The 288,358-nt window shown below is 39.2% G+C and overlaps 3 protein-coding genes and 1 long non-coding RNA gene across 4 annotated transcripts; 1 reads left to right on the forward strand and 3 right to left on the reverse strand.

The window, feature by feature from the left end:
- Positions 1 to 4,183: 4,183 nt before the first annotated feature.
- ephx4 (epoxide hydrolase 4) lies at positions 4,184 to 25,752 on the reverse strand. The gene is made up of 7 exons (XM_038273103.1): positions 25,233 to 25,752; positions 21,022 to 21,107; positions 19,682 to 19,839; positions 13,211 to 13,339; positions 12,714 to 12,817; positions 9,474 to 9,622; positions 4,184 to 5,112 (listed from the first exon to the last, which is right to left on the reverse strand). The coding sequence occupies exons 1-7, from the start codon at positions 25,473 to 25,475 to the stop codon at positions 4,872 to 4,874; spliced, it is 1,110 nt and encodes a 369-aa protein (XP_038129031.1). The 5' UTR covers positions 25,476 to 25,752; the 3' UTR covers positions 4,184 to 4,871.
- Positions 25,753 to 28,686: 2,934 nt separating this feature from the next.
- LOC119775211 (bromodomain testis-specific protein-like) lies at positions 28,687 to 56,763 on the reverse strand. Its single transcript, XM_038273104.1, has 18 exons — positions 56,572 to 56,763; positions 53,046 to 53,327; positions 51,939 to 52,076; positions 43,507 to 43,642; positions 43,296 to 43,417; positions 42,862 to 43,212; positions 42,626 to 42,754; positions 39,779 to 39,976; positions 39,525 to 39,706; positions 38,660 to 38,913; positions 38,441 to 38,536; positions 38,194 to 38,325; positions 35,440 to 35,510; positions 35,285 to 35,345; positions 35,092 to 35,198; positions 32,199 to 32,392; positions 29,432 to 29,648; positions 28,687 to 29,347 (listed from the first exon to the last, which is right to left on the reverse strand). The coding sequence occupies exons 2-18, from the start codon at positions 53,259 to 53,261 to the stop codon at positions 29,282 to 29,284; spliced, it is 2,670 nt and encodes an 889-aa protein (XP_038129032.1). The 5' UTR covers positions 53,262 to 53,327; positions 56,572 to 56,763; the 3' UTR covers positions 28,687 to 29,281.
- LOC119775210 lies at positions 35,439 to 36,021 on the reverse strand. The gene is made up of 3 exons (XR_005279623.1): positions 35,966 to 36,021; positions 35,790 to 35,898; positions 35,439 to 35,510 (listed from the first exon to the last, which is right to left on the reverse strand). It is a non-coding gene; the product is annotated as an uncharacterized LOC119775210 (long non-coding RNA).
- Positions 56,764 to 82,002: 25,239 nt separating the features above from the next.
- Positions 82,003 to 224,880, forward strand: tgfbr3 (transforming growth factor, beta receptor III). Its single transcript, XM_038273105.1, has 17 exons — positions 82,003 to 82,254; positions 94,121 to 94,305; positions 131,911 to 132,098; positions 155,729 to 155,866; positions 179,404 to 179,584; positions 183,083 to 183,245; positions 183,556 to 183,703; positions 187,582 to 187,756; positions 187,836 to 188,071; positions 190,962 to 191,111; positions 195,211 to 195,312; positions 197,344 to 197,508; positions 203,014 to 203,319; positions 207,362 to 207,467; positions 214,903 to 214,929; positions 215,024 to 215,131; positions 224,298 to 224,880. The coding sequence occupies exons 2-17, from the start codon at positions 94,245 to 94,247 to the stop codon at positions 224,414 to 224,416; spliced, it is 2,373 nt and encodes a 790-aa protein (XP_038129033.1). The 5' UTR covers positions 82,003 to 82,254; positions 94,121 to 94,244; the 3' UTR covers positions 224,417 to 224,880.
- The last annotated feature ends 63,478 nt before the right edge of the window (positions 224,881 to 288,358 follow it).

Consider the following 288,358-nt stretch of genomic DNA (forward strand, 5'->3'; position numbering starts at 1 on the left):
TCCATCACTCTGATTTTTCAAAAGTTTGTGTTCTTGCCTAGTAGTTGGCCAAGTGGACAGATAATGCCAGGAAATAATTCAGCCCCTAGCCATGCTCGTTCCTAGGATAATGAAACTTGGCACACATCTGTATGAGCTCTCCACCTACAAAAAGTTTCATGGGAGCCATGGTCTAAACCTCTCATGAAGTCGGCCATTTTGAATCAAACGGCACCCTTATGAAAATAGAATCACTATGTTAAAATATTTCTAAAAAATCAGTCGTTTTCCCAAAAGAGCTAGGACTTTTGGAATATATTCCTCTAATCACTACTTGTTTGATGGTAAACACAGCATAGCTCTTCTTAAAAGTCCGTCACTCTGATTTTTCAAAAGTTTGTGTTAACAGGAAATTGTTGTATCTCAAAAAGTTTTATAGCAATCCTAGCCAAATTTGGAACAGTTATTTATCCTTTGATTATAGAAAAGACTGCCAAGTTTGGCGTGAATCTATGCATTTTTGAGCATCTTATGGGGTTTTCAACTGCCGCAGTATAAGGCATTCACGTTTAAAGATTTTTCTTTCTTTAAATTATTTAATAAATCATCTAAAAAAAATCTAGGACATGCGAGATGTGTTCCTTGACATTTGTGATTTTTTTCGGGATTTTATTGCAAACTATGGATTTTTAATGATTTTTTTTGTTTTGAGTAGAGTCGGCCATTTTGAATTACATTTCACCCTGTTGTGAAATCACGGACCTCTTTTCAAAAAATTGTATAAAATCAGCCTTTTATCCAAATGAGCTAATACTTTCAAAATACGTTCTTTACAAAGCCTGCTGTAAGCTGGTTACAATAGCAAAGCGCTTCTTTAAAGTCTGTCACTCTGATTTTTCAAAAGTTTGTGTTAACAGGAAATTGTTGTATCGCAAAAAGTTTTATAGCAATCCTAGCCACATTTGGAACAGTTATTTATCCTTTGATTATAGAAAAGACTGCCAAGTTTGGCGTGAATCTATGCATGTTTGAGCATCTTATGAGGTTTTCAACTGCCGCAGTATAAGGCATTCACGTTTAAAGATTTTTCTTTCTTTAAATTAATTAATAAATCATCTAAAAAAAATCTAGGACATGCGAGATGTGTTTCTTGACATTTGTGATTTTTTTCGGGATTTAATTGCAAACTATGGATTTTTAATGATTTTTTTTGTTTTGAGTAGAGTCGGCCATTTGGAATTACCCGGCGGTCGCTTGGTTCCCGCGGTCGCAACATACCAGGCGGTGCGAGCTGCGAGGGCCGCTCAATGCCACTTGTGGCTTTAATTTTTTTTTTTTTTGTATGAGCATAAGACATCACGCTGCATTTTAAAAGATGAAGCATGCAGAGTTCAAATTAATTAAACCTTTTCACATTTTGTCCCAACTGCAACTTTGTATGAACTGTATTGATATTTCTCATGCAAAGTTTATAGAGGAATTAGTAACTCTAATTTAATGCTCTTTTAATGCTATTAGAAAAAAAAAATTATGCGATCAACAAGTACTCATGATTCTTATATGTATATTTATATATATATATAAACGATATATCTGACTAAATTGTTTTAATAAAACGTTTTTTTTAAATAAAGCATTTTAAATGCCACGATAATCAATTGTAATGAATTTTAATGCCAATTAAGCCCTGAATTAAAAGAAAAAATAATTTAATGACTTTTAATTAAATAAAAACAGCTTTCCCAAGGCCTGTGCAGAAAACACGCCTGTGGTTTCTGACTCACCTGTTGAGGTCTGCAGACAAAGCAGATGATAAACATCTCCTCAGCTGCTCCTTGTATTTGCGCTCTTTGGCTTGAAATTCTCTTGCAGATTCAGTGTTGATCATGGCTTTCTAAATTCTTTAAAAGACGGAGAAAAAAAACTAATCAGTTTTTATGATTTAAGAAGAGGAAAGGTTGCAAAATATGGTAGCGTGACCTCATAGTTTGGAAAAACAAAAAAGAAAAGAAGTAATCAACCGACAATAACTACATCCCGGTTGATCTATTAATCTCATTAAGCTCCATTAATATAATAATAAACAATGACTAGTTTAACATGGTTATTTCAGCAGGATGTTTGGGATTGTGGGTCAACTTTCCAGGTTGCAGTACCACCTTTCGCCAAACTGACCGGAGAGGCGCTATTTTACAAAACTGAAGGAAATCAATAACAATAGAAAAAAGCAACTGCAAACCTAAATTTTATATAAAAACGATAAAACAATAATACACCGCTCACATTTTTTATGTTAAATATGGTGAACGTTATTTGAAAAAAAATTAAAAGCGTTTCCCATCAGCAGTTTAAACACATCTTGTATATATCTTGTATATATAAAAAAAGAAAATAAAACTTGTACAAATTACAACCAAATTACCGGAACATATCTGAGCTGTCAGAGGGTTTCTTTTCTGTCTCTGTTAGCTTCCGTCTCTGCTTCATGCAAAACACTGAACATCATCCTCCTTCCAATGCTAGGAGGCTAGCTAAGGGAGCTAGCTGAGACTAGCATCCGTTAACCCTTTAAAAGGCTGACCGTGAGCTCCGAGGAGTTCGTGATGAAACCGGAACAGAATAAATAATCTTCCGGCTTTTGTTCGTTTTGGTAGCATTTGAATAAATGCATAAAACGACATTACAGAGGTGCTGACCCACTGACCGATGGTGTTGACATCACCGCTGCACGCTGCTCACCGCGCACGGGACACGGTTTGACAAACAGCCAAGGAGCGGACGAGTCAGGAAGCTTCCGGACATGCGCAGTGCTGCGCCTGCTCGCCTTCATCTTTAACCTGTGGTAGTGAGTGAATTTTTTTATTCCAACCATCTTATCTCGCGTTAAATAGAAGGGAAAAAAAAGATTTGACTCCTGTATTGTATTTTTTTATTTATTTATTTTTCTTTTGATTTTTGTATTTTGTGTCCATTTCCGTTTCGTTAAAAAAAAATGAAAAAAAAATGGCAAAAGGCACAAATAATTATTTTATCTTCGTGTTATTTTGATCCATTTAGTGTAATCGTATCTAAGATAATTTATCAAAAAAAAAAAACATTTGTTTTGTTTTCCTTTTTCACGATATCCTGTCCTCGAGGTGACCTCAAGCTTACTGGTGACGTCATCGTCTCGTCCCGTATTCTTGTTCTCGTCCTACATTGTCAACCCAAATGCCCGATGCAAGGATATAAACATCTATTTTAATGCAGGCATCAACAGGATCCAGAGGTTTAATATGAATTTATTAGAACAAAACAATTTGCTTTAAATAAAAAAAACAAAAATAGATTTTTATTGATTTCAAATAAAAGGGCAGGCGTATAATTCAGAAATTGGAAAATTTTCTATTTAATAAAAAAAAAAAAAAAAAAAAAAAAATATATATATATATATATATATATTTATATATATATATATATTTATATATAGGCCTATGGCTAGATTAGTTATATGAATTAAAACTAACCGGCTTGCATCTTTAGGAGGAACAGCAATGTGTGTGTGTGTGTGTGGCCATGTCTTTAATACCTGGTGTGACAATTTTCTAGGAATATGCTACATTTTGGGGACTCATAGTTACTTGTGGGGACCAACAACTGGTCCCCATAAGGAAAGTTTCTCGTCTTGGGGTGGGGGTTAGGTTTAGGACTAAGGTGTGAATTGAGATTAGGTTAGGTTTAGGGATAGGTATGTGTCGGTAATGGTTAGGGTTAGGGCAAGGGTCATGGTTAGGCCATATAAATTAGTGGGAAATGAATGGAAGTCAATGGAAGGTCCCCACAAGGATATTGTGACACAACATGTGTGTGTGTGTGTGTGTGTGCTGCCACGCCTTTAAATTCAGCTCAGTGTTTAAAAAAAAAAAAGTGACTCTACATAAGCTTTTTTTTTCTTTGGCACAGAGCAAAGCTAAAAATATCCGCTGTCCAGACGTTTGCTTTGACAGGAAAGCTTCAAACTGCTGCATCACTCGACTGACGGATTTAGAAAAGCATCACCTGCTCTTTCTCTGCTTTTCTTTCCACATCATCCGCATAAAAGCTTACAGTCATTGTTTGTGAGACAGCTGCAGGAGAGAAAACAGGAGATTCTGTTTATAGCTTCAAACACCCAACAATAATAGTACCAAAAAGTAGGCTGAACACGTGAAGAAGCATTGAACTCTGACAGACTGACACTCATTCGGTTTATTTATAAAATCAAACAGTTTGGACCTGGCTCAGTGAGTTTCAAAATGCAGTGTTTTAGGAAGAGTTACAAAATAGTACAACAGGCAACCATCACTAACATTTCTATACAGAAAGATCATGGTAACATTCTCTACATTTGAGCAAGTATCTGAGAAAGAAAAACAAAATCTATATAGAAAAAGAAAACTACCTGATAAACGGGGCCCTGGGAGGTGGAGCTCCCAGGAAACTGTGCCCAAAATACAGCTGAGCGACTCAGTGAAACACGCGAGTACAGCGGACGAAGACGCCTCAGGGACGTCTTCACACCGCGACGGCTCCGAAGTTAAAAGGCACCACACAATACAGGTCACAAAGACAAGACTTCGCCACACATTTGTAATGCTGTAACCGACAAACTTTAAGGCGGATGTCGCTGTCGTGTGCAAGAAAATATACCTTAAACGTGTGTACTCTGCAGTATCCTCACTGGGGAGGTGTGCTTTGATTCTCTCCTTCTTTTAAAAAATATCTAAAATGTGAAAAAATTTAAAGAATGATTGCATCATCACTATGTTGCTTGGTATCACAGGCATATTCAAGGCTTCTCGGGGTGGGGGGGGTGGACACCGAGGGGAGAGGGGAGGGAGACGGTGCAGCAGGTGGAAGTTTTGCCGTGGCCTTTAGTTCCTGTAGCTTTTACGGCCCTCTCCCTCCTTCAGGAAGGTCCATATGAGGGTGTTGACGATGTCGGGCTGGTCCTGCTGCAGCCAGTGGCTGGCCCCCGAAATGATGTTGAGACGGAAGTGATTCCTGATGTAAAGCCGGCAGGCCTCGGCCATTTCCTGCTCCAGGAAGGCGTCCCGTTCTCCCCACAGCAGCAACACCGGAGACCTGACGTGTTTGTGGCTCAGAGGGAGGGAACTGGAGGCAGAGAGGAGACGTTTGAATTCAGATTTAAAATGCAAAAATAACACATCCTAGAAATTTTAATAAGTATTTATTCTCATCCTTTCTCACGTTAAAACCAACAAACGTTCAGGTTTTTGAAATTTTAGGCAGCAGACCAACTGACAGGAGAAGAAGAACCTTTATCATTGAAATGATGCTTGTCATCTCATCAAGCAGCTTTATTGTCAGTTAGATACAGAAAAGTTCGCTGGCAAAGATTCTCAGTCATCCAGGTCATAGTCATTCCAAAAAGTTAAAGTTAAAAAACAAACCACTGGACTTTGTTTTCCAAGTTTGAAGACATTTCGCTTGTCATCCAAGAAGCTTTCTCAATTCAAAATGTTTGGATTAGAGTTGAGTTCCAGGCTTTTATAGAGTAGCTCAACAGAAGCCTTGTAATGGCTTAGAAAACATGCACATTGAAAGTGGAAAACCGGCTCCACCCCTTAATTATGGGCTCGTTGAGGTCGTTATTTATGGAGGATAAAAAGTGCCAAAATTAAATAAATAAATACAGCATTAAATAAATAATTAAATGTGTCAATAATTAATTAAATGTGGAATTAAATAAATAAATGTGTCATTCATCAAAGTTAGGGGGCGGTTATCTAACACCTGATTGGTCACCCTGCACATTAAGGCGAAGCAAATCGATTACAGAGACTCGATTCGCGTTAACCCCGCCCCCTAACTTTGATGAGTTTGACAAATTCTTTTAATGGTTTCGATGCACTGCGACACAGGACCATGAAATAATTAAATGCACACTGAAATAATTATATATATTTTTTTAATAAAATGAAGACGTATTTTATTAAATTAATGACACATTTATATATTTAATTCCTAATTTATTTAATGAATTACACATTTAATTAATTGTTTATCGCTGTATTTATTTATTTAGTTGTGGCACTTTATATTAGTGACGCGGTTTTAATTTATGAATGACACATTTATTTATTTATTCCATATTTAATTACATATTGACACATTTAAGTATTTATTTAATGCTGTATTTATGTATTTAATTTTGGTACGTTTTATCCTCCATAGTTATTGGCCTTCAGTATCGAGCATTGCAAGAAACAAAAAAATAAGAAGTCATTTATTAACAAAGTCAGATAACTAGCCTACAGTAGCCCTGGCTGCGGTTAGCCTCAGAGGTCCACTGGTTGCCACGGTACTCTCAGCGCCAGAACTTAATCAGTAAATGGGTCACATAGTGACACTTAATAGCATCACGTTCTCGCCTCAAACGGTCTTAAAATGTTGCAGAAAAACGGCACCAGAAAAGTGAACTTTTTAGCTTATCAGTCTGAGCTCTTTGAGCGGTCCCGTTAAACCCAGCTGCTGCCGCAGTGCATGCTGGGATGCCTGCTTTGGTGCATTCTGGGTAAAAAGGGTGGAAGAAGAACAACATCACAGAATTTTATCAGTTTTTGTTCTTGTGTTCTTGGCAGTTGGAGCAGTGCTGGTGCTGAAGCTGATAACGTTTCACGATCACATTTAAATGCACAAGTATGCACACTGGCTAAATCTGATCAGACCATCTTCATCCACAGCTCTCTAGCAGTCGTATCTCTATGCATCATCAAATGTGAAGGAAAAATCACACCCATAAATATGCAATCAGAGAAAGTCAACTATGTTTAAAACCCTTCAATCTAAGCGCTATGGGAAACTCATCAGGGGAGGTAAAGTCGACAAGGCCCAGCAGGAAATAATGACAGAAACTAAGAAAGTCTCTGGAGAGTCCCAGCAGTGAACAGGTTCAGTTTGAAGGCTGCAGCAGGAACAGGGTTATACTTTTAATGCATCAACCACCAGAAAATAAAATCTATATCTTCGCTTCACTGATCTCAGATACTACAAGGTGTTTTTAGAAGATCTCCAAAGGACTAAGCCATTCATAGAAATGGATGGATGAATATTTTCTTATTTTTTATCCAGTGGATGCTAACTGAGAATGGGTCAGTTTATTTTATGTAAGCAGATAAAAGCTATTCTGAGGAGGCTCGTTGCTTGAGAAGTGAGCAGATGGCGTGGCCAGTCATGCATACAGAGTTCAGATGTAAAACTGCAGAACGTGCCCTTCAATATTCTTCCCACATCCTCCTTCCTACCAACAGAAATACAAAGCTCATTAAAGAGAGCTGTAGCACAATACACCTATTTGCTAGAATAAAACCAAAAATCATGTTTTAAGTCCCCAGAGAGGTCTGACAGCAAGTGGTGCTGCTAATTCCTCACTAAATAACAATCCTTTTGTCAGTTTCTCTACTTGCAGAACCCAAACGATAACTCAAATAGCCCACTGGATTAATAAAAATTTAACAATAAATAATATTTCAGGGTGAACTTCTGAGGAAGCGGCTTTCTGAAAGTTGGACACATTAGTACCTTTTTATCACTATGACTTTCAAAGGGGCTTTATCATGCAGATTTAACTTTTTTATGCTTTTAACCTTTTCTAAATGCTATTTAACAATAAAAAGGGTGTTAAGTATTCAGAGTCAACCTTTTTTACTCTAAATAAAGTGTTTACAACTATACTGAGTGTAAATCTGCTCAAGTGTTGGAGTTAATAGCACTGAATTGCAACCTTTATTCTATATAACAGGGTCACCAATTAAAAATCAGCGGGTCCGAATAAAGAGTACACTGCAAAAACGATCTTAAAATAAGTAAAAAATTCTTAAATCAAGTGTATTTACCCTTAATTTGAGCAGGTAAATAAGATAGTTTGCCAATGGAATGAGTATTTTTACACTTAAAATAAGGGTAATTAGATAATATTCACTTGAAATAAGAAAGTGCAATATTTTCTTATTTTAAATGTAAATTTTCTTGTTCCATTGGCAAAGTGTGTCACTTGCCTCCTCAATTCAAGAAAAAAATGCACTTATTTTAAGAAAAAACGACTTATTTATATTGACATTTTTTGCAGTGTATCAACAACCAGTAAATGTGTGGAGACATTTTTAATTAGAATCTGTTACTTTAAACAGAATTTAACAGTGAAATAAAATTAGGTGTTTATGAATCCATGTTTTATACTGACTTAAAAAAAAAAAAAAAAAAAAAAAATATATATATATATTTATATATATATATATATATATATATATATATATATATATATATATATATATATATATATATATATATATATATTTTCCATTGGGTAGACATCTTTCAGTTTGGTTTATAGACAATTTCCTGATTCACATGTTTTATAACACACCTGAACTGTGTTTATTTTCCCTCTTTTTCTTTCTTTTTTCTGTCTTAATGTTGGCAGTGGGCTTTAGGCTGCTCTGCAAGGCTTTAGACCTGGGTTTAAATGGAGACTAAGCCATTCTCAAGCACATATCAAGGTGCTCATTTTGAGCCTGGATCCAGATTTATTGTTGATTCTGTTCATGGTGGAGAATCCTGCTTCACAGCAGCAGGTTGAGCCAAACATCCTCTAAATGCACTGCAAATATGTTCTAGAAATAAGTAAAATTTTCTCAAATTAAGTGTATTTACCCTTGATTTGAGTATGTAAATTAGATAATTTGCCAATGGAATGAGTATTTTTACTCTTAAAATAAGATAATTAGATAATATGCACTTGAAATAAGACAATGCAGTTGTGTTTTCTTATTTTGAACCTAAATTGTCTTGTTCCATTGGCAATATGTCTCTTTTATCTCCTCAATTCAAGAACAAATGCACCTATTTTAAGAAAAAAGGACTTATCTAGATTTGGATGTTTTCCAGTGTGTGCAGGGTCATCTTTGAGCACGCCATTTCACTTTTCTTTCACCAGTTCACCGCAGTTCTTCCAGCAGTCCACACTTTCTCTGCTCTCTTTTTCTCATCGTCTTCTCCTTTTTTCCCATCGCCCGGCTTGCCACAGGTTTGCCTGCTGTGTCTAAAAGTAGCAGCAGCAGCAACCCAGACTGACAGCTCATTGGCTCATTTGGATCACGTGTAGCCTGGTTCCCGAGGGCTTTACTGTACTAACAGGAGAAGCAGCGCAAGAGAAATTAGACACTGTTGTCAGACCGCATGCAGTAATTTATAAATGTTTTAATTCAGGTTGGGTCCGGATCCAAACCTTGGTCCGCTAATCCGTGACCTCTGCCATATGGTGTTGATTACCCGCCAGTCCGATTTCAAGAGTAAAATTAGTAAAATTTAGTCTGAAAAGTTGACATTGGCTAGAGTAAATGTTGTAAACCTAATATATTTCATATCATACATGTAAATGTTCAATCTAAATTCTCAAACCCTCCTAAACGCAGAATGTAGGTAGTGTGCCTCCATGTGAGTTAGTCTCCTACCTGAAGACATTCCTGTAATAGTTGAGGGCTCCTGTTAGAGCTCCTGGTTGTGAGAGTGCATACAAATAAGCTTCCAGGTCCTCTGCAGTGAGCCACCGGCCCTTTCTCCCAATCCCTGTGCTTCGACTGGTGAACAAAGACTTCAGATCCTGCAGGAGAGACAGAAGGAAACAGCTGGATGAGTTTGATGCTAGAGCAGTTAGATCTACAGAAAATGAAGGGAAGGACACCAAGCATGAGTCAGAGAAGATGCTTTGGTGGAGACTCTGCTCTAATGACCTTCAGTACGGTTGTGGCTCTCTGAACTCCTGCTAGTTTGACAGCATTTCATGCTGGGCTTCTAAATCTGAAAACTCAGACAAAACATATGGTGCCGCTCTTATAGTTGAGCAAAAAATTCTGTCAAACCCACCATGATGCATAAGAATTAAGAAAAAAATAAGCTTTTTTTGGGGTAAATATAAGGAGATGTTTGAGAGGCAGAAATGAAACCATGAATGAGAAGTTGAAATTAACAGACAACGCTTGAACACAGCAAAGAGCCATCAGTCTCTCTCTGTAAATCTATGAGCTGCCAAATCCATTTCCAGCTGTTTACACAAAGGGATGTAACAAAAAAAGGTTTTTGCCTATTTAACAATTTCTTAATTTATCAAATAAAAAAGATTTCAGATCATCAAACTCATTTAATTAACTACAAATATAACCCAAGTAAAAAAAATACAAAACATACAATCCCCAAGCATAGCGGCCAAGCTTATTGAATCATGAATTAACTTTGATTAAATAACGTCTTTACCAGCTAAACCAATGCCTTTATTCCAATGCGATACGATGATGAGCAGAGCTCAACATATCAGCAGATACCCGATAGTGAAAGTACGGAAGAGGATTAGGGCCACTGAAAAAAAAGTTAACTGATTTTAAAATTTTATTTCAGTTTAACATGGGAAAAAAGTCAGAATTCTGACTTAATTCCCATGTTAAACTGAGTTTTCTCAGAATTGATTTTTTTCCCAGAATTCTGACTTTAATCTCAGAATTCTGACAGATAATAAACATGTTAGCATCAAGCCATAGCCATGTCTGTTTTAGAGACTAGCTCTTTTGTTTTAATGACCTTCTGCTCCTCCATTAATGAAGGGACCCCTGGGGCACGTAAAAAGTTGCCCAATTCACTGGCCACCTCAAACAACTCACATCTTTGTCAGTGAAGCTGACTGCTCCCACATCTCTTCATTCATGATGCCCATCTACATTAAGATCCAAAGATTAAAGTCAGAATTCTGAGAAAAAAGTCAGAATTGAGAAAAAAGTCAGATTCTGAGATTAAAGTCAGAAATCTGAGAAAAAAGTCAGAATTTCCCTTTTTTTCCCCCCATGTTAAACTGAAATAAAATTAAAAAATCAGTTAACTTTTCTTTTTTTTTCCAGTGGCCCTAATCATCTTCCGTATGAAAGCATCAGTGCGACATAATAAATATGGTTAAGAATACAAAAAAATGGGGGAGTGCTTTGGTGTCGTAGTGGTTGGTACTGCCACCTACTGGTTAGTGACGTCACGGTGCGGTATCGGCTGAATTGAATTGAATTAATTATCTTATTTTAAGAGTAAAAATACTCATTCCATTGGCAAACTACCTCATCTATCTTCTCACATTAAGGGTAAATACACTTAATTCAAGATATTTTTTTTACTTATTTCTAGATCTTTTTCCCAGTGTATGACACGTGGGAGTCAGGAAAGAATTCTTTCTTGAAGAGGAAAGGAGGAAAACACAGAAATTGAATCAGGACAGGACTCGGTAAGGCCTTGAAGGATGCTTAACTGATGCAGACTTGGCAGTGTTTTTGGACTTATAAGTACCATATCTGCTTTGTTGGCGTTTTTGATTGTAGCTTTGGAGTGATTGATTGCTAGTGTGCCGCTATAAAACATGGAGGGGATGGATGACCTTATGAGAAAAAAAAAGAAAAAAAAAGAAATTACATTGTCCTGCTGTAACTCATACATTTCCTTAAACTTAAAGGAAAAATCCGCTCATATTCAGAAGTCAAACTTCTGAAAGTACTTTAAAAATGAAATAATTACATCCTGTTTAATAAATGATCAGTGTTTTTAATTCAGAGTAATTTTCATGTGAATGTGCTTTACTGGAGGCATCCATGTTAGTCAAAGAACACTACTGCCACCTGCTGGTTTGTGACGTCACGGTGCGGTATCGGCTGTTGATCAAGTCCCAGTGCTGTATCTGGTGTTTGTCACAACGCGCTATTATCCAAGTCATCTTGAAAACATTCTTCTTCCAAATGTTGGCTACATATTACGGGTTTTTTCTCTGGCCAGAAGTTCGATGGCAAATCCTCCCTCTTCAAGTTGGCGATCCGACGACCAACGGACCACGGACGTGCATGCACGTGGTCATTGTCAGTTTCACTATAGCTCTGGTGAATTTCAATGGTGAAGTCCTCTGGAAATCTTCAATAATTGTTGTTGATTGCAGATGTGTCTAGTAGTTCCCATTGATTTTGCTTGTAAAGCCGGGAGAATGGCGCTAGGCTTACCGCACCGTGACGTCACTGCTGGAAGATGGCAGGAGGGAGGGGTTACTATATTTGGGCAAAAATGGCCGCTTCCAGACTCGGAACAAAAATATTGTTTTTATTTTATTAGTGATTAATGCTAAATTCATTAGGAATTCATAAACATAGTAGTTTTAGGTATAAATAATGATCCATTGAGTATTCCTTGCTGACCAGACTTTTCCATTAAAGAGTATTCAAAGGCAGAAGCTAATTCTGTTAAAAGGCTTTCCTGCCCATCTCAAATTTTCCAATGAGTCTTGATTAAAACACATCTGAAATTAAAAAAAAAAGGGGTCAAAATACTTCAGAAATGGTGTCTGTTTTTAAGCCAGTTATCAGGTTTAAAGGGGATATTACTAATTTCTGATTTGGATAACTTTCCTTTACGAAATAAATAATGTTTGAAAAAAAAGCATGTTTTCAATTTATTTGGGTTGTATTTCTGCAATTAACAGTTGAATTAGAAATCTTGAATTAGTAGAAATCTTTAAGAAGGTTGAAGATCATTTCTGAAAACGCATCGTCCAGATTAAATGGGATTAGTTGTAGATCAATTAGAGAAGGACGTGCGAATAAAGAACAGTCCACAGGAACGCATGCCAGCATCCCTGTGTGAGTGCATGCAAGCTCGACCTTGAACGCATGCGAGCCCACCTTGAAATCGTTGATGGAGAGCATCAGCTCTGGAAAGCGAGGCAGCTGGAAGAAAAAGAAATGGCTGGATTTCAGCAGCTGGCTGGGATGACGCAGAGCGTAGTCTGGAGGGAAAGAGAGGAGAGAGGCGTTAGTGGTTTTGGTTTTAATTAATGGAAAGTTTGCTCACAAGGCGAGGTTGTGGCTGTGATTGGACTCTGCCACCCTGTCTGCTGCAGTTAAACCTGCTGGTATGGCTCTGTGTGTGTGTGTGTGTGTGTGTGTGTGTGTGTGTGTGTGTGTGTGTGTGTGTGTGTGTGTGTGTGTGTGTGTGTGTGTGTGTGTGTGTGTGCCTTCCCTGTAATTAGCTCCTGCCTTTGGGGGCAGAGGAAGATTTACCAGCTGGATGCAGACATCCAGCTGAAGTAATGACATCTCCTAATTCCTGTAATAATCCAAAGCAGCGCTGCTCTGATTCTGCCTTTAAAGATGAGGAAGTGCTTGTGGTGAAGTCACACCTGTGAACACAGAAGGGTGGGGGCAGTTCAGGACAATCAGCTTGGTCACCATCTCAGGGTAGTGGATGGCGAACAGCCAGGCTATCGTTCCGCCCCAGTCGTGGCCTACCAGGCAACATCTGCTGTACCCTTGGAAGAGAACAGAAACATACATCAAATATTTTCATTTAACACAAAAAAATTTAACCTCCAGACAGATTTTTTTTTCTTTTGTTTTTGCTTTAGAGCCACAATCAGATTGTCGAAAACGATCCAAATCAGACACAGACAATGTCAATTAAAACTAAATCCATCTTTTAATGAAAAGGCATTTTTTAAAATCTGGATGCTCTGGATCTTATGAAAAAAAGAGAAAGAAGGATGATTTAGTGTAAGTTTCTGAAGCCAAACTAAGGCACCATCCTTTAAATGTCCCTGACAGGGGAGGCCCCTGCCTCAACAGTCCAATGATCAGATCTACACACACCTTCTATAAACTCATCGCAGCCACAGCACTGCCTTTTACAGTCTCTTATTTGTATGCTAAAAGTCATACAGGCAACTACTATGCTGTTTATTTACAGTAAAAGTGTAATTCTATTTTATTTCAATTCAATTCAGTTTATTTCTATAGCCCCAAATCACAACACATGTCATCTCAAGGCACTTTACAGTTCACCAGATCATCCAATCAAATTGGTTTAAAGTTTCTATCTGAGGAAAACCAGTTGATTGCATCGACTCATTGACCTGAGGGCAATCCTTCACACTAAGCATGCTTGCAGCGACAGTGGAGAGGAAAGACTCCCTTTTCACAGGAAACAACACCGAGCAGAACCAGGCTCAGTTTGAGCGGCCATCTGGGTTCAAGGAGACAGAAGCACAGATACAAGAGGCAACTGTAAAAAGGGGCCCCGTCCAGGAGAGATCCAGCCAGGCAGACGAGCTCCGAGCCAGCTCCCATGTCAGAGGATGAAGAGAGCACATCCAGGACTAAAGTGAAAAACAGGCTGATCTCCAACATCTAGAAACAAAGGTGTTGATGGCAGCAGCACAGCTGATATTTCTCTCCAGGATGGAGTCACAGCCAAACAGGAACAGACCAGATGAAGCTACTATGAGAAAAAGCAGAGAGAGCAGAACGTTAGAGATTGAACTAATAGATTCTGCAGAGTGGGAGAATAGAGATAGAATGAAGCAGAATGATGAAATAGGGGTCCCTATGTCCTCCAGCAGTCTAAGCCTATAGCAGCAGAACTATAGAGATAGCTCAGGATAACCTGAGCCACTCTAACTAGAAGCTTTATCAAAAAGGAAAGTTTTAAGCCTAGTCTTAAAAGTAGATGTAATGTTGCCTTACAGTAGTTTTTTTTTTTTTTTGACGTCGTCTGTTCTGAATGCAGCAGCTGGTTATCAATACTACAGTAAGCAGTAAATGATGTGTGATCTGCTAATCATTAGCGTAGCCGCAGCGTCGATTCTGACCTAATTGAATTCTTCTTTGATTCAAATGAGAGATGCTTACAGCCACCTACTGTAGATCTGATGTGTGGCTTAATATCAGAGAAAAGATAATTGTCATACGTTCAAATTTGAAATAAAAAAGACATTGCTGTTAAAGACATAAAAACCAGCACTTTGTTTAGTTGTGAGTCAATTTGAAGTATTTGAAGAGTCCTTTCAAAAACTAAACATACAGCCGGGGGCAACGATGGGATGAGTTGGTTCCGGGAATAATTCATGTGCCAAAAAAGCTTCTAAATATCCCGGATCTAACCAATTATCCGTATAAAGGCCTGTAAACATTGAATCAACCTTCCGTTCTTTACGATGACCAAACGGGAAAATCTCCAGGAAACTGCAGGAGTGCAGCAGGTTCAGTGGAATCAGAGCAGCCCTTTCTCTGCTTAAGTGACCATCGGCATGATTTGCAGAGCGGGATGAATTATTGAGCACTTTGCTCCTTGACAGCCTGTGAAATAACAGGCAGTGACAGTGAGAACAATGCAGGAAGCTTTTAAACACCCATCAGTGGCTTTACTAAAATAGGCCTTTCTCTGATCTTGTTACCAGGAACGGGCTCCAAATCTGCTGGAGCATATTACTATACTCTTCACTGGGCTCAGATTAGGAACAATACATTAGGCTATTAGTAGTTTTGGCCCATTTTCAGCTTCTTTACTGCCACTGGCATGTCTGCAAACAGGATAGCAACCAACCAGCGGCAGAGGCTGATATTCACCTCTCGGACTGAGGTTTTGCTACTCGGAGGGTCATACTGTCACTTTGAAGAAGTCCGCCTCTCTGCTTCTTGTTTGTTCGCCATGGTAACAGCCAACAGACAGCATCACTTATGAATAAGCCTTTCAGTCAGAGCACATGTCGGGTTTATGTGTCAAAGAATATAAAAAGCTTTCTGGTTTTTACCAGTTTCTGAATGAATGAGATCCAGAAAAACACTTTCCTGATCTTATCTAAGTTGTAGATGAAGCCGAAATGGGAGAGATTTATTTAAATGCAGATGTTGGACTTCATTTTCCTGTTGGTTCAGTGTTATTTGTGCCTAACTTGACCCTGAACTAGTGTCGGTGTCTGTCAGTTTTTCAGCCACCCCATTCCCTTCACTTCAATTCTGGTTCTGCTGGAGGTTTCTTCCTGTTAAAAGGGAGTTTTTCCTCTCCACTGTCGCTGCAAGCATGCTTAGTGTGAAGGATTGCCCTCAGGTCAATGAGTCGATGCAATCAACTGGTTTTCCTCAGATAGAAACTTTAAACCAATTTGATTGGATGATCTGGTGAACTGGAAAGTGCCTTGAGATGACATGTGTTGTGATTTGGGGCTATAGAAATAAACTGAATTGAATTGAAATAAAATAGAATTACACTTTTACTGTAAATAAACAGCATAGTAGTTGCCTGTATGACTTTTAGCATACAAATAAGAGACTGTAAAAGGCAGTGCTGTGGCTGCAATGAGTTTATAGAAGGTGTGTGTAGATCTGATCATTGGACTGTTGAGGCAGGGGCCTCCCCTGTCAGGGACATTTAAAGGATGGTGCCTTAGTTTGGCTTCAGAAACTTACACTAAATCATCCTTCTTTCTCTTTTTTTCATAAGATCCAGAGCATCCAGATTTTAAAAAATGCCTTTTCATTAAAAGATGGATTTAGTTTTAATTGACATTGTCTGTGTCTGATTTGGATCGTTTTCGACGATCTGATTGTGGCTCTAAAGCAAAAACAAAAGAAAAATAAAAATAAAAGAAAAATAAGTGGAATAAACGCCATATGACAAAGGTTAAGGTAAAACCTGCAGAAATTATTTCGATGAAGATAAGGGGTCTTTATTTTCATTTTTAATGAGAGATGTCAAAAAACAGGACATGCCTTCAGCTTTTAGCTGCTTTTAGCTTCAGCTGCTTTTTGTGTCTCTGCTTCTGTCTCCTTGAACCCCAGTCGGCCTCAGCAGATGCCCGCTCATACTGAGCCTGGTTCTGCCGGAGGTTTCTTCCTGTTAAAAGGGAGTTTTTCCTCTCCACTGTCGCTACAAGCATGCTTAGTGTGAGGGATTGTATTTGAATCAATGAGTCGATGCAATCAACTGGTTTTCCATAGATAGAAAACTCTGTATCAATTTGACTGTATGATCTGGTTGAACTGTAAAGTGCCTTGAGATGACATGTGTTGTGAATTTGGCGCTATAGAAATAAACTGAATTGAAATTTTAGTGATTTGATGATTTTTAGCGACACCATTAACAAGATTTATAAATATAAATCAGATTGGATCCAACTCAACCCTTGGATTGAGTTTGACGACGTTATCTTGCTGATATCTTACTGATTTATCTTCCTGGTAAAAGGGAGTTTTTCCTCCAGTCATTACAGGCATGCTTAGTGTGAGGGATTGCCTTCGAGTCAATTAGTCCATGCGATCAACTGGTTTTCCTCAGATAGAAAACTTTGAATCAGTTTGACTGGATGATCTGGTGAACTGGAAAGTGTCTTGAGATGACATGTGTTGTGAACTGGCGCTATAGAAATAAGTTGAATTGAATTCAATCTTGCCAGGGGCAGAACCATGCAGGTAACTCAGTATTTGTCATTGGAAACCCCATTTTAAAAAAGGCAGCCTCGTGAAACATGAAATGTTGAAAGTTATTTTTAATTTTAAAAAATGGTGCTATTCAAGAAAAGTTGTTGTGCTTCTAAATCTTTACATTTGGTGTGCATCATTTCATGGGCATTGCGCTACCGTGCATTATGCATAAGTTATTAGCTGTCATTGGACATAAGCTCTGGACTCGTTGAATACGCCCAAAATTGAAAAAATACATAGAAAGTTCAGCGTATGCCAGCGTTTTAGGAGATTCTGAGACGTCAGGTATACGCTGGCTAAATCGACAAGGTGTGACAGGGGCTTAAAGCTACAGTGTGTAATAATTACAGGGATATACAGTCAGAAATGTTATTGTCATCATCTATGAGCTCAGCCTCTTAACCTTAATATTTGCGTTGCCTTAGAATTCGTTATTTATAATTACATAGGAGCGGGTCTCGCAGCCATGGAGGCAGACATCTTTGCGCTACGGCAGCGCAGAGCCAACAAACTAGTGATTGCGAGATCGCCCATTACGCTCGAAAGTAACTACGGCAAGTTGAGAGAGATGAACTGAGACGGTACTGAACAGTAGATGGCAGTATTATGCCTGAGAATACTATCTGTAAAATTATCTATGTAAACAAACCTCATCACTTGAGAAGGTAGGTGATGCGGACGTCGTGGAAGACATTTTGTCCCGTAACGTTCGCCGTACTGTTGGGGGGGAGAAGCGGTGGGGGGGAGATGTTCATGTTGCTGCGGTCTGCAGTCTGGACGTTAGATGTCGCTGAAAATTACACACTGTAGCTTTAAGGAAAACCAGCTGATTGCATCGACTCATTGATGCTTGTAGCGACAGTGGAGACGAAAAACTCCCTTTTAACAATAAGAAACCTCCAGCAGAACCGGGCTCGGTGTGAGCGGCCATATTTGCTTGTTATGTTTTGATTATACTTTACCTTTATTTATGTTTTAGTACTCTTTGATTTAAATATAGTTAAATGTAAGCTTCATGTACAATGGGGTGATTTTTGTTCCATTAATGTTGCAAATAAAACATTATGATAATGGACATTTGAAAAGAAATGCAATCTAGAAATTAAACACTGAAAAATTTTCAATCAAAAAAAAGAATATCTTTGCCGTTTTCTCATATTTTATTTTAGAATAATTTTTTATTTATTCTATTTCTTTTTATTTTCCAAAAATATTTTATGTTTTTTTTTTTCATTTTTTTTTTTTAGAATTATTATTTTTTTTCTACATATTGCATTCTTTTTAAATACTGTTTTAGAGATTCCTTTACTTCTGGGGGCGGGCTTCCCTCTGGAGTGAGAAGCAAAGACATTTCTATTGGTCCGCTGGATATTTTGATGATCAAGAGACATATTGGATTTGAAATGAAGAAAAGGGGATCTGTAAAATTAAGTTTGAAAAGAATTACATTTGTAAAACTCAATTTGAAAACAGAAAAAATGTAAAAAATCTGAAACAACATTTTTGGAATCAGAAATTTAAAAAATTTTATTTTGAAAATATTACATCTGTAATTTATATTAGGAAAAAAGATTAAAAAAAATCTACTTGGAGTGAACAAAACTGACTCCAATATTTTTGAAATAATATTTAAGGATAAAAAAGGAAACATTATATATCAGTGTCGTCACAGATAAACCACGGCAGCATTCAGCCTCTGTTATCTGCCTTATTTCCATCTGTATGCGACTGACTTGAAGGAGGAAAATTAAACTTATTGACTGCAGCTTCAACAGCCATAAAGGTGGTGGAGCTGTTTCTTGTTTACAGCTCAATCATAAACACCAGCTACGATGTATAACCTGGACAGGTTTATCTGCTCTGGTCTAAAAAAAAACAAGACAAACCACATGAGAGAAACTCTAATGTGCTGAGAAGAGCCTTTGGCTTCAAATACAGACAATCTCAATGTTAATGAAAAAAAAATCACAAGGTGGTATTTCACTTAGATCCGTTTTCTTGTCACTTCTGCAGAAGCAGCCACTTGATCACATTTGGGTGTGAGGTGACGGTGGGACCTCGATGACATTTTAGAGCTGGATAAAAATAGGACTTTAAAAAAAAAAGGTAGCTAGGATATAAACTGTATTAGTTTGAAGAGTAAAGGTGTAAAAGATAAACAAACTAAACAGCTATTCTGGTTGGATGAGTGTCAGATGGATGCCGGTGTGTGAGGACAGCCTCCAGCCTGCTCCCTGCTAGTGTTAGGATGAAGTGAGCAGACTGCTGGGGCTTCTGTCTGACTCACAGGAAGTTTGTCATGCTGTGCTGCGGGCCTGTCCAGACCTCAGGACTGATAAACAGGTTTATTTTTGACCTGACTCCGGCCCCTCACGGTTATTTTGCAGACTTCTCACCCAGGTACTCCACGATGTCCTTCACGTCAGTGACCAGGCAATCCAGGTGGTAGCTCTCAGGGGAGAGCGGCAGGTCAGATTCGCCGTAGCCGCGCATGTCGACGGCCACCACACGGAACTCGCTCTTGAACTCTCGCAGCTGGTAGCGCCAGGAGAACCTGAGGAAGCCAGATATGTACGGTCAGCGGTGACGGCTCGCTTCTGTTCCAATCTAATGCAAAATGAGTGTGCCAGAACAGACGCCATGAGAGGATAGGAGACAGCAGTTAAGTTGGGGAAGATTCTCATTCATCCAGCTCATAGTCAGTCCAAAAAAAAGTTAAAAACAATCCACTGGACTTTGTTACCAAGTCTGAAGACGTTTCACTTCCCATCCGGGAAGCTTTTTCACTTCAAAATAACAGAAATAGTGTTGAGATCCAGGTTTTATACAGTAGCTCAAAAAAGCCTTGTTTTTGTTTTGAAAACATGCAAATTGCAACAGACGAACAGGTGCAACCTCTTTAGAATGATGGTAGTTTGGCTTCTTGTATTAGCCTGCACTGCCGTCTAAGAAGCCAAACGACCCCCATTCCAAAGGATTGGGCCCGTTCATCAATTTCTATTTGCATGTTTTCAAAACAAAAGCTAGCCTTTGTTGAGCTACTGTATAAAACCTGGAACTCAACACTATTCCTGACATTTTGAATTAAAAAAGCTTCCTGGATTGGAAGAGAAACGTCTTCAAGCTTGGAAACAAAGTTCTGTGGATTGTTTTTAACTTTTTTTTTTGGAAGACATGAGTTAAATTTCTGCTTTGCTCTCTGTAGGTTCTTGAGCCATTTTTTTAAAATAGGAACAAGCTGAGTTTCCTCTAACAGTTTGTCCCCCTGGAAGTGCAGTGAAATGTTGGCATTTCTCATAAACTCCAATGAAAATGTATTGAAGTTTGAAACAAAACGCTGAGGTTTCTGAATACTTCTGGGTACTGCAGATACCTTTTTTCTAAAAGTAGTGAACAGATTTCAAAAAAGAAGGGTGAATTTTTCTGACGACCTTCAGCTTAGTTCATCGTTCTAATCAGGAAAATGGAGAGAGAAGCAGGAACGTCTCCACTCTACTGTTAAATTAATCCGTCTCCGACCATCGGCCTACATAAAGTCCTACAGATATGGACAGGCTTATAGCTCTCTGGCCCCGGTCCAGGGCGCAGTGCTCAACATCGTGTCTTGAACGCTTTGGGCCATCCATGCTAAATATAAACCATGGATTTGAAGATATTTCCCAGTCACAGTCATGATATACTGGAGTTTAAAAAGAAGTCTTAGCTACAGGATTTTCTTTCCTCCCCTCCAACCTACCAGAACTCAGGGAAGCCGTGCAAAAACAGCATGAGGGGCTTTCCTCTCTCCCCGGCAGCGACGTAGTGGAACCGAAGGCCAGACTCCTGCAGAAAGAAAACGCATACAAACAAAAACTGGGCTGACAATTTTATCACCAGCCAAGACCTACCAGCTCAGCACTTCTGCATGTATGATTTATAGAAACTCAAGTGTGAAAATGTGTATCAGCAAATGTTAAAGCTTTCAATTCAAACACACATTCTTATCTTGCTATATGTAGTGAGGACCATATGTTGATTCCTATTGATTTTCAGTCATTTTCACCCCTTTCTATGCTCTAACCCTGGCAATAACCATAAATATCCATAGCCTGTTCATGCCTAAGCCTAACCTAAAGGTTATGTTCTACACCAAACTATGAGCCAAGCTTAGTTAGTTTTTATTTCTATCTATATTGGGACTTTAAATTGACGGTCATTCGTTTTAGCTCCTGCATTTACCTTAACACACTGATCTCTATTCACTGGTTTGCTGATTGCCCGAAAAAAGTGAAGCCACCGGCCGCCATGCTGGTACTCCCTAACTCCCTAACCTGACTCCGCCAGAAACCTTCCGTTGAAGTAATTTTGGGAAGGGGCGAAAATACTGGTTAGCTGATTGGCCTATGTTAGTGATAGATGGGCCAAATAAACCAATCAGATCAACGAAGCATATGACGTACTAACAGAGCGACGACGAAGAGGAGCCAATTGATAGATCAAACTCTTGCCGAAACCAGTCGGGAGAAGAGCAAAAACATCTTTTCCTCTGAGAAAAGCCTCCAGAGCAGTGTTTTGCTCTTCTTTCAGTGAAGAAATACTCTGTAATTCCGATAAAACTTGCTCGATAGCCACGCTAACGCTAGTTTCATCGGCTGAAGCCGCCATGTTCTTTAGACTGAACTGTCGCGCTTCTCGTTGCGTCACACCTCAACTCGCCTCAAAGCCAACGCTGATTGGACGTTCGTTTGGTGAACAGCTCCAAATTTTCTTCAATGGAGAGTCTCCAGACTGATTAGCGAGTGAAATCTTGAAAGCTCGCGAAATCAGGATGGTCTCACGAGGCTAGGTACTCCCCACTCCCGCAGAGATGAGCAGTAAAAATGCCTACCTGTGCAGTATTTGACTGCAAAAACAAGCAGTTTTCCAGCTGTAGGAAAACGTTTCACAGGTAATTTCACAATCAGTGGATGTACTAACCAATTAAATCCATATATACTCCAAGGTATCCTATAGTATACAGTAGTATGTAGCTTAACATTAGTCTGGCTATCTCAGACTGACTCAAAGATAATGACTAAATTAGCCATTGACATTGTTTCTAATGTTAGAAAATAGCAAGTAGCATAATTAGAAAGTAATTAATTGTGAAATGTCAATGTAGTAATTCTTTATTAAGCGGATAACGCTGTAGTTTTTGTAGTGTTTGTTGTATTTCTCATTTGAAAAAGTCATGTGCTTAAACATATTGCATGTTATATTGACGGAAAAAAAAGCGACTAAAACATTTTTAAAGGCTAATGTACAGACACAGCATAAGAGTTTAAGGCATCATTCATGCATAATCTGCAAATACGAAAATACTATAGCATTAACAGACATGTACTTGTAATTCAGTCCTGATGTAAAATCTTGAAATTATATGTAATTTGTTATAACAACAAATTTCATCAATAAATGTATATTACTTCTACATCATCAATTTAGCACGTTTGGCACATCTGCATTATTATGCTTAACACATTCCTTTTATTGTAATTAATTTTTATATATTATATTACATGATTTATAGACTTTATTGACTTCATAATGATGCAATGTGATGTGCCTATTTTTTTTAATTATAAAGTAATCTACTGATGCTATGAAACAGCCAGTTTCTGTCAAAGTTATGAATTTATGTTTATTTTAAAATTCTTAAACCCACCTAAAAATAAGAACATTATGGTTGTTCGATGCTGTAGCGCATTGTTTACATTGCGACCGGTCTAACTAGAGAGTACCAATATGGCGGCCGGTGGCTTCACTTCAACCCCGTACTACCAACAGACAATCAGCAATCCAGTGAATAAATAGAGATCTGTGCCCTAACCCTAACTTTAATATTATGTTCAATCACCCCATATGGCTAAACAAACCTGCTAACATTAAAATGGAGGTTTACCACATTAGAGCCAGACTTTGTTAAAATATTACCACAAAAGTTTTAAAATAGATAATAAAAAATACAACTAAAAAAATAAAACGAAAAACATGTTTAATATCATCTAATATTTCAGCCTGTGGTCCAAAAAAACCAACCCAGAAGACTGGGAACCCCCTTAGAAAAACACATCCCCTTTATTACTTCACTCTATATTTAACTATAAAGTGAAATAATAAGATTCATTTCTAAATACATTTATTTTTTAAATGCCATTTAGTAGTTTATTTTAAAATGTATTTATTTTTAATTTAATGAGACATTTACATGTTTATTTGTGCATTTTAAAATCTAATGTTTTACATAAATGTTGCATCCAACTTATTTTATGGTACATTTTTTGATTTCATAGTAAATTCACAATAATGTATTTCATGATATCATTTGGCCCTGCATAATAATTTTTAACACCATCTTGCAACCTCCAACTTGGTGTATTTCACCTGTTGTGAGGGTCCTGACTCCCAGTATGAGAGCCTCCCATCTATTAAATACTTCATATTTACCTGAAAGCACAGCAGGACTTACACTGGGAAAAACACTGAACTAAAGCACAAAGTCATCCTGATCAAACTTTTTCTTTGAAATCATCTCAAATCAGCTTCTAATAGCCATTTTCTGTCTCCACAGACACAAACATTAACAGCTCAGCCATGGTTGAGCTGTTACCCAAATATCTTTTATATCCTTGGCTTATTTTATGCTTTTTGAAGGCCTCAGGAGAACTAATTACCATTAGCCAATCTGACATTCTGCCTTTCATTGACTAAACCATGGCTCTATCTAAAAACGTCAAATTGGTAAGGACACTTAAACTGCATCAGCAGTCGCCATAAGTGCTGTCCGAATGGTGCTGGCAGTTATGAAGGAGCTAGGACGAGGAAGCAGGATTCTTCACAAAGCTACACAATACATTTGTGTAGCTTTTATATTATTTAGTTATTTTACAATAAATACTCCCAATTTGACCAGCGTCATTCATGTTTGTGTCTGAAGGCTAAAGGCTTTCCAGGTTCAGCACCACAGTCCAAACCTCCTTTCCCTACCCTGAATAGAGTTCTGTTAACCCTGTGAAAGGTGAAGGATAGGAGCTAGGAGCTACGTCTCTGAGTGGGAAATTGAATTTGACTTTTCCTCCACAGCATTTAATATTTGGAATGTAAAATCTATATCAAATGGTAAAAAATTAAGTTGTATTGTGTGTTTTAGGACCTAACTTTTTATACTAGAGTGAGCCTAGAGCAGGCTGAAAAAGACTACAATGAACAGACAAAGGTTTAACGTATATAGGCCTGGCTTAGATTAAGTCCAGACTTAAATAGTTTTATTCAAGGTTTTATAGGTTAATCTGTAGAGATGTTAAAAAGGAAAAAGTAGCAAAGCTGTTTGGCAGGCAACAGGTCGCTGAACGGTATAATTAACATCAACAGGAGACTCATCTTGGTGCACTTTTTTTTTTTATAACTAGTATCATTTTACTACTAAGATTTTATTTGCAACCATCAGAGACATGAGGACCATGAACTGTAGCAACCATCCTGATCACAAGTAAGCTTCAGTTAACAGTCTGCAGTAGATTCCCGAGTTCCTCTTGTACTTGTTGGAGATTATAGAGATAAAAAATAAATAAAAAGTTTAAACTCTCCTACTCTCAGTATGTTTTAGTAGAGGGAGGATTTAGAGACCAACATACTAAATTACATAATGCTTTACACATCCTGTGGGTTGGTGTTCGGAGGCAGGCTGCTGACAGAGGAGCTGTCCTTTCAGCACCACCACCTGAGCTCCACCGAGTCAACGGCAGAGACGCTTCATGGTTCGGCTTCAAACCGAACCAGGCCCTGTCCGGCTGGTCACGACGCGACGGAGAAAATAAAAAAAGGAAAATAAAAGGTGTGTGGGGAAAACACGCAGACACACGTGAGAATGACTCAAAAACACAATGAGTTCCAGCGCCTCGCATCCCGCCGCGCGTGAACGTGTCTTACCTTGATCCTAACATAACAATGAGTTCCCAAGGACGTGTCATTCAGACAAGCCGGGGGAGTTTCACGGACCCCCCACTGGAAGGTGGCCGTGGGCCTCAGCACGATGTTCCAGCAAAGTTTCATAAGCGCCGCGGTGGCGCAGAGAGCGCAGTAACCATAAACCAGCGACCAGTAGCCCCAAACTCTGATCCTCAGCGCCAGGCTGAGCAGACAGAGCAGCAAGTTGTGGAGGACTCTCGCCATCTTCGCATTGCCGCAGGAAATCGATCCGGGTCTCGTTGCTGATTGATCCCCCCCCCACCCCGGCTGGTGTGGAACCTCAGCTCCGGCGGCGCCGTCCTCCCGCTACCAGCTCACACACAGCACTGTCTGAAAGGGAGGGTCCCGACAGAGCGACTGAATGGGACGGTGGCACGAGCATCACGTCAGGTTTCACGCTTGCGTGTGACAGCGGCTGCGGAGGACAATCAGGTCCCTTCTTTGTTTTCGACCTTTTTCATGGCAGCCGATAAAAAAAAGAAAGAAAAAAAAGAGGGCGATGCTTTCGGCTAGATGGAAAAAAAAAATCACTGCAAAGCGGCAAGGCATCATGGCGCTGCTATGGCAACAACGCCGCAATGACAACACAGCCTGCGTGCTCAGAATGCGATCAGCTGCTCTTATGAGCAAGGAGACAATATGCGCTTTGAGAATCTTTTATTTTCAGTAATCAAAGGGGTGAACTATAATATAGTTAGGATTCAAATCTTACATTTTTTTTCTTCCAATCACTTTTATGCTCATAGCAGCTGTGGCCAGAAATCGATAGGACCAGATCCAGTTCAGGGTCAGTCTACACCAGGCATCCCCAAACTCGGTCCTCGAGGGCCGCTGTCCTGCATGTTTTAGAGGTTTCCCTGCTTTAAAACAGCTGATTATAATGATTGCAGTAGAGCAAAAGCCTGTTAATTAGCTTTCAATTAAAATCAGCTGTGCTGGAGCAAGGAAACCTCTAAAACCTGCAGGACAGCGGGCCTCCAGAGCCGAGTTTGGGGATGCCTGGTCTACACCAACAGGAAAAAAAACACAGTATCTGTATTTTCCATATCAATAAAAATCTCATTTTGGGTTTGGGGGTCGTTTGGCTTCTTTTATTAGCCTGCAATGCCTGATACCTAGACAGGTATAAAAGAAGACTAATAAAAGAAGCCAAATGACCCCCATTCCAAGGGGGTGGACCCTTCGTCTGTTTCAATTTGCATGTTTTCAAAACATAAACAGGGCTTTGTTGTGCTGCTGTATCAGGGTTTATACAGGAATTAGTAACTCTAATTTAATTTTCGTAGAAATTATTTTAGTGCCATCAAGAAGTACTTATGTATGCGTTTGTGTATTTTTACATTATATATATATGTATTAGGGATGCACGATATAATCGGCCCCCTATCGGTATCGGCCTTAAAACTGAATATCGGACATCGGCCACCCCACCGATATTTAACCCGATATTTGATCAGCTTCTGAGTTTCTAAAGTCTAAAAAAGATAAAAAAATACTACTTCTTCCTCAAAAACTTTTTTTACAGACTTAAAAACATCTAAAGACGAGGGAAAAAATATTGATCCATTAAAATATCCCAATATCTTCATATGCTGATATATTGCCATTTAAAAACACCATATCAATCTCTTTTACTAATGAAATATTGCTATATGTCATCGTTATGCTACGAAATCCCCCGAAAATTCACGAAATGTTGCCATATTTTTATATGTTGATATATTGACGCGATATCGATCTATTTTACTAACAAAATCTCACAAGAATTTGCAAAATATCACGAGAGTTTGTAACAGAACGATGAAATTTCACCAGATTTCGAAAGTAAAATAGATCGATACTGCGTTTTTAAAAATCAATTTGATATCAGCGTATGAAAATATATTTGAGTATATTATTTTTCAAAGTGTCAGAAATGGAGAACAAAACTGCTATTTTCAATGACTACTTATTTTTGTCCAGCTTTAACATCAGTATCGATATCGGTTATCGGCTACATGAGTTTTAATCTGGCATATCGGATATCGGCCATATATATATATATATATATATATATATATATAAAATTATATATACACACACACACACATTTGTGTTGCACAGATACCAGTATGGGGCGGGGCCTGATCCAGCACTAAAATGGTGGTATCGTATCGGTGAGTCCCAACAAATAGGGCACTGATACCATTTTGAGAGCCAAAAGTTAATTCAACTATTGTCACCCATTCCAGGTAGGCAATAAAAAGTTCTACTGGATTCACTTTTAGTCTTTATCCTGCTTCAGAAAGGTAGCCAGCAGCTTGACAAAGCCATGATGGTGATTATTTTACGTCCAAGTAGTATGTAGTTCTTCATATATACACACACACATATTTCAAACAAATGGTATCGGGAATCGGTATCAGGGTCAAAATATGGCATCCGCGCAACAATATATATCTATCTCACGGCAAAATCCTTGGTCAGCTTTATAGTCGACAGGCTGCAGACATGTCCCGAATTCCTCGTTTTTAATGTCAATTAAGGCCTTAATAAAATGAAAAGTTTAATGACTTAATTATCCGTGGAACCCCTGTGTTTAAACCAACTTTAACTCAATTTCTGACATTTGAATCGAAAAAGCTTCCTGAATGGGAAGAGAAACGTCTTCACATGGGAAACAAAGTCCAGTGGATTTTTTTTTTTACTTTTTTGGAATGACTGTGACCTGGAGGACTGAGAATCTTCACCAGCATGATCGGAAACTCCAAATGTAAAATATTAAGAAAATGACCTAAGAACGCTAATTAAAGAAAAACCCTTAATCACTGCATCAGAGCGTTGCGGCATGTAGGCCTTTAGCTACGGTTTATCGTAAAGTCTGAGGGGTTCAGGTCAGGTCAGTCCACCACAGTAAGACCAGCTTCACTGAACCAGCTGCTTCAATAAAATTAGCATCTCCACAAATTTGAAAACATGGATTCTGGGAAACGTTCGGTCTTAAATTAAACGCAAACCATCTGAAAAGAGGACTTTGCATCTTTTTTTTGTAGCAAAGGTAAGAAAGACATTTCTGAGGTCTCTGGTTCCGGACCGACTTCAACAGAAAGTGATCTTTGTGATTAGCAGCTCTTTACGATGGCAGCCTCAGTCTGGTGCTTTAAAATCCTCTTATGGCTAAAGTTAACCCTGCTCCCCTGAACAAGTCCTTTATGCGGCTTAGTGTCTCCTACTGACCCAGACAGACCATTTAGAGAATCAGGAAACATTAACAGGAGTTTTAGGGAGCTTGGAGTCTAAACACCAAAAAACCCCTAAACACTTATATACATAATAAAAATAATCAGACTCAATCAGGGAGCGGATTGATTAGTGAAAATAGATTTATTTTGTTAATTAAAATAAAACCTTTTTTTTAAACATATACAAACAGGTTTAGAGGATATGCTAATTATCATTACTGCATTACAATCAGAGCTAAGCGACCAGCCTGCTTCATCTTTACAGTTAGCACAGACATTAGCAACAGCTAATATGAACAGCTAGGAATCATTTGCGCTACACTTCCTTAGTCCACATATCGATCCCTTACTGTACAGTGGGAATGTATAATGCTGGTGTGAGGTTAAAAAAAACAAAACAGTGCTCTGACTTAACTCTAGGTTTCTGGGTAAAACAAAATGAACTTAACATTGAAACAATCCACTGAAAGGACTCGACAATTCCAAGAAGCAACAGAACCGAACATCTGACAACATACATTTTGATAAACTGTGAAACGGTGAGAAATACGAGTCCAAATAATAACGGTGCTATAAACAATTGATATTTGCACTAATGCACTCTTGAGCTTCTTGCTAACAGAAGGATAGATCTGTCCTTTTTCAATTTATCCACTTTTTATTTTCAGCTAAACGACAGGTTTGAGTTTGAATTAGTGTCTACCAAGTCTGAGGAAATTACATCTAATCTCAAAACCCTGGACAACCAAAGACCTTTGACCTTAGAGTTTTACTTCACAGCCTCTGCCTTCAGTCCAGATTAAGTTCAAATGAAGTCATGATGTCCCGCTGCATGGTCATGTCGATACCAGACATCTAAAAGAAGAAAACCTCAGAATAAGCACGACTAAAAACATCGGAAGAAGTTTTAACGAATGAGAAACATTGAAGACTACTTACAGCCTCTCGTCTGCGACGTTCCTGCTCTTTTCTGCGGGCCAGCTCTCTCTCTTTATCTTTAGAAGATTGTTGGTTTTGGGGCCTTGTCTCAGCTGGAGACATTAAGTGCTCGATACGTTTGGGGGGGTCCAGCCCAGCCACAGGGCAGATGCTGTCCAGCAAATCAGGATTCTCTATAATCTGCTCAGGTGGATCTGATTTACAGGAGCCTGGGAGGCTGAAAGAGAGGAGGCCTGACTTTCAGGGTCACCGAGCAATTAGCTTTGCAAGATTTAGGGGAAATGAAATCATGTTACTGAAGACATGAAACAATTTAATGAATTTAAGATTTGTTCCATTATTGCTGAAAACAAAGAACAAATTGTGTAATGGGAAGAAAAAAAATCAATCCAGACTAAAAACTTTGAAAAACCTCTTAAAATAAAGTTTTATAAGAAAATGTTTTCACTGAATAATTTTTTTCTCCATTTTAATATATTCTATATTTTTTTTAAACATTTCTGTTTTTCAGATTTAGTTTTATGAATCATATTCTTTTTAAATTATGTTTCACAGATCACATTCTCGTTACTTGTACAAACGCTCACACCTGAGCAGAGCATGTGTCGCGCAATTCCCACTCAGGTGGTTGTTCGCTCGTTCGCTCAAAGTTGCGCGAGGACGCTCCGCTCAGAATCCGCTCCGCGCTCACCTTAATTGTCCTGTCGCTCTGGCGAAATCGTAGCCTCGTGAGACCATCCTGATCTCGCGAGCTTTCAAGGTTTCACTCGCAGATCAGTCTGGAGACTCTCCATTAAAGAAAATTTGGAGCCGTTCACCAAACGAACGTCCAATCAGCGTTGGCTTTGAGGCGGGTTGAGGTGTGACGCAACGAGAAGCGCGACAGTTCAGTCTAAAGAACATGGCGGCTTCAGCCGATGAAACTAGCGTTAGCGTGGCTATCAAGCAAGTTTTATCGGAATTACAGAGTATTTCTTCACTGAAAGAAGAGCAAAACACTGCTCTGGAGGCTTTTCTCATAGGAAAAGATGTTTTTGCTCTTCTCCCGACTGGTTTCGGCAAGAGTAGCCTGGCTGTTAGTACGTCATATGCTTCGTTGATCTGATTGGTTTATTTGGCCCGTCTATCACCAACATAGGCCAATAGACCTTTTTCACGACAACCGGAAGCTGCATCTGAAAGGGCTGGAGCACTTCCTGTTTTACTCTGAAAAATGTCTCTCCTCCGGTGCTTTTCGTCATCCTTACTTAGTTTGCCAACACTTTCTTTCGCGGATGCGGAGGAAATCGCTGCGGCGAATTCCCCCACCAACAAATCTGTGAAAGGATACAAGTTCTTCCACGAAGAATATATCCACAGCTATCAAGGTAAGAAAAGACGTAGCTTAGCGAGCTAACCGCTAGCTGCAAGATATGAGCTACACAAACATCGTAATGAAGCCTAACTTAGTATCTAAATTATGTGGAATATTGGAGTCGGACATAGTTTAAACTTTTCAGTTATATTTTGACATTCTGAAATTTGTTTGCCACTAGTTTGTGAAAAACAGCATGCTAGAATGTTATGTTAGTTCTGAGATTCTAGATGATGCTTGATGTTGAAACTATGCTTTACTTCTGCATGCCTGTAGTGTCAAATATTGTCGAGGGACAGGTAGTTGTCAGAGCTAGATGCTTCAGATCCATGAAGAAAAATGAGGAACCGCACAAGCTGCAGGTTTGAAACAGTCAGAAAGCCGGTTGGCTCTTGTTCGTTGGTTCGGGTTCCTGTTCATGTTTGACGGCTGAAGAACTTTCACGTACGACTTCTGGACTACTTAGAGCTTATTCTAACATTTTCCTGTTCAGTTGTTACTATTTGTTTTATGTTTCTGTTGCGGTTGCAACATAATCTGTGGGAATGCATGATAGGACAGATATGGCTGTTTTCTTGCCCCACATGAACAACCAGGTACAGAACAAAAAAAACTGCGCCGAGACTGAGCCATTTTCTTAGACTTTTATGCTAACGCTATAGCCACCGGAAGTTGTCAAACCCCACATCCGCTTTAAAACCCGGAAGTGTGAAAAAGGTCTATCAGCTAACCAGTATTTTCGCCTCTTCCCAAAATTACTTCAACGGAAGGTTTCCAGATGGATATGCGGAGCAAATCCATCTGGCGGAGTCAGGTTAGCGAAATCGCTCCACGCTCACTCAAAATTTCAAGAGAAGGCATTCTCTGACATTTTTTTCTTCCTGTAATGATGCCAGGGTCCTGGGACACACAGCGTTTGATTTAATGATGTGACCGATACGTGTGGATTGTCTTATATAACTGGCTGTTAAATTATCGCACTATTTCCCAGCTGTGAACGTAACACCTCGCTTTATTCGTGTTGCTATGCGTTTCCTGTTTAGTTATTAATTTATTTCATAGCGAAGTGAAGCGAAATCCTCGCTCCGGCCTTAGTGCGCTCCACCATATTTCTTCCGCTCCACAGCTCGTTCCACGTCCCACTCACATGCTCTGCACCTGAACAATCAAATGTTGCCAACTCCCCCAAGACCAATAAAAATGCGTCTTCACTCTACAGTCCAGAGGAAAGCCCGCCCCCAGAGCAGAGGACGTGATCTGGTGAATGTTTGTTTGAAGAATGCAATTCATAAACTCAATCTGAAAAATAGTCATTTAAAAAAATAAAACTTAAAGCTGTTGCAGGTAAATATGTTTTGCATTTGCAACAAAGGCTCAAATTTCCCTCCATAGAATTGTGTCTATAGTGGCCACCTGCTCCTTTCAGCGGGCTCCGTCTCTATGGTTGTATCCGACTGTTTCCTCTTCTGCACCTTCTCCCGTTCCTCCTTCTCTATGGCGGCCTTACGGAACAGCTGAAAACTCTCTTTAGAGGCTTTGATAGCAGCAGGAGGGACCGACTGTTTCCCCAACTTTGCCCAAGACACTGCATTTTTCAGGATAATGTCCTGACAAAAAAAAGAAGAAAAAAAAACATTCTTTCCGATTTTAAAAATTTTGATGTTAAGTTAGAACATTTCCAACCTTATGGGAATCTGACTGAGGTGCAGTTAAGCCTGAGGACTGGGATGCTCTGTGTGACCAGCCCTCCAGGGTCCTAGTGTCTAACTGCATAGGAGAAGCAATTTATGATTTTTTCTAGGCTTTTTATCACTCCTGTAGACAGACACAGATTTAATCCAAACCTTTCAGAGCTCTGTAATAAATGTTAATCTGGTGTAGGTTCATTTATTCATTGTTTATGGAGTTTTAATATCCAACAGTTTTGGAGTATAACAGTTAAGTCTAATATCCAAGTGTCATCTACATCTGAGTGCAAGGACTTGCCTAAAAGGACTGGAGGATGACCTGCCAGTTGGTTTTCACCACAAAGATCTTTTACACATTCTGCATATTTGTGCCCTGGAATGTATCTTGGCTAATCTGGATCACTGACAACACCTCTACTCTAAATCAGTGGAAACAAACTGTGACTGGTATTGTTACATTTTAGGCTTTTTCTATGGCATTAAAAGGACAAACCCTTTGTATTCTATCGGACCTGCGACCCATTTCTGGACTACCTTTATGTCTCCAAATCTTGCAGGTTGAGGCCAGGGCTTATGGACCTGGCCTGGGAAAAGACCGAGGGTTATAGTGTGACAAGCTATCATATTTGAGTGAATATTATTTTATATTTTTTGGTCTCGATTTTGTTTTTCTTATTTTGTTGACATTTGTTTTTTGTTTTTGTTTTTTTCTTTCTTTGTTTTTGTTTTATATACACTGCCTCGCCAAAAAAAAAAAAAAGTCGCCACAAAAAAAGGTCATTCAAAAAAAAGGTCATTCACTAATACTTTGTTGGACCGCCTTTAGCTTTGATTACGGCATGCATTCGCTGTGGCATTGTTTCGATGAGCTTCTTCAATGTCAAAAGATTTATTTCCATCCAGTGTTGCATTAATTTTTCACCAAGATCTTGCATTGATGATGGTAGAGTCTGGCCGCTGCGCAAAGCCCTCTCTAGCACATCCCAAAGATTCTCAATGGGGTTGAGGTCTGGACTCTGGTTCAGGGAGCATGACACATCATTTTCACACATGGATTGGCCACCACAGTCTTTCACCATTTGAGTCCGATGAATCCTGGCATTGTCATCTTGGAATATGCCTGTGCCATCAGGGAAGAAAAAGTCCATTGATGGAATAACCTGGTCATTCAGTATATTCAGGTAGTCAGTTGACCTCATTCTTTGAGCACATACTGTTGCTGAACCTAGACCAGACCCAATGCAGCAACCCCAGATCATAACTCCGCCCCCACAGGCTTGTACAGTAGGCACTAGGCATGGTGGGTGCATCACTTCACCTGCCTCTCTTCTTACCCTGATTGGCCCATCACTCTGGAACAGGGTCAATCTGGACTCATCAGACCACATGACCTTCTTCCATTGCTCCACAGTCCAACCTTGATGCTCCCTAGCAAATTGAAGCCTTTTTTTCCGGTTAGCCTCACTGATTAGTGGTTTTCTTACGGCTACACAGCTGTTCAGTCCCAATCCCTTGAGTTCCCTTTGCATTGTGCGTGTGAAAAAGCTCTTACTTTCAGTATTAAACATAGACCTGAGTTCTACTGTTGTTGTTTTTTTGATTTGATCTCACCACTCGTTTAAGTGATTGCCGATCACCATCATTCTGGATTTTATTCCGGCCACATTTCTTCCTTGAAGATGATGGGTCCCCACTATCCTTCCAGTTTTTAATAATGTGTTGGACAGTTCTTAACCCAATTTTAGTAGTTTCTGCATCTCTTTAGATGTTTTCTCTGCTTGATGCATTCCAATGATTTGACCCTTCTCAAACAGACTAACATCTTATCCACGACCACGGGATGTGTCTTTCCACATGGTTGTTTAGGAAATGAGAAGCAAGTCATTGCACCAGTTGGGGTTAAATAACTTGTTGCCAGCTGAAAGATAACTGTAATTATCCAATAGGAGGCTTGTACCTATTTGCTTACTTGAATCCAGGCGGCGACTTATTTTTTGGCCATGCAGTGTATTTTTGAGTTAGGAAGCTGAGGCGAAGGCATTTGTTGCAACAAATAAGGTTCAAATTTATTTAACGTCCTCGGACGGAGAGATGGAGCTCTCTGAGGAATTTCCATACATACATTTATTCCTTACAAAATCAGACACAATCCCCCCAGGGGAACGAACCCACCCCCTGCATAAAGAGCTTTCTTACACTTCAACATTTGGTTATTCCCAAGAAACAACAATTCAATTCATCAAAGACATACATTTTAGCCAGATAAACACTAAGAACAGGTCTCCCGTTCATGGAACGAAGGAGGCTGGGTGATTCTTATCTCTCATGACCCATCCTTCAACCATGTCTAGAGTAGAGAGGCAACTGCTTTCCATCGTACCCAATCTTAACTCCAGTGTACAGACTGGTACAAGACTTATGAACAATCACGCCTATTTAGGCAGAGGAAAGGTACATATAGGCCAAAGAAAAATATGCTTCCACAATACGATGTTTATGACGCCTGAATGTCTGTATTTGTTATGCACTCTGTGCTTTGTTTGCCGTTACTCCTGTTGCTTCTGCTTTGCAAGAAAAACTTTAATAAAAACAAGGTTGAAAAAAAAAATATGTCCAACCTTTTTAGGGATCTGAGATTTGTCCTCCTCAGTATATGTAGATGTAGTCTGACTGTCAGCTATGTTGCTCTCCTGAGGGTCAGGAAAATCTTCAAGGTTCCTGAAATCTGTTATAAGAGACCTTAAAAAAACAGAATCTTTGCACAAGCCTAAAAAAGCCGACGTTAGAAATGGTGTTAGACGAGAAGCTTACAGCACCCCGTCTCTTCTTTGAACAGCAGTGGGCTGCCTGTGAGAGGGGACAGCACTGGACCCTGTTGAAGGGTTATACAGAGAGAGATGCCATTTCTGCGCCAGCAAAGTTTCCCTACCTTCTAAAAAGGCCTTTATCAGGCCAGAATGAACTACCTGGAATATGGCCGCGGTCAGGTCCTTCAGCTCTCCAGGAGAAGCCATGGGGGATAAAAGCGTAGAAAAATCTGCTGACAGTAAATTACACCATTAATCACAGACTGAGGGGAGAAAAAAAAGGTTTATGCACAATCCAGAGAACAAAACCAGAACAGAACCAACAGGTTCTCTTGACAAAGAATATGAAAAACATCTTAATGGTTTTAAAATGGCTCTGGGGTGTTTTCCTCATTTCACACCTTAAAAAGTAAATCCTAAAATGTTTTTGCTCCAGAACATTTTTCCCTGTGTTCTTTTGGACAGTTTTACACCCAGAACAGGAAACAGGCTAAAGAGAAAAGACTGACCAGACTGGCTTGGAGCATAGAAGCTTTCTGGAACCATGGAGCTGAGGGGCAGCAGAGGATGACCGGTTCTGATGGAGGTCTTTGCTGATACCAGCTTATTGTCTGGATTCTGAGGATCAACATTCATCAGTTACTGCAGCCGAGCCAGTTGTTGATCTGTGAGCAAATTTTTTTACCTGTTGGTGGACTTTTTGACAGGAATCTTTAGATCTTTTCTTCATGTCTGGAAGTGTAAAAAAAAAAAAAAAAAAACAATCCGTCTGTTAAGGTAAATATCACTTTTAGGGCTGAAACAATTAATCGGCTTAATTGTGAGTAATCGAATTATTGAAATAATTGTCAACTAACTAGATTGTTAACTGGAGTATAGAGACGCTAAAAAATGCCCTTAGCTGACAGAGCAACCAACTTAGAGCAGTAATTATGCAAAGATTGTAAACAAATATATATATAAACACAGACCTCCAGAACTCCTCAAGTAGAAAAGTTGAAGTTTCACCTGGTTTAATTTCATGAAAAAAAAAACTCTTTAAGGAACCTTTGCCTATTAATTGAAAATATAATAGACAGAATAATGGACTTCCAAAATAATCGTTAGTTGCAGTCCTAGTTAGATTATTGGTTCTAAAAGCAAATTTTGCTTATAGGATCGTTTTCCAAACTGCAGGATTACATGCACCCCAAAAGACATAAAGTAGGAATGATCTATTAAGCAATTTTATTGTTTCATCATTTTTTTTACCCCCTCGGTGCCCCCTGTAGACTACACCAACCCCAACGCACAATTAGGCTGAAAGTTGGAACGAACGAAAAATTCTCACACGACTGGAAAATCGGCCTGCAAAGGGCAAAAAAAATAAAAATAAAAAAATCATACAGTGTATGCCCGGCTTTAATCCACCTAATGCCTTTTTGTTTATCAGTCAGATGGGTCGAGCTATGCTCATCAACTTTGCCCACCTGTGCAACCAGATTTCACTCAGATGAATGAAAAGACCATACATCATTTTATATCAGAATTTATCTCAGACACTGGAAACTAAAAGATCGATATATCAGGCAGTCAAATATCATGATATAATGCCAAAACAATTTTTTCCCACATCCCTAATAATTAGGGCTGGGTACCGAACTTCGGTTCTTTTATGGTACTGACCGAAATGCTTCGGTTCTAAAGAGTATCGAAACTTGCCTCGTTTTTCAGTACCAAGTTTCGGTGATTGGCTGTAACACTTAACGTGATTGCGTCATCCAGAAAAAATACACAGGTGGTCACGCCTACAGCCGGGGTTCATGTGCATCTGTTGTGAACTGGTTGTGAGCGTCGTGGAACCCCTTTAAAATGCCCCCCAGGTCAAAAGTGCAGCTTCACTTTATTAAGACTGATGCCAATAGTGTGCAATGCAATACATCGTGCACGGAAACAATGTAAGAGCAGAAAGTTGCTCGGTGTTTGACTGCAAGAAGAGCGGACCGCAGCCGGCGCGACCATCCTCCTCTCAGCAGCCCGTGGGCGGAGCAAAGCCAGAGCGGAGTGAATAATGCTGCTTTCAAACTGTCTGCTGCTTCCTTTTTGCTGCTTGTACCAGTTTATGACGCGCGGCTGAAGAAGCTTTGCTGCTCTGGCTGCGCGGTTGAAAAGTGTGTCTGACGCGCATTGGGCAGAGCTACTCTATCCTTTCTTTGCCTTGCAGCTATATTTGCTGTGATCAGTGGGAATAAAGTAGTTTTATTATGTTTTTAAGTGGGAAAATCCACTTGAAAACTTAATCAGTGCAGTCAGTTCATCCATATCAGCCTTCCAATATTTCTAGTCAGAGCCGCTCAGACCCCCACATACCAGCGGTGCGCTGTCAGTAGGATCCCATTCAACGGGCTTGTTTGTCAGACATGGTAATTTTTCTAAAGGAAAACTCCTAAGTAAAAAGGTCCTCACAATGTAACAGTGAATATTAGACACTGATTTTTTTTTTATGTAAGAGGAAAAATGTAAATGGAAAAACAGAGCTTAAAATAAAACTTAAGATTTGTACTTTTTTATGTTGTGTAATTTTCTTTTTCTTCGAATTGATATTATAAAACTGGTATCGAAAAAAGTATCGTTCAGGAACCGGTATCGAAGTGAAGGTATCGGTATTGGTACCGGAACCGAAAATCTTTGAACAATACCCAGCCCTACTAATAATGAATCCTTGTATTCTGCACCATTCTAGACAAGTCTCTCTCTTTAGAGCTTTTGAAAAATGTATTGATTTAATAAAAAAGTTGTAGCTTTAAGTATTTTTCTGTATTTATGTATTTAAAAAAACAAAAAAAAACAAGAGTAGGTCCCCATCATCTATCCAGAGTAAGAAACCAAGACGTGTAATGTGGCGCTAACACCAAAAAGCAGAGTTAGGCTAACCTGATTCAGTGTCGCTGTCATCACTAGAGCTACAACTACTAGAGCTGCTGGTGTAAGAGCTGAATGATGAGGAGCTGCTGCTGCTGCTGCTGCTGGACGGTGACCGGTGGCTGTGGTTAGCAGAAGCATCCACTTCAACAGGCCACAGTAATAAAAAAAATAAAAAGAAAACAGACATTTTAAAACTAGACATTGACTCAAATTAGGAAGCAGATGCATGAAATGTGTTGGATTGATCCAGTCCTACCAAACAGCTTTGGTTTCTTCTTGTTCCTGCTTAAACCTTTTCCTCCTCCCTTTGCCCTTTCCATCTTCAGTCCTCCTTTGGGGTTAAAACTTTTACCTTCTCACAAACAGATCAGAGAGCAATGGGCAGTCAGTGATATGTGGAGCAAAATCAAGGAAAAAGATCGATCCATATTTCCTCTCTGCTTCCTGGGTAAGTAAAGCCAGGAGGTGAACTTACTGTTTCTGCTATTCTTGTGCTTTTTCAGACCAGAAGCCACAAACTGCTGTAAGTCTCTCAGTGTGGAAGTTTTGAGATTTTCCAAGTCAACTTCAAAGTCTCTGGATGCAGACCTTCCTGCACACGGCTCCCTGCTCTTAATCAGGTTCATGAGATCCATCAGTTTTTCACTGGGCAGGTTGTCAATACCCGACTTTAACTGTAACTTCTCCTGACTAGTCAGCGGCATCGATGAAACCTCGTAACCTCCATGCCTGGAAACCACAAATACAGCCTTTAGAGTCGTAGGGAAACGGCTGTTTCAACCGTTGCATTTCCGATTTTTTTCCCCAAGTTGTGCACAACTTTACACGAGTCAATACAGTGAATGTGATTGGTCGTTTATCAAGGGGCGGGATCGTTGTGGCGGAAGGTTCGCAAGCTAGTCTGATTGTGGCTGGTTTCTCGGAAGCATCTTGCTAACCAGTTAGCAACTTAGTGCTAGTAGGTTCCCAATGGGAAATTCCATTGGGACCAAGTAGCACTAAATTGGTGACTTAGAAACGACGCTGTCAAGGAACGCTATGGACAGAGGAAACATGCAAGAGGAGGAGAGTTTGGTGTCGGAGGTCATGGATGAGTCTACTCCGTCATCCATTTTTTATTTAGATTTATTTATTTAGATTTTTTTTAAAATAGTAATTTTCTACATTTTGGGACAATATGGTCTGATACAGAGTACATTTATATAAATGTTTAAACCTTTCAAAAGTCGCAGAGAAATCATATTTAAATGTCAAATTATATTATTTTCACAATGGAGTTCAGTTCTAGCTCAAGGACAAACAAAAACCATGCTACATTAGCTTTTTTTTTTTATACTTACGCAGAGTTGTTCTTGTATTTTGAAATTATCTGTAGTATGGAGTTGTATTTGGCAGAAATATTTTTTTTAAGACGAGCGAGACCCTTTTCATTGGATCGCTTTTTCTTTTTCCGTTTTGCTTTCCTCCCGGGCTTCAGAGGTGCTTCGGAAAGCCTCTTTAGCTGCTCTCCGACTTCCTTCAGCTGCCAGGAGGACCAGAGAGTTAGAGAAAAATCAGCAGAAATCTGTGAACTTGATGCTCCAGTGATGCCAACCCTGTCCTCCAGCTGAGCCAGCTGCATGGCGACCTCATCCGACGACCTATCCGACTCGGACGAGTTCATACTGTCTGAGCTCTCGGAGGATGAGGGACTTCCAACTTCGCCTGGTTTCTCATGGTTACCACACTGGAGCGACACTGAGCTCCCTTTAGGCTCTTGGAAAATATTCATATAACGGCTTTCAAAGATGTCCTGTTAAAAAATCAGAAAAGAGATTAAATGATCAGCCAATCAATCTAATACTATTGGAAAATCTGTTTAAGTTCCAGTAAGCTGTATAATTTGCTGTGCAGAGGGGATTAGGTAGGATGTCAACATGGAAATAAAATCAAGGCCGAATAACTTCTATGACTCATTAGATCTTGTTTATTAAAGCCGTTGCTTGAAGTTTGAAGAGAAACAAGAACTGTGTTGGTCATGTACTATACTAATAAAACCCCATGGTCTTTACGTTGTCCTTTTTGAGTCTGAAAACAATTTTTGCACCAGGCAGGATCAACAGCCATAATCACTGTTATGTTTAAAGAAATCGCCACCTGCACTTTGGAAGGAGTAATTCTGTTCTTTTATTGTTTTAAAGGAGAAGACCAGTTAGCAAGGAATAATCAATGGATCATTATTTTTATATATATATATATATATATATATATATATATATATATATATATATATATATATATATATATATATATATATATATATATATATATACACTTTATACATATATATATATATATATATATATACTCATACTTTCGGGGTGAGTTAATGAATTTAGCGTTCATTCAATAAAAAATTAAAACAATCATTTTCATCGTGATCACCGAGTCTGGGAGCGGCCGTTTTTGCCCAAATATAGTAACCCCTCTCTCCTGCCATCTTCCAGCAGTGACGTCACGGTGCAGTAAGCCTAGCGCCATTCTCCCCGCTTTACAAGCGAAATCAATGGGAACTACTAGACACATCTGCAATCAACAACAATTATTGAAGATTTCCAGAGGACTTCACCATTGAAATTCACCAGAGCCATAGTGAAACTGACAATGCCCACGTGCATGGCAGCTGGATGCTGGAAAAAGGAAGGTATTTCACCTTTTTATTTCACGATCCTCAACGGATGGTTTATCGTGTGGATCGCCAACTTGAAGAGGGAGGATTTGCCATCGAACTTCTGGCCAGAGAAAAAACCCGTAATATGTAGCCAACATTTGGAAGAAGAATGTTTTCAAGATGACTTGGATAATAGCGCCTTGTGACAAACACCAGATACAGCACTGGGACTTGATCAACAGCCGATACCGCACCGTGACGTCACTAACCACTAGGTGGCAGTAGTGTTCTTTGAAAAACATGGATTCCTCCAGTAAAGCACATTCAGATGAAAATTACTCTGAATTAAAAACAGTGATCATTATGTAATAATTACATAATTAAAGTTCTTTTAGAAGTTTAAATTCTGAATGTAACCAGACTTCTCCTTTAAGCAAACATATAGCTGCTGAAATCTCTGAAAACTCTGAAAAACTGCTTAACAAAAAAAAAAAAATAGCTTCTGAATGCATCTTTACTGTTTTTCTTTATTTTCATTTTTTTCCCCAAAATTGTTTTTATATTTTATTTTTAACCTAACACCGACCTAATTTAGGGTAATCCTTGCCTTTTTTTGCATACCCAAATGGAAAAGCAAATAACTGAGGATCTGTAAGCCCAAATTACATGTGTGATACATTTTGAGAGCTAACACCTAGTTTCTTAAAATAATAGGTCTTTTTTGAACAACAGTAATAGAAAACATGCTTGAGAATCGGCATGTTTCATTGCATTACATTAGTTCTACATCATGTCAACCAGAACTGCAGAAAATTTCAGACCTCTAATTATAACAGTTCCAGAGCTGCGGGGCTTTGCTTTGGGTGTCACAAGCGTTGAGTTGTTGATTGTAAATGCTTTAAAAATGGTTGACGGTGACTGGGTGGGTTTTAAGAAGCAATACGCATAATTTTTCCAAAAATTTACTTTACAGATCAAGTTTTATGAATTGTGTTCTTTAATAGAATTTCACTGATCACATTCTCATCCCTGCAAGTCCAACAATAATACCTGCTGTTGACCCTGGAAAAGAAAGCAGTTTGAAAATCCCCCCAAAAAATACATAAATAAATAAATCTATAATTATGTTTTTCCAAGTTTCATTTCTGGATTGCATTTTTTGTTTTTTATTTCAACTAAACCATATTCTTTGCTTGCAATATTGATGGGGCAATATTCACGGCAAACAACTAAAAGCTATATTTATGGTCAAATTGCACAATCATCTCCTCTGCTTTACTAACCAAAATTAGAATGCAAAAAAAAAAAGAAATATGATAAGTGCATAATATCCAATAGTATTACTTATTTCAATGGCAAAAAATAGTCATTCCATTGGCAGATCTTATTTACCCACAAATAAAGGTTAGTTACACTTAACACATTTTTACTCATTTTTGTATTGCATTTTGGACTATGATAGACAGAAAAATTGCCAAAAGAAACAGGAAAAAAATAAAAGTCATGCCAGATTATTCCCAGCATACCACCTCCAAGCAGTACGGAAGAGGATTAGGGCCACTGGAAAAAAAAAAAAAAAGTAAACTGATTTTTAAATTTTATTTAAGTTTAATTCTCAGAATTCTGAGAAAAAAAGTCAGAATTCTGAGAAAAAAGTCAGAATTCTGACTTTTTTCCCATACTATACTGAAATAAAATTAAAAAAAAAATCAGTTAACTTTTCTTTTTTTTTCCAGTGGCCCTAATCCTCTTCCGTAAAGCAGCATCCAAAAATCAGAACGAAAAGCACACCTGCAGTTTTCTTGCCATTAGAACCACGTGATACGACGGCGGGTTGTATTTGTAGCAGTTTGAAAACATCAGGCGCACATCAGCTGCAAATTCCTTGGGGTCTGAATATTCTTGATGATCCATTTTTTTCTAGGAAAAAAAAAAAGGAAACCTCAGGTAGGAAAGAACCTGGAGCTTTTAAACGTGTATAGTTATTGGCTTTCTACGTACGTTTAGATTTTTTTCAGTAGTTTTACCTTGATGGTGCTCAGGTCCATAGGCTGCTTGATTATGTCATGGTAGTCGTGCAGACCCAAAGCCACGGCATCCACTGGTGTATAGAAGGGCCAGGCATACGCATAGTGCCTTTTGGAGAGCATCTCTTTCAGGATATTGCTACAGTACCTCAGCTGTTCTGTCATTTTGACCCTCTTGTGCTCAAAATCAGCCAAATCTTTCTTAGGAGGCTTAATGTGTCTTTTGCCGCTTGTTCTGGACAGCAACAAGCAAGCTTTGGAAGGATCCTCGTCAGGGGTTACCTCAGGGTTTGGGCATACAGAGGTAGTGGGTATTGCCATGTCAGCTCTCTTCTTACAGGTTTTTTTTATCTGCATATTCAGATAGCAGAAGTCTGTATCATCATTCAAATCTACACTCAGGCTATCGTAATATCAGGAGATTTAACGCTTACAGTTCTGTGTGTTTTTGCAGACTGTGGATTGGTTGGGTCCATTTGAGCCACATGTGGAGGGTGAACTGTTACCATCTGATGGAAAACAAGCTCTGACAAACGACTCTTGTGCTTTCCTGCATCTGCTTCCAGGAAACGGGAATTGTTAACATAACCAGGATTATGTTCTTTGAAGGTTTTTTCACATGTACTGCCACGTTTTTCCCCCCACCTGTGTTGTTTTTTTTCACTTTCTCTGGCTCAAGTGAAGACGTCTTAGCAACCACTTCATCCTTTGGCATTTGAGACAATTTCTGCAAAAAGGCTTTTTCCAATGTTTGTGCCATGAAAACAATGTCATCTCCGGGCTGTAGGGGGAAAGAAAAGGGGGGGGTGTGTGCCTGAATATAACTGAACTACAACAGCAAATCATTCTCAGGAACGTTCAAACCTCCGAGGGAGACGAGAAAACTGCCTCTGGGCCGTTTATCAGGTAGGTTTGCGTGATTAAAGTTAAACCCCACTCGGCTCATGCTAGTGGCAGTTTGCCATTTAAATCTGAAGTTATATACATTCAACCAAGAGAAACATTTCATGGTGGACAAGATATAGTCAATGATGCATCGCCTTTAATCAAATTAACTGGACTTCTATTTCCATGGCTCTTGGTTGTTTTACAATCACTAGAAAAAAACTTTCATTGGAAACAAACCCTGATTCCTGTTGACCTTTTCGCCTTGTTCTTGCGCCTTCACTTGCCTGACCTGTTTCCAGTCATTTGTGTGGCCAAATGGGGACAAGGCTTCATTTATTTCACTGTCATCCAATAAAATTAGCTTCTATAACCTGCTTGACAGTTTCAACTCAAGGTGGCGAATTTTTCATTTATATTTCCGACGTTTAGAGGACCGATGCAAACCACAGACTTTCAAGTCTAACCTGACGTTAGCCCGTCTGTAGCAGCCAGGGCTATCGTTAGCCCGTCTGCAGCAGCCAGGGCTATCGTTAGCCCGTCTGCAGCAGCCAGGGCTATCGTTAGCCCGTCTGCAGCAGTCCTCTCTCTGCATAGCTTTGTGTGAAGATCCCCTGGCTCTGATTGTGAGTTATATATTTTTTTGGCAATTGACATTTGATTTGGCATTTGATTTGTGTTTATTATTAATAACAGGAGGCGAAATGCATTTCCAGACTAGCCGAGCACGTGGTGACGTCACAAGTACCCTGCAGCTCCAATTGAACCATATTTATGCTGCATGCTCACGATCTTCCCATACTTTCATGTGTTCTTCTCAAGAATATACTTGGCGAGGACCTGAGTCCGTACTCATCTTCCTGTAATTTGAGAAACTGCCTTTTTTTGGGGGCTTGAAGCAAAGAGAATGATCTGTGAAACGCAATACGGCTGAAACAGTTGGATTAATCAATTATTGAAATAATCATCTACTAATTTAGTAATCAATTAATCGTTAACTGGAGTATAGACTCTAAAACTTGCATAAACTTTTCTAAAAGGGGAAAAGTTTGAGCTTTACCGGGGGTAATTTTATAAAAAGTCTTCTTTAAGGAACCTTTTGCTATCAGATTATTAATCGAATAAAGTAATTGACAGATTAATTGATTGGTAAAAATAAATCACTAGACCGCAATTCAGGAAAAAATAAAAAATAAAAAATTTTCAGAAAATGATGCATCATTTGTTTTTCAGTGTGAAAGGAACATTATAGTTACAGGCAAGATTTCATGTTACAAATATTTTCGTGGTTTTTGCCATCTCCTAATCTTTTCAACACTGGCAGGAACACTCCAAAACACAAATGCCGTTTACAGTCAGAAGAAACGCATATGTTAAGCGGCTGTCACACATTGAAAATTTAGACCAGCATATGCCTGACGTACGGAAAATCTGGCAAAAATACTGGCATATTTTTAAGTTCAGTTAAGTTCTGAGTTAAGTGTAAATTACTCATAAGTCGTGGCGTCCAGCTTATCCAAAACCTCTGAGTAACTTCTTCAGTCTGCATTTCCATCACAGAGTGAGCGAGAAGCTGAGTGTGATGGATCCTCCCTGCGTTCACACCAAAGACCAACAAACCTTCTAGCAGACATGACGCTGAATCAGCTGCATTGGCAAATCTGTTTTTTCTCTTTTTTTTTTGGTGGGAGGCATCATCGCTGTTGGCTCAATAATCACACTGCTGACGTTAATATCCACACTTTAATGGTCGCCATTAACAGTTTACAACATGCGCTCCCGCGCTCCTCATTCCACACAATGAAGAAGGGAAAACCCAGATCTAGCCCCGCCTCCCATTCCTTACATCTCATACATGCACAGTCTGCTACTTACAACTTAACAATCTCCCCTCTTTCTTTAAAGAACACATAACAGGCTAAAGAAATTTTAGCATTCTAACTTTACTTATTTTAACTCCATTTACTTGAACTTAACTTATGTAAGGAACAATAGTCACTTTATTTATTTTAACTACATTTACTTGAACTTAACTTATGTAAGGAACAATAGTCTTTTTGTTTGTTTTAATCTTTAAGTTGCCATTTCCCTTCACTTAGGGCTCTCAGCAGTCCAAGGGCAGACGCCCCCACTTTTGTTAGGCAGTTGGCAAGTTGGTCTTTGGTAGGTGTCCATATAATTTCTTGGATTGTCCCAGAACCCATAAGTTCTTTGATGCTGCTGATCTCAAGCCGGAGTCTCTTTTCAGTTACACATTTTGTGGATTTGACAGCATCAAGGAGGGAATGGTTGTCCGTTACACAGGTAATGGGTAAGATGTTGCGCGTGCCATCACCAACCATGAGCTCTGAATAGAGTGTAGCAAGAAAGACAGCACTATCAATTCCATCTGCTAGTGCTAAAGTCTCTCCAGCTAACGTGCTACGTACCACTCTCCTAATCCGTCTGGATTGCCAGCATATGGGTGAAAATTTTCCATCTTCTCCCATCAGCATGACAAAATGTCCTCCTTGTGTCCCTCCATCTGAGAGATTTCCCATTGAGGAATCGCTGAACACCACTAGCTTGTGGTATTTGCTGTCTCCCAAGCATTGGAATCTAAGGGTAACTTCCTCAGATTTAAGTTTTCTGATCAGTTTGTTTGCAGAGTGTAATGTTTGAATTGTACCATGTTTTGTGTTTGACGCCAAGATAGATATGTCACACATGATGTCAGGTCTGCTCTGTCTTGCTACCCACAGAATCTGTCCAATCTTGGATTTTAACATGTCCATTTCTGTGTCTGTTAATGGAGCCTCCCGCTGTGGTGCTCTGATGGGATCCATAGGAATGGGCTGTAGGTTTTTAATGTATGCACGCTGTTGTACTCTGATTTCATTCTGCAGAGAATGAACCTCCATTCCAATGTAGTTGAAGCTGTTATGTTCTTCTCTTCCAACTTGAAAAGCAGTTTTCAGTTGGGGGATAATAGCTGAAGAAAACATGTCTGAACCACCCCATACAAAGTCATCTACATGGCATGCAAGAACTCCTGTCACCTTACAGAAATCATCTTGCCAGTAGAAGACAGCTGGATCAACTTTTGACACAGTTCCTCCCAGCTTCTGCATGGTTTCTTTCACCTTGTTGTACCAGAACAAGGAAGCATCTGCCAGGCCATAGACACATTTATTTAATTTCCATACGATTCCTTCGCTCTCTGCCTCTTGAGGCGGACAGAGATACACATCCCGTGTTAAATCTTTACCTTGCAAAAAGGCTGCTTTGATGTCCATAGAGTTCAGCTTCCATTTATTTTGGCATATAACAGCTATAACCATCTTTAGAGATTCAGAGGTTCAGAGGAACAAGTGGGTGAATCCTTAGGAAGTTATTGAATGTTAATTTCTTCAAAGCCTCTTGCAACCAGTCTTGCTTTGGGTACTATGTCTCTTTGTGTTTTCTTGAGTGTGCACACCCACCTCGTTGATATGCATTTCTGACCTTCATCTTTTTCCTCCACAAATGCATTGTTTCTTTTCCAGTTCTCAAGTTCAGTTTGTTTAGCGTGTGAGAAAATATCCTCGTTCACTACTAATATTTCATCTCTGTTGTAAGTATTGGTCTTGACATTTTCAACCACTTCGAGGTGTCTTACCTTTCCCATATCAATGGATCCTGTAGATCCAGCAATTTCCTCTGGCTCAGTATATTCTAGGTTGTACCAGTTTTTGTGTTTCCCACTGGCTTTCCCTGCACGGCTTGTTATTTTTTCAGCATATTTTTGACCTGTTTTTTTGTCTGTAAATTTAATTCCTTGTCCAGCTTTTAGTTTTATTCCTTCACTTACAGTTGTGTGTGTCAGTGGAAGACCATCCCCTTCAGGTTGTACTGGATCACAGGAGGATTCACTGTTTTCTGCAACACCAAGTGATTCATTGCTTGTTGGTGCCATCTCCTCCTCATGTTCACTTTCAAAGTCATGTTCTTCATCAAGTACCGCTGCTGGTGTCTTTGAAAAGTGGTCATCCGTTTTAAATGGATTTTTGCTTTCGCTTTCCCCTAGTTTCTCTTGTGTCTCATTCATTTTTCTCAGCCTAGACTGGTGTACTCTGACATACGTTCCACCATGCCTGACGAATATTACTACACCATCTTGGCCAATAACCACACCTGGCCCTTTCCACTCCTGACAGTCTGTACGTTTATAATAGACTTTGTCTCCTGTTTCATATTTGTCATCTGTGGGTCGCAGCTGTTTTCGGAGGGCTCTTCGGATCCTCTCAGAACATTCAGCCTCAGCAAAGGCTTTTCTCATGCCATGCAGTGTTGCAGTGTGATGACCCATCCATGTGTTGACATCAGTTTCCAATGCTGGAGGTCTATCAATTAGAACTGAAGGCAGGTTTGGGTTTTGACCAAAAACAAGTTGATATGGACTGTAGCCATGTACATTGTGCATGCTGTTTTTTGCCATCAAAGCCCAGTCCAGAGCCATTTTCCAGTCACATTTGTTGTCTCTCTTTACCTTGAGTAGCATTTCAGTGAGAATCTGATTGTGTCTTTCCAGTAGGCCGTTGCTCCATGGACTGTATCCAGCAGTGGCTTTAACCTCAACGTTAAAATGTTCAGCCATGTCTCTTATTTCTTCGTTGTTAAATTCACCTCCATTGTCAGTGAATAATCTGCGTGGTGGGCCATGAACGCTTATCCAGCAGTGAATAAAGTGCTTCACTATCTCTTTGGGTCTTTTTGTGGTGATGATGCTCCCTGCACTGAATCTTGTAAAATGGTCGATGGCATGTAGATACCACAAACCTGGCTCAAACTCATGTAAGTCCATCGCTACAGTTTCATTATACGTTGAAGCCATGGGTAAACCCACTGCAGGTTTAGGTTTTGCTCTACTGTACCGGATGCATATTTCACAGTTTTTTACAATTTTCTTCAGGATTGTAATGCTTTCATCATCGGTGTTGCCAGAGCAAGATAAGAGCTTTTGTAGTCTGTCAACTGAGGCATGTCCAAATTGTTTATGTAGCTTTAGCAGTACTGTTTTTTTTTTCTTTTGTTGCCATGTTTTCTGTCACAATGAGAATTTCATCTTCATCATTTGGTGTCTCACTTTGTTTAAACTGGCTTTCATTATTGATCCTTTCCTTTCTTAAATTTACACAATAATGTCCAGAAGATGTCAGTTCAAGTTTTACAGGTTGGTCAAACATCATTGCTTTGTCTTGAGCAATGTCTAAAACAGCACTCGCTCTCTTCAGTGATGTTTTGCTCAAAAGCATCGGTATATCTGCTGGAACTACTTCTGTCTCAATGTTGCATTTAGTTTTTCCTATTGTTGCAGGAATAGTCACCTTTCTTGTGGATTGCACCAGTTTTCCATCCCCAAACCGGAAAGGTCTTGCACTTTTTTCATCTTTAATCTTCATTAATTCTCTCTGAGGCAATCCACTTACATAATCTGCAAGCCATTTTTCACCACACACAGTTCTTGTACAGGCAGTGTCAATCACAGCAGATCCCAAAGCTTCTACCATGAAGATCTGTGTGTCAGATGTGGATTCGTCTGAAAACAGAGTAATATTACATTCCTCAACGTTGTCTTTTGATCCCTCAACATTTGTTAGCTTCACATGTTCTCTTTTATTGGGGCAGTCTTTTGCCCAGTGAAAAGTGCTCTGACATATTGCACATTTAGTTCTTCTCCCGTATTTGTCGAGTGGATTAGTCCCTGCAGCTGTTCTTGAGCTTTGCTCTGAGTTTGAACTCCGTTCACGCTTGCCTGTGTATTTGGTGAAAAAGGCTGAGTCGCCCTCTTGTGGAGGATAGACATTATCACCGAAGATTCTTTTCAAAGCCGATTTCATGTTGTCAAAAGTTACAGTGGAACAGGCGGTAAGAGCTAGCTGTTTGTCTTTAACGTTTAGCCCCGCGGTGTCTAATAGCTTGAATGCTAACACTGCATCCGGTAGTTCCATTTTGAACTTACGTAACTTGTTGTACCGTCGTTCAAATTCGATAATGTAATCCATCATGGACGTGTCGCCGCGTCTGTCGATCCGGTCAAACTCCGTGTAAGCTTCGTACTGTCGATCTTTTTCTTCTTTTAAAAACACTGAATCCAACTTGTCTAAAAGAACACTCATTCCTGTATCGACGTTGAGATGTTCCGCAGCGATTTCCAGCGCGCTTTCTCTCGCTCTTCCTGATAGCGACAGGGTAACCGCCAGGGCCTGCTTCTTTTTGTCCAAGTCGGTAACAAGTCTCCAGATTTCAATTTCATTTTTCCAACTTTCGTAAGACGTCTTCTCGTCGAACGGTGGGGGAACTTTGTAATTTCCAGCAGCGGCCATCCTCTGCTACCAATGTTGGCTCAATAATCACTCTGCTGACGTTAATATCCACACTTTAATGGTCGCCATTAACAGTTTACAACATGCGCTCCCGCGCTCCTCATTCCACACAATGAAGAAGGGAAAACCCAGATCTAGCCCCGCCTCCCATTCCTTACATCTCATACATGCACAGTCTGCTACTTACAACTTAACAATCGCTATTCCCCTCTTTAACGGATGCTGCGTAATGCACATGAAATGACACTGCCATAAGTTATGCTGTCGTTGGACATTGTTCTGGACTCATAAATACTCTATGTATATGACCAAAATTGAAAAAAAATACATAGAAAGTTCAGTGTCCAGGGTTTTAGGAGATTCTGGGACTTCGGGCATATGCTGTTTAAGTCGGCAAGGTGTGACAGGACCATGAGGAATCGCACTAAATCAGAGGTGCCAAAGTTCAGTCCTCGAGAGCTACTATCCTGCAACTCTTTGGCTACGTTCACACTGCAGGCCTTAATGCTCAATTCCGATTTTTTAGTGAAATCGGATTTTTTTGCGTGTCCGTTCACACTTCCAAGTATATGCGACTTGTATGTGATCTACTGTGTGAACTGAAAGCGTTCAACCGAAGTGTCCTGCATGCGCACTCGAGGACGCGATGACGTCACATGTAGCAAGCGTCCTCAGTGTTTGCGGAAGTAAACATGACTCGTAATACCGCAGCGTATATTGCGTTCTTTAAGTTCTTCTCCAACAGGAGCAGGCACATTACGAACGAAATCTTTTTAAGAAGATCAAAAAGAAAGAGAGCCAGGTTCCGGTAAGACCCTTCGAGTTTGATCTGAATCGAGCTATCTTTCCAAATATGAATTAAGTCAGCAACCTCACTTTCTCTCCATTGACTGCTCTCTGTTATCTTCCGCCATGGTTGTTAGTTTTTCCCGCCTCCGCTTAGTAGGACGCAGATTAGTAACGTTTAGTAACATTTGTCAAGTATCAATGACGTGTAGGTCGGATGAATGCGACCTGGCCGTACAGACATAGGTCGCATTTGAAAAGATCAGATACGTATCGGATTCAGGACCACATATCCAAGTGGCCTGGGTCGCATTTGAAAAAATCCGATCTGTGTCGTTCAGACTGTCATAAAAAGATCAGATACAGGTCACATATGGGCAAAAAAATCGGAATTGGGTCACTTCAGGCTGCAGTGTGAACGTAGCCTTTGATGCGACTGTTTTTAACACACCTGAATCAAATGAGTGGCTCGTTACCATGCCTCTGCTGGGCTAAATGAGGGGATTGAGGTTTTAGATTCAGGTGTGCTATAGAAGAGATGCATCTAAGGTTACGTTCACACTGCAGGCCTTGATGTTCAATTGCGATTTTTTGTGAAATCTGATTTTTTTTTTGGCGTTGCTATTCACATTTCCAAATATATCTGACTTGTATTTGATCTCCTGTGTGAGCTGAATTCATACAACGCAATTGCCCCGCAAGAGCAGTAGAGCACGCAATGACATCACAAGCAAGCTTGCTCTATGTTTACGGAAGTAGACAATGGGTGGTAGTGCCGGAGCGCATCTAGCGATTTTTCCCAACCAAGCATTATCGTCGACCATCGTTGTCGTTGTTTTTGCCACTTCTGCGTAGCCAGAACCAGAATAGTGACCTTTGTTGGGTATTAATGGAGTTCAGGTCGAACGGATGCGACCTGGCCGTTCAGACACGGGTCGCATTTGAAAAGATCCGATTCGTATCGGATTCAGGACCACAGACCTCTAAATCCGGTTTTAGGTGTCAGCACGTCACTAATATGTTTAGGTTCTGGAAAACGAGCATAGCACATGGTGTCCTTACCTTGTTGTACATGTAGCAGTTGGAGAACATGGCCTTAAAGTCTTTCACACATTCACTGGCCTCCCAGTAATACCTGTTCTCCAGTCGCCTCTTGATTGTGCTGAGATCCATAGGATAAGTAATGATTTTATAATAATCCTAAAACACAGAAAAAGAAAATGCTTTAGTTCCAGCTCTCCTTTCTGATTCCTCCCCACTTCCTCCGACACCCTTGAATAAAATCCTTCCCTGACTGGTTATAAACTCGTAAGCATTTGGGGATCTTAGGTTTGGATGAGTCCATCAGGAAATCCTCACAAGCTGGGCATTTGCAAAACATACAGCACCTCTGGAGGAGCTGCACGAATCTACAGTTCAGGTGGAGTTTGCTAGTGTAGATTCGTTAGTGTGTTAAAAAAGAAACCAGTGGACTTTGTTTTCCAAGTTTGAAGATGTTTCGCTTCCAATCCAGGAAGCTTTCTCAACTCAAAATGTCTGGATTAGCGTTGAGCTCCAGGCTTTTATATTGTAGCCCAACAAAAGCCTCGTCATGGCTTAGAAAACATGCACAATATCTTCAAACTTGGAAAACAAAGTCCAGTAGTTTGTTTTTTAACTAACTTTTTGGAAGGAGTTCAGGTGGAGGACTCTGTTAAAAGCAAAACTTCTAGACTAGACTTTTCCAAGGGTTCTGCTGTGCAGTGATTGGCCATGGGAAGAAAAAAAACAGGCTTTGGATGAGAGCTTCCTGGAAAATTAAACAGAAGAGTGACTAAATGAATATAGAGTAGCATCATAAACTGAGTTAAATCTAACTTTTTCGAATCACAGATCATATACCAAGCCAGAATTTTTATAATTAAATTAAAAATGTACAATTACAAAACCCTTTTCAAATAGAATTTCTAATTGTATGATTTACATGTTAAAAACAAGTAGCTGTTATTGTTTTTCAGTGCCTCGTGGTCCTGCATTTATTAACAAATTAATAAATCGTCCCCAAAAGAAACATACCTGCGGCACTAATAGTTTGTACTTGTAAAAGTTCGGAAAACGTAAAAAACCTAAAGGAGGTTGAATCATTTCCAGATGCTGTAACAGTACAACACTGACAGGCGAACAACTTACAGGAAGACCCAGAGCGACCGCATCGACAGGCTGGCGAAAAGGCCACGAATACTGATGTTTCCACTGAGCTTTCATGACCACCTTCTGCAGGTAGAGCAGCTGATTGGTTACGCGCCCAGGCCTCTGGTGATTTATGACCTCTGGTGGAGGTGGATTCCCACTCATGGAGAAGCAGGCTTTCACGTCGGCCATCCTGTTTAAAAGCATGAACTGCATTCAGAGGGGGTGGGAGCACTGGCTGGAGACCACCTTACTGCAGCTCACAGCTCATCTTATACTTTCCTGTTGAAGACACAATAATGTAGCTCTCAGTGCTTTAATCAACCAATCAAGTGTGTTCATTATGCCTCCTTAAGCTTACAGTTCACTGAGAGAAATGTTCTGCATTTTCCATTAAAGATAAACGGTTGGTTAGTGGTAAAATAACCATTAACCAACAAACAGGAAATAAAGTAACTAACACTTTTAAAATAAAAATAAACATAATTTTAATTATAGAGACAATATGACAATAGTGAAATTATGAAACTGTATTGTTGAATGGAGGCTAAAAGAGCATTTTAATTCGGTATTAAGATCCATAACCTTAACTCTGACAAACTAAAGAAACAGCTTGGAAATAATATAAGACCTGATTAATTATTCAAGAGAACTTGGAATGGTTCATTTATTTAGGCAGAACCACAAATGGAGATAACATCTTAGCAAGCTCTTCTGTAGATGGATAATGGCGCCACCTACTGCATATTTTCAGATAGCAACAACTCACATGTGGACTTCATGTTTAGTCCCATATATTTCAAACTTTATCTGATTTAGCCTCACAGTACACCTGAGAAAATAAGGCTTTTTCCTGAATATCAAATCTGTATGAAGGTTAGCTGAATGCATTTTGTGATCATAAGCAATATGTAAATATTTAAAACATGTAAATAAAATGCTGATGAAGGTTCTCAGTCATCCAGGTCATAGTCATTCCGTAAAAATTAAAAAAATATCCACTGGACTTGGTTTTCAAGAACGTAACGTCTTCAAATCTTGAAAACCAAGTCCAGTGGATATTTTTTGAATTTTTACGGAATGTAAATAAAATGTTAACTCACTTGACTATAAGATTCCTACTGCAGGTATTGAGATGATTAAGTGGTGTGCTAAATAAAACTGAAACAGCCATCAAGACTGAGTTCAAATATTTAATGTATTGCTCATAAACTAAACATTCCACACTTAACATTTCCTTTGGGTAAGATGAGAGGATGAAGAAAGAAAAAAAAAACTTGATTTTTGGATTTTATTTTTCCATAAAACCAATAACAGGACCACAGAAAGCTCTGCTGGAACACAGAAGGATTCTGTAAAAAAAAAAATGGAGCCATGCATAGCACATTTGCAAACTTGCTCTAAATAAAGCATGTTAGCCAAGTTCGTTCATCAGTGTTTCTATGAAGTCCAAAAAGTTCAGTCTGCTGCTGCCCTGAGCCCAATTACTGCTTCATGTGGATCATTTACGTCTAACTAATCAAAATTAAGATGATAATATGAACCCATGTGTTTATTAAGAACACATTAAAACACAGGTGAAGGCGGCCACCCTACAAGTTTTTAAAAAAATCTGGTGCCATTCCCTGAAAAAAATCTTGGAATAAGTAACTTTAATTTAATGCTTTTTAATGCGCTTTTAATGTTCTTAGAAATAATTTCAATGCAATTAACAAGTATCCATGTCTCTCATATATATATATATATATATATATATATATATATAAATAAAACTGCAAAATCCCTCATCATCTTTACCATCCACAGGCTGCAACCATGACCCGAATTCCCCTTTTTTTGAAGCCAAATTTGTTGAAATTTGCATTTTCACATTCTCTAGCTTTTTCTCCGCCTCGACCTTCTTTTCCAAACAACATTTTATGATCAATAAAAAGCAGTTCCGCGCAAACACGCGAAATCATTTATATCTGATAAATCTGATGAAAATAACGCATTTTAAATGCCAGGATAATCACATTTAATTAATCTTAATGCCAATTAAGGCCTTAAGCTAACAAAATTATAATTGAATGACTTATTTTTGATGACCTGCGGAAACCCTGTTTTATTTCCAAAATGAAAGGCTGCTGCATGTGGTCAGTAGTGAGATTATGTATCTTATAAAAGCCGTAACACAAATTATATCCGCTCTGCCCAAACAATAGTTTAATCAGCTGTGTGTTGCCAAAGCCATGATGTGTTCTGCTCCCAGAACATCCAAAGATGTCTCTCTCCTCTCAATACCATCTCCTAGTGGCAACTCTAAACACTTATGACACCTCTGGAGGTCTCTGACACATTGGAGGAGTAGGACTGGTTCTAGATAGAAAGTTAAAAGTTCTTAAATTTGAAAGTAGGAGTAAATTCCCCTAAATTATAGGCATGTAGGAGTAAAATACAAAACAAAAAAACTGTTAAGTTTAAACAAAAACGGCCTGAGTTCTTTGTCTCCCAAACATACGATGCTTCTTACATTTAACTCAGGAATGGCTGGACACAAGGAAAGTGTCGTGGTAGACATTTGTAGGATCTATTAGCCCCAGTCCAAATTTCTCAAAATATATTAAATCTCTAAGACACTGAATTTATATTTTCCACTAATCCATGATAATCAAAATAATGGGGGAAAAAAAAAAGACTTTACATTTCTATTGAGGTTTCCCTTTTTGAGATAAGTTACCAAAATAAAACCTTTCACAACATATTTAGGTACCTGCAATTACTCCAGTGATCAAGTAATTGCACTTATGTTTTTGGAGCTGCTAATTCAAGGAGTTTTAATCATTTACAGTGCTTTATCCAGTTAAATCTGATTTAATTACCCTTTGTTAAATAAATTATTGTCTAAAATATTTATCAGTTTCAGATGCAGCAAACTTTATTAAAATTAATTCTTGGAAAACATTTGCAGAGATTAAAACAAGCAAATATGCAGCTAAAACATATATTGGTTCAGATAATTCTGCTTTTATTTTAGCGAATGAAAGCAGTATGTATTTAAGAGCTTCTCCTATTGCCTCCATGATGCAGCTCGGGTAAAGATGGTTTGCAGAAACAAATAAAGTTGTTTGAAAAAAGAAAGAAAAAAAAAAGCTCGGGTAAAGATGGGCGGTTGGCCTCACTGGGATAAACGCTTAATTCTAGAAAGAACCGACCTGTATGAAGTTGTACAAAAGAATCAATCTTATTGTTGATTCAATAACTTTTTTCAGACTTCTAAACCAACATGTTCTCAGGTTGAAGCAATTTACATCTCGAAATGCGCGCAAAAAAGAAACTAAAAGGTTTTCCAGCAGTGCTAACGTTGCTAACAGCTTGCTAGCATCGCCAATCTTCTACTGAATTAAATTTAACTTAATGCTTCCTTTGAACCGGTTACCTTGAACAAACTAGCTTATTTTCTCTGAAAAAACAACCAACGATCATTCTAAAAAGAGCTTTGGCCTGAAAACATTCTTATTTAGTGAGCCAGTGGTTTGCTACATACCTAAAGAACCTCTGAAATCCTGGGAGTCCCCCTGAGTTCAGCTCCTAACTGGCAGGCGTCTCCAGGGCCACCGCCTCATTTTTATAGCCTCTCCCTCCATAACTGATTTGTCTACGCGTGAGAGCTAGCCTCGCGCGCCCGATAATGGTTCATTTTAACGCTTTTGGTAATAAAAACACTGCTAGTATCGGTTGTTTCTATTAAAAATCGGGGCAAGCATAAATAGTTAAGCGGGAATAAAATGGCGGCTCCCCGTCTCCACCGGCTGGAGGAACCGCTGACTTCAAAGCTCCGCAAACTGAGCAGCGCGTGGCCTTGCGGGGCATTCCCTCTGGTCTGAGGAAACGCAAAGCAGGCCCGGGATTATAGCTTTCACACAATTAAAATAAATATTAAGAGGATATATTTTATTGCAAAACACCTAATTATTAGTTTTAATCCTTTATTTGGATAATTTATATTCAAAATTAAAACAGTTAATAATTTATCTTTCACAAGTTCACTGAAAGTACTCTGAACGAAAAACGGCCACCTTTATTATGTCTTTTTTTTTTCAAAAGCTGACTTCTTTTTTTCACAATCATATTAATCTTATTTATATGGAAGCCCATTTCTGCCACATGAAAGTTTAAAAATGCCAAATAGAAAATCATAATTTCACGCTTCAAAGTCATAATTATGAGATACAAAGTGATAATTTCATATTTCAAAGTTATAATTATGAGATACGAAATCATAATTTCACATTTCAAACTCATAATTATAAGATACAAATTCATAATTTCGACATTCAAAGTCATAATTATGAGATATAAAGTCATAATTTTGACATTCACAGTCATAATTTTGAGCTACAAAATCATAATTTCACGTTTCAAAGTCATAATTATTGAATACAAAGTCATCATTTTGACTCTCAAACTTTGAGAGTCGAAATGATTATTTCGAATCACATAAATATGACCTTCTAATTGGCATTTTTTTTACTTTCAAGTGGCGGAAACGGGCTTCCATATATTTAGCATATACAGTTTATTTAAGAATTTTCTTTTTTCGTGAAACCATATAAGACCTGAAGCACCCTCCATTTTATTTCCCAAGTATAATGGCATATTCGCTTTAAATCTGACAACATTTTAGTTATTGTTACAGGGGTTTTATTATGAAAGGACAGCTGATCCAGGATATAGGATGAAATCTGTATTGAGCAAGCCTGTCAGAGCCTGGTTTAATTGGTCTCATGGATGTGAGCCAAGCTGCAGGGAATCATCATAATCAAGCCAGGTTTGAGCAATCAAGATAAAGCAGATTTATTTTGAAAGGCGTAAAAGTCAATAATTGATTAACCGATTCTATCATAGAAAACTGCTTGTTTCATTACTTTTAACTTTTTTTTTACACCTTTGAGGTATAAAGGACTGATACTAAAAGGAGTAAAAACAAGGGAATTTTTCTTAATTAACACTTTGATTTAAACAAGTCAAAATTATCCAAAAGTATAAATTAATTCTATTCTATTTACAAAAACACTGCAAGGCAGTTAAGTTCTTTAAACTTCTGGTTAATACCCAGCAGGACTTCTGGACTTCTGTTTTTTTTTTCACATAAAGTTCTGTATCATAGTGGCCTAACCCTGGTTTATAGGATTTATTGTCCTACATGTTTTTAAATGTTTCCTGCTTCAACAAAACTGAGTCAGATGGTTAAATTATCTTCATGCCACCAAGTCCTCAAGAAGTTTGTTGATCACCAGTTCCATAAAACCAGCTTTAAAGCAACAGGTAAACGTCCCAAGCATAGTGGAGCCAAAATTCACAGCTGGGGACCCCCCCCCCACACACACTGTAAAAGATGCATATTGAATGGAATTTTGTCAGCTCTGTCATGTCAATAAAAACTTTTAAATTAATTTAACAAATTAAGCATAAGATTGTGACCACTGTCAGGTTTAGGGGATACAACAGATGACACCTGTCAGTAGATGGGATATAATAGGCAGCAAGTGAAAATGTTATTCTCAAATTTGTATTTTAGAAGCACAAAAAAATGTGCAAGCATATGATTTTAAGCAGATTTTATGAAGGCTAAACCATGATGGTTTTATCACTGGATCAGAGGTTCTTCAAATGGGAGACCTAAGCTGGTTTTCCTGAACAACAACTGCTCAGATTCCTTTATATGCTATTAGCAGAGGGAATAACAGTAAACATCAACAGGCTCAGGGCAACCAAGGCTGGTGGCAGTTATCACTCAACAAATGAGCTGCTAATATTAGATTACAGAGGAAAGTAAAGCTGTTCCAAAGCATTAAGATGATGGGCCTGTTTTTCAGTCTTTATTCCTGTTTCCTTCCTAGACATATCTATCGACTCAGCTTTTGCTGTGACCAGACTCAGACTGGGAACAATTTTCTGCCCTGGCATTTTTCCATCCACAACGGCCCACTTATGGACTGGGGCATGACATTTACTGCTGCTGCGTAAGGTCCACACTCACCACATCAGCAGGGTTTCCAGATGTCACCGATTCACGTTTTCCAGCCCAAAAAATGTTCATAAACCGCCTGCATATAAAAAATCTTGCCCAATTTTAACTAAAGTCTATTGATCTCTGAGTCCATAAATCTAAAGAAAACCATTTTTTACCCATAGACGTCCATCCGAAACTGCCAGATTGGGAAACATCCCAACCTGGCAACAATTCACGTAAGACAGGAAACGTTAGCCTTTAGATGCAAAACACCATCATGAGGCGCAACATATTTTTGCAAAATATTTAAACATAAATTTGTCAAATATAAAAGGAACATCATAGTTTGGTTTAATGAATGCATTTTAGTGGTATTATTTTCATTAATTTAGTTTGTTGCAAGGATTTTACAGTTTGAAAAAATAGAAAAGTCACAAGGATGTGCATGACAAGGAAGGACTACACTCACCGGCCACTTTATTAGGTACACCTGTCCAACTGCTCGTTAACACTTAGTTTCTAAGCAGCCAATCACATGGCGGCAACTCAGTGCATTTAGGCATGTGGACATGGTCAAGACAATCTCCTGCAGTTTAAACCAAACATCAGTATGGGGAAGAAAGGTGATTTGAGTGACTTTGAACGTGGCATGATTGTTGGTGCCAGAAGGGCTGGTCTGAGTATTTCAGAAACTGCTGATCTACTGGGATTTTCACGCATAACCATCTCTAGGGTTTACAGAGAATGGTCCGAAAAAGAAAAAACATCCAGTGAGCGGCAGTTCTGTGGGCGGAAATGCCTTGTTGATGCCAGAGGTCAGAGGAGAATGGCCAGACTGGTTGGAGCTGATAGAAGGGCAACAGTGACTCAAATAACCACCCGTTACAACCAAGGTGGGCAGAAGAGCATCTCTGAACGCACAGTACGTGGAACTTTGAGGCAGATGGGCTACAGCAGCAGAAGACAACACCGGGTGCCACTCCTTTCAGCTAAGAACAGGAAACTGAGGCTACAATTTGCACAAGCTCATGGAAATTGGACAATAGAAGATTGGAAAAACGTTGCCTGGTCTGATGAGTCTCGATTTCTGCTGCGACATTCGGATGGTAGGGTCAGAATTTGGCGTCTACAACATGAAAGCATGGATCCATCCTGCCTTGTATCAACGGTTCAGGCTGGTGGTGGTGGTGTCATGGTGTGGGGTATATTTTCTTGGCACTCTTTGGGCCCCTTGGTACCAATTGAGCATCGTTGCAACGCCACAGCCTACCTGAGTATTGTTGCTGACCATGTCCATCCCTTTATGACCACAATGTACCCAACTTCTGATGGCTACTTTCAGCAGGATAATGCGCCATGTCATAAAGCTGGAATCATCTCGGACTGGTTTCTTGAACATGACAATGAGTTCACTGTACTCAAATGGCCTCCACAGTCACCAGATCTCAATCCAATAGAGCATCTTTGGGATGTGGTGGAACGGGAGATTCGCATCATGGATGTGCAGCCGACAAATCTGCGGCAACTGTGTGATGCCATCATGTCAATATGGACTAAACTCCCTGAGGAATGCTTCCAGCAACTTGTTGAATCTATGCCACGAAGAACTGAGGCAGTTCTGAAGGCAAAAGGGGGTCCAACCCGTTACTAGCATGGGGTACCTAATAAAGTGGCCAGTGAGTGTATATGTGCTGCATGCATCATTTAGGTAGTTAACATTGGATTACTTCTTGAGCTCCTTCAGTTATTTGCTGTCACAGGTACAGTGTTGGGCACGTTACTTTGAAAAAGTAATTAGTTATAGTTATTAGTTACTTCTCCCAAAAAGTAACTGAGTTACTAACTGAGTTACTCCACAATAAAAGTAACTAGTTACTAGTAAAAGTAACTATTGCGTTACTTTTGCGTTTCTCGCCTCCCGTAACCCTCCCCACTCGGCCCCCACCTTCTCGCCGTGTGTTTCCAAAGCCAGCTGAATAGAGCGGACGACAAAGACAAGAACCTGCAGAGAGTTTAGCATTTATTGCAACTCAACGTAAATTACATCAGGGGGGAACGCCATGTGAAGTTTTTTAACAGGGCGTTCAGATCTGGTGAGTGAATGAAATTAATAACTGGGGATGTCTAATTCTGAAATCCTGTGTGTTTGGGTTGTTATAGATACTGAAACATCTATCTATCTATCTATCTATCTATCTATCTATCTATCTATCTATCTATCTATCTATCTATCTATCTATCTATCTATCTATCTATCTATCTATCTATCTATCTATCTATCTATCTATCTATCTATCTATCTATCTATCTATCTATCTATCTATCTATCTATCTATCTATCTATCTATCTATCTATCTATCTATCTAGATGTATACTCTGTGTGTGACATAAAATATGGATCTCCATCCCTGCCACAAAGGCCATCAAATAATGTTTAAAATAAAAAATACAGTAGGTTGAAAAGGCAGAGTATCCATCCATCCATCCATCCATCCATCCATCCATCCATCCATCCATCCATCCATCCATCCATCCATCCATCCATCCATCCATCCATCCATCCATCCATCCATCCATCCAGATTTCTCCCTTTCTCCAGGCTATCATTTGATCGTTCACGCTCTCCATAGTTCTCCTGTGGCGCGAGCACAGGGCGGCTGTTACGCGCCTTTATCAAGCATGCGCGTTTCCTGTCGCTTGCGCGGTGAATCGTGCCGCCTGCGCTGTGCGGAGATGCAGGGGAAACCGTATCTGATGGGGAAATGCAGCTCGACATAACACCAGTATTTCCATCTGGAAAACGCTGTTTTGCTGCTGGAGTCATCCTGACTCTCCATCTCTCTGTGTGTGCTGTACGTTAACACCCGCCAGCGGAAACACCCACCTACCCAACTGACAGACGGAATCTCACTATACATCAGCCATTCTCATCCTCCCCTCTCTCATGACAAGGCGCGCACCTCTGGATGACCTAAAAAATAATCTTTAATGTCTCTTAAACAAAAGTAGCACAAACAATATTTTTTTTTCTGCACAAATCTGCACTATTGTTGCACTAACCATTCAGTCTATTTGCAGAGTTTTTTGACGTGGGTGGGGTGTCAGCTTCACGCAGCTGCGCACGAGTCCTATCATGAAAAAAGGTTCATTGTGCGACCTGAGTAACGCGCAGTAACGGGGTGTCTGCAATGGTAACTGCGTTATAGTTACAGTCAAAGTAATGAGTTAGATTACTCGTTACTAAAACAAGGTAACACCATTAGTCCCATCACTGCACAGGTAGGAGTTTCGTCCGGAGAGTAAGTGTTGGGGCCGGTATTATTTAAGGTGGGCTGGCTCTTGCACGCTGAAGTTAGAACAGGCACACCAGGCAAATGCCCGGTATCACAGATTACCAGTCCAAGCCTGACTGTGACTTACTATATGGGCTCTCCTTCATTTATTCAAGCTGAAAACCGTGTCTGTTTTCTCCTAGAGACAGCCACACGTGGATCTAGTATACCACTGACTCCTTTAGAATAGAAAGTACCTACAGATTGGCGCTTCAAGGTTCGGCTTTGTGTCTGCTTCTGTCTCCTTAAACTACCAGTCTGCCTCAGCTGAAGGCCGCTCACACTGACCCTGCTCAAATATTTTTCCTGCAAAGTTATATTTTTTCCTCATGCAATGCATTCAGCTAGATTTCCTTAGATAGAAAGTTTTGAACACATCTGTCTAGATGATCTGATTTTATTGTCTTTGCAGAGTGCCTGAAGATGACGTGTTGTAAATTGCATTGAAATCGTATGATAAACAGTTTGATATTGATCGCTCTGCAAACTAATGAAACATGGGGTTTGCAAGGTTTTACTACTCACTGTAAAGCCATGGTGTATTTTGCTTCTTTAATTGTATATGCTCATCCCTTGAGTGAAGCCATAGTCAAACGTAAGTTAAATCTGAAAATCCTGGCTTATTTCCTCATTTTGTGGAAAATAAATTAAATGTAATTTTGCATGTTTGGGTTGGTGAATCATATGATTTACATAATTATAACACATCTTGTTTTTGTTTCCTTTTTCATAGCATAGTTTGAGCAGGGAAGCAGCACATGATGAGTCAAAAGCAAAGTAATGTTTTTTGTAGTTTTTAGTGGTGACCACTAGATGGAACCAAAAGCAACATAATGTATCTGGAAAAGGCTTTGGGCGCAGCGGGATGACACATTCAGACTTTTTTTTTTTTGCTGTTTCAGAATGTTAATTGTGAAATTTTATAGCAAACACAACGTACTACATGGGAACAGATTATTTTAGATGGGAACAGTGGTCAAACAAATAGAAAATTATTTGTTTAGGATTGAAACATGATTATTTCTAGCCATTGCTTTCAAAAGCCAGATTTGGGTTCATGCAGAAAAGGAAAAGTGTTAGATGGCATGCTGAACTGGCTTTAATATCTTGGCAGTAAATATGGCCACAGAGAGAGAGAGAGTGTGTGTGTGTGTGTGTGTGTGTGTGTTCCTGTCTAGCTCTCAGAGTGAGGACTATTTTTCCATTTTCACCATCAAATTGATGAACAGTTGTTGCACAGTGAGGACATTTTGCCAGTCCTCACATGCTATTTTGCTAGGTTTAGGGCTAAGCTTTCAATGGGTTAGGGTTAGGGTGATGTATGCATTGGTAATGATTAGGTTTATGGTTAGTTTTAGGCTTAGGGCATAGAAAGGGTTGAAAATGACTGAAAATCAATGGAAGTCAATGGGAGTCAACACATGGTCCTCACTCTATATAGCAGAATGAGTGTGTGTGTGTGTGTGTGTGTGTGTGTGTGTGTGTGTGTGTGTGTGTGTGTGTGTGTGTGTTTGGCTGACAATAACAGGAAGCTTGTTCAGATGGGAGGAGGTCATAAAGGAAGGCTCAGCCCCCTGATGTTCCAACAGTGAGGAGTTGCACTGGTTATTTTCAAAATGGACGAATCACAGCTCCTTAGCAAACAACCATACAGGGTCTGATAACATGAACAACTTTGACTGAGGTTGATTTTATATGGTCCCTTTCCTTCATTTGGTTTGGTTCTTACCATTAAGCAGCGTAATTATGAATAATGATGGAGAAAAGCATCAAATATGAAAAATACTGTGGTAATTAATAGTTTCTTTGAAGTGTTATAATGTTTTTGACCTGCTTTCCAACTTTGGAGATTATGAATAGTTTAATTCTAATAACTAACCTTATTTTATTGAAGCAAAATGTAAAAAAGTTACATATTTCTTATACAACAGCTCTAGTAGAGCTGATCTATAATGAATCATGGGATATCCTAGGCCATGGAGGATACAGCGGTCCTGTCCTTCCAAACGGGGGAAAAGTCAGTTGCATAAGGAGCTGTCTTCCAATCCGAACAGGCCCCATATTGGGACGTAATAGGCTGAAGAATCAAGCCTCTGAGGACGCAGCCGGTGAATTAACACACAGCTTGTGTCTAAAATTTTTGCCTGCTGTTTCCAGTGACTTTTCTCTTTTAGGTGGAGTCAGAGAGCCACAGGTGCCCAGTTCTGACAGATGATCTTCATCACAGTTTATCAAAGGAGGTCTTTTGAGAGTCTGCTGCCAGTCCTTCTTTGCCAGAGTGTTAACCACGTGTGGTGTGCCTCTCGCCTCCCTAGGCTCCTAGTCTCAGTCAGAATTTCGGTGTACCTCTGCTAAGTCCAAGCTCTGAAACATAACTTGTGTTTCTGCTAGTGATGAAGGTGGAGGTGAAGCCTCATGAGGCATTGAACCACTTGGGGAAATTGCTTCAAACGAACCGCACATTTCATGAAGCTGCATGTGAACATGTTGCAACCAACTGGTGGAGTGCATAACTACAGTTAGCAATATAAGCTTAGATTTCTTTTGCAATTGTTTTTCTTTTTTTATCATTTAAATTCATTTGGAATTGTTCATGATTGGTGTGTATAATAAAATATTTTGTACGTTTTTGTATTTAAATGTCTTTTAAAGTTCACAATTTTTTTTGTCATTCTAGTGAAGTGAACTCGAGCAGACAGTGATTGTGCTTGTGCAACCTGGGCAATGGTGAGCAACATAAAAGTTGTTTTAGGCCTATTTAAAAATAATACTTTTTAATATGGTTGGAAGTTATTTTTATAACCAATCTTTTGGTAAAAGGGCAAACCAACACAAATTGGTCACTTTGACCAAAATACTGGTAAAGTAGTACAGCAACTCTCAAAAGCCAGGTCTTAAACCAACAAGCCTTGGATTGGAGGGCAAAGTGTCCTGACTCAGAACAGAGGACCCAGAATTTGAGGCAAGAGAGAGAGTGGGATAATTCAAAAAGTGTTTATTAAAACGACGGATGATCGGAGTACCAGCAGCTAGGGCATCTATCACAAGAAACTCCGTAAAAGGAAACATAGGTTAGTGACCATGTAAACCTGATGGAGGATGAAATGAATGTGTGAGTCACTAACCTGGTTTAACAGTTCAGCTTGTGTCCTGAGAATGAGGTAGGATCCAACCGGTGGGCTGCCAACGAGATGTGAAGGGCGCTTCTAGAGTTTTCAGAGGCTGCAGCCCTGGAGAACGGAGAACCAGCAGGAGTCCAAAGCCACGTCTGGGAAACAAATCAGAACAGAAAGGCTCAGAGGTCCAGGAGTCCAAACACAGTTCAGGCAAACCATTCAGATGGGAACAGGCAACCTCAGAGGTCCAGGAGCTAAAAGACAGTAAAGGCAATCCGTTCAGAAGGGAAGAGCCAGGCTCAGTGGTTGAGAGGCAGAACAGGTCTTCTCCTTCTTTCCCATCGCCCGGCTTGCCAAAGGTTTTCCCTCTTTATCTAAAAGTAGCTAGCAGCAGCAGCTCTGATTGACACAGCTCATTGGCTGATTTGTATCACATGTAGCCTGGTCCCGGAAGCTCTACAGGGCTTTACTTACAAACAGGAGAAGCGGCGCAAGTAAAAAAGGACACTGTTGATGGACAACATGCAGTAATTTATAAATGTTTTTAATCAGGGTGGGTCCTGATCTGGACTGCAGTCCGCTAATCGGTGACCTCTGATTTAGAGTGAGAAGATTTGTCTCCCTCTTTCCTAATTACACTCATTCCTTTGTTCAGCTGTTATTATGCATATTAATACCTGCCTCTCTCTGCCAGTCCCTACCAGATTGTCTCCTCCTTTCCTTCTTTCACATGTCCCTGTGCTCAGCCTTCTCTTCCTCAGGTGCCCAGCCCGCCTTCACTGGATTCTCCTTTGCTTCTTACTCTGTCAGTTCCTGGGCTGTTTCTGTCTGTCAGTTTGTTCTGCTGGCCTCTGGTCGGCTTCAAAGCCAGTCATCAGTCTGCCTGCCAACATCAAAAACTCTCAATAAGCCTTTTAAACTTGACACCGTCTCTGGCTGAATTTTTTCCCCCCCAGTGTTTTATTATCATTACACTGTCACAAGTACAGCATAACGAAATTCACTCTCTGCATTTAATCCATCCCCTTGGGGAGCAGTGGGCTGCCATTTTTTTTGCGGCGCCCGGGGAGCAGTGTGAGGTTAATGGTCTTTGCTCAGGGACCCAGAGTGCCAGTCTGTAGGAGTGGGTTTCGAACTCACAACCTCAGGATTCCAAGCTCCAAGCCTAACCACTCGGCCACCACTCCCCTCTATCTATTTAGTCTTAGTCTATTTGCTAATTAAGTAACTTCTGTAAACACTTTCTTGTCATTGTTTTTTTGTTTTGTTTTTGGTATTTTATCAAAGGGTAATGGAGTAAAGGGGGGGACACACAACATTTTCCAGGTTTGTGGTTCTAGTCAGCACAGGGAACACATTTTCAAGGCACCATAATGAGTTGATGCATGTTAAAAACATCAGTATGTTGATGGCAAAAGGTACTGGAGCAAATCCTCCTGGCGGTTGGACCTTAGATCATCATCCTATTTAAGAATATAAACCTTTTGCACAAACTATTTGGTTCCAGAGTTGAATTTGTAAGAGGTGAAATTAAAATTAAATTGGGATCATAAACTTAAATGCAGGTATTTATTATTAATCAGCATCTGTTATTAGCTTTGAACCGTTCTGTTGGTTATTAATGTGCCTCATTGCAGTTGGAAAAGTTTAGAAACATGATGTTTGGATTGTTCAAAGAGCAAAGAGCACACTGTGGGTTTTTAAAAAGGGAATTAAGATGAGAGGAACCGCTTTAATGTGATTAGAAGTGTGGATATAAATTATTTATTACTCAATACTGATTTTAAGGGCAATACAGGTGCCGTATGGTGATAAAACTCCTCATTTTTTTATTGCTTACAGGTGTCCGAAATCAGAGGGAAAACATGGATGACTACTTTGGTTAGTATCACCCAACTGTTGGTGAGAGCCGATCTTTGGGATTATTTTGTGCAATTGAAAAAGTGAGAAGAAGCAGAAGCAATCCCTTCCTAAGCCAGACATGGAAGGCGGAAATACCGAAAGGGATTCATCGAGTGACTCTGATGATTTCTGTTAAATCTTCAACACAAAAGCATAAATAGGAAGGAACATGGCTCTGTGGTACTTTTCAATGTGGCTACAGCTTATTTACATTTCAGAATTGATAGTTAATTGCAGAGGTGTCAAGTAACAAAGTACAAATACTTTCTTACTGAACTTAAGCAAACTTTTTAGGTATCTATACTTTATACCATTACTTATTTTTCTTCCTACTTCTGACTTCTACTCATTACATTTTCACACAAGTATCTCTACTTTCTATTCCTTACATTTTTAAAACAAACATTACTCGTTACTCTTGGCTTCGGTTTAATGTTTCTAAATATTTATTTCCTGTCATGTGCTCCATCCAATGCAGATCATTGGCTCCATCCATATCTAGTGAAAACTAGTGTCATTGGATGAGTCATAGAACGCAAACACTCATTGGTTAGCTAAAGGAAACCATCAGAACCAAGCAGGTGTTCTTCAAACTGCTAACGTGAATTGTCTATGCCATGCTACAATGTGGGATTCAGGAAAAGATGTTGAAATGTCGGACACAGGCGAGAGCGTATCGGGAGACGGAGACCAACAAGACCTCCCTCATCCTTGGCCCTATCTCAGAGAATATTTAGAAATAGTGGAAATATTGAGCTTTTAGTTCATATAGTGGCATCTGGCTGCTTTTTTAAAGGTTACTTTATACTTTATACTACTTTAAGTAGTTTTTGGAGCACATACTTTTTCACTTTTACTTGAGTAAAGAGGACAAGTTACTTCTACTTAAGTAACAAATGTGTGAACTTTTGACACCACTAGTTGATTATGTGGAGTAAGCATTAATTTTATTCAAAAACTTCAAATGATTGTGTTTCTTTAACGCTGAACATTTGTAGGGATTCAATTTGAGAGTATCTGTATTAAATGTTGAAGCATTCCACACTAAATTTCTTCACTGTGAGAATTTGCGGACTTTCTTGATATGACAAAGTTCATTTTTTCTGGTAATTTAAAGATCATTGTTTTGTTGAAACAGATTAAACTTTCTGGTGGATGACCTCCAGGTCTTTCTAAGAACTTTTTAATATAATACAGAGTTCAAGGTTTAATTTCCAATATTTTCTTGGCCCAGACTCTGGAATTTGTCCACTGCAGTGACTCTAGATGGCGTTCCCTTACCCTAGCCACATGGCATAGATGTTACCTTTGACCTTTTTGCAACACCCAGAACCATCTTTTTCACTTTCATATAGGGAATCTGTAGCATACAAGTTCTGAACAGCCAGTCCATCCAATAAACACGTAAAAAGGAAATCTCTATAGTTCATCGATTAAGATCTGGGAATGTTTGTTCAGAATTAACAATTTTTTTTATTCAATTTGTTTTGGCTCCATGATGGATTTATATAGAAACTAATTTAGATTTAAAACACTTTTGATTATTCTACTCCATCATAATTTATAGAAATGTTAGTTCACTTACATCCTTTTAACATTTGCTCATATTCTTATTGAAAATGGACCAGAAAGAAACAAACTATCAAACTATCAAAAACTTAAACACAAATTTAACTATATAAAATCAGTACATTTCAGTATAATTATCAGATTAATTTTAAAGAACCTTGTAACTTTTAGAAACCACCTGCTGCAAATTCTATGCCACATGTAAAGAACTTAAGGATAATAACTATTTTAATTATTATTTCTTATTTAAAAATAAACTAACAATAAAGCAGGAGACTCTTGATTGCAGTGGCGCCTCTGCTGTTAGGTGAAGGGAGAGATTTATGCTGACGTGGACTTGTCCTTCTCTGCAGTATAATCAAAATAAAAGAAAGATTTTTAAAAAGTAGTTCAGCTAGAGAAACCTGGAAAAATATACTTTTTAACAACTTTCTGTGGCTTTGGCCTAAAGATAGAAATGTAGAAAAGTAAGAAAAATGTAAGCAAGAAGGCAGAGAGGCAGAAACTCCCCTTAGATTCCACCAGGATCTACCTGGGAGCCAGGAGGGAAAAATAATGTGTTTGGAGACTGCGAGAAATTGCTCCAAAGCTTGAAGGAATTATAAAGATGATAAATTCAAACCTGTTCTTCAGTATTAAGTCCTGTTTCTCTCCTAAACATATCTATGGACTCAGCTTTTACTGTGCTTAGCTGTATGTGCTCCTCATCATCCATTCGACCTGAAAACCAGCTCATAGCTCAACTGCCTAACTGTTTCTTTCCTAGAGGGAGCCACCTATGGAACTAGTCTACCGTTAACTTCTCTAAAATAGAAAGCATCTACAGATCATCGCTTTTATGTTCCGTCTGGTTCTGTTTCCTTAAATCACCAGCCGATCCCGTTCTGCTCATATTTTCTGCCAGTAAAAGGCGATATTTCTTCCTCTCCATGCTGTCACAATGTTTACATTTGATCCACAATGTTTACATTTGGTCACTGCTGCACTTTAAGAAAATGAAAATGTCATCAGAGCTGCACAAAATGTTGTCTAAGTTGCTGCATGTTTTCTTGGTGTGAGGAAATGCTGCAGACTCAATGACACAATACAAGGGAATGTTTATTGTCACTACATGATCATCTAAGACAGGGATTAGATTAGAAGAGCTTTATTGATCTCACAGCGGAGAAATTCACTGGCTTATATACAGGTGGATTTACTTTTAGGTTAAAGTGTAGTAGGTAAGGAACAACAGTGAGGTAGTGGTATGACTATTCTATTCACATATATTGCAGGGATGTCAAACTAGTTCCAGAAAGGGCCGTGTGGTTGCTGGATTTCTTTCCAGTCAAGCAATAGCTCACCAGACTCCATCAGACTCAAAAATTCAAAGTTCAATTATTCATCTCATCAAGTCATCATCTTAAGACTGGACTGGACTGAGATGACTGGAGTCTGGTCTGCTATTGGTTGGTTGGACAGAAAACCTGCAGCCACACGGCCCTTTCTGGAACCAGTTTGACATCCCTGATCTAAGAGATGTAAATTTTGCTGAGTGAGTGACTCAATGCATTAAAGTGGATTTCCTTAGATCTAAAACCTTTAATAAATCTGACTGGATTTGATTGAATTGTCTCTGTAAAGTGCATTAAGTTAATGTATCGTTAATTGGTGCTATATAATTAAAGAATCAAAATCGTATAATAAAGAGTTTTGATATCGATGGCTCTGCAAGCTTCTGAAACATGGGGTTTACTCGGTTTTACTCCTGACTTTACTGACAGTCATGGTGCATTTTCTTTCTTTAAGCGCATACACCTGGTCCCTAAGTAAAGCCATATTCCATCGTAGGTTAAATCTGAGAATATTTCCTCATGTTATTTATTTTCTATGTAATTTTGCATGTTTGGGTTAGTGAATCATGTAATATATAGCACATCTTGTTCCTGTTATTTGACAATAATGTTTTTTTAGGTTTCAGTGTAACCACTAGATGGAGCCAGAGGCAACATTATGTTTTTGGAAAAGACTGGACACAGCAGGATGTCACATTGGAACATCATCTTGCATAGATCATTTAGAGTTTTTACTGTTTGAAAATGTTAAATATGAAATTTACATTTGGTTGTTTCATTGTATAGTAACACAATGTAATACATGAGAACACATGATTTAGGTAGATGGAAACAGTAGTGATAGGAATAGAAAATGATATGTTTAGGCTTCAAACATGACTATTTCCAGCCATTGCATTCAAAGCCAGATTTGGGTTAATGCAGAAAGGGAAAGTGTTAGATGGCATGCTGAACTGGCTTTAATGTCCTGGCAGTAAATATGGCCACAGAGTGTGTGTGTGTGTGATTGGCTGACAATAACAGGAAGCTTGTTCAGATGGGAGGAGGTCATAAAGGAAGGCTCAACCCCCTGATGTTCCAAAAGTGAGGAGTTGCACTGGTTATTTTCAAAACGGATGAATCACACTCCTTAGCAAACAACCATACAGGGTCTGATAACATGAATAACTTAGACTGAGGTTGATTTTAGATTGTCCTTGATTTGGTTTGGTTCTTACCTTTAAGCAGCTTAATCATGAATAAATGATGGAGAAAAACATCAAATATGGAAAATAGTGGGGTAATTTATAGTTTCCTTGAAGTGTTATGTTTTTGACCTGCTTTCCAAATTTGGAGATTTTCAATAGTTTAATTCTAAGAAGTAACCTGAATTTATTGAAGCAAAATGTTAAAAAGTTACATATTTCTTATAGAACAGCTCTAGTAGAGCTGATCTGCCACTGCTGAGATAATATCTAGATTAGATGACAACATAATCCCTGTGTTTACGTTTTTAGAAGCTACTCTCCATGCAGTGCTTTTACTCATAAGGACTGACCTACCGTCTACATATCTGAGGAATCTCCTGAAACATAAAGATTTATACCAGGTTATATAATATACAGACCCCTCATAGTTCAGTGAATTTCACTATGCAGAATATTTTGATGCGTCATAAACCAAGACTTCAGAGGTCACCTAATTAATGAGAATCAAATAATTAAATCTCATCATAAATGGTTACAAAAAAACATCCCAGGCTTTGAATTTTTCATGGAGCTTTAATCAATGAATTATTAAAATGAAAGGAATACGGTCAACTCCAAACCTTTCAAGAATAGAAGTCTTGCCTTTATCAAACAAAGCAGGCTGGCGACTCTGAATCTGGCCTTCAAAGAAGAGAAGCAAGAAGAAAGACACATTTTATAGAGTTAAAGAAGATCCTATGTTCAGATGGACATTACCTTGAGCATTAGTGCTAAATTTGTGTGTGGAGGAAAAGTAGCAATGAATGTGCTGCTGAACACATCATGCCCACCTTAAAACATGGTGCTGCCACCTTTATATTTCAACATGTCAAGAGAGTTGCAGCACCATGCTTTGTGGGTGCAGGGACAGGGAACCATGGTTACAGTTTATTCAATTAAATTCAAGAATAAAATATGCCAGAGGCTGCAAAAGAACACAGCAACACTGGTTCATCATGCAGAAGGACAGCAACTCTGAACATACAGCCACAGATCCAGGGGAATGGTTTAGATCAGTGATTTTTGTAACCTTTTTTTGAGCCGCAGCACATTTTTTACATTTAAAAAATCCTCGGGAACACCACCAACCAAAATTAAATTCTGTTTATTTGTATGGCACAAATTCACAACACATGTCATCTCAAGGCACTTTACAATTCAACTTTACAATTGATACAGTCAGTTTTTTTCAAAGTTTTCTATAAGGAAAACTAGCTGATTAGATCGACTCATTGACGCATGCTTGTAGGGACAGTGGAGAGGAAAAACTCCCTTTTAACAGGAAAAAACCTCCATCAGAACCAGGCTCAAAGTGAGTGGCCATCTGCTGAGGCCCACTGGGGTTCAAGGAGACAGAAGCAGACATAGAGAAAGATGCAGAGATAAAAAAAAAAAACTAGTATATAGCTAGTGATCTTTCCCAACCCTAAAGGCACAATCTTTTCAAGATGGTTAAATATAAATACTACTCTCCCCATCATCGTATGCCATGGTTGATGTTTTTCTTCCTGCTTCTGCATAGCAAGACCCATAACAGTGACCTTTGTTGGGTATTAATGGCGTTCAGGTCAGATGAATGCGACCTGGCCGTTTGGACACAGGTCGCATTTGAAAAGATCAGAAACGTATCAGATTCAGGCCCACATGGCCAAGTGGCCTGGGTCGCATTGTAAAAATCTGATCTGATTTTTTTAGACTGCCATGAAAAAATCAGATACAGGTCCCAATTGGGCAAAAAAATCGGAATTGGGCTGCTGTGTGAACGTAGCCTAACACACTCTGTAGAGTGGGAGAATAGAGATAGAGTGAAGCAGAATAATGAAAAGGGTCCCTATGTCCTCCAGCAGTCTAAGCCTATAGCAGCATAACTATAGAGATAGCTCAGGATAACCTGAGCCACTCTAACTATAAGCTTTATCAAAAAGGAAAGTTTTAAGCCTAGCCTTAAAATAGAAAGGGTGTCTGCCTCACGTACTAAAACAGTACATATTATAGATATAGTTAATAATATAGTTTCTAAATGTATTTATACTCACTTAGCGTGAAACCTGGGCCTTTTTTGAGGAATTTTAGTCCTAGACGTAATAAAAAAAATGTGGCTGAATATGTTTTGAATCCTGCCTGTTTGGCTGTATTTGAGGCTGGTTAACTTGGCACCTTGGAACTACCTTTTACTACCTGGAAACAGCAGGTAGTAAAAGGAGTTCTGAAAAGCCTTTAGCCTTATTGATGTCATTATACAACAAAAATGCACATGAGCGAGTCAAATTGGAACTAAAACCTTCTAAAAAGAACTACATGTCAGGCTCAGAACAGAAGGAGTCCATATTCAAAGGTGGACAGATTTCTTTGAACGTTTATTGATAGCAGAATCAGAGTAAGGCGCGTCAGCGTCTAAGGCAGGAACCTCTGGTCTTATGGTTCAGTCCGAACCCAGAGATAGACTATTGTGCGAGCCTGCGGACAGCCAATGTAACGCAGCGGCCGTCACTCAGGGAGTCCCAGACGATGATGTAATGGTGGTCGGAGGACAGGCAGGAGATCAGAGCCAAGCAGACGAATGTAGGCAGGATGATGCGAAAGGTGAAGCCAAAGTAGATGTTGGTGATGTGGTCGGTTGTCAGAGCCAGGAGGTCAGAGATACGGTACGGCGCCGAAGGAGAATCCAGAACGGAGTCGGGTCACAGTTACAGGTAAAGTACAGGTGCTGGTCATAAAATTAGAATATCATGAAAAAATAGATTGATTTCAGTAATTCCATTTAAAAAGTGAAACTTGTATATTATATTCATACATTACATACAAACTCATATATTTCAGATGTTTATTTTGTTTAATTTTGATGATTACAAATGACAACAAATGAAAATCTCAAATTCATCATATCAGAAAATTAGAATATTACTGAAGACCAATAAAAACAAAGGATTTATAGAAATGTTGGCCAACTGAAAAGTATGAACATGAAAAGTATGAGCATGTACAGCACTCAGTATTTAGTTGGGCCTCCTTTGGCCTGTATTACTGCAGCAATGCGGCGTGGCATGGAGTCGATCAGTCTGTGGCACTGCTCAGGTGTTATGATAGCCCAGGTTGCTCTAATAGTGGCTTTTAGCTCTTCTGAATTGTTGGGTCTGGTGTATTGCATCTTCTTCTTCACAATACCCCATAGATTTTCTATGGGGTTAAGGTCAGGAGAGTTTGCTGGCCAATTAAGAACAGGGATACCATGGTCCTTCAACCAGGTACTGGTAGCTTTGGCACTGTGTGCAGGTGCCAAGTCCTGTTGGAAAATGAAATCTGCATCTCCAAAAAGTTGGTCAGCTGCAGGAAGCATGAAGTGCTCTAAAACTTCCTGGTATGTGGCTGCGTTGACCCTGGACCTCAGAAAACACAATGGACCAACACCAGCAGATGACATGGCACCCCAAACCATCACTGACTGTGGAAACTTTACACTGGACTTCAAGCAACGTGGATGAAGTGCCTCTCTTCTTTTCCTCCAGACTCTGGGACCTTGATTTCCAAAGGAAATTCAAAATTTACTTTCATCAGAGAACATGACTTTGGACCACTCACCAGCAGTCCAGTCCTGTTTCTCTTTAGCCCAGGCAAGACGCTTCTGACGCTGTCTGTGGTTCAAGAGTGGCTTGACACAAGGAATGCGACAGCAGAAACCCATGTCTTTCATACGTCTGTGTGTGGTGGTTCTTGAAGCACTCACTCCAGCTGCAGTCCACTCTTTGTGAATCTCCCCCACATTTTTGAATGGGTTTTGTTTCACAATCCTCTCCAGGGTGCGGTTATCTCTCTTGCTTGTACACTTTTTTCGACCACATCTTTTCCTTCCCTTCGCCTCTCTATTAATGTGCTTGGACACTGAGCTCTGTGAACAGCCAGCCTCTTTAGCGATGACCTTTTGTGTCTTGCCCTCCTTGTGCAAGGTGTCGATGGTCGTCTTTTGGACAACTGTCAAGTCAGCAGTCTTCCCCATGATTGTGTAGCCTATAGAACTAGACTGAAAGACCATTTAAAGGCTTTTGCAGGTGGTTTGAGTTAATTAGCTGATTAGAGTGTGGCACCAGGGGCCATCAATTTTGAACCTTTTCACAATATTCTAATTTTCTGATATGATGAATTTGAGATTTTCATTTGTTGTCATTTGTAATCATCAAAATTAAACAAAATAAACATCTGAAATATATGAGTTTGTATGTAATGTATGAATATAATATACAAGTTTCACTTTTTAAATGGAATTACTGAAATCAATCTATTTTTTCATGATATTCTAATTTTATGACCAGCACCTGTACAGAGGGCAGGCAGGTTACTGCTGGTAATTGGACCTTATATCATGTTTTCTTTTTGGAAATCCAAACCATTATGCACAAACGATTTGGTTCCAGAGTTTACTTTATAAGAGGAGAGATTAAAATTAAATTGGGATCATAAACTTAAATGCAGGTATATATTATTAATCAGCATCTGTTATTAGCTTTGAACCGGCTTGTTGGTTATTAATTCACCCCATATGCAGTTGGTAAAGTTTAGAAACATGATGTTTGGATTGTTCAAAGAGCAAAGAGCACACTGTGGGTTTTTAAAAAGGGAATTAAGATGAGAGGAACCACTTTAATGTGCTTTGAAGTGTGGATATAAATTATTTATCACTCAATATAATTCTAAGAATAATATAGTTATGGTGATTAAATCTTTTCTCATCTTCCCTACTGCTTGCTTCTGATGTTTTCTGGTTTTAAATGTTCAACACAAAAGCATAAATAGGAAGGAACATGACTGTGCTATTTTTCCTTTGGCTACAGCTTCTTTACATTTCAGAGTTGTCAGTTGATTGTGGAGAGTAAGCACTACATTTCTAGTGATTCAATTTGAGAGTATTTGTATTAAATGTTCAAACATTCCACACAAATTTTCTTCACTGTGAGAATTTCAGGATTTTCTTGCTATGAAAAAGTATTTTATTTTCCCGAGGGAATTTAAAGATCATTGTTCTGTTGAAAGACTTAACTTTCTGGTGGACTTTCTAAGAACCAGGTCTGTCCTGAGCTATCTCTATAGTTATGCTGCTATAGGCTTAGACTTCTGGAGGAAATAGGGACCCCTATTTCATCATGGCGGCAGATGGCCGCTCACACTGAGCCTGGTTCTGCTGGAGGTTTCTTCCTGTTAAAAGGAAGTTTTTCCTCCCTACCGTCGCTAAAAGCATGCTTAGTGTGAGGGATTTCCTTTGATTCAATGAGTCGATGCAATCAGCTGGTTTTCCTTAGATAGAAAACTTTGAATCAATCTGACTGTATGATCTGGTGAACTGGAAAGTGCCTTGAGATGACAGCTCCCAACACTTCTGAACAGAACCCCAACATACTTGGACTCCTCTACTTGAGGCAGGAACTCTGACATGAAGGAAACAAGCTACCTTTTTTTTCCTCGGTCAAGGTGACTTGAAGGCAGTAGTGTAGTCTATTTGATCTCAGGGAGGAAGGATTATGAAATAACTAAACGCTGGCACAGATTAGTAAGAGATAATTTTGGATTTTGAGTGAACTATTCCTTATTCCCGAGTCCTTCCACATGAATGACACCTATTCTCTCACTGTAAAATGTCTCTTTGAACAGATGATTTGTAACAGTTAGTGTGGCCGCTATTAAAATGAGCATAACTTAATCAGGAACAGTTTGTTGGTATTACTGGTCACACAGGCAGCCTGCATGGATACAAAATACCAATGAGGCAAACATGGGGTTTCAGTTATTTTTTTAAACATTTATTTAAATAAAACCGAAAAAATAAACTGAAATAAAGACTATATATATATATATATATATATATATATATATATATATATATATATATATATATATATATATATATATATATATATATATATATATATATATATATATATATAAATATAATCTTTCCTATTCTGCCTGGTTTCTCATCACCTTTTATCTGATCCACCGGCTCTTGCCTCTAATTAAGCTGCTTGCATTAAAGGTATACTATGCAACCGGTGTTGATTTTCCAGCGAGGCTCCCCCCAGAGGGCGAAAGTAAAAGTGCACTGTCGTAAATTGAGCTTAGCAGACAGGCAAACGCAACGAATGACTAATGCTGCGTTCACACTGGACGCAGCTGGCGTGACAGAAGCAGCGAGTTTACATGCAAAGTCAATGGTTGACGCGCGTCAAGGCGCAGCAAAAGGTCCCGCGGCGCGTTTTGAGCAGCTGAAGCAGCGCGTCGGGCGCGTTTAAGCATCTGACGCGCCGCAAACGTGCTGCTGCTCGAGATGGAAACATTTAATTTTTGCTGCTCAACGCGCCGCGTCAACCAATCAGAGAAGCTGATCTGGGAGCTGACAGGGAGAGAGACATATCGCTGATGACACAGAGCGCTATGATCGCTCCTCTGAAACAGTTTATTGACGCCTAAATTAACTTAAAATGCAGAAATCTGCCGGCAGAATAAGTTCGCTTTTATTATCCTGCTGCCTGCAGTTTGGATTATTTAGATGAAAAACACCTGTCAGCTGCCGCGGTGAACCGCGAGGAGGTGACCCGGCCAGAGGCTGCTGTTGAATAGGATCCTACTGACAGCGCACCGCTGGTATGTGGGGGTCTGAGCGGCTCCGACTGAAAAAATATTGTAAGGCAGGATGATAATCTGAATGAACTGACTGCACTGATTAAGTTTTCAGGTGTACTTTCTCACTTAAAAACATATTAAAACTACTTTATTCCCACTGATCACAGCAAATATAGCTGCAAGGCAGAGAAAGGATAGTGAAGCTCTGCCCAACGCGCGTCAGACACACTTTTGCACCGCGCAGCCAGAGCAGCAAAGCTGCTTCAGCCGCGCGTCAGAACTAAATGGTACAAGCAGCAAAAATGAAGCAGCAGACGCGATTTTGCTGCTTTTGCTGCGTCTGGTGTGAACGTAGCATAACTGCACAAATATCGCCACTGTGCTAGCAACGAGCATGCTTTTAACTGGGGGGTGTAGCAGTTCTCGCCGTGAAGCAAGACCGACTCTCGCGAGACTTTGAGCCTGTGGGTGCGGGTCGGTGCTCCTGCAATTGCAAGTGCAGTATTTCCCCTACAGACCACCAGGGCGGCCGAGAATACCTTTGTTCAACCTGAAATGACTCATTTAATCATCCAAAACGTTATGGAACACATTAATTAACTGAAAAATGTTGCATAGTGTGCCTTTAAGTCATCAGGGCCAGATTATTCTTGTTCTCTCTAGCTAGTGGCCAGGAGGCCGGCTTGTTTGCTTTTTATCACCAAAATTGTGGAAAACAACTCGTGAAGTTGGACCAGCTAGAAGAGCGAGGTGTGCGACAACGCTGGGACCCTCTTTTTTGCCCTCATGTCCCTCCGTTGTCCCCCACACCTCCTCATATCTAGACCCACAGCATATAGCACAGACCACGCTTCAATATTGAGCATAAATCAAAAATATCTGCGTCAAGCTCACTGAAACACACTGCTGCAGGAGTATAACCAGCCCTTAAGCCTGCCTGTTCCTGTTCTGATCTGCTTGCCTGAACTGTCTTCGGACTCCTTCTTGTTCTCCGGGGCTGCTGCAACTGGGACATCCTGGGCGGCCCCATCTTGTTGGCAGCCACTGACTGGACCCTACTTGGTTCTCTGGGCATGGACTGAACTTGTCAACCAGGTTAGTGACTCACATTCATAATCTTCCTCTGTTAGGTTTTAATGGTCACTAGCCTGTGTTTCTCTCCTGCAGAGTTTCATGCCATAGACGCCTTGCTGCTGCTACTCCGATCCACCAGTTTTTAATTATCTCCTTTTGAAGTTATACCACTGTCTGTCTTGCCTGAATACTGTTCTGAGTCTTGACACACCTGGCTAACTGTCACTATTGTAATGCAAATAACCCCTGATACTACCAGCACTAGTGCATGTAATAGGAGAAAGCCTGAACCAAGCATCAACAACTTTTTTACTTAACATTTTAATTTGGTTTTCCAACTGGTTTTCAAAGTAGAGATTTTAAAGATTGCTGCTATTTGTAAATCTGAATTCAAATTTGTTATGCTGTATAACAATGGTTAATACATTTTGAGAAGAACAAAAGTTGGTGGATCAATTGTCATCAATGCAATTACAAAATACAATTGCTCTGGGACAAATAATTTCATTCGTTATCCAGGGAATGCTTCAAAATGAGAAGGACATGCAATAAAAAAACAGACTGGGTTGGTCTCCGGTGGAAATAGGGGGGCTATAAGCCTACCATAAAAAAATGGAAACAGCTGAAGAGTCATTGAACACAAAATACAGTGAGGATTTAATGTTTTTTTGCCAGCAAAAACAAAATTATTATTGGAAAGAAATGTAGTTTGCAATCACAAAACAGCTTTTCTGGCTAGACTGCATGTATTTTCTACATTATGGTAAGTCAGTATAGCTCAGGGCATCCTATATGGAAGGCCGTTCTACATGCTCTTTTACTGCGCTTGCGCACTTCCAGGCGTATATCTGTGGTGAGCTATGGTTCCAGCCAGTCATTGAAGCTCACCTTTCTCACTGCGGTTTTTTGAAAATGGCCGAGGGTCATATGAGAATAAGTGTCTATGTAGTGCATAAGAAAAAAAGAAAGGCCATAGAGGAGGCAGATATATCCCGGAATGCTTTGCGAGGAGAGCTCACTGTTTGTCTTTTTTTGTTTGCTTGCCTGAGGAAAAAATAAACTGACAAAACTAAAGGAGTTTCCCTGGAACATTTTTATTTTGCCTGCGTAAAATAAGTCCATGGTCCATCTTCGGCCTTTATGGACTTACACCTTTTTGTATCATCAAACCTGGGTCACAACATACTTAAAGCTACAGTGTGTAACTTTTAGCGACATCTAGCGGTCAGACTGCAGACTGCAGCAACATGAACATCCCCCCCCCCCACACCGCTTCTCCCCCCCAACAATACGGCGAGCGTTACGGGACAAAATGTCTTCCACTACGTCCGCATCACCTACCTTCTCAAGTGATGAGGTTTGTTTACATAGATCATTTTACAGATAGTATTTCATTAGTCTGTGTAGGGTATAGATTTCATGTAGACTTAAGATAATAAATATACCCGTTATTATTTCTATATCGTTGTGACATTTTGGCGATCTCGCAATCACTAGCTTGTTGGCTCTGCGCTGCCGTAGCGCAAAGATCTCTGCCTCCATGGCTGCGAGACCCGCTCCTATGTAATTATAAATAACGAATTCTAAGGCAACGCAAATATTAAGGTTAAGGGGCTGAGCTCGTAGATGATGATAAATAACATAGTTATGTATAATATATTACATTTCTGACTGTATATTCCTGTAATTATTACACACTGTAGCTTTAATTAAGCCAGAAAGATTTGACATTTAAATATGATTTCCCTACGACTTTAAATTAAGTCAAAAATATGTAAATTTTGAGTGTATTTTGACCTAATAAGACATAGAATATCAATTAAACCCAACTGAATAGAAATTTCACTTCATGCAGCGGTCTTAATATATTTAAATCCCTATTTGAATCCCCTTTATATGGAAGAGGATGAGGGCCACTGGAAAAAAAGTTAACTGATTTTAAAATTTTATTTCAGTTCAATATGGGGAAAAAGTCAGAATTCTGACTTTTTTTTCCCTCCGAATTCTGACTTTTTTTCTCAGAATTCTGACTTTAATCTCAGAATTTTGGATCTTAATGTAGATGGGCACCATGAAGGAAGAGATGTGGAGCACTCAGCTTCACTGACAAAGATGTGAGTTGTTTGAGAGGGCCAGTGACACATTGGTGGACAATGACGGAATTAGGCAACTTTTTACGTGCCCGAGGGGTCCCCTCATTATTAGAGGAGCAGAAGGTCATTAAAACAAGAGAGCTAGTCTCTGGATTCTGAGAAAAAAGTCAAAATTCTGAAAAAATTCAGAATTCTGACTTTTTCCCCCATATTAAACTGAAATAAAATTTAAAAATCAGTTAACATTTTTTTTCCAGTGGCCCTAATCCTCTTCCGTACATTCACGCTTTTCTGTTCCACCATGAAAACACTCTGGCCCCTCCTGGCCCCCCTGGTACATTTGGTCTAGAACCGCCACTGCTGCTGAGCATCATTCTCTGTGACTATCTTGTGTTTGCACTCTCAGCAGCTGCGATCACAGTCATACCACCTTCATAAAGTAGCAGAAGCCCTCCAGCAGTCAGTCTGACCTACATTGCAGCTTTGACAGGAAGTTTGAGGTTTTACATGCTAACCTGTCGCACATGCGCGTTCAACAAATCAACCCCTAAAATTTCTAATCTGAATCAAATTCATGACATAAATTGTTTCTCATTAATTGCGCTCTTTGGATCATCCTGCGCGCGAGGAGCGGTTTGGGGAGTCCTCTCTCTCTCTCTCTCTCTGTCGCGCGCGCAGTCCTCCTCCTCCTCCCCTCAGGCCCCGCCCCTCCATGAAGCCCCTGCAGTAAAACACAGATAGAAGCTCCTCGGATTAAAAACTTTCATTGCGGGGCGTTTGTCCGCATTGTTGTGAGGCGACAGCTTCCCCAAACCAGCCGCTTTTCTCCGCTAAGGTCGCCGCTCTGTGCGTAAAGCCGAGAAACGAAGAAGGACTCTGATGTTTTTGGACTTTTTTAGTTGACATCAACCGGAGCGACTTCCTTCAAGTTTTCAGGGCATTTTGAGAAGACTTCATGGTACGTCCGCTCTTCTTTTAGGTTAGACATATACATTTTCTCTCTCTCTTTCTTTTTTTTACTTTTTAAAACTATACACAGAAAGCTTTCTAACTATAAAACATCCTTTAACCCTCTTCATCTGCCAGTAGTTGTATTTAAATCCGTTTTTTTAGCTCTCACTCCAGCTGAACATCTGTGCTGACATGATGAAGCTCTTCCTTCTCTCACGCATTCTGGAGGATTCACGCACTTTTTCTTACGTCCTTTTTTCTTCCGTATTTGTTCCTAAAAACCAAAACAAATCCAAACTCAGATAAGGATAATGTTTTCCTAGAGTGGCATTCAGGAGGGGGGGGGGGGGGGGGCTGTTTGGAGTCAAAAGTGACAACATGAATGAAACTGCAGATTATTAATAAAGAAAGTGACGTTTCAACCAATTAATGCAATTTTTTGGATTGTAGACATGTGTTTGATCTGACAGAAAAAAAAACAAAAAACGGGTTATTCTTCCTTTATATGCGCTTATAGAGATGGTGTCAACCCCCCAAAAATAAATAACAAGCTAAGATCCAACAATCAGAGAAAGAAAAAGTCTGCAAAGTCATAAAAAGTCAAATACTTTAATTCCACTGTTTAAAGGATGCGCATTAAGAAGCATTTCCTGTGTTTTATTGTGGAATTTTAAATATATTTATGCCTTTGTAGAGATGCCTTTGGTTGAATTTTTTATTACTATAGCTCCAGCTTTTTAAATCAATTGCTGGACCTTCAGGCTCCCTGCAATCTAATTCTCCTCCTGAAAGCTATGCTATCCACTACCTGCTCCTTCTGCATGCAGATGGTGCAGGGCTGATACTCAGGCACATTCCTGCTACATTATATTTATGTGTTGCGTGAAATAATGCAACAATTTTTGGCATTTACTTTATCATATTTAGTTAACAGAATTGTTTCATGTTAGCAGGGTAGGACATAAAACAATTGTGTTAGAGTAACTAAATATGATAAAGCGTGGTACCAAACTCTTCAGCACAGCAGCTGCGGATGAGCCGTGTGTGAAATGTGTGTGTGGCTGTAATTCTAACAATTAATGCACTTTTTTGGATTGTAGAGATGTGTTTGATGTGTTGTCATAGTCCACTGCTGTTCCTTTTTCCTCTCCATCTAAGAAGGTATATGTCATTCCACAGCAGGATTTCACAAAAAAACAAAGTAGTACTTTATATGTGCTTATATAGATGGTATCACCCCCCCCAAAAAAAAACAAAAAACAAAACAAGATAAGATCCAACAATCAGGGAAGTTAAAGTCTGCAAGGTCTTAAAATTGTTTAAAGGTTAAGCCTTAACAAGCTCGTTATGTTTTACTATGGAATTTTAAATAAATTTATGTCTTTGTTGAGACTCTGGTTGAGTTTATGATTATAGCTCCAGCTGAATAAGCTAATAGTGTTATTGGAATCCAGGACAAAACTTTATTACCTTTGTAACATTCAAGAAATATGGATATTTTGATGGGAAATATTTACCACAATGTAATAACAACTGCTTCTATATTTGGCAAGCCAGCCAGATATTTACATTCTACACAAGAAACGCCAATTTGCCCGAATATATAAAGAAAAATAACAAAAGTGCTTCTATAAGAAATTCATTAAAAAAAATCTGAGAGTGTAAGAAACTTTTTTTTTTTGGTACAACATAACCTTAGATGCATTAATGCTGATGCTGGCATTTGCATTTTTAGGATACAAAGCCAAATATAATTCTTAACCAGGATTATTAACTTTTTAACTTTACTTTTTATCTTTTCAATTAGCATTTTACGTTTTGTTCTTGACTTGTTAACTTTTTTTTTTTCAACTTAATTTCCAGTAGGTAATCTATCATTCAAGGGCTCATTTGATTGGTCAAATGCCAAAATAAAATCTACATCCATGTAGCAGGACCTTTGCTGAATGGCTGGATATAGATCCTGTGCTTCTAGACCTCACTGAGGGACGGGGGGGGGGGGTTCCATTTGTAAGGTCGATGCAACTTGCCCTATAAAGCGGAGGTCTTCAACAGGGGGTCCGCGACCCCTAGGGGGTCCGCGGAGGTACTGCATGGGGGTCGTGAAAGTTTTTGCTGATTAGACTTTTTTGATATTCCCCACTGCAATTTTTTTTCCCACTAATTGAAATATTTAAAAGTCTTTAAATAATGAATTCAACACACTGAAGTAAACAGATAAATGGAGGCAGATGTCTTTCAGTCATCAACGCACACATTCAGCGACACACAGGAGCTCTTTCAAGCTGGGGACCGTTTCATTCACAACACCTGTCCGAACAACCAGGAATCAGAAATACTTTAATAATCCCAGGGAGGGATTACTTTCCTTACATTATTCCATCTGTAATAGAGAGACTATAAGACCAGTTTGATAGCACACAATTTCATACAATATATATAATTAGGGGGTCCCTGCGCCATCTTGTCATCATTTTGGGGGTCCATGGCCTGGAAAACATTGAAGATCCCTGCTATAAAGGGTTCCCTACGATCTAATCCCCCCCCCTTGAAACCTATGCTATCCTCTACCTGTTCCTTCTGCATGCAGATTGTGCAGGCTGATACTCAGGTGCATTCCTGCATGGATCATATGTGTGTTTAGTGTGAACTGATCAAACATAACATTATATTTACGTGTTGCATGGTACAAACTCGTCAGCGCAGCAGCCGCTAATGAGCCGTGTGAGGTGTGTGTGTGTGGCTGAACTGGAAACTGAAATGAAGTTCAATAAGACTGCAGGCGAGTAGGAGATTTGGATTTTACCACACTGTGGTTTTTACCACACTGGTCCTCAAGGGAAATGTTGTCTTCTTCCAGGCAAAACATTACAGCTTTTGCCAAAATCGACCAGAACTGAACGCTTGTTACTGCTTTGAGCTATTTGACTTATTATAAGTATGTTATGTGATTGTTAATTATTTAAAAAAACTTTCAGAAACCCTGTTAATTTTCCTATTAAATCATTTCTTTTTTTCTTTTCAGTTTCATTATATTTTTTTTTCTGAAATTATTTATCCAAACCAAGTGGATATTTTTTTTCTTGTTAGTTTTGTCCAACTAGCCTGCAGCTGGTTGCTTTACAGTCATGTTGCTCGTACCCCGCTAACTGTTTTTAACACAGCTTAATAAGGGGGACTGCTGGTTCACTGAGTTGACCTGCAGTGAGGTGGGGAAGGGGCTGCATTATACAGGGCTGCCAGAAAGAACTCCTCTGGAAAAGTAAGGATTTTGGACATTTGGGTTTTAAATCCATGATTTTTTGAACATCCTTGAATCTGATCAGACTAATTAAAGACAGTATGATCAAGGGTGGAATCGGGTTCTAACCGTTGCAGATTCTACTAGGGATGGGACGGTTCATGAAAACCGTCAGAACCGTTTGGTTCGACTGTCTCGGTTCGGTTCGCGTGAGAAGCAAAGCAGCGTAGCCGGGTGTAGCAGAAAAGAATCAGTTGTGGAGAATTGTGTGGGTATGGCGAGTGGGAAAGAACAGGAGTTGGAAGACGCGCCAGCAGCACTTTATAGGTCTGCTGTATAGGACCACTTTGCATTTAGAGTGACCTACGATGACGGCGGAAAGAAAGTGGTGGATAAAAGTGCAACAGTGTGCAAACATTGTGCAACACGTTTTGTTTATGCTAACAGCAACATGACCAACATGTCATGCTAACCCCGAAATCCCTCATACTCCGTCAGCGCTCCGCCCCGCTGCGCTCCAGACCGGCTGCTCAAAGCAAAGCCTACAGCCCCCGCTGTGGCTCCCGTCCGCTCTGCTCTGAGTTCCTTGGAGATGGTAGAGGGCATGCGCGACATGATTAAATTCAAAGCAGCAAAACATGAGGAAATGAAGCAGGGTTTCCGCGGATCATTAAAAATAATTACAATTCATAAATTTTTTTCGACTTTTTCATTAATTTTTAAGGGATTTCAGTGTAAAAATCAACTTATACCGAACCAAACCGAAAACCATGAACCGAACCGAACCGTGGATTTTGTGAACAGTTCCACCCCTAGATTCTACTAAGTCAATGTGAAGGACTCTTAGGGTGGGTTGGGATGAATCGGAATCTGTAATTTCATTGAAGTCTTGTTTTGTCATAATATAAGAAAAGATGAGAATCATCTGTCAGTTTGCATATTAATGCTACAGCAGGTAGGATGTAGCATGCTGCTATTTATCCACTAAATAACGGTTGTTTTTGGTAATTCGTGAACAGAAGGTAAAAAAATGTGTTGTGAGAAGAAAGATGTGTTGACAGGAAAAGACAGATACAATCAGTTTTCTGCCTGTATATCTCTGTCTATGGTTGGACTCAAAACGAGGAATAAAATGTGAATTTGACAGCAGCAACTGAGCTGCAACTTCTGGTGGCTGTCAGGTTTTTGGGGCATATTTTCTGCAGACCCCTAATAGCATTGAATAGAGCCATGCGGTGTGTGGCTACTCTGTCAAATAATTTTTTTTTAACTTTCTACTACCACGTAAAGTACCTACTTGCTGTAACCCACATTCACGCTGTCATTTTACATGCAAGGAAAAAACCAGACGAGACGTTCAAGGGAGCAGTTGTTTCTAACAATGCTGCTCGTTCGTGTCAGTTTACCACAGTGCAGCGATGTCTCATTACAGAAAAAAAAATTACTCTGTTTTTTTTTTTTTTTTTACTTTTAACTTTCAATAACAATTTTTATATCAACACATACATATATCCACCCTTGTCACATCTCACAATTCACATCTTAACATCTTTTTATAGATTATTTTAGACCTTTCATTTACATCAGGCATACAGTCTATTGCAGCTCCGTTAGCAGTTATAAAATAACAAAAAGAACCTCCAAAAACGACAAATAAAGATGCATTTCCTTCAGATAGACATTAGCCCAATTAAGAGAAACCCATATTCATGAACAACATCCATTGACTTATTAGTCACAATGATTACGGTGAAACGTACAACAGTAGGCACACTGGGAAAACAGATTTAAGAGGCGTCAAGTTCCCAATATGAATTTAGCTATAGGTTTCCACTTAGTTTCAAAGGTCTCCAGCTTAAATTGTGGTCTTAATGTTGTTTTTTTTCCGTAATGTAGACTTTTCTAATTCTATCTCTCCACTCTGATACTAGGAGGTTGTGGCCTTAGCCATGCATATGTTATACACTTCGTCGCGATCAGAAGCATGACCCTAATCAAGTATTTATTGTCTTTATTGATCATGTCCGTAGGAATTATTCCTAAAATATATACAGATATATCCAGATCTAAATAAAAAATGACTCTGTTTTAAAGATTATTGTTAGTGTTTTGTAAAAATGTAGCGCAGACATGTTAGAGAAGAAAAAACTGCCATAAACCTGATCAGATTATTGGTTTGTTTACTTTTACTGAACAGTTATCAGTTAGATACATAAAAATAGGCCTTTTGCAACATTAGGATTATGAAAGATTAATAATTTGACATTTAGTAAATCAATTACTCATTGCAGATGTAGGTGTGTGGATTTTTAGTGCTTACAGTCCTGCACAGACACAGAGCTGCTGGGATAAAAAGAAGTAAGAGTAATTAAGAAGCCAGAGTTCTGCCAAAATGCAAACACATAATAAAAAAACTCATATGAGCAGTTTTATATAAAACACACACAAGTAAATGACTCCGTATGCGTGGACATTTTATTTGTGCAGAATCAATAACATGACACCCTCAATATGTCAAACCTTAGTTCAGTCTTGCTTTATACAGTAATAGTCATTCAAAAATTCCCCCCTTTCCTCGTTGGGCCCTTGGCTGGTCCCTTACAATTCCTTTTTAAATTCAATTAAATTCAGTTTATTTCTAAAGCGCCGATTCAAAACACGTCATCTTAACCCTTTAAAGCCCGATCCAAGAATAAAACAAAACAGAAAATTACTCTTTTTTGGTTTGAAGTCCTTATTTGGCCTTTTAACAAAATATGTAAAAAGAAAAAACAGAAATACATTTTTGATTTCAGTAATTTATTTCTATGCGATAAGTCAAGATTATTTTTTGTGTAGTCTTCTGCCCTCTGTTATCAGGTATATCTGATTGTGTACAATAGGATTTTAAGTAAAGTTTTTATGATTAAATTATGCAAAAGGTGTCAGACGCAAAACATTTCAGAAACCGTATGTATCAAATATGATACATTTGGCATTACAGGATTAAGGCACTTTCCAGTTTACCAGATCATCCAGTGAAACTGATTCAAAGTTTTCTATCTAGGGAAAACCAGTTGATTGCATCGACTCATTGACTCAAAGGCAATCCCTCACACTAAGCGTGCTTGTAGCGACAGTGGAGAGGAAAAACTCCCTTTTAACAGGAAGAAACCTCCAGCAGAACCAGGCTCTGCGCTATATAAATAAACAGAATTGAATTGAATTAAAGATGGGCGATCAGCATCTTACCACCACCGCCCGATCAGGAATCGTAAGGTCGGGAGAAAGGCAAGGCAAGGCAAATTTATTTGTATAGCACAATTCAGTACAAAGACATGCAAAGTGCTTTACACGAATAAAATACAGGAAGATAAAACAGAATCAAAGCAAGTAAGAAAAAAAATAAAATAAAGATAGTCAAACGTTTGAAATTCAGCCGGCCTTCGTAAGGTAGCCGTGGGCAAATCGCTCAGTGCGCAAACAAATTTTCTTCTTCTTCTTCCTCTCAGATTAAAACACAGAAGCATAGTGGGGGTGTGAGCGAAATGGAGTTATTCCTGTAAAACTGACAGACCGTAGTAGCCATGTTTGCTCAGCCATGTCTTTGTCCAAATATGTTGTCGCCTTTTATTTTTAGGGCTTTCAGCACAAAATTGCACAAATTGCCAAGGCAGCGCATTTCACATTAGTGAGCTTCATATTACTCTTCTGCTCATTTGGCTTCCATATAGATGAGTCCCAGTAGCGCTATCTCACTGCGGAGCTGAGTCCCACCTGGTTTTTAGACGTTCAGTATGAGCAGGTAGATCGCATCAGAGAACAAACATCGTGAGCTGCGAACTTTTAAACCCTGCAGTTTCGTCGTACAGTGTGAGCTGTTAGCCTGGGTGCCATTCCGAACTTAGTCCCGCCCACACGTTTCAGGTCGGGAAGTTCGGTCTGGCATTGCTCAATAGTAGCGCGAGTATGCTAGCACAATATCTGGCGGGCCAATCAAATTGTCAGGGCGGGCTTTATACGATGATGGACAGATGGTCAACAGTAACGTAATCAACCACGTCACCAAAGCGCGCTTGGGTGACAACAACAATGGCTGCCGCTGGAGAGTTGAGGTGAGTAGATTCTGCTATTAGGTCTGTTCTAGAAGATATCGACAGCAAATTAATTTTAATAGAGGAACAGAGAAACGCAATCAAGGCTCATCTTCTTATTCTAGGCGTGCAACTGCACGCTTTGATTTTTGTTGACAACAACTATGCGTCGCTTAACATACGTCACGCACTCCGTTGCTCTTATTGGTTGTAGGTCTGTCCAATTGAGTGCAGAGGCATTTTTTTTCCTGGTTCGTTCGAAACACGCCCCATAATCACAGCTCTATGGAGCAGCATCAGACTCATTCTGACTAGAATTGAGTAGGACTACGTCAGGCTAGTGAGCTGTAGCTGCGTGCAACAATTGAAAATATCGCCCGGCTTTACCGCTATCAGTTGATCGGCATTAAGAACCTGCTGAATTTAGCCGGACGACAGACGACTTTACAGATGTAAAGCTCATTTTGTACGACTTTAAGAGCAACAGAAAGAATTGTTGTTATATGCCGCAGGCGGCCAAAAAACAAGCTTGTTTCTGATTAGTATGGTAGTCGTACAAATGCAATATGTAACCCACACAGTTGAAGCTTTCTGAAGATATGCCTGTGCTTTGTTACTATAGCAACACAGTGCACAGAAAGCAGTCATGATGACAGATGTAAGCCAGGGCTTTAACGCAGAAACCACCACAAGTATGTAGCTGGATTTCAGAGAACCTTCCTTCAGGGCTCTCCATGTTCTGCTGCTCCTTCCAAGATTTTCTTCAGGCAAAGATGGGCCCCAAACAAGAAACAGCTTCTTAGTGAAAAGCTTTTGTGGTAAAAGCTCTACATTTTTCTCCAAATGAGTTAAAACAACAAAGGAAGCCTGTGTAAATCTTTGAATATAACAGTATAAAGCAGGGCCAGCTTGTCTCTAATCTCAAATGCCGCAGAAGAGAAGAACATGAAAGTAATTTGCCTTTGATTTGGTCTTTGCTTCCCAAAAGGTATTGCAGCACAGTCGAACTCTGTTTAGTTAGCGGGGAGGTGAATGTCGAGGAGGAGCCTAAATCAAACAGAGGACTGTAATCCTCCCTGATGAGTTAAACGTGTAATATTTGTCAAGATCTTCCAAAACGACTTCACACAGTGAAAGGCCCTTTTGTCCTGTGAACGCTGCTCGCTTTGCAAAGTGATGCATCTAACCACTCAGTGCATCACTTCCCATGCACACTGTATGGTTCACGGCTGTGCACACATGTGAACATGTGCCTCCTCTTCACTGCCTTTCATTCTGGTCAAAGACACAGCCTTTAAGCTGTGAACAAATGTGACTGCTGCTTCAGCGTTTTGTGCACAAGGATTTTACATCGCAGTGGTTACAGATACGGTTCTGTTTGCATGAAGGAAATAGGGATCTCTCGTATGACTTCCTCTCTGGAACACGTTTGTTAAGAAATGCTTTCGGTTGTGAGAGCAAAAAACATAAAAAAGGTAAGAGTATTTAACGATTTTAAAGACATGCTGACTGCCTTTCTGTCCTTATAGGATCTCTTTAAAAATTTTGAAAAACTAAACAGGTTTTCATGATGCTTTAGAATTTTTAAGATTCATAAAATTTTTTTTAAAAAGCTACGATTTTTTATGGTATTAGACCTCGGATGTATTGGAAAGGCAAAAAGAGGATTTAGGGCTGAACAACTTTTAAAATTTAGATATTTTTTTGACCCAGTATTGCGGTTTTAGTTGGATATTCCTCTCCACCAACCACAAGCATGTTGATGTTTCACTCCGTGGTTTCAGTGTTTTCATGATCGTGAAAATGTGCTTGTCCAGACTCCCTTTTTGCATAACATAACTGTTACTGTTGGGTGGAAAAATGCTTACTTCTAATCACATGCATGGATTTTAGTGTTAGCTGCAGTTCTCTCTTTGTTTCTCTGTGCGATAAACCCACTACAAGTTTATTAACGCCACCTAAAGGACAAGAAGGGACAAGTGGGTATGAGGCCTGAACGCCTGACACTATTAAGGCTACGTTTACATTGCAGGCCTTAACGCTCAATTCCGATTTTTTTGTAAAATCCGATTTTTTTGCGTTGCGGTTTACATTTCCAAATTTATGCGACTTGTATGTTATCTCTTGTGTAACCTGCATTAATACAATGCAAGTGTCCTGCATGCCTACTAGAGGACGTAATGATGTCACAAGTCAGTGTGCTCTGTGTTTACTGACGTAAACATGGATGGTAGTGCTGGAGCGCATCTAGCGATCTTTCGCAACCTTAAAATCGCAATCTTTTCAATATGGTTAAACATAAATACTACTCTCGGCATTGTCATCCACCATGGTTGCCGTTTTTCTTGCCACTTCTGTGTAGCAAGACGCAGAATAGTGACCTTTGTCGGGTATTAATGGCGTACAGGTTGGATGAATGCGATCTGGCTGTTCAGACACAGGACGCAGTAGAAAAGATCAGATTCGTATCGGATTCAGGACCACATAGCCAAGTGGCCTGGGTCGCATTGGAAGAACTCGGATCTGTGTTGGGCAAACTGTCATGAAAAGATCAGATCCAGGTCGCATATGGACAAAAAAAACGGATTTAGGTCACTTCAAGCTGCTGTATGAAGGTAGCCTTAGAGTCATATCTGAGGAGAAATTGAATTAGGGGTGGAACAGTTCACAAAATCCACGGTTTGGTTCACACAATTCTCCACAACAACTTATTTTTTCCGCTACACCCGGCTACGCTGCTTCGCTTCTTCTTCTTCTTGTTTACTACTGGTGGTTGGCTTTGGTCGCAGTACCGCCACCTTCTGCTCTGGAGTGTAATCGCTTCGCCTATGAGAAAAAGGAGCAGCGCATGAACCGAACGCAACACACGCGAACCGAACCGAGACAGTCGAACCGAACGGTTCGGACGGTTTTCATAAACCGTTCCATCCCTAGAACGTATGGGGCTGGTCAGTTCAACTGTGTTTGCGTAGCTCCGACCGAGGTCGACCCCTGTATTTTGGACCTACGCAGCAATACTGCAGCAATCTAACGAACCAGACTGGAAGAGGAACACTGAAAGAAAAGAAAAACTGCAGGAAAGTGTGACTCAAATCAGATCGTTTTGTCTCTCGCATGTATCCGACTTTTTGATGGCAGTAGAAGCCTTTTCCCCTCCAAAATGAATCAGAGATGTCCCACTTCCATATGTGGACCTAAATTGGATACATTTGGATCAGAAATGTTTGTCTGCTCAGTGGCGCAGTGGGTAGCACTCCTGCTTTGCAGCAAGAAGGTTCTGGGTTCGATGCGTGAGTTCTCTCCGGGTACTCCGGCTTCCTCCCACAGTCCAATTTAATAATTAATTGGACTGTGTAGTTGCCATTAATTGGCTTTTCTAAATTGTCCTTAGTGCGTGAATGATTGTTTGTCCTGTGTGTCTCTGTGTTGCCCTGCGATGGCGACCTGTCCAGGCGACCTGGCGACCTGTCCAGGATGTACCCCGCCTCTCGCCCGATAGGCACCAGCACCCCTTGCGACCCCACTCGGGACAAGCGTGTCAGATAATGGATGGATGGATGTTTGTCTGCGTTCTGAACGTTCATGTCTCCTTTACTCACACTCTCAGGTTATCAACAACTTATAGTATTAACAAAGAGATTTCAAACTTTCAGTTTAACCAGCATAGGTGCTGAAATGAGCTTGACCCCTAGTGGGAGGGGACCCAGATGTCACTCATGAAAAAAAAAAGTGTAGCAGCCTGAATTTCTGCGTAACTGGGATAAATATAATATTTTTTAACAGAACCAGGTATTGCAAAGTAAATGCGTTGAGATTATTTTTGCTTTGGAAGCATTCCAACATATACTCATTATTTTAAAAAGGGCTGCATGACATCAGGATGATGAGCTAAAAACCGCGGTGATGTTCAATTTACCTGCAATTCTCTGTCTCTTTACTTTTGCTTAGCTGCGTTTATTATAATGTTGGTGAATAACTGGATATGTTATGTTTATTGCATAATGTTTTTCAGTTTCAGTTCTTACTGTGGCCCACTGAAGTAGTTTGCTGTATTATAATGCATCATAAGTACTTGTTTGATTTGTTTATATGTGCAGAAACACTGAATGTTCGTCCTATGGTTTCAGGTTTAACTTAAGAAAGTAAAAGTTTCAGGGAAATCGGTGTTGATTTGTGTGGTTGTTCTGAGCTGCTTGCTTTAAGACCCCACTGGCAGGTCGCTGTGTTTCCGGACGCTGTAAATTAAAGTGTGTTTATAATCCGTGGTGTATTGCAGAGAGTTTAACACCCACCAATTAAGTGACTCCTGCACTTTTTACACACTCTGACCTGCAACAGAGTTGTTTCCAGCATGGCCCTTTGAAGCGTGTGTTACCCCCAATTAACCCCCCAAATTAATCCCTCAGTCTGCAAACCGGTTGCTGCTCTTGTCTCATCTCAGCGCTCCCGCCGCATAGACAAAGCAATGCCTGGTTCCCCCCGCTGTTTGTTCATTCTAAGGTTTGAATTTTTTCCCTGTTTGACACCTTTTTTTTTTTTTTATTTTGTTCACTTTGCAGCTGGAGCTTGAAGGTGACTTCCTGTAGACCTATTTACAGGAGGAAAATCTTCGTGAAACAGAGAGAAAGCTGTGCAGCTCACCCACCTACATCCTACTGGAGGCTGCAGGAAAAAACAGAAAAGATGGCCCAAAGATCCGGCATCCCTTCGATGCTTCTGGCATTATGCTGCCTGACGTCTGCAGGTGAGTTTGCTCTAAAAATCATAGAAACCATGTAAAACCAATTATTACACATCCTGCTTTTGATTATTTTATTATTATTGCACAACGGTCCAGACTCAAATATATTTTTTTCCCTTTTTATCCATTCTTGACATTCAAGAAAAAATATTGACATTGAAACTGTCTCAATTGACTTGGTTGTCTTTTAATTTAAAGGTTTTACAAATAATGCACCCACACAGTTTTTAAGCTGGTTTCCAGTGTGTGATACAGGGTGCTTCTTTGCCTATTATGTATATGGACTAAATCATCTCAGCTCTGTCTTCTAAATCTATAGCTGTCCTGTTAAATTGGCCATGTTATATGCTAAACTACAGGCAGAATCTATAACAGCTTTTCAGTTTTTACGAATTGCATTCTAGAAATGTTGCTAAGATCCAGCAGACCAATAGAAATGTTGCTAACATCCAATAGACCAATAAAAATGTTGCTTACACACAGCTGACCAATAGAAATGTTGCTAATATCCAATAGACCAATACAAAAATTTGCTTACATCCAGCAGACAAATAGAAATGTTGCTAACATCCAGCAGACCAATCGAAATGTTGCTAACACCCAGATGACCAATAGAAATGTTGCTAACACCCAGCTGACCAATAGAAATGTTGCTAACATCCAATAGACCAATAGAAATGTTGCTAACACCCAGCTGACCAATAGAAATGTTGCTAACATCCAATAGACCAATAGAAATGTTGCTAACACCCAGCTGACCAATAGAAATGGTGCTAACATCCAGCAGACCAATAGAAATGTTGCTAACATCCATCAGACCAATAGAAATGTTGCTAACATCCAGCAGACCATTAAAAATGTTGCTAACATCCAATAGACCAATAAAAATGTTGCTTACATCCAGCTGACCAATAGAAATGTTGCTTACATCCAGCTGACCAATAGAAATGTTGCTTACATCCAGCAGACCAATAGAAATGTTGCTAACATCCAGCAGACCAATAGAAATGTTGCTAACATCCAGCTGACCAATAGAAATGTTGCTAACATCCAGCAGACCAATAGAAATGTTGCTAACATCCAGCAGACCAATAGAAATGTTGCTAACATCCAGCTGACCAATAGAAATGTTGCTAACATCCAGCTGACCAATAGAAATGTTGCTAACATCCAGCAGAGCAATAGAAATGTTGCTAACACCCAGCTGACCAATAGAAATGTTGCTAACACCCAGCTGACCAATAGAAATGTTGCTAACATCCAGCTGACCAATAGAAATGTTGCTAACATCCAGCAGACCAATAAAAATGTTGCTAACACCCAGCAGAGCAATAGAAATGTTGCTAACATCCAGCTGACCAATAGAAATGTTGCTAACATCCAGCAGACCAATAAAAATGTTGCTAACATCCAGCTGACCAATAGAAATGTTGCTAACACCCAGCTGACCAATAGAAATGTTGCTAACATCCAGCAGACCAATAAAAATGTTGCTAACATCCAGCTGACCAATAGAAATGTTGCTAACACCCAGCTGACCAATAGAAATGTTGCTAACATCCAGCAGACCAATAAAAATGTTGCTAACACCCAGCTGACCAATACAAATGTTGCTAACACCTAGCTGACCAATAGAAATGTTGCAAACATCCAATAGACCAATAAAAATGTTGCCAACATCCAGCAGACCAATAAAAATGTTGCTTACATCCAGCAGACCAGCAGACTCTGAGGAGTTTTTGTTGTCCCTTAAATCTGTTTATTTCTATAACTCCAATTCACTACACATGCGATCTCATGACAATTAGCAGATACAATCAGATCATCAAGTCTATTCGGTTAAAAATCATCTAAGAAAAAGCAGCTTATTGCATCCAGTCATTGACTTTGCAGGATTTGCTGCCCCTGGATGAGCAAGTGGAGACTCTAAACATTAGTTTGCATTCTGCCGTTGACTCTGCAGACGGATTATGATCATTTACAGAAAAATCTTCAGTTATTTACAACGAACACCAAGTTGGTGCACTGGAAAAAAATCGAAATCTAGATAAGTTGTTTTTTCTTAAAATAAGTGTATTTGTTCTTGGATTTAGAAGGTAAAAGAGAGATTTTGCCAATGGAACAAGACAATTTACACTTACAATAAGAAAACACAATTGCATTGTCTTATTTCAGGTGCATTTTATCAAATTTTCTTATTTTAAGAGCAAAAATACTCATTCCATTGGCAAACTATCTCATGTACCTACTCAAATTAAGCGTAAATACACTTAATTTAAGACATTTCTACTTATTTTTAGATCCTTTTCCCAGTGTGTGTGGTTTTAAGTGTGTGACTCAACAAATGCTCAGAGCAAAATCTGTAAAATGTATCTACATACCCACCGAAACAAAAATTGGTTGAAAAGACTACAAGATTTACGCCCCAAATGACGTCTATATTTGGTTGAAAAATGAAAGGTGAAAAGCTGCAATTTTTAGATTGTAAAACGTCTACAGATAAGACGGTAAAACAGCCACATTTTCAATAAGTATTAAAGGACTTTGATGGACCGACAGGATTTAGCCTAAAAACCAGCGTCTAAAAGCTCAACTACCCAATATTTTGATTTAGCAGAACAGAGTTTGAACTATTCCTTTCATAAACCTCTAGAAATCCAGATTATTATCAACTTCAGGGAAAAGAAGAGTCAGGGCAGTACCACAGTTAGGTTTCATCATGCCTCATCCAGCAACATCTGCAATGAATTTGCTGCTTCCAGAAGTTAGAGAGAACACTTTACGGCACATCATTTGTGGAGATGGTGGTTGTTTCTTTCATGGATGGCCGAACGTTGAGCGAGTTGAGGAAGCATCACGTCTTTAGAAAGCAGTAGGGTTTTCTTTTTTTTTTATTTAGCATCTTCTTACATCCAGATCCATGTTTTGATAAAGAAAAAGTGAATATAGCTATGAATATGATGCAAAGCAAACCTAAACTGAAGGATGTCAGTTTCATAAAATGTCACAGTAATATTTTAGTTCAGCAGCACAGGAATAGTTACCAGAAAGATTTCTAAGAAAAGCCCTGAACATAAATAAACGCTGTGGTGCGTTTTTTCATACTGTTAGTCTTTTTTCCCGCCAAAGGTTGTTATTTGAGAGCTCCCGTCTGTTCTCTAGGGATCCGAACGGCACTCCTCGGAGCTGACTTTTGCTCTAACGAAAACAAAAGCGGCATAGTCGGTTTGTGTTGTGGGTAGAGCAAACATCAACGTCCCACAATGCCAGGATCTGGAACACAATGAAGTCCAGTATGAAGTTTCCCTCTAAATTCTTCCTCATGCAGCAAGAAGCATTGTTTTACTTTGTCGCAAGGGACAGATATTTACAGTCAGACCACCGAGTGCCCTTTCCTCCAAAGTGCACTGGCAGTTATGAGCTATTCAGACGTTCTTAAATGTACTAATCAAATGACCAGACGGGCTTTTTTCATTTTTCTTTTTGAAGTAGTTATATTCTAAGTTCTTTTAGAAATATCTCATTCCTCTTTTTAAATGATTTAACACGCAGTCACATCGGAGTCAACCTCTATTGCAGATTACGTTGCTGCATCTGTGTAAACACTCCTATCTGCCTTTAAACTAGTCTGAAGAGCTATTATGTAATGTTTAGATTAGCCTGCAATGAATCCGCTCTCAGTGTAATGCAACCTGGGATCCGAGCCTCCCACAACTCCTAAAAGTCAGTCAGAGTGCTCCTTGACGTCTGTATTTTGCCTGTTTTTTTTCATTCCACATAATCTTTGCCGTTTTGTGGTTGCCTCTCCCCAGATTGCTATTAATCACAGTTTTTGGGAGGGGATGTGTTAGACGTTTGGGCTGAGTTTGCACTTTGCAAGGAAGTGAAGCTTTTTTTTTCAGGACTCATGCCAGATATTACAGAGGTGAGAAAAAGTATTCACACCTTTTGTAACGTTACCAGCATACTGCAAAATATGAAACGAGTGTATTTTCTCTTGTTTTGGGAGGTAAGTGAGACAATTTGCCAGTGGAATAATGCAATTCACATTTAAAATAAGAAAAAAACTCCATTATCAAGTGCATAACATCTAATTATCTCATATTAAATATATAAAATATATACTAATATATACTAATTCCATTGGCAGATCATTTTATATACCTAATCAAATTAAGGGTAAACACACTTATCTTAAGACATATTTACATATTTTTGGATCAGTTATGGTAGAGTAGACCATTCTAATCTTATCCAGTTCATTTATAAAGCACATTTAAAAATAAATAGTTGAACAAAGTGCTTTACATACACTATATTGCCAAAAGTATTTGCTCACCCATCCAAATTATTGGAATCAGGTGTTCCAATCACTTCCATGGCCACAGGTGTATAAATTCAAGCACCTAGGCATGCAGACTGTTTTTACAAACATTTGTGAAAGAATGGGTCGCTCTCAGGAGCTCAGTGAATTCCAGCGTGGAACTGTGATAGGATGCCACCTGTGCAACAAATCCAGTCGTGAAATTTCCTCGCTCCTAAATATTCCACAGTCAACTGTCAGCTGTATTATAAGAAAATGGAAGTGTTTGGGAACGACAGCAACTCAGCCACGAAGTGGTAGGCCACGTAAACTGACGGAGCGGGGTCAGCGGATGCTGACGCGCATAGTGCGAAGAGGTCGCCAACTTTCTGCAGAGTCAATCACTACAGACCTCCAAACTTCATGTGGCCTTCAGATTAGCTCAAGAACAGTGCGCAGAGAGCTTCATGGAATGGGTTTCCATGGTCGAGCAGCTGCATCCAAGCCATACATCACCAAGTGCAATGCAAAGCGTCGGATGCGGTGGTGTAAAGCACGCCGCCACTGGACTCTAGAGCAGTGGAGACGCGTTCTCTGGAGTGACGAATCGCGCTTCTCCATCTGGCAATCTGATGGACGGGTCTGGGTTTGGCGGTTGCCAGGAGAACGGTACTTGTCTGACTGCATTGTGCCAAGTGTAAAGTTTGGTGGAGGGGGGATTATGGTGTGGGGTTGTTTTTCAGGAGCTGGGCTTGGCCCCTTAGTTCCAGTGAAAGGAACTCTGAATGCTTCAGCATACCAAGACATTTTGGACAATTCCATGCTCCCAACTTTGTGGGAACAGTTTGGAGCTGGCCCCTTCCTCTTCCAACATGACTGTGCACCAGTGCACAAAGCAAGGTCCATAAAGACATGGATGACAGAGTCTGGTGTGGATGAACTTGACTGGCCTGCACAGAGTCCTGACCTCAACCCGATAGAACACCTTTGGGATGAATTAGAGCGGAGACTGAGAGCCAGGCCTTCTCGTCCAACATCAGTGTGCGACCTCACAAATGCGCTTCTGGAAGAATGGTCAAAAATTCCCATAAACACACTCCTAAACCTTGTGGACAGCCTTCCCAGAAGAGTTGAAGCTGTTCTAGCTGCAAAGGGTGGACCGACGTCATATTGAACCCTATGGATTAGGAACGGGATGTCACTTAAGCTCATATGTGAGTCAAGGCAGGTGAGCAAATACTTTTGGCAATATAGTGTATCAGTAAAAGAAAAGTAAAATAAAATAAGCAATGGTGTTCATAAAATATTATTACTGTTATTGCATTAAAGGTATTTAATCTAGATTTGATATGCATGAGTTATTGTAGAATGAATGCTTATTTGAAATCTTATGCAATGAAAACAGAGAGGCATGGGTCGTGCACGCTAACCACTGCGCCACCTGCACGCTCCACTAATGGCTGATTTATACGCAGAAACCAGGTCGTCTGCGTGTGTCGCAGTGAATGCAAATGTGCCCCGCCCCTTCCGCTGACAGTCCAGTGCACCTCTCCAAAATTGTAGTTGACTGCAGACAGGAGGGCTCTGATTGGTCCAATCTACATCCGCTCTACTCTATGCGTATTTCCTGTTTGGTTCCTTACCGCCTTGTTTTGTTTGTATGACCGCCATTGTGGAAATCGACTGGTGAAGATGGAGCAGCTAGAAGAGCGAGGTGCGCGAGAACACTGGGACCGTTTTTCCACCCGGATCTCCGCTCTTTTTGGCCCTCATGTCCCTCCGTTGTCGCACAAACTTGCCCCCACTTCCTCACCGCCTCGGCCGTATCTAGACCCACAGCTAGTTCCTGATTGTCCCTCTGGCATTGTGGCGTGGAATAACATAACGCAGACCACGCTTTAATATTCGGCATTAATCAAAAATATCTGGGACAATCTCACTGCGACACACTGCTGCGGGAAGATAAGCAGGCCTTAAGGGGTTAGTGTTTATGGAGTGAAATTTGTTCCACTATTGTTGTGGAAAAAAAATACACCTACTGTTAATGAAAAATTGGAGCTAAACTATTTTTTGTAATTTGAAATTGAAAAATAAATACAATCCCGTAATACATTTAAAAAACAAAATTAATATAAAAAAAGGGTTTGTGAGAAATTGTTGTTTTCTCATATTTTGCTTTTTTTTTGAGCATGATATGTCAATGGAAACAAATATCTGTATTTTTCTTTTCTTTTTTATGCACTGCTTGTTACTGTGCACTATTTTATTTTTTTATATTTGTATCATGTTCAAAATAAATCTCATTTCATTTCATTTCATTTCATTTATTTCAAACAATTGATTTTATACTTGTCTTTTTTCAGTTTTTGTGATTTCAATTTTTTCTAATTTAACATATTTCATCTTTTCTTTAATTCTTTGTTTTTAGATTGAGTTTTAGGAATTAAACTCTTTTCAATCTGTGTTTCACAAAAATAATAACTTATTTCATAAATCCATACCAAAATACAAGATTGATCTAAAAAAACATGGAGATAAAAGGACTTTACAGTAAAGCGATTTTTGAAAAAAATATTTACCTTATAAAAATACTGGGAAAAAAAAGCAAAGGTTGTTAAAAAGCAGATGTTTATTACATTTCTAACACTGATTTGTTATTGCATAAAATGGTACAACAACTTGTGGTAATAAGCAGCAAAGTCTTTTTATAGTATTTTGCCAATATGGAATACTTTAATGAATAAAAGCAAAAAAGAAGTTGTAGATCAATAACTAACATTGTTTAATTTCTAGCACTGTGGTCTTATTGCAAAGAAGGGCCCAGCATGTCTCTGTACTGCGTAGAAGAGTCAGCTTTCTACAAATTAACTAATTTGCAACAATAACGTAACAATGAAGTAATGTTTTTTCAAAAATATGCATTTTGACTTAATGTGTTTTGTCTGAGCAAAATAGCATTAATTAACAGTCGTGATACTGATTGTGAAATATCAGCTGTGCTGCTGCCATCAACACCTTTGTTTCTAGATGTTGGAGCTTGGCCTGTTTTCCAGTGTAGTCCTGTTTCTCTGACTGTGACTAACTGGATGTGCTCTCTTCATCCTCTGAAATGGGAGCTGGCTCGGTGCTCATCTGCCTGGCTGTGTTTCCTGGATGGGGCCGCCTTTTACAGTTGCTTTTTGTATCTCTTTTTCTTTTTCTATCTCTGCTTCTGTCTCCTTGAACTGCAGTCTGCCTCAGCAGATGGCCGCTCACACTGAGCCTAGTTCTGCTGGAGGTTTCTTCCTGTTAATAGGGAGTTTTTCCTCTCCACTGTCGCTACAAGCATGCTTAGTGTGAGGGATTGCCTTCAATGCAATCAACTTGTTTTCCTTAGATGGAAAACTTTGAATCAATTTGACTGTATGATCTGTAAAGTGCCTTGAGATGACGTGTTGTGAATTGGCGCTATATAAATAAACTGAGTCTAAATGTTTGTGTTGTATCTCAGAAGCCTAGTGTTGTTAATTAGCTTCAAACCTAAACTTAGACTTATTTCTGATGTAATGTTAAAGTAAAGAAAATTTACAACTTGGTATTTCAGACATTAAGGGGTTAGAAATATGCTGCTTGAAGGGAAGTTAAATATTTGACTGGTAGGAACATAAAGTACTGTTTGCATGTATATGTAGGAGGTAGATTTGTCCTCTGACAGCCACAACATGAAGCACACTGGATGCTTGCTCAGAATTCAGTCCACATGCTTTCCTTGCTGCTTTACGGCAAAGTACACAAGTTCCTTCTGTCTGGATTTTTGTGTATTATTGGCAGACACAAGTCCCAGAGATGCCAGAAGTGGTTGTATTTTTTTCTCCTCCCCCTCCACCACAGTTGAGCAAAAGGTTTGTCTCCGTGTCCACAGTGCTTTCTTGGGGCCAGAGACTCGGCGCTGCCAGAACGTATTGTGCAACCGCTGTAATCTGAGAGTTCGGCGCAGTCAGAGGAGGCGTAGAGAGGCAGGCGCAGGCGTGGGGCGTCTGGTCCTGATCGAAACACACTCCACACACGGCCAGCACGCCAAACCGACAAAGTCCATTCCAGCGTGCTAAACCAGATGTTGCCTGTGTGATTCATGCCGAGGAACCGGAGCGGTGCGGCCGCGCTGCTAGGCATAGTGGTCGGGATGTTTACATAGCAACGGGAGTCCTGACTGTGTCTAATTACAGGTCTGCTGTGCCCCAATGCTAAGGCCTTTATCGTAACAGCGCTGTCAAGCAGGAGACATTCATTCTGGGCCCTCTCTGTTGAAAGCTATTCCTTTAGCTTCCCATTACCCCACTCTATCTAGCAGCAATGTGTCAAGTGAATAATAGATGGCTTATTGTGTTTTCTCTACTTAAACATTCCTTGAATGAGGAAACACACACATCAACATGAGCAGAGGAAGCAGCACCCATTCCTTCGAAGAGATTGCAGGACTGCCGTATCTTGTCAGCGTCCTGTTAAGAGGATGCTTACGCAAATCCGAAGAAGTGAACTGAATCCCACCCTCCTTCCCCTCTTTCTCTCTCCATTTCCCCCCTCTCTCGCTCTTTTTCTCCCTGGTTCCAGTAAGCAGACGTGTAAATAATTTTGGTCGGAGCCAGTAATAGGAGACAGCTGGGGTGATAGTGTGCTTTCCATTGTGTTCATCGGCCATGTGGAAAAATAGTGAGTCCTGAGGCTGTGGAGTAAGAGCAGTAGAGTTATACGTGCTGTAAAGTGATTGGTATGAAAAAAAGTCAAAATACTTTTCTTGTTTAGGTAACCTTGAAAGGAAACTGTTTTTAGCATCACAATACTTTTATCAGCTGCAGTTTTAGTTTTCTGCATGACTCTGAGAGGCTTTCTAAGGGATGTGAGCTCGGGGCATTCTGGTCGTATCTTTCATCAAAGTGGGCCCCCTCCTGGGGCCTCACCTTCCCCACTCCGCTTCCACCAGACAAGCTCTGCTGAAAGACCAGCTCCAAGTTTTTTGGAACAGCTCTGTGGAAAACCACAACGTCTGTCCAATAAATGACAGCCAGTCCCTATTAGATGTCCTTAGATAAGATATATCCCGATAAAAAAAAAAACACACCAGTCTTTTTTCCACTTGTGTTTCAGAATTGAATTTTGGATATTAAAATAGCAAGAGGTGAATAGTTCACCTTCACTAGTTAAGAGGGTTGCCTATGGTTTGTCACCCAGACAATAATCCGATATATAACCGTAACATTAACCCAGTTGATGCCCTATGATGTCGCTTATTGTTGCTCCTTTGGGAAAAAAGCTTCAAGCGACTGCATGACTTGGAAAAGAACAGGAATGCCCCTTTGTTGATGTTGCTGCGCTGCTGACAACCTGATGAAAAGTCAAAAATGTTTAAAGTTCAACTCTCAGAGCAGAGGGATGATTGGACAGATGTTATCGTCTGTTTCTTTGCATTTATTATGAAATGCACTTCAAAGGTCATAGTGACAACTTTTCATTTAACTGATGAATATTTTTTAAATAATACACTAATGGAACATAGAACAGAATGGTGCAGAACATAAGTATTAGTTTTACTGAAGAAAGAGTATATAAAGCAATAATGTTTAGTCGGCTTTGATGGGTCTGAAACATCCATCCGTCCGTCCGTCCCTCTTCCCTCATGCTTATCCCTGCTGGGGTTGCGAGGGTTGCTGGTGTCTATCTCCTGCTTTCTACGGGAGAGGCGGGGTCCATCCTGGACAGGACCCCAGTCCATCGCAGGGCAGGGTCTGCCAATCATTAACACCAAAGGATTCTGTACCAATCTGAACAAAAGGCCTTCATCACCTTCAATTGCCCACTAAATTTTGGATATTTCTGTGTCAAAGCCGTTAGCTTCTGAGTTTCTTTTTCCTAGATGTCAGTTTCCTGTTTTATTTTGTTAGTCTAGTACCTTTTATGCACACCATTTATTTCCCGTCCCATTAGTTTCAGAGGGTCTCACACAGCATTTTTGTCGATATGTATTTATTTGTGACTTATTATTGTAGTGTTATCTTCTGGTTTGATCATTTTGACACTAATATGTCCCAGTCAAATATGAGACACCGAGACAGAAGTGAAAAAAATCTGCACAGATTGGGATCTGCTCACCCTGCATAGTCGGGACTCTCTACATGGAAATAAATTGGATTGGAGGTTAAAAAGTCATATGCAACTGGGGTGACCCGGCCTTTAGGGATGCTCTAACTTAAAAATCTGGGCCGATACCAATATTCTATAAAATTATAGCCTTTTTGGTTGATAGATCAAATATTTCCCATCCCTTTGGATACCAAGAAACTCCGACCATGGTGCCGATATTTCTTCTCTGTTTTAATTAAACACCCACAATAACAAGCTGTCACAATCACAGTCATGTGAACAAACAAATATCACCTGTCAATCAACTCCCTTCCTCCTCCTCAGACAGCAACTATATGGAAATAAATATCTGTTCTTTTTAATGTCAACATGCTGATTAAGATTCTCAGTCATCCTTGTCAAAGTCATTCCGTAAAAGTTTAAAAAAGAATCCACTGGACTAGGTTTCCAAGATTTGACGATGTTTCGCTTCCCCTTCAGGAAGCTTTCTGGAGGGGAAGCGAAACGTCTTCAAATCTTGGAAACCTAGTCCAGTGGATTGTTTTTTAAACTTTTACGGAATTTTAATGTCAACATTTGGTCAATTCTGATTGTAATGGAATATCATCCAAAAAAGAAGTGCATCCCAAATTTTTATAATATTACAATGGGAGATAGGGCCTTCCAGGCAGTTGCCCCACAACTCTGGAATGGCCTCCCAGAGTCCCTTAGGGTCCCACAGAGTGTGGAGGCGTTCAAGAAAGGCCTCAAGACATTTTTATTTAAAATGGCCTTTGAACATTAGTTAGTATTTTATCTGTGTGGTTTTATGGTTATTTTACTGTTTTGTTTTTACTACGTATGTTATTTTATTGTAATGTCTCGTTTAAACTATGTATGCTGTTTTTATTGTACGGTTTTGTTTTAACTATGAATTTTGTAGCACTTTGAGATTTTTTTTTAAATGTAAAGTGCAATACAAATAAAATGTATTATTATTATTATAAGTTCTATGTGTCATAAACCCATAAAACCAGGTCAAAAATCTTACTAGCCGTTAGCCTTCTGCAATCTCACATCCCCAAACTCACAACGATGTCCCATTTGTCTAATAATGTGACATTGTTAGACAAATGGAACCCCAGCGGCAGATGGCTGCTCACACTGAGCCTGGTTCTACTGGACGTTTCTTCCTGTTCAAAGGGAGTTTTTCCTCTCCACTGTCGCTACAAACATGCTTAGTGTGAGGGATTGCTGAAGAGTCAATGAGTCGATGCAATCAACTGGTTTCCTTAGATAGAAAATCAATTTCACTGGATGAACTGGTGAACTGGAAAGTGCCTTCAGATGACGTGTGTTGTGAACTGGCGGTATAGAAATAAACTGAATTGAATTAAGTTTAATTAATAAATGTAATGGACCCGTTATTGGTGGACAGTTTTCATATCTGTGAACATTGTCACGATAACAATTTTGATCTTTTAAATAATAAATTTGGATCAATGATGCATAAAAAGTAAAAAAAAATGTTGAATTGTCAGAATTTTTATTTTTATTTGCCTTTTTTTCAACCAAGCATTTAGATATTTAAAGAGCATGATGAAGTGTGGTTATTGTTTGCAGTTTAGTGATAAAAATCACACAATATGTAAATAGTGACATAGAAGAATTTTATTTTTGATTGTGGTTCTGTTTTCTTCTGGTATGCAGTACTGAAAAAAATTATGCATCCATTCTTTGCATTTACTTAATAATATTTAGGTACTTTAACACAATTGTTTCATGTTAGCAGGGTAGGACATAAAACAATTGTGTTAAAGTAACTAAATATGATTTAGTAAATGCCGAAAGCGTTTGATAAGTTTTTTATTGTCACTTTTATCCTTAGTACAATGGAGCCACAAAGTAATGTGACAAGTTTTAAGTCCATATTGCCCGCCCCTAGGACCTGTTACTGATTAACATCATTTGAAAACCCCCACATATCCCTCTGTAGTTTTTCTTTATCCTTTATGTCATCTAGACATATTTACAAATCTAGATTTTTGTTGTCTTTGACAGAAAAACTCTTCTGGGCTTATTTGCTGTCTGGAGCCTGTTCTGACCCGCCTGTCATTCATCACTGTTTGCGTTTGCTAACTGTCCAGTTAAGAGGTCCTCCCAGCTCCTCCGTACGTGTTAACACACGAGGAAGAATGGCATTCGACAAGCCACTCTTCTTCTTTTCCCTCCCTTTTCATAAAGTCGAGGAAGCCCAAAGGAATGAGGCCTTTTTCCAGTTGCTGTGTGAAAGTGGCGTCTGCCTTGGCCCCTTTCACCTCTGGCTCCGTCACGCTGGCACAGAAACTCTGCATTGTTTCAGATTTTGCTCTCTTTTTATGGCAGCCTGCAGCTTTTTTTTTCTTTTTTTCTGCTGAGCGTAGAAGAAGTTTGTCAGTTGGCATGCATAAGCAGAACAACTAAATTATGTCTATATGTGCAAGCACCACTGTGATCCAAATCCCCTCTCATCCAACTTTGTTGCTCAATGTCTGTGGAGACATGAGACAATAGGCAAACTATGCCTTAATAAACACAAATACAATCCAGAGAGACCTGAGGAAAACCAGATTAGGAAAATATTACTTTCTCCATTTTTAAAACTGGTATGAACCTCCAGTAAAGGCTCAGGTTAACTTTCTTTTTTTTTAAGGGTTTCTTTTAAAGCCTTCCTGCTGTGATCAGTCAGGGATTAGTTACATTAAAACCAAAAAATGTCTGAGTTTACATTTTAAACTGTCTTTAGTGATAAGCGTCTAGTACTACTAATTACATTCCATCAGTGTTTATACCAGGGATGTTGCAATAATTATACGGAGGGGACGTGTTAGGGTGACAGACATGTCATTGATGAAGTATTGCGCCAGATGTTCAGATTATAGTTGTTTTTTTTTCTAATTTAATTTTAAAGCAAAAAATAAATAAATAAATAGCCAACAGTTTATATGTTTCTGTTCTAATTCTATTTTAAGAACAGTAAAACCAAATAACTAACCATACTGCCACAGGTTTGTTTGCTATTCATTGTTAATGTTTATTTTTGTTTAAATGGAGATTCAATTTTCTTTTCCCATGTCGTTTTAAATCGTGTAAATGGAGGAAGAGAAACTCTGCAAAAGCACATTTCAGGGATTGGTTAGACTGATGTTAATAAAAAAAAAAAATAAGTTTAATATCCTTAAACCGGACGTGAAATTTTTTTAGAAGATGTTTCTCCTCTCATCCAAGAGGCTTCTTCAGTTTCACCCCTTGGTTGAGAGGCTAAACGTTTTCTAAAAACTTAACGTCCAGACTGAACTTTTTCAAGCTTGACCATGACCTGGATGACTGAGAATCTTCACAGATATCCTTAAAAAAACTCATCTCTTTTTGTTTTTTAATGTTTCGGACTGACTGGTCACAGATCGGAGCAGATTAGGCTAAAAAAGGTTCCAGTTTTGGCCATCAGCTGATTTAAAAATAAAATGTTTTTTCTATTCTAAAAAGAAATCTAATCTGGGTTTAAAGGAAAAGTCCGGTCAGCAAGGAATAACCAGTGGATCATTATTTATACCTAAAACTAGTAAGTTTGCTGTTATTTAATGAATTTAGCGTTAATTAAGTAGCCTCGTGAGACCATCCTGATCTCGCGAGCTTTCAAGGTTTCACTCGCAGATCAGTCTGGAGACTCTCCGTTAAAGAAAATTTGGAGCCGTTCACCAAACGAACGTCCAATCAGCGTTGGCTTTGAGGCGGGTGGAGGTGTGACGCAACGAGAAGTGCGACAGTTCAGTCTAAAGACCATGGCGGCTTCAGCCGATGAAACTAGCGTTAGCGTGGCTATCGAGCAAGTTTTATCGGAATTACAGAGTATTTCTTCACTGAAAGAAGAGCAAAACACTGCTCTGGAGGCTTTTCTCAGAGGAAAAGATGTTTTTGCTCTTCTCCCGACTGGTTTCGGCAAGAGTAGCCTGGCTTGTGGTTGTGTTTTCGTCGTCGCTCTGTTAGTACGTCATATGCTTCGTTGATCTGATTGGTTTATTTGGCCCGTCTATCACCAACATAGGCCAATCAGCTAACCAGTATTTTCACCCCTTCCCAAAATTACTTCAACGGAAGGTTTCCAGATGGATATGCGGAGCAAATCCATCTGGCGGAGTCAGGTTACTAATTAAAGCTACAGTGTGTAATAATTACAGGGATATACAGTCAGAAATGTAATATATTATACATAACTATGTTATTTATCATCATCTACGAGCTCAGCCTCTTAACCTTAATATTTGCGTTGCCTTAGAATTCGTTATTTATAATTCCATAGGAGCGGGTCTCGCAGCCATGGAGGCAGACATCTTTGCGCTACGGCAGCGCAGAGCCAACAAACTAGTGATTGCGAGATCGCCCATTACGCTATATATATATACGATATATTTATTATCTTAAGTCTACATGAAATCTATACCCTACACAGACTAATGAAACACTATCTGTAAAATTATCTATACGAACCTCATCACTTGAGAAGGTAGGTTATGCGGACGTCGTGGAAGACATTTTGTCCTGTAACGCTCGCCGTACTGTTGGGGGGGGGAGAAGCAGGGGGGGGAGATGTTCATGTTACTGCGGTCTGCAGTCTGGATGTTAGATGTCGCTGAAAATTACACACTGTAGCTTTAAGAATATTTTTCATGGCGATCACATCGGCTAAAAGTGAAAAAAAAGAGTTATTCCAACTTTCTGATTCCTGATCCTCCACGGACGGGTTAGTCGTTGGATCGCCAACTTGAAGAGGGAGGATTTGCCATCGAACTTCTGGCCAGAGAAAAAACACCCTGTCATCAATCTGTTACTCTCTGCTTCTGTCCCCATCTTGGATAATAACGCGTTGTGACAAACACCAGATACAGCACTGGGACTTGATCAACAGCCGATACCGCACCGTGACGTCACAAACCAGTAGGTGGCAGTAGTGTTCTTTGACAAACATGGATGCCTCCAGTAAAAAACATTCAAACGAAAATTATTCTTAATTAAAAAACACTTATCAATTATTGAGAAGTATGTAATAATTTCATACTTAGTACTTTCATAAGTTTGTATTCTGAATATGACTGGATTTCTCCTTTAAACCCTTAAAAAAAAGTTAAAAAGTTGAAAAGTTGAACACGGAGGCTCCTGCGGAATCCCGGCCAAGCTGCTGTCAGAGACGATGGCCTTTAAGGCCCCTATGACTGATGAGAGAGAAGTCCTTGGAGCAGCTTCTAAACTTTACCTCGTATTGCTAAGCGCGGGCTATTATGCTCAGGTACTTTTAGTACCAAACTGTGTTGGATTATCTGAGAGCACTTGACTTCTGGTGTCTCACTTTTCATGCAGTTGCCTGGTTTAGATCATTTCTCCCAGCTCAGGTTCATTAATGCTACATTAACGCTACGACTCCAATGTTGTTATTGCTTCAAGTGTATTTTTAAAAACCGTTTCCCTGTTGTAGATAATCAATCTTTTCTTATTTTATTCTCATACCTCGTAATGGTTTTTAGACTTTTGCTCCTTCTTTAAGTTGCTTCTAGAGTTGACGACTTTGTTTAGTCTTGACATTATAGGCCCAGACAGCACATGTCAGCACCTATCGGTAACGACATATATAGGTAGCACAGGCGTATGCACGTGGGGCCTGTTCTCAGCCAGCTGTCTCTCACCACACAGTGGCTCCTGTGTTCCTGTGGGAATAGTCCTTGTCATCCATCTCTTCAAAGCCCTCCGATTTATGTCTGTGTTTAGCAGCACAGAGGAATGCACTACTTTCTATCTTGCGCTTGTGGCTGCAGATTCTCTGTAATTGGTTGTGTAGTTTTTTTTCTTTTTCTTCATAACAACGCTGATGGTTTACCAACAGGTGGTCATGACATTAGTCAGACTGAAAAAGGAGCCTCTTTACTGTCGGTAGCAATAAAATGTGCTACATTGCTCTGATTCTGCAGAGCATAGGGCTGAACCAACCTTTGCAAATAAAGCCAGGCTACAGCAAACACAGATTTAACGTATCATAGCATGCTATTACCAGTGTGATGCTATTCCCTGTGACAGAATGAGTATAAAACCCCCCCACCGTGTATGTTTTCTGATTGTAAGTGTCTACAAATTCCTGTATATAGAGACAAGAGTCCAAGTTTGAGTCTATTGAAGAATTTTGGTGGATCTCTGAGATACTTTAAAAAAGAAAATCGTTTTTGATGTTTTATACTGAGATTTTAAATAGTGTCTGTTTCTCAAGTGGAGTTAGACTTGAGGTATTGATTTTAGTTGAGTTTAAATTCGGCTTGAAAAAAATTATCAGAGGCAGAAGAAGACTTGATAATTTACCCAAAATGCTAAGTTTAAAAAGACATATGATGTAAAAAGTGAATAAACGCAGGCTGACCTTGAGTCATGTTTCCTTTTAAATTATGATGAGAATCAAAAAGAAAGAAGAAAATTTTATTTAGACGCGTTTCAATCCATTAGAGCAATCAAAGAGGCGATGCAAAGTGTTATGTTGTCAAACTTTGACGTTACGCTTGCTTGTAGAAAACAGGAAGTAGAATTAGCAGGATAGTGTGGACCACAGAAACTTGCTATAGGGCAGGTTAGGGATGCACGATATAATCGGCCCCCTATCGGTATCGGCCTTAAAACTGAATATCGGACATCGGCCACCCCACCGATATTTAACCCGATATTTGATCAGCTTCTGAGTTTCTAAAGTCTAAAAAAAAAAAAAAAAAAACTACTTCTTCTTCTTCCTCAAAAACTTCTTTTTTACAGACTTAAAAACTTCTAAAGACGAGGGAAAAAATATTGATACATTAAAATATCACAATATCTTCATATGCTGATATGTTGCCATTTAAAAACACCATATCAATCTCTTTTACTAATGAAATATTGCTATATGTCATCGTTATGCTACGAAATCCCCCGAAAATTCACGAAATTTTGCAATATTTTTATATGTTGATATATTGACGCGGTATCGATCTATTTTACTAACAAAATCTCACAAGAATTTGCAAAATCTCACGAGAGTTTGTAGCAGAACGATGAAATTTCACGAGATTTTGAAAGTAAAATAGATCGATACCACGTTTTTAAAAATCAATTTGATATCAGCATATGAAAATATATTTGAGTATATTATTTTTCAAAGTGTCAGAAATGGATAACAAAACTGCTATTTTTCAATGACTACTTATTTTTGTCCAGCTTTAACATCGGTATCGATATCGGTTATCGGCTACATGAGTTTTAAAATATCGGCATATCGGATATCGGCCAAAATCCCAATATCGTGCATCCCTAGGGCAGGTTTTACTAAATTTATCATGTCATCTAATGTTAGCGATGGTCCATGACATCCGGAGACGTCGCAAGAGAAATTTGATGTTTTGCATTCAGGACGCGGCCAACAGCGGAAACAGCCGATCAGTCATGTGACATAAATATTTACTATGTAAGAAATCATATAACAAATTTGTTTTCATCTCTTTAGTGCATTTGTGCTCATTGAAGAAGTTAAAAACCACTTCAACCAGGCTTCAAAACATCTTTTTGTTTGTATCAATTTTTTATGTTTATTTACATTTCTCTGTTTTCATCAAGCTTCTTTTGTGTGATTCCTAAACCAGCACAAATAAAAGGTTAACGGAAACATTTGGATATTTATACTGTAATGCTACATTCACACCTAAAGCAGCAGAGGCAGCAGAAGCAGCAATTTTACATGCAAAGTCAATGGTTGACATGCATCTTGGCGCAGCAAAAGCTCCTGCGGCGTGTTTTAAGTAGCAGGAGCAGCGCCTCAGGAGCTTCTGAGCTTCTAAGGCACGGGACGTGCTGCGAAAGCGGAAGCTGCTGGAGGCTCCACATTAACCAATCAGAGAAACTGATCTGGGAGCTGACAGGGAGACAGACACAGCACTGCTGATGCTGCTGATCGCTTTGATCACCCACCTGAAACAGTTCATTAATGTCAAAATTAGCTTAAAATCGCGTATCCTGACGGCAAAACATGTTCGCTTTTATTATCCTGGTGTCTGCAGTTTGGATTACATACGTGAAAAACGCTAACATCTCCTTCCAGCTGCCGCAAACAGTAGCGGAAAACCGCGAAGGAGTAACCGAGCAAGGGGCTGCTTGTGAGGGACCAAACTTAAATAAGGACAAAATGTGTTCAAAATTTGAACAAGTACTTTCATTTAATTGTGTCAAAAATGGTTACAGGGTTCCCGCGGGTCCTTAAAAAGTCTTAAAAGGCATTGAATTCTTCAAAATAAAACTAAGGCCTTAATTGGTATTAAAATGTCTTAAATCAGTATTTCGTAGGTCTTAATTTTTAAAACATCATAAATAGGATTATTTTTATTACGATTTATTTTTGTAATCTAAATAAAACGTTAAAATTGACAATTTTTTTTTATTATTATAAAAAAAAAGAAAAAAAAAAGGCTAGCCATTATTGTTTCCATCCCGATAGCGGAATCAATAAAAGCGTTGTTGCGGCCGGGACATTTGGGAGATGTGCCATTAGCTTTTTGTCTGGAAAATATGAGCAAGTGTAAATGTAACCAAAATTGTCTCCAGCCAAGAGTTTTCTCCATGGCTAAAACCAGGGAACATACATGAGGCTCAGTGGATTTATGCAAGACGTCATTCAAGCTCAGAACGATGGGAATTAAGGCAGTGGAGTCGCACATGCGAAGCACGAAACACAAAGTGTCAAAATGGAGTTACAGAAAAACAGCCGGTATTTCTCAGTTTAGTTCCACCCTTGTCTCTGCAACGCCTCCACTTATCACCAAATCAAACATACTAAGAAAACCATACAAAGAAAAATAGCTGCAAAAAAGACTTAGCACTGGTTATGATGGGGCTTTAAAACTGATTTGTTTTGTTCCCTGCTAAAACAAAGTTTGTGAATTCAGTTAAATAATTGTTCAAATATATCTGTCATTTGTGTGTTTTTTGGCTTTTTTCCAGTATGGGAAGCTTTTCAACATTTGAAACATTAGTGCAGTGGTTTATGTTAAAATAAACCTTTGGGTTAAGTTGTCGCAAGCGGGTTTTTCTTGTGTTTCTTGTGAATTTGGTCTTAAATTTTTATTTCAAGTGGCATTAAAAAGTCTTAAAAAGTCTTGAATTTAACTTGCCTTATGCTGTAGGAACCCTGGGTTAACAAAGGCTTTAAAAGCAATACAAAATAACTTAAATAATAAATAACATGGATCTGGGCCCAACGTAACTGAGGTCAACTGAGGAACCAACTCAAAAAAAGAACTAAAGGCTGCTTAAATAGAGATGGAGTAACCCAAGTCTACCACATGAGGGAGGCACGACATAACAAAAGAACCAATAAATACAAAATTAACTAAACTATTCTATGAAACAAATAAAGCAAAACTAACTTTTAGCAGAAACAATAATAAGTGAGTATTTAAGTGACAAAATTAACTAATTAAAAACAACTTGAAAAAAGTCTCCCCCCGTTAGTCTTTATTAAACCAAATGGTACGCTCCAGGTTTCCTCCTCCAGCTGGTTTGCATCAGCAGCACCTCAAACAAAAAAACAAGAAATAAACCATTTAGACTGACATTAACTAAAGTGTGCACCCATTAGAAAAAATACCTGTCTAAAAGAAATAACCAACTTAAACATAAACTGTAATATAATATAAAGAAAGAAAAAAAAAACTAACACGATGTGGTGGTGGGAGGATCATCCACCTCTCTGCTGTTGAACAGGATTCCTAGTGACCGACCCCGCTGTTGTACGGGGGTCTGAGCGCCTCCGACAGCGAAATAATAATATTTGAAGGCAGGATCATAATCTGGATGAACTAAAGTTGTACAAGCATAAAAAATGAAGCAGAACGCGCATTTTTGCTGCTCTTGCTTCTTGCGGTTAACCTGACTCCGCCAGATGGATTTGCTCCGCATATCCATCTGGAAAACTTCCGTTGAAGTAATTTTGGGAAGGGGCGAAAATACTGGTTAGCTGATTGGCCTATGTTGGTGATAGACGGGCCAAATAAACCAATCAGATCAACGAAGCATATGACGTACTAACAGAGCGACGACGAAAACACAACCACAAGCCAGGCTACTCTTGCCGAAACCAGTCGGGAGAAGAGCAAAAACATCTTTTCCTCTGAGAAAAGCCTCCAGAGCAGTGTTTTGCTCTTCTTTCAGTGAAGAAATACTCTGTAATTCCGATAAAACTTGCTCGATAGCCACGCTAACGCTAGTTTCATCGGCTGAAGCCGCCATGTTCTTTAGACTGAGCTGTCGCGCTTCTCGTTGCGTCACACCTCAACCCGCCTCAAAGCCAACGCTGATTGGACGTTCGTTTAGTGAACGGCTCCAAATTTTCTTTAACGGAGAGTCTCCAGACTGATCTGCGAGTGAAACCTTGAAAGCTCGCGAGATCAGGATGTTCTCACGAGCCTAGCTTGCGGTGTAAACATAGCATTAATCTAATGTTAGTCAAAAACTGTTAAACCATCAAACCATGAGCCCATTATTATATTATTATTCTGCATGCTTGCAAACACTGGGAATCTTAAAAAGTTGTCTAGTTTGTTTTTAAACCCAAACCACCGCCCCTCCCTTTGCTAGATTTAATCTTTCCATTGTTCTTTTTTTTTATCTTATGCTTTTCCCATCAACATTACAAAAGATGCCTCCGCTTTTATTTTGAATTTCGCTTTTTCCTCACATTTGCAGGAGTGTAATTTATTATCTAAGCACCTGTTAACATACTTTGCGAGTGAAAGAGTCTTTGTCTGGATATCCAGCCTTGTGTCACATCTCCTTCAGACGGTCAGAGCAATCTGTAGATTTACTCTCAGTAAACTGTTTTGTCAATTATATGCCAACAGACGGTTTTACACAAAGGATTTAACCAAAAGGAGCCTTTGATACGTATTGAGTTACAGACAGACTTGTTGGATATTTGACTTCAGATTTCACACTTTGATCGTCGAGTTTACAACTTCCCTAATGGAGTGTCTGCTCACCCCCCTTCCCTCCTCCCTTCATTCCATTCCAGCTTCCTTCTCTTACGCCTTCGGTTTTACAGTCCAGAGATAAATCCTTTTCATAGCCGCGCTGGTGGACTGAGCTTACACCACCCTTATGAAGGGCTTTAGCTGCTTCCTGTTGTAGTGGCTCAAGGTTCAGGGGGTGAGCGGGCTGCGCTAATGTCAACACTGCAGAGCAGCAGATTTTTGAGTCTGAAGCCCCCCTAAGGAAAACAAAAGTGCATATGATAATATGTCCTTCTAACCGGTTTGCATGCTCCTTGGGAAAGGTTTCCTGCAGCGAAAACGAAGGACAGCGGTGGGATTAGTTTAGGCCATTTCATTTTTTAGTCAAATGCAGGTACATTAACTCAGGTTTTATTGGCTCCATTGTCTTACACTGGAAAAACCATCTAGAAATAAGTACAAAAATGTATTAAATTAAGTGTATTTACCCTTAATTTAAGTAAGTAAATGAGATAGTTTGCCAATGGAATTTTTACTCTTGAAATAAGATAATTAGATAATATGCACTTGAGATAAGACAATGCAACTGTGTTTTCTTATTTTAAGTGTAAATTGTCTTGTTTCATTGGCAAAATGTCTCTTTTATCTCCTCAATCCAAGAACAAATGCACTTATTTTAAGAAAAAATTACTTGTCTAGATTTCGATTTTTTCTAGTGTATACTGAATGGAAATTGTTAATTAAAAACATTCACAGCTTACTCTGTGTCTCATTCTCTCTCATTTTTTTGGATTCTTAAAAAATAAAGCTGCATTAATTAGAGAAATTCTGGGAACTGGACATGTCGGCATGCAAACGCATGAGGGAAAGGTTCTGTTTGTTTGTGTTCGGAAATGGCTTTGTGGGAATATCAGCCTTGCCCCCGTAACTGGCACACAGACTGACATCACTTCCTGTACCCTTTTGGTGGTTCGCTGTCACAGGGTTGAAGAAAACGAAGTGTATTTCCTGAAAGCAGAGGCGTGTATCTCTGTGCTGGAGCAGTTAAGGCTACAGTGGGAACGACATGTCTGCTTATAGAAATTCTCCTGATAGAGCGCATTTTCAAAATCCACTTGGGTGTTTTATTTTACCGCACATAGCTTCTCTAATGGATTGTTCAGTGTATTTAATTTGAAGAAAGAGCAAACAAAGGACTGAAAATACACCATAGAGATAAATGATCAAAGCTGCAGATTAATAGATAATAAGGATGTAATGTACCTTCAGCTTATGAGAAGAGGCGGCGTGCTAGTTTCAGGACTTTAAGATGATTATATAGTTTTTACAGTTAATTAAAGTGAATGTTTTAAAAACAGAGGTTTGAATTTAGTGTACAATTCTGGGGTGTCCATGACCCGGAAACATACAAAGGTTTTTTTGAAAGGTTACCATTCCCTACTGACATGTTATTTGTTATTTTTGTGTTAGATCCTGTGTTTTAGCTAATTTTTCTATTAAAGAAAGCCCTTCTATATAAAATATTTTCAATAACAAAATTAGTACCAAACTGCGGACATGCATAAGGAGTAAACAAGGAAGTATTCCAAAAACGTTAAAAAACAATCCACTGGATTTTTTTTTCCAAGTTTGAAGACGTTTCGCTTCCCGTCCAGGAAGCTTTTTCAATTAAAAATGTCAGAAATTGCATTGAGTTCAAGTCTATGACATTTTGAATGCCAGGAATACCCTCGAAGCCAGCGCTATTACTGACATTTTGAATTGAAAAAGCTTCCTGGACGGGAAGTGAAAGATCTTCAAACTTGGAAACAAAGTCCAGTGCATTGTTTTTTAACGGTTTTTGAAATGACTATAACCTGGATGACTAAGAAACCTTCACCAGCAACAAAGGAAGTAGCCTACTGTGGCTAGGGATGGGGATCGAAACCCGGTTCCATCAAGGACCCGGTTCCACTTTTTTCAAAACCCGAAAATCAATAACGTTTGGGCTTATCGATACCACTATCGAGTCTGGTCGTTTTTTTTTTTTCTCCCGGAGGTCCTGTAACATAATTGTGTGTCCCTCGAGTCGCGTCACAGCATTTAAATCTAATCAATCCAATCACTGCAGCATGTCCACCAATGTTTTGGAATGAAATTGTAAGCAAACAGATATTAAAAGTAAAACAAGTGAAGTCTGGCACTTAACTTTGCCCGCGACTCGAGAATGGCTGAACGGAAAAGACTCCTCCTCCTCCTGCGGCTGCCGCTGCACCACAGTCGGCCCGTCTTAATCATCCACTCAGAGTACCACTGGTAAGCGCGCACACAGACTTTGTAGCTTGTCCGGTCAGTTAAAAATAGTAATTGTGAAATCCGTCTTGTAATCGGAAGCATACAAGCTAGTTAGCTTGAAAAGTAAATAGTTTCAGACGTGCTGCGTGATGATGTGTTCAGATTGGCTCAGTAAAACAACAATTAGGTTATCATGATGCGTTCAAGTGTAACGTAAAGAAAACGGGAAATTTTGTTTTTGGCGAGAAACATGAGTAATACAGTGGTATACTGCTCTAATTATTTTAGAATATATAATTAAACTACTGATGCCAACATTTATTAAAAATTACATTTAATTTAAAATACAATTATTTATTTGTTAAATATTTTCCTAATCACTAAAAACATGATGAAAAGTGACAGTAGACAATACATTAACCAACAATTGTGAAAATATATTCTAGTTAGTTTTATGTCATTTAGAAGTGGCCTATTACATTAGCCATGTTTATTGAAGGCTAGAAACGTTTTTGTTTTGCTCACTTGTTAAGCAATAGAAGCAATACCAGTTTTGTTAAAAAAATTTTGTTGCATCGTCTTTCCACCAAATAACAGAAAAGTATCGATAGTGGTATCGATAAAGACTCGGATCGATAAGGAGTATCGATAAAGGTATCGATATCAATAAATATTAACGATCCCCATCCCTAACTGTGGCTATCCCAGTTAGCACCTCCCAGAGAAATAATGAAGAACAGTCTAAGATCCAGTGTTAATAAAAAAAAATTTGAACATTTAATTTCAGGTGGGATAAACCTGGAACAGTATGAATCTTGGTGTTCACTGAAGCAGATGCGAAACCTGCCGAGGCGTTCAGATGTAGCTGCTAAGTTGATAGAAGCATGAGTAACTTCTTTATTAATACAGATACTAGTGATTGCAATGCTATTCTTTGTCCCTACAGTATAAGGAAAAACTACATTATGACTTGATAGATTGATTGGTTCTTCCTTTGATGCTATTTTCCCGTTTATTTTTGTTTGGAACAGGAATTTTTTTTCTCACTGATGTTCTGAATAAAGGCGCTGGGGAGGACTGACTAAAACCTAGACTTGCTGTATATCAATTTATTTAATTAGTATCAGTTGTTCTTCGAACGTGTCGAGCTGTCCCTTTAACACGAGGCATTGCAGGACAGCGGGGTTCTATTCATTAGCTGCCTCATCTGCCGCCATCTGGCTTTCTGGGTCTGCGCTAACCTGACTCCGCTAGATGGATTTGCTCCGCATATCCATCTGGAAATCTTCCGTTGAAGTAATTTTGGGAAGGGGCGAAAATACTGGTTAGCTGATTGGCCTATGTTGGTGATAGACGGGCCAAATAAACCAATCAGATCAACGAAGCATATGACGTACTAACAGAGCGACGACGAAAACACAACCACAAGCCAGGCTACTCTTGCCGAAACCAGTCGGGAGAAGAGCAAAAACATCTTTTCCTCTGAGGAAAGCCTCCAGAGCAGTGTTTTGCTCTTCTTTCAGTGAAGAAATACTCTGTAATTCCAATAAAACTTGCTCGATAGCCACGCCAACGCTAGTTTCATCGGCTGAAGCCGCCATGTTCTTTAGACTGAACTGTTGCGCTTCTCGTTGCGTCACACCTCAACCCGCCTCAAAGCCAACGCTGATTGGACGTTCGTTTGGTGAACGGCTCCAAATTTTCTTCAACGGAGAGTCTCCAGACTGATCTGCGAGTGAAACCTTGAAAGCTCGCGAGATCAGGATGGTCTCACGAGGCTGGGTCTGCGCAGCTCCGACAGTGAAACAATAATTTAAGGCAGAATCGTAATAATGATGAACTGAATGCACAGCACATATTTTGAAATGTACTTTCTTACTTAAAAACAAAGACACTGCAATTGTATAAAGAAGCAGCATAATTATTATTGAATATATTTATTCAATTATCCGATGAATATATTGCAGCAAACACAAAGAACTTCTCAATGTAATGAATCAGGCTCCACACCGCAGCCTGAAGTGACCCAAATACGATTTTTTTGTCCATATGCGACCTGTATCTGATCATTTCATGGCAGTCTGAACAACACAGATCCGATTTTTTCCAATGCGATCCAGACCACTTGGTTCTGTGGTCCTGAATCCAATACGAATCAGATCTTTTCAAATGTTCAAATTCATCCGAACTTTACACCATTAATACCCGACATAGTTCACTATTCTGCATCCTGCTATGCAGAACTGGGAAGAAACCGGGATTTCACAAAAAAAACAAAACGAAATTGAGCATCAAGGCCTGCAGTGTGAATGAATCCTGAGATTAATCTTCTTACTGTTTTTAAAAAAATTTACATTTTAAAAATCTTGATATGTCGCCCAGCCCTACTTTATGGTCTGGACGAGCCCCCCAATGTTTTAAGGTCCATTGCATTCACTGTTTGACCGGCGGAGCCTTAAAAAGTTTTTAATCCTCCATTAAATCAGCATCCGATTTCTCTATGCTTCTTTTTTTTTTTTTTTACTACCTTTAAAATCTGCTTTAAGGAAATGTGAGGAGCTTCTAGGGGAGATGTACAACAATAAAAGCTGAGCATTAGATCAGTTTTATTTTATACCACAGTGAAATTTTGTGGAATCGCTGAAACATTTGAAGAAAATTTCAGTGATATGACTGTTTAAATCATAGATGAGGTTAAGAGTCCAGATTTATTCTGCCAGACTGTGAAAAGTGTCTGGTGACATCACCCCCTGGACTTCACAATGTTAGAATTTATCAAAGTGCTTTAAGTTAATTTACTATTCTCAATTCCTGTCTTACCTCTAGCACTATAACAGAGTAGAATAACAAAAGGATTATAATTAATGTCCCGCTACAACTAATAAATGGAGCTGAATTTTTGTTATGTTAGTGTTTTGTATATTTGATACGAGACGCCTCCCCTCCTCCAACCGAAGCCAATACAGAACAAATAAACTCCTTACCAGGATGTGTGGAGCGTAGGTGAAGGTGAAAGTGGGTCACTGCTTTCATGTCCATGTGTTTTACACATTGGGAACCATCATTCATTCTTCAATGTGTCCTGCTCATGAACCGTGACCACAACTTGGAAGAAAGATGTTTTCTCTCCCAAATAAAAGACCCAAAGAGGGTTTTTAAAATATTTTAGATCGGTGACGGCTTCAGATTTTTTACAGGCAAAAATTAAGGCCTGCTTGAATTTCAGCAGCGCTGTCCTAGAATACTTTCTAGATGTTTGAGAAGTAGTAAACAATCGTCGCACTCAAACTGGAACAGTTTGAAACACAATGAAACAAAAAAAAATAAAATATGTTGTAATAAATGTACAATAACAACCTGCTGGTGAAGGTTCCCAGTCATCAAGATCATTGTCATTCTAAAAACTTTAAAACAATCCATTGGACTTGGTTTTGAGTACGAGTATACGAGGTTGTATAAAACCTGTAACTCAACGCTATTCCTGACATTTTTAATTGAAAAAGCTTCCTGGATGCGAAGCTGTTAAGAAGCAATAAGATTTTCTGTAATGTTCAGGGTCTAGAATGTGTGTGTGTGTATATGATCCTTTTGTTTTAATGTACCATTAAATCGTTTTACCAAACCATCGGTTTCTGGATGATACGGAGTAGTACGAAACCTTTAACTCCCAGTTTATCATAAGTTTTCATCACTTGTGACATGAAATTGGTACCTTGATCAGTTAGAATCTCCTTTGGGATACCAACTCTGGAGAAAAGGTCTACCAAACACCGGACAATGTGTTTGACCTGGAGAGAAAGCAATGGAAAAACATCTGGATATCTGGTTGCATAGTCACAGATAACTAATGCATATTTATGACCATTTCTGCTCTTAGGTAAAGGACCTATGATATCCATGGCGATTCTCTAGGTCAAACACACTTGGAAAGCAAGTACAATAACAACATTTGAAATGGAGCTTTTTGTTTCTGACATACTTTGTGTCCTTGTTTAAAGCTACAGTGTGTAATAATTACAGGGATATACAGTCAGAAATGTAATATATTATACATAACTATGTTATTTATCATCATCTACGAGCTCAGCCTCTTAACCTTAATATTTGCGTTGCCTTAGAATTCGTTGGGCGTTTCTCAATATGCGTTCTTGAGCGTTCTCGTGTGCTCGTGTACTCGTGGCACGTCATCAGCCTTAGCCCGAGTACCGTTCCAATTCTCGAGAACGCCAGATCGAGAATGCATCAAATGCCCGGATGTTGTTCTTGCCCCGCCCTCTTTATCGAGCATGCATCAGAGCAGACTTGTGCGTTCTTCATACTAACCCCTTCCCCAGAATGCCCTGCGGCCGCAGCTTGATTCCAGACAGTGCTCACACTGTTAAGTTAAACATTCCCTTTTCTGCTGCTGTTGTTCTTCAAAAGTACGTTTTGAAATCGTTTGAGGCAATAAAATTATACATTTAAGTCTCCCTGTGTGGCCTGTTTACAGAGTTAGTGCGAAAAAAAAAAAAAAAAGTCCGACGTTGAGCGGACCAGAGTGACCAGCAGACCTCCGAGGGTAACCGCAGCCAGGGCTAATGTTACCCCGTCTGTCTCTCGGTCTAGTTATGTGTGAACTACCGCTCGTTCTGATGGCGTTTTTTTTGCGGTTCGGTAATTTTTTAAAATGTTTTTTAAGCTGTAGAAATTAAAAATATTGTTTTCAAAATGTTTTGTGTAGGGAATAAATAGTTTTGACTGTTAAAGAAATGCTAAACAACTTTGCATGTGACGACGTCACGAGTACGCTTCTGCTCCAATACACATACGTGCTTGCGTGCTCGCGTTCTCGTCAAGTCCGATCTTCCTGCTTTCTCGCCAAGAACGGACTTGACGAGAACGCGAGTACGTACTCGCGTTCTCGTGAATTGAGAAACGGCCGTTATTTATAATTACATAGGAGCGGGTCTCGCAGCCATGGAGGCAGACATCTTTGCGCTATGGCAGCGCAGAGCCAACAAACTAGCGATTGCGAGATCGCCCATTACGCTCGAAAGTAACTACGGCAAGTTGTTTAGGTCTACATGAAATCTATACCCTACACAGACTAATGAAATACTATCTGTAAAATTATCTATGTAAACAAACCTCATCACTTGAGAAGGTAGGTGATGCGGACGTCGTGGAAGACATTTTGTCCCGTAACGCTCGCCGTACTGTTGGGGGGGAGAAGCGGTGGGGGGGAGATGTTCATGTTGCTGCGGCCTGCAGTCTGGACGTTAGATGTCGCTGAAAATTACACACTGTAGCTTTAAGGAATCAAACAGAAAACAGAGCCTGTCAAGTTAAAGATGGTTTTGCTGGTGAAAACGATCATAAATAATGATGCTGCACTAAAAACTTTGGAAGAAAATGAAATGGCATGAAAGGATGAAAACAAAAAAGTGCATTTTCAACCTGTACTTTCATTCACTAAATATAGAACATTGTCAGTCTGAAGGATTTCTGCAAATGTACAGATCTACAGGCAAGGGGGTAACTTTGTGACGAAAAATGGTGGGGACACTCGGGGGCTGATGGACATACAGTTACTCGACCCGAACGCTTTCACCAGCCTCAAAGCACAAACGTAGCACAAACACTTGACACCAGTTTTGTCTGATTTGAAGAAGGTGGGGGGGCTGGTTGACCTTTCATGACCTCTAGAAACATTTATTTATATCTTTAAAATTATAGCAGCACAAACAAAAATGTTTGCTGCATAAACCAGCACAAACGTTTGACACTAATTTTGTCTGATTTGAAGAAGGTGGGGGGGCTGGTTGACCTTTTGACCTTTACATTTTCATTAATATCTTCAAAGCCAAAGCAGCACAAATGACAATTTTTGCTGCACAAACCAGCACAAATGGAGCTGAGGTTATTGACACCCATTTCATCTGATTTAAAACTTCAGCAGGGCTGCCTTTGAATTCTCAAGCCAATGTATGAAAGTCACAAGGAGAAACCACCCTGCTTACTGACAACAAGGTAGAGGAACCGTCATGCTGTGGAACTGCTGAATGAGTCCCTCCCAGGATTTCAAAAAAATCTGTGAATCAGAGCTGATTGGAATCCATATGGTGACAGAATTCTGCTGAAGTTACAAAGTTTGGAGTTTCTTTATGTCGTGTAAGAAAATGCTAATCTCTCTTTCTGGTTCTTGACATTAACGACATATAGATGTCAACACCTCCGCACGCTTTCCATTGAGGGAAGCTAGAAGCATATGTGTACATTAGGAAAGTTTTATCCTGAGCTAGTCTTTGTGGTTGTTGCTCTGAGAGAACAAGAAAAAGCGAAACGACGGCAGTATGATCATCACAGGTGCTGCACATTCACTGTTGCCAGAAGATTTAACATGTTTTTCTTTTAAATAAAAATAATTGCTTTTAAATTTTGACTAAATTCTGTAGAAAGCAGTTTTTTCTTCCTGTATATCAGCAGCTGAAGTCACGGTAGCTTCATTTCTGTGCCCACTGACTGTCAGAGGTAAAAAGTGAGGCGGTGAAAGTTTCTAAGTGCTTTTAACTTGTCGGCTTCAGAGCACAAACCGCAAAATCTCGTTTCACTATTACACGTGGTTTTTACACCAGAGACTCTGTCACTTAGGGTTGCCTTTCCTGATGCCTGTCTGAAATGAAGCATGTCTGTGTTAAGCTGTTGGGTAACCTGACTTCATGTTCAGGGACCTTCTTTTAGGCGTCTTTTCAGGAGCCCCGGTTAACTGCAGCAGTCTGGATAGCGGCCATATTTGGTTAGATTCCGTAAAGTAAACAAATTTAATCTATTTCTAATCCTTTGTTTGTTTGCTCCATTTAACACTGGCTGTCAGGAATGAAAAACCAAACCACTTTAGATCTTTCCCTTGATAATAATGTGGTCAACGCCAGAATTTAAAGCTTAAGAGCTGATTTACATCCCTCCTGGGAGTGATTTTAAAGCTTCAAAGTGACTTTGTTTTTTTAGATGAACAAAAGCAGAATTATTTTGCGCCGAGTTTATTTTGGTACAAATAAGAATGATGAATTTACTCCTTGTGATTTACATACAGATAGATCCACTTACATGCAAGTAGTTTTATTTAAACCCAGGGGCGGATTTGGGAAATGCCCTAGGCAAAGACAGGCAGGGGGCCCTCTGAATTGAGAATACACACATAAAACAGACCCATTATACAAAGAAAGAAATTTTAATAGAATAGACTAGGGATGCACGATATAATCGGCCCCCTATCGGTGTCGGCCTTAAAACTGAATATCGGACATCGGCCACCCCACCGATATTTAACCCGATATTTGATCAGCTTCTGAGTTTCTAAAGTCTAAAAAAAATAAATAAAAAATACTACTTCTTCTTCCTCAAAAACTTCTTTTTTACAGACTTAAAAACTTCTAAAGACGAGGGAAAAAATATTGATATATTAAAATATCACAATATCTTCATATGCTGATATATTGCCATTTAAAAACACCATATCAATCTCTTTTACTAATGAAATATTGCTATATGTCATCGTTATGCTACGAAATCCCCCGAAAATTCACGAAATTTTGCCGTATTTTTATATGTTGATATATTGACGCGATATCGATCTATTTTACTAACAAAATCTCACAAGAATTTGCAAAATATCACGAGAGTTTGTAACAGAACGATAAAATTTCACGAGATTTTAAAAGTAAAATAGATCGATACCGCGTTTTTAAAAATCAATTTGATATCAGCATATGAAAATATATTTGAGTATATTATTTTTCAAAGTGTCCGAAATGGATAATAAAACTGCTATTTTCAATGACTACTTATTTTTGTGCAGCTTTAACATCGGTATCGATATCGGTTATCGGCTACATGAGTTTTAAAATATCGGCATATCGGATATCGGCCAAAATCCCAATATCGTGCATCCCTAATATTTATATATATATATATATATATATATATATATATATGGGGTCCCCATTCCATCTCGCCATCAGTTTGAGTGTCCTTGGCCTGGAAAACGTTAAAGATCCTTGATCTTTAGCTATCCTTTTACTGACACAAATCCCTATCAGTTAACCTAAAATAAAACAGTCCCATTTATTATTTCTTTAATCCTTTTTCTCCATGCATCTTTTGTTCTGTTGTTTTTCTAAGCAATTAGAAAATCAGATCAGTGCTGTAATCTTTTGGAAGTCGCTCAGAAGGAGCTGTGTTTTTTTCTTTGTTTATCTGGCGGTTGTTTGTTATTCTCCGTGTGAGCAGGGGGGAAAAAGTGAGTCGAAGTGCCCTCGGATGTGTTTGTGGGAGTGAGTCGTGATGACATGCTCCGGGAGGGAATGGGCTGCGCTCCTTTGGGAGGAAGAGGGTGAGGGGTCGCAGGAGGAGGGTGGAAATACTGATGCATCACAGGTTTTTGACATTAGGGCCTCCTGTTTTTATCTCCTTGCAGGATCCAAATGTGTTTTAAAGGAATAGTACACCCAAAACATGATTAGCCTTCATTTTCTACTCACCCCCATGCTGAACAACACTCTGGAGTACTTTTTTGATATCTCAAATGCATCTGGAGATCTGGTAGGCTACTTGCTGTCTGCTGACATTCAAATAATGGAGGTCTATGGCGCCCGAGGCAGAAAGGTCCATAAAAGTCCACAAAAAACGTGTCAATATTCCTCCATACTGCTCGTCCAATGTATTCCAAGTGTCCTGAGTGGGTAGCGTCCAGAATTTACTCGAAACGAAGTCATTTAGAATGTTTTTAGAGCATAAACAGTAGTGTATAGGATTTCCTGAAAGCGCGCGCCTGCAAGTTCACGACTCTACGGAAACTGCGGCAGACCAAACCAGATGAAAGTGCGCATTCAGCTCGGCAAAGAACTCATGCTCTTCCTCAACACTGAAGTCCTCAGACATTTTTCTTTCGTTGTTTCTTTCTTTGCACAGGTAAACAGGACATTTCTTCTTCTACGCTTGCATTATCGGCAGAGCAGACGCTGAATGCGCACTTTCATCTGGTTTGGTCTGCCGCGGTTTCCGTAGACTCGTGAACGCGCTTTCAGGAAATCCTATACACTACTGTTTATGCTCTAAAAAACATTCTAAATGACTTTGTTTCGAGTAAATTATGGACGCTACCCACTCAGGACACTTGGAATACATTGGACGAGCAGTATGGAGGAATATTGACACGTTTTTTGTGGACTTTTATGGACCTTTCTGTCTCGGGCGCCATAGACCTCCATTATTTGAATGTCAGCAGACAGCAAGAAGCCTCCCAGATCTCCAGATGCATTTGAGATATCAAAAAAGTACTCCAGAGTGTTGTTCAGCATGGGGGTGAGTAGAAAATGAAGGCTAATCATGTTTTGGGTGTACTATTCCTTTAATCAGTTTTAATGCGATATTAACCCTCGACCTTCTGGTTTTTGGATTAAAAGCAAGACTTTACAAAATGCAGCTTCGATACTGTCTGTCAAACGTTTCATAGTTTTCTCATCAGACAAGAATGGTAACAATAAAACATGCCTGTTTTATGTAGACTTATTGGAGAGCAAAGAAAAAGAAAACAATGACTGTGTGTTTGAGCTAAAAAAGAAAAAAGGAAAGAAGCAGACTTTTCCCCAGCGGTTTTATCCCACCGCTGAGGCACTATGTTTTCAGTTGGGGAAAATTTACAATGGCCATCTAACTGTCTTTTGCTCAAACTCTAATCTCTTCCACATGTTCCTTCAGATTGCTGTTGGCAAGCTCTGCGGGTTTAATGTGATGCATTGGAAATGTTAGTGGACTGGCACACGGCTGTGGAGCGTACCGCGAGGTGAAAACCTGAGCTGTAATAGAGCAGAGCTGCTTCACTTCAACCACTGCAGCTGATTATGTGCAGCTCTTCCTTTAGGTGACTTGGTAAAAACCTAGGCTTGGTAAAAGTGGGTTGAACAGATGACAGACGGAACGGAAGGGAAAACTGTGGTATGCTCTCATTCTTCAGTGGGGGGTTTCGTGTAATGCAGGTGCTGACGTTGACCACAAATAAAATGTAACTCTGTCCTCATTTAGGTTACTGCTCCCTGAACGTTGAAAGATGGCTCAGTTATTCCTCAATGCAGACCGGATAATATTTAACACAAAAACATATAAAACCAGAACTCAGCAGTCGTTCAGTTGAGGATTATATAATGTGTTTGTGAGATATTAGCAGCCTTTGAGTTGACTATATGTGAAGAAAAAATCACTATAATAACTGCATCATACAGATTCTAGAATGATGCTTTAAATCAGTGGTCTCCAACCCTGGACCCTGGATGATAATAACAAACCAATAATAATGAGTATCTGCCATAGGGCACTGAATGCCGTGCACCTTTATAAACGTTGACACCTACGCATGTTTCCGACAGCTATTGACCTGCAGTATATAGGGATTTCATTCAGGATTAACGTGGGAGTCAAAGTTGCAGAAGTAGACACACTGGCTCCACTAAATAACAATAGTAAAAATCTTATATAGGACAATATAAAGCAGGGTTCTCCAACCCTGGTCCTCAAGATCTAGTGTCCTGCAGGTTTTGGATGCATCCCTGCTTTAATACAGCTGAATCCAATAACAGAAAAACCTTTTTCAGTTTGGCAAAGGTTTGGTAAAAAGCCATTCGTGTGATTAAGCTGGGCTGATGCATCTAAAACCTTCAGGAAAGTAGGTCTTGAGAACCAGGGTTGGAGAACCCTGCTTTATATGGTCTATATAAGATTTTTACTAGGGATGGAACGGTTTATGAAAACCGTCTGAACCGTTCGGTTCGACTGTCTCGGTTCGCGTGTGTTGCGTTCGGTTCATGCGCTGCTCCTTTTTCTCATACGCGAAGCGTTTACACTCCAGAGCAAAAGGTGGCGGTACTGCGACCAAAGCCAACCACCAGTAGTAAACAAGAAGAAAAAGCGAAGGGAGTCAATGTTGCACAAGCAGACACACTGGCTCCACTAAATAACAATAGTAAAAATTAGGGGTGGAACGATTCACAACATCCACGGTTTGATTCGGTTCACGGTTTCATGGTCATGGTTTTCGGTTCGGTTCGGTAAATATTGATTGTTACACCGAAATCCCATAAAAATTAATGAAATTAATAAAAACAAAACAAAAATTAATGGATTGTAATTATTTTAAATGATTCGTGGAAACCCTGGATTATTTACGCATCTTTTGCTGCTTTGAATTTAATCATCTGGCGCATGCTCTCTACCATCTCCAAGGAACTCAGAGGGGAGCGGACGGGAGCCACAGTGGAGGCTGTAGGCTTTGCTTTGAGCAGCCGGTCTGGAGCGCAGCGGGGGTTGCTGACGGAGTATGAGGGATTTCGGGGTTAGCATGACATGTTGGTCATGTTGCTGTTAGCATAAACAAAACGTGTTGCACAATGCTTGCACACTGTTGCACTTTTATCCAAAACTTTCTTTCCGCCGTCATCGTAGGTCACTCTAAATGCAAAGTGGTCCCATACAGCAGACCTATAAAGTGCTGCTGGAGCGTCTTCCAACTCCTGTTCTTTCCCACTCGCCATACCCACACAATTCTCCACAACAACTGATTTTTTTCTGCTACACCCGGCTACGCTGCTTCGCTTCTTCTTCTTCTTGTTTACTACTGGTGGTTGGCTTTGGTCGCAGTACCGCCACCTCCTGCTCTGGAGGGTAATCGCTTCCTCAATGAGAAAAAGGAGCAGCGCATGAACCGAACGCTAGGGTTGTAAAAAGTATCGAAACTCAAAAAAGTATCGATACCAAAATGTTGTATCCGGATACAATACTCATTTTTAAAAGTATCGATACAGTGCCACCACCAGTGGCACCTAAGCAGTCATTCATCTAAAGTGCAGAATAGAGGACAATGCACAATCAGAACACTGTGTGATTGAATAATTCTGTGCACTGTTCAGTTTCAGACTTTTTTTTTGTAACAGGTGCAGCTGCTGAGAATTATTTTTGTTTTTAACCAGTTTGGCTAGCGTCATTGTTATGTGTGCAAAGCATAGCCAAGGAAGGAACACTTAATTTTAATTTTATGCGTTTTTTATCAAGCTTGCTTAATATTGTGCACAGCATACAACCGTTATTGTATTTATTTATTGTAATTTATTTATTAATGAAAATTTTCTGTAGAATTTTGGAGTCTTTGTTTTTATCCTTGTGGTATCGAAAATGGTATCGAGTATCGAATATTTTCCTTAGTATCGGTATCGAGTTGAAAAGTTTAGTATCGTGACAACCCTACCGAACGCAACACACGCGAACCGAGACAGTCGAACCGAACGGTTCAGACGGTTTTCATAAACCGTTTCATCCCTAGTAAAAATCTTATATAGGACCATATAAAGCAGGGTTCTTCAACCCTGGTTCTCAATACCTACTTTCCTGCAGGTTTTAGATGCATCAGCACAGCTTAATCACATGAATGGCTTTTTACCAAACCTTTGCCAAAGTGAAAAAGGTCATTCTGTTATTTGATTCAGCTGTATTAAAGCAGGGTTGCATCCAAAACCTGCAGGACACTAGATCTTGAGGACCAGGGTTGAAGAACCCTGCTTTATATGGTCCTATATAAGATTTTTACTATTGTTATTTAGTGGAGCCAGTGTGTCTACTTGTGCAACATCGACTCCCACGGTAATCCTGAATGAAATCCCTATATACTGCAGGTCAAAAGCTGTCGGAAACATGCGTAGGTGTCAATGTTTATAAAGGTGCACGGCATTCCATGCCCTATGGCAGATACTCATTATTATTTGTTTGTTATCAACCCGTAGAAACGTGTGACATCACAGATTTTAAGGCTCTGTGGGGGAAAAAACTCATGGCATGGTAAAAAGGATTCAACTTTGAAGGTGGAAATCAAACTGACAGGTATAAGTAGGAGTTGACAGGGCAGAACAAAGGCTGGTTAGTATGTGAACTGAATGTTGCAGAAAAAACAGGAATGACAGCAGCTTTACATGATCTGACTGATTATACAGACAAAAAAAGAAAGAAAACAACTGAAATGGAGCAGAACTGCAACAAAAGATCCTAACAAATGAAAGATGACATGATGGAACTTCAGAGAAATTGGAGAAGAAAGACTGAAGAATAAACTAGAAAGTGTAAAAAAATACACCTATGGAGAAATGAACCGGTACGGCAAAACCCAAACAGAAAAAACTAACACTAGTATCTTAACAAGCTGAAGGCATAACTGAAAAACTCAAGTAAAGAGTTAAACTAAAACAAGCAAACGATGAACTCAGAAAGTAAAACAAAACCAAATAACAGAGAGAAACAGAAAACGAACACACAAAAAGTCAAAGAACCCCAAATCACGATAATTGCACCTCTTGCTTTTCTAAACTTTGTTTGGAAAAAAACAAAAACAAACTGAAAACCATATGATCCTTCTGCTACTAATTATGCACTTTTCTAAGCTGGTTTATTCTTTGTAAAACACATCAAAGTTGGTGGATGCACTGGAAAAACGATCTAGAAATAAGTAAAAATGTCTTATATTAAGTGTATTTACACTTAATTTGAGTAGGTGAATGAGATAGTTTACCAAAGGAATTAGTATTTTTATATTTAAAATAAGATAATTAGATAACGTGCACTTGAAATAAGACAATGCTATTGTTTTTTCTTATTTTAAATGAAAACTGTCTCGTTCCATTGGAAAAATGTCTCTTTTAGCTCCTCAATTCAAGAAAAAATTACTTATCTAAATTAGGATTTTTTCTATTTTTGTCGGAAAAAATGGAGAAACTCCTAGTTGTATGAGTAGTTTTGTTTATTTTTTATTTTTTACCTTTTTTTCTCTCTCATAAATGTCATAAATTGCTATAAACTTAATTGGTTGTTGTCTCTCTGAAGGGCCAGTGTCGCGCGTTCCGTGTGAGCTGCTGCCGGTCGGGGCAGGTCACCCGGTGCAAGCCGTGGTGCAGAGCTACGCTATCCTGTCAGGCTGTGCAACTAACGGCACCATGAGCCTGCCTGAGGAGGTGCACGTCATCAACCTGAGAAGACATGCCGCCGGGGGCCCAGACAGCGCTCCAGCAAGAGTGAGTCATACATACACCCAAAAAAAGAAAAATGAACCTACATTTTAATAGAAGAGTAAAAAGTCTGATCTTATGATGAGAGAATTACATTTACAAGCTGATTTCACCTTTTTAACTCCACCTTTTTATTCATCTATCGAGTGTCTGACAAAAGGTCCACCTCTCATGACCGGTTTGTGAGAAAATCCACACACCCTTTACATTTTGTTGTACTGCTGTGACTTCTTCACAGGTTAACACAGATGGGCTGTTTCTTTCTTAATGCAAAGCAGTTAGAATTGTTTGTTTGTCCAGTTCTCTTCACTGCACCTCTTCACACTTCCATCTCATCCCATCTCCTGCCATAAGGTGTTATGCAGCAGATCCTGTTGCTGGATAGCATGAATCATGTGTGAAGAACTCTCACGTCTGGAGTTTTAACACAGTGTGTAGCGCAGCATGCGTAGGCTTGCAGTTTGTCAACTCTTCTTCTCTGTCTGCTACCTGCTCTGCTAAGGTGTGATACAGGAAAAAAACTGCTTCACTGTGCAAATATGAGGTCTCTGTGGGAGCAAAACACTTTGTGCACCCACCCTGAGCCGTTTTACAACATAATAGGTGTTTGTAAAATGTTAACGAGTACAAACGGTGATTACAAAGGATTTTCAATTAGCCCTGCTAAGAGATGTAGCTGTGTTATTAGATGATTCGATTTTCACTTCAATTCAGTTATTTATATAGCGCCCATTCACAACACACGTCATCTCAAGGCGCTTTACAGTTCACATGACTCTTCCTTTGTAAGGAAACTGATATCTGGGGAAGTAACTGATCTGTTGGTGAATGAATCCAAAGTGAGGCCATTATAATTTATCTTATATTAAAGGATTTTTCCATAACATGAAAAGCTAAATATTCTTTTCTAATATGTAGTTAAGTTAAAGAAAAAGTACATTATTACATGGGAATAATGTTGTGCCAGCTGTACTAGATACTGACTAAATAAACTAAAAAAAAACAACATTTTAAATTGTATTTATATGATATAAAAAACCAAGAACCTATGAGGTTACTGAATACAAGAAAAGATTAATAAAATGTGAAACATTTTTAAATTCCATCTAGAGAGCTTTTTTTAATAAACCCAAATTAAAGCAGTAAAAAAGTGTTAAATAGTACATTTTTATCCATAACATCATTACTCTGCATTAGATGTTTCACTCTCAGAGTCTAGAGGCCCTTCAGTGCAGCTGACGCTGCCTCCATCCTTCATGGCAGAAGGTCAGTCTGGCATCAGCTGAGATTAGTGGACTGCAGCGAAGCTCATCGTAGTACTTAAGATATTTGCTTTTGATTAGATAAGACCCTGTGAAGGACAATCTCTGCCTCTTCCCACTCAGGTCCACCTGAGCTGTGGGCTCAGTATTGACTTTTCTGGACTTTTTTCAGCTGAAGTGTGCTGGAGTTCAGTTCGGCCCTTAACGGCGTAATCTTGCCCTGATCTTTCATGACAGGAAGAAGAGATCGTTAAAGTAGATTAAAGGAATTATAGGTAAATAAAAAGAGATAAGGAGATTAAAGGGACCTCAAACATCCTCGGCCAAAAAACTTAAAAGGCTGAATTAAAACAATCACTTTGTTCTCCATTATTTAGCCCCGACAGCTGGGAGTAAACTGTTATTCCTGATATCAGTGGATTACATCGTGAAAGAGTTTTCAGGTGCATCTCAGAGCAATTTGCACCATCAGCTGTTTACAATCCATTCCAGGTTCCAGGACACGCTGTTCTCAGAGGAAAAGATGTTTTTGCTCTTCTCCCGACTGGTTTCGGAAAGAGTAGCCTGGCTTGTGGTTGTGTTTTCGTCGTCGCTCTGTTAGTACGTCATATGCTTCGTTGATCTGATTGGTTTATTTGGCCCATCTATCACCAACATAGGCCAATCAGCTAACCAGTATTTTCGCCCCTTCCCAAAATTACTTCAACGGAAGGTTTCCAGATGGATATGCGGAGCAAATCCATCTGATGGAGTCAGGTTAAGTAACGGCAGCATCTTCAGGCTAATAGCGGTGTCACTACCCAATGCACGGTGCATCCTGCACATGCGCAAACAGAATAACTTCCGGGTAGGCAATCATTTTTTTTCGTACTTTTTAAATTTTTTTTGTCTCTTCCAGCGGGGGGTTCCTTTTGAATATATTTGTATTTGTGTAAATATTGCATTCTCTAAAAACAAAAAAAATCCTTAAATAGCCTGCTGAATGTTATTGTGACTGCTCTGAACAGATCCGTTGATCATGTCACGTAATACAATGGATGTCATGATGGGTTCTCTAAAGGAGACCCAGTTATGCAGAACAGCACTGAGGGACACAAGGATGAAAAGTTGAACAGTTTATTTAAGCACAAAACACACTGAATGTACTGATTCTGGTTCGGGCCTGGATACTGGTTCACCGGAGTCTGCGTGAGAGACAGCACAGTTAGTGACTGCTGACAGGGTTTGATCTCCACAGGTTCACTGTTTGTACCTTGAGGGTTCTTGAGGTTTACTTTGGGAGAGTCACTGTTGGTTCTGGAGAAGAGTTTGTCAGCAGAGCCCGTTTGCTGCTTCGGCGTCTCACGTCTTAGCTTGAACAGACCTTGGCTTAGATTTCCCAGCTCTAGTCCTGAGCTGCTTGGGGGTTCTCTGTGAGTCTTCAGGGTTTGGCTCAGAGGGTCGGCTCGGCAGGTTAGCTCTTCCAGAGCTTTCACAGAGGAGGCACAGGTTTCCTGGAAAACAGAGACAGTAGTTAGAATCCAGACTGGATTCAAAGTCATGGAGATTCACTGAGGATCTAGGCTTTAGCGCTGACCAACTGGAACAACACTGCGGCGTTGAGGCAAGGTCTGAAGACAGCTTATGTAGTGGATCCTCTGATGATCTTGACGAGCTGCAGCTGTGCAGGAGGCTCCCTCAGAGGATCCACGGCGGACTCTGCTGGAGAAAGATGGGATTTTCTCCAGCTCCCAACAATGGACAGAATGTAACACGTATCCATTTCTTCCAGAAAAGTCTTCAATAGTTTCTATACAGTGTAGTTTAGCATTCTTTAATGTTTTAAGTATATAGATAAGTATTTTCAGTACCATTATTACGTAGTTTTTATGCGATCGGGATCTTATTATTCTGTTCGCACAGGACAGATCAAGCTTCCAGGACGGATCAGGTGGCGACAAGTGGTTCCCTTCAAGGGTTAAAGTCTGACTTCATATCCAACAGCATTTCTGTCATCAATGGACAATTTAAAAATACAAAGCTGGACACAAAAACAAGAAATGCTTAACAGAAGCTGCAAACTGACTTTAAATGTAATGCCCTGTGTTCAACCATAAACTTTAGTCTCTGCTGCAGCACAGGAAGCCTGCTCTGCATGACAACAGTGGACAGTGAGAGACAGAGGGAGGCAGGCTTAAGATCCACTCGCTCAGGAGGACAGAGTTCGATGCTTCATTGTCGCCAAAATCTCTATTAACACAGAAAAAAGTCACTAGATTTGGTGCTAGGCGGTGAAATAAAGACGCAATGGGGTCTGAAAAGATGCTAGATTTAGCGACAATGTTTCTGGCATCTTGCGCTATCTTTACGAACTCTGACTTTGGAAGGAGGGGGAGTGGAAAGCCAAAACAGCTCGTTTCAAAGACGGCTGAATAAGGAGAGTTTTGGTACATGCTGTCCGTCTAATCTGAGAGGAATTTCCCTGCACAAATGACAAAAGCCTGCTCTGGGGCCTTCATTGTGAATAACCTCACTAAAGCAATGTGTAGCTTTTCTAGAGAATAGCTATTAGGCTAAAGATGCTCTGCTAACGTCATTAGCCACGAAAATGAAAAAAACCGCCTGACTCAAGATGTCTAATTTCCTGAAAAGTAGCCAATCAAAGGCGGTTCAGCCACAAACTTTTACTTATATTACAAAATGAACACTTCATAACAAAGTTGATTCTCTTTTCTTGTTCTTAAGCATGTTATGTAGTGACTAGCATGGTTAGCATATTGAGCAGGATTACAGTAGCATAACCAAAATGAGTCAGTCAGTGTATTCCCTGTAGAGGTAACTGGCTGTGGTTTAAAAACAGAATAAACAACATTTCCTGAACCGTGAGCCCCAGCAGATGAGATTGGACGAAAGCATCAAACCGCATTTTCCGTTTTTATCTGGCTGATTCCAAACATTCAGGGTCCAGCGTATAACCAACCTATCCTTATCAACAAACCGTTGGTTTCTGCACCATTAATCAGTCTGTAGCGGTTTGGGTCTTTCCCCGGTTACGTTGAAAGCTTTTCTCGTTTTTACTTTGGTGGGTATCATCTCATGATAAGGTTTGATTAAATGCTCTTTGCCTTCAGCACGTTAATCCTTTACTTCTTTCTCAACCTAACCAAGAGGTGCGTGGTCAGATGTGCAACTGAAGGAGATATTTCTCTGCTCTCTCCTCCTCGTGTCTGCCGACGGGAGAGGAAGCGGTGACTTGGCCACGGAGCCGCCTGTGTTTGTGTGTTTTGAATGATGGCCCGCAGCACAGCAGGTGCTTGTGGCTGAGTGTCGGCTGTCTGCAGCAAGGTGCTCCTAGAGACAACAAACTGCCCCGCTGACTCATACGTGGTGTCTGCAAAGCTGTCTTAACAAGATATGGAAGAAAATCTGCTTTTTTCCACACTGTTTGCATGGGCTAATAAGGAAAAGAGAGAATGCATGGTGTATTTCAGACGCATGTCTTTACACCCATCCTGCTGCAGTGTGTGAGGCCTGCTTGGTGTCACATCCAAAGTGTGAAACTCATGGCTCGTCTTTGCTTTCTCTAAAGGCATGCGAGCAATGAGTTATTTCCTGCCTGCACCAGTGAACCCAGGCAGAATGTGAACTTCACAGATGGACCTGACTCAGTTAACGTTTTTCTGGCTCTGGTTAGAGAAGCACTACATCAGGAGGTGCAGCAGGAGACGGTAGCAGCCCCCGTGCATGTGCCATGGTCTGGGCTGAGTTACGTTTAGAAGGACCGCAGTGACTGAAATGAGATCCAGAGATTGAAAGTGTATCATAATATTTTGAAAGGTGTTGTAGGGATTTCCTGGGCTTGTTTTCAAATCTGCTGAGATGAATGGATGGCGGTCTGCACTGAATGCTGCTGATTTATCAGACGTTCCTGTTACTTAACACGGCTGTTGATTAAGTTATGAGCTGATTTATGTCAGTGTGTTACCGTTACATGGAGAGTTCATAACAGGGAAGGGACTCATTTAGTTTGACATGCGGGAGGTGATTATGTGAACGTAATGCTACGGAGCAGCGGTGGGGAATTAATTTCCCCTCAGGGTCTTATTAGAAGCTGCGATTGTTGTTGGTGGCCAGTTTGGAGAGTCTCAGATTGATTCTGCATGATTTAAAGGTGGACAGATTTTGGTGCAACAGGCATTCTCTCTTCTTCTGGGGTTTTATTTATTAAGATGACTCCTGCTAAGGTCTTCAGGTTTAAATTTGATCACTTGTAACTGAATAATGTGGCCATTTAATTTTTTTTTCCTATTTGCTTTGATTCTGTTTTATTTTCCTATATTTTAAAGCACTTTGCATTGTCTTTATACTGAATTGTGCTATTCAAATAAATTTGCCTTTCCTTGCCCAATGTAATGTAATGAAACAAAGCTAATTACTATGATACAAATACAAGATTAAAAGTTATGAATGTAGGTACAAAGTTACAACTTTGCAAAATTGCAGTTACAAATCACACATTTCTGATCACAAATTACACATTTCCAAGTACAATTTGAAAATGTTTAAAAAATCCCAAATTTACAGTTACAAATGCCAAATCTATATATCTACAAATCACCAATTCAGTTAAATTACGAGTAAAAATTGCTAATTTACTAGTGGAAATGTACATATCTCATATTTGAGCATGTATCAAAAATTTACAAACAGAAGTCAGAAATTCATAACCACAAAGCATAAATTTATGCGTGCAAATTGCAAATTAAAGTATGAATCCCGTATTTATGAGTATAATTCACACATCTATGAGTACAAATTGCAAACCTACAAGCAAAAAAGTCACAACTCCGCTTCTACAAATATCAAAAGTCTGAGTACAAATTGCAAATTTACGATTATAAATCACCAATTTAACAGTTTAAATTAGAAATAAATAAAAAATTCACTTTGGTTCGTTTCAGTCACTTAATTTTGATGTAGTGAAATGTGATTTTAGATGGGGCGGCAGGAAGTAAGCTGTTAATGGAGGTAACTGCTGGAGAGAGTCTGTGTCATGGGGGTTGAAATACAGTTTCAAGACAAGGATACAAGAAAACCCCACATACACTATATTGCCAAAAGTATTTGCTCACCCATCCAAATTATTGGAATCAGGTGTTCCAATCACTTCCATGGCCACAGGTGTATAAATTCAAGCACCTAGGCATGCAGACTGTTTTTACAAACATTTGTGAAAGAATGGGTCGCTCTCAGGAGCTCAGTGAATTCCAGCGTGGAACTGTGATAGGATGCCACCTGTGCAACAAATCCAGTCGTGAAATTTCCTCGCTCCTAAATATTCCACAGTCAACTGTCAGCTGTATTATAAGAAAATGGAAGTGTTTGGGAACGACAGCAACTCAGCCACGAAGTGGTAGGCCACGTAAACTGACGGAGCGGGGTCAGCGGATGCTGACGCGCATAGTGCGAAGAGGTCGCCAACTTTCTGCAGAGTCAATCACTACAGACCTCCAAACTTCATGTGGCCTTCAGATTAGCTCAAGAACAGTGCGCAGAGAGCTTCATGGAATGGGTTTCCATGGTCGAGCAGCTGCATCCAAGCCATACATCACCAAGTGCAATGCAAAGCGTCGGATGCGGTGGTGTAAAGCACGCCGCCACTGGACTCTAGAGCAGTGGAGACGCGTTCTCTGGAGTGACGAATCGCGCTTCTCCATCTGGCAATCTGATGGACGGGTCTGGGTTTGGCGGTTGCCAGGAGAACGGTACTTGTCTGACTGCATTGTGCCAAGTGTAAAGTTTGTTGGAGGGGGGATTATGGTGTGGGGTTGTTTTTCAGGAGCTGGGCTTGGCCCCTTAGTTCCAGTGAAAGGAACTCTGAATGCTTCAGCATCCCAAGACATTTTGGACAATTCCATGCTCCCAACTTTGTGGGAACAGTTTGGAGCTGGCCCCTTCCTCTTCCAACATGACTGTGCACCAGTGCACAAAGCAAGGTCCATAAAGACATGGATGACAGAGTCTGGTGTGGATGAACTTGACTGGCCTGCACAGAGTCCTGACCTCAACCCGATAGAACACCTTTGGGATGAATTAGAGCGGAGACTGAGAGCCAGGCCTTCTCGTCCAACATCAGTGTGCAACCTCACAAATGCGCTTCTGGAAGAATGGTCAAAAATTCCCATAAACACACTCCTAAACCTTGTGGACAGCCTTCCCAGAAGAGTTGAAGCTGTTCTAGCTGCAAAGGGTGGACCGACGTCATATTGAACCCTATGGATTAGGAACGGGATGTCACTTAAGCTCATATGTGAGTCAAGGCAGGTGAGCAAATACTTTTGGCAATATAGTGTATGTTGATTGTGTCCCATATCTCATAAAAAATTAGTGTGTTTTGGACAAAACCTCAAGGTTCGCTGACAATTAAAGCATGCTATTTTATCCCTCTACTCCAAACAGCAGATGAAAGGAGGAGTATAATATTTTTGTCAGCAGGATGGTTCAAAACCAAAGCATCATTTGGCTGCAAAAGTTAAAGTATCATCTCTGCCTCGGTGAGCGTTAGTTAATATTAATTTATTAGATAGAGGCTCACTGTTAGAGCCTAGTCTTCATCTATTCATTTATTTCAAACTTGTAAACAATAGATTGTAATATAAGCCCCACCTGCAACAAACAATATAAAAGATTTACATAGATACAGTCTGAAAAGGGAAGGAAGAAGCATCTTACTTCTGCCTACTTCAGGTTACCCAAAGTGCTCAGGCAGCCTATAAACTTCCAGCATACCCATAGTCAATACGCATATGGAATATGTCAGATTTGCATACATCTGACACTATTAGTGTGTGATATGTTAAACAAAAAGTTTTAGTTGAAGGTAAACACACAAACACACCATTAAAGCATTGCAAGAGTCAGTTAGGCTATTTTTTTTAATGCTTGAAGTAATAAACAAAAAGTTTTAGTCTGAGGTAAACAGAATTTAAAGTCGTAGGGAAGCGGCTGTTCCAACGGTTTCCGAATTCTCCCGAGTGGTGCACGACTTTACACGACAGAATAAAGTTAATGTGATTGGTCGTTTATCAAGGAAGCGGGATTATTGTGGCGGGAGCTTCGCAAGCAAGTTTGGTTGCGACCGGGTTTTCGGAAGCATCTTGCTAACCAGTTAGCAACTTAGTGCTAGCAGGTTCCCAATGGGAAATTCCATTGGGACCGAGTAGCACTAAATAGGGGGTTTTCAGTGACGTCACTGGCCAGCTTCCGGTCCGCCATCTTGGGTGGCATATTATCATATATCGTATATATCATGTCGCGAATGGATAAGTACGCCAGCACGCTAGAGCCACCAGATCATGGAACATATCTGAGGAAATGTTCCGTGATCGACCATATGGACCCCTATGCCCTCCACGGTGCCTTGTTTAGCACTAATCCAGATGATTGGCCAAATGTAGAGCATGGTGACATAGTTCATTACCCGGTGTTCAGTGAAAACCCTCTGCACACTCTTGAGGAAATGAGAGCGTACAAGGGTCTAGAGGCTCACAACCAGTTCACATCTGGTTGGGTATGAGATGTTGAAGTGATGTAAATGAAGGAAATCGCCATCATACGTGGACGGGTGAGTTTTAATAAGATGGTAAAAATGTAAACAATCCGACGCAGGGCTCGCTATGCTAGGTGGCTAACGGCCGGCGGTGCGCGAACAGTTCCAAAGCTACAAGTCCTTGGAGTCTCATGTGCAGTTTAAGAATGGATGAGTTCAGGAGATGCAGCTCATAAAGCCAGCAAACAGTGCTAACCGTTAGTGCTAACAACCACTCAGGCATGTAATGTACTTTTAACTAGCTGCTATGTGTTTCAAAGGTTTGGTTAGTAACGTTAACTGCCAAACCTCCCTAAACCCTCCGGGTTTCTCACATATTTGAGCCTTTTCCCGCTGGATGAAATGAAGTTAAGGTGAAATTAATCAAATTAAAACACGGCTGAGAGAGGGAGTCCAGTATGCGGTAGTCATAGGCAGTAGTCTGAGTAGCGGCGGCGGAGGCAGTCAACATTGCGGCCAAGTAATACGTCATGACGCCCAAGCCCTATATTTAATATATTCTTACATGTTTTAAATGCTTGACAGTTAATTACCTGTGACAAAGTGAGCACTGCAGACTCTGGCGTATTCCAGCTTAACACCGTCCAAATCGGACCTGGATATCCGTGTCATCCATAGGTGACGGCGTTGTTCAGATAGCTGTTTTGTTTTTTCACATTGATTCACATTTACGGCTGGTATGCGATAGAAAGAGCGTTGATCTCCACCTCCACGGGCCGTGCAACCAACAATTAAACACGTTTTCACCATTTTTCACTGTCAATACTGCCTAAGGCTGCCACCCAATATGGCGGACGCGCTGAGTAGTCACATGAGTGTGACGTCACCTGAAAACCCCCTATTGGTGACTTAGAAACAACACTGTCAAGGAACGCTAAGGACAGCGGAAACATGCAAGAGGAGGAGAGTTTAGTGTCGGAGGTCGTGGATGAGTCTCCTCCGTCATCCATTTTTTCTTTAGAGGAGGAAAGCGGGGACGAAGATGTTGTGGAAGAGGACGCCAGGGCGGCAGAAGCTTGGTTTGGTGTAGAAGGCTTCCAGCCGTACATGTTTGAGCCCTTGCCTCGCAACGCTGCCAGTTCTGTTAGCTCTACGCCTGCCGAAGACACAGACGTCCATCCCCGTGAACACTGGGACGCAACTCAATGGGAAAGGAAAGGATTCTGATTTCAACCGTTGCGTATATTAGCTGCGACATATGAATCAATATGCTTTGACCGTAAAAATGTGATTGACAGATAACCTTTGATATATGATTGGCCGAATTTAGGTGTACAGGCTGACGTATAACTATGTGGTCTGCATAAAATAATGAAGAAAAAAAAAGATTTTAAGACAGGATTTTGCTTTTGTAAATAGAAATTTTCTAACTTTTGGGACAATATCATCTGATAAAGAGTACATTTATTTACATGTTTAAGCCAGAGTGATTAGACATTTAGATATTACTTCCCTACAACTTTAAAGCTAAACTGTTTTAAACACAGGCAGCCTAGCTTTCTTTGTTCGCTGACGTAGCAGCTAACCTGTCTGATTGTCGTGCAATGGTTAAGTGTACGCTGATCTTGTCAGGCTGAAATGCAAATGTAACAGAAGTTGTTTGAATGTTTCTTTCTGCATGCATATTACTATGGGTATGCTGATCTGACAGAACACCGACAACTGGTACAGAGAGTAACAGGTTCATCATGTTCGCAAATTTTAGACTTACGCACGTATTTTTGCAAAGGTGTAACTTCTAAACTTGTATTCATACACATGTCACATGTATGTTCGCTTTTATATTGATGAATTAATACAGATTTGTCTACTTACATTTGCGAATTCACAAACTTACGCTTTCTTTTTTTTTATTGCGTTATCTGACCGTGTAAAGCTGGCCGTCTTTAAGTGTTAGCCCATTTTAACGTTTTACTCTCTTTTAGTATCTGTTTTTATAAAGCCTCTAGGCACAATCATGTCTAGACGTTTTGTTTTATCTCTTCCTTCGGTCATTTGCATTTGTCTGAAATAAGAAGGGGTGTCGTCTTCGTCTTTAGCAGCCCTGAACAAGAGGAACAGAAACCCCTTTCCTCTCTTTTACGCATTTTTTGAAGGTAGAGCAGGATGGACCCGATTCGAAAGCATCATCTATAAATAGGCCACGGAAGGTTACCGCGAAAGCTGTAGCTTCACAAATCTGTGGTTTCCTTAAAAGAACAACAAATCAGTTTCAGTGTTTCAGAGAATGAAAGTGAGTTTTATTGAAAAAGAGAGACATAACATTCATATTTCATCCTTCAGGGATCTTTTATTTGGACATGATTGAGTTTTCTCAATTGGTGAAAAAACGATTTTTCAGCTCAAATTTAGGGCAAATACAATAATTGTAAGAGAAATATAGTAATTTTTAGATCATGTTTGTACTGTTTGATCAGGCAAACTGTTTCCCTCATTGTGAAAATCAGACTATTGTGTTATTACATATTTTCTGCATTATAAGTAGAATATTGCTCCATGCTGGTGAGCCATAGTCTCATGTACTAGCTTGGTGATTGTTTGATTGCTGCAAAGTGCGGTGCAAAAATGAGCTTTTCAAAGCAGAGCCCCTGAGGGTGGAGGACTGATAAACACACCATGTCAGAGATATCTCAAATCGTTCCTCTTTCTCTAATCAGTACTACAGACATCAGATGCGGCCGCAGACCCTGATCAGGGTGAGGCAGAGCAGATGATTGCTTTATCAGCTGGAATTCACAGATATCAGGGACTAGCTGGAGGAGTTCAACAGGCACAAACAACTGGTGAGAACTGATCTAAGCCGAGCTCACATACTAAACAAAACACACACAGTCAAAGCCGAGGCAGTTTGCTCTCCGCTTCACTCAGCAGGACTCTAACTTCACTTTAGAACCAAAGCAAGAAGATTGCCACACCGTCGTCTGCTTAAGTGTTCTCCTCAGGCTTAGCTGGTCGTTGTAGCTGAAATATTCAAACTTTAATGAAACATTAGCACAAAACAAAAAGATCAAAATTTAGCTTAAAACTCTTGCTTTTAAAAGACGTATCTGAAGCACCTGCAGCAGTTCTATCTGGGCAAAACCTGATGCAGCCAACTGTGCAGACCCACAAATACTACAACAGATTGCCTCCAGTATGTACACAAATGATTGCTTGTATGTTTCTTGATTAAAGCACATTAAAAGATAAAGATGGTAGGTAGACACGCAGCACATCACTATCCCACAATGCTCCACTGGATACGAGGATTGCGAGTCCATTATAAGTCCATTTATGGGGAGCTTAAAGGAGTAGAACCACATGCACATCAGCAGAGGGCTGATCAGTGAACTCATGGAATCCTACATTTAGGGCTTCTGCTCTGCATTTGCCTGAAATCCATGAAAAATTAAAAAGCAGTTTCAGCATAATTATAAAATATATAAAGGCTTTTAGAAGTATTTGCCACCCCGATGCTTTTATGGTAGATCAGTATGCTTTACGATATATTTAATAACAAAAACCTAAAGAAGATTTTAAATGTATTTTTATTTAGCCCATTTTACTCCCTACCACCCCCAGCTAGCCACACTAAAGCGTAACTCAGTGTTGAATCTAACTGGACCAGTCGCAGCGTTGGGGGCGGGACTTTATGATGCGCCACTCTGAACGACTTCCTGTTTTTTCCGGTTACATGACAGCAAGATGGCATTCGCAATGGAGCGATGTTTTAGTAATGCCCTTATGTGTTACGTTAGATTGATCTAACTTTGAAACCTCAACAACGGCCAGCTTCAGGGTCCTTTCTTTTTAAAAGGACCTATTTGCTATTTTTGGCTTGACATGTTTCACGGAATACAAAATTACAAAAACAGAGCGTGTCTCTTGTATTTTTTGTATCACATCCATAGTTATCTGATTGGTTGTAACCCGATGATGCTGACCCGCCTTTTAAATCGAGCTCTACCGGCTGTTTACCTGACGGATACGCTTTGTATACGTCATATAATCACGTCATTGGTTTGCCAGGCTGAGGCCCAACAATTCATTGCAACCAGTTTACATCAAAAGACATGTCGCCAATAAATATAACCACCCTGTATTCAATAGCTTATTATAAATTCTGTTGTTCTGTGAAGACCTGTGTGGTTTATTACAGAACAAAATTGAGTAAAGCCGGACCTACACTGTGCGTTAATTTTAGTCGTAGCATGTAGCTACAGCTCACACTGTACAACGAAACCGCAGGGTTTAAAAGTTTGCGGCTCACGATGTTTGTTCTTACACTGTGTGACCCGGCGCTCTGACGCGATCTAACTGCTCATACTGAACGTCTAAAAACCACGTCGGACTCAGCTCCGCAGTGAGACGGCGCTACTCGGACTCGTCTATCTGGAAGCCAAATGAGTAGAAGAAGAATATAAAGCGCACTAGAGAGAAATGCGCTGCCTTGGATATTTGTGCAATTTTGTGATCTAGAAAGAAAAGGCGACGACGTATTTAGACAAAGACATGGCTGAGCAAACGTGGCTACTACTGTCTGTCAATTTTACTGAAAGAACTCCATTCTACTCGCACCCCCGCCATGCTTCTGTGTTTTCGTCTCAGAGGAAGAAGAAGAACTGGGAAATTGGCCCGAAAAGGGCAAAAAAATCGTACAGTGTGCCCGGCTTACACTTCATCAAAGAGAAAAGATAACACAGCAAGCCTGCATGCACATTTATTTTGTCTCATTATTGTTTGATTACAAGCAAAAAATATGTTTTGTAAAATGAAATTTTGAAAAAAGGCAAATCAAAAATTTTGAAAAACCCTCCTAATTAAAAAAAAAGCTAGTTTTGAGACTAACTTTCCTCTTAATTTATATTTTATATTTTGTTTCTTTAGACCAATTTTTTTTCTCTTTTTATCCTACGTTGTCAAATTATAATTTTTTTTTTTACATTTTTTGTGCAAATTTTAAATTTTTTGAAATGTCTCCTTTTCAGATTGCGTATTTTAAATTGCTTTCTTTTCAAATTGCATTCATCAGATCATATTCTGTTCACTTTCAGCCCAATAAAAAACATGTGCTCCTGATGCTCACGTCGACCAATCAAAATGTGTTGCTAACATGAATGCAGATCTATAGAAATGTGTCTTCACCCCTCACTTCAGAGGAAAATCTGCCGTGGAAGTAAAAATAAAATAAAATTAGAAATTTAAATGCTGTTAAAAATGTCAAAATGAAATGCAAAAAAGAAACAATTGAAAATATTTTATTGGAACAATCAAATCTGAGGAAATAGCAAATTTACCCTCAAAAACTTTCCAGAAGTTTTCCAAGTTCTGAACATTTACTCTATTTTTATCTACAAATGGAAGTTTTTTCTTGCAGTTCTGGAACACAATTCACTCCATAACTGCAAAGATTTTTATCCAAACGTCTCATCTCACTTTGAACTCTTTTCTCTCGTCTTCCTTTGGTTTTATTTGCCATCTGACATTTAGCTGAGTGCAGACTGATAAGCATCGTGGTTCAGGGGAAAGGCTCCAGGTAGCTTCCCTATCGAGCTGGAAAATGTGGGTCGGACCGATAAGGTCGATCGACGGGCATTTTTTTTGCCGTCCTTTCATCAATGAGCTCCTTGGCTTCAGCTCTACATCCCTCCTTTCTTCCTTTGTTTAACTGCGGTGATCCAGAAAGAACCAAGATCTAGACAGACAAGATACGCCCTCATACACAAACACACATCAGATAGCTGGAAAGGTTGGTCCTTGGCAGGTCTAAGCTGCTGCTTCACAGACAGACCTCCGTGTTTTTAGGTTACCTTAGCAGAGCTTTTATGTCCTGCTTACTGTGGTGTAACTTTAGGTATCTGCATGTTTACCTTCAGCTTTCTTCTTGAAATATGAAAGCGATGATGTTTTGGGACGCTTCGTTCTTTCGTTCTTTCTTGAGCTGATAATTGCTTCCTGGGAGGGAGAGTGTTCTCCCAGATTAGCCTTTACTTTTTGCCTAATTAAAGGATGTTTTGTGTTTTCTTCTGAATCGCTGAGGCTCATCAGGCACTTAATTACCTCTGTCAATAAAGGAAACTCCCTTTTCCTGCCGGCCCGCTCCAACATTGGGCTGCTGGGTTGACTGCTGTTTACGCTACAGGCTTGGGAGTGTATCACATGACTATGTTGATGCCCACTCCTTATGAAACACTCTTGAAAGGTAGCGTAATTTACTCCCCTCAGGACATCATAACATTAGAACCACTTGTGCTGGATAGAATAAACAAATCACATTCAACATTTACGGCTCATGCTCGTCAGGAGACTTTGAAACCCGCCGTGTGGCTTTGTTTTGCTACGACGACCAATAAGCAGAACTTTTCCCGTTTTGTTTTCTGCAGTGATAAACGCTCAGAGGCGGCATTGTTTGCTGCGCTCTTTGATCGGCCCTGCCTCGCTGCTCCAGCTGTTGTTCCCTGTGTGAAGTTAATTTTTTGGTAATAGGATAAGCTTGGACAAACCTGCATCTGTGGCTGCTAGCAGACACACCCCTGTAATGTTAACAGACCCGGGACCAGATCCCCTAAATCCCGCTCTGCAGGCTCCTGTCTGCAGGCAAACATGGCTGGGTTCTCTGAGTGCAACAGAGACAGTTCAGCACAGCTGAAGCTTCACAACAGGTGTTTCCATGGGTTAGAGTAACTTTCAATAAAATGCACGTGGATGTGTCTTTATTTTTTATATAAGTCAATGAATGTAAGTAAATTTGTATATGTTCCTTGTTTTCCACTCATACATAGACGTGGCTTTGATGGTTGAACAGTGAGCAGGTCTAGAATTTAGAAATAAAATATAGAGTTACAATTATTACAATAAAATATTTCAAATTTACAAATTCTAGTTTTAAACTTATAATGAATAGTCACAAATGTACAATTTGTAATGACAAATTCATAAGAATAAATCACAAATTTAAGATAAAATTAGGATAACATTTTACTAAATTACAAGTTACAATGACTAATGTATAAGTATGAATCACAAATTTACGACATTTAGGTCAAATGGCAAACATATAAGGAGGAAACACATTTTTTTGGTAGAAATTGCTACAAATCTTTAATTTCAGGAGTATGAATCACAAGTTTACAATTATAAATTGCTAATTTACAATGAATCACGGCTTTACAATTACAAATCACAAATATACAATTTTAAATCACAATTTTAATCGTACAAATCACAAATTTACAAGTACAAGTTTCAAACTTATAATGAGGAATCACAATTGTACAATTTGTAATGACAAATTTATAAGAACAAATCAAAATTTAAGAAAGTTAATCACAAATTTAGGATAACATTTTACTAAACAAGTTACAATGACTAATGTATAAGTATGAATCACAAATTTACAACATTTAGGTCAAATGGCAAAACAAATTTATTAGTACAAATTGTTACAAATAATTAATTCTAGGAGTATTAATCACAAGTTTACAATTATAAATTGCAAATTTACAATGAATCACAGATTTACAATTACAAATCACAAATATACAATTTTAAATCACAATTTTAATCGTACAAATCACAAATTTACAAGTACAAGTTTCAAACTTATAATGAGGAATCACAATTGTACAATTTGTAATGACAAATTTATAAGAACAAATCAAAATTTAAGAAAGTTAATCACAAATTTAGGATAACATTTTACTAAACAAGTTACAATGACTAATGTATAAGTATGAATCACAAATTTACAACATTTAGGTCAAATGGCAAAACAAATTTATTAGTACAAATTGTTACAAATAATTAATTCTAGGAGTATTAATCACAAGTTTACAATTATAAATTGCAAATTTACAATGAATCACAGATTTACAGTTACAATTCACAAATATACAATTTTAAATCACAATTTTAAGTACAAGTTTCAAACTTATAATGAGGATCACAAATGTACAATTTGTAATGACAAATTGATAAGAAGAAATCAGAAATCTAAGAAAGTGAATAAAATTTAGGATGACGTCATACACACTGCGCTTTGTTTTAAAAAATATAAATATAAAAAATCTAACGGCGAATGTCTGGGGGACAGTGATTGGCCTCCATGTTCTGAATGCTGGCGTACCATAAAGAATAAATGATGAACAGTTTAGTTTGTGCCTATAACCTAACGCAATATCTTCAGAACGGCTCCAAATGACACAAAACTCATATGGGTGAGTAGAACATGATGGAATAACGTAAAATCATAAGGCCAATGTAAAAAAAAAACGGCGTTTCCCTTTAAGTGAGGTTCTTTTTAATGAGTCAAACAGGAAAATGCTTTTAATTTGAAGAACCGGATGTGTCTTTGTTTGGGGTGATGCCAGTTTAACAACAAGTCAATTAAATGCTGGACTTGCAGTAATTTTGATCTGAAATTAACTGAAGTTAGTTTCAGGATATTATCAAATTAAATAAAATAAATGTAGGATTTGTGTTTGCTCCTTGTTGTATGCTCAAAGTTTCACCTGATATCAGATTTAAATCTGTGAGAATACAAGTTTAGAAATTATGAATATAAGTTAGAAAGTTACATCTTTGCAACAATAGAAGTAGAAATCACAAATCCACAAAATTAAAAATAAAATCCACAAGTTTAAAAGCACCAATTGTACCATACATTTGCGATATGTACTCATAACCTATTTTTCTTAAACTTCTGATTTCTACTTGTAGGTTTGTGGTTTATATTCATAAATCTGTGATTTTTATTCTAACTTGTACTCGTAAATTTGTGATGAGATGTCAGGTCTAACACCTAAAACACTGTAAAACATGGAAAGAAAGGCACAGAGTCAGAATTCTTTTTACTCCCGAGGAGAGTAGGAAGAGACGTGCAGGTACATCTCCACCTCACTCTGCCGGTCTTCAGCTTTCTCCTCGCTATTTATTAAAGTCAGAGGGGGGGTCCCTAGTTACACAAGCTGAGGTTGCGCTAAAGGAAGAGGAAACAAGAAATACAATTCAATTTGCAGCCTCAGTGAACAGGTCAATTTGCATTTAAATGTCTTGTAGTCAAATGATCCGAGAACCTCCTGGTTTCGTTAAGCTTGAGCAATACTTCCTGAGAGTTGACCTATACTGCTTGTGCAACACCTCTCTGGAACAGTAATATGTCACACATTATACATCATAAGAACAAACATTAAGTATCTTATACATGATTATTCCAACATGAGATTTCATCGTTTTTTTCTATATTTTTAATTTTGTGATTTTACTTGTAAATTGAAAAACCTCACAGATGAAGATCTGATGTCACGTTTATCAATGAGTTGGCAATGAACGAACATAAATCCAAATGTATTTACATAGCTGACTTTCATTTACGTCTTTAACACATGCATTTCTTTTTAACATTTATCTTAGCCTGTATCTCGGCTGAACAACACATTTGTGATGTTAGCCAGAAAACAAACTGTTAGTGTCACTGATGAGTTGCTCAAAGAGCTACTTTGTTAGCCTGACGTAGTCCTACTCAATTCTAGTCAGAATCTGAGTCTGATACTGCTCCATAGAGCTGTGATTATGGGGCGTGTTTCGAACGAACCAGAAAAAAAATGCCTCTGCACTCAATTGGATAGACCTACAACCAATAAGAGCAACGGAGTGCGTGACGTATGTTAAGCGACCAAGGGAGCCAGCTTTTGCCGAATCCCGTAGGAAGGATGCCAAAAACATCTTTCTTTTCAACAAATGCCTTGATCGCGTTTCTCTGTTCCTCTTTTAAAATTAATTTGCTGTCGATATCTTCTAGAACAGACCTAATAGCAGAATCTACACACCTCAACTCTCCAGCGGCAGCCATTGTTGTTGTCACCCAAGCGCGCTTTGGTCATGTGGTTGATTACGTTACTGTTGATCATCTGTCCATCATCGTATAAAGCCCGCCCTGACAATTTGATTGGCCCGCCAGATATTGTGCGAGCATACTCCCGCTACTATTGAGCAATGCCAGACCGAACTTCCCGACCTCAAACCTTGTGGGCGGGACTAAGTTCGGAATGGCACCCAGGCTACCTCTTTGCCTCTACTGGGAGCAGAAATGATGGCTCTCTGGCTCACATCAGCGCTTCCTGATGGGAGAAAGCGTGCGTGTTGTTTGCAGAGCAGGCGCAGTGTGGTCAAAGGAGGCGCCTCCAGGAGGAGACGATCACTGCTCTATGTAAAAATAATGAAGGCCACTGCTTATGGAGGAAAACCCATAAAGATTACTGATAAATGCATGAAATAAGCCAAACATCGTCCACTTTGCGCATCATTTTTAAGAAGAAACAGCTTTATAACAGTTAAAAGCTCAAATAAATGCAATTTTTCAGGATACAGGTCATTACTCAGATGGGAAAGTGTTTATTATTTACTGTAATTGTTTAAATTCCTGGTTTACTTTAACTCCTGATTAGATTTTGATCTCTTCACGAGATAAATTTTACCCAGAAGACTGAATTTGCAATAGGACTGGTAGTTCGGTCTAAACTCTTTGTGTTTTCCACTTCAGTGTGACTGGATTCTCTGTAGCAGCCTTGAGTCACCAGTCCTCCTATCTACTTTATATCTTTGACTGTTTACCAGAAATAAATTAGAGCGAATTACTCAGAACTGTCACACCTTTCACACCTTTTGACCCTCCTTGCCTCCTGGCTTCTCACAGCTCGCTTTAATGCGAGCATGTGCAGGTGACTCACGTCTTCTGGAAAGATTTCTGTCTGGATTTGAAATTCCTCATTTTTTACAACTCTCCCCTGTTTCGCTATTATTCTTTCCTTTTTCTAACCCCCCCCTCCCGTTTTAACGAAGCCAGAGCCTCAAAGCCTAGCCAGGTATGATTATATCATGGTTGTTGTTATTCTCAGAGGAACAACACTTTTTTTCCAGTGTCTGGAGTAAAGACGGCGTGAAGAAAAGGATAGAGGGGGGGTAAATATTTGGAAGGAAGACGGCGAGTCTGTGATCTGTTTATTTAGATCCTCATCCAGATTGCCTCATAGATAAGTGTTTAGTAATTTCTTCCATTTTCTGGTCTCAGAGGGACGTTTGATTCTTGCAGCATCAGGGTATGAAAGGATCTGGTTTGTGTTCCTCTCCTTCAGGGCTAACGTCTTTGGGGTCTGACGTTTCATGCTTTCTCTGTTACTCTTCCTAAATGACTTCATCCGAGACCGTTTTTTTTAATTTTTTATGCATCAGTAGTTGTACTTCTGATGAAATCAATCCGATTTTCCAGAGAAGAAGACATCTGCAGCGAACATCATGTTCTGCCAGGATCCTGATGGGTTATACATTCTTATTTTTCCTGGTCAATTGGATTTCATCAATTGAAAGATGACTAGTGGTTCATTAGCGGGTGGAAAGAACCTGTGTGTGATGAAAGTTTGATATGAACAAGCCTGGTTTTCTCATCTGAAACTCTGAGGCCAGACGATGACACTGACCTGAAACTCTTCAGTCTTCTCTGTTTGACACATAAAAGATGTTTGCTTTTTCCATCTGATGCTTATCATCTAAAACTTTAAGATCATTTTCACCATTTTCCATCGATATCAAGTCTCTTCACCTACATACTATCAGCTGAGTGATGTGTAAATTATAAATAAGACCTTACATGATTTCTTTGTTTTGACAGTTTCTTTGCCTTTTTCATCTTTTTCTTCTGTCAACTTTTTATTTATTTATTTATTTATTTATTTATTTATTTATTTATTTATTTATTTATTTATTTATTTATTTATTTATTTATTTATATCCTTCTATCCTTTTTTTAAATATATATATGATTGTTATTATCCCTTTAGTTCTATAATTTGTTGGTACATAAACTGTTTCATTTGTTACCAGCTCTTATGTCATCATTTTCAAAGGCCTGCACACCTTTTGTTATTGTGTGCAGGGGCGCCTTTAGGAAATTTGGGGCCCTAGGCAAAGACAGGCAGGGGGCCCCTCTGAATTGAGAAGACAACACATAAACAGACTCATTCTACAGATAGAGAAATTTTAATAGAATAGACATCCATTATCTGTTCTCGGTTTTGTCCCTCTCTTCTTGTCCCTTTTCTTCTTGTTTTCCTCACTGGAAAAACGATCTTGAAATAAGTAAAAATAATTAAGTGTATTTATCCTTAATTTGAGTTGGTAAATGAGATAGTTTGCCAATGGAGTGAGTTTTTTTACTCTTAAAATAAGATAATTAGATAATATGCACTTGGAGTAAGAGAATGCAATTATGTTTTCTCATTTTAAGTGTAAATTGTCTTGTTTTATTGGCAAAATGTATCTTTTATTTACTCAATCCAAGAACAAATGCATTTATTTTAAGAAAAAAATCACTTATCTGGATTTAAATTTTTTCCAGTGTGTTTTGTACTCAGCTGACTTTTCATGCTGTCTCTAAAGGAATGAAAGATTTTTTCCAAGCACTAAGCTCACTTAGCTGATTGCTCCTTCCTGTGTTTCCAAAAAGGCCAAAGTAAATAACCCAGTCCTTCTTTTCACTGTAGACAAGCCATGATCTGCTTATCTGTTCTCCATTTTTCATTTGGATGAAATAATAGCTGCATGAATCATGACAGCAGACAAGATAGAGGAGAGCAGGAGGCGGGGTTACCAATCTACTCGCTCTGGAGAGCAGAGTTCGCTGCTTTCAGATGTTGTCTCCAAAGTCTCCAGTAGCAGAAAAAAGTCTCTAGATTTGGCGCTAGGAGCTTTTTAGAAATCAAAGTGCTAGAGGGGTCTGAAAAGTGGCTAAATATAGCGACTGAAGTTCGCAACACTGCTCTTTGCATGGTTTGTTTTGAAATGGTTTGCTGCTTTCTGTTTGGACCTTTCTGAACATGTGCAGCCAATGGACTGATCCAATATGGTGGACACTGAAGGGGGGGGCTGAGACACACTTAATATTATCAGCGTTCTGATGACATTTTAGCAAAAGGATTTTTATCAAAAACATAATTAATGTGGACAAATAAGGAATAGTTTTATAAACCGTACATTTACAGAGAGTTTTATGGGGCTCCCAGGAACTCGGGGGGCCTAGTATCACCTAATGGTAAATCCCCCCCCCGATTGTGTGTTAGAAAAACACAAATTAGCACATAATTGCTAAGCACTTGAAAAGCGTTTGATCATAATTAATCAATTAGTGAAATAATCATCAACTAATTTATTGATCCATTACTTAATATCTGGAGAATAAACCATTAGCTGAAATATGTTTGCATTTAAGGCAAAACAAACCATTTTGTCTCTAATAAAGCTCAAGTTTTAGTTTCACTTGGCTTCATTTCTGTATAAAATCCTCTTTAAGGCATCCTTTGCTCTACAATTATTAATCAAAAATAATTACCATATTCCTAGCAAATAAATCAATTGCAGCCTTACATGACCTAATGCAGTGTTTTTCAACTCTGGTCCTCAAGGCACACTGCCCTGCATGTTTTAGATGTTTCCCAGCTTTCATACACCTGTTATTAATTGATAGCAGATTATCAGGCTTTGCTCAACTGCAATCATCTGAATCAGGTGTGCTGAAGCTCAGAAACATCCAAAACATGCAGAGCAGTGTGCCTTGAGGACTATTTATTAGCATCTGTTCTCAAATCAGCTCCGAGCGGCTTCCTGTTTTACACTATGGGTAAAGCAGAGACAGCTAAACCACATCCTGTGGAGGAACGACTAATCATCCATCTAGATTATCAATCATTGTAATCTGTAGGATTAAAAAAAAGCAGGCAAAGAATCACTTTGATTAAGGCAGATCTGTTACTCTATTAAAATTCAAGCATGAAATGTTGTGTTTGCATCATTTTTTATTAATATTAACTTCTTTTTCTGGTTAACAGAGTCCATGAAAGTACAAAGATTGTGTTCTTGTAAGAAGCGAGGCGAATATATTTGGTAGCTGTAACTGATTAAATTACTTCAGGGGTCTTTAAGTCACATAATGTGAATCCTTATGGGTTGGGTTAGTGATTTACTGGCTGTTTCTGCTGAACACAGGATGGGGCTAATTGGATTAATGTGAGTAAAAGAGGCTTTTTAAGGACAGTGTGACTCTGCTCACCGAATCTTTCCCAACGGAGCCTCTGAGAAAGTAAACTCTGCAAGTTTGCATATTAAAGTCTAATTTGAACTGGATTAAATAAAGGATTATTGAATTGAATTGAATTTATGTCTAACTGAACAAAATGTCAAAAACAAGCTTAGTTGATTTGGTCTAAATGAGCCAGGCGAGTCCCAAACCAGCAAGAAGGTAACAAAATAAACTCCAAAAACTTACAAGTTTGGGTTTATTTCCATCATTCCTGTGGATTGTGAAAAATCGGCATTCCGAGAACCAAAAGACTCAGTTGCACGTAGTAGAGATGACAACAGAGAGCAGCTGCTTTCTATGTTTTCTGCCTTTGACAAAGACTCCACTGTGTGAAAGTTCAAATCCCTCTGAGTATACATATCAGAGCAAAGCAAGAGCCTTTTAGGGAGAACACAGCATGTTGTCTTTTTTTGGGTTTTTATCAGTAAAGAAGCTACAGAAACCACCAGAAGAGGCTGATAAAAAGGAAACATCTACAACATAACACATCTATATTTACACAGGGGTGGTTCTTTTGTTTTCCCTTTTTCTTTTTATAGGAGAAAATCAAAGGTTTGACAAGATCCTGACGTTTTTGAGGAGTTCAGCTGTCGTACATGGAAGAAAAAAAAAAGAAGGGCTTCTTTGCTGTTATGTTCTCATGGGAACCTTCTCTCTCTTTATTTCCTCCTCTGTCCAGGTTGAGCTGCATCTCAGGCCCGTCCACTCCATACGCCCGCACCAAAAGCCTTTAGTCTTTGTGCTGAACTCCCCCCAACCGGTGGTGTGGAATGTGAAGGCGGAGAACCTGGCCACGTTCAACCGACATACCTTTCATGTGAGTCCAGAGTCACTTAAAGCCTTTAAACCTCTCTTCCTTAAGCTTTTTGTTCATTTCCTCACAGTCTTCTTTCTGCGTACTGTATTACTACGGCTAAAACATTTCATGCATTGCACATCTACAGAGGAGGCTCCTCTGTGACATGATAAAACACAAAGCATTTTAATGCATTTATTTTTTTCAGGAAATACATTGTTAACCTTAAACACATTATATTTTATTACGCTTACTATTTTTATGAAGGGAAAAATGTAATTTAGGTCTTTTATTTAAAGTTAAATCGAGGGCGATCCGGATGTATATCTGGTTGCCCATGAGCTGATGGTACGGATTGTTCTTCCGGGACAACGCCTTTGCTTCTGTATTACTTCTCTTGCAATTACCATTGAGGCTCTGTTTCAGAATGACCAGCGGCTCCTTCTAGTGGACGGCGGCAACACTGCAACAATGAAAGAAATTCCTTCTAAGCAAATTTAGCAGTTAAAGTCGTGGGGAAGTAATATTTAAATGTCAAATCATTCTGGCTTAAACATGTATATAAATGTACTCTTTATCAGATATTTTACCAAAATTTAGAAAATTTCTGTTTTAAAAAGAAATCCAGTTTTAAAATCTCTGTTTTTTTTCGTTATCTTATTCAGACCAGTTATTCATACGTCAGCCTGAACACTTAAATTCGGCCAATCATATATCAACGGTCATCTGTCAATCAGATGTTTTTGGTCATAGCATCTTGATTCATATGTAGCAGCTAATATACGCAACGGTTGAAATCAGAATCCTTTCCTTTCCCATTGAGTTGCGTCCCAGTGTTCACGGGGATGGACGTCTGTGTCTTCGGCAGGCGTAGAGCTAACAGAACTGGCAGCGTTGCGAGGCAAGGGCTCACACATGTACGGCTGGAAGCCTTCTACACCAAACCAAGCTTCTGCCGCCCTGGCGTCCTCTTCCACAACATCTTCGTCCCCGCTTTCCTCCTCTAAATAAAAAATGGATGAGGGAGACTCATCCACGACCTCCGACACTAAACTCTCCTCCTCTTGCATGTTTCCGCTGTCCATAGCGTTCCTTGATAGTGTCGTTTCTAAGTCACCAATTTAGTGCTACTTGGTCCCAATGGAATTTCCCACTGGGAACCTGCTAGCACTAAGTTGCTAACTGGTTAGCAAGATGCTTCCGACAAACCGGCCACAACCAAACATGCTTTGCGAACCTTCCGTCACAACAATGCCGCCCCCTTGATAATCGACCAATCACATTCACTTTATTCACTCGTGTAAAGTCGGGCACCACTCAGGAGAATTTGGAAATGCAGCGGTTAGAACGGCCGCTTCCCTACGACTTTAAGTGCTGGTGAAAATTCTCAGTCATCCAGGTCAGAGTCAGCTCAAAAAAGTTAAAAAACAATCCACTGGACAAGTTTTAAGATGTTTTGCTTCCCATCCAGGAAGCCTTTTCAATTCATAAAGTCAGAAATAGCATTGAGTTCGAGGTTTTACACAGTAGCCCACCAAAGCCTTTTTTTTTTTGTTAAGTAAACGCAAATTGCAACGCAACGCAAATAGAAACGGACGAACGGTCCACCCTGTTTGGCTTCTTTTGTTAGCCTGCAATGCCCCATACCTGGCTAATGGGCTGGTTATTCTCCGGCAGCAGTGTGTCGCAGTGAGCTTATCGCTCTTCTAACTGGTCCATGTTCAGGGGTCGTTTTTCCACAATGGCGGTCATACAAACAAAACAAGCCAGTAGTGTAACAAACAGGAAATACGCATAGTGTGGAGCGGATGTAGATTTGACCTCCTTTCTATCCTCCCTGCAACCCTGTCCGCGGTCACCTACAATTTTTGGGAGGTGTACCAGAGTGTCTGCGGAAGGGGGGGAGGTGTGTTGCGTTAACTGCAACACACATGCAGACGACCTGGTTTCTGAGCATAAACCAGGCTTAAGTTTCTGAAAGGGGGGGTCGATACAGGGAGTTGTTGGACTGGCTGAATAGGCAAGGTTTTCTGCTCCCTTGTAAAGGATGATGATAGTGGGAAGGGATCAATTCAATTGCTGCATTTTATGTTTTTGAAAGCTGGAATCTGAGTACACCAGCTTCCAAAAACTTACAATTCAGTTATAGAGATGATCCCTTCCAGATATCACCACCCCCCCACCCCATCACAGAGGAACATAGCACCTATTCGCTCCAGCCGTTGAACAATACCTCCTTAACGACCGACCCTAAACAATCATAGACAGGTTTCAGGTATTACAGGAGACAATCCCCGCCTTTAACGACCGACCATCAGAATCATAGACAGGTTTCAGATATTACAGGCTAACGATGGAACCAAACGACCAACTCATCGGCTTCCATTTGCATGTTTCCAAGCGATACAAGGCTTTGTCCATATAAAGACTCAAACTCACTGCGGATCCAGACATTTGAATTGAGAAAGCTTCCTGGAGAGGTGGTGAAACGTTTTCAAATCTTGAAAACCAGGTCCAGCGGATATTTTTTGAACTTTTACAGAATGACTATGACCTGGATGACTGAGAATCTTCATCAGCATCTATTATTTATCTGCATCTCCAGTGCTGGAGTCTGGTCTCCGATTCCTAAAGTCAGGGACTCACCTGAATGCAGCCGTTAAGAGTTGCTGCTTGTGTAATTTTTGAAACAGTTGTGTAAAAAACAAGGAAAAAATTTGAAGCTACAAATCGCTAAATGCTAATGTTTCTAAAACTATCCACCTGACTACTCATACAAACGTCAACTTCTGGTGCAAAGCCTCACAGAAAAAAAAAGCAGCTTTGAAAAGGAGTCTTAATGAGCTATATTTTTAATTATGCTCCTCCTATAAATGATAATACATGAATTTAAAGAACATTTTAGAATTATTATGTATGTGAAATACCAGATTATTATTATTATTTTTTTTTAACAGTGTTTTGTCTGGCAATGTGGCAATAAGAATAACTGTCTTGATGCCAAAAAGAGCCCAACAGATTTTACTTTCACAAGTGGAGCGGTATGGCAATTGCCATACTGCTCCACTTGTTTCATGCATATAAATTGCTTTATTATAATTATGCAGGGAGTTTTACAGTTTATATGGACACTGTAATGTAAATAGAGCAGAAAAGTAGAAGAAGAAAAAGGAAAAAAGAGAAAAGATGAAAGAAAGAAGAGATAGAAAGGAGACAATGACAAAACTTTTTCAGTCTGCTTCATCACCTGCAACGAGATGAAAAAAGAACAGCACAACCGAAAGACATGGTACGAGACATACAATAAAGCAACACCTTGAAACGATCGCTAAAGTAATACTACTTTAGAAATACCAGATTATGACTCCTTTAAATAAGCGTTCTGCTGTAGAGAGGCCAAGTGTTCAGACAGAATAATAGAAACATGCAGTGAATGTTCATCTGTAAACAGGAAGCTGCATGTTGTATAATTATTTCACTCCAGATAAAGAACATCAAAACCTCAAACTAATATTAGAATTGCTTGTGATGAGCGTAAACAGACATCTGGCCATACATGTACAAGACCTCAGCGTTTGTTTTTTGAAGAGATGGTTAATTTTGATCTTTCTTTTTTTTTTAAAGCGCTTTATTAAAATAACTCAACAGGGGTTATTGTTAGAATCAGGGTACAAATGTTTTGAGCAAAATAAGAAGATTTAGTGAGGGATATCTTGGAGTATTCAGAGTCAGGTCCCTCTGGGAGCCTGCAATATTTAGCAAAGGTACCAGGGGGCCTCTCTGGGAAATTTAATAGAAAATGGCCCTAAAATGGACCTCTATGGTGCTCTGTTTAAAGCCTGCGTATCACATGAGAAGAATTGCTGCAGATACAAACCAGAATCTCTGACCGAGCCCTTATTATCCCGCTTTTTTTTTGTTTTTTTTTTGCCTTCCTGTGGTCTAAAGGCTTTTCTGTCTTCTGGTCTTCCCAGAAGCAATCTTATCGTTTTCAATTGCATCTTAACACCACAGCATTGTGCATGAATGCAGCATCAGGTACACAAATGATTTCCACATGTGCTCAAGTGTTTCCTGCTTACTTCTCAAACGCAAAACATCCTGCCGACATGGGTGGAATATGTTCTGGCTGCAGAAAACGCCGTACCATGCGAGGCCTCATCTATAAACGCATTCATTCTAATAAGGACTGTGATCCACCCACATATTTTGTGTCGCAGGCCTATTTGACATTTCGAGGAGGGTATTAATAAGCCCTGGGCTAGACCTTATGAAACGTCTTTCCACTTGAGAGACTGTAGCTTTCATCACTCAGTAATATTAGTAATCTTTACCTCAGCATTTAAGTGCTTCCTGCACAATAAAGTTAATTTTTTACTGCATTTTATCTAAAAGAATCTTTCTTTTGATTAAATGTTTTAAATAAAAATACACATGATAGCCTTAAAGGTGGATTTTCAGATATTTCTTTTAAAAGTATCTATTTTTTTTCTGTAATGTAAATCAGGGGTGGAAAGTAACGAATTACATTTACTCAAGTTACTGTAATTGAGTACTTTTTATGAGTAATTTGTAATTTTCTGAGTAGTTTTTGAAATATGTCATTTTTACTTTTACTTGAGTAAATTTTAACCTAAGTAATTTTACTTCGCTACATTTAAAACCCCCTCACATTACTGAGTAAAAAAAAATTACTGATGGTGAAAAAATTAAATGCGGCTGGAAATGTAAACCCCTGTGTCACGGAACCGACACTTAATCGCCATTAAAAAATAGAAGAAGACTTTTGACTTTTAACAGAACTTTATTTACACAATTCAAACATAAGCAATTGATGTAAAAACAAGTGTGAGTTAAAATGATTAAATGAGGAGCTTGTTAATAACAGCGGGATTCTGTTGCGTTTAAGTTTGATTTCTGGTATCTTTTGGGCATTTCATTTTGTGTGCATTTTGAAAACTTTAAAACATAGTTTAAATTTCTTTATTCCTATCATGGTGTCTGTTGGAAAGTAGGATGGAAAATTGTTTGCACTTTATGGTTCAGGTTGTGACTGTCCTTGTGCTGTGAGGAAGTATGTTCTTTAGCCCAGCTGATCTTTTGCAAGTGTGAATGTAACTGAAATACGCCTTGAAATCGATTAAAACACCTTGTGGTCAATTCGATTCATGACTCATCCTTTTTTTGCATTAAATAACTCAAAGTAACTAAGTTACTTTTACTCAAATTACATTTTAAATGAAGTAATTTTGTACTTTTACTTTTACGTAAATTTTGAGATGGGTAATTTTACTTTTACTCTGAGTAAAATTTAGGCAAAGTAAAGATACTTTTACTCAATTACAATTTTTTGGTACTCTTTCCTACGGTGGCCCTGAAGTGCAAACCGCAACTCCAAATCTAAAAGCGCAACTACTTTAAGGAAATCGCAACTACATAAAGCAAAGCGCAACTACATTAAGGAAAACACAATTACATTAACCTACCGGAAAAGGTAGGTATCAGTGGGAAACATGAGACATCGCTGATTGGACGACAGCGCCGTTTGACCCTTGAACCGGAAGTCATTCTGCCTGCTGCGGCTTTTGAAAACATGGATATTGTCGGCGCCCCAAACATAGCTGCCGTTAACCAGGAATATTTTGAATCAGGACATACGTACGAGGTGATACTGGATATGCTCAAGACTAATCACGAAATTTCAGTTAGTTTGCGTACACTGAAGACACACTTAAAAGAAGCTGGACTGTTCAGACGACGCAACTTCCGGTTCAAGGGTCAAACGGCGCCGTCGTCCAATCAGCGATGTCTCATGTTTCCCACTGGTACCTACCTTTTCCGGTAGGTTAATGTAGTTGTGTTTTTCTTAATGTAGTTGTGCTTTGCTTTATGTAGTTGCGATTTCCTTAATATAGCTGCGCTTTGCTTTTATGTAGTTTTGTTTTTCTTAATGTAGTCGCGCTTTGCTTTATGTAGTTTTGTTTTTCTTAATGTAGTTGCGCTTTGCTTTATGCAGTTGCGATTTCCTTAATGTAGTTGCGCTTTGCTTTATGTAGTTTTGTTTTTCTTAATGTAGTTGCGCTTTGCTTTATGTAGTTGCGCTTTGCTTTATGTAGTTGCGTTTTCCTTAATGTAGTTGCGCTTTGCTTTATGTAGTTGCGATTTCCTTAATGTAGTTGCGCTTTGCTTTATGTAGTTGCGATTTCCTTAATGTAGTTGCGCTTTGCTTTATGTAGTTTTGTTTTTCTTAATGTAGTTGCGCATTGCTTTATGTAGTTGCGATTTCCTTAATGTAGTTGCGCTTTGCTTTATGTAGTTTTGTTTTTCTTAATGTAGTTGCGCTTTGCTTTATGTAGTTGCGATTTCCTTAATGTAGTTGCGCTTTGCTTTATGTAGTTGCAATTTCCTTAATGTAGTTGCACTTTGCTTTATGTAGTTTTGTTTTTCTTAATGTAGTTGCGCTTTGCTTTATGTAGTTGCGCTTTTAGATTTGTAGTTGCAGTTTGCACTTCAGGGCCACCGTACTTTCCACCTCTGATGTAAATATTCTCGTGTCAAAAAAATTATGCATTTAGTGCAGGCGGATGCACGTTCGGCCCTCTTTAAGTTTCTCCAGCGTTAATCATGAGCGGCCAAGTGAGACTGTGGAGACCACCAGGCCGGTGTCAAAGTAAAAGCCTCCACTTGTCAGCAGTGGCAGAAAGACAACAGCTGAGGAGCATCATGAAAACATGCAGTCCAGCCAGAGCTGTTGAAACATTACTGCCTCAGCCCTTCTGCTTCCACTCCCAGATGGAGGATCTGCTGAACTAAGCCACATTTTCGAATGTTAAAAGCAGATATTGTCATGAAATTGTTCGTGATAACTCCTATCAGAGAAAACCCCCAAATGCCGTTTTTGGTTTTCTGTACATGTTTTCTGTAGAAATATGCGTCAGCTTTGTCCAACAGAATCTAAAGTACATTTATTGAGTGAAAAGTGAGCTGTGACTTTCACTTTTGGTCTTTTTTTCTTCTGATATTTATCAAATTCACAAAAAGTGGGTTTTTAAGTGAAGGGAGGGGGAAGCTATTAGTGGAGCGGAAGGCCCCTGCAGTCAGACCAAGCTGAGCTAATGGCTTTTACTGACTCCATGGCCCCCCGATGAATTAGGTGTTAACTATTTTGTGTTGGAGTGACAGCCCTGGGCCCCCCCACCCCCCCGGTTGGGTGTCTGGTTCAGCCACCTGACCTGCTTTGCTGGAGAATAATCCAGAGGAGGCGCAGGCACAGACCTGACACCTCCTTAACATGCTTGGAAACACCTCGCAGCACATTGTGGACGGAACAATCACTCATCTGCACTTCACCAGAGATAAAAAAAAACACTACAAAGCTACTAAAGCATGCTTTGTTTATTAGTTACCCTCTTTAAGCTTCCAGTTGCACTCTTTATCCTGAAACATATTCAAATATGTTTATTTTTAGGATGTGATTGTCACAAAACAATGACCGTCTTAGACAAATTCAAGCAGGCTAAGTAGCAGAAAGAATGTTAATATTTACAACAAGTGAAATTAGTTCCTTTTGAAGCACTTTGCATTCCTTAAATGAAATCAAGTAGTTTATTTGCAGCACTTTTTCTATTTATCTTTGATTGCCAATGGGATGTGTTTGTACTTTTCAGAACCACCGTCAGCATGCAAAATAAATATTCTGCATTTATTAAAAAATAGCTTAAATCTCAATTTTAAGGTCTGAGTACAGATCTTCAGTTGGATTAATTAAGGTATTTGCTTTAAAGCAACACTATGAGACTTTTGACCCAACTATTAGCTTAATGTTAGTATTAAATTATTTTCCTGGTCTAAACTTCAGCTCTTGGCGTCTATCGGTGCTACTTGCGGGTTGGAGTGAATGTGGCCTTAAATTTTCCAGGAACTCCTGATTTCTCAGTCTGCTGATCCAAAGTGGGCCGATGTTAGATCTAGGGATGCACGATATAATCGGCCCCCTATCGGTATCGGCCTTAAAACTGAATATCGGACATCGGCCACCCCACCGATATTTAACCCGATATTTGATCAGCTTCTGAGTTTCTAAAGTCTAAAAAAAAAATAAAAAAATACTACTTCTTCTTCTTCCTCAAAAACTTCTTTTTTACAGACTTAAAAACTTCTAAAGACGAGGGAAAAAATATTGATACATTAAAATATCCCAATATCTTCATATGCTGATATATTGCCATTTAAAAACACCATATCAATCTCTTTTACTAATGAAATAATGCTATATGTCATCGTTATGCTACGAAATCCCCCGAAAATTCACGAAATTTTGCCATATTTTTATATGTTGATATATTGACACGGTATCGATCTATTTCACTAACAAAATCTCACAAGAATTTGCAAAATATCACGAGAGTTTGTAACAGAACGATGAAATTTCATGAGATTTTGAAAGTAAAATTGATCGATACCGCGTTTTTAAAAATCAATTTGATATCAGCATATGAAAATATATTTGAGTATATTATTTTTCAAAGTGTCAGAAATGGATAACAAAACTGCTATTTTCAATGACTACTTATTTTTGTCCAGCTTTAACATCGGTATCGATATCGGTTATCGGCTACATGAGTTTTAAAATATCGGATATCGGCCAAAATCCCAATATCGTGGATCCCTAGTTAGATCCCTTAACAATGAGAGAGACTGGTTCATTTAGCGACAGCAGTGTTTCCAGTGGATTCCAGGGAGGGGCTAAACCTGGAAGTTACAGGTCTAATGCCCCCTAGTGGCTAAAGTTACACAGCATTGCTTAAACTGTGACGATAGATAAACTTTAATCAAAAATCCTGGGAGTCCTGATTTCATGATTTCCTGGTCCAGCACATCTACATTAAATGGCTGACGTGCTTCGACAGCTGCAGCGAACCTCCTAATGATTGATTCAGGTGCGTTGAAGCTGAAGCACATCTGCAGATTGAGGACAGCCCATCGGAGGTGGATAATCCAGGACCAGAACGTAAATGTCCCGAACATAGATCAGTTCCAATCATTTGCATTTCTGGCTTCACGTTGCAAACTAATCACCTGGAAAAGTGAACAGGAAGAAGAAAAAAAAAGCCGGGGTTTTTACTTTCTGGACCTGGATTATTCACCTATGATGACCCTGAGGTCCAAAAGCTGAAGAAGAAATAAGTAGAAATTTATTAAAATAAGTATAATAGCTCTTTATCATATTAATGGAGTTTAAATATTCTCATTCCTTTGACTGTCTTTCTTACTTACTTGCTGAAATCAATGGATAATACACTAATTTTTTTAGGAAGTGACTGACTTAGATTAAATTTGCTGTTGTAAATAAAGTTTGGCACCAGATCCGAACTGATCTGTTGTCATTTCGGGTCTCAGAGATGAACCTCTGTTTTAATCTCAGTCCATTTATTATCCCTCTGTGGTGGTGGGGGGGGGGGGGGGGGGGGGGGGGGGGGGGGGGCAATAAACATGTGGGGGAGGGGTTCTTTGGGGTGATGAGACCTTGAACTAACCCCCCTGCACCACATGGAGATGATGGAGATATTGGCCCATATGCAGGATTCTAAAGGAGGAGAGGAGGAAAGGAAAACCAAGGGCTATATAGTATGGAGGGAACTTTGTTACATTATTTTTGTTAATAAAATACACATTTAAAATAAGAAAATAAAAACTTTTCTCTTTTCTTGTCTTTCTTTCCAATAAAAATTTAAAATTTTAATTTTTTTTTCATTTCTGTTTTTTTACATTGAATTTTACAAACTAGATTCTTTTCAAATCACTTTTTCCACAAAACATTCTGCTTTCTACCACTGAGGGGTAAAGATGTAGTTCTATTGGACTGCTGAACGTTAGAAACAACACCGTTTTGGTTACAAAAGTTTGAACTAAGAGAATGTGATCAGTAAAACACAATTTGAAAAGAATGCAGTTTGTAAAACTCAATCAGAAATCCAGATTTTTCAAAAAAAATAAATAAAAATACCAAATCTGTAAAAAAAAAAAAAAAAAAAGAAACATTTTGATGACATTTTTTTTAAGCTTTATATATGGATTGCATTTAAAAGTTTTTTTTATCTCCCTTTACAAAACATGTCCCCTCCAACAATAATGGAACAACATTCCCTCCATAGGTTTCACAAACCACCCAGTTTGCTTCCATTACTCCACCTTATTTATAAAGAGCAGAACAGAACTCTGAATCATTTCTGCCAGCTCCCGTTTCCTGGTCCGACTTCTCCGCAGACTTAATTGGCGGCCTGGAAGAGCTTCATAGACATCGAGCACGCTGTTACTGCTGGCCAGCTTGGAAAAAAATGCCAGAATCCAAACTTTTGTTGTAAAACACGCTCTCTGCAGTACTTACTGTCAATCAGCAGCAGCCGGGGATCATCCTGCTTATGAAAAACGAGGACTGAATAAAGGGCAGATCTGGTTCCATCAGGGGACAGGGCCTGAAGTGGGACACATGTGCAGAGCGCTCTGTGTTGACTTTGTGGTCAGATGTATATATTTCTTTTGGAGAGTTTGGTCCGGGGGTGGTGGTGGGGGTCTCTTTTGCATCCTTGAAAGGCCTAATCTAAAGCAAATGTTTTATGCCTCTTGAAGGAACAAAACTGTAAATTTTAGTTCTTGGCTTTTGTTTAATTGCCAAGAATTGCCTTTTTACTGAGCTTGTAGTTTGAGCTCTACTCTGTAACTGTTAATGGAAACCATGGGAGCGTGTTGAGACATATGATATTGTTTTCTCCAAAACAGGGCCCATATAGAGCGAGCAGCTCCATTAGCTCATCATATTTTAGCTTGAGAAAGAGATGAAATCAGGTCTTTCATCGCATTAGTTACCACCAGAGAGTTGCTGCGTGTTTGTTTCTTTCTGCACATTCCAGCGCTCTCCTATGTTTGCAACACCTCATGTTTTCTGCTGGTTCCCAGACTCAGGGTGTTGCTCGGTGAAGTCTTCCAGTATTCGGATAATTGATCTCAACCATTTGGTATGCGCTCCTCCTTTTTGATGTACATGTGGCCATAATGTGTTGAGGCTTATTAGCAGAGTTGGCTGGATATGCACTCCCTCATGTTTGCAACACGGGACAGGCAGTGTCAGCCAGTGAATTTATGTTTTCTTCATGTTTTTTTCATTTATAAAAAAAAAAAATGCTTTACTGCCTAATGAGGAGAGCGTACAAACAAAGCTAAAAGCTTCTCTTCTTTAACTCAAAGGTTCTTGCAGATGCGATGCTAACGCTACTAGAGGAAAGTACATCTGTCTAAAGAGGAGGGATTTCCTGAAACACTGAAAAAAACGAAAATGTCTTAAATTAAGTGTATTTATCCTTAATTTGAGCAGAAAAATTAGATAGTTTGCCAATAGAATGAGTATTTGTACTCTTAAAATAATATAATTAGATACTATGCACTTGAAATAAGACAATGAAATCAGGTTTTCGTATAGATTTTCTTGTTCCATTGACAAAATTTCTCTTACTTCCTCAATTCAAGAACAAACATTTATTTTAAGAAAAAATGACTTATTTAGATTTGGATTTTTTTCCTGTGAAAGTATCCAATCTGTTTACTTTCAGGGATGATTTCCCCCTGAAAGTGACTAAAGGTGACATGAGCGCACAAAAACAGGTAAACATAAGACTAGTAGAGAATCAACTGGAGTATGGCAAGCCAAGAAGGCCACTTTTCGCATTGAATTATTGCGTTAAGATTGAAATTAACCTGCAAAAAACGCACGTTTTCCCGAGATTTTGCCGCTTTTTACGCCTTCTTTTACCAACAAGCGCCGCCTTTTACGCGCGTCGTGATAGTACTGCAAGAAGCGCGTTTTTAACATGTGTTGTGTCGTTAAGAACGCGCGTATTTAACTTAGGTGGCGTAGTGGTTTAAGAAACCGCCTTCAATGCAAATCTTTTTGCTTCGTTGCAGGTTCGAATCCGCCAGAGGCAGTCCGACTTTTCCCTTTATATTCTGTCTTGTCTCCAACCAAGCCCATTTATTTATTTATTTATTTCTGAGAATATAATCATAAATGTAGCCTACTTCACTGTTTTTGATCCATCGCCATGCATTCTGTCATGTAAAAATGTTTTACATTGAGCTAATAAAATGACAATAAAGGGGCCACTTGTCTTCCAGAAAATTTGTCGGTCTGACTTGTTTTCTGTATGTTTTCCTGCATATCACCAACCTTTTCCCATAATGGTTTATACAGCCATGGAGCAACTGCTGTTAAAATTAAATGAACAGGAAAATTTCTTATTAAAAGTGTTATTAGTACAATGAGAAAAAACTTGCTTAGTTGAGCCAGTGGAGGTTTGATGATCCCCATAGCTCATGTTCTCTGTCTCCTACATTTATATGATTTTTTTTATTTTACTTTATGTTCACCAGGTCACATAAATGTTCTTTCAGTCTACAATACTTTCAGTCTGCGGATGGCGCCATATAACGAGTAGGCTACTGGCAGAGCAGCAAACAGGTGTTTGCGCCAAAGCTGGGGAACAATATAGGCAAGGTGTGTCTCTTTTTCAACAGAGAACTGGATACTGGATTCTTTCATCTTTTTCATTTATTATGAACTATTATTTATCTATTTTCCACTACCTTTGATCACTAGTCACAATACCTTTACTTATGTGTACTAGGACAAGAACCAAATGTGCAAGAGTCTAATTACATTTTCATTGTGGAGTAGGAGACAAGGTATGGGTGCAGCACCTTCCATTGGGGGTGTATCCAGAAAACAGGTACTACGTTACTTAGAAGTTACATTTAATTGTAACAGCAGTTGTTCCGTGGCTGCAGAAAGCATTATGAGCTTGGGAAAAGGTTAGCGATAGGGCTGCAACTAACGATTATTTTAAAAATCGATGAATCGGCCGATTATTTTTTCGATTAATCGATGAATCGGACAAAAAAAATGTTTTACCTCTTTATTCTAAAATAAACATTTTAGACAGAACAAACAAGCACACAAGTACAGGTTGCTCATTAACTGTACTGGTGCAATATGACAAATAAATGTTTGTGTTAAAACTACGCAAAAGTACATGAGAAATATAGCTGTACATCCACAAAATATAGGCTACTTTGTTTCATAAAGCGCAAAAAGAGACAGGCATTTTTGTTTTTTAAAGCCCCTAAAGGGTTCAAACAATAGGCCCCCCCATTTCAACAAATTCATTTTTTTTTAGACTAGAAGAGTTCTGCCTTTTAAGACAGGAAAGTATAGCAGTTAAAGTTGCTGCTTGAGAAAATACTGAACCATAGAGATAAAAATAGCCCTGTGATTCAAATTATAAATTGTATTTGGAATAAAAATGAGAGAACTAGGGGTGCTAAAAAACACATCCTCCAAAGACAGATATTTACATGGGAATGTGGCAAATAATTAATTGACATATTACTGATCTTGCTGGATTTTATTCTGCTTTACTTCCATAAATTGCAGGATCTTCTTTATCTTTGCCAGTAGATTTAAACTTTAAAAGCCTTGCCCTCATAATTTGCAAGTTAATTTATTTATAAAGTAAATATAAACGCTGCTTAAGCTAATTCAAATGAAATTAAAAGTAAAATAAGTAGCCAACCTTATCACTGTCTGTAACCTACTAACAAGGTAAGTAAAGCATCAGATGAGCTACCTGAGAAACTAACGTTACGTTTCCCCACTTTAAAACCAAACAAACATGGTTGCTCACCCTGCTGATGAGCTCTCTTCACTGCCATCGAAGGCTCCAACGTGTTTTCTTTTCAGGTGCTGCGTCATAACAGTGGTGCTTCCGCGCCATGTTCATTTGTTTTTACAAAAGTTGCATGTTACGACTTTTTTCACTTTACAAAGCGCAGGCTATTTTAATTATTGTGATCAATTTGCGCCGTCAATCCCGGCGCATGCGCGCTTCATTTGCAGTCTGGACGCTGAGGGTAAACTCCTCACTAAAATCCTGCGGCTCTGACTGCCGCGCTGAGAGGGAGAAAGGGGTTGGGATGGGGGAGGCGCCCCACGGCAGGCAAAAGCCGCCAGTGACACCGTAAAAAGTCGCCAGATTTTTCGCTAGTCGCTTTTTTGAAAAATAGTCGCTGGAGGGGTCTGAAAAGTCGCTGAGTTGGCACCACTGCAACTGCGGCGCTGACTCGCTCCGCCATATTTTTTTTTCTTCCCCCGGATGACGGCGGCGGCTGATGACGCATTAATCGCGCGACACAACTAATCGATGATTAAATTCGTTGCCAACGCTTTTAAAAGTCGATTTTTATCGATTTTATCGATTCGTTGTTGCAGCCCTAGTTAGCGATATGCAGGAAACATACAGAAAACAAGTCAGACCGACACATTTTCTGGAAGACAAGTGGCCCCTTTATTGTCAATTTATTAGCACAATGTAAAACGTTTTTACATGACAGAATGCATGGCGATGGATCAAAAACAGTGAAGTAGGCTACATTTATGATTATATTCTCAGAAAAAAAAAATAAAATAAATGGGCTCGGTTGGAGACAGGACAGAATATAAAGGGAAATGTCGGCCTTATGGTGTTTAATCTGCAAATATAGAACTTTTTTCCTCCTTTCAAAATGAGGATGTAGCTACTGTAATGTAAAATCATTCTGGCCTAAACATGTATATAAATATCAGACTATTGTCCCAAAATTTAGAAAATTTCTATAAAAAAAAAAAAAATCTTAAAATTTGTGGGTTTTTTCTGCAAACCAGTTAGTTCTACGTCAGCCTGAACACCTAAATTCGGCCAATCATATATCAACGGTCATCTGTCAATCAAATTTTTCGGTCATAGCATCTTGATTCATCTGTCGCAGCTAATATACGTAACGGTTGAAATCAGAATAATCTCCTTTCCCATTGAGTTGCATCCCAGTGTTCACGGGGATGGACGTCTGTGTCTTCGGCAGGCGTAGAGCTAACAGAACTGGCAGCGTTGCGAGGCAAGGGCTCAAACATGTACGGCTGGAAGCCTTCTACACCAAACCAAGCTTCTGCCGCCCTGGCGTCCTCTTCCACAACATCTTCGTCCCCGCTTTCCTCCTCTAAATAAAAAATGGATGACGGAGGAGACTCCTACACGACCTCCGACACTAAACTCTCCTCCTCTTGCATGTTTCCGCTGTCCATAGCGTTCCTTGACAGCGTCGTTTCTAAGTCACCAATTTAGTGCTACTTGGTCCCAATGGAATTTCCCATTGGGAACCTGCTAGCACTAAGTTGCTAACTGGTTAGCAAGATGCTTCCGAGAAACCGGCCACAATCAAACTAGCTTGTGAACCTTCCGTCACAAAAACCCTGCACCCTTGATAATCGACCAATCACATTCACTTTATTCACTCGTGTAAAGTCGTGCACCACTCAGGAGAATATGGAAATGCAACGGTTGGAACGGCCGCTTCCCTACGACTTTAAGCAGAGCCCAAACATCCTGGACACAACCATTAAGACGTTTACCTTCAGCTAGCTCAGCACACTGGAAAGCCGATGTAGCAATAAGTAAACATTTCTTAAATTTATTGTATTTACCCTTAATTTGAGCAGGTAGGTAAGATGATCTGCCAGTAGAAGGAGTATTTTTATCCTTAGAATAAGATAAATCGATAACATGCGCTTGAAATAAGACAATGCAATGGTTTTTTTCTCATTTTAAAGATCAATTATCTTGTTCCATCGACAAAGTGTCTCACATACCTCCTCAATTCAATAAAAAATGCACTTATTTTTATAAAAAAATTACTTGCTTAGATTTAAATTTTTTGCAGTGCAACAACAAAAGCCTATTTGCATAAATACAGTTTCCTCCCGCAGACTTTCCCTTTTACGACAGCAAGCAGTTCATCCTCTTTTAGTTCATTTTTTCTTTATTTTTATGAATAATGAAGGAAAAGTGGAACAGGAGCCAAAGTAGGTTATTTGTGTGAACAAACTTGGCCAGTAAAGCTGATTCTGATGAACCTTAACATCCATGATCACTGAAGCCCGTGAGGTCTGCAGCTTAAAAAAAAAAAAAAAACATTTAACATTTTGAACTGAAGCTCAATTTATTAGGAAATCCTCTTCCTGGGAGACCGACAGATGTGCTGAAAGCGTAGTCACTATGAATAATCTGTCTCTTTACCGAATAATTCACCCAAAATACTTTGGAATCTGCCTTTAAGCTTAGAACTGGAGGAGGATGTCGTTCCTCCTTCTATAGAAGTCAAAAGATCATCATTAGCTACAGCCATGCTGCAGCTATTCTTCCTGGGGTCCTAAAAAATATATACATTAAAAACAAGAGAATACAACAAATAAATGAAAGGAAAGGAAAATGCACAAATACAATATATACACATACTGTATCAACACACATCTACCCTCATATGGGCATAAAATATAAACAAATATAAAAATACATTCTACACTTACACCTGTAAACATACCTACACATATACATACATATTCGCATACAAATACAAATAAATATAACATTAAGTTATATTATTTTGATAAATGCTCTTTTAGATGTAATTTTAATTTATTTGCGTTATTAGCAAGCAGGATATGTTTTGGCAGATTACTCCTTTTATACCTCTAAACACAACAGTATATTTTATGGCATTTGTTCTCATTATGGATAAAGTTAAATTAACTTTAGTTGCATGTCTAGTAGGGGTGTAAATCACATCCATCATGGCGATTCGATTCAGTATCGATTTCCTGACCCAACGATTCGATTGTTTTTCGATATTCAAGAATACACCACGATACGATTCAATTTGATTATTTTTTATAATTTTTTTTTATTTCAAATTTGAAATAAATCAATGAAAGCTGTAATATCGTTATGCTTTTTTTCTTTTAGAAACAACAGCAAATAACAGAAGTAGAAAAGTTGCATCAAAAAAATACTGCAAAAATACTGCAGAGAATCAGTGCAATCAGTGCAACTCAATACCTTGGCCCCAGACGTCCCGCCCCCTCCACAGACGCTCCGCTGCTCCTCTCCCAAATTGTAGCTGACTGCAAACAGTGCCACAGACAGGAGGTTAGCTTGTTTTGTTTTTATGACCGATATTGCGGAAAACAACTCGTGAAGTTTGTCCCGCTAGAAGAGCGAGGTGCACGAGAACGCTGGGACCCTTTTTCCACCTGGATCTCCGCTCTTTTTGGCCCTCATGTCCCTCCGTCGTCGGACTAAACTCGCCCCCACTTCCTTGCCGCCTCGGCCGTATCTAGACCCACAGCGTGTAGCTCAGACCACGCTTCAATATTGAGCATAAATCAAAAATGTCTGCATCAAGCTCACTGCAACACACTGCTGTAAGAGTATAACCAGGAAGGTTTAGCGCGACCGCAGCACAGGAGGGAGAATTACGCCTAGGAGCAAATGAATAACTATAGACCGGAGGAAAAAAAAACATTTATCGATTCTCTTGCGGACGTGTTGATGCATCGGATCGTCGGCTGTTGGATCGATGCATCGATACAAAACCATTATTATTTACAGCCCTAATGTCTAGTAATGTACTGGTGATTTTCTACACTGAAAGGAAGATGCTTGAACAAAACAGAAGGAAATTTGAATTAGAACTATTTCTTATGAAAATTAACAATGAAAACAAAAATCTATATTTGACCAACAACCAATTAAGATCTTTGTGCATTAATTTTATATTTTGTCTGTAGCTGCACCTGAGTGCGACACGAGCAGCTCTATTCTGTATATATTGTAATTTATTTATATATTCCCCAGTGGCATTTGACCAAACTGCTGGGCAATAGTCCAGGTATGTCAATATTAGTGCTTTCATCGCATAATTCCTAATGTTTGAAGTTAAGAAATTTTCCCATTTTTGCAATAATATTACTAATATGTTTTTTCCATGATAATCTAAAGTCAACTATTACACCCAGAAGTCCGGTCGTATGCACTTGTTCAATAACTGCATTGTTAATCTTAATATTATTTACAGTATTATATAAAAGTTTTTTTTTTTTTAAATCTTGCGTTCTGCCTTTTCTATGGAAGATTGGAAAGTTGCCTTTAAATTTAAAGTCACCTGCAGATTTTGAGTGTTGCAAAATATTTATATAGCAAAGTTTTGTGAGTGAAAGCAATAGATAAAGTAATTTAATGGGAGAGTTTCTCCATTTTTAGGGAAATGCTGGGTATTTATTAGCTTTTTTTCAGCAAGTCGTGCTTAATTATGTCACAAATTTGAATTTATATGCTTCAAATTGCAGTAGTAGGATTTTTAAAAGCCAATTTACTTTATGAGTGCAAAATTACAAACATAAAGCTGTAAGCTGCTGAAGTGAATGATATGTTAGGTCGTCTGCTTGTATTTATGGATTCTGTTTAGTCCTTTTGGCATAAATGGTTTCTTGTTTTTTGAGTTTCCAGCTCCGTTTCGTCTGTCAGCTAAAGTCGAGGCGGAATGCAAGTTGAGAAAGTTTGTTAAAGCCCAGAGTGGGTCCCCTCCATCTCAGATTCCTGAGGTTTTTCAGCGCCCTGGAAGGCCTGGAGCTAATTTGGCTTTCAAGGCTTCTCCCCCTGTAATTCTTTGCGACTAATTATGGTCGTATTCCTGCAATTAAACTGATAAACTCTGCTGAGCTTGGCAAGAAGAGTGAAGAGACTCCACCCCTGCTCCTGAGCGGCTCCTCTGAGCCCCTCTGCTCTTCCATGTCTTCCTGCCCGCTGTTGTAAACCCACTAAAAATAAAATCAGTCATAGAGTCTGTGTTCCTCCAATGACAATGTCTGGAACGTCCAGAGGTCAGACAGATGTTGCCCTGAAGGAGTTAAAAAGATAATTCATCATCACCGTTATGCTATTATTTAGCTCGATGGCCTTTAATGCGGGACTCTGTTCTGTCACTGAGTTAAAAGCGACTCAGTAACGTTTTAACGTCTGAGCACATGCGCACAGAGGGGTTTCACTGCCAGGAAGTAGAATAAGCAGGGAAATAAGAAGCGGCAGACCGTCTACTCCGTGGTCTTGGAGTCGTTTGGTTGTTAGGTAGCCGTCCAGTACATGGAAACGGTTTTCCCTGTGCAGTACGCCGTCCAGCTCTGCTATATTCCAAAGCTGGTTCCTTCCTAAACGCATCTCAGATAAAAATAAACCAAAAACAGTAGTGTTGACTTTGTTTAACTCCACATTTAGTCTCTTCTTCAGACAGACACAGAGTATGGAGAGCTATGAAGTCAAGGAAAAGTGTTTTTATATTTTTACGATGACAAACCTGAATTCCTGTGGCTGGTGTTTTTATTCTGCCTCCGTTCTGTGGCTCGAGTCGTTGCTTTCTTAGACACAGCTCAGTCTTTTTGGAAAGAAGCAGTTTTGCAGATAATTCAACTTAATTCAGTTTGTTTATATAGCGCCAATTCACAACAGATGTCATATCAAGGCACTTTACTATTCATCAAACCTACAGTCACACTGATTAAAAGTTTTCTATGTAAGGAAAACCAGTTGATTGCATCGACTCATTGACTCGAAGGCAAACCCTCACAGTAAGCATGCTTGTAGCGACAGTGGAGAGGAAAAACTACCTTTTAACAGGAAGAAACCTCCAGCAGAACCAGGCTCAGTGTGAGCGGCCATCTGCTGAGGCCGACTGGGGTTCAAGGAGACAGAAGCAGACATAGAAAAAGCAGCTGTAAAAGGCGGCCCCGTCCAGGAAACACACAGCCAGGTAGACGAGCTCCGAGCCAGCTCCCATGTCAGAGGATGAAGAGAGCACATCCAGTTAGTCACAGTCAGAGAAACAGGACTACACTGAAAAACAGGGTTTCCTTGCTTAAGTGAGTTTGGATTAATTGCGGCGAACATCAATTCCTCAAACGGTGCCACAGATTGACAGCTGGATCTAGGGCTGCACTGTGACTCGATCTGTTGTCTAAATAAAGTTTGTTTTGAAGCGTTCTTTGAAGCATGTTTATATTTAACTTTTGGATTTTCAGGGGATCTTGAGAGAATATTTGAAGAAAATTCTTCAGCTGGCCCGGTGAGGCCCAGTAAGGTGTCTTTAAGGGGTTTAAACTCCCTGTCAGTTCGCCGTCCTGCAGGCAGGTGACCCCCACTCCAGCCTCCATTTAATCTGAAAGGCTTCTCTTTCCCCGCCGTTATCTTTCTGGCTCACAGAGATGGAAAAAGTTAATTTTCGGTTTCATTTCACCAGAGAACCCTTTTCAAATTTCCTGCATCGTTGCGTCAAACGGATCAGGACTTCCTGTGAACAATGGCTTCCTTCTTACCACTTATCATTAGAGGCCAGATTTATAAGAAGCAGCTAATATCTGAATCTCGCCAACATAAGCTGTGGAGCTCCGCCGCTCCGCCATGAAAACCTTCTTTAATTAAAGCTCATCTATACTGGAACAGGGACTTGGTGGCTTCACTGGGAAAAATAGCTCCCCACCAACAAGCAAAAACAAATTAAAACTTAGACTTTACGGCTTTAAATGAGCAACAGTAAATCTGCCAATGCAATAAATTAAGATTTTTCTATACATTTAAATTAATTTAATTGGTTTATTTGTTTATTTATTTGGATCCCCATTAGCTGTCAGTAATTTGACAGCTACTCTTCCTGGGGTCCTTTTAAAATTATACAGATACACAAAATATATCAAATGATCACATCATAAGAACAACTATACATAATTAAATCCATACATTTAATTTGATCTGATAAATTAAGATAAATGAAATGTTTAAATTTGCAACAAAAACTCAATTTGACTAAAAATTCACAACATTTGAAAGACTTAGGATTTTATGAATCTTATGCTGTGTTCACACCGGACGCAGCATGCGTGCCAGAAGCAGCAGGTTTACATGCGAAGTCAATGGTTGACGCGCGTCAAGGCGCAGCAAAAGGTCCCGCAGCGCGTCTGAGCAGCTGAAGCAGCGCGTCGGGCGCGTTTAAGCATCTGACGTGCAGCAAACGCGCTGCTGCTCGAGATGGAAAAATGTAACTTTTGCTGCTCGATGCGCCGCATCAACCAATCAGAGAAGCTGATCTGGGAGCTGGCTGTGAGACAGACACATCGCTGATGATACAGAGCGCTGTGATCACTCCTCTGAAACGGTTTATTGACGCATAAATTAACATAAAATGCAGAAATCTGCCGGCAGAATATGTTCGCTTTTATTATCCTGCTGCCTGCAGTTTAGATTATTTAGATGAAAAACACCTACCAGCTGCCGCGGTGAACCGCGAGGAGGCGACCCGGCTAGAGGCTGCTGTTGAATGGGATTCTTACTGTCGGCGCACCGCTGGTATGTGGGGGTCTGAGCGGCTCAGACAGAAATAATATTGGAAGGCAGGATGATAATCTGGATGAACTGACTGCAATGATGAAGTTTTCAGTTGGATTTTCTCACTTAAAAACATATTAAAACTACTTTATTCCCACTGATCACAGCAAATATAGCTGCAAGGCAAAGAAAGGATAGTGAAGCTCCGCCCAACGTGCGCCAGACACACTTTTGCACCGCGCGGCTGAAGCAGCTTTGCTGCTCTGCTGCTCTGGCTGCGTCCGGTCTGAACGTAGCATTAGATGCTTTAAAGTGATTTCCTTCACCTCAGCTGGAGCATCTTTTTTCTGTCATTATCGTTTTTTTAGTCAATAATTGTGACAATTGTCTAGATTCAGTTTTAAACATAATTATAACTAGAAAATCTACGTTAAATTAAGCTTTCCTGCCTGGGACAATGAAAAAGTCATTTAAATATAGGAAGCATTTTCTTTACCTGAGTGTATTTGCCCAAACATGTTTTCTGAAATATTTCACTCATTAAAATATTTATTTAAAGATGGTTTTACTAAGCATTTGGTGTGCGGAGAGGTCTTACTTTCAGATGACAGGAAAATGCTGCTGAGATTGAGTCTAGTTGCAGCTTTCGCCAAAGATTTCTAACCTGTCTGCCGTGTTCCTTTAATCTTCATGACGCAGTTGTTCACTAATGTTCTTAAACAAACCTTCACAGAGCAGCTGGGTTTACACTGAGAGGGAATTAAACACAGCTGGACTGTGTTTACTGACCTGGAGGCTTTGGATTGGATACAGGAGTTTATGGATGAAAGTGTTTGAACACAATCGTAGGCAAAGATTTAAATATGTTGGAACGATCCTAGCTTTGCTCCAATTTCTGTTTACAACGTATATTTAAAATGAAAAGTGGTGTTAGGTCAATTAAAGCTACCTATACCATCTTTAAAGAGGTGGAAAAAATCAAAATCTAGATAAGTCATTTTTTTCTTAAAATAAGTGCATTTGTTCTTGGATTGAGGAGGTAAAAGAGACATTTTGCCAATGGAACAAGACAATTTACACTTAAAATTAGAAAGCACAATTGCATTGTCTTATTTCAGGTGCATATTATCTAATTACCTTATTTTAAGCGTAAAAATACTCATTCCGTTGGCAAACTATCTCATTTACCTGCTCAAATTAAGGGTAAATACACTTAATTCAAGACATTTTTTACAAATTTTTAGATAGTTTTTGCAGTGTTGAGACACACTGCAAAAGATGGAAATCTAAATGAGTAATTTTTGCTTCAATTAAGTGCATTTCTTTCTTAAATTGAGGAGGTAATTAAGATACTTTGCCAATGGAACAAGACAATTTACATTTAAAATAAGGGAAAAAAATTGCTTTGTCTTATTTCAAGTGCATATTATCTAATTATCTTATTTTTAGGAATAATTATACTAATTCATTTAGCAAATCATCCTATTTATCTACTCAAATTAAGGGCAAATACACTCAATTTAAAAATTATTTTACTTAATTCTAGATGGTTTTTGCAGTGCATGAATGCTGCACTGGAAAAAATCGAAATCTAGATAAGTCATTTTTTCTTAAAATAAGTGCATTTGTTCTTGGATTAAGGAGGTAAAAGAGACACTTTGCCAATGGAAAAGGACAATTTACACTTAAAATAAGAAAAAACTATTGCATTGTCTTATTTCAAGTGCATATTATCTAATTATCTTATTTTAAGAGCAAAAATACTCCTTCCATTGGCAAACTTCCTCATTTACCTGCTCAAATTAAGGGTAAATGCATCTAATTTAAGACATGTTTTTATTAATTTTTAGATCTTTTTGCAGTGTTGAGACACACTGCAAAAAATTGAATTCTAAATGAGTAATTTTTGCTTAAATTAAGTGCATTTTTTTCTTAAATTGAGGAGGTAATTAAGATACTTTGCCAATGGAACAAGACAATTTACATTTAAAATAAGGAAAAAAATTGCTTTGTCTTATTTCAAGTGCATATTATCTCATTATCTTATTTTAAGAGTAAAAATACTCATTCCATTGGCAAATTATCTCATTTACCTGCTCAAATTTAGGGGAAATACTTGATTTAAGACATTTTCTACTTATTTCTAGATAATTTTTCCAGTTTGTGCTTCAAACTGAAGACAGACGTTGGATAAAAGCAACAATAGTTTTTATTTTTCAACAGTTTCCTTCACGTCCCTTAAAGCTCTTCCACCTTTTCCTCCTCCAGGTACCACGGGGCTCAGAGGTTCGCTCTAAGCAGGCAAACTTCTCCTTCGACACAGAGATCCAGGAGAGCCTCCCTGAAGGCAACGAGCACCTCCTCCACTGGGCTAGGAGGAAATATGGGGCCGTCACCTCTTTCACCGAACTCAGGATCACACAAGACATCCACATCAAAGTTGGAGAAGGTGAGGTCTCCAAACGCAGCTCGGTCATGTTGCTTTTTATTTTATTTTTAAGGAGAACCAGTGAAACTTAACTTTTTATTTACAAAAGCTTTTTTTAGTTGTAGCCAAGAGGTTTACTTTCACTGCTTTGCAGAGCAGAACCCCCCCCCCCCCCCCGAAAAGAAAATCCAGCTCTTCACACTGTTTTATGGCCTGTTTGTGGTTTTTCTTAGTTTGGCCTATTTAAGGATCATTATACTCCCGAGGGACGGGGGGTTACTTTTGGCCAAACTACAATAAAGAGAACAATAACCATTATTCAACTGGTTTTAATGTTTCTGAAGGCATTCCAGTGGATACATTTAGCAGCTATGGAGTGACGACCGGTTCTACCAAAACCAAATGTTTAGAATTATGACAAATATTTACGATAATATTTTTTTTACACCCACATTGACCAGATTGCATCTGTTTGTCACTCCAGAGAAAAGCCTGTCCTCAAACATTAAGAGAATGAAACGCAATTAAAAGAGAAAGCAATTCTAGAAGCAAATAGAATCTATAAAAAAACAATAAATACAAAAAAAGAGAAAGAAAATAATTAGAAAAAAAAATCTGAGGAAACAGCAAATTTTTTGGAAGTTTTTCAGTTTCATGAATTGATTCTTATTTTGTTTGTCTACAAAACATGTTTTTTTTTTTTTTTTTTTCGCTTGCAACAATAATGGAACAAAATTCACTCCATACATATTAATGCTCCATGCAGGCTGCTCCTATAAAGAAATGTAGCTTGAAAGGGTCAGATCTGCTCGGGGCCCCGCCCCTTCTTATGACGTCAGCGTATGGCAACTCCACTCGAACAAACTGTATTGCACCCGTTTCTTAAGGATTTAATCTAATCCTATATTTGCTATTATTTCACATTTTATTGGCGATCTAAAGTAGCCGACAGTAAAAAAAAATCATTGTCAGTTTTGAAGGAAATTACTGAGTTCTAAGACTGAGCTCTGCCAGGGCGGGCTTTATACGATGATGGACAGATGATCAACAGTAACGTAATCAACCACGTGACCAAAGCGCGCTTGGGTGACAACAACAATGGCTGCCGCTGGAGAGTTGAGGTGTGTAGATTCTGCTATTAGGTCTGTTCTAGAAGATATCGGCAGCAAATTAATTTAAAAAGAGGAACAGAGAAACGCAATCAAGGCTCATCTTCTTATTCTAGGCGTGCAACTGCACGCTTTGATTTTTGTTGACAACAACTATGCGTCGCTTAACATACGTCACGCACTCCGTTGCTCTTATTGGTTGTAGGTCTATCCAATTGAGTGCAGAGGCATTTTTTTCCCTGGTTCGTTTGTAACACTCAGATTCTGACTAGAATTGAGTAGGACTACGTCAGGCTAGCATTTCTGTGCTCTAATGTCTAAAATTTGATGCAGAATATTTTGAGTGGAAAAACCATCCAGCTGTATTCTGGCTTTACTGCAGATGGAACGGTACGTGACAGAGGTAGTGCTCTATGTGCAGAAATTCAGGGCAGATGTGTGACATTTTGATCTAAATAATGAAACATTTCCACTTAAGAAATGTTGCTGGTGTAGTTTTCTTTGTTTAGGGAGTGTTTACTTTTAAAAAGAAGGACCTCAAATATCTAAATGTCTCTGTAAAGACGGAGGAAAGAATTGAAAATCTGCAGCTAATGAACTCATCAACTCGCAGACAAAGAAAATCCTGTATTCCCTGAAAGTCTTTGCACGCGAATGAAGCAAAGCCTGTGTCTGCAGCTGATTAGTGCGTCCTCTCTCCTCGTGAGGCTGTGGTGAACAGAGTGGTCGCTCAACCTTCAAGCGCTCCTCTTGTATCCTTAGAGGCTGTGGTCTGGCAAAGCCCCAAACTGACACGATGTTTACTCCACATAGACGGCTGTAAATTTCCACTCCTTCACCTCTTCTGTGGTGTTTTTATGAAGATGGACAGATTCGTTGGTTAACTCCTCAAAAAGTGGGTCTTTTATTGTGAAAAAAAAAACATTTTTTTAGATCATGTGTTCAGGTTTGTTGTGGTATCGCTATTTATTCCATTTTTACTCAGATTTGTTCCCAATCTGGACTAAATCTCAGTAAACTGCGTGCGTTTCAAAAGAGTCGCAGCTGATTTTTATTTTTCCTGCTAATTTTTCCAATACTTTCACTGGAAAAACGATCTTGAAATAAGTAAAAATGTCTTAAATTAAGTGTATTTATTAGGGATGCACGATATTGGGATTTTGGCCGGTATCCGATATGCCGATAATTTAAAACTCATGTAGCCGATAACAGAGATCGATACTGATGTTAAAGCTGGACAAAAATAAGTAGTCATTGACAATAGCAGTTGTGTACGGAAGAGGATTAGGGCCACTGGAAAAAAAAAAAGTTAACTGATTTTTTAAATTTTATTTCAGTATAGTATGGGAAAAAAGTCAGAATTCTGACTTTAATCTCAGAATTCTGACTTTTTTCTCAGAATTCTGACTTTTTTTTATTGTCAGAATTCAGTCAGAATTCTGAGAAAAAAGTCAGAATTCTGACTTTTTTCCCATGTTAAACTGAGATAAAATTTAAAAATCAGTTAACTTTTTTTTTTTTTTCAGTGGCCCTAATCCTCTTCCGTAGTTTTGTTATCCATTTCTGACACTTTGAAAAATAATATACTAAAATATATTTTCATATGCTGATATCAAATTGATTTTTAAAAACGCGGTATCGATCTATTTTACTTTCAAAATCTCGTGAAATTTCATCGTTCTGTTACAAACTCTCGTGATATTTTGCAAATTCTTGTGAGATTTTGTTAGTAAAATAGATCGATACCGCGTCAATATATCAACATATAAAAATATGGCAACATTTCATGAATTTTCGGGGGATTTCGTAGCATAACGATGACATATAGCAATATTTCATTAGTAAAAGAGATTGATATGGTGTTTTTAAATGGCAATATATCAGCATATGAAGATATTGTGATATTTTAATGTATCAATATTTTTTCCCTCGTCTTTAGAAGTTTTTAAGTCTGTAAAAAAGAAGTTTTTGAAGAAGAAGAAGTAGTATATTTTTTTTTTTAGACTTTAGAAACTCAGAAGCTGATGAAATATCGGGTTAAATATCGGTGGGGTGGCCGATGTCCGATATTCAGTTTTAAGGCCGATACCGATAGGGGGCCGATTATATCGTGCATCCCTATTATTTATCCTTAATTTGAGTTGGTAAATGAGATAGTTTGCCAATGGAGTGAGTATCATTACTCTTAAAATAAGATAATTAAATAAAATATGCACTTGGAGTAAGACAATGCAATTATGTTTTCCTATATTTTAAGTGTAAAGTGTCTTGTTTCATTGGCAAAATGTATCTTTTATCTCCTCAATCCAAGAACAAATGCACTTATTTTAAGAAAAAAATCACTTATCTGGATTTAGATTGTGTTTAAAGAAAACCCTCCAGGTAGCAAAAACTATTTCTCTCATTTCAGATCCATCATTATCCGAAACCTGCAAGATTAACCCGACGTTCCTGTCTCTGAACTACATGGGCATCTATGAGGAGTCCCAGGATTCAAGGGGTTGCGTCCTGTCTGGACTCGACAACAGCAAAGAGGTCCACATCATCGAGCTGGAAGCCCCGAACTCCAACAGGTGAGAAACCAAAGCCTTTAAAGCCCAGAGAACATGCCGTCACTGTTTATATTTGAGGGACAGGATGCTCTCATGTTTTCTCTGGAGAGTTTATTTTGGACGTGAGCGAACATGAAGGCAGAGAGGGGGCTTAGCTGTTCACACAGCGGGGGTTCCTTAGAGAAACAGACTGAAAGAATCTGTATCTCGCTGTGGTTCTATCTCCTCCCTCTGATTTTGTTTAGTTTTGTTCTGGGAGGACATCCAGCTTTTTAATGAGTTGGCCAGACAGACAGCAAACGCAGGATAACTCTGTTGTTGTTTTCTGCAGCGGTTTCCAGGTGGATGTCGCTGTGGATCTGAGGCCTCTAAAGGAGGACGGTCAGTTGATTCGAGACGTCACCTTGGTTCTCAAATGCCCAAAGTCCGTCCAGTGGGTCGTCAAAACGCACAATGTGAACGGGCCTCTGCATGTTGTGGTAAGAAGAGACGTTCCTCCGCATCACTTCAGATTCTGGCCCCTTCAGGCACTTTAAATTTAGCCTTGTAGAAACCAAAGGCTTGTATTTTATTTAGCTTTTGCATGCAGACCAACACGAGGTAGGTTTAACTGTACATTGTAGGTAAAAGGACAGTTTTTAAAGCACTCTGATTTTATACTGTACTGTACAAAATAAAATCAAGGTAAATTTTCTGCAAATACATTTGTTTACACTGCAAAAAATCTAAATCTTGATAAGTCATTTTTTCTTAAAATAAGTACATTTGTTCTTGAATTGAGGAGGTAAAAAATACATTTTGCCAATGGAAAAGGACAATTTACACTTCAAATAAGAAAAAAACTATTGCATTGTCTTATTTCAAGTGCATATTATCTAATTATCCTATTTTAAGAGTAAAAATACTCATTCCATTGGCAAATCTTATTATTTACTTGCTTGAATTATGCTAAATACACTAATTTTAAGACATTTTTACTCGTTTCCAGATCGTTTTTGCAGTGCATTACCTGATGATTAATAATTCATTTAATGCTCTGATTTATTTTAATTATCAGTTTCCAATCAACTTTGCTGTTTTATAAGATTTTTTTTTATTTTTATACACTGCAAAAATACATCTAAAAATGAAAAAAAAAAATGCCTTAAATTAAGTGTATTTACCATTAATTTGAGTAAGTAAATGGGATAATTTGCCAATGGAATGAGTATTTTTAGTCTAAAAATAAGATCATTAGATAATATGCACTTGAAATAAGACAATGCAATTGTGTTTTTTTATTTTTTTTATTTTTTGCAGTGTATTTTTAAATTTCTGTTTTTCGCATTGAGTTTTACGAAATCTATTCCTTTATAGATCACTATTGCCTTAATTTCAGGGGGCTGGAAGTGAAGAAAATATAAAACACAATTTGATAAGAATCTAGTTAAGAAACTCCATGTGAAAAATCAGGGAAAAAATGTAAAATATAAAATCAGCGGAAAAAAAAGAAAAACTGAAGTTTGAAAAAAAAGAATGAAAAAAAATATATATATTTTTAAATAAATTTGGTGTGGAACATTTCTGGAATTCCTTATTCTTACATTTCGATTTATAAAAGATTTCTTCCAACAATAATAAAGTAAAAATTCTCTCAAAAAAAATGCAGTTTTTGGTTGGAAAAAAAAAAATGCAATTGTACTTTTTTTTAACTCATTTTTGATCAAAAAGAGAAATTAAATATGTTAAATATGTTAAGTTAATTCAGTAATTTTTTTCATCATGGATTATTGAGCAATATTGTGTAGAATAAGGAAAACAGCTTATATGAGACTGGAAACGTACAATATCATGGCGTGCATAATCCTAATCTGTCATGGTTGGTTTAGAAATCAAACCCACATGCAGAACACCACTTGGAGACTGATAAAAAGTTCAACAGAGTTTATTAAAGGTTTGCACAGAGATAACATGAACTGGATTCAGGAAACTGGTCCGGGCAGGATTCTCAGGCGTCTGCAGAGACGGATAGTTTGATTAGCCAGGTTAACAGATTAGTTGTTTAGTTTTCAGATGTTTCTGAAAATACCTTGAAGAGGTCCAGGCTTTCTTTTCTGAGAGAGGGAACCGGTTGGGTCCAGAGACTGTTGGTTCAGCAGAGTGCTCAGCAGCAGCAGCGTCTAGCTTCTGACTTTCTAGTGACAGACCTTGGTTTGAGTGATTAGCTCTTTCCTTAAGAGCAGCAGGTGGATTCCAGAGTGAGATCTTCAGGTTTGGCTCTCTAGGGCAGGCAGGCAGGTAACAGGCTAAGCTCATCCAGAGCTTCAGACGAGAGAAGGGTTTCCTATGAGCGAGAAGACAGAGGCAGGTTAGAATTGGGTTTCTCTTAAGCTACGTTTACATGCGCAAAATTTCCCCGATCCGATCCAAACCTTGGTTGATCGGAAATTCAAAATCTCCGTTTACATGGACACTAAATGAAATGATCCGATCATGACGTGTGTATACATGTACCAAGCGTTGGATCAGATTAAATCTTTTAAGCATGCGCAGAACTTCCTGCCAAACTTGGCAGTTCTGTCTGCGTCTGGTTTTTGGGAGGCCTGACAAACGATGCGCTCGGAGCGAGCGGAAAGAAAAATGGAGAGAGGAGGAAAAAAGCGCTTGGCAGCGAAATGTCCGAGAGAAAATGTAGAGAATGAGCGATTGAACCGGCGTGGGAGAGCAAGTGGGCTGTGGAGAGGAAGAAGAGGAAGAGGAGGAGGATAAATTCCTGCTTCCTGCAGCTTTAAATGAACTTGAGTGTATAAGTCAGCGTTCCTAGACTCCTCCCGCCATGTTGTTCACAACAAGAGCGAGAGCGACCGGTGGTTTCCGGTTGTTGACAAGGCGGAAAAACGTCACGCTGACGTCGCACACATGCGCAGTGAAGATTATTTTACTCTTCAGATCCGAATGGGTGTTTACATGGACGCCAATCGGAATGGCGATCGGCAAAAACCACCTCTCTCTTTCGGAATTAAATTTAGATCCGATCGGACCGAATCGGATTAGAATCTTCAGTCTGACATGTTTACATGAAACATTTTTGATCTGATCAGGCCTTCAATCCGATTAGTTGTGTCCATGTAAACGTAGCTTAAGAGACAAAGATTCTAGTATTTCAGAGGCTCAGGTTCGCTAACCAAACTTGGTCAACACTGCGGCGTTGAAGGAAGGTCTGGCTGCTGATTATATAGGCAGGTCTCCTGATGGGCTGATGAACGTCAGCTGTGCTGGAGGGCTCCAGCCCAGGAGATCGACACAGCACTCTGCTGGAGAAGGTGGAGAATCTCCAGATCCCAACATAATCTTGGTTCGAGCTTTTGAACATCGTCAGGTTGTGCAGCCATCTAGTAGTCTTGCTTCTGATGTTGCCTACGTTTGGGCGCAGCAGTTCATGGAAAAGGAGCGATGGGTCTCTGACAGCATTTGGAGCCCTGTTCCTGCAGAGGCCCTCACAGCTGTCACACTGCAGCTGGACGACCACGCAGAAATGCAGCGTGTCAACACACTCCCTGCTATCCACAGCTGTTATCTAATTACATCCTTAGTGAAATACTGGTACCACACACTGTAAAAATTTAAATTTAAAAAAGTCATTTTTTCTTGAAATAAGTGCATCCTTTTTCTTAAATTGAGGAGGTAAGACAATTTACATTATCTAAATATCTTATTTTTAGAGTAAAAAAATCTCTTTTAATCGGCAAATCATCTGATTTACCTGCTCAAATTTGGGGGAAATACACTTAATTGAAGACATTTTTTTTCTGATTTCTAGATGGAGTGCAGTAGTGTTTGTGTCTGTGCATGTGCAAGATTCAAACTGATATTTTTCTATCAGCTTGGAGCATTTTTAAGGTTTTGAAATAGATGATTCTTCCCATGAGCTCAAATGACTGCAGAGCTGATAAAGCCGATATAATCTCAGTAAGATCACTCAGGCTAAACAAAAGTTAGATTCCTAATCCTAACACCAAACTGCTGACACTTTCTCTTGACAGTAAAGGGACCACAGGATTGTGTGAGCTTGTTTTTGGGATGTTCAGCTAAGCAAAACTAAGAGTTTCTAATCTGTGGGAAACGACTGTAAAAAAAAATAGAAATCCTTACATGGTGGGAGAAGCATGGGCAGGAACCAAATTTTTTAAGAGCAAACTTGCATGGTCAGGCCGTCACACGCCCATTACCTCACCGTGATTCACATTCGCCACAGAATCAGTGCAGGACCGTACTTGACGAACATCCGTGATGATGAGTCTTCTTTTTATGGTCTTTTGGCTTTTCTTGTTTTTTTTTTCTTAAACCAAAAGCATTTAATGAAATTTCTTTTCAACAGGCCTCTAATGCTGTGAGTGTTGGCTCACAGACGATAAGGATAAAACCCAAAGTCTCGCTACCATCAGGACCCCAGGCCTTGATTCAGTGGGCGGAAGAAAAGGGCTACGGTCCGGTCACATCCTACACCAGCACCCCCTTGGCAAGCCGCTTCAACATTCGTCTGCGAGAGCAAGGTAACCTGAAGCTCGCAGGTATCACAGCGATACCCCGGGGTCAAAGGTCGACCTTAATGAAACGGCTTGTGTCTTCCAGATGTGGCGTATTCTCCACACAGAGAATTGCCGCCTAAGATGTCCTTTCAGCGTCACATTCCTGTGATAGAAAACAGACCGGCGCCGCCACGCTCCAGCCCGCCGTTTCCATTTCCTGGCCCCTTGTCTGGAGTTGAAGAAGAGTCCGGGCCGGTGAAAGGCCCCTTGGACGACGCCCTCACAGTGCAGTGCGAAGAGAAGAGGATGGTCGTCAGCATTGACAGAAAGATCCTAGAGGTGATTTTAAAGACCTCCGCTACTTAAAAACTAATTATTTATTCTAAATGTATGAGTCGCAAAACAATGCGTCAAAATGAACTTTATGGTTTTAGCTAATTTCTTTATAAATCAGGGATGTTACATGCTGGATTCTCTTCACCTGATGTCCTAGCATATGCAGCTCAGAGGAGGAAATACCCAGTTGATTATGATGTGAACTCATCAGAAAGCATTAGCAGAAACCATTAGCAGCCCTTCGTCCCTTTAATCAACACCTCTTCTTGTTGTGATATTTTTTTTCTTGAAAGTATCTCTATGTCTTCTTCCTAATTGGTCATTTAACCCTTTAAAGCCCGATCCAAGAATGAAACAAAACAGAAAATTACTTTTTTTTTGGTTTGCAGGCCTTTTAACAAAATATGTAAAAAGAAAAAACAGAAATACATTTTTGATATTAATAATTTATTACTAGGGATGCACGATATTGGGATTTTGGCCGATATGCCGATATTTTAAAACTCACGTAGCCGATAACCGATATCGATACCGATGTTAAAGCTGAACAAAAATAAGTAGTCATTGAAAATAGCAGTTTTGTTATCCATTTCTGACACTTTGAAAAATAATATTCTCAAATATATTTTCATATGCTGATATCAATTGATTTTTAAAAACGCGGTATCGATCTATTTTACTTTCAAAATCTCGTGAAATTTCATCGTTCTGTTACAAACTCTCGTGATATTTTGCAAATTCTTGTGAGATTTTGTTAGTAAAATAGATCGATACCGCGTCAATATATCAACATTTAAAAATATGGCAACATTTCGTGAATTTTCTGGGGATTTCAAAGCATAACGATGACATATAGCAATATTTCATTAGTGAAAGAGATTGATATGGTGTTTTTAAATGGCAACATATCAGCATATGAAGATATTGTGATATTTTAATATATCAATATTTTTTCCCTCGTCTTTAGAAGTTTTTAAGTCTGTAAAAAAGAAGTTTTTGAGGAAGAAGAAGAAGTAGTATTTTTTATTTTTTTTAGACTTTAGAAACTCAGAAGCTGATCAAATATCGGGTTAAATATCGGTGGGGTGGCCGATGTCCGATATTCAGTTTTAAGGCCGATACCGATAGGGGGCCGATTATATCACGCATCCCTATTTATTACTATGCGATAAATCAAGATTATTTTTTGTGTAGTCTTCTACTGGCTGTTATCAGGTATATCTGATTGTGTACAATAGGATTTAGAACAAAGTTTTTACCATTAAATTATGCAAAAGGTGTCAGACGCAAAACATTTCAGAAACTGTATGTATCAAATATGATACATTTGGCATTATAGGGTTAAATTTGCTATGAACTCCTGTGTGATCTCGAGGTTTTGTGTCATGATTAACTAAAGATGAGACCCAAATGCAGAGAAACCACTACAGAGAGACCAGGGGAAAAGGTTAAACAGGTTTTATTGAAGAGATAATGCAAAGATCAGTGTTGCCCTGAACTCTTCTCAGCTGGAGCTGGAAGGTGAGAGGAAGACACAGCGATTAGTTCAGGCTCAGTGGGAAATTTCATTCATGGATTTGGAGAAGAGGATCTGGTTTTTGACTCACGTTTCCAGAGAAGTTGTAGAATCTTTGACTCCAATCTTTGTGCTGTATTCCAGTGTTAGTCTGATTCGGTGGAGGGCGGAACAGGGTTTAAACCAGAACACGATCGGTTGAGGGTGAACGGAGAAAAAAAAATCTTTTTTATCTAAATTCACTTCATTGTTTTCTCCAGTTTTCATTTACAAAATAAATTTTTTTCTCTTCTTTATTTAAGAAAAACACATTCACTCAATAATAATTCACCCGATAACTTTAAACCATGTTTAAAAGATAAAAGGACTTCTTCTTTTTTCCATTCTTAGGAAGGTGCAGAGAAGAAACTCCAGAAGAATAATTTTAAAATATAAACCATTATGCAAATATCATAACAAAAATCTTTTTTCTCTCACGAAACACTAACATGAAATGACAAACTTGAAAAAAAAAAAAAAGGTGCCGGAAATAGCTGAAGTGTCAGACACCCATTAGAGAATAAAGTCCAAACTAATTAGGAACCTTAATGAATGTTTTCTCCACAGTAATTTCTGACAAAGCGCCGATGAGAATCCATGTTTCCAAAAAGGGCGACACTGAAACAACCGACAGCGAGTGACGATCATTAAAATCATCAAATCTGCTTTTTTTTAAGCCTCCAATCACCAACAGTGAGAGAGTTTAGGCCACACTGCAAAAAAATGGAAATCTAAATGAGTAATTTTTGCTTGAATTAAGCAAATTTTTTCTTAAAATGAGGAGTTAAGTGGAATACTTTGCCAATGGAACTGGACAATTTACATTTAAAATAAGAAAAAAAAATTGCTTTGTCTTATTTCAAGTGCATATTAACTAATTATCTAATTTTAAGAGTAAAAATACTCATTCCATTGGCAAATCATCTTATTTATCTGCTTAAATTAAGGGTAAATACCCTTAATTTAAGATATTTTTTACTTATTTCTAGATGGTTTTTGCAGTGCATACTGACCTTTCCGTATTAAAGTGCGGCGAAGCGAACCGTTTTCACATGGCTTATGCTGAGGCAGGCAAACATTTGGCATTGAAACATCACCCAGTCAGTCAGTCCACATCACAGAATGGAAACTGGCATGCTCTTTAATTAATAGCTCCTGCCAGACAACCTTGTGGGATTTGTTTATTCCTGAGAACTCCATTACGCACGACCGCTTTAGCTTTTATTATGTAGCTTTTTACTTTTACAATTCTCTAAACAAAAATGACTCCATGAAAAAATTCCTTGCTTGATTTTTTTATCCACCGTTTTCTTTTTGTGTGTTTTCATGTTTTCCCAGGAGAACGGATTTTTTAACGCCACCCTCACGCTGAAAGACCCTGCATGCAAAGCTAAAGTCAACGCAACCCACTACACACTGGAAACGTCTCTGGATGGATGTGGAACAATTGAGTTTCCATTATGGCAAAATAAGCTTTTTATTAATCATGTGAGTATATGTCATTTAGTCTAATCGATTATAAGTATTTTCTCTCATTTCTGGTTAAACATTTAATAAAAGTTTTACAATATAAATACATATTTTGTAAATAAGGTCATAATATTACGGTAAAGTAACAATTTTATGGGACAAAAAAAGTTGCTTTAAAAAGACAAAAGCTTCCATATTTATCATCCAAGCTCATCCAAACTTCAGCCGCAGTAACTCAGGGAAGATTCCTCTTTCATTTAAGAGTTTACATTTAAGGTAAATATAAGAGGTGTAAATCACATCCATCATGGCGATTCGATTCAGTATCGATTTCCTGACCCAACGATTCGATTATTTTCCATACTCAAGAATACACCACGATACGATTCGATTAATCGATTAATTTTTTTTTTATTATTATTTTTTTTTTTACACCTTACAGGCTAAACAAAGTTTCAAGTTTGAAATAAATCCATGAAAGGTATAATATCGTTATGCATTTTTTTAAGAAAAAATAGCAAATAACAGAAGTAGAAAAGTTGCATCAGAAAATACTGCCCAGAATCAGTGCAATGAGTGCAATGCAATGCCTCGGCTCCAGATGTCCCGCCCCCTCCACAGACGCTATGCTGCACCTCTCCGAAATTGTAGCTGACCGCAGACAGCGCCGCAGACAGGAGGCCGGCTTGTTTTGTTTTTAGGACCGAATTTCCAGAAAACAACTCGTGAAGTTTGACCCGCTAGAAGAGCGAGGTGCGCGAGAACGCTGCGACCCTTTTTCCACCTGGATCTCCACCCTTTTTGGCCCCCATGTCCCTCCGTCGTCGGACTAAACTCTCCCCCACTTCCTCGCCGCCTCGGCCGTATCTAGACCCTCAGTGTGTAGCGCAGACCACGCTTCAATATTGAGCATAATTTAAAAATGTCTGTGTCAAGCTCACTGCAACACACTGCTGTTAGAGCCGCCTGTGGAGCTGGTTGACAGTTGCCTTTTGTATCTATGCTTCTTTTTCTATGTCTGCTTCTGTCTCCTTGAACCCCAGTCGGCCTCAGCAGATGGCCGCTCACACTGAGCCTGGTTCTGCTGGAGGTTTCTTCCTGTTCAAAGGGAGTTTTCCTCTCCACTGTCGCCACAAGCATGCTTAGTGTGAGGGATTGCTGAAGAGTCAATGAGTCGATGCAATCAGCTGGTTTTCCTTCAGCAAACAGCAAAGGACAACAAATCAAAAAATAGGGGTTAACTTCAATAAAACAAACAGGCATATATATTTGACATGTATAGCAGAGATGCAGAGTTTTGTTAAAGCCGGGCATACACGGTGCGATGTTTTAAATCGAGCTACAGTATGTTCGCACACCATGTGACCCGACGCTCTGATGTGATCTACCTGCTCACACTGTACGTCTACACTGCAAAAAAATAGAAATCTAAGTCATTTTTTCTTAAAGTAAGTAATTTTTTCTCCAAATGAGGAGGAAAGTGTGACACTTTGCCAATGGAACAAGACAATTTACGTTTAAAATAAGAAAAAACAATTGCATTGTCTTATTTCAAGTTCATATTATCTAATTATCTTATTTTAAGAGTAATGATACTAATTTTATTGGCAAATCATCATATTTACCTACTCAAATTAAGGGTAAATACACTTAATTTAAGAAATTTGTACTTATTTCTAGATCGTTTTTGCAGTGTAAAAACCACACGTCAGACTGAGCGCAGAGATGGCGCTGGTCGGACTCGTCAATCTGGAAGAAGAAGAAGAACTCCCTTGTTTGCACATACGCACTGCTCGAGGTTCTGGTAAATCTGCTCGTAGCTCTGCTACAACAGCAGAGTTTGTCCACGAACATCTGATGACGGCTGACTGAATTAAAAACGTTTTATTTTCTCCCGTCCTTACGAGTCCTGGTCGGGACGAGAGGCTAAACAGTGTCGTTACCCCCCTGTGCACCACACAGAAAAAAATCCAAATCTAGATAAGTCAATTTTTCTTAAATTAAGTGCATTTGTTCTTGAATTGAGGAGGTAAGTGAGACACTTTGCCAATGGAACAAAACAATTTACATTTAAAATAAGAAAAAACAATTGCATTGTCTTACTTCAAGTGCATATCATCTAATTATCTTATTTTAAGAGTAAACATTCTCATTCCATTGGCAGGTGATCTTATTTACCTACTCAAATTAAGGGTAAATACACTTAATTTAAGACATTTTTACTTATTTCAAGATCGTTTTTCCAGTGTACACAACGCACGATCAGGCTGAAACTCGGCCTGATTGAAAAAAATTCTCGCACGACTGGAGAATCGTCCTGAAAAGGGCAAAAAAAATCGTACATTGTACGCCCGGCTTTAGATTTATTTATTTCGAACAGACAGTAAAAACAATCAAGAAAGAAAAAAAATTTGAATGAAACAAACTTAAGAATGAAAATATTAAACAAATTATTTTGCCCATGTGACATGCAAATTTTGTATTTTCTGTTCGAAAAGGAGCAGGTAGAAGATACATCTTATAATGTCCTGCCCCTTTCCTACTTTTCAATTTATCATCAATTAACTGTCAAAACATCAAAAAACCAAAAAAAAACACTTGTTTCCATTCCACACACTGGAAAAACGATCTAAAAATAAGTAAAAAGGTCTTAAATTAAGCGTATTTACCCTTAATTTGAGTAGGTAAATGAGATAGTTTGCCAATGGAAGTATTTTTACCATTGAAATAAGATATTTAAATAAAATGCATTTGAAATAAGAAAATTATCATTGTGTTTTCTTATTTTAAATGTAAATTGTCTTGTTCCATTGGCAAAATGTCTCTTTTACCTCCTCAATTCAAGAAATAATGCACTTATTTTAAGAAAAAATTACTTATCTAGATTTCATTTTTTTTCAGTGCATGAAGTTTAGGCATGTACAATTATTTTAAGTACTATTTATGTCATCAATTACATTATAGACTATTAAACAGTCATCTTATATAGTGTATTTTGAAAGGAGCTCGGTTTTAATCAGTTTTTTAAATTGGTTTGCGTTTATAATTTTTTTAAACTCGTCATTCAATCCATTCCAGACATTTACTCCACACACAGATAAACAAAAACTCTTCCTGAAGAAAACTTTGTATCCGTTTGCCTGTATGATTTGGTTAAATTTCCTTGACATGAGGTGGTGTGAATTGGCACTATATAAATTGAATTGAATTGATTTAAATGAAACATCCTGAGAACAGAACATATAAAGAGCCTGACTGTATCCAGAGATCTTGGATTATCCAGTAGTTCCTCTGTGATTAAAACTTTATGAGACCTCACAAAACGTTCATCTGTACTTCTTGTTGAAAGGCTGATCCTTAGTTGCCAAAAAATAAGGCCTCTAATTTCAAATAGCTAAACAGAATGACCGTAGGTTGCTATATAGTTGCATACAATGTTGAAATCTTGCTTTTTTTTTTACTCCATATTTTTCTCTATGTTCACACTTGACATTCCTAGTTATCATCATTATAAGGGAATGCATTCATTCAGCACATTTGTTCTAACAAGTCGGGATGAATCACTTCCTCTCAGGCCTTCTCAAACCTTTTGTGAGGAGAACATTCTGGAACAACACTTTCTTCTGTCTGTTGCAGATTGAAAACCTGGGCGTTCGTCCAAGGTCATCTTTTGTGTCAGTGCATGAACGCAGGGGCCATCATGACTTGTGCTCAAAAGACATTTTGCTTTTTATTGCCTTGGTCCTCACATATCTGAGATAATCAGTGATAGTAATTATATTTTCTGTTGTGTGTTGACTTAATTTCATGAAGGCTCCATTGCCGGGTCAGCTAACATTTAGCACAGATGTCAGAAGAAGCCTCATTTGTGTCACCATCTCTCTCCTCTCATCATTAAATCACATTCTCTTAAAGCAGCAGGCTCTATCAGTGAACTCTGTCTCTGGGATATTGTGAATATTTTTTTTCCCAAAGGCTGCAGGGTATTCCCACAGTTTAATAACTCGTCGAAGGCGCTCAGAGCTTCAAATCCCTGCCAGAATCAGGCAATTTTACACAACGGATCTGCAAACGTGATCTAGGTTTTCTAACCAACCCTTTTCTCTCTGGACTGCAGGTGGATGTGCAGGCGCAGGGTAATGAAAATCAGACCTCACAACAACAAGAGGGTGTTTCAAGGTCACATATGGAGCAAGATCCGCTGAAAACTGAGGTTAATGTAAGTTTGAAGCGCATTTTTGGGAAAATTCTCCGCCATTCAGGTCATTTTCATTCCAAAAAAGTTTAAAACAATCCACTGGACTTTTTTTTCAAGTTTGAAGACGTTTCGCTTCTCATCCGGGAAGCTTTTTCAATTCAAAATGTCTGAAATAGCGTTGAGTTCGAAGGTCTATACCAGGGGTAACCAATTAAAAATCAGTGGGAACCTTTACTGGTTGATGATTTTCTTTATTCGAACCCCGCTGATTTTTATTTGGTTATCTTTGCATTAGAAGAATAAATCTGGACCTTTTTTTCACAGCTTCTGTTTCTTTATATTTGTAAGACCCCCAGTTGTGCTTTTCTTTCTTAACTCTAAACTTTGAATTTCCAACATTTGCTGTATTTACAACCAGTAGTGTTTTGGTGTAGCCTCGTGAGACCATCCTGATCTCGCGAGTTTCACTCGCAGATCAGTCTGGAGACTCTCCGTTAAAGAAAATTTAAAGCCGTTCACCAAACGAACGTCCAATCAGCGTTGGCTTTGAGGCGGGTTGAGGTGTGACGCAACGAGAAGCGCGACAGTTCAGTCTAAAGAACATGGCGGCTAAAGCCGATGAAACTAGCTATCGAGCAAGTTTTATCGGAATTACAGAGTATTTCTTCACTGAAAGAAGAGCAAAACACTGCTCTGGAGGCTTTTCTCAGAGGAAAAGATGTTTTTGCTCTTCTCCCGACTGGTTTCGGCAAGAGTAGCCTGGCTTGTGGTTATGTTTTTGTCGTCGGTCTGTTATTGATCTGATTGGTTTATTTGGCCCGTCTATCACCAACATAGGCCAATCAGCTAACCAGTATTTTCGCCCCTTCCCAAAATTACTTCAACGGAAGGTTTCCAGATGGATATGCGGAGCAAATCCATCTGGCGGAGTCAGGTTAGTTGTGGTGTATGACTTCACTAAATTTACTCATGTAAAACTGAAAAAATGTCACATTCACTTTATTAAGGTCTAAAGTGTTTTCACCTCGAGTTGCAAAGTCCACATGTTGGTAGAAATGAGGGAGTTTAACGTGCGTTAGGCACAAAATGTGCAGAAAGCTGCAATATGCATCGTAAGACGCGTCCAATATCGACATTGTACGTAAACCAGACAACCAAAGTGCTTTGAGATGACATGTGTTGTGAATTTGACGCTATATAAATAAACTGAATTGAATTGAATTGAACCTTGATGTTCAAAAGGTCTGAACGTAGCATAACGAGTTTCACATCCTCTGCTGAGGAAGAACGCTCCTTAACAGTAGCTGGGATGTTCAGGTTTCTGTATCCGGCAGAACTGTTCACTTTAGCAATTTAGTGGTTCTATTTCAACCATAACTCTTTTTTTTCTCTCCATTCCTCCATAAAGGCCCGATTTGTTTGGTGCACAGCTTCTGATTGATTGTGTCTGCTGATTTTTCTCACCTGAGCAAAAGATATGTGCCCATCCTTTCAGTGTTGATGATAAGTCACATCCTCAGGCTTTATAGACGTGTCTTTGTGTAGCACTCCTTCCATTCTCGGCTGATGGATAGAGAGGATATCTGTGATGTCCAAAGCTTCGAGCTTTAACCCTGATCTGTCCCCTGTGCTTCTTTTTTTTATCTCTAACAAACAACTAACGCCACAGAAAATTTAAATATTCTTACGAAAACCAAATTACACACAGATGACCTCCTTTCAGTAATGAGATGAGTCTGGAAGGCTGTCAGTTGCACAACAAATTAGTGAATAGTGAAGCTTCTCTGTTATCATTGGTGAGAATATAATTGATAATTATGAATCCTTTTCATTTCACTTCACACTTATGCACCTCTTTGTGTTGATCAATTACAATTAGTCCTAATAATATGTGTTGCAGTTTATGAAAGTTAAAGGACACAATGTGGAAGAGTTAAATAGACGTGCGTAGGAATTTTGTTGCGTCAAGTTGTAATCCAGAGTCATAATGGTGGCGTTTATCCTAAGATTTCTGCTGATTGTTATTCTGTGTATTTTGTTCTTTTTTTCCAGTTTAATTGCTCATACGCCCAGAAAAAACCCGAGGTTGTTCCATTTCCACCCAGACCTCCGGTCAGCGAGGTCAATTTTATGATGGAGCTGTCCTTGTCTCCGTCTTTCGACAGTCCTTCCCAGGCCATCTTCCCGGTTAAGAACAATGATCAAGTGTTTGTGCAGGTAATAACACATTTCGTTTCATTTTAAAGATCATGTTGTTGAGTATCTATAGATATTTTGGAGAGATACTTGCTGTGAGCCCTCTCTGTCACACTCTTTGATCTCTTTTGGTTGGATCAACATCTGAGAATGTTTTCTCTGTTTGAGGTCAACTTACTTTAACTCATAGCTTTCCTTAGCTCGGCACTGCAGGTTTTGTTATCCCGCCTGTCTGGTTCAATATATTGGATTAGGAACCGTAATTTTGCTCCTTATTTAAAAGATGGCAAAAGCTCATGGACTAAAGGTCCTTTGGAAACGATGATTTATGATGTTGTCAGCAGGAGAGGCTTCACTGACAGCCAGAACAAAGAGTTGTCTGTCTCTGTTTCACGCTGAGGCAAAGTCCTGACTGTACAGACTGAAGCTTCAGTAATCACACAGTGTGTTTAATGTCGCATATGGCATTAAGAGGAGTACTGAAACTTGTTTTCCCATTTAGAGCACTGGGTATAGTACGGAAGAGGATTAGGGCCACGCAAAAAAAGAAAAAGTTTACTGATTTTTAAATTTTATTTCAGTTTAACATGGGAAAAAAAGTCTGAATTCTGACTTTTTTCTCAGAATTCTGAGATTAAAATCTGAATTCTGACTTTAATGAGATTAAAGTCAGAATTCTGAGATTAAAATCAGAATTCTGACTTTAATCTCAAAATTCTGACTGAGATTAAAATCAGAATTCTGAGAAAAAAGTCAGAATTCTGAGAAAAAAGTCAGAATTCTGAGATTAAAGTCAGAATTCTGATTTTAATCTCAGTCAGAATTTTGAGATTAAAGTCAGAATTCTGAGATAAAGTCAGAATTCTGACTTTTTTCCCATGTTAAACTGAAATAAAATGTAAAAATCAGTTCATTTTTTTTTTTTCAGTGGCCCTAATCCTCTTCCGTAGTAAAGCTCTTGTAGGCTGTCAGAAAAAAAAAATGTTTTAGATATTGCTATATGTAATGATGATATAGGTACTGATTTAAAATGAACCATAAATATAACAGATATTGATTAGCATTAAACCATTAACTCACTATTATAAAACTCTTAAAACTCCAGCCACAAGGTGGCAGTGCGACGCCCAAGTGCCTATTACTCAGCTTCTCTGTTCCAGATTTATATTATTATAAAAATGGCTGAATGTTATCTGAATCTTTGTTAATATATGAGAATAAATCACATCATAGATATTGTATCACCAAATTCTTCTTTACTCTAAACATGTTTTAAACTATTTTAACAAATAAAAGTTACAGACTACAGCTTTAAGGCAACTAACTGGATTAAAGAAGCAACCATTATCGCTATAGAAATCAGACGAATAAGTATTGACTTGGCGTTTTTCATAACCTCAGCTGACTAAATTCTGCAGTTTTGCCCAATTTTTGCTCAAAAACTTTCAAGTTTATGGTTAAGGCAATGCAAAGCAGGAAAAAATTGGCAGCAGTTAATGTAAAATGGAGCCTATAGCGGAAGTTCAATTGAAGGAACTCAATACTTACCCTTACCCGCCTCCATCACAGGCCAATCAGCTTCGAACCACGATTCCACTGTCGCTTCATGCTTGCTCATCATGGACAGGTTCATGCAACCTGTGTTATCCAAGCTGGGCTTCCATCTTCAGGTCCCCTAGTGAAGCACTAGTATCCGCTTGCAAAGTGTACCAGGTCTCTCCATACAGCAGTCATGGACTGACCAACTTATCTATCTCCACCCCACCACCAGTTTAAAGGAATAGTACACCCAAAATATGATTAGCCTTCATTTTCTACTCACCCCCATGCTGAACAACACTCTGGAGTACTTTTTTGATATCTCAAATGCATCTGGAGATCTGGGAGGCTTCTTGCTGTCTGCTGACATTCAAATAATGGAGGTCTATGGCGCCCGAGGCAGAAAGGTCCATAAAAGTCCACAAAAAATGTGTCAATATTCCTCCATACTGCTCGTCCAATGTATTCCAAGTGTCCTGAGTGGGTAGCATCCAGAATTTACTCGAAACGAAGTCATTTAGAATGTTTTTAGAGCATACAGGTGCTGGTCATAAAATTAGAATATCATGAAAAAGTAGATTGATTTCAGTAATTCCATTTAAAAAGTGAAACTTGTATATTATATTCATACATTACATACAAACTCATATATTTCAGATGTTTATTTTGTTTAATTTTGATGATTACAAATGACAACAAATGAAAATCTCAAATTCATCATATCAGAAAATTAGAATATTACTGAAGACCAATAAAAACAAAGGATTTATAGAAATGTTGGCCAACTGAAAAGTATGAACATGAAAAGTATGAGCATGTACAGCACTCAGTATTGAGTTGGGCCTCCTTTGGCCTGTATTACTGCAGCAATGCGGCGTGGCATGGAGTCGATCAGTCTGTGGCACTGCTCAGGTGTTATGATAGCCCAGGTTGCTCTAATAGTGGCTTTTAGCTCTTCTGAATTGTTGGGTCTGGTGTATTGCATCTTCTTCTTCACAATACCCCATAGATTTTCTATGGGGTTAAGGTCAGGAGAGTTTGCTGGCCAATTAAGAACAGGGATACCATGGTCCTTCAACCAGGTACTGGTAGCTTTGGCACTGTGTGCAGGTGCCAAGTCCTGTTGGAAAATGAAATCTGCATCTCCAAAAAGTTGGTCAGCTGCAGGAAGCATGAAGTGCTCTAAAACTTCCTGGTATGTGGCTGCGTTGACCCTGGACCTCAGAAAACACAATGGACCAACACCAGCAGATGACATGGCACCCCAAACCATCACTGACTGTGGAAACTTTACACTGGACTTCAAGCAACGTGGATGAAGTGCCTCTCTTCTTTTCCTCCAGACTCTGGGACCTTGATTTCCAAAGGAAATGCAAAATTTACTTTCATCAGAGAACATGACTTTGGACCACTCACCAGCAGTCCAGTCCTGTTTCTCTTTAGACGCTTCTGACGCTGTCTGTGGTTCAAGAGTGGCTTGACACAAGGAATGCGACAGCAGAAACCCATGTCTTTCATACGTCTGTGTGTGGTGGTTCTTGAACCACTCACTCCAGCTGCAGTCCACTCTTTGTGAATCTCCCCCACATTTTTGAATGGGTTTTGTTTCACAATCCTCTCCAGGGTGCGGTTATCTCTCTTGCTTGTACACTTTTTTCGACCACATCTTTTCCTTCCCTTCGCCTCTCTATTAATGTGCTTGGACACTGAGCTCTGTGAACAGCCAGCCTCTTTAGCGATGACCTTTTGTGTCTTGCCCTCCTTGTGCAAGGTGTCGATGGTCGTCTTTTGGACAACTGTCAAGTCAGCAGTCTTCCCCATGATTGTGTAGCCTATAGAACTAGACTGAAAGACCATTTAAAGGCTTTTGCAGGTGGTTTGAGTTAATTAGCTGATTAGAGTGTGGCACCAGGGGCCATCAATTTTGAACCTTTTCACAATATTCTAATTTTCTGATATGATGAATTTGAGATTTTCATTTGTTGTCATTTGTAATCATCAAAATTAAACAAAATAAACATCTGAAATATATGAGTTTGTATGTAATGTATGAATATAATATACAAGTTTCACTTTTTAAATGGAATTACTGAAATCAATCTACTTTTTCATGATATTCTAATTTTATGACCAGCACCTGTAAACAGTAGTGTATAGGATTTCCTGAAAGCGCGCACCTGCGCGTTCATGACGCTACGGAAACCGCGGCAGACCAAACCAGATGAAAGTGCGCATTCAGCGTCTGCTCTGCCGATAATACAAGCGTAGAAGAAGAAATTTGCTGTTTACCTGTGCAAAGAAAGAAACAACGAAAGAAAAATGTCTGAGGACTTCAGTGTTGAGGAAGAGCATGAGTTCTTTGCCGAGCTGAATGTGCACTTTTGTCTGGTTTGGTCTGCCGCGGTTTCCGTAGACTCGTGAACGCGCTTTTAGGAAATCCTATACACTACTGTTTATGCTCAAAAAACATTCTAAATGACTTCGTTTCGAGTAAATTATGGACGCTACCCACTCAGGACACTTGGAATACATTGGACGAGCAGTATGAAGGAATATTGACACGTTTTTTGTGGACTTTTATGGACCTTTCTGCCTAGGGCGCCATAGACCTCCATTATTTGAATGTCAGCAGACAGCAAGAAGCCTCCCAGATCTCCAGATGCATTTGAGATATCAAAAAAGTACTCCAGAGTGTTGTTCAGCATGGGGGTGAGTAGAAAATGAAGGCTAATCGTGTTTTGGGTGTACTATTCCTTTAAGGTCTGGGGGGGGGAGCATCCCTGTTCTGTACTCCTGTTCATGCATACCAGAGTAAAATTCAGTGCTAATGTTTCCTCCCGAGGTCTGAGTGCCAAAGACTAAAGTAATTGTGTCAATAAAATTCTTCTACACTGGAAAAAAATAATTAAATAAAATTGAAATAAGTGCATTTCTTCTTGGATTGAGGAGATAAAAGAGACAGCTTGCTAACGGAACAAGACAATTTAAACTTAAAATATGAAAACACAATTGCATTGTCTTATTTCTAGGGATCCACAATATTGGGATTTTGGCCGATATCCGATATGCCGATATTTTAAAACTCATGTAGCCGATAACCGATATCGATACTGATGTTAAAGCTGGACAAAAATAAGTAGTCATTGAAAATCGCAGTTTTGTTATCCATTTCTGACACTTTGAAAAATAATATACTCAAATATATTTTCATATGCTGATATCAAATTGATTTTTAAAAACGCGGTATCGATCTATTTTACTTTCAAAATCTCGTGAAATTTCATCGTTCTGTTACAAACTCTCGTGATATTTTGCAAATTCTTGTGAGATTTTGTTAGTAAAATAGATCGATACCGCGTCAATATATCAACATATAAAAATATGGCAAAATTTTGTGAATTTTCGGGGGATTTCGTAGCATAACGACGACATATAGCAATATTTCATTAGTAAAAGAGATTGATATGGTGTTTTTAAATGGCAATATATCAGCATATGAAGATATTGTGATATTTTAATGTATCAATATTTTTTCCCTCGTCTTTACAAGTTTTAAGTCTGTAAAAAAGAAGTTTTTGAGGAAGAAGAAGAAGTAGGTTTTTTTTTTTTTTTTAGACTTTAGAAACTCAGAAGCTGATCAAATATCGGATTAAATATCGGTGGGGTGGCCGATGTCCGATATTTAGTTTTAAGGCCGATACCGATAGGGGGCCGATTATATCGTGCATCCCTACTTATTTCAATTGCATATTATCTCATTATCTTATTTAAAGAGTAAAAAAATACTCATTTAACTATGTCATTAACCTACACAAATTAAGGTTAAATACCGATTATATTATACGTTTTATGATATTACACATCATGCATACATATAACTGACATTATGTCCCAATGTGTTCCCTAATGACAGAAAAAACAAAGTATGATTTCTGATTATATGACCGTAAAAAGCTCACGTCTTTCTGTCTTTCTATTGTGCTCCAGATCACATCTACAGCACCGGAGCAGGACATCGGACTAACCCTCATCTCATGCTTCATTACCATCGACAGATCCACGGGGTACCCTGACTACCGGCTTATTGACACAATGTGCCCCACGGATAGCACATTTAAATGGACTCCAAATGCTCAACAAACCTCCTTCAGGGATTTCAGTTTTCCTTCTAATAATATGAAGAAAACCTTTAGCTTCACCTTCAAGTCAAAGTTGAAATCGCCAAATGCTTTCCTGTACTGTGAGGTGTCTCCGTGCTCAGAGGGGTCTCCGGGGAACCAGGAGCTACCGCAGGTATACTTGTTGATCGGGTCTCTCTATAGTTCAAATTACTGCTGACTATTTCACAGTGTGATATTTGCCGTAAAGACAAATAAAAGCTAGATTTGTCAGATGCACCGATGAGAATAATCTTGTTTTGTAAAACTCTGATCTAATGAAGGCAGCTCGGTTCTGGAAATCTGAATCAAAAGCTGCTAATCTCTTTTTAATTTAATTTATTTTTGTTATTTCTGCTGTTTGTCAATCTATGTAATTAGAATTTTAGTATTATTTTCTGTTTTCTCTCATTAGCATCCTGTTTTAGCAATTGATGTCACTACAGTAGAGCAGAAATCTCTCTTATATGATGATGCACGGATCCTGATCTTTCCAAGTTTGCAAAAAGGCAGTTAAAATTTGCAAATCCAATAAGCCTAAAAAGATAAGAAAATGCTACTTAGCTGTGATTTTATAGCCTTCTTTACATCACAGGGAAAAACAGACACTGTCACTACCCCATCCCCTCCGGAAGCGCGATCCGTCCTGCGCATGCACCATCGGCTCATTTGCATATCCAGATATAGATCTTGATTTAATTTTGTTAAAAACATCTAAATGATATTTTTCCCTCCCCAAAAATAGTAAGCGTCCTAAAATATAAAGTGTTAAAGGTAATAATGTGTTTCCTAAGAAAATAAATGCATTAAAATCCTTTCTGGTTTATCACATTATATTTGGGATCCTATGAGCTAAATTTTTCGGCTTTAGATTTAAACATAAATATATTCTTTTTGGGTTTTATGTAGGGATGCATGATATAATCGGCCACCTATCGGTATCGGCCTTAAAAGTGAATATCGGACATCGGCCACCCCACCGATATTTAACCCGATATTTGATCAGCTTCTGAGTTTCTAAAGTCTAAAAAAAAAAATAAAAAAATACTACTTCTTCTTCTTCCTCAAAAACTTATTTTTTACAGACTTAAAAACTTGTAAAGATGAGGGAAAAAATATTGATCCATTAAAATATCCCAATATCTTCATATGCTGATATATTGCCATTTAAAAACACCATATCAATCTCTTTTACTAATGAAATATTGCTATATGTCATCGTTATGCTACGAAATCCCCCGAAAATTCACGAGATTTTGCCATATTTTTATATGTTGATATATTGACGCGGTATCGATCTATTTTACTAACAAAATCTCACAAGAATTTGCAAAATATCACGAGAGTTTGTAACAGAACGATGAAATTTTACGAGATTTTAAAAAGTAAAATAGATCGATACCGCGTTTTTAAAAATCAATTTGATATCAGCATATGAAAATATATTTCAGTATATTATTTTTCAAAGTGTCAGAAATGGATAACAAAACTGCTATTTTCAATGACTACTTATTTTTGTCCAGCTTTAACATCGGTATCGATATCGATTATCGGCTACATGAGTTTTAAAATATCGGCATATCGGATATCGGCCAAAATCCCAATATCGTGCATCCCTAGTTTTATCTTTTCCTTTCGCGTTAGCATTATGGTATATATTGCATAATCTAAAGAAAGAAACAACTAAAATGCAGATAAACATGGTTTAATCATATTTGGCCGGACTACTCTGAGCATGAACAATGATGTCAGAGAAGCAGTTTAACAAAGAAAATGTCAAAAAGCATCAAAGTCGTCTCACAAAAGTCATAAAACATTTTTTAAAGATGTGTATTAGCAAACTTCAGTGAGTTAAGTATAGAAATAAGTAATTTTAGTACCATAATTACATTATTTATGGATACCCAAGATTTATATCTGTTCGCGGATGTGCAGGACGGATCGTGCTTCCAGGACGGATCGAGTAGTGACAGATACACTCAACGGCCACTTTATTAGGTACCCCATGCTAGTAACGGGTTGGACCCCCTTTTGCCTTTAGAACTGCCTCAATTCTTGGTGGCATAGATTCAACAAGGTGCTGGAAGCATTCCTCAGGGAGTTTGGTCCATATTGACATGATGGCATCACACAGTTGCCGCAGATTTGTCGGCTGCACATCCATGATGCGAATCTCCCGTTCCACCATATCCCAAAGATGCTCTATTGGATTGAGATCTGGTGACTGTGGAGGCCATTTGAGTACAGTGAACTCATTGTCATGTTCAAGAAACCAGTCTGAGATGATTCCAGCTTTATGACATGGCGCATTATCCTGCTGAAAGTAGCCATCAGAAGTTGGGTACATTGTGGTCATAAAGGGATGGACATGGTCAGCAACAATACTCAGGTAGGCTGTGGCGTTGCAACGATGCTCAATTGGTACCAAGGGGCCCAAAGAGTGCCAAGAAAATATTCCCCACACCATGACACCACCACCACCAGCCTGAACCGTTGATACAAGGCAGGATGGATCCATGCTTTCATGTTGTAGACGCCAAATTCTGACCCTACCATCCGAATGTCGCAGCAGAAATCAAGACTCATCAGACCAGGCAACGTTTTTCCAATCTTCTATTGTCCAATTTCCATGAGCTTGTGCAAATTGTAGCCTCAGTTTCCTGTTCTTAGCTGAAAGGAGTGGCACCCGGTGTGGTCTTCTGCTGCTGTAGCCCATCTGCCTCAAAGTTCCACGTACTGTGCGTTCAGAGATGCTCTTCTGCCCACCTTGGTTGTAACGGGTGGTTATTTGAGTCACTGTTGCCCTTCTATCAGCTCCAACCAGTCTGGCCATTCTCCTCTGACCTCTGGCATCAACAAGGCATTTCCGCCCACAGAACTGCCGCTCACTGGATGTTTTTTCTTTTTCGGACCATTCTCTGTAAACCCTAGAGATGGTTGTGCGTTAAATCCCAGTAGATCAGCAGTTTCTGAAATACACAGACCAGCCCTTCTGGCACCATCTATCATGCCACGTTCAAAGTCACTCAAATCACCTTTCTTCCCCATACTGATGCTCGGTTTGAACTGCAGCAGATTGTCTTGACCATGTCTACATGCCTAAATGCATTGAGTTGCCGCCATGTGATTGGCTGCTTAGAAATTAAATGTAAACGAGCAGTTGGACAGGTGTTCCTAATAAAGTGGCCGGTGAGTGTACATCCAGATTTTATGTATTAAGAACTTCCTTATTTTAAATAAATTTGTGCATTAAAGTCCTTCTACTGATTGCATTTGGACCATTGGTCTGATAATAAACGAGCTAGAAACAACTCTTCTCTCCTCGGTATCAGGTTCCAGAGTGTTGTTTACACAACCTGGCAGCACTAGCATATGAGGCATTGAAAAACTGCAAGAAGATCAGACTTCTGAGTTTCTAAAATAACTGGATACCAATCAGAGGATCAAACTAAATCTTTAAATATATGTTTTTTGGTGCATATCAGTGCTGTAACTTTAGATCCAATACTGTTGTGATTTGCAAATATTTATGTTTGGTTCCTTTTTTTTTATCTTTTTCCTTTTATTGACTCATAGTCAGGTTGAGTAAAGCAAGCAGTTATTATATAAAAACAGTAGAAAATCTAATTTCTTTTAAGATAAACAGGAAACGTCATTGTATAGTGCCATTTTTGTACTTTTAAACATCTTCTTATATGAGATTTGGAGTGGTATGTAAAAAAAAAAAAAACAATTGTAGTTTTTCCTGCTTTTTAGGGATCTTTTCATGTTCTGAGATTTTGACCACTCACTAAAGTAAACAGATCGGGTTGAACCAGGAAGGCAGTGATTACATTACCAAATACAATATAAGCCACTAATTTTCCAGTAAATGGGAAAAATAGAATAAAATAAACAGCATTCATAAAGATACTTCTATAAATTAATGATAATGTTATATTATTGATCTGTTAAAATGACTGGAACAAAATTTCCAGAGGTGACAATCTCCCCTAACCCCCCTGCAAATTTCATCCGTGGTACATTCCAAAAAAACAAATCTTCTGAGCAGTAATTTCAATCCGTTTTGTCGTCTTCTTGAGGTCCATCAGTCTATTTTTTTTTTTGTTATTGAGAAAGAATATTATAAATTTCAAAGTATGTTAATGGTTTTTCATCCACTGCTTTTGTCTGTATAGTGCCTGGACCCCGACAAGTGCCATGACATTGATTTGGAAACAATCTTTCGATTTATCAAGCTCCAGAAGATCACGAAGAAGCAGCTGTATGTGGCTGATTATAAAGGTTAGTAACATGGATTATCAGGTGTAAAAAAAAAGCTTGAATCAGGCAAACTGAAGGCAAGGAGCCATAGGTTAGATCCAAGCTTAAGGATTTGATAAACCCAGAACGCCCTTTACATCTGCTTATCATTAGCTCTGCTGTGTGGGTCGCATGTAATTCTATATACACACGTGACGGTTGTGCACGTGCCTCAGTTTACACTGATGGCTGTACACAAAGTGTGCTTCTCTGGCTGTGCATGCATACTGCCTCAGAGTCGTACTTCAGCACAGAGGAGTCTGCTTATGCTGAGCTCCGGTTCTGCTGTCCTGGAACGGTCCGAGGCTAGCAAAATGTGGAAAAACAGGAGTCATACGGCACTGAGCTCCAGTTGTTTTCACTTAGGCCCTTCTCTGTGGCCTCCCTTTTCCATTAGAACATTAGAAGGGCGGGGGGGGGGGAGCTTTAGGAAGCGGGCCAAAGCCTGGAGGCCCCTGTAAAGCCGCTCATCCATCCACTCGCAGCGTCTTGCGGCCAGCGGCTTGCGGGAGGTGGGTTCGTGACTTAACTCCAATTAGGTTGTTGTAGTTATGAGCTAAACTCAGATGTGCTGATATCATGAGGCCCTCGTTCTCCAGCGAGATGCTGCGAATTTTTCAATTAGCATCACTTCTTAGATTACATGAGAACTGCAGTGAAAATGAGTCATCTTTGTTCTCTCCCGATATGAAGGCCCTTACATCACTTCCATCGCACAGAGCCGTACGTCATGTGTGCTGATATCGGCCAGTTTAGCGTTATTGTTCATAAAATCAGGTTGTTTTTTTTTTTATTGTGGTCAACATGGGTGTTAATATAAATTATTCTCTCACTGCTTAAACATCCCCATAAAAATTGGAAAAATTAGCTGTAAAATATCAAAGCTTCAGGGGCTGCATTTCAAGTTCCTGATGAACTACGTTAATGTATCTGCAGCTTAAAAACCCCAGTGAGTCAGAGTTGTTTGAAATACTTTGAAGCAAAAAAAGGTTCCTATACTTTTATAGAAATCAGTTTGATGCTTCAGTTAGATATTGACTACAGATGCTCGGTCTGCGCTGCCCACCAATAAAGGGCTCAGCTTTCTGACGATAACAGAAAACAAACAGCAACCTCTTATAAACACTGCAAATGGATTCAGCTTTTCTCTTCCAGATGGATCCCAAATAGATGCTGTAATGGAGAACAAAAGCTTTCCAAGTCGTTATCAATCAAAGAGAAGTCGTTTTATCCAGCTTAGGGCATAAAGACCTCCAATTATCTCCGGTCAAAGGTAGATTTACAGCTTCAGTGAAACATCGCTGCGTGGTAGAATGAGGTTCGTTGCCCTAAACAGCAAAAATATGACATCAAACATGGTGACTTTCTTTTAAAGAAGGAAAAAATAAGGCAGGAGCCCTAAAGCGAATACATCCCAGGGTTTCATGCTTACAGAAAATGGAGCTCTAGCTTGAAGAAATGATGGTTTGTTTGACATTATCAGTCCCTCACATCTTCATGGAAGGATTCAGGCCCCCTCCCCTCTCCAGTGTTACTGTATCCCCGAGGTTTCTGCTCATTCTTGTCTTTCCACCACAGCTCTTCAATTAGATGCAGCACTTGATTATGACGGATCCAGTGCAGCGCTGTTTGTTTTTGTTTTTTTACCGTATGTTGCCTTTTTGTTTGTAGAGTTGAAGCCGAGCTTCAGCTGTTTGTCATGCAGCCTTATGGAGAGAATGTCGTTCCATTATTGTTTCAAGAATTTTTTAATCCATGGAAATTTCAATCAATCCAGAAATGAAACTTTTTAATTGAAAAAAGGCTTTGAAAATAAAATTCAATCACTTTTATTTTCCCTCATTGGATCTTTCGTCTCGATGAGGAACTAAAACCCGTTTCTGTTGCTCTGCTGGATGTTAGCAACACCTTTTTTTATGAGTCAATGTTTTTGTAACAGGCTTGAACTGAAGGAAACGTGATCTGCAAACACAGTTTGTAAAGAAAAATGATAAATGGATAAAAAAAAAATCTAATCTGTAAAAAGTTAAGTTTAAAAATGTTTTATTTGAAAAAAAAAGGGAGATTTAGATAAGAAAAGGAGGTGGGATTTCATGAGAAGCAGTCAATCACAGCAAGTTTACTTTCTCTGTTTGGTTCCACCCTCAAAGGGACTAAAGTGGACATGAAACTGATCCACCGGCGAGCAGGAGAGAATCTGTACTGTAAAAAAATCGAAATCTAGATTAGTCATTTTTAATATAGGTGCATAGCCATTTGGCCAACAGGCATATTTTTAACCACACCGTTTTTTGTTACTCTGTTCTCACCTTTAAAAATACAGTAAATCAAATAAAAATATTCAGTAATTTTTTAACAAAATCCAGACTCATCCCACAGCATAGGAACAGCAGGTCAGGATGGAGAGGACAATTTTGTAAATACGTTAATGTCCATTGCAGTGCTAATAGCCTCATGAATTCCATAGTTTTTCTTCAGAATGAAGCAGTGACCTGTGAAATTCAGCTGTGTTCACTCAGGAACCGTCTGTGTCAGGACTCTTGGCGGTGTGACCTCTGTGGTTTCTGCTCCGCTTCAGGAGAGTTCAAAGTTGAACTAAAACAAGTCATTATGTGGGAAGGCGCTCGCTGTATGGCGAAGACTCTTAACATAAACACACGACGTCCGCTAAGATCTCATTGGCTGTTCCAGCGCTGACTGACGCTCTCAGCCGCATCATATCTGATTCGGATAGAGCGGCGAACCAGGCGAGCCCGGCTGCTCGACCGGCAGGGCGATTCCTAACAGTCATCTAGAGTTTTCATCTTGATAGGTTTCCATCAGGGCAATTTGACATGTGGCACATGTTAAACATTAGATAAGGATGGTTTTAATGTCGGTGGACCAAGCAAAGCTTGAATGGTAAGGTGTTTATTTACATTCTGCCCCTTGAGTCAATACGTTTTAGAGCTAACTGCTGCAATTACATCTGCAAGCATTGAAGGGGTATATCTATACTAGCTTTGGACATTTAGGGACCAAAGTCTCAGCAAAAAGCTAAGCTGTGGGTTCTGCAGCTCCTCCAAAGGTACCTCTTAGCTGCTTATTGAATTCAAGCTTTTCTTGCCCATCCTGTTGGTGAACATAGGAGTTGAGGTCTTGGTAGTTTTGCAGTTGTGTTTGACTTAAACCTTAGGCGGTAGTGTGCACGACCCATGTAGGGAAGCCTTAGACCTCGACGCGGCTGACCCGGGTTCGAATCCGGCCTGTGGTCCCTTTGCCGTATGTCTCATACCCCCCCTTCCTGTCAGCCTGCTATCAGAAAAACGAGCCTCTATGGCTGTAAAAACTCACACAAAAAAACATTCTTTAGAGATTAATTGAACAGTCTTCTGCAAACTTAAAATTTTTTATATAATTTAACTTATGGCCACAGGGGGCACTATACTTGCAACTTCTAGGTTTAGAAAGCCTAATGTGGAATTTTGTTCCGTTATTGTTGTAAGCATATAACACGTACAGTAAAGGGACATTTGAACTTGTTAAAAAAAACATGTTTGTAAATGGAAATCAGAAAAAAATCTTACAAATATTTTCTTAAAGGGGCCGCGTTTTACAGCCGCTTTTTGTATCTATGCTTCTTTTTCTATGTCTGCTTCTGTCTCCTTGAACCCCAGTCGGCCTCGGCTGATGGCCGCTCACACTGAGCCTGGTTCTGCTAGGGGTTTCTTCCTCTTTAAAGGGAGTTTTTCCTCTCCACTGTCGCTACAAGCATGCTTAGTGTGAGGGATTGTATTGAGTCAATGAGTCGATGCAATCAACTGGTTTTCCATAGATAGAAAACTTTGTATCAATTTGATTGTATGATCTGGTTGAACTGTAAAGTGCCTTGAGATGACATGATGTGAATTTGGCGCTATAGAAATTAACTGAATTGAAATTAAAATTAAAAGGTATAAGTGGAGGATGTTCTTTTTCTGGGTGGATTATCTAAATAATTGGTCCTGGTAATCATCCTAACTTAAGGCCGTCCTACGTGCTCATCCCCATTTTCCCTTACTGGTGGTGAGTCTGACATAGTGGAAAAATTTAAAATCTTCTTTTGGAAAGTAAGCTTGTATGAGCGATGCAAACAGCTACTTTTATACAGGGTGTGCACAAGGAGAAATGGCTTCCTGCAGGCTCTCACACTCGTTTAATAGGTGTTCCCTCTTGGGAGCGAGTACATGGTTGTGCATGTGCATTTTTTTTAATTGTAGAGGGCGGGTCTTTTCAAACATTTTGCGAAAATCCTCCACTATACCTTTAACAACGTATGAAAAGGTAAATCTTTGCTAAAGAGTATCTTTGCTGTTTCCCAGAGGTTTTTGTTTTCAAATAATTTTCTTTTTTTTATTTAAAGAGAAATTTCAAATGATTTAGAGATTTTGTATTCAGATAAACTTTTTTTCTTTCCAAATTTTTTCTTTTTCTGATTGATTTTTTACGAATTGTATTCCTTTATAAATTGCGGTTTTACATTCGGCGTCTAAATTCAGTGTAAAAAGGGAAGGGTTACTTCAGGTCACAGACATTAGCGATGGATTGTGGCGTCCAACACCCACCCAATCCCGTTAGGTTTTCTTAGTCACGTGACGTGACGCTAGCGGCGCTCATACCGAAGGAAAACCAGCATGACGGAGCCGGTCATGTAAGCTAACGCTAACTCAACCACAGAAAAATGAAAGTAATAAACTCACCGTTGAGTTAGCGTTAGCTTACATGACCGGCTCCGTCATGCTGGTTTTCCTTCGGTATGAGCGCCACAAGCGTCACGTCACGTGACTAAGAAAACGTAACGGGATTGGCTGGGTGTTGGACGCCACAATCCATCGCTAATGTCTGTGACCTGAAGTAACCCTTCCCTTTTTACACTGAATTTAGACGCCGAATTTAAGACGGTGAAATAGAGCCAGTTGAATCACAGGAGGCTGAAAATATTGAGTTTGAATTTTGAAAGGTTGAATTTTTTTTAAATGCAGATTTTTTTAACACTGAACAATTAAACTGAAAAATAAGTATTGAAAATGTAATCACGTGAATTTTTAGCTTTTACAGAAAATAACAAATTAAATTTCTACTGTGTAGAAATAATTAAAATGAATTTTTTTTTTTAGGCCAAAAATGTGTTCCGAATATACGTATGTTAACACTGAAACAGTAAGTGCAAACATACAACACTTAAATTTCAGTGGCATTTTTAATTCAAATCCTAGCGACACAGATTTACTTCCATAGGGGAGAAGATACATTTTTAATGGTCAAGAGCGAGGATTTGTTTTGTGCTTCAAGTGCAGAGAAGGTGATTGGTGAAAGAAATTTGGAAAAATATAAATTAAACAAAATCTTTAAAATAAGTTTAGAGGAAATGACAAATTTGAAGTATATGGAAATATTAAAATCTGAGAAAATAGCAAAGTCACTAAAAAATATGTAGATATGTATTTTTTTAAATTAAGACGTTTTTTTAAGTTGTATTTCTGGGTGGCATTTTTATCACATTTCCATTTCCAAAGATAAAAGCGGCTAAAGACAAATGGAAGACAGATTTTTCCCAACATAAACATGTCTGCCAGGAACTGAGTTTAGAACCTTTTAGGTTCAATGTTTTTGAGGACGGCCTCCTGCTGTTATGTCATCCCGCTGCTCGCTGTCTCTGAGGCCACAAGTGTTACTGGCCTCCCTGCACATTCTTAGCATAACAAGTGGCCTGGGTCAGATAACATGAGGGCAAGGAATGGGGTGGGGAGGTGGGGACACGGTCTCCCATCATCTCCTCATATTAAAGTCTTCTCAGATGACCTGTCGTCGTCCATTATGCGAGCCGAACACTCCTTCCAGGAATAGCATCCATTGTGCAGGAGTGCTGGCCACCTACCAGGTCTGCCTCTCTGCAGCACACAAGCGCCTTTGTTTAGTTGGTTAAGACATCATTACAGCTAATTTCAACTTCTGAAAGGCTTCCAGATGGCTTGAAATAAATGGGTGAGCAGAACCAGTTGGAGTCAATCGGTTCATCAGATTGTAGAAGAAGTGGCTCTCTGGGCATTTCTCCTGGTTCAGGTTTCTGGATCACATTCTTTAGTGGGTTGCTTATCAGCCCCAAGCAGTAACTGCAGTCCTTATGCACTGATTCGGAGCACGTTTTGCGTTCCCTTTGAAATTATGCATTTCTATTTCCAGCAAGAGAGTAGAAATTAAACAAAAACAACAACTTTAATTAAATTCAGTTTATTTATATAGCGGCAATTCACAACACGTCAACATCCAGTCAAATTGATTCAAAGTTTTCTATGTAAGGAAAACCATGTGATTGCATCGACTGATTGACTTGAAGGCAATCCCTCACAGCATGCTTGTAGCGACAGTGGAGAGGAAAAACTCCCTTTTAACAGAAAGAAACCTCCAGCAGAACCAGGCTCAGTGTGAGCGGCCATCTGCTGAGGCCCACTGGGGTTCAAGGAGACAGAAGCAGAGATAGAAAAAGAAGCATAGATACAAAAGGCAACTGTAAAAGTTGGCCCCGTCCAGGAAACACACAGCCAGGCAGACGAGCTCCAAGTCAGCTCCCATGTCAGAGGATGAAGAGAGCACATCCAGTTAGTCACAGTCAGAGAAACAGGACTACACTGAAAAAGACATCAAGCTCCAACATCCATAAGCAAAGGTGTTGATGGCAGCAGCACAGCTGATATTTCTCTCCAGGATGGAGTCACAGCCAAACAGGAACAGACCAGATGAAGCTACTATGAGAAAAAGCAGAGAGAGCAGAAGGTTAGAGATTGAACTAACAGATTCTGCAGAGTGGGAGAATAGAGATAGAATGAAGCAGAATGATGAAAAAGGGGTCCCTATGTCCTCCAGCAGTCTAAGTCTATAGCAGCGTAACTATAGAGATAGCTCAGGATAACCTGAGCCACTCTAACTATAAGCTTTATGCAACACTGGTGGGTAACATCCGTCCAGTTCGACTTATCAGACCAGAACCAATATGCTTAATAATTACCAATATTGGCGTAATATTAATGCCGATATATCGTGCATCCCTAATAAAAATTATTCAAATGAAAACTTTCAGGGTAACCAGTGTGTGTGCTGAAAAGCTTTGGACAGAGTCCTGGTGAAGGGATCCCAGATGTCAGTCAATGGGCCGTTATGCTCATTTCTACAGCGTAACAGCCTAAATCAAGCGTAGTGGACCGCTATGCTAAAATAGGCTGTCGTTAAACCGGGTTTGCATGCCTGATTTATGACTTTGAAGTGAAATCATGCATTTAACCCCTTCATGTCAGCACTGAATAAATCAACCATTTTTAATAATTTTTATATTTTAAAATCATGCATTTTTACAAATGTGAGTACATGTTTTAAATGTCCCTCCTGACTCTGTCATCCTCAGGACCTACTGAACCGACTCCGAATGAACGTAAGCAGTAGGAAACTACATCTTTTGTCTTTCTAATGTTTCCTCCCGTCTTCACGTCGGCATCGAATCCTTAATCTGTTGCTTCGTCTTTCAGCTGTGCTGCTCCTCCTGGACACCACCACTGTGGTGGGGATCGCCTTTGCAGCCTTTCTTATTGGGGCCCTGCTGACCGGGGCCCTGTGGTTTATCTACACACATACAGGTAGGTCCCTCACCTTCCCCCCTCCCCCACCTCTGCGCTTTAATAAAAAGATAAGATGCAGAGGAATGTTCCAGCAGTGCCAGCGGCGTGCCGCTGTGATTACCAAACATCCTGTGGCTGATAGAAGCCGCTTCACAATAACATATTGACTCCTTTACTGTAAATATATCCTGTTGGTCGACGCAGAGAGCTCTCCTCTTTCCTGCCTTTCAATGTTTCTTTGGGGTGGTCAGCATATAATCGCAGCACAATGGCTGGAGACGAGTTGGAAATCCCCCCTCTCTGGGTTTAGTGGGTGCTCACAGGAAAAGACACACAATCTGTCTATTAGATGCCAAGACCTCCCCCCCCTCCGTCGTCCCCAGCCCGCTGACCCCAGCCGACCCCAGAGAGGAAATATGCTCCCGGCAGCCCCACAGAGTTCACCGAGGCATAGAGCTCTCCTGTTCTCCCAACGTTTGACCGGCGATGCTCTGTGCTGTTGACCTGCAGGAATGTGGTTCTGAAAAAGTCAGTGTCTGGAACAAAGCAGGTTTCAATCAGAACCAACTATCAGGAGTTTCCCTCTATCACGTTTCTGAGGGCTTACCAAGCAGGAACTGTTGCTGCACTTAACGTCCTCTGCAACATGTTGGGGCCCTTATCGCTCTCCAAATATTTTCCTTGGCTTTTCTGTAGAAAAAAAACGTCATCTCTGCTTTATGGATTTCCAAATGAGTGACCAACAAAGGAACACATCAGATTGCACCGACTGCTTTTCCAGAGATAGCAGATGCAGGATAAAGACACAGAGAAAGAACGGCTTTTAAGACAGACTTTAGGAGAAGAATATGCAGGGCCAAGGTTGTCGATGTTATGAAAATAGGCTCTGTGTTAACTGTGCTGGGTGAAAATGACCTTATATGGCAGCATTTGCAGTTAACCCCCGAGAACGTGGATCCCCCTTAAACGGCAACCAAAAATATCACACTCTGAGTGTATTTAAAAAGTGCCGCTCAGAGTGGTGAGGCATGAAAAACACTTAGGGTTCTTTCCAGCAGCATTTAAAGACCTCTTTAAAAGTCTATTTCCTCCCCGTTTTTATTTACAGAAAGTCGTGATTGTCAAAGCAAATATGAAGAAGAGGGTTTATGTTTGTGCTCCGATCCTGTCTCTGTGCAGCGGATAAAGGAGCGTACCATTAAAACATGTGGAGCCTCGCCCAGATGGTTTTCTTGAGAGGGGAAATGCGCTCCTCCTCTACACAGTTGGTTTAATAAACCAGAAAAAAAAATATATTAAACTCCTACAAATTTCACATGTGAAAATCACATGTGCCAAATGTGAATATATGGTACCACATGAGATTCACATGCAAATGATTATGCATACATTTGGGAAAAGCACATCTAATTAACATGTTTTCAATTGTGATTTACACATAAAAACAGGTGATTCGCATGTGCATCACTGGTGAAACATGTGATTCCCATGCAGTATATCTTCCAAAAAGTTAAAAAAGTTAAAAAAAAAACAATTTACATGACTTAGTTTCCCAAGTTTGAAGATGTTTCGCTTCCCATCCAGAACAGCTTTTTCAATTAAAAATGTCTGGATTAGCGTTGAGTTCCAGGCTTTAAAGCAAGAGTAACCAATTAAAAATCATCGGGGTCCGAAAAAAGAAAATCATCAACCAGTAAAGGTCCGGAGACATTTTTAATTATACTTTAGTACTTTAAACAGAATTTAACACTAAAATAAAACGCAGATGTTTATGCATCTATTTTATACATTGACGTTTTAAATAAAAAAATATAATTTTTTTTTATTTTAACATCTAAATTGTTTTTGAAGTAGAGAACAACAATCCTTCAGTTTGGTATAATGACAATTTTCTGACTCACTTTTTTTTATAAAACACCTGAACTTTTTTCTTTTTTCTGTCTTAATGTTGGCAGTGGGCTTTAGGCTGCCCTGCAAGGCTTTAAACCTGGGTTTAACCGGAGACTAAGCCATTCTCAAGCACATATCAAGGAGCTCATTTTGAGCCTGGATCCAGATTTATTGTTGATTCTGTTCATGGTGGAGAATCCTGCTTCACAGCAGCAGGTTGAGCCAAACATCCTCTAAATGTGCAGGGTCATCTTTGAGCACGCCATTTCACTTTTCTTTCACCAGTTCACCGCAGTTCTTCCAGCAGTCCACACTTTCTCTGCTCTCTTTTTCTCATGGTCTTCTCCTTCTTTCCCATCGCCCGGCTTGCCACAGGTTTGCCTGCTGTGTCTAAAAGTAGCAGCAGCAGAAACCCAGACTGACAGCTCATTGGCTCATTTGGATCACGTGCAGCCTGGAGCCGGACGCTCCCCAGGGCTTTACCGTATTAACAGGAGAAGCGGCGCAAGTGAAATTAGACACTGTCGTTGAACAACATAAGTCAGTCAACAAAGTCCAGTGGATTGTTTTTTTTTTACTTTTTTGGACTGACTATGACCTGGATGACTGAGAATCTTCACCAGCAGCATCCCATATACGTTTTCACATGTAATTCCCATATCGCATGTGAAAACATGTGATATCCATCTTACATGTCCCTTCAATGTAAATCACATGCGCTTCAAATGGGATTCACATGTGCAAACTTGTATATAACATGTTCTTTTAACATGAGTTGCTCTAAATCCACGCTTAGATATGTGCTTTTACACGTGATTTAGAATTTCAATGGTAACATGGTTTCACATATTGAAGTTTTATAGGATTAACATTTGTTCACATGTGAAAATCTTTTTATTTTGTAGGAGATGACTAAAACCTAGCAGCTGTGAATGAAGACCTATAAAAATGAACAATCCTGAATAATGGATAAATTTAAAATAAAGTTAAAATTGGTGTCTGTATGATCTTTTTAAAGTCCTTATTTGACTTTTAAAATGTTTAATATTGTAAACTCAAAGCACTTCATAAGATATTTACATGAATAACATACAATTGCATAAAAATACACAATAGAACAACAAACGGATATGTTGTTTTTATGACAATTAGGAAGAGTGTTAAACAGAACACAATATAATGATATTCACTTGGGAAAATTTTTTTTTATAGAGCTCATGTGAAAAATGACCCTAACGAATATGATGGGAATCACATGTGAACAAGTGAAATTCACAGGATTCTTTTTAGTAATTGGGTTTACATATGAGAGAATTAAAGGCTTAAAAATACTAGGATACTAGGGAAAAAAAGTAAAAATTATAATTTTAGTACATTTGCAAAAGTTTTATTTTTGAATGGAATCACCTTAATAAACTAATACCCCATTCACACTACCCTTGAAAAACCGATCCATGCCGAGACCGGTCCGAGCTCGGATCAGTTAACCAGGCCGAGCTCGGTTCTGACGACCGTTTACACATCATGCTATCTCGGTTCATCGACTCCTAGTGACGATCGGCGGTATTACTGCCAGTATTGAAGGAGGAAATCAAGCAGTTGGTGGCGGTAATGCACCAAAAGTTGTTTGCCAACCGCCATAAAACACAAGAAGAAGAAGACGAAGAAGGAGGGAATCAAGCAAATCAAAATGGCGGCGCCCATCACATTCAGAAAGTTATGCTTGATTATTATTGCTGTACTTCGGTGTTATTATTTAAAATGTTGCATGGAGAAGATTTCGATTGTTGTTTATAGTTGAAGAAGAAGTTGTTCTTCTTCTTCTGTTTCTGGAGGGGCATTACCGCCAACTACTGGAATGGAGTGTGAATCGCGATGTGCTGCCAGACGGAGATGACGCGTTCTGCTCATGCACTCTTGTTATCAGAGAACCGAGCCAGGGAAAAACCGAGCCGAGCCCACCTCTGGAACTGGTCTGCAGTTAGCTCGGTCCGCTGGTGTCTAGCTCGGTTCAGTTCAGTTTGCTTTCCATTTACACACCATAAGTTATCTCAGTTACTGAGCTCGGACCGGTCTCTACACAGTTTTTCAAGGGTAGTGTAAATGGGGTATAAGAGAGCTGAGCAACCGATAAAGAACACAAACATTCAAACCAACATATTCTCATTATCAGTTCGTATGAAATCGTACGAAAAGTTATGCACAGTATTTCGTGGGTTTTTGATGTTTTTCCTCAAAAAAACATATCAGTGCGCATGCGCAGCCAGCCAGACGAAAAAAGCAGATCAGCGGACGGACGTAAAACTGGGACGGACGAGCTTTCCACAGTGCAAAAATTACTTCATGATGTCTCTCACTAGGTTGCTTGCTGTCCTGTATGTTAGGGTTAGGATTAGCGTTAGGGTTAGGGTTAATTGTATGTTAAATTGTATGTTATTGAATGGTAAGATGCGCATGCGCACTGATATCTTGTCTCGAGGCAAGACGTAAAAATACGACGAAATACGACGAAAAAAACGTCAAAAACCTACGAAATACTGTGCATGACTTTTTGTACGATTTCATACGAACTGATAATGAGAATACATTGTTCAAACATAAACCTCCCAAAGTAACATTAGTTACCCTAATAAATATGTCCCTTTATTAATGAAGTTAATTTTTTATTTCCTGCCTATTTGTTTTGCCATAAATCTAAAGGTGTTACACTCTATGCAGTGTCCGCTGCAAACACGGTGGATTTACATCGTATCTCTATGCGAACTATGCAGCGATAGCGGAGCGGTGAAAAATCAGAACTTTTCTTTGACATCCTGCTGCAGCAACCAATCAGGGGCTGGTTGTGGTTGAAGAAGTGCAGCTTCCCCTTCAGCAGATTTCAAACAGCTGATCAGCATGGAGCCCATGAAGGAGGCGTTGTTGTGTTTCCTCTCTAGTCAGACCCGTTTTTGCTTCTTCTATCTGAGCGTCCTTCAGCCTAAGCTAGCTGAGACACGCTGGCCTTTATCGGGGTGGGGGTGTAGGGCCGGGTTGCTGTGCTTCTCTCTTCTCCAGCCTCTGACAGCTGCTGTGCTAAGTATATAATGTGATGGCAAGGAGGCATTCCATCATCACAGACCTGCAGCCAATTACAGCTGAGTTTCACTGCTGTCAAAAAAATTACGGGGGTTTTTCCACAGATTATTGAAAAGAGTATAAATAATTCTCCACTTGCTGTATTGTGATAACATACTCTCACCCAATGACAGCTGGAGATACAAACCAGACCGCTGCCACCAGAGTCCCACGAGCTTATTTTACTATAATATAGATAAAAACATCACTTTTTTTAGCAGAAATAAAAAATGTAGTTAGATTAGAATAATTAAAGCTTAAAGGAATAGTACACCCAAAGCATGATTAGCCTTCATTTTCTACTCACCCCCATGCTGAACAACACTCTGGAGTACTTTTTTGATATCTCAAATGCATCTGGAGATCTGGGAGGCTTCTTGCTGTCTGCTGACATTCAAATAATGGAGGTCTATGGCGCCCGAGGCAGAAAGGTCCATAAAAGTCCACAAAAAACGTGTCAATATTCCTCCATACTGCTCGTCCAATGTATTCCAAGTGTCCTGAGTGGGTAGCGTCCATAATTTACTCGAAACGAAGTCATTTAGAATGTTTTTAGAGCATAAACAGTAGTGTATAGGATTTCCTGAAAGCGCGTTCACGAGTCTACGGAAACTGCGGCAGACCAAACCAGATGAAAGTGCGCATTCAGCGTCTGCTCTGCCGATAATGCAAGCGTAGAAGAAGAAATGTGCTGTTTACCTGTGCAAAGAAAGAAACAATGAAAGAAAAATGTCTGAGGACTTCAGTGTTGAGGAAGAGCATGAGTTCTTTGCCGAGCTGAATGCGCACTTTCATCTGGTTTGGTCTGCCGCGGTTTCCGTAGGCTCGTGAACGCGTTTTTAGGAAATCCTATACACTACTGTTTATGCTCTAAAAACATTCTAAATGACTTTGTTTCGAGTAAATTATGGACGCTACCCACTCAGGACACTTGGAATACATTGGACGAGCAGTATGGAGGAATATTGACACGTTTTTGTGGACTTTTATGGACCTTTCTGCCTCGGGCGCCATAGACCTCCATTATTTGAATGTCAGCAGACAGCAAGAAGCCTCCCAGATCTCCAGATGCATTTGAGATATCAAAAAAGTACTCCAGAGTGTTGTTCAGCATGGGGGTGAGTAGAAAATGAAGGCTAATCATGTTTTGGGTGTACTATTCCTTTAAAGGAACATAAACAGATAGTTGGATATGTGAACTGAAACCTTGAAGCATCTCAGAAAAACGATCTAGAGATAAGTAAAAGTTTCCTGAATTAAGTGTATTTACCCTTAATCTGAGTAGGTAAATAAGAAAGTTTGCCAATGGAATGAGTATTTTTACTCTTAAAATAAGATAATTAGATAATATGCACTTGAAATAAGACAATGCAAAGTGTAATTTGTCTTGTTCCATTGGCAAAATGTCTCTTTTACCTCCTCAATCCAAGAAAAATTCACTTATTTTAAGAAAAAATGACTTATCTAGATTTCGGTGAATTCACTCTGAGTACACAGGAAATAATCAAAATCTAGATAAGTAAATTTTTCTTAAATTAAGTGCATTTGTTCTTGAAGTGAGGTAAGTGAGACACTTTGCCAATGGAACAAAACAATTTACATTTAAAATAAGAAATTGTCTTATTTCAAGTGCATGTTATCTAATTATCTTACTTTAAGAGTAAACATTCTCATCCATTGGCAGGTGATCTTATTTACCTACTCAAATTAAGCGTAAATACACTTAATTTAAGACATTTTTACTTATTTCAAGATCGTTTTTGCAGTGAGACATCTTTTGCAGCCACTACTCTGAGGGTTTTTGCAATAAAAAAGAAAAAAATCCCGCCTTTATCTCCCCCATGCTTAGAGATAATGATGTACTTGGAAATTCACGTTTCCTCCAAGAGATGAGGTGAATCCCTTTGTTTTTGCAGAGCTTTGGTCCCGCGAGGGGAAAGTCTGCTTGGCAGCCCGCCCCTTCCTGCTAATCATTAGCAGAGCCGTGGGGGCCTGCGAGTGGGAGAAGGATACACACAGCTGTCATATATGAAGGCACTCGCTCAAACAAAGCCACTTCTGATGAAGTTTCTTCTTTTTTTTTACCCAACAAAGAAGACAAATAGGCTGCAGAGATACTTGGGTCCAAAAACTCCAATAAAACACAGACGAGGCTTTATTTCAAAAGCTCTTCTTTGTCTGAAGACTTTTTTTCCCTTTTTTTTTTCAGTAAACAGGCAAAGGAACTCGTTTCAGCTTTGGATTGAGAAACCTTATGATTGGAAATGCTTTTTAGACAAAGAATAACAAATCAGATGTTTGGACTCCATTTCTTCTGATTTATCTGCTGAATAAAGGCTAATTAAATCCAGATAACTTTAGGAACCAGGAGGCATTTCTTGCAAAATCTGATTTATTAGCCTCTGGTCCCTTTCAGGTATCATGTTTTGCAGCTAAAATAAATTCTGCTTTTCATTTTGGAGCCAAAGTTTCTGCTGGAATACCTGCACTAATTCAATGCTTTGTGATGTATATGCTTTATTCGATCCGTGTAAGAATATGCTGCAATGCAAAAGATAATCTCAAAATAAGTAAAAATGTATGTAAATAAGTGTATATGGCCTTATTTTCACCAGGTAAAGTAGCAGCTGTCCAAATAGCCCTTCTCAGTCAAAAGCCAGCCGAATGGCAGCCAACTTCCTGGACTTGCATATTTTTTTACTCTGACTCCACCCTTCCACTGAATTACAGGGTCTGACCAGGAGATAAAGCTTCTCTTTAGATCTTAATGTCCACAAATCAGGACAGAAAGAATATTTTAGTTCAAAGATTGATGTTTAAAAGAAATTGTACGGGACCAGCCAAGAGCCCATCAAAAAAATTGGGGAAATTTTGAAATTTGTTGTCCTTTAAGTTAAATAAGTTGAAATTATGCACTTAAAATAGGATGATGGTGTTTTTTTTATTTTATTTTTTTCCGTAGTAAGTCTGTTGTTTTCACAAACAACAGACTTACTACGGAAGCTACGGAAGAGGATTAGGGCAACTGAAAAAAAAAAAAAAAGTTAACTGCTTTTTAAATTTTATTCAGTTTAACATGAGAAAAAAGTCAGAATTCTGAGATTAAAGTCAGAATTCTGAGAAAAAAGTCAGAATTCTGAGATTAAAGTCAGAATTCTGAGAAAAAAATCAGAATTCTGAGATTAAAGTCAGAATTCTGAGAAAAAAGTCAGAATATCTGAGATTAAAGTCAGAATTCTGACTTTTTTCCCATACTATACTGAAATAAAATAAAATAAAAATCTGTTAACAAATTTTTTTTTTCAGTGGCCCTAATCCTCTTCCGTAGGAAGCTGAAGAGTGACAAACTACTAATTCTGCCTCTTTCATCACGTCAACTGAAATAAACAATGAAACATATGAAAGCTTTCTCTGAAAGAAAAGAGTACGATGTTCCTCCATCACAACAGAAAGTGGAAGGCAGAATGATCCAAGGTCATTTTTTCGTTTCTTTTAAACTCCTCTGCCACAAACAACACGTATCCAGATGGAGGTAAAACATGTAAAGCTGACCAGTTTTCAGCTACTCTGATCAAAAATGGCGACACAATACGCCATCTCCCATTGGGTAGTTATAAAACCACTCATTTGAAGCTGTGAGAATGTTTTCATAGTTGGGATATTAGTAGACTTGCAGAATATGTATTTATAAAAGCATGACTTGCTGTTTGCTAATTAAAAGCCACATTTATCACACAAAGCACTGCAATTGATAATCTGTTCATGCAGCAAGATAATTGATTTTGATTAAAGATTTTTAAATCTAGAAATAATCAAAGGGAGCACTTAAAATTAGAAATGATGGCTTAAAAAAATAGATACATGTTTGTTTTTTTTAATCTTGTAAGAGCCAAATAATTTGTTGTGTCCTTTTAAACATAAATCATCTAATTCCATTTGCTAATGTTTTATTTATGTCTTCAATGAAGGGAATATAACTTATTTCAATAAAAAATGGGCTCAGTTATATTTCTATTTTTGGAGTGTGATCTCATAGAGGATATAAGCTTTCAAAGAATGAACCTGGAGCAATATGTAGCTCTAACTAGATCAGTTTGTCCGGATTTTTTGGCTAATTTTGAAACGCTTTTCATTTTCTCCTCCCCCCTCCATCCCCCTTCCTCTCCTGCTCTGCATCTAGGAGGGGCAGCCACCTCGCAGCCCGTCCAGAAGTCCAAGCCGCCCTCGCAGAACAGCAGCGCGGCCCACAGCATAGGCAGCACGCAAAGCACGCCGTGCTCCAGCAGCAGCACGGCGTAGCTCAGGACGGCACCAACAGGAGGTCCGCAGACCTGCCGCTGCTGCTGCAACCTCACAGTAACCCTCTCATTGTTCCCCTAAAGTGATGCAGCAAACAAAGACGGCATTAGTTCACCACAAACGTGCTGGGATGATTCTGAGTCACATCTCACAAAAAAGGAAGAAATACAAAAAAAGTTATTTTTATACCTATTTTTTTTATCCAGTTGCTGCTTTTTTGATCACATTACAGCCTTCTTATTTTTTTTTATTTTTTTGTGCTTAAATGGTTTGATTTTAGTTGCTTTGCTCCAACAGTGAGCAAACAGTGAGGCTGCAGAGGTTAGGAAGTGATATGTCGATGGCTGGACCGTAAACATTTCTTTAACACACGCAACCTAGAAAGTAGCAGCAGAGAAACAAAACCACTATTAGCATGAAGATTAGTTTGCAAGAGGGTTAGGGCCTCGAAAAAAAATAAAAAAGTTAACAGATTTTAAAGTTTAATTCAGTTTAATATGGGAAAATTCTAACTTCAAACTCAGAATTCTGATTTTTTTCTCAGAATTCTGAGTTTAAACTCAGCTAACAAACATTTTAGCATAAAGCCATTGTTTGGTCCAGAGACTAAATTAGCTAAAGTCAGAATTCTGAGATTAAAGTCAGAATTCTGAATTTTTTCTCAGAATTCTGACTTAAAACTCGGCTAACAAACATGTTAGCATCAAGCCATAGCTTGGACTAGAGACTAAATTTGCTAAAGTCAGAATTCTGAGATTAAAGCTAGAATTCTGCGATTAAAGTTAGAATTTTGAATTTTTTCTCAGAATTCTGACTTTTTTTTTCAGAATTCTGAGTTTAAACTCAGCTAACAAACATGTTAGCATCAAGCCATAGCTTGGTCTAGAAACAAAATTTGCTAAAGTTAGAATTCTGAGATTAAGGTGAACATTCTGACTTTTTTCTCACAATTCTGAGTTTAAACTCAGCTAAAAAAACATGTTAGCATCAAGCTATAGCTTGGTCTAGAGACTAAATTAGCTAAAGTCAGAATTCTGCGATTAAAGTTAGAATTCTGAATTTTTTCTCAACTCAACTCAACTTTATTTATAAAGCGCTTTCAGTCAGCCAAAGCTAAAATCAAAGCGCTGTACAGGTCATTTGAGCAGATTATAAAACACAATTATCACCACAACACAGGACAAACTCAAAGATTAAAAAAACAGTAAGAGCAACAAAAAAAAAAAAAACAATTCTCAGAATTCTGACTTTTTTCTTAGAATTCTGAGTTTAAACTCAGCTAACAAACATGTTAGCATCAAGCCATAGCTTGGTCTAGAGACTAAATTAGCTAAAGTCAGAATTCTTAGATTAAAGTCAGAATTCTGCGATTAAAGTTAGAATTCTGAATTTTTTCCCATATTCAACTGAAATAATATTTTAAAAACATGTTCATTTTTTTTTTTTTTAGTGGCCCTAATCCTCTTCCGTAGATTAGAGTCCGACGTCTTCCTGACGAAGACACATTGTAGGTGTTGAATGTATGAGCGTAGAAGAAACACCGACAAAATGTGAAAGAACAATGTGAAAGACCTGCAGGTTGAACTCTGGAATCATTTCAATGTTAGGGGTTAAAAATAAAACAGATCAGGGTAGCTTCAGGTCCAAAACTGAAACACTTTCAGATAAATCCAACATTAGAGCAACAGGTAAAATCAGCTGAGGTTGAAGAAAAAGGCCGATTCCTGTTTGGCTTCAGATCGTAGCGGCTAATCGTAGCTGTTGTTCAGTTCAGACGTCGTCTCGAGGCACTTTATGTAAAACAGAAACAAACCTCCAATTTATATCGAGGTTTAATCAATCTGTTTGTGCAGAGAAATTATAATTGAACCTTCAATATGATCCTAAGTGTTAAACAATGCAGCCAAGTTCAGTTCATTTTTTGCCCATGTGAGGGAAACCAGACGGTTGCACAGAGTTACTGACCTGCAGCAATCCCTCCATCTTTCTCACTGAGTGATTCTAAAAACCATCAAACAAAACTGTTTAAATGCTAAACAGTCTGTATCTCATCAGTGTTCTATGCCTCGGCCAAACATTTACATAAACTTGTTATTAGAATGATTTCTTTATAATTTGGAGGCTTCAGATTATGAATTTCAACTATTCATTTTCACTGCAGAAAGTCTCTTTGATCTGGTTTTGGGATTAGAGCAGATTGTGTTGGATTACTGATCTGCTGTGGAGAAAGTTCTACTCAAAATAAATAAGTTAATAAATAAGTGCAATATTATTATTTTTTGTTTTTAAACATATATCATGATATATGTTCAAGTTTTTAGGGGTGCAGTTTTCTTCCTGGCAGATTATTAATTATTTTTAGTAGAATTTTATTCAAAGAAGATTAATAATATAGCAGAATCTATTCCTGCTGAGATTATTAATCTAAAAAAAATATATATATAAAATCAGAAAAGACTTTTTGATGAGATCTAAGATTCTAAGACTATGTTCGATATGGAATCAATTTATTTCCATCACTGTTTCAAGCAAAGAACAAGCTTTGTAATTGAAAATTCAAAAAAATAATTCAGTTACTTTAAATAACTTATTAATCAATTATATATATTTTTTTATTTTTTAGATTTGATTTTTTTTTTCTATATATTTTTTTACTTCTGTTTTTCAGATTGAGTTTTATAAATTGTATTATTTTTGCTCATTGATCAATAAAATGTTAACGTCCATGAACAATAGAACCAGTTCTCTCTCCAGAGGAAAGACAGTGATTTGGAAATGCGACTTCAAAGTGATGCAATTCATAAAATAAAATCTGAAAGAGGGAATAACAATGTAATTTAAAAGAATAAACTATATAAAAAATAGATAAATAAAAATATAAAAGAAAAAAGGGATTTAAAAATAGAATAATTCAAAAAAGTCTGAGAAAAGAGCAAAGTTACTCTAAAAAACCTTTTTTAAATGTTATTTCTGGATTTAATTTTTTTTTTACATTTACAAAACTTTGGATCCAATTTCACTCCATAGTCAGAAGGAAAACCTTTCCACTGTTTAAATAAGAACAAAAAAACCCTAGAAATTGTTTTCCTGATCTTGGTTTGAATCCCAGCTGTTCTCTAAAACTCATCCACTGCAGCCTCAAAGAAAAAAAAAGGGCTTCAGTATCAACAACCTGCAGGATCTTTGAGCATTTATGTTTTATAATAAGTCCTCTCTGTTCAAATAAAAACGGTTCAAATCGATCATTCAAAGCCTCCAAATTCAGACTTTCATGCTAATGATGACCGTATGTAAAACTTTAGCATAAAACTGTAGATTTCTGTGAATATTGTAAATAGGCGATTGTGTTTAAAACTAATCCGTGTATCATTCGTTCTTTCTATTTTCAATTGCCAATCAAAAAACAAAAAATAAAAAATTGACTGGTTATTTTGTTATTTGTTTTTTATGGTTAAACCAAAAACGAAAAAAGGATTTGTTTTTCATATATCAATTCTAAGCTCAGATCAAGAATACGAAATGGAAAAACGGACAGCAACGCAGAATTTGTTTTTAATATTTAATCGGTACAGTTTACATGACCCGGAAGTTTGGTGGAGCGTTAGCTAAAAAAACAATTGGCTTACTCCCACCACGTTCGATCAAACTGCACCAGATAAGGCAGTCGGACCTATCAGCCATGGACAGTTACGTTTTATTTCGAGGATCCAAGCGTGTGACTCTTGAGGAGGACATGACAACGGAGAAAATTTGCAGGATTTTCCAGGTATAACTTTTTTCTTGAAACTTTTCTGTGCACTGTACTTTTAACTAGCAACAACAAACAGCTTCTCGATCAACATAGTGTGTGGTTCTAGCGTCGCCATGGTAGCTACTTCATTACCCCAACTGCTGCGCAAAGAGCTATTTCCGGGTCACGTAAACTGTACTGATTAAATATTAAAAACAAATTCTGCGTTGCTGTCCAATCCGTGTATCATTCGTTCTTTCTATTTTCAATTGTCAATCAAAAAACAAAAAATAAAAAATTGACTGGTTATTTTGTTTTTTGTTCTTTATGGTTAAACCAAAAACGAAAAAAGGATTTGTTTTTCATATATCAATTTTAAGCTCAGATCAAGAATACGAAATGGAAAAACGGACAGCAACGCATAATTTGATTTTAATATTTAATCGGTACAGTTTACGTGACCCGGAATTTTGGTGGAGCGTTAGCTAAAAAAACAATTGGCTTACCCCCACCACGTTCGATCAAGCTGCACCAGATAAGGCAGTCGGACCTATCAGCCATGGACAGTTACGTCTTATTTCGAGGATCCAAGCGTGTGACTCTTAAGGAGGAGAATATGACAACGGAGAAAATCAGCAGGATTTTCCAGGTATAACTTTTGTCTTGAAACTTTTCTGTGCACTGTACTTTTAACTAGCAACAACAAACAGCTTCTCGATCAACATAGTGTATGGTTCTAGCGTCGCCATGGTAACCACTTCATTACCCCAACTGCTGCGCAAAGAGCTATTTCCGGGTCACGTAAACTGTACCGATTAAATATTAAAATCAAATTATGCGTTGCTGTCCGTTTTTCCATTTCGTATTCTAGATCTGAGCTTAGAATTGATATATGAAAAACAAATCCTTTTTTCGTTTTTGGTTTAACCATAAAAAACTAAAAACAAAATAACCAGTCAATTTTTTATTTTTTGTTTTTTGATTGGCAATTGAAAATAGAAAGAACGAATGATACACGGATTCTGTCCGTTTTTCCATTTCGTATTCTTGATCTGAGCTTAGAATTGATATATGAAAAACAAATCCTTTTTTCGTTTTTGGTTTAACCATAAAAAACAAATAACAAAATAACCAGTCAATTTTTTATTTTTTTGTTTTTTGATTGGCAATTGAAAATAGAAAGAACGAATGATACACGGATTAAAACTTGCATGTGTGCAAAATTTTCTTTTTCTGCTTTATCTGTGCCAGCCTTTTTTTTTTTACCTGACTAATCTGATCCACATGGTCGATGGACTTTCAAGCATCAGCTGCGGCCATATTTGGACAATAAACCAACAATCACAGCTAGGCTTTGGTTAGCTGAAGTCCTTCTAGCGAGCAGCTAGTCGTCACATGATGAGGCGAACGTCCTCTTAGATCTCTGCTTGTTTTCTTTTTCAGACAGAACAACACATTTTTTGCTTAATTTCATAAACTCTTTGTTTGGAGTTCCTTATTCACTCGTTTTTGTGTAAATCTTGGCTCTCACAGTGTGTTATCAAGCTGTAGTCAAAGCTCATTGTTAATCCACGTTTGTTTTCTCCAGTTCCACAAGCTCCCCGTATTTTACAGGAATATGAACGTTTGCTGTGTGTGGAAGGGAGACCAACTGGGAAAAGAGACGTTTCCCTCAAACCGTTTAATTACGCTTCAGAAAAAGCAGCAATAAGGAAACTTTTTCTTTTTTTTATCTCAAAGTTCGTTTTTTTCTTCTTTTGTTTCTCATGTAAACTTGTGTACAGCTTTCTAAAGATGCTATAAAAAGATATATTTGTGTATAAGATTATATTTTGGAATGTATTTAGCAGAGAGATTTATGTCTGTGTGTGTGTGGAAGTACTGTGAATTGTGAATTTGCTCAAATATAGAAAAAAACTGTTTGGGAAATTCTTTGTAGATCAAATGTAAAAGTTTCACATCCTGTTCATTGAAATGAATTTAAGTAAATAATTATAGTATAAAGCTGTCGATAAGAGTTCATTTTTTATAGACAAACTTCAAACAGAGACTTTATTCATAAAAGTTAATGACGTGTGCGTGTAATGTCCAACAGGTGAAACTAAGAGCGTTAATATAGAGTATTAAAAAAATGTGTGAAGCTAAACTTGCAAGGAATCGATTTTATAGAAGAGAAGTTGGGTGGAGCTTCTAGAACGTCTACTTCTGGGGTCTTCAGCCTTCGCAACCCGGAGAGACGTTTTTAGGTCTAGTTCAGCGAAATAAAACTGGTTTTAGGGGCAAATATCTTACAGGACTCCTGATTATTGATAAATATCATAGGAAATGTATTATTAAAAAAAAAAAACACACACAATTTTATACCTAGTTTAAAGTTTTAAAATAAAAATACATATTTTTTTCTTTATAAAATGAAAGTTATTTTAAAGAGGAATGTTTTTAACCTAATGACAGAAGAATCTGAAAAAAAGAAAAGCCGCAAAACATTTGTCATATCTACTTTCTGTTTAAAGCCTTCCATAGAGGTTTTTATTTAGAGTTTGCCAAAGAGCTGCAGGTTGAAAACCGCTGATCTATTTTATAAAATCACAACCTGATCGGGTTCCCCCAAACAGAAGCTCCCTCTATAGTAGAACATGAACCCAGACTCTGTGACCCTTTGGGTTAATTCTGGGTTTTATTGCAGCAGCATAATCTCACAGTAACTCCGCCTACATCTAGCCTCGTGAGACCATCCTGATCTCGCGAGCTTTCAAGGTTTCACCCGCTAATCAGTCTGGAGACTCTCCGTTGAAGAAAATTTGGAGCCGTTCACCAAACGAACGTCCAATCAATTCAATTCAATTCAGTTTATTTATATAGCGCCAAATTCACAACACATGTCATCTCAAGGCACTTTACAGTTCAACCAGATCATACAGTCAAATTGATACAAAGTTTTCTATCTAAGGAAAACCAGCTGATTGCATTGACTCATTGACTCAAATACAATCCCCCACACTAAGCATGCTTGTTGCGACAGTGGAGAGGAAAAACTCCCTTTTAACAGGAAGAAACCTCCAGCAGAACCAGGCTCAGTGTGAGCGGCCATCTGCCGAGGCCGACTGGGGTTCAAGGAGACAGAAGCAGAGATACAAAAAGCAGCTGTAAAAGGCGGCCCCGTCCAGGAAACACACAGCCAGGCAGACGAGCTCCAAGGCAGCTCCCATGCCAGAGGACGAAGAGAGCACATCCACTCAGTCACGGTCAGAGAAACAGGACCACACTGGAAAACAGGCCGATCTCCAACATCTATAAACAAGGGTGTTGATGGAAGCAGCACAGCCGATGTTTCTTTCCAGGATGACGTCACAGCCAAACAGGAACAGACGAGGCAAAGCTACTCTGAGGAAAAGCAGAGAGAGCAGAAGGTTAGAGATTGAACTAACAGATTCTGTAGAATAGGAGAACAGAGAGAGAATGAAGCAGAATGATGAAATGGGGGTCCCTATGTCCTCCAGCAGTCTAAGCCTATAGCAGCATAACTATAGAGATAGCTCAGGATAACCTGAGCCACCCTAACTATAAGCTTTATCAAAAAGGAAAGTTTTAAGCCTAGCCTTAAAAGTAGACAGGGTGTCTGCCTCACGGACTAAAACTGGTAGTTGGTTCCACAGGAGAGGAGCCTGATAACTAAAAGATCTGCCTCCCATTCTACTTTTAGAAATTCTAGGAACCACTAGTAAACCTGCAGATTGAGAGCGAAGTTCTCTGTTAGGAACATAAGGAACAATCAGATCTCTGATATCAGATGGAGCTTGGCCATTTAAGGCTTTATATGTGAGAAGGAGGATTTTAAATTCTATTCTTGATTTAACATGAAGCCAATGAAGAGAAGCCAGGATAGGAGAGATATGATCTCTCTTTTTAATTTTCATTAGAACTCTGGCTGCAGCATTTTGGATCAGCTGAAGACTTTTAACTACAGTTTGTGGACTTCCTGATAGTAAAGAATTACAATAGTCCAGCCTTGAAGTAACAAATGCATGGACTAGTTTCTCAGCATCACCCCTGGATAGGATATTTCTAATTTTTGCAATGTTCCTCAGATGAAAGAAGGAAATTCTAGAAACCTCTTTGATCTGGGATTTAAATGACAGGTCCTGATCAAAAATAACACCAAGATTTTTTACTTTATTATCTGAAATCAGTTTAATCCCATCCAAATGAAGTGACTGGCTAATCAGTTTCTTTTTTAGAGACTCTGGTCCAAAGACTATAACTTCTGTTTTGTCTGCATTCAGAAGCAGAAAGTTAAGAGTCATCCAGGTTTTTATGTCTTCAAGACATGCCTGTAATCTATGTAATGGGTTAGCTTCATCTGGATTTATAGACAGATATAGCTGGGTATCATCAGCATAACAGTGGAAATTAATCCCATGCTGTCTAATAATTCTACCAATTGGGAGCATGTATAAAGTAAAGAGAATTGGTCCTAGCACTGATCCCTGTGGTACTCCACAGGTAACCTTTGAGCGTGTTGAAGATCTATCATTAACATGAACAAACTGTATTCGATCAGATAGATAAGATTTAAACCAGTCTAGTGCTGTTCCTTTAATTCCAACAAAATATTCAAGTCTTTCTAAAAGAATATTATGGTCAACTGTATCAAATGCAGCACTAAGATCCAACAGGACGAGCACAGATACAAGTCCATTATCTGAGGCCATGAGAATATCATTAGTGACTTTCACCAGAGCTGTTTCAGTGCTATGATGAGCTCTAAAGCCAGACTGAAACTCTTCAAAAAGTTCATTATGGTGGAAGTGATCGCAAACTTGTTTGGCAACTACTTTCTCAAGAATTTTGGATAAGAAAGGAAGATTGGATATAGGTCTATAATTGACCAAGTCATCTGGGTCAAGAGACGGTTTCTTAAGCAGAGGTTTAATTACAGCAACCTTAAAAGCTTTAGGTACATATCCCTGTAACAGAGATAGATTAATCACATCTAAAATGGAGGAGGAGATCAAAGGGAATACCTCCTTAAATAACCTGGTTGGAACTGGATCCAACGTACAAGTTGAAGGCTTAGATGAAGACAATAATTTTGCTAATTCAGAGAGTTCAACTGGATCAAAGCAGTCTAAACCCGGTTCAGATTCCATGACTACCTCAGGTACAATCGCGGATAGAGGAGTGCTTATGATGTTATTTTTAATAAGATCAATCTTATTTATAAAGAATCCCATCAGCGTTGGCTTTGAGGCGGGTTGAGGTGTGACGCAACGAGAAGCGCGACAGTTCAGTCTAAAGAACATGGCGGCTTCAGCCGATGAAACTAGCGTTAGCGTGGCTATCGAGCAAGTTTTATCGGAATTAACGAGTATTTCTTCACTGAAAGAAGAGCAAAACACTGCTCTGGAGGCTTTTCTCAGAGGAAAAGATGTTTTTGCTCTTCTCCCGACTGGTTTCGGCAAGAATTTGATCTATCAATTGGCTCCTCTTCGTCGTCGCTCTGTTAGTACGTCATATGCTTCGTTGATCTGATTGGTTTATTTGGCCCGTCTATCACCAACATAGGCCAATCAGCTAACCAGTATTTTCGCCCCTTCCCAAAATTACTTCAACGGAAGGTTTCCAGATGGATATGAGGAGCAAATCCATCTGGCGGAGTCAGGTTAGCCTACATCTGATCTACATGATTGTCTTTTTTTGGACCCCGCTGAGTTTTAATTGGTTCCCCCTGGTTTAGAGGCTAAATGAGGCTATGAATCTAACGGGAACTCCATTATGTCCCAGTTTGCTAGTCCAAACAAGTCTGCTTTCAAACTGGTTCATTTAACCAACGTTCAGGGTTAATTTTTTTTAGGGGCAATAACAAGTCTAGTGCCCCCTAGTGGCTAAGAGTTACACACTTGCCCTTTAAGAATCAATGAATCTTTCCACTTTTTTTTATGGAACCAATAATTCTAATATAAAGATTAATTATTTTTTATGCTGCTGCAATAAAAACTCATTTTCTCATTTTTTCTCTCTCATCTTTACCAACTTTTTTTTTGACGGTGATTCGAGCACCAATCCACGGATCTATTGATTGTATTTCTGTCTGTGGTCCGACTACCTCATGTGTTTCTTTGAATGTGCGGTTCGTATGCCTGTACGTATGCTAGAGCTATAGGTTTAACAGCAGTTATCACACATTCTCACTTTTAACTAATCAGAAAGCAAACGTTATTGACTATGGTAACCCTTTTATGTGAGTCTTTGTGAATGTATATTAACCTTAAAGTTAGCCTTTTATTGTCTTTGTTTTGTTCATAAACTCTTTTATATGCTGTAAATATGCATGACCCCTGTAAGATCGTTATGACCAATAAACATTTTACAATAATTAAGCTGGGAGTCCTTCTTCTGGTGTGAGTTCTATAGGCTCTGAGGACGCGCGCTCTCCTACTGTATATGGACTTCGTTTAGATCTCTGCTCTGCAGTGATGAAGTGTGAGGTTTGGCTCTCTGGCCCTGGAGTCGTGACTCGCCTCTGGTGAGCTCATAACATGACACGGACCAGAGGGTGGGATGTATGGGATGACCAGAGTGAGCTACGCGCTGCATGAGGCATCACACCCCGCCTTCTCTACGATTAGCGCTCCTCTGAGACGTCCTGAGCTGCACGCCTCGGCGTGAACCTGCTCCCCCATCCTGAGCGCTTGTGATGTCACTCCTGTCCTTTTTTTTCCTGTTTATTCGGTCCTTTAGCTGTTCCAACTCGTGAGTAATATTTAGAGTTCCCTTAAATGTGATGTCATTGTTTTCATTTCCAGCTTTCCTTCCCTTTGGGTGCAGAGGCCAGAAATGTGTTGTTCTGCCCAAAAGGGATTGAGTCACTGATTGGATGAAACCGGACCTCTGTTTCACCAAAGCTGGATGCAGAAACCGCAGGATATTTTGGAGGAAATATGGATATTTTCATGACAAAAAATGAATGTCGATGTAATAACAAGAAACGCTAACTTGCCCGAATATTTAAGAAAAATAAGAAAAGTGCTTCTATAAGAAATTCATTAAAAACACTCTTAAGAGTAAAAAAAAAACACAGTTTTTGGTACAACATAACCTTAGAGGCATTAATGCTGATACTGGCACTTTTTTTTAGTTCATAAACCTAAATATTATTGTTAATTAGATTTATTAACCTTTTAACTTTAATTTTTAACTCTTCAATGAGCTTTTTACCTTTTTTTTCTTGACCTGTCAACTTTTTTTTAAACTTAATTTAGGTAATATATCATTCAAAGGCTCATTTAATTGGTCAAATGCCAAAATAAGATGTACAGACATGTAACTGCATCTTTGCTGAATGGCTGGATATAGATCTTGTGCTTCTAGACCTCACTGAGGGACGGGGGGGGGGGGGGACTCCATTTGTAAGGGGGATGCAAGTGATCAAAAACAGTAACTTGCTCTATAAAGGGTTAACAGACCATGCAGTCGATCACAGATTTATTGACTGAGCATTTATCGAATTTAAGGTTTAGTTGCCATTTTTCTCAAATAAAAAATTATAAAATTAAAATTGGAAGCCAAGATGAGAGCATGAGCAGATCTTAGTTTAATTCAATTCAATTCATTTTATTTCTATATTGGCCAATTCACAACACACGTCATCTCAAGTTTATAGATCATTGTAACTATGGTGGCTCAGGTTTATTCCTTCAATGTAGGAGACTTGGCATCAAATCTAGATTAATTCATGAAAATTATGCTGTTTGAAATGTTTAGTAAACAACCAATTTTTTTGTAAAAGCATTTTATTATTTCTATGATTAATGTTTAAAATGTTTCCGCCCCCCAATATTTATCTTAATTCAGGTAAGACGCAATATTTGACATAGTTTCGTCTCATTACGCAGGAGGGTTATGTAGATGTGCTTCTAATCTTTTGAGGCCAAATTCTTCTGATGATGCAGCAAATAATGGATTCGATCGGATTCTTGGCGTCTCCGGCTAAATACAGGAACAAACATCAGAGCCCAACACAGATCATCTAAGTAGCGCTAAAACAGTGGTTCTGTTCTGGGTGGTGCTGAATTTATGGACCCAACAGTCTGTAAAGGTAGCAGAAAATAATTCATGGCGGTAATTACTGGGAAAAATTCAACTATATCTAGTCTATTAAAGGCCTTTCTGTGTAACTAAAATGACCACCGTCTTTAAAAACACATCAGACAGAAACAATGTCCACACAGCAAATAATGAAGGTAATAATGGTATAGGCAGCCATAATAATTGATTGATTTACTTTATTAATCTGACAGTAGAGAAATTTACTCGTTACATCAGCTCAAATAGTCAAAAAAAAAAAAAAGAGGAAGGTGCCAAAAGGAAGAAAATATGCATGGGGGTATATACAGTATGTACAGTGCCTTCACATATATATAAACTTAGACTCAACTTTAATTATAATTCTATAATTATTCTGGTTCTGCTGGAGGTTTCTTCCTGTTAAAAGGGAGTTTTTCCTCTCCACTGTCGCTACAAGCATGCTTAGTGTGAGGGATTGCCTTTTAGTCAATGAGTCAATGCAATCAGCTGGTTTTCCTTAGATAGAAAACTTTTTATCAATTTGACTGGATGATCTGGTTGAACTGGAAAGTGCCTTGAGATGACATGATGTGAATTGGAGCTATAGAAATAAACTGAACTGAAATTGAAATTCTGGTTCCAGTAGCTTCTATAGAGTAGAACGAGTTAATATGACAGCTGAAGTCTCTTATTTAGCAGATTTGTTATACAGGGTTATTGCACATGGTATAAACATGGTATTTATATATATAGCTACTGCACTGGGTATCAAATATAAAAAAGAAAAAAAGTTAGAATGATGAAAATACTTGAATATATAGCAATGTGTATCTATGGCTTTAATGTAGGATTAAAGATATCAAAACATCACTGATGATGTTTTCATACATTATTATTAGATTTTGTAGGAAAACGGGAGATTTATAGGAATATAAAACTAGTTGATCAGATATTCTGGCCCACAGTTCAGCTACAGTTTCTGCCATCTGCCGATTATCCCAAAAAGAAGTTTGGTTTGTGATCGGTGTCTCTGCTGAATGAGCAGATGCAGCGGCCAGGTTAGCCTGGATGTTAGCAGCAGCAGGCTAGCTGCACAGGACCCATTACCATGGTAACTGATGTGTTGCTGCTTTGGTGAAATAGAGGCTTAATTTGACCTGGAGATCTGGATCAAAGGGAAAGTTGTGGTTGCATGCAGTAAAGATAATTGAATAATTATTAAACATGTGAAATAAAGAGAATAAAACTGAATCATTCATATGAAAATATGATTATTTCAAAGGAAAATTATTAAGTAATAATTGATAATAAAAGGAATGGTGGATTTGATTTGATTTTAACAATGTTTACACTGAAAAAATAAATCTAAAAATAAGCAAAATGTTCTTAAAATAAGAAAATTTGCTTTATTTTATTAGTAGGAAAATAAAAGATAACTAGATATTAGGCATCTGTTTATTTTATCTGTGTCATAATTTGGTTCACAGCAAAAAACAATCCGAAAAAATAAGGAAAAAAGAAATAAAATAAAATGAATGATTACAATTATGTGAAGATAATATAAAAATCATTATAAAATAACTATTAAGAAAAGAAAGAAAAATTGGACTGCATATTTGACTATAACGTTTACACAGTTTAAAATGTTTTGACATAAATATTGATTTCTTACAATAAGCAGGTAAATAAGATCATTTCCTAATGGAGGATGTTTGGCCTAAAAAAAAATAACTTGATAATGTGCTTAAAATAAGATAGCAGATTTGTAATTTTCTTATTTTAAATGTAATTCATCGGCTCACATTAAAGAAAGATAAACATAGTTTAAGAAAAAAAAAGACTTTAGAGTTTAGTTTTAATAGTTGAGAAAAAGTTGAGTTTTAATAGTTTTAATTTAGTTTTAGCTTAAGTAATTTAGGGACTGTTTGGCCTTTAAGGCCTTTCTGGCTTTGGGTCGATATGAACATCAGATGGACTCAGCCTTTACGGTTTGGTTCTGATGTTTCCACCGTGGAAATGTGGATGAAACCCAAAAGGAAAGCTCTGATTCAGGCTTCTGAAACTGTAACTAGAGCGTGTAACAAAAGTAATTTCCCTCTGGGATTATTCAAGTATTTCTGATTCTGATTCCATGTTCTTTAGAACCAATGATGCTGCTTCATGATTCTGAGCTGCATGTTATCAAGTGGAACCGTTCCCTAATGCAAAACACATTGATGAGGCATCGCCTTGGCTGAGCTCAGGGAATGACATCAGTATGGGCCCCCGGGGTGCTGAGGGCCCGTGGTTATGTCCAGTAAATAGTCCACCCATTAGCTGCTATCATGACTAATTTATATCTAATAAAATAAAACCTTAAATAAACGTTTTTAGACCCGGTTGACGTCCCGTCTACTCTTATGATGGAACGCTCTCTAAGCCACCACGGAGCAACTCATTTCATTACTATTGCTTCATTTACTTTCTTTATATGAAACCATTCGTTTTTTGAAGGAAGAAAAACTTAAAATTTTCCCTGTATATGAAAATTTGTTGTAAGAAGAGTAGAAAACGTGACAAAACGACTATAAATTGTTCTACTGGCTGATTTCTGTTGAAAACATTCATACTACGCTCAGCGGGAAAAGAAAGAGAAGTATTACCTAACAAGACAATACATGGGACTCACTTTTACCAGGTGGAGACAATTCATGAAGGGGCGGGGCTTCAAACAAATGCGGAGGTTGCAGGTTTTCTGCTAGACAACATATTACAGTAAAAATGTTTTGTTTCATATGTTCAATTCAATTCAGTTTATTTATATGGCGCCACGTTACAGTTCACCAGATCATCCAGTCAAATTGATTCAAAGTTTTCAATCTAAGGAAAACCAGCTGATTGCATCGACTCATTGACTCTTCAGCAATCCCTCACACTAAGCATGCTTGTAGCGACAGTGGAGAGAAAAAAATCCCTTTTAACAGGAAGAAACCTCCAGCAGAACCAGGCTCAGTGTGAGCGGCCATCTGCTGAGGCCCACTGGGGTTCAAGGAGACAGAAGCAGACATAGAAAAAGCAGCTGTAAAAGGCGGCCCAATCCAGGAAACACACAGCCAGGTAGACGAGCTCCGAGCCAGCTGCCATGTCAGAGGATGAAGAGAGCACATCCAGTTAGTCACAGTCAGAGAAACACGACTACACTGAAAAACAGGCCGATCTCCAACATCTATCAACAAAGGTGTTGATGGCAGCAGCACAGCTGATATTTCTCTCCAGGATGGAGTCACAGCCAAACAGGAACAGATGAGGCAAAGCTACTATGAGAAAAAGCAGAGAGAGCAGAACGTTAGAGATTGAACTAACAGATAGGGGTCCCTATGTCCTCCAGCAGTCTAAGCCTATAGCAGCATAACTATAGAGATAGCTCAGGATAACCTGAGCCACTCTAACTATGAGCTTTATCAAAAAGGAAAGTTTTAAGCCTAGTCTTACCCCCTCTCACACCGGCTCCGGTGCGGTTACCAAGCCGACGGAGACCGCAACTCCCGCACACCCCCTCTCACACCGCCCTTTTGACTACGGTGCGGTGCGGCTCTGCGGCTCCGGCAACATGTCCGGAGATTTAACTCGCGAGAACAGAAGTTCACTTGAGTTCACGTAAGTTCACGCGATAACACGGCCCAAATAAGGATATTAGCGAGAGCTTGTTGCGGAGGGCTCCGGCACGCCGCAAGGATAGCTTTCTTGCGGAATTTTCTGCAGCGCCAGAGTGTCTCGGTAACCGCAGCCGGACAGCTCAGCAGCCGGTGAGAGAGGTTTACGTCTTTTTAATGACTTGGAATCACTGCGGCGCCGCACCCACCGCACCGCAACGGTAAGACCGGAGTCGGTGTGAGCCTGGGGTTAAAAGTAGACAGGGTGTCTGCCTCACGGACTAAAACTGGTAGTTGGTTCCACAGGAGAGGAGCCTGAGAACTAAAAGATCTGCCTCCCATTCTACTTTTAGAAATTCTAGGAACCACTAGTAAACCTGCAGATTGAGAGCGAAGTGCTCTGTTAGGAACATAAGGAACAATCAGATCTCTGATATCAGATGGAGCTTGGCCATTTAAGGCTTTATATGTGAGAAGGAGGATTTTAAATTCTATTCTGGATTTAAATATTCTTGATATGTTAAAAACAGGGTATTGTTTTCCAGTAACTAGTCTGTCCACCAGCAGAGATGGTTAGTTTGTTTGTTTGCCCAAACTGGATGATCTACGATGCAACAGCTGTTGTTATTCTTCACAGGAGTCATACCAGCAGGCGACCGCAGCTGTTAGCAGAAGTTTGGGACCAAATACATGGATTACATCAATAAAAAAAATAACACTATATATGTAATAACACTATATTTTGTACCTCGTCACCTGAAGGGGACACTTGAACTACAGAAAATTAAAATGGATGCTTTTCTGGCACTTTGCAGCTGCTGTATTACAGACCTAACAAGCCCTTGTCAGTCATTTGTAATTTATTCAGTGCACAAAAAGATGGGAGTCAATCTTACAAAATGTTTTTTATTTTTTTAAACCAATCAACTGCAGGGAAAAATATGAACTGCTCCACGGAAGTACGGAAGATCGGATCTCCATTTAAGTTTCCGTGGAGCAGTTCATATTTTAGTGATAAATAAGGTTTAAAGCTGATGTCAAAGATGGAATGTTGCAAAACTGTTGGGCTACTCTTGTATTTTAACCTTAGCTGCTAATTAATATAAAAAAAGCAACTGATAGAGAAAATCTATTAATGATCATCTATCATAGGCGAAGACTAATGTTGCAACTCATAATAACTTTCGTTCATTTTAAACTATGTAGACTTAACTCACATCAGCATGTGAGCTTTTCTAAAGAGTTAAATGTTGGGTTTTAATCCAGAGAAATGTGAGTTTAAAAGATTAAAAGGAAATAATCAACACAGAGACAGGGTTTTGTGACGTCAGCATCTGCAGAGCGGAGAGAAGCTGCTGGCTCGGAAAACCAGTACCTTCTCACACAGATCCCTTCATGGCAAAGCCTTTTATTAGGAGTTTACAGCTTCATAAGGCGGGCCTAAAACAGAAGACCCAGTAATGATTATCTGGGAGGATGCAGGTAATAAGAATGTTGGTCAATGTGAATTGACCAACTGGCTGGATGGAAGTCACACAACCGTGTGATTCTGCCTCATGACCTACTAAGTATGAGGAATAGAAAAAAAGGAGTCTTTCTCTTTAAAAATTAAACTGGATCTTTAACAATATATTTTTTTAAATCAATTATTATGTTCATTTTTTTTTCGATTAATCAATTAATAATCAAATAGAAAAAAGTGCCTCAAAGAGAAAGGAACACAGAATTTCAACCAGGTGAAGCTAAAGCTAAGCTACTTTAGCAGTTCTGGAGAGAGCATTTTCTTTTAGATATTTCTTTTTACAATTCCAGCTGTTTGTAGGTTTCTTACGGAAGAGGGTTAGGGCCAGTGGGAAAAAAAATGTAACTGATTTTTAAATTTTATTTCAGTTTAGTATGAGAAAAAAGTCAGAATTCTGCCTTTTTTTCCCCAGAATTTTGACTTTAATCTCAGAATTCTGACTTTAATGTCTCAATTCTGACATTAAAGTCAGAATTCTGAGAAAAAAAGTCAGAATTCTGACTTTTTTCTCAGAATTCTGACTAAATACTAAACTGAAATAAAAGTAAAAAAACAGTAACTTTTTTTTTTTTCCACTGGCCCTAACCCACTTCCGTAGTTTTTCTTGTGTAATACTCTAGTTAATTAGTCGATTGCTAAAGTCGTTGATTATTCCAATAATCGGATGAATCAGTTCGCCTTTCAGTGAAATCGTAAAAACATCCCCCCGAAAAACGATTCAGGATGACTCTACTCAGACTGAGCCTCTCACCATGTTGAGCAAGAGGGATTCCCAACATGTCGCCATTAAATCCAGACTGTAGGATTTCTGTAAGGGAGGGGGGGGGGACTTTGCAGCTGTGCTGAAACTAAAGCCCGCTGTCTGAGGTGGGCTAACTTTAGCCTCTCATCACAGCGCCTTGTTATGTTGCACAAAAATATAACTAGTTTCATATTTCTTCTGGAATCTGTGTAGCAGGTCTGATTTTGCTGAGCTATATTTTCTGTTGGGATTATGACACATGGGTGTGTTACTGTAGAAACATGCATCTTTCTTTGTAGATTTGAGGCCCTGATGCTTTGCGCTGGAAGAATCTGGAAGGATTCCCGCCTCCCCGGCCCTCATATGGCTCTCCTTATAATGAAACAACTCGGTCATAATTAACTTTATACCCCAAACATCTCCCAGTCAGTTTGCGTCAGCGTCTTTTTATTCTCGGCCGTCTCTTTCAAGTCCAAGATGGACCTCTTTATGCACACATGCAACATCGGCGTCCATGATGACATATTTATACACAGTGCCACAAAAAATTATTTCACCCCCTTTGATGGTTTCTTGTGTTTTTGTTTCTAAGTCACTTTATAACTTTTCAGTTCATAAAAAAAATTCATTATTCCAGACAAAGAGTTATGGTTGATGGTGACAACATTAGTTATTTCAGATGTTCAAATGTTTGAGTCATGACTGTCCTGTTTAAGATCATAGCAGCGTCTTAGATTTAGGTGGAGACTTTAACTAGGCCACTCTAAAACCTTACGCTTTATTTTACTCTAGCCTGATAAAACCTGTTGATATGTGTCAGTGTGGGATTTACCATTAGGCAAAACTAGGTGTGTAAATAATAATCGTTTTGTATCGACGCATCGATCCAAAGGCCGACGATCCGATGCATCGATACGTCCGCAAGAGAATCGATTCGTGTTTTTTTTTTCTCCGGTCTATTTTTATCCATATGCTCCTGGGCGTAATTCTCCTCCCGTGCTGCGGTGGCGCTAAACCTATTTTGCCCTCCTACCTCGCTTCCTGGTTATACTCTTACAGCAGTGTGTTGCAGTGAGCTTGATGCAGACATTTTTGATTTATGCTCAATATTGAAGCGTGGTCTGTGCTACACGCTGTGGGTCTAGATACGGCCGAGGCGGAGAGGAAGTGGGGGCGAGTTTAGTCCGACGACGGAGGGACATCAGGGCCAAAAAGGGCGGAGATCCAGGTGGAAAAAGGGTCCCAGCGTTCTCTCGCACCTCGCTCTTCTAGCGGGTCAAACTTCACGAGTTGTTTTCCACAATCCATCCATCCATCCATCCATCCATCCATCCATCCATCCATCCATCCATCCATCCATACATCCATCCATCCATCCATCCATACATCTTCCTCCGCTTATCTGGGGTCGGGTCGTGGGGCAGCAGCTTAAGAAGGGAGGCCCAGACTTCCCTCTCCCCAGCCACTTCTTCTAGCCCCTCAGGAGGAACCCCAAGGCGTTCCCAGGCCAGCCGAGAAACGTGTCCTGGGTCTTCCCCGGGGCCTCCCCCCGGTGGGACGTGCATCCTAAACAGATGCCCAAGCCACCTCAACTGGCTCCTCTCGACGTTGAGGTGCAGCAGCTCTACTCCGAGTCCCTCCTGAATGACCGAGCTCCTCACCCTATCTCTAAGGGAGAGCCCAGCCACCCTACGGAGGAAACCCATTTCGGCCGCTTGTAGCCACGATCTCGTTCTTTCGGTCATGACCCAGAGTTCATGACCATAGATGAGGGTAGGAACGTAGATCGACCGGTAAATCGAAAGCTTCGCTTTTTGACTCAGCTCTCTTTTCACCACGACGGACCGGTACAGCGCCCGCTTCACGGCAGACGCTGCACCAATCCGCCTGTCGATCTCCCGCTCCCTTCTTCCCTCATTCGTGAACAAGATCCCAAGATACTTAAACTCCTCCACTTAGGGCAGGACACCCCCCCTGACCCGGAGAAGGCACTCTACCCTTTTCCGGCTCAAGACCATGGCCTCAGATTTGGAGGCACTGTTCCCCATCCCGGCCGCTTCACACTCGGCTGCGAACCGATCCAGCGAGAGCTGTTTTCCGCAATTTCAGTCATAAAAACAAAACAAGCCGGCCTCCTGTCTGCGGCACTGTTTGCGGTCAGCTATAATTTGGAAGAGGTGCAGCGGAGCGTCTGCGGAGGGGGCGGGACGTCTGGAGCCGAGGTATTGCATTGCACTCATTGCACTGATTTTGTGCAGTATATTTTCATGCAACTGTTCTACTTCTGTTATTTGCTGTTGTTTCTAAAAAAAAATGCATAACGATATTACAGCTTTCATTGATTTATTTCAAATTCAAAAGATGTAAAAAAAAAAAAAAAAAAATGAACCAATTAATCGAATCGAATCGTGGTGTATTCTTGAGTATCGGAAATAATCGAATCGTTGGGTCAGGAAATCGATACTGAATCGAATCGCCATGATGGATGTGATTTACACCTCTAGGCAATACTAGGCAGTTGTCTAGAGCCTCAAGTTCCTGGGGGCCCCATAAAACTCTGTTTACATGTATGGTTAATACAACTGTCCCTTATTTGTGCAGATTAATTATGGTTTTCATAAAAATCCTTTAGCTAAAATGCTATCAGAACGCTTATAAAATTCGGTGTGTCTGCCACCCTTCCTTCAGTATCCACCACATTTAGCGACTTTTCAGATCCCTCTAGGACTTTTTTTTTTAAAGCGGCTAGCGCTAAATCTGGCAACTTTTTTCAAGAGAGCGCAGAGGAGCAGCAAGAAGGGTGGTGTGACATATTGGAGTCCTGGTGGTATTTAATATGCAAGCATAACATAGTCGAAATTCGCAGAAAATAGTTAACATGCGTAGGTTTTGAGTGAAACTGTTTTGCAGGAGTCTTTATTTTGCATGAGCTCTTTTGGCAGCGCTCTTACTTTTTTTTGTCATTACTCTGTCACAAGTACAGAGCGACGAAATGAACTCTCTGCATTTAACCCATCCCCTTGGAGAGCAGAGGGCTGCCATTGTGCGGCTCCCGGGGAGCAGTGTGGGGTTAAGGGTCTTACTCAGGGACCCAGAGTTGCTGTTTGTGGGAGTGGGGCTCAAACTCAGAACCTTTCCGATTATCTGCTGGCCTTATTTTGGTTTGATTTGAAATGGAGCCTAGGTGGAAGTTCAACTGAATAAACTCATTTCTTTCCTACATCCACCTACGACACAGCCAATCAGCTTTGAACCACACCTCCACGAAAGCCAATCGGCATCCAAAGTTCATCCTAAAAGACCTCCGATACGCACCTTACTGCTCCTGCGCGCAGGTGGCAGATGTGCTGTGACATCATTCAGATGACCCCGTTTCAACCCCCCTCCAGCCCCTCCTCCACCATCGTAGCTAAAGCTTCATCAGAGCGTCATTACTCCAGGACTCTTACTGCGTTCCGCGTCTCGTCTCAACCTGTCCGGCAGAAGACCGCCATGTTGAGCCTGGTTCTGCCAGCGGTTACTTCCCAACGAGGACTTTTTCCTCTCCACTGTCGCTTCATGCTTGCTCATCATGGACAGGTTCTCTCAACCTGTGTTATCCAAGCTGGACTTCCATTTTCCAGGTCCCTGAGTGAAGCTCTAATATCAGCTCATGCAGTCCACTTGATCTCCCCATAAAACTCAGCAGACCGTCTTGCTAACCATCAGTCTACAGACTGACCAAGTTCATCTATCTCCACTTCACCACCAGTTTCAGGCCTGGGGGGGAAACAGCCCTATTATTTGCTCCTGTTCATGCATATCTATCAAAATTCAGCACTATGTTCCCTGCTGAGGTCTGAGCACCAAAGACAAAGTTATTAAACTTTTAATTTTGTATAATTCTTTGTGTGAGTTTTTCACATTGAAATAAAAAAGAAAACAAAAGTTTTTTTAGTGACGGATTAAAAAATCATTAAGTGATTCAACCTTTGAGAGAAGCGGCTGTTTCAATAGAACCATTATAAGTAGGATGGCTGCTGTTTAATTTCCCCACAGGGACCTTTTATTGCATTCATTTGAATCTGTGCCAACGCAGTCATATCATCTGTGCTGCAGACGATACTGATGCAGCAGATGGTGTCTGCTGCGCTAGCTGCTTTTTGGGTTTGACCTTAAGCAGGACTCGTTTCGTCTGCCTCATGCAGGGTATGTACATACTAATCTGGTTTCAACTGATGAAGATGTGCCAAACACATAACTTAATCCTGGATTTAATGTGGAACAAGTCACATCCAACTTGGACAACTCCACTCTAGGGGAGAGACTTTTAATTTGTCATTTGGTTTATACTAATTTGAAATAAAATGTCCTAATATAGTTCAAGCTCTGCTTCTTGTAAACACTTTAGAATGGAAATATCCTAGTTTACAGATGTTGAAAAACGTCATTGTCAAAAGAAATCCAAGCCTAACATCTGTGATTTTCCAGACACTTTAATTTGACATGAAATGAAATACTCCTATTGAAATACCTAACGATAAGAATTATGGAAGTACATTTTTAATAGAATCCCAAACAATCTGCAAAAGAGTTTTCTTACATTTTCCTTAAAAACAACTGCATTTTTCAGTCGTTGCCAGCACCCAAGAATGACAAACATCACAGGAGGAGGGCAGGCCAGACTTCATTAAGATTTGTTTTTCCATCCAGGAGCCAGGGCAGTAACCACCTCCATCGGCCTCTAGAGTTCATATCTGCGCTGCAACCAACTCAAATAAGCCGGGTCCAAGTACCCACTGCTAAGTACAACCAGATGTCTGCCCTCTACTAATACTCAGAAAAAACACACACCTTCCTTTGGATTGGCTGAGAGCTAGCCCCAGCTGATCGGTGGGAGCTGTCATCCAAAAAACAGATGTGGAAGCCGTCTGGCCGCGCACTCAAAGGTGAACAGAGCAGAGGTTTCGTTGAGGAAAAATAGTGACTTTGCATTTGATACCAACTGGGAGAGGAGGCCGGGACCTCTGAAACACATATGGAAAATGGATTTCTCCTTTTAAATGCGCTATAGTATATCTTCATGACTGTTTGGGTTTACTCAGGCTCCATGTTGCATTACCCAACTGTGTCAATATCAATTATTCACACCTTAGTTTTAGGGCTGATAAGTGAGAAAAGCAGTGCAGAAATTACTGGTAATGATAAAATGTTAGTATCCCCCCCAACACTGTGATTGTGTTCATTAATAACACAGAGGTTAGAGGTGATTAAAGTGTTTCATTGAAAGAACAGATGAAGTGACTAAGAGTGGATCAGCTAAGAGTCACATTTAGCAAAGTTCATCAGAAAGCCTGAAGCAGCCCTGCGGCTCAGGGATGCACTCTCTAAAAAAACACCATCATTGTCTGCTTCTCTTCTAGCTTCTTTATTCTTTAACTTTTATTTTTATTTTTCAATTAGTGTCACATAGGGGGGGAGATTTACCATTAGGCAATACCAGGCAGTTGCCTAGAGCCCTAAGTTCCTGGGGGTCCCATAAAACTCTGTTTAAATGTATGCTTAATACAACTATTCCTTATTTGTGCACATTAATTATGTTTTTGATAAAAATCCTTTGGCTAAAATGCCATCAGAACGATTATAATATTAAGTGTGTCTCAGCCCCCCCCCTTCAGTGTCCACCATATTGGATCAGTCCATTTGCTGCACATGTTCAGAAAGGTCCAATCAGACAGCAGCAAACCATTTGACACCAAACCATGCAAAGAGCAGTGTTGCCAACTTAGCGCTTTAGTCGCTATATTTAGCCACTTTTCAGACCCCTCTAGCACTTTGATTTCTAAAAAGCTCCTAGCGCCAAATCTAGAGACTTTTTTCTGCTACTGGAGACTTTGGAGACAACATCTAAAAGCAGCGAACTCTGCTCTCCAGAGCGAGTAGATTGGTAACCCCGCCTCCTGCTCTCCTCTATCTTGTCTGCTGTCATGATTCATGCAGCTATTATTTCATCCAAATGAAAAATGGAGAACAGATAAGCAGATCATGGCTTGTCTACAGTGAAAAGAAGGACTGGGTTATTTACTTTGGCCTTTTTGGAAACACAGGAAGGAGCAATCAGCTAAGTGAGCTTAGTGCTTGGAAAAAATCTTTCATTCCTTTAGAGACAGCATGAAAAGTCAGCTGAGTACAAAACATAGAGAGGAAAACAAGAAGAAAAGGGACAAGAAGAGAGGGACACAACCTAGAACAGATAATGGATGTCTATTCTATTAACATTTGTTTGTCTGTATAACGGGTCTGTTGTATGTGTTGTCTTCTTAATTTAGAGGGCCCCTGCCTGTTTTTTGCCTAGGGCCCCACATTTCCAAAATCCACCCCCTGGTGGCACAAAACAAACTAAATGTGAGTTCATAGCAGATGGAGATGTTAAAAAAATTGACTTATGATCAATTGTCAGTTCGTGGATTATTAGATTTGCGCACAATGCTGTACACTAAATATGTTGGAAATTTCCTATTAACTTAAAAATTCTCCTCTGCTATACGTCAAACCTCACAATTACTACAGAAATTGTGTATCCTTTTTTTCATCCATGGATTTCAAAATTTTTTCACCTGAGCAATGCACATGCCTGGAACCTACAGAGAAATTCTTTAAATCATTTCGCTAGTGTTCTGGTGAAATCTAGACAATACCACTATGGACAGCGGAAACATGCAAGAGGAGGAGAGTTTAGTGTCGGAGGTCGTGGATGAGTCTCCTCCGTCATCCATTTTTTATTTAGAGGAGGAAAGCGGGGACGAAGATGTTGTGGAAGAGGACGCCAGGGCGGCAGAAGCTTGGTTTGGTGTAGAAGGCTTCCAGCCGTACATGTTTGAGCCCTTGCCTCGCAACGCTGCCAGTTCTGTTAGCTCTACGCCTGCCGAAGACACAGACGTCCATCCCCGTGAACACTGGGACGCAACTCAATGGGAAACTAATAAACAATAAATGATTCTTATTTTTTATTTCAACCGTTGCATATATTTGCTGCGACATATGAATCAAGATGCTATGACCAAAAACATTTGATTGACAGATGACCGTTGATATATGATTGGCTGAATTTAGGTGTTCAGGCTGATGTAGAGCTAACTGGCCAGATTACAAAAAAAAAAAAAAATAAAAAAATGTTAAGACAGGATTTTCCTTTTAAAAAGAAATTTTCTAACTTTTGGGACAATATCCTCTGATAAAGAGTACATTTATATACATGTTTAAGCCAGAATGATTTGATATTTTAATATTTTAATATATACTATTTAAATAATGTTTTTTTCAGTTTTCTAATTCCTTATTCTTCTCTTTCCTTCTTCTCCTCCTTGCTGATCTATACTTCCCACCAGACCGCCTCCATCAGACCCGATGTGCAGATGAAGCAGCCTGGAACGTTGATCTTGAGAAGGGGCACTTATTTTCTTCAAAGGGGCCCCATGAGAAAAATGAGAAATGTTTGAGGCCAATAAACACACTTTTAGCTGTTTTTAAGTCTTGAAGTCGTTCCATGCAGTAAATGAATACTTGTGGTGATAAGCTTATAGTTTAACTTCCTTCAGTCTTGCCATGTAAGTAAAACGCTGACTTGATAGAAACCTGAAAGTTTTAATTGAAAAGCTGTAATTAAATTGTACATTTCACATGCAAGAAGGTCTTTGTCTTGCAGAATGTATTTACCTTCAACAAAATGGCTCATTTTAAGTTATGACTTGCACATTTTTTGATTACATCAATGTTTGTATGTGTCTTTATGTGTGAATGTAATATTACAGCCATGGTTTGAAATAAGTGTTAGAATAATTGCATATAAATTTATCTGTGTGGTGTTATAATGCATAAAGCTGTGTGCTATGTGCATGTGTTCATAGCCATCTGTTGGAATAATTATGTATAAGATACTTAATGTTTGTTCTTATGATGTATAATGTATATTACTGTTCCAGAGAGGTGTTGCACAAGCAGTATAGGTCAACTCTCAGGAAGTATTGCTCAAGCTTAACGAAACCAGGAGGTTCTCGGACCATTTGACCGCAAGACATTTAAATGCAAATTGACCTGTTCACGGAGGCTGCAAATTGAATTGTATTTCTTGTTTCCTATTCCTTTAGCGCAACCTCAGCTTGTGTAATTAGGGACCCCCCCTCTAACTTTAATAAATAGCGAGGAGAAAGCTGAAGACCGGCAGAGTGGGTTGGAGATTTGTAAACTCCGCAGTCTCTTCCTACTCTCCTCGCGAGTAAAACTAAATTAATTGTCTCTGTGCCTTCTTTCTTTCCCTGAATGTATGTATGATGTTTTAAGTGCTTAGACCTGACACTAAGTGGCAGACAGAGTCTGTAAATAACACTAATTTCCTTTGGTACAATAGAGGTAATCTATTCTAATCTACTTTAATCTAACTTCTTCTAATTAAAGGTGAAATACAGAGACATTTGTTTCTGTTCTGGGTTAAATTATTTCACTTTATCTTGTTTTTTCTCAGAAATATCATTCAGATTCAGACGCATATCAGTTGAAACTACTACCAGTTTGTCCTGTTTTAAATTCGGTTTCTTCATGGATGCATTTACCTCTTTGAACAGATTACTGTCCAGAACAGTGCCTTTTATTTACCAGAGAGGATCTAGCTTGTCCATCTTCCCCAAATCTTTCATTACGTCTTAGCTAACCAAAGGTCTGTGCCTTGTTAATGTTTTTAAAAACCATTCAGTTCGTTTCCGGAGGAGCATAAACGCACAGGTGATATTCAGTAAACAACAGTGGCCTTCAGAATAATCTTAGCATTTTGTGCCTCTTTAATTTTGTACGATAATAGATTTTACAACTTTTCTACAAAATCCCATGCACCAGATGTGATTAAAAACAGAAATAGGACTTCCGGTGTCATGGCGACTAACATGGCAGCAAAGAAAAGAGGTCCTGCATCGCTATATATAAAAGCCCCCTTAATCCAATGTGTTAACGTGTGAAAAGTATTCTCTTTCAAGAAGAATGAGTGGGGATAAAAACAAGAAGGGACGAGTCCAGTCTCGGAACTTAGAAATGGGACACGAAAGCAAAGCTGGCCGAACACACCCAGACGAGGAAGGAGAAAAGATGGCAGATGAGGCCTTGCCTGCTACAATTAGCTCACTAAAAAAGGTGGTGAGTGAAGTAACGGCGGATGGCATGCGGGACCTCAAATCAGAAGTAATGAAGGAGTTAGCACAAGTGAGAATAAGCTTAAAGGAGGAAATTAAACTCTTATTGAGCGAGCTGACGAACGAAATAAATCAACAGGTTAGCGCCGCTATCAACAAGACTGAGGAGATGGGTAAGCGTCTTGGAGAAATGACCAGAAATTACTTCGAGAAAAGATCACGGACCTGGAGGGACGCTCACGCCGGAATAATTTACGGATATACGGAATCCCTGAAAATGCGGAAGGTACCTCAATGCAGAGGTACGTGGAAAACATGCTTAAAACTGAACTCGGGAACAATATAGATTTGGGCAGTGAGAAGAACCTGGGGATAGAGAGAGCCCATAGGGCGCTGGGTGCGCAGCCTCCGGCCGGGGCTCCACCTAGATCCACAGTGGTACGCTTCCTGAAATTCAACGTCAAAGAACAAATTCTACGTGCGGCGTGGAAGAAACCAATATATATACAAGAAAAACGCATATTCTTTGACCACGACTATGCGGAAAACATACAGCTGAAGAGAAGAGAGTATGCCCCGGTTAAGAAAGTGCTGAAAGAAAATGCTATCCGGTTCCAAACACCGCTGGCCAAAATGCGCGTACACTTTAGCTCCGGCATGGTCATCTATAACAACGCGGAGGAGGCTGCGCTGGACCTGAGAAGACGTGGATTCACAGTGGGACCTGTGTCTGCAAACAGATCCAAAACCATTACAGCGGAGATGATCAACAAACTTCTGCCCACGGATATGGTGGGATCGCGACGTGTGGGGAGCGTGCCAGGCCTGCGAGAGAGCGCACGAGAAAAACTGAAGGTATTCCAGCGGTCAGGCGGAGAGGACGTCGCTATGGACGAATAACTCTACTTATCTTCACCGAAGAAACATTTGATCACCTCACAGCGAGAGCTCCAGACCAACTAATTAGTACCATTCAGAGTGTCACGGGGTGGCCGGCTCTGCACAGGAGTATGGTGAGGACTGTGAACTCCCTTTATAACTGGAGTGATGAAGAACCGATGCAGGTGACTCTTAAATTAACTTTTTCAGTTTCCTTTCTTTAAGTAGGCAACTAGGCAGGGGCCCCACATAGTGGCAATTTCCCCCTGCACTAAGAGGAATAAGCGATCCTCTTATTTGGAAGACCTGTTTACTGTTATGACAAGTTCTGTTTCTACGTTTTTTTGTTCTGTGTGTGTTCTCAGGGCTGGGAAGGTTGTCAAGCGGGTAGGAAGAAGCGTTTTAAAGCTTAGAGGATATGCAGTATTATAATATACAGACTTTGAATGTAAATGGTATAAAAAATCCCATTAAAAGAAGCAAGATCATTTCAAAGCTTAAACGAGAGCAGATTGACATAGGGTTCTTGCAGGAAACACATTTGTCAAATGAAGAACATGAGAAGATAAAGAAAATGGGTTATAGAAAAACATATTTTGCTTCTCACAGATCGGGGAAAAAAAGAGGGGTAGCCATTCTTATATCAAACAGTATCATATTTGATTTTATTTCAGAACATAAAGATAAGCAAGGCAGGTTTGTGTTGGTAAAGGGGAAGCTGGAACAGGAAGAGGTCATTCTATGTAACATATATGCCCCCCCTGGTAGTAGCATAGATTTTTTTAAGGAAGTATTTAGTCTTGTGGCTGCAGAAACAAATGGCACATGTATATGTGCAGGAGATTTTAATTTACTCCTAAATCCAAAAATGGATACAACTAGCAGAGAGCGAAAAATGACCCACTTAGAAAAGCAATTCAAAAAAATACTGCAAGAATTGGGACTTATAGATATATGGAGACACTTTCATAAATATGAGCGTGAATTTACTTTTTACTCTCCTAGGCATAATGTACATACTAGGATTGATTATTTCTTTATGTTCAATAGGGACCTTCACAGAGTAAAAGATTGTATAATAGGCCAAAGAGACATTTCTGATCACTCTGGTTTAAATATAAAAATTAACTTAATTGGGAATCCTAAAAATACTTTATGGAGGTTCAACACAGGTTTATTAAATGGTATTGCTTTCAAAACGGAAATGGCAGAGGAATTTAAAAATTACCTAGAATTTAACGATAATGGAACAGTTAGCCCCATAATTTTATGGGATGCAGCTAAAGCATATATTAGGGGTAAAATAATTGCAAAATGTGCTAATTTAAAGAAGATCAGAACAAAAAAACTAACAGACTTGCAGGAAGATTTAAAAAGATTAGAGCAGCTGCATTTGATTAACAAAAGCCCCTCTTTGCTAGAACAAATGAGGCCTATTAAGCAGGAGATCCACAAAATTTTAAGTGAGGAAATTGAAAGAAAACTTAAATATATGAGGCAAAGGTATTATGGGGCAGGCCCCAAAGCTGCTAAGGTTCTTTCATGGAGGCTTAGGAAACATCAGGAAGAAAACACAGTCTATAAAGTTCGGAATCTAAAAACTAACAAGATAACCAACAAACTTGAAGAAATTCAGAGATTATTCGAAGAGTATTATGCTGCTCTGTACACACAGCCAGACAAAACAGATAGTCAAACAATCCAAAACTTTCTCAACTCTCTGGATCTTCCATCTATAGGAAAAAGACAAAATGACAAGTTAATGGCAGAAATATCAGCTGAGGAAGTTGAACGTGGGATATCAAATCTTAAGACCAGCAAATCACCAGGCTGTGATGGGTTCCCTCCAGAGTGGTACAAGGCCATGAAGGGATCTATTCTCCCACTACTAAAGGCTTCCTTTAACTACATCCTGGGAGGGGGCGCTCTTCCGCCATCATGGCGAGAGGCATTTATATCGGTCATACCAAAGGTGGGGAAGGACAAAACGGATCCTAAAAGTTATAGACCAATCAGTGTATTAAATATAGACTACAAACTATATGCAGGAATATTAGCTAAGAGATTAAGTTCCCTGATGCCTTCCCTGATAGATGAGGACCAGACGGGTTTTATTGGTAATAGACAAACACATGATAGTATAAGGAGGGCCGTTCATGTTATTGATCATATAACTAGAGAAAAATCAAGTGCAGTCCTTCTCAGCTTAGATGCTGAGAAGGCATACGATAATGTAGGGTGGGAGTTTCTATTTGAAGTAATGAAGAGATTTGGGTTCTGTGATAGCTTTATTTCATGTATAAAAACTGTGTATTCCTCGCCAAAAGCAAGAATTAAAATTAATGGAAGCCTTTCCAACCAAATAACATTACAACGAGGATGTAGGCAGGGCTGCCCATTAAGTCCACTACTCTTCAATCTTTTTATTGAACCACTGGCTCAAGTTATCAGGGAGGAACCTGGGTTGGAGGGAATGATAATAGGGAATGTGGAAACCAAGATATGTCTATATGCGGATGATGTGTTAGTAGTGATTAAAAACCCCGAATCTGGTATTTCATTGCTTGTGAACATCCTGGAAGCATATGGCGGACTCTCAGGTTATAAACTCAACATACAAAAAACTCAAATTCTGACCTTCTATTTTGTTCCGTCAAAACAGTTAATAAATAGTAACCAATTTAATTGGCATCAACTACAAATAGAGTACCTGGGGGTTATATTAACAAAAAATTTGGCTCAATTATATGAAGTCAATTATAAACGAATTAATAAGAAAGTATATGAAGACCTGGACAGGTGGAGCCTGCTCCCCCTTGATCTTGGCAACAGAATCCGAACAATAAAGATAAATGTCCTTCCAAGATTACTGTATATATTTGCAGCACTTCCAGTAGAGGTTCCAGCAAAACAATGTAGAGAGTGGGATAAACATTTTTCAAGGTTTATATGGAACAATAAAAGACCAAGAATAAGATACTTGACCCTGCAGCTGCCTGGGGATCGGGGAGGTATGGGTTTGCCGTGCCTGGCAGATTTTTACTTGTCGGCCCAGATTAGACCTCTGGTGTGCTGGTGTAACCCAGCATATGAGGCTAAATGGAAGGACATTGAGCTTTCTTTACTGAACTTTCCTATACAGTCTGTGTTGGGATGTTTGGATGGGCTACCTCAGGTATACCAAGTACAAAATTTGTGTTTGAGTTTCTCTTTGAAGAAGTGGGCAGAGGTGGTTAAAAAGTTCAGTCTCCACGGGCGTGTGGGAGTATTGAGTTGGCCTGCGTACCACCCGCGTTTCCTTCCAGCATCGATAGACCATACAGGTGCTGGTCATAAAATTAGAATATCATGAAAAAGTAGATTGATTTCAGTAATTCCATTTAAAAAGTGAAACTTGTATATTATATTCATACATTACATACAAACTCATATATTTCAGATGTTTATTTTGTTTAATTTTGATGATTACAAATGACAACAAATGAAAATCTCAAATTCATCATATCAGAAAATTAGAATATTACTGAAGACCAATAAAAACAAAGGATTTATAGAAATGTTGGCCAACTGAAAAGTATGAACATGAAAAGTATGAGCATGTACAGCACTCAGTATTTAGTTGGGCCTCCTTTGGCCTGTATTACTGCAGCAATGCGGCGTGGCATGGAGTCGATCAGTCTGTGGCACTGCTCAGGTGTTATGATAGCCCAGGTTGCTCTAATAGTGGCTTTTAGCTCTTCTGAATTGTTGGGTCTGGTGTATTGCATCTTCTTCACAATACCCCATAGATTTTCTATGGGGTTAAGGTCAGGAGAGTTTGCTGGCCAATTAAGAACAGGGATACCATGGTCCTTCAACCAGGTACTGGTAGCTTTGGCACTGTGTGCAGGTGCCAAGTCCTGTTGGAAAATGAAATCTGCATCTCCAAAAAGTTGGTCAGCTGCAGGAAGCATGAAGTGCTCTAAAACTTCCTGGTATGTGGCTGCGTTGACCCTGGACCTCAGAAAACACAATGGACCAACACCAGCAGATGACATGGCACCCCAAACCATCACTGACTGTGGAAACTTTACACTGGACTTCAAGCAACGTGGATGAAGTGCCTCTCTTCTTTTCCTCCAGACTCTGGGACCTTGATTTCCAAAGGAAATTCAAAATTTACTTTCATCAGAGAACATGACTTTGGACCACTCACCAGCAGTCCAGTCCTGTTTCTCTTTAGCCCAGGCAAGACGCTTCTGACGCTGTCTGTGGTTCAAGAGTGGCTTGACACAAGGAATGCGACAGCAGAAACCCATGTCTTTCATACGTCTGTGTGTGGTGGTTCTTGAAGCACTCACTCCAGCTGCAGTCCACTCTTTGTGAATCTCCCCCACATTTTTGAATGGGTTTTGTTTCACAATCCTCTCCAGGGTGCGGTTATCTCTCTTGCTTGTACACTTTTTTCGACCACATCTTTTCCTTCCCTTCGCCTCTCTATTAATGTGCTTGGACACTGAGCTCTGTGAACAGCCAGCCTCTTTAGCGATGACCTTTTGTGTCTTGCCCTCCTTGTGCAAGGTGTCGATGGTCGTCTTTTGGACAACTGTCAAGTCAGCAGTCTTCCCCATGATTGTGTAGCCTATAGAACTAGACTGAAAGACCATTTAAAGGCTTTTGCAGGTGGTTTGAGTTAATTAGCTGATTAGAGTGTGGCACCAGGGGCCATCAATTTTGAACCTTTTCACAATATTCTAATTTTCTGATATGATGAATTTGAGATTTTCATTTGTTGTCATTTGTAATCATCAAAATTAAACAAAATAAACATCTGAAATATATGAGTTTGTATGTAATGTATGAATATAATATACAAGTTTCACTTTTTAAATGGAATTACTGAAATCAATCTACTTTTTCATGATATTCTAATTTTATGACCAGCACCTGTAAATATAGAAGGTGGACAAAACAGGGAATCACTGCATTCCGTAATATAATCAAAAATGGGGAGTTAGTAAAATTTGAGGATTTGTGTCGGACTTATGAGGTGGGCAGAGAAGATTTCTATCGCTATTTGCAGGTTCGAAGTTTCTTTAGGAAATAAATCAAAACTCCTGACTTGGATACAGAACCGGGAATACTACAAATATTTATGGATTCATATGCCGGCAAAAATACAAAAGGCATCATCGGCAAATGTTACAGAAATCTAACATGTATGAACAGGAACTCAACTGATTATATCAGACAACTATGGGAAAAGGAAGCAGAAGTACTAATTTCTCCTGAGGCTTGGATGCAGGTCTGGAGGAACGCTCTGTCCACCACAAATTCTTTAACATGGCGCGATTTCTGCTGGAAAAATCTAATCAGATTCTTTATTACACCAAAGCAGAGATCCAGGCTGGGTGGTTTACAGTCCGCTTGCTGGAGGGGGTGCGGTGTGGTCTCAGCAGGTTGCTTCCATATGTTTTGGGATTGTTCGGAGTTGAGGACTTTCTGGGAGGACGTTAACCGATTAATCTAGGAAATTATGGGTATTTCCTTGGTTTTGTCGTTTCCTGCTATGTACCTTGGAATACTTCCTGGGGGACTTAATAATGAGGATATATACTTGTTGAAGATATTTATGGTTGCAAGCAAGAAAGCGATTACTAAATGTTGGCTCCAGCCCAGACCCCCTAACCTGAAGCTTCTAATAAATATTATAAATATGATCCATGATATGGAAATATTGACTTTTACAATACGACTCAAGAAGGAGAAAGGAGAGAGACTTTGGGAAAGATGGGATTATTTTATTGCCAAAGGTGTGTAACAGTTAACTTGTGTGAATTCACAGTACTTGGACAGACACCTGGGTTTTTTTTCTTTTTTTGTTTTTTTTCTATCTATGTTAGAAGAAGAGATATAATGTGATATCTGTAGAACTGTAATGCTCATCAGCAAGACTACCTGTTTGCCCTCGCCCTCGTTCTTGATTGTGTGTGTTTGTATGTTTAAAAATAAATAAAAATAAAGTAAAAAAAAAAAAAAATACAGAAATAGAACGTGTCTCTGGCAGGAATAGCTGATTCTGTTGTGCACCGTTCAAGCAGAACAGACTGAGATGAGAGGTCCAGCCGCTGGGCTGCACCTGTTACTCAGATGGCAGACAGCGTGCGGCTTCTTTATTTTAATGTGAGTGGTTGAAGGAGTCGAGGCTGCATATTTTTCCCCTCACCCTGTAACAAATCCAGCATTTTATACTAAAACGGATTACGACACTGGAAATCTTCCTGCTAAAAGGAACAGCTTTATACTGGTTTATTTAGAAAATAAATACATAACCTTTAGGGTCCTAAGCGTTATGTATTTCTATTGAGCTTAAAGGAATCAATCTGGAATTTTGAAATGCTCACTCCAATGCTTTTGTATATTTGGATTTCCAATCTGATTTGAAGGGATCCATTGAACCTACCAACCTATTAAAAGCCAGGGCAGGGCAATATAGCTGATGCTAAACAGCCTAAAACACAACGACAAACCAATTAAAGTTGATACTTCATGGCCTGATCCACAGCCAGCAGATTTGGCCCAGAAATTGTTTAAAGTAAGAAAACTGCAACAGTTTAAGACTTGTTTTAATTAGATAAACAAAATGTCTTTTTTTTGGAAACTTGTGCCGCATTGATTTCGACATGCAATGTGTGTCTGTTAAGCAGCAGCCTGCTTGTCAAGAAGTTCTATGTGGGATCAATTAAATTTGCTGGCCTTGATTAGAGGCAGTTTCACCGTGGCCTGGCACACTTAGGAAATCATTGCTCTTGACTTGTGACCTCATGGGTTGACTTGGAATATTTTTTTTTCCCGCCCTTTTGTTGCTCTTCGTTAAAATTGTGTTCTGTCTTGAGACTTAATTCAGTATAGAACTAGATTAGCTTGGCTTGAACATTTAACATTTGTTTATGTTTGTTCAAATTGAATATGTGTTTGGATTATAAATGCTGTGTAAATTCCCATTGCATGTGTTCACTTAACCTGCTAAGTTTTTTTAAACGAGATAAGATTTCTATTCTATTCTATTCTATTTAAGATAACGTTTAACTCCTCCCGGCCAGGAAAGTGGCACATTTGAGCTCACCCACTCTCCTTCTATACCAGGGGTAACCAGTAAATAAATCAGTGGGGTCCCAAATAAAGAAATGTCCGGAGACATTTTTAAAAGGGATGCACGATATAATCGGCCCCCTATCGGTATCGGCCTGTATCGGCCTTAAAACTGAATATCGGACATCGGCCACCCCACCGATATTTAACCCGATATTTGATCAACTTCTGAGTTTTTAAAGTCTAAAAAAAATACTACTTCTTCTTCTTCCTCAAAAACTTATTTTTTACAGACTTAAAAACTTCTAAAGACGAGGGAAAAAATATTGATACATTAAAATATCTTCATATGCTGATATATTGCCATTTAAAAACACCATATCAATCTCTTTTACTAATGAAATATTGCTATATGTCATCGTTATGCTACGAAATCCCCCGAAAATTCACGAAATTTTGCCATATTTTTATATGTTGATATATTGACGCGGTATCGATCTATTTTACTAACAAAATCTCACAAGAATTTGCAAAATATCACGAGAGTTTGTAACAGAACGATGAAATTTCACGAGATTTTGAAAGTAAAATAGATCGATACCGCGTTTTTAAAAATCTATTTGATATCAGCATATGAAAATATATTTGAGTATATTATTTTTCAAAGTGTCAGAAATGGATAACAAAACTGCTATTTTCAATGACTACTTATTTTTGTCCAGCTTTAACATCGGTATCGGTTATCGGCTATCGGCTACATGAGTTTTAAAATATCCGCATATCGGATATCGACCAAAATCCCAATATCCTGCATCCCTACTTTTTAATTATAATCCGTTACTTTAAGCAGCATTTAACATTGAAATAAAATGAGGTGTTTATGCATCCATGTTATACATTGACTTTTTAAATAAAAATATTATGTTTTTGGAAGTAGAAAACAAAAATCTTTCAGTTTGGTATACAGAAAATTTCCTGACTCACTTTTTTAATAAAACACTTTCTGACTGAGAGCAGTGGGTTTTAGGCTGCCCTGCAAGGCTTTAAACCTGGGTTTAACCAGAGACTAAGCCATTCTCAAGCACATATCAAGGAGCTCATTTTGAGCCTGGATCCAGATTTATTGTTGATTCTGTTCACGGTGGAGAATCCTGCTTCACAGCAGCAGGTTGAGCCAAACATCCTCTAAATGTGCAGGGTCATCTTTGAGCACGCCAATTCACTTTTCTTTCACCAGTTCACAGCAGTTCTTCCAGCAGTCCACACTTTCTCTGCTCTCTTTTTCTCATCGTCTTCTCCTTCTTTCCCATCGCCCGGCTTGCCACAGGTTTGCCTGCTGTGTCTAAAAGTAGCAGCAGCAGCAACCCAGACTGACAGCTGGGTTTAAAATCAGGTTGGGTCCAGATTAGCAAGCAGGTGGGTCCGGAGCCGGACTGGTTTCCGCTAATCCGTGACCTCTGGTGCTAGCCAAACCAAACACTTAACTTACCAGTTTAGAAGCATGGCTTCTGAGTACCTTTCATCCCTTAAAGGGATAGTTCAGGTTTTTGAAATGAAGTTGTGTGAAATGTTCATAATCTGTAGTTTAGATCTAACTAGGGTGTCATGGATTATTTAAGGATCTGACCCACATGCAGTAAAGCACTCAGAGAACCAAGGTAAAAGTTGTACAGGTTTATTGTGGTAAAACCAGCAGGGGTTGGATTCAGGAAACTCAGTGTACTCAGAGGGCTGGTGAACCGGAACTGGAAGGGGGGAGGAAAGTTCACAGAGGTGAGTTCAGGATCCATGGGAACTTTGAACGAAGACTTGGAGAGACCGAGAAAACGGGTCTCACGTTAGTGAAGAAAACTTTCTTCCCAGAATCCAGTCTGTGTGGCTTGATCCAGAGGAAGTGACTCGTTGGAGAATGGACAGGTAGACATTTTTTGGAGCCGGAGGAGCTATAGAGCGGACTGCTTACTTGGGAATCCAGGAGGACTGGAACGGAACTTGGGTAAGGTTAATCCCCAGCTCAGTGTGAGACTCAAACAATCCTTCCAGGGGAAGAAGGCCCAAAACATCCAGCTTGCAGGAAGTCTTCCTGCCGAAAGGCAAAGACAAAACAAGGTTAGGCTCAGTGCAGTGGCGGCCGGCCCATAGGGGGCGCTGGGGCACCGCCCTCCCTGATAAGAAGAGAGAAACGTAAAATATATTTTTAGAAATTAACTCATAAATGTTAGTTTTACTCTCTAGACTGTGTACCTATAAGCAAAACAAATTATATAAACTACATTTCCCTATCGTCATTAATTTGTGGATTTCCACAGACAGACTCCTACCGTCTCTGTTCTGGGGGCGCTGATCAGACTGACCCACATTTGCAGAGAATCTGTCAATCATGTACTATTGCTAGGTGAATTTAATGGCCAATCAGCGTCTCAGAACTTTATGGTCTTGGGGCGCTGAAAATACTGCGCTTTAACAGGCTTCTGAACCCAAGCGCAGGTGCAGACAGTTAGAGGGAAGATGGCGAATGTAACGACCGAGATGCAGCTTCCACCAAATTCGGTGAGATCCTTATTTATCTACCCGTTTGCCAGAAGAATATCCCTGTTGTAGGATATGAACATTTCATGTCATGGTTATTGTGACTGTGACGAATCCACCTCGTCGCTTAAAACAACCTCTCTAACTTTGCGCGCCACACACACATTCCTGTTATACTGTGTTTGTGAGGACCAATACACTCGCGCTGAGCCCAGTAGCTCCATTAACTTAAAACACACAAGCTGTTCCTGGTTACCTGCTGGCATATTGAGGGGGCACACTTAATATTTCAGTGGGGTTAGCCGTGTGTGTGTGTGTGTGTGGGTGTGGGTGTGTGTGTGTGTGTGTACGTGTTTATGCTACGGGGACTTGTCATCTTCAGTCTGGCTGCGTCTTTGCTGGGTTCAAACCCAGTTTGGTGTAATTGAATAAGTCAATGAATCTGTGTAAAAGAATTAAGTTGTAAAAATTATTTGTTTTTGTACATCAATTGTTTGTGGAGGTAATATATGGACAAAACTGATTAATGAGAAGAAATCAGAAATAAGAGAGCCTGATGTGAGGGGCTTAAACTATTTAATGAGGGCTGTGGGAAGAAAAGCGGCAATTTTTGTTTTCTGTTTCTTTGTTACATTGCTGGTAACTGGAGGGAGGCTGAGGCCCAGAGGATCTTGTACATGTTTAGTTTCTTTTGCACCCTGTTTTGAGTTTTTGAGCTCAATAAATCACCAACACCGGTAACCCGACTGAGACTGGATTCTTGGAGGCCAAAGAACCCCGTCACAGTGACCCAAATCATCACTGTTACTGTTATTATATAGTAAATTAAATCATTACTGTTAAATTGTATGTATTGTCCAATTGTTTATTTGAATTCTTATTCCGGATTAGTTGGAGACATACACTAGGCTATAGCAGCCCCACCAAAAATAGTTTTCACCAGCCGCCACTGGCTCAGTGAAAACAAAGACTCAGTTAGACTCAGCTTGGCTAAAGTACCCAAAACTGGCAAAGATTCTGGTGTCAAGGTAGGGACAGTCCACTGCTCAAATAGTCCTCAGTAATGAGCCAACCAGCCACAGGTGTGCGGGAGGAACAACGAGAACAGGGCGCCACCTGGTGGTGGAGGGACAGATCAACACAAAAACACAAACTGGATTCCTAACTCAGCTACAAATGCTGAACATTTCAAACACACATCATGTTCAAAAACCTAAACTAGAAAAAGCTTTTCCCTCGTTATGCTTCTCTTCTTTTGATTTTTGGCTTGAAGAAGAAACCTTTTCTCAGCTCTATCATGGAGCTGCTAGGATCTGGCAAGCTCCATCTCAAAGGACTTCAACTTGTTTTTCCTATTGGTGTTTTTCCTATTGGCTTCATAAACAGAAGTAAATATTTACGTATTTTCCCTGTAAAATGAATGCCTTTATTCCAAACCACTGTAGACGTTCTGTGGATGCATTGTTTTTGATAAAAAAGGTTGTAGCTCTGACTTTTATGCAAAAAATCAGCTCAATGTTTTGTTCAATTCTACAAAGTATAATTTCCACAGAGCCTGGGAACTGATATGGGACAAAAATTAGATATAATGTGCACACTGAATACATTTTTGTTCCCACATAATACTAATTTGTTCCCACTAAATACATTTTTGGCATGTAATTCTATTTTTGGCCTTAATATAATTTTGGCCATTTTAGCTGTGTTAGAAACATTAAGGGGTTTCATTACTTCCCTTTTTCTAATTGCTTCTATAAAAATGTTCTTTAGTCTAAAGTCGTGTGGTTTTCCTCTACCTTCAACACCTGCTGAGTGGCCTGTCAAGGTTTCACTGATAACTGGTACTGGAGAATTGATCCCAAAATCTTGCTTTTTTCAGCTATGGAAACCCATGAGGCTAATAACTTTAATTGGTGACCCCCTGGTTGTTGCTGGTTGGTCTGTCCAGATCACAACCAAGGCATCTGCTCACAGAGTCAGCCTTCAGCATGTGTAAATATGTGCTTTGAGGCTCCCTGTGCAGCCAAGCGACAGAGGAGAAGTGATCTCTGGTCAGGTCAGAGCCAGAGAAAGCTGCTGCTGTAAATGATGAAGGTTGGAAACTTTAACATTACAGAGGAGTAAGAGAACAGAAACAAACTGATAAAATCAGTAGCTGGATTGGCGTAATGACAAAGCATAACAAGCCCTGCATGCTTAAAGTGCCGCTGCAGATGGAAATAAACTCTGACCACTTGAGGTTGAGGAAACCCAGCTCTAGTTAATGATCTAGACGTCACCCTGGAGGATTTGAGGCTCCAAGTCATCTTAGGTCCTGGTATTCTTTCTGGCATTTTAAGGCTCTTCGCCCTAAAAGAGAAGGTCCTTTCTCCTCCCTTCCTCCTCTCCTCAATCAAATTTACATCTCCCTCCTTCAACTGGACCTTGAGCTAAAACCTGCAGTGTTTGAGACGAACATCAGTTTGATAGCAGCAGGTGTTATTTTCCACAGAGCGAGATGCACTTTTTTAGAACTTGATCTGCTCAAATGTGGGACATTATTTGTGGGACACATGGAAAAAACAATGCAGCGCAGTCCTGCACACATCAGTACATCTGGTCATCATTCATACCTGGCTGTCAATATTCTATTTAAAAGACTTATTAATGAGAAATCCATGCAAAGGCAGGATGAGCAGAATTTCTTTTTAGTTTATCCTACGCCTAAAATAAACCTTCATTAGACTATCCTTTTCTACACATTGGTTTACAGAAGGTGCGCTTAACTATAGGCGGGTTATGTTTTAGTATTTTGTGTGTAATATATACCTGCATTGTTGCAATTAATAAGTATAAATAAGTCGTTTGTGGGAACAAATAGATATTTCATGCACACTTTACACATATTTTTATTTTTTCATGTCAGTTCCTGGGCTCCGTACATTTCAGAGGGAGCCAAGAGTTAGTATAATCAGGCTTTTGACAATTTTTTTTAAAGGTGTCCTATATCATTTTTTAAAGGAAAAGTCCGGCGAGAAAAGAATAATCAATGGACAATATTTTCCGTCACGATCACTGAGTCTGGGAGCGGCCATTTTTGCCCAAATATAGTAACCCCTCCCTCCTGCCATCTTCCAGCAGTGACGTCACGGTGCGGTAAGCCTAGCGCCATTCTCCCCGCTTTACAAGCTAAATCAATGGGAACTACTAGACACATCTGCAATCAACAACAATTATTGAAGATTTCCAGAGGACTTCACCATTGAAATTCACCAGAGCTATAGTGAAACTGACAATGCCCACGTGCATGGCAGCTGGATGTTGGAATACATCGGGTAAAAGTGGAAAAAAAAAAGAGTTATTCCACCTTTCTGATTCCTGATCCTCCACGGACGGGTTGGTCGTTGGATCGCCAACTTGAAGAGGGAGGATTTGCCATCGAACTTCTGGCCAGAGAAAAAACCCGTAATATGTAGCCAACATTTGGGAGAAGAATGTTTTCAAGATGACTTGGATAATAGCGCGTTGTGACAAACACCAGATACAGCACTGGGACTTGATCAACAGCCGATACCGCACCGTGACGTCACTAACCAGTAGGTGGCAGTAGTGTTCTTTGACAAACATGGATGCCTCCAGTAAAGCACATTCACATGAAAACTACTCTGAATTAAAAACACTGATCATTTATTGAACAGGATGGAATCATTTCATATCTAAAGTACTTTCAGACGTTCGAAATCTGAATGTGACCGGACTTTTCCTTTAACGGACACCCTGTAGTTATGCTGGTTGTAGATAAAATTTACAGGTGTGGGCAGTGTTTATATAACCTCGTGAGACCATCCTGATCTCGCGAGCTTTCAAAGTTTCACTCGCAGATCAGTCTGGCTACTTTCCATTAAAGAAAATTTGGAGCCGTTCACCAAACGAACGTCCAATCAGCGTTGGCTTTGAGGCGGGTTGAGGTGTGACGCAACGAGAAGTGCGACAGTTCAGTCTGAAGAACATGGCGGCTTCAGCCAATGAAACTAGCGTTAGCGTGGCTATCGAGCAAGTTTTTTTTTTTTGAACTTTTTATTTTCAATAACAATTTTTATATCAACACATACATATGTCCTTCCATGTCACATCTCACAATTCACATCTTAATATCTTCTTAGATCATTTTAGACCTTTCATTTACATCAGACATATAGGCTGTCTATTCCAGCTCCGTTAACAGTTATCCAGGTGCTATTGAAGGAGAAAATAACAAAAAGAACCTCCAAGAATGACAAATAGAGGTGCATTTCCTTCAAATAAACACTAGCCCAATTAAAAGAAACCCATATTCATTAATAACATTCATGGATGTATAAGTCACTATGATTAAGGTGAAATGTACAACAGTAGGCACATTGGGAAAACAAATTAAAGTAATAAAAGCACACAATACAAGATAAAGTCAAGACACAATCACAAAAAAAAAACAAAAAAAACAAAGAGGTGTCAAGGTCCCAATATGAATTTAGCTATAGGTTTCCACTTAGTTTCAAAGGTCTCCAGCTTAAATTGTAGTCTTGATGTTGTTTTTTCCATGATGTAGACTTTTCTGATTCTATCTCTCCACTCTGTGATACTCGGAGGTTGTGGCCTTAACCATGCAGATGTTATACACTTCTTCGCAATCAGGAGCATGACCCCGATCAAGTATTTATTGTCTTTATTGGTCAAGTCCATGGGAATTATTCCTAAAATATATACAGATATATCCAGATCTAAATAAATGTCTAAAATATTTTTTATATCTGTTTGCACATTTTTCCAAAACTTTACCACCTTTGGACAATCCCAAAATATATGAGTAAAATCCCCCACCTTTCCACAGTTTCTCCAGCATAGCCAAGATGTCCCCCCATATTTAGATGTAATAATTGGAGACCTAAAGTAACGCATCTTGACTTTCCAGTCAAATTCCCTCCAGGTTGGGCTGTTGGTTAATTTGTGTCCAAAGCTGAATGTTTCTTCCCAGTCTTCATCTGCTATTATTATATTAGCCTCTAATTCCCATTTCTCCTTAATCCCCTTGTTATTGATATTGGATTCATATTGTAGGCTTTTGTATAGTTTTGAGATCATGGCTTTTTTTGATTCACCTTTTGCTATTGATAATAGAATTTCTTCCGTCTTGGTCATGTCTGTTGAAATTTTCTGCCATTCACTATGATTCTGAAGGTAATGTCTGAGCTGCAGATATCTGTAAAAATCATTTTTTTGTAAGTTAAATTCCCGTTGAATTTGTTCAAAAGATTTCATTGTTGACCCTTTAAAAAGCTGTTCTATAAATACCAGTCCCCCTTTCGTCCATTTCTCAAACCCTGTGTCCATAGTAGCAGGGATAAAGTCTGGAATCTTGGTGATTTTTACTATTCTTGATATAGAGTCCGGAAAGTTAAATTTTTTCTTTATTCTTGACCAAATATTAATTGTTTCCTTAATCCAGTAATTTTGAATCTTGAGATTCTTTTGAACCCGCTTTGTTGTGAAGGGCAGTGTATCTAGGGACAGATTTGGGCAGGCCCTTTGCTCCATATTTACCCATATTGTCTCTTGATCCTTTGCTAACCACAGGGCTATGGCTCTCAATTGAGCAGCCCAATAATAGTTCTTTAGTTCAGGTAAACCTAGCCCTCCATTACTCTTTGGGGACTGGAGTATTTTAAGTTTAATTCTTGCTTTTTTATTTTGCCATACAAACTTTGATATTCTTTTATCCATTTCTTTAAAGAACAAGTTGGGGATGGAGATTGGTAGTGATTGGAATATAAACAGTAGTCTCGGTAAGACATTCATTCTGACTGTCTCTACTCTCCCCCCGAGGGTGAGAGGTAGAATCTCCCATCTTTCTAGGTCTTTTATAATTTCCTTCCTTAGCTTCTCGTAATTTGTTTCAAATAGCTGTGTAGTTTGGGGTGTAATGATTATACCCAAGTATCTAAATCCTTTATTGGTCCATTTGAACTTTACTTTCTCTTTTAGTTGTGCTGGACATTCACCTGATAACATCATTGCTACCAATTTGCTTTCATTAGTCATATATCCAGAAATATTCCCATATTCTTTAAGGCTTTCTAATAGAGCTGGTACTGACCTTAGTGGCTCTGTTAACATTACTAGTAAGTCATCTGCAAACAATGATATTTTATGTTCTACCCCTCCCTCATCTCTTATTCCAAGAATTTTTTTATTCTGTCTTATTGCTTCTGCTAATGGTTCTATATTAACCGCGAATAGTAGTGGACTTAAACAGTCCCCCTGTCTAACTCCTCTCTTGAGATCAAAAAATTCTGAGCAATATCCATTAATTCGAACTCGGGATTTTGGATTTTTATAAATTATTTTCACCCATTCAACAAGTTGCTTTGAAAACCCAAATCCTAGTAATGTCTGGTATAGAAAACTCAGGTTTACCCTGTCAAAAGCCTTTTGGGCATCCAAACTAATCAGGAGGGAAGATTGTGGTTTAAGTTTTGCACATGATATTACATTTAGTGTCCTTCTAATGTTGTTTGCTCCCTGCCTGCCTGGGATAAATCCTGTTTGATCTGGTTTAATTATTTTTTTTATATATTTTTGTATTCTTTCTGCCAATATACTAGTTAGTATTTTTAAGTCGTTACATAGTAAACTCACAGGTCTATAACCCTCACATAAGGTTGAGTCTTTACCCTCTTTATATATCACAGATATAATGGCTTCAGACCATGTTTTAGGGGGGTCTCCCATCGTTAGTGCATAGTTAAATACCTTACATAATACTGGCGTTAGTTCTTCCCTAAATGTTTTGTAGAACTCCCCTGGCAGTCCGTCTGTCCCCGGGGATTTGTTGTTTTTGAGGGTTTTAATAACTTTCAGAATTTCCTGTGGAGTTATAGGTCGCGTCATTTCCAGCGATTCTTCTTCTGATAAGGTTGGGAGATTAATTCTTTTGAGAAAAGCAGAGGTTTCATCCTCCCGATTATTTCTGTCCGAATCATCATACAGGTTTTTATAATATTCTGCGAACGCTTCCGCTATTTCTTTCGGTTGTGTTTTAATCTGCATATTCAAGGGGTGTTTTATTTTGGAGATGTGCCTATTTACTTGGGCTTTCCTAAGTTGAAATGCCAAAAGACGACTCGCCCTATTACCCATTTCGTAGTATCTTTGATTTGTAAAGCGTAGAGAACCTTCTGCTTTGACAGTTAATATCTCTTCTAATTTATGCTTTGCCTTTTTAAGTTCTCCCATTATATTTGTATCCCCTAGTTTGTGTTCCCTTTCCAATTCTTTGATCTTATTTTCCACCTCATTTTGTTCTTTCATTCTGGCTTTTTTCATTCTAGATGTTATTTCTATAATTTTCCCTCTTATCACTGCTTTTCCTCCCTCCCATAATATTGTTGGTGAAACTTCCCCATTATCATTTATTTCAAAGTATTCCTTAATTGACTCTTTGATTTCTTTGACAATATTTTCATTGGAGATGATCGATACATTCGTTCTCCAGTATCTAAAGCAAGATTCTTCACTTGTACTTAAAGTTAGCAGAATAGGTGCATGATCACTTATAGTTATATTTTCTATGTTACATTTTAATACTTTATGTATATGTTGTTGAGATATATATAAATAGTCTATTCGAGAGTAGCTTTTGTGTGGATTTGAGTAGAATGTGTAGTCTCTCTTCTTAGGATTGATACTTCTCCAAACATCAATAAGACCAAGTTCTTTGGTAACATTATTTAGCATTCTAGACTTTATTGTCTGTGGTCCCAAGTCAGAAGGGTATCTATCTAAAATATTATTTTTTACTGTATTAAAATCTCCTCCCATCAGTATCATTCCTTTTGCATCATTTGTTATTATTTTGACTATTTCTTTCAAGAAAGTGTCCTTCTCCTCATTTGGGTAATATATATTTAATATTGATATTGTCATATCTCCTATTCGTCCTACAATCATTACATATCTTCCCTCTTTATCCTTTACCTCCTTTTCAACTTCAAACAATATCCCTTTTTTGATTAAGATTGCTACCCCCCTCCTTTTACCAAATGAAGCATAATATGCTTGACTGACCCACTCCCTTTTTAGTTTTCTGTGTTCGCTCTCTGTTAGATGTGTCTCCTGTAATAAAGCTATGGAACATTGCAGGTTTTTTAGTTGAGTCAAAATCTTCTTACGTTTAATAGGATGGTTTAGGCCATGTACATTGTAAGATACTATATTTAGCCCATTCATATTGCTATCATATCTGGAGCTGCGCTGTACCTGACACCTCTTTGAAAAGAAAAGTAAATTGCACAAAACATAAACTCAACTGAGAAGAAGAAACGAGAACAAAATATAAACACACTTATTGGGATATAAACCCCATAACATTGTCTGGAACATGAACAATGAACTTCCAAGAGTCCTAACATCAGAGAGCTGTGACCTTCTCTCTGATGAACAAGCACTGCGTGCATTGACAACTTCTTAATAGTTGTCTAAAGCCCTAAAGACTCAAACTCCTCAATATTACTCTTTAATGAACACGATTTTCTTGTAATCTATCAAATTATTTCACAACTAGCGTTTTTTTTTTTTTTTTTTTTTATGAACAAAACGAATATCATTTTTTTTTTTGTCCTCTTTTCCTTTTTTTTTTTTTTTTCCTTGTCCTTTCCCTTTTTTGCAGGTCATGGCAATTAGTTTCTCTTTAACGGCATACATACAGGTGCTGGTCATAAAATTAGAATATCATGAAAAAGTAGATTGATTTCAGTAATTCCATTTAAAAAGTGAAACTTGTATATTATATTCATACATTACATACAAACTCATATATTTCAGATGTTTATTTTGTTTAATTTTGATGATTACAAATGACAACAAATGAAAATCTCAAATTCATCATATCAGAAAATTAGAATATTGTGAAAAGGTTCAAAATTGATGGCCCCTGGTGCCACACTCTAATCAGCTAATTAACTCAAACCACCTGCAAAAGCCTTTAAATGGTCTTTCAGTCTAGTTCTATAGGCTACACAATCATGGGGAAGACTGCTGACTTGACAGTTGTCCAAAAGACGACCATCGACACCTTGCACAAGGAGGGCAAGACACAAAAGGTCATCGCTAAAGAGGCTGGCTGTTCACAGAGCTCAGTGTCCAAGCACATTAATAGAGAGGCGAAGGGAAGGAAAAGATGTGGTCGAAAAAAGTGTACAAGCAAGAGAGATAACCGCACCCTGGAGAGGATTGTGAAACAAAACCCATTCAAAAATGTGGGGGAGATTCACAAAGAGTGGACTGCAGCTGGAGTGAGTGCTTCAAGAACCACCACACACAGACGTATGAAAGACATGGGTTTCTGCTGTCGCATTCCTTGTGTCAAGCCACTCTTGAACCACAGACAGCGTCAGAAGCGTCTTGCCTGGGCTAAAGAGAAACAGGACTGGACTGCTGGTGAGTGGTCCAAAGTCATGTTCTCTGATGAAAGTAAATTTTGCATTTCCTTTGGAAATCAAGGTCCCAGAGTCTGGAGGAAAAGAAGAGAGGCACTTCATCCACGTTGCTTGAAGTCCAGTGTAAAGTTTCCACAGTCAGTGATGGTTTGGGGTGCCATGTCATCTGCTGGTGTTGGTCCATTGTGTTTTCTGAGGTCCAGGGTCAACGCAGCCACATACCAGGAAGTTTTAGAGCATTTCATGCTTCCTGCAGCTGACCAACTTTTTGGAGATGCAGATTTCATTTTCCAACAGGACTTGGCACCTGCACACAGTGCCAAAGCTACCAGTACCTGGTTGAAGGACCATGGTATCCCTGTTCTTAATTGGCCAGCAAACTCTCCTGACCTTAACCCCATAGAAAATCTATGGGGTATTGTGAAGAAGAAGATGCAATACACCAGACCCAACAATTCAGAAGAGCTAAAAGCCACTATTAGAGCAACCTGGGCTATCATAACACCTGAGCAGTGCCACAGACTGATCGACTCCATGCCACGCCGCATTGCTGCAGTAATACAGGCCAAAGGAGGCTCAACTAAATACTGAGTGCTGTACATGCTCATACTTTTCATGTTCATACTTTTCAGTTGGCCAACATTTCTATAAATCCTTTGTTTTTATTGGTCTTCAGTAATATTCTAATTTTCTGATATGATGAATTTGAGATTTTCATTTGTTGTCATTTGTAATCATCAAAATTAAACAAAATAAACATCTGAAATATATGAGTTTGTATGTAATGTATGAATATAATATACAAGTTTCACTTTTTAAATGGAATTACTGAAATCAATCTACTTTTTCATGATATTCTAATTTTATGACCAGCACCTGTATATGTATACATACATATGGTAATCTTTATTACGATGCCACCTCGGCTGACGTCATCACTCCAGGAGTGCTCTCAGGTCCGCCTCCGTGATTTCGGGCCGCGACTGCTTACCCCTGTGACTGGTCCCCTTTGCCGTCTGCGCCATCACATGCTGAATTCTCTCTAGCCTGTCTTCCTTCACCTTGATGCCCATTTCTTTCAGCAAAGGCGCCGCTTCTTCCACTGTGCTGAATATCTTTGTTCCAGTGTCCAGAAATATTTTGAGTTGGGCCGGATAGGGGGACTGCGCCTTCACGTTCCTCTCCTTCAGCTGTTTGATGACGTCTCTCACCTGCTTCCTTTTCTTTTGGACCTCTGTTGTGTAATCTTGGTTGAAATAAACAGTCTGTCCTTCATAGTAGATCTTCTGTTTCCAGGCCTCTTTTATCACCTGTTCCTTCACCCTATAATCCAAAAAGCGCACAATGATCGCCCTCGGAGGCGCTGTGCTATCCTTTGGCTTATTCACCAGTGACCGGTGTGCTCTTTCTATACGCAGGTCCACCCCGTCTGTAGTTTTAATCTGGGATTTAATAAATTGTGCTATGAAGCTTATGGTGTCATTTTTTTCTGCACCTTCGGGGATGCCATGGATTCGTATGTTGTTGCGCCTCATCCTCGACTCAAGGTCGTTGCATTTCTCTGATATTTTGCTCACCTCTCGGAGCAGGAATGTCGCCACCCGTTCCTCCAGCGCAATCTTATCTTCATTATTTCCCAATCTTTCCTCCATGTGAGCTACTCTCTGCTCCAGGGATGTTGTTCTGACCATGAGCTCCCCAATACTCGCTTCCACTCTAGCCATTGCTTGCTTATTATCTCCTACCGCTTCCGCATGCTCTTTTCGTAGCTCTCGTAGCTCGATAAGTATGGCCGAGTCACGGTCCCCTTTCGGCGGCTCCGAGCGCTCCCCTGCATGGCTCTGTACTTTCGCGGTTCCGGCACTCTTTTCTTTTCCGCCTTTCTCTTCCATACTCTTTCCTTTCTTGACCATATTTTCCATGGGTGATCTATGTCACTTTAAGAGTGAGTTTTCTCTATGTTCTACAGTTTTTACCTTATTTTAACGCTAGTTTTAATCGTGTTCTTCAGAGCAGCCTTTTCTCCTGCTTTTCACACCATGGCGCCACCGGAAGTTCCTATCGAGCAAGTTTTATTGGAATTACAAAGTATTTCTTCACTGAAAGAAGAGCAAAACACTGCTCTGGAGGCTTTTCTCAGAGGAAAAGATGTTTTTGCTCTTCTCCCGACTGGTTTCGGCAAGAGTTTGATCTATCAAGTGGCTCCTCTTGTCGCTCTGTTAGTACGTCATATGCTTCGTTGATCTGATTGGTTTATTTGGCCCGTCTATCACCAACATAGGCCAATCAGCTAACCAGTATTTTCGCCCCTTCCCAAAATTACTTCAACGGAAGGTTTCCAGATGGATATGCGGAGCAAATCTTTAGCTTCTGGACACCAGCATTTATACTGTACTCTGCTTTTTTTTTTTTGTTATTTTCACACAGGATGTTGGACTTTTTGACAATTTACGCACTTTGCTGGGAGGTGCTAAAGGCTTAGCCCTGTAGGCTACTTGTTTGTTTACACCCTGTGCACATGCACATCATCACCTCCATTGTTATTGTAAATATGCTTAATAAACAAGCATGAAATCTTTCCTAAAAGCAAAAGTGAATAAGTTGTGTAAAGATGTTAAACTAAGTCAAATAACATGACTGCCTGAATGTATATAGAAGGTAATTCTGATTGACAGAGAAGATTAACAGTATGAATGTGAAGGTGGCCTTTAAAGGGGTCTTCAGGGGTTCTGTTGAGTTTAGTTCACAGACACATGGTCCTGACGTTTCTCTCAGGATTCCTCATAACAGACTCTTCCAGTCACAGCCAGCTCAGGCCTGGCTGTGGTTTTTGTCACGTCTCCTGCTCCTTTCACCAGCCCCTCTTAAAACCCCCCCACGATCCCCCATTTTTGTTCTTTTTCTTTAGCAAAAATGTCATATTTTACATTCCTGATGCTCATTTGAAAAACTTCTGTTTATGGAATAACTTCACATCTAAAGGATCAGACAGCTGGTAGAACTAACTCTGAGGTTAACATTAAGGTTGCTAATGTCCGAGTGACGGTTGCCTGCAACGAAAAGCCTTAAATCATTTCTCAGAAAAACTTTTTATTTTAAGATCTCCGCTTTGTTTTTTTGTTGAGGCTGTCAGAAGCTGAGAGGCAACAGGAGAGCCGCTTTCTCCAGCGCAGCCCTGTGATCCTTATAAAAGTCTAATTGTTCTGGTGTAAACAGTGCTGTCCCTGATCTGCAGATCAAGCTACGCTCTGCTGCCCTGCACTGAGAGTCTGCACCCTATATGGTCAGCATAGTAAAAACACTCAGGGTTAGGACCCCAAACAGATTATTCACGAGGAGCCTTTGTTTATGAAACTGTCGACGTCACTACGTCTCACATTTTTGTGAAGGTTCCTGTCCTTTGCTGGAAAGCAGCTGCACAGAAGGCAGAAAACCTAAACAGGCAGCTAGCGCTCGCCACCCAGATTTATAAGCATATCTCAGTGTTATAAACCCCTTATGATCAATATATCACAGAACAGATTAGCGCTGATGTTCATTAAAAATGTCACACATTCCTCTCCCACTGTGAGATCTCTGCAGACCAGCAGATGTTGCTCAACATCAGTTTACATCAGCTGTTAGCCTGATTGCACGTTTATATAGGTTCCTTTTTTTTTTACACAGTTTCCCAATAATGAAGGAAATTTACTGGCATACTAACACCTCAGCGCTGCTGTAAATCAGCCATGAATACGACGCAGAGCAGAATACGCAGCCTTGCTCCGTAGAGTTTAGAGCGACTAGACACACAGACGGTGTTTGGGTTGGTTTGCTAATGCGTTACCCAGCTGCACCCTCTGCTATTAAGGACCTAAGTTCATCTGTTTGAAAATTCTTTGGGTTTTTAGGCATTTTCAGCTGTGTTATTATCTACTTGTGGCAGAGGTTTACATTCAACCGGCTAAGAAATCAAACTGGTTTGACAGATTATTTGAAAAAATGCTGCAGTGTTTATTAAAAGATACATGATGAATATATTTGATATCATTTCTTTTAACTTTTCTGAGGGTTTGTTAAGCTTTTTTTCCCCACAACATTTGGCAAACAACATGTTTGAGCTGTTAGTAGAAATAGGCCCATTCCCAAACTGGCCCCTAAGCACTGTCCCTGAGCACCAACCCTCAGTTTGTGTGTTCCCACTGACAGTCCTACACATTAAAGGAATAGTACACCCAAAACATGATTAGCCTTCATTTTCTACTCACCCCCATGCTGAACAACACCCTGGAGTACTTTTTTGATATCTCAAATGCATCTGGAGATCTGGGAGGCTTCTTGCTGTCTGCTGACATTCAAATAATGGAGGTCTATGGTGTTCGAGACAGAAAGGTCTATAAAAGTCCACAAAAAACGTGTCAATATTCCTCCACACTGCTCGTCCAATGTATTCCAAGTGTCCTGAGTTGGTAGCATCCAGAATTTACTCGAAACGAAGTCATTTAGAATGTTTTTAGAGCATAAACAGTAGTGTATAGGATTTCCTGAAAGCGCGTTCACGACGCTACGGAAGCCGGCAGACCAAACCAGATGAAAGTGCGCATTCAGCGTCTGCTCTGCCAATAATGCAAGCGTAGAAGAAGAAATGTGCTGTTTACCTGTGCAAAGAAAGAAACAACGAAAGAAAAATGTCTGAGGACTTCAGTGTTGAGGAAGAGCATGAGTTCTTTGCCGAGCTGAATGCGCACTTTCATCTGGTTTGGTCCGCCGGCTTCCGTAGGCTCGTGAACGCGCATGTGCGCGCTTTCAGGAAATCCTATACACTACTGTTTATGCTCTAAAAACATTCTAAATGACTTAGTTTCGAGTAAATTCTGGATGCTACCCACTCAGGACACTTGGAATACATTGGACGAGCAGTATGGAGGAATATTGACACGTTTTTTGTGGACTTTTATGGACCTTTCTGCCTCGGGCGCCATAGACCTCCATTATTTGAATGTCAGCAGACAGCAAGAAGCCTCCCAGATCTCCAGATGCATTTGAGATATCAAAAAAGTACTCCAGAGTGTTGTTCAGCATGGGGGTGAGTAGAAAATGAAGGCTAATCATGTTTTGGGTGTACTATTCCTTTAAGTGCCATCCCAAACCACGTAATGGGTAGAGGGATGGGACTGTTCGGCCCTTTAATATTTGAATTTGTTAGCAAGTGTAACAGTGTCCTGCTGAAAGAGGAAACACCTGCATTTAAATGTAAGTTCCACTGGTTTGCTGCATCTGTCTAGCCTCGTGAGACCATCCTGATCTCGCGAGCTTTCAAGGTTTCACTCACTAATCAGTCTGGAGACTCTCCGTTAAAGAAAATTTGGAGCCGTTCACCAAACGAACGTCCAATCAGCCTTGGCTTTGAGGCGGGTTGAGGTGTGACGCAACGAGAAGATAAATGATCTGTGCTGGAGGCATCCATGTTTGTCAAAGAACACTACTGCCACCTGCTGGTTTGTGACGTCACGGTGCGGTATCGGCTGTTGATCAAGTCCCAGTGCTGTATCTGGTGTTTGTCACAACGCGCTATTATCCAAGTCATCTTGAAAACATTCTTCTTCCAAATGTTGGCTACATATTACGGGTTTTTTCTCTGGTCAGAAGTTCGATGGCAAATCCTCCCTCTTCAAGTTGGCGATCCAACGACCAACCCGTCTGTGGAGGATCAGGAATCAGAAAGGTGGAATAACTCTTTTTTTCACTTTTACCCGATGTATTCCAGCATCCAGCTGCCATGCACGTGGGCATTGTCAGTTTCACTATAGCTCTGGTGAATTTCAATGGTGAAGTCCTCTGGAAATCTTCAATAATTGTTGATTGCAGATGTGTCTAGTAGTTCCCATTGATTTTGCTTGTGAAGCGGGGAGAATGGCGCTAGGCTTACCGCACCGTGACGTCACTGCTGGAAGATGGCGGGAGGGAGGGGTTACTATATTTAGGAAAATTATTGCTTTTATTTTTTTGCTTATTATCTTAATTAAACCACTGTGAATGTATTAGTTTAAGTATAGATAATGATCCATTGATTATTTCTTGCTGACTGGACTTTTTCTTTAAATATCCTACATCAAACATGCTCTTTCAAATCTGTGTGAACATTTTCTGGCACTTTAATGCTTCAAGACAAACAAACACCGATTATTTCTTTTCATTTTTGGTCTTCAGTAAGAACCAGAACGGAACATTGCACAGAATTGTCCTATTAGAGGTTTTTAAATAACTCCCCCCCCCCCCCCCCCCCCCCCCCCCCCTCCCCAAAGACCTTCTATTCTTACATCTCAGCTTTTTTCAATGTTCAGTGGATAAGAATCTTTTTTATGCTGGTTTGTATGTTATTTAGATGCCTACAGTGCAGCGAGCGAAGAGTACTGAGTGGAAAGATAGGTATCAGTACAGGGCGGTAACATGAAGAAATAACAGCAGTCATATGGGACTGATTCTGATAAAACATATTCACCATAATGACCCAACAGAATGCCCTCACATTATGCCACTCTGCGTAGCGCAGGTCTGGAACCCAGTTATGGCATCTGATACACTGTGGTGCCAAGGAAATGCTGTGTGTTCTGTAAAATATGCAGACCACATCCATATGGCGGCCTCGAGGCGGATAGGGACCCTCTTTGTAATAAACTTTTCTTGCGTGGCTTGTGTGGTAGAACCACGCTAACACCAGATCTCCGTTCCCATGAGAGGGAAACCTAATCACACATGCAGTCGTTTGGGTACCAAGCTGTGTTGTGATCCAAACAAAAATCTCCCCCTGCTCTAATAAAGCATATCTAGACTATTAGATTAGCCACAACTGACAATTAGGCTGCTGGCTGGCTCTCGCACACATTTCCATTAAACCTTATTCAATTGTTAAACCCAATCTTTACACAGAGCCAGGAAGGAACTGCTCCATCAAACTGTTAAAAATGCAGACCCATGTCGCACAGTAAAACTGCGCGGGTTGTTGTTGTTGAGTTCGTTTTTTTAAGCGTAGCTCATCTTCTGTGAGCCAGATGTTTCCCAGCATAAACCATCCGTATGTCTTAAAGGGAAGTTTCATCAGACACATTTCTAGACACTGAAACAGGCACCCAGCTTCACCCCGGTATGAATGAATCCTTAACTGAGCCTACTGTTCACATGCAAGTAGAAAAACTTTAACAATACAGCAAGTTCGATTGCTCTATATTTTGCAGTTCTGATTTTTTGTCTTAAATGCTTCTAAGGCTAAAATACTTTGAAACATTTACCTTTTTCTATCAGCAATAATTGAGAGGATTCATAAATCATGTTTTAAAGGTGAATACCAGAGATGTCATGTAACAAAGTAAAAGTACTTCATTACTTTCCTTAAATACACTTTTTAGGTATCTATACTTTACTCCATTACTTATTTTTCTTCCTACTTCTGACTTCTACTCATTACATTTTCACACCCGTATCTCTACTTTCTATTTCTTACATTCTTAAAACAAACGTTACTCGTTACTCTTGGCTTCGGTTTAATGTTTCTAAATATTTATTTCCCGTCATGTGCTCCATCCAATGCAGATCATTGGCTCCACCCACATCTAGTGAAAACCAGTGTGATTGGATGAGTCATAGAACGCAAACACTCATCGGTTAGCTAAAGGAAATCATCAGAAGCAAGCAGGTTTTCTTAAAACTGCAAACATGGATTGTCTATGCCAGTGGTGCTCAAACTTTTGTTACTGAGTACCACCTGAGAAAATACTCAGCTGTCCAAGTACCACCATGATGACCGGTTTAAAAATATAGCCATTATTTGCCCTCTATATTAGTTTTTAACACACAGGAGACACGTTATTGTGGTTATTTGTTGTTACCTGAATTGTTATCTTACTGAATTATTTACTGAGTTATTTATGGAGTTATTTACAAATACACTCACCGGCCACTTTATTAGGTACCCCATGCTAGTAACGGGTTGGACCCCCTTTTGCCTTCAGAACTGCCTCAATTCTTCGTGGCATAGATTCAACAAGGTGCTGGAAGCATTCCTCAGGGAGTTTGGTCCATATTGACATGATGGCATCACACAGTTGCCGCAGATTTGTCGGCTGCACATCCATGATGCAAATCTCCCGTTCTACCACATCCCAAAGATGCTCTATTGGATTGAGATCTGGTGACTGTGGAGGCCATTTGAGTACAGTGAACTCATTGTCATGTTCAAGAAACCAGTCTGAGATGATTCCAGCTTTATGACATGGCGCATTATCCTGCTGAAAGTAGCCATCAGAAGTTGGGTACATTGTGGTCATAAAGGGATGGACATGGTCAGCAACAATACTCAGGTAGGCTGTGGCGTTGCAACGATGCTCAATTGGTACCAAGGGGCCCAAAGAGTGCCAAGAAAATATTCCCCACACCATGACACCACCACCACCAGCCTGAACCGTTGATACAAGGCAGGATGGATCCATGCTTTCATGTTGTAGACGCCAAATTCTGACCCTACCATCCGAATGTCGCAGCAGAAATCGAGACTCATCATACCAGGCAACGTTTTTCCAATCTTCTATTGTCCAATTTCCATGAGCTTGTGCAAATTGTAGCCTCAGTTTCCTGTTCTTAGCTGAAAGGAGTGGCACCCGGTGTGGTCTTCTGCTGCTGTAGCCCATCTGCCTCAAAGTTCGACGTACTGTGCGTTCAGAGATGCTCTTCTGCCCACCTTGGTTGTAACGGGTGGTTATTTGAGTCACTGTTGCCCTTCTATCAGCTAGAACCAGTCTGGCCATTCTCCTCTGACCTCTGGCATCAACGACGCATTTCCGCCCACAGAACTGTCGCTCACTGGATGTTTTTTCTTTTTCGGACCATTCTCTGTAAACCCTAGAGATGGTTGTGCGTGAAAATCCCAGTAGATCAGCAGTTTCTGAAATACTCAGACCAGCCCTTCTGGCACCAACAATCATGCCACGTTCAAAGTCACTCAAATCACCTTTCTTCCCCATACTGATGCTCGGTTTGAACTGCTGGAGATTGTCTTGACCATGTCTACATGCCTAAATGCACTGAGTTGCCGCCATGTGATTGGCTGCTTAGAAATTAAGTGTTAACGAGCAGTTGGACAGGTGTACCTAATAAAGTGGCCGGTGAGTGTATATACAACTCTGCCCAACAATTCTCACATAGAACTACTCAGTCTCATAAGGAGCAAAATAAACACAAAAGTCGTTAAATCTGCACAGTACCTCAATGAAAATGGCATATATGCTAATCTGGTTGCCAAATAAAACTGAACTAAAAGTTGTTTATTTTTGAATTTTTAATACCTTGATCACTCAGCTTGCACAAGAGGGCAATTCTTCCTATCACTAGGAAATGCAAATCACCCAAACACCACTCTATGAAATGTGGCTAACAGATAAGCTTTACAAGGAAAAGTGCTTTGCATATTTGAACATCAAGATAAGACCTCTGTCTGTTGATTTGTGATTATAGCTGTAAACATTTACCCAGCTTCCTGCTCTACAAACACCGCTCTACCTGCTGTCCGGAAGCCACCTGCTCAACCAAACATCTGGGGACCTGGAGAGACTTGGCTGCCTGCTGTTCATTCAACAGACACCAAATAAATTCATATGCAGCAGAAAAAACATGAAGAAATCAAGCAGAACTTGCAGATGTTGTTTCACATACTAAGGCTGACAATCCTATTGGATGTATGAAAAAGAAGAAGAAAAAAACTCTGCAGTGATCCAGATGTGTGGAAGATGTGACTCCCCAGGGGAAACTCCTGGCAGAGGAGCAGAGTCTCCTCCAGACAGGACAGACAGGCATAAATCTTCCCCCCCGGTTCTGCAGATTCCTGTTTGCATCGCATTTGGGCCATGGGGTTACTGCGAACGGTCATTATCAGCCACAGATAAATCTACATTTGTTGTACAGTTTTTTCACGCCCTTAATGTTTTATTTTCCAAACGGAAAGGAGGTGTTACCAGAAGGGAAGTTTTTTGCCTTATCTTAGCAGTTAAAACCTCGGACATGTTTTCCCATCCGCCAGTCTAAGCCAGCATTGACTAAAGTGAATATTTCTAACGTTGAATTGTGATTTTATTAATCGTGCAACCAACTAATTATAATAATTGAGCAGCATTTAATAGGCACCAGTCAAAAAATAACAGCCCTCCTTTTATATTCATACAGAATAAAACCTAAAATTACTTTACGAAAGTAAAGCTTGTTTCCATATGCATTTTATGTCTAGTGGGGAAAAAAACTAACTTCCTGACTGATGAAGGATGTTGTTTTTGTTACTAACTCTGGATTTGCTATAACCATTTATCTCCTTCAACATTGAGCACAACTCCCTCATACACATTTGATCATTTTTATTGCCCCAGCTCTTCTTTGAAGGTCAATTTTACTTTATTTTTCGAGTGTCACTAAATTACAGCAAAAAGTGATTTAAGGCTTTAATACAGAAAATGTATAACTTTCCCTTTGTTATAAACAAGTAAGGCAAGGTTAGGCTAGCAATCTGAGCTCATAGCTTGGTTAACTAACCTGCCAATATTAGCTCATGCTAAATGGAGCTAATACTTTCAGCCAAAAATTTAGCAGGAATTAATTTTATTTAAATACCCCAGTCTTCCACAACCACCTGCTACAAAAGGTAGATGCTATATGCTACGCTTTAAGCAGCAGTATGCTTGCTAAGACCTTAGCATGGCTAACTAACCTGCTAAAATGAGCTAATGCTAAATGGCAGGGAAATAGTATTATTACTTTGCCATCAACACCTTTGTTTATAGATGTTGGAGAGCCGCCGTTTTTTCCGGTGTAGTCCTGTTTCTCTGACTGGATGTGCTCTCTTGATCCTCTGACATGGGAGTTGGCTTTTACAGCTGCCTTTTGTGTCTCTGCTTCTGTTTCCTTGAACCCCAGTGGGCCTCAGCAGATGGCCGCTCACACTGAGCCTGGTTCTGCTCGAGGTTTCTTCCTGTTAAAAGGGAGTTTTTCCTCTCCACTGTCGCTACAAGCATGCTTAGTGTGAGGGATTGCATTTGAGTCAATGAGTCGATGCTATCAACTGGTTTTCCTTAGATAGAAAACTTTAAATCAATTTTACTGGATGATCTGGTGAACTGGAAAGTGTCTTGAGATGACGTGTGTTTTGAACTGGCGCTATATAAACAAAACTGAATTGAAATTGAATTGAGTTTAGTAAGCAGGTTAACTGTACAAATTCAATAATGGTCTTTCACAACCATGTATAGGGTTGCCAACAGTCCCTTAAAAAACAGAATCATTCCGTATTTAGAAGTAGAAGTACCCCTCCTGTATTTAGTGGAAAAGGAACGCACTTTGTCCCGTATTACTGTCAGAGTAAAAAAAATAGTCATTAAAAAGCTTATGGAAAATGAACAAGTGCACGTTAGATACAAAAATTACGGTAAACTACATTACATTTTATGTTTGTTTAAGCAGTCTTTAGTTACTCTCTGTTGCCCCCTTGTGTCTGTCTCCTTTCCCCTCGCTCCCTTCTAGTCTCTTCCATCCACACCAGCTCAATATCAGTTATATTATTTTCCATTTGTGCGTAAGAGGACCACCGATAAAAACTAGTCCATTAAGCCCCTTGAGGGTTTTTCGGCAGTTGTCCATCACATTTTCTTTTTTAGTGAAAGATTATTCTGTTTTTATGTTTTTGTTGTGAAAATAAAATAAAATAAATAGTGCATACTGATTTCAAATTAATCACACTAATTCTGACTGAAGTAGAATTTATTTCTTGATTTTTTTCCGTCAACAAATCTTTATCTGGAAAAAAATAATTAAATTAATTTATTAAATAAAGGCAATTCTATATTTCTGTTTTATTTGTGTGAACACTAAAACGCTGTGATTCCTTGGAGTGTTTGTGTTGGGTGCCGTCCATCTGGCTGCACTCCCAAAGCTTTAGTCTGAGGGAAACACTGAGTCCTACTTACTACGACAACGTGCACCGAGAGATTTTCTTCACTCCCAAGACCTTTGGCATGGTCTTTGAAACCCTGTTTTGAGTAGATCAAGTTGTACTGATTGGAGCATTTTCATCAAAATACTTCTAAAATCTCTTCTTTGATATCTTGGCTGAAAAAAACCTCTTGGTAATGAGCAGGATAGCTTGAACAGCATGGGGATAACATTCTATTAGCTAACAGCTTTGATCCAACTGGGATCCTTCTAAGTCAAAAAGTTTGTTAAACTGGGTGTGACATCATTCCTTCATCCAGATTTTTAATTTCAGATACAAATTAAATACAGCTTGAAACCAAACACATCTAAAAGATGGGAGCGATAAAGGTTCTTGGAAAGATTGGCCTGCAGAACAATCACATGAGAAAGTAGACAGGATTCACATGTCAGGGGTTTTTGCAGGCCAGATGTTTAGAAATGTTACATCAATCTGTCTGAATATCTGAATTTTAATTGGTCTGTTTATTTAACTTATCGGATCCTTCAATGTTCATCAGCATTCTCTGTGTAAGCATAGAGATCAAGACAAAATGCGTCCCTTGATTCAAAAAGCAATTTGTTGTGTTCATAATATCGCAATAAAGAGGGTCCCTGTATCACCGGCCGAACAGAGATATGATGTCTGCTATTGTAAGATAATTTTAAAAGTAAATTACACTTAAACGGGACAAGAACACTGCTCATGTGAAAATAACACAATCCAGTAGGAAGTTCCTTCCTAGTATCAGGTTGGATAACCTTCCCTTTGTACCTGTTTTATTGTTGTTGTTCTGTGATGGATCGGTGGCCTCCAAAGGCCTTTCCCCTAATGTCTGGACACAGACACCCACTCCCCACGGACCCTCCCCAGATATGCAGTCATAGACAATGGAGGGATGGAAGGACTTCCTGTTTCTGGCTGATGGGAAGGGAACCCACTTCATTTTTCTGCTGCTGTAGCGCATCTGTTTTACACAACACGACATGCTGTGCGTTCAGGGACTGTATTTTGCATACATTGGTTGTAATGAATGGTTATTTGATGTACTGTCCTAAGTATACTCTCTCTGCCCATTTGAGCTCTGAAGCAACCACTCATTTTCAACCACTCAGGTGAAGCTCACTGGATATTTTCGGTTTTCAGAGTCGCTAAAACCCTCCATTTCTTGCCAGTTTGATGATTGGTTTAACATTAAGACATATTATCAATTCTGAATTATTTGATGCACTTTATTAATGCATTTAGGGGGGGATTTACCATTAGGCAATACTAGGAAGTTGCCGAGGGCCCCAAGTTCCTAGCCTCGTGAGACCATCCTGATCTCGCGAGCTTTCAAGGTTTCACTCGCAGATCAGTCTGGAGACTCTCCGTTGAAGAAAATTTGGAGCCGTTCACCAAACGAACGTCCAATCAGCGTTGGCTTTGAGGCGGGTTGAGGTGTGACGCAACGAGAAGCGCGACAGTTCAGTCTAAAGAACATGGCGGCTTCAGCCGATGAAACTAGCATTAGCGTGGCTATCGAGCAAGTTTTATCGGAATTACAGAGTATTTCTTCACTGAAAGAAGAGCAAAACACTGCTCTGGAGGCTTTTCTCAGAGGAAAAGATGTTTTTGCTCTTCTCCCGACTGGTTTCGGCAAGAGTTTGATCTATCAATTGGCTCCTCTTCGTCGTCGCTCTGTTAGCACGTCATATGCTTCGTTGGTCTGATTGTTTATTTGGCCCGTCTATCACCAACATAGGCCAATCAGCTAACCAGTATTTTCGCCCCTTCCCAAAATTACTTCAACGGAAGGTTTCCAGATGGATATGCGGAGCAAATCCATCTGACGGAGTCAGGTTATCAAGTTCCTGGAGGCCCCATAAATCTCTGTTTACATGTATGGTCAATACAACTATTCCTTATTTGTCCACATTAATTATGTTTTTGAAAAAAAATCCTTTTGCTAAAATGCCACCAGAATGATTACAATATTAAGTGTGTCTCAGCCCCCCCCTTTAGTGTCCACCATATTGGATCAGTCCATTTGCTGCACATGTTCAGAAAGGTCCAAACAGACAGCAGCAAACCATTTGAAAAAAAAAAAAAAAAAAAAGATGCAAAGAACAGTGATGCAAAATTTGTGCTTTTGTTGCTATAATTAGCAACTTTCCAGACCCCTCTAGAACTTTTATTTCAAAAAAGCTCCTAGCGCCAAATCTAGGAACTTTTTTCTGCTACTGGAGACTTTGGAGACAACATCTAAAAGCAGCGAACTCTGCTCTCCAGAGCAAGTAGATTGATAACCCCGCCTCCTGCTCTCCTCCATCTTGTCTGCTGTCATGATTCATGCAGCTATTATTTCATCCAAATGAAAAATGGAGAACAGATAAGCAGATCATGGCTTGTCTACAGTGAAAAGAAGGACTGGGTTATTTACTTTCGCCTTTTTGGAAACACAGGAAGGAGCAATCAGCTAAGTGAGCTTAGTGCTTGGAGAAAATCTTTCATTCCTTTAGAGACAGCATGAAAAGTCAGCTGAGTACAAAACATAGAGAGGAAAACAAGAAGAAAAGGGACAAGAAGAGAGGGACACAACCTAGAACAGATAATGGATGTCTATTCTATTAACATTTCTCTATCTGTAGAATGGGGCTGTTTTATGTGTTGTCTTCTCATTTAGAGGGCCCCCTGCCTGCCTTGGCCTAGGGCCCCAAAGTTCCTAAATCCACCCCTGACTGCAGTATGATTGGCTGAACAGGTAAACCAAAGAAAAGGCGAGAGCTTAACTTCGAAAGCTTTTTGGTTAGAAACCTATTGTATTTTCTAGAAGAGGATCTTATTTTGTCCCCTCTACTATCCAATAAGGTTCTTTAGGTCAGGTTACTGAGAGGGAAAACTAAAAGAAAATGCGTCACACAGTCTCACTCAGTTTTTCCCAGTTAATGCAGAGAGAACATGTCCTTGACCTCTGACATTTCTTTACCTGTTCTCATGTCAATCAGCCCCTCGGCTGATCCTATAATGCTATAAAACTATAAATGGGTGATTCTCAAACTACAGTCAAATTTGGTCAATATTTTTCAGAAAATCCAATAAAGATTTAGTGAAATATTTAGATTTATTTTACTTAAATACAATGTTGAGAAAAAATAACTGATAGTGGCTGCAAATATTATACTATGTATAGAAATATTATATCATATAAGGGGATGGAAATGACTGTTGTTGAAATCACAATGTTAAGCATTTCTTTTAAAATCTAATGAATTATTAGCATTATAATTTCTGTTTTAGAGTTTGCATAAAATATACTCAAAGTAAACAATATAAAGTGGTATTTTCCTCATGATTTGTACATTCAAAGGAAACATGAAGTATTTGGAAAAGATGACAAATAAAACTACTCCTTCTCCCTTACTTTTTTAGGAACCCTGTATATTATTTAATGTAAAAAATAGAAAATACTAAAACACCTTTTCAAGCATATTATCTTTTTAATAAAAAAGAATTTCTGTGTTTTCTTCAGTAAAACCACTATTGAGTCAAATTTAATTTCGGTGAAGACTGAGAGTCCAAAATAGAAAACCATATTTTGTATACTAGAAATACTCATTTATCAATTATACATTTTAATCTGTTAAAGATAAGCTCTGTTTAGACCTTGAAGGTTTCTCTCTCTGGTTCTTTTTCCTGAAAACATTCGGGAAAAACTCTTTAAATAACACTTTATAACTTATATGTATTAAATAACCAGGAGACATGACAACAGATTTTAATAGAAATTGTACTCAGATCAGAGAAGTTGTTTAGAGTTACAGAAGGCAGCTGCTTACCTTATTTCTGCTGAAGTGGCCCCAATTAACAGTTAAAGAAGCATTTCATACATCTCCAGTCTGCCACATCATCACATCACACACATTAGCAGATGAGGAAACATCCATGGCTCCAGCCTTATCAAAATACTACTCTTATTTCTAAGCTGAAGGACGCCGCTCTCATTCCATTCCCAAATATTTGCCACGTACAGAATGAAGATTATAACTGTATATATCTGAACCAAGGAACTGTCCTAATTAGATAAACTACCTGAAAAAACGTCAGTTCTGACTCAAAACAGGCAGCTAATATTAAGGTGTAATAAACTCACACATCAATGATAAATATCCTAACACTGTCTTTGTATCTAGTAGCATGAATACAACAATTACAAATGTGTTTTTTTGTTTTTTGTTTTTCTGTCTGGGACACAAATTCTTTGATACTTCATATATAAAAAACACAATCTACCAAAATGATGCAAGGCTTCAAAGAAGCGTCTCTTTTTCTGGACCAACAGATCTACGTCTGCTTCACAGATCATTAAAAGCAGCTCATTTAAATGCTCAGACTCAGAGAGAGCTCCCTGTGATAGCAGATTGCACAGAGCGAGGTTTCATCTGCTCCTTCGCTTGTGTTCATTGGCGCTGCAGAGGCTCAAGGTAACTCTGTAGAGGCAGAAAACATTTGTATTGGATGGAGACCAGAAGGGAGAGTTGCGCAACGTCAGACTGAGCACACTATGTAATTATAGGGGCTGGGATTTGGGGACTGAATAACTGATGCATCCCAACGGATGCTGGTCAACAGGCAGAGGAAGCTGGAGTGAGGCGTATTATATGCTTAGTGTAAGGGCTTTTTATTTGGTTTTATATAATTAAATCCTGATTAATGTCAATATAACCTGTTTGACAGGGATCATCAATCAGAATCAGAATCAGAAATTATTTAATAATCCCAGAGGGAAATTACTTTTGTTCCACGCTCCAGTTACAGTTTTATATAATATAAACACACATCCAAATATACAATATAATAAAGATAAAAAAATAAGAATAAAAAGAGATAAAAATATATACAAATATAGCTCTTCTGTATATATATCTGTACGTATATCTATGCATATGTAAAAAATAAATCCAAATAAAGTAGAAGTCCAATTAAATTTAAAGCTAAAGGGATATTTTACAGTCTATAATCCAGTAAATAATTAATCAATTATTAAATTAGTTAACGATTATTTCAATAATCGATTATTTATGATTAATCCAATTATTTATTTCAGCCCTAGTTTGTTGTGTTTTGCTTTTCACAGATCCTAATCCAGTATGTGGCTCTTAATAGTGACTCATGAACTGTCTTTGTGACGGTTGTTA

The sequence above is a fragment of the Cyprinodon tularosa genome, unplaced genomic scaffold (assembly GCF_016077235.1).
Source record: "Cyprinodon tularosa strain WSP-4 unplaced genomic scaffold, ASM1607723v1 ctg858, whole genome shotgun sequence".
Taxonomy (NCBI): Eukaryota; Metazoa; Chordata; class Actinopteri; order Cyprinodontiformes; family Cyprinodontidae; genus Cyprinodon; species Cyprinodon tularosa.

Excerpts from the sequence above, each read along its gene's own strand:
- ephx4 (XM_038273103.1), bottom strand. The coding sequence starts at position 25,475 with ATGGCGAGAGTCCTCCACAACTTGCTGCTCTGTCTGCTCAGCCTGGCG. Across the intron at positions 12,818-13,210 it reads CCACCCTTCTGTGTTCACAG|ACTACGCTCTGCGTCATCCC; the intron begins GTGTGACTTCAC and ends CTTTCCCTCCAG. Across the intron at positions 9,623-12,713 it reads TCTCCATCAACGATTTCAAG|GATCTGAAGTCTTTGTTCAC; the intron begins GTGGGCTCGCAT and ends TCTCTCCTGCAG.
- tgfbr3 (XM_038273105.1), top strand. The coding sequence starts at position 94,245 with ATGGCCCAAAGATCCGGCATCCCTTCGATGCTTCTGGCATTATGCTGC. Across the intron at positions 94,306-131,910 it reads ATGCTGCCTGACGTCTGCAG|GGCCAGTGTCGCGCGTTCCG; the intron begins GTGAGTTTGCTC and ends GTCTCTCTGAAG. Across the intron at positions 197,509-203,013 it reads ATGATCAAGTGTTTGTGCAG|ATCACATCTACAGCACCGGA; the intron begins GTAATAACACAT and ends ATTGTGCTCCAG.
- LOC119775211 (XM_038273104.1), bottom strand. The coding sequence starts at position 53,261 with ATGCAGTTCATGCTTTTAAACAGGATGGCCGACGTGAAAGCCTGCTTC. Across the intron at positions 35,346-35,439 it reads TGACCGCGGCCATATTCCAG|GGTCCAGTGCTGTCCCCTCT; the intron begins GTAGTTCATTCT and ends ACCCTTCAACAG. Across the intron at positions 29,348-29,431 it reads AACGTCGCAGACGAGAGGCT|ATGTCTGGTATCGACATGAC; the intron begins GTAAGTAGTCTT and ends TTCTTCTTTTAG.